Here is a 248,645-nt window from a genome sequence, read left to right as displayed (position 1 = left end):
GAGGGTTTAGCCGCTCCATTGTCCGCAGGGTAACGCGGTGGCGGGGGGTGGGGGGGAATTGGGCATGACGGTGTGGACGGCGGGCGCTGACACTCCACATTTACAGTGCTCTTGGCACCCTAATGGGGGAGTTTTCTTAGGGGCCGTCGTCACCCCTCCGGGCTTCATGGGGTGTCCACCTTTTGATGAGGTCACTGGGGTCAGGCATTGTTGATGAGGTCAGCGTGGGTCGTCCAGCTTTGATGAGGTCACTCTCAGTGATGGTGCAGGCCGGGGTCATAATAGAGTGGCAGTGATAATGGCCATGAGTGGGGTCTTTTTTTTTTGCCACCTGTGCCAGCGTTGACCAAATGAAGCCTTTTTGATTATGCGAACACATCCATCAAGAATGTACGGATGATGTGGCGTACTTCTTTATGGCGATATTATTACATCTCATTCTTGAAAGATGTCCCACTCGGCTCCAAAGTGAGGTTTATGCTCATTGTAATCTGATATTGTAGCATATCAATCTTGCCAGTTATCCATGCTAAGCATGGATAAAAGCATTTAAGTCCCATCTTAAAACTCATTTGTATACTCTAGCCCAGGGGTCGGCAACCCAAAATGTTGAAAGAGCCATATTGGAGCAAAAATACAAAAACAAATCTGTCTGGAGCCGCAACAAATTAAAAGCCATATTACATACAGATAGTGTGTCATGAGATATACATTCAATTGAGATGACTTAAAGGAAACTAAATTAGCTCAAATATAGCTACAAATGAGGCATAATGATGCAATATGTACATATAGCTAGCCTAAATAGCATGTTAGCATCGATTAGCTTGCAGTCATGCAGTGACCAAATATGCCTGATTAGCACTACACACAAGTCAATAACATCAACAAAACTCACCTTTGTGCATTCACGCACAACGTTAAAAGTTTGGTGGACAAAATGAGACAGAAAAAGAAGTGGCATAAAACACGTCCTAGAAAGTCGGAGAAAGTTATACATGTAAACATACTAAGGTGAGTTCAAGGACCGCCAAAATTAGTAGGACAAAACGGCGCTCGCCAAATACTCGAATCAGTGAAGCATGTTTAATACAAACAGTGTGCTTTATAACAATTAGGGAGGTTTGTGTCATGTTTGTCCTCCTACAGAAACCATATTAAAACAAAAAATATATATTTTTCCCCCTCATCTTTTTCCATTTTTCATACATTTTTTAAAAAGCTTCAGAGAGCCACTAGGGCGGCGCTAAAGAGCCGCATGCGGCTCTAGAGCCGCGGGTTGCCGACCCCTGCTCTAGCCTTTAAATAGACCCCCTTTTTAGACCAGTTGATCTGCCGTTTCTTTTCTTTTCTCCTCTGCTCCCCTCTCCCTTGTGGAGGGGGGAGGCACAGGTCCGGTGGCCATGGATGAAGTGCTGGCTGTCCAGAGTCGGGACCCGGGGTGGACCGCTCGCCCGTGCATCGGTTGGGGACATCTCTGCGCTGCTGACCCGTCTCCGCTCGGTATGGTCTCCTGCTGGCCCCACTGGACTGGACTCTCACTATTATGTTAGATCCACTATGGACTGGACTTTCACAATAATATGCTAGACCCACTCGGCGTCCATTGCATCCGGTCTCCCCTAGAGGGGCGGGGGTCACCCACATATGCGGTCCTCTCCAAGGTTTCGCATAGTCATTCACATCGACGTCCCACTGGGTTGTGAGTTTTTCCTTGCCCTTATGTGGGCTCTGAACCGAGGATGTCGTTGTGGCTTGTGCAGCCCTTTGAGACATTTGTGATTTAGGGCTATATAAATAAACATTGACATTGATTGAAGCAGCAAAAATTGCAAAAATAAAGAAAAGGTTATGATTAAATAAAATAAACAAAAAACAAGGTGATTGTTTATTTTTTTGTACTTGAGTGCAAGTAAATTTAAGTGAATAATAAACCCGTTAGAATAATTATTAAGTGATATAATGAATGCATGTGGGGTACACAATAAATTTTAAAAACCAAACAAAAACAAAAAAAATTTACTAAACCAGGGTTTAGGATTTTTACTGCCCCCTAGTGGATAAACGTGATTTTAACGTTAAATTGTTAAAATTAGGGTTGTCAAAATGAACGAGTTAATTCATGTGATTAATCACGAAAAATGATTGCGTTAACCATGAACACACTTAGATTAATCATGCAATTTCTTTTTGACCGCACAAGCTCTTTTGCCATAACCGCTACATATACGGTCAGTGATCATAGCAATTAGGGCTGTCAAAAATACATGGATTTTCAAATGAGTCGCGATTCTTAATCAATTTTTAAAAATCAAAATCTTTTTTTTTTTTCAAATCAATTAATTAATATATTTTTTCATAGTTTATTTAATTTTTTTATTTTTACAAAATGTTTAATAAGTCCAACAAAATACTACACAATAATAATACAATTCCAATTCCAAACCAAACCTCGGCCCAGCAACATTCAGAATAGCAATCAGAGTAATTGAGAGGACACACAAACATGACACAAAACAATGCAAAGTAGTCAAACACAAATGAATAATATAAAAAAATAAATGTTTTTTTAATCTGTCCAATCCAGTCACTCAGGCAAATCCTATTGTTGATGTAGATGCCTATATCGGGTGTACAGATTTACTTTAAAAAAAGAGAAGTGTGGGATATTTCTCTTGTTGCCTTATTTGTATTTGACTTTATTAAATGTTTGGGTACAATTTTACTCCACAAAACCAGTTTTATTTTAAGTAATATAAAACTGTATCAGACTTGTTATCTATTTTATGGAGGAATGTAGTTAATCATCCCTGACCACCTGAGGGCCCCACAGACTGTGGATGTTTTTAAAAAAGCCTTTTTTTTTTTTTTTTTAGATATATGCATACTAGTTCTAGCTATTTGGCTGTTCTAGTTTTTATTTGTATTTATTTTTTATTATCTTTTTATTTTAATTTTTTAAATACACTGTAGCACTTTGAGGTTGTTTACTCAATGTAAAGTGCTTTTTACAAATAAAATCTATTATTATTATTATTATAAAGAACTGGCACCCGATGTTATTTTTAAAAAAAAGTATTGGTTTTCAATCGAGAATCGATTTGAATCGAGAATTGACTTCGAATTGAATCATTACCCACAAGAATCGAATCGAATCGTGTGGTGCCCAAAGATTCAGTGCAAATATGAGTGAGGAGCCTCCGACTGGTGTGCTCGCTGGCAAATTTCACTCCAGCCTGTAAGAACTTTAGATAAAACTGTTAAAAGTTAAAGTACCAATGATAGTCACACACACACTAGGTGTGGCAAAAGTATTTTCTGCATTTGACCCATCACCCTTGATCACCCCCTGGGAGGTGAGGGGAGCAGTGAGTGGCAGCGGTGGCCGCGCCCGGTAATCATTTTTGGTGATTCAACCCCCAATTCCAACCCTTGATGCTGAGTGCCAAGCAGGGAAGTAATGGGTCCCATTTTTATAGTCTTTGGTATGACTCGGCCGGGGTTTGAACTCACGACCTACCGATCTCCAAGTTTTGAGCAAATATACAACATGTATTCAAGTAAAACGTTCCTGGATGACATTCTGACAATAAAGTTGCATTAGTGTATAAATACCGGGCTCGTTTCTTAAGCTATTTTTTATTATGCAAATGAGTAATCACCTGTGATTAATCACAATTAACCCAAATTCCAAAATTTCATAAATGTAGTTATAAAAAAAATATTTTCACAGCCCTAATTAAAATAGTTAGGACTCAGATGCAGGGGCAGATTTAAGCTTGAATAGATTAGATTTCTAAATAGCAGGTGCAAAAAAAAAACGTTTTTATTTTATTTTTTTTAAACGATATGGTATCTCAACTTTATTAAAGCAGACAAAAAGCACTGGATTACACTTATAAATAATATGATTTAATGAAGCAAAATAATTATCATCCAAGCTTTTTTAGATTATTCCAATGCAACCACAAACAGTACATATCATTATTGCTATAAATCACTTCCTTTGTACATAACTTTACTAATACACAAACATTTAGCAAACCAAAGGAGTAAAACTTGTTTTTTAAATGATTCACATACCTGAATAATCACATCTGTCGTAGTACTTTTTGTTGGAAAAAAAAAAGGTCCTAATATCCATGTCTACAGTCATGAGAGCCTCTTCTTCAATAATAAAGGGGCGGTATAGCTCGGTTGATAGAGTGGCCGTGCCAGCAACTTGAGGGTTCCAGGTTCGATCCCCGCTTCTGCCATCCTAGTCACTGCCGTTGTGTCCTTGGGCAAGACACTTTACCCACCTGCTCCCAGTGCCACACACACTGGTTTAAAAAAATGTATTACAAAAGTACACTTCATTCATTAACGGTGTTACAAAAAAGATCAGTTAGAATAATACATAATGTTGGATATAGAGAACATACAAATCCTTTATTTATTGAATCAAAAATACTGAAATTCCACGACATGGTGAATTTGCAAACAGCTAAAATTATGCACAAAGCAAACTATAACCTGCTACCCAAAAATATACAACAATTCTTCTCAAAAAAAGAGGAGAAATATAATCTTAGAGAAAAACGTAATTTAAAACATTTGTTTGCACGTACAACACTTAAGACCTTCAGTATATCAGTATGTGGAATTAAATTATGGAATGAATTAAGCAAAGCAATCAAACAATGTACTAATATGATACACTTCAAGAAACTCTTCAAACTTAAAGTGTTTACAAAGTACAAAGAAGAAGAACCATGACAAACATTCTCAATTTATTTCATCCATCCATTCATCCATTCTTAAAGTAATCTTACTTATCTCATCATATGAAATATGACTTACTTCACCAATTATTATTATTAAATTCTTACTATTATTTATTTATTTATTTTTATTGTGATTACTTATGGAGTTTATTGTGAAAAAATTGTGAACAGGAAGTGAACAAAAAGTTTTGCAACTGTTATGTAAAGAAAAGGGGTAGGATTAAATAAGCTCTGCTTCTTCCTACTCCTTTTCGAACATGTTGAAAAGAGAAACTGGAAATTGTGATGTATCATGTTGTAAGCTTGCATGTTCGAAATAAACTCAAACTCAACTCAACTCAACTCAACAAAGTGAGACATCTTCTCCATGAACCGTCGTTTCCCGGTTTTTGGGACATCAGAGTGAGCGTTCTTCTCGGACGTAGACAATCTTTGGTGTTTTTTTCTCAGTCAACCACAACTCGCACAAGCTCGCAAACTAAAACTGACAAAGCTGTGTGTACACTTTGAAAGTTCAAGTTTATGTGAGTATCTACGTGTACAAGTTACAAATGTCCCTGGAATATTACTTTGAATAAGTTTGCAAACTACATAGACGGTGTTATATTAGCAGATAGCCTATTCTGTGTTTAGCTAGCTATTAGTGTTAGCATAGCTGTATCATTTGTACACTCGGATAGTAACTGCATTTATTTTATTTTTTACTGTATGTTACAGTCTCCACATCATACACATATGTCAAAGAAAGCTTCACTAAAGCAAGAAGAGAAAATATTGTGGACGGAGTTGTATTTGTGTTGCCAACTCCTCCGGAAGGAGGACATTTCCTATGGGTGAGGGCGGACCTACGTCACTGCCGCCTACCAATCCCCTAGCAACCGGGAATTCGTTGAAAACAAACCAGCTCACAGCGAACACAGCATTGACAGAAAAAGCATTTAACGAGCGTTGTGGCTTGGAAGTCGACGTTAAATCCTTCATTTACGCATTTTTACTTATTCGCATATCGTGTGAAAAAACGAAAATGTATTATTTGCGTCAGACTCGTCTCAGTGAACTTTAAAGCTTCTCAGGCTTAGCTTAGCTTGCTAGTTAGCTTAGCCTGCGCGCTACTAAGAAAGAGACGCGGAAGTTATCAACAACAAGATCAAGTGTTAGTGTATAAAATATTGAGAGATTTGAGGGCTACATGTATTGAATGGCAACATGAAAATTATAGGGTTTATTGGTTTTTAAAAACCCAACTGTTAAGTGCAAATTTAAATGAAACCGGTTTTCGAAAATAGCTAGCTAGGCTATAGACTATATAGTATATTACTTACTTAACTTAATCCTCTTCTTCCCGAATGGGAAATAAGGCTTCGACGACTCGACGCCATTCATCTTGCTGCTGTGCTCATCTCTGTGCCTCGCCCCATGTAGGCTTCATCTCTTTCAGCTCCCCTTCAACTGTTCTTTGCCAGGTGTTCTTTGGCCGCCCTGGCTTACGTTTTCCCGGTGGTGTCTATCTTAAAGCTGCCTTTGGTATCCTGTCGTTGTCCGGTTTTCGAAAATAGCTAGCTAGGCTATAGACTATATAGTATATACCGCATGTTATTTTTGAACAACAACAATTTCAGCTGTCGAACGTTAGAAGGTACAAATTCAACAAGTACAACATTAGCACGGACGTATAGCCAAGTTGTGGTTAAGAAGGTGGATTTTTGTTCCTTATATTTACCAGAAACGAAGTGATCCGAACACACGACCCGGGACTTTGGGGGACTCCAGTGAGAACCGTCCTCGTTTTCCCAGTGTAAAGCTGCGAGCCATTTGTCTCGTCTCTGTGGGCTTTTATCACGCTTTGGCAGAACAAAATACAACCTTTGTTTTCCCTGTTTCCAGTTGTGGTTAGCACAACCAAAAACAACACAGTTTTTCGGCATTTTGGAGGCAGAATGACGGGTTTAACCAGCGTAGGTCGACAGGTTAAAGAGTAATGGCAACGGTTTGTTTTCAACGCCAGTCTGGTTGCTATGGCTCGAAGAACCCGTATGTAGCTCAGTTGCCCGGATGTCGGCCCTCACCCATTATTCCAGAAGTGTCTCTATGACGTCATCACCTGCGATGGACGCTGTGGGAGAGAGGAATAACGTTGCGGGGGAGATAAAAAAGTGAGTTGAACAAAATGCTAAGTTTTATTAGAACTGCAAATGAACGATATTATTACATTTGAACTATTAAGTTCTGCACTGTTGGGGTGTTCATAGTGTGGCCCCGGGGGACCCTTTGTGTCCCGCAGCTCATTTTTTAATGGCCCTCGGCACATTCCAAAAATACTGTCAAAAAGAAACTCATACAAAAGTGGATTAAAAGAGCAAACAGGTGAAATGTAACGAGAATAAGTTGAGACTCTAATAAGACAAAGTTGCCATGCAGGTTGTTGTTTTTCTTTAAAACTGTCATCGCTCCAAAAATAATAATGAATTACAAAATGTAATGTTGTTATGATGTATTGACCTATTTAATGCTCCAATTATTCATGTCAAAAATTCCAATTTGAAATATTTTTTGAGGAAATAGGGCATTTTTTGTGTGTTTGCCATATAAAAAAGTAAAAGTGCACAAAACAACATGAAAAATAAAAACGTATAATAGGCGGATAGATCTGAAGTTGAGACTTAAGTGTTGAAATTGAAAAATTAAAAATCTTTTTTTTTTTGTAACACTTTTATATGTGGGACCCTTTTGATTCCCCAATCATTTTAGTGGGAATTTTTTTCAAAAAGTAATAATGAATTAAAAATCAATGTTATGAATTATTGATCTATTTAAGGCTTCAATTACTTCACATTAAATATACCACTTTGAATTTTTTTGCAGCCTGGCCTCTCTGCTCTGACTGCAGCTGGGACTGCTGCGCGAGGCTACTGTCAACTTCACCACCTGTGAGTAATATGCGCTTTCGTGTCTCTAAAAATATCAGAAAATGTGTCACTAGTTGCTTTTGAGGAGAAAAAAGCTCAGAAGAGAAGTTGGAAAGTCACCAGATTTAGTACCAATTTAGCAGCATTGACACAGTCACGTGCTACTTTACACAGCTACTGCCTCTACGTTACTTTTAAGAGGTTAGTATTGAAAGTATTCAATGCGCTTCACTTTTTCTACATTTTGGCATGTTACAGCCTTATTTCAAATTGGAATACAATCCATTTTGTCCTCAAAATTCTATGGACAATACCTCATTATGAAAATGTAAAAAGTTGTATTTATTTTTATTTTTTTAATGCAAGTGTATTAAAAAAAATCACAGTATTCACAGCCTTTGCCTAATACATTGTTGATGCACTTTTGACAGCCATTACAGCCTCAAGTCTTTTTGAATACGATGCCACAAGCTTGGCACACCTATATTTTGGGCAGTTTTGCCCATTCCTCTTTGCAGCACCTCTCAAACTCCATCAGATTGGATAAGAATTGTTCATTTTCATTCCGGATGTCTCTGTCTATAACAGTTGTGTCAAACATACGGCCCGGGGGCCGGATCAGGCCCGCGAACAGGTTTTATCCGGCCCGCGGGGTGAGTTTGCTAAGTATAAAAATGAGCCGGAATTTTTAAATGAAAGAAACTGTTGTTCTAAATGTGTCCACTAGATGTCGCAATAGAAATTATTTGTATCTTTGTAGATGATGCTACATATGTTCAAAATAAACCACATGATGTTAGTGCATCAGTCGAGGAATATGAGCAAACTACATAAATAATATCCTGTAATTTGATTTTGATATTATTTTTTATCTTGATAGATTGAAAATTAACACCTATGAGTTGACTGATGTACATTATCACATAATTTCTTCAGAAAATATAAATAACGACAAATAAAGATAGAATACTACTAACCGCAACATGTAAGTGTAAAAAAAAACAACCCAACAACATTATGATTTGTACAATTTCAGAATGTGCTTGTTCTATTTTTAAACAAAGAAATCAATCTGAAGTTGTCTTTATTTTGAAGTTATCGTGCCGTGATTTTACCAGTCCGGCCCACTTGGGAGTAGATTTTTCTCCAGGTGGCCCCTGATCTAAAATGAGTTTGACACCCCTGGTCTATAAGACTCGAGGCTGTAATTGTTGCCAAAGGTGCATCAACAAAGTATTAAGCAAAATATATTTTTTAGTTTTTTACTTTTAATAAATTAGCTTTTTTTTTTCACATTGTCATTATGGGGTATTGTTTGTAGATTTTTGAGGACACAAATGAATGTATTCCATTTTGGAACAAGGCTGTAACAGAAGCGCTGTGAATACTTTCCGAATGCACTGAACCAACCCACCAACCGCCCCTGCTCAGGTGCTGTTTAATATAGTGAAGAGTAGAACTAAATGCTGTATGTCCATCCATCCATTTTCTACCGCTTGTCCCTTTCGGGGTTGCAGGGGTGGCTGATGCTGTATATGTGTGTGTAACCAGAAAGCACGGATTAAAGTGACCCTATGTAATTACGTTGGCTACACAAAGAATGTGTGTTTCAGATGCCAGTGTTACCTGTTTCACACTTAATCAACACGTTGGGATGACTTATTGCCACAATTAAGTCACGGTTTCACAAAGAAGACTCAGTGTGTACTTTTTAAGAGTTTAGGAAGTATATTAAGTCCAGGCTGTTTTAGTGAAATGAAAAGCGCCCATCCCCAACATGTTATGCCCTTACAATTTCCAGACAGGTGGGCACACTGTGGGCAGCCCTGCCCGGGGCTTGGAGCCACTCAGCTAATAGGACATCTGGCATGGCTTTAATATCCGTACATGCTCTCTGCTCTCTAACCCTCTCCTCACTTTCTGCTGCCACCGGTCATGCATGTCACAGGAACATACATCATGCCCACCAGAGGGGCCGCCGCAGCTGGCAGCTCTCATGCTGATTAATTTGGCAAACGTGCTGACTCAGGCGTATCAGGGGGACGCCAATTCTGATCCGGTGGCGTTAATGGGCGTAGCCTGAAATATGGTGGGCGGGGGGGGGGGGAACTTGTTGGTACACAAAGTAAAGTGTGTTTGGGTGATGATTTTTTGAGCATATTCACATTTTCCCTGACGGTAAGCAGACCAGTTCAAGTGTGGGTGACACTGGTGCTTTTATTGTTGTAATTTTATGTGCCCTGTTTGTGCTTTGTTTTGGCTCTGGGGCAAAAACAGTGAAACAGGTGGTCTTCAATTTGACAGTAAGGGTGGTGGAAAAAAATTAATTCACATTCGAATTGCAATTCTTCAATTTTTATTATTCTGAATTGAGCCCAAATGTTCCAGAATGTCCATCCATTTTCTACCGCTTGTCCCTTTTGGGGTTGTGGGGGGTGCTGGAGCCTATCTCAGCTGCATTCGGGTAGAAGGCGGAGTACACCCTGGACAAGTCGCCACCTCACACTCACACACTAGGGCCAATTTAGGGTTGCCAATCAACCTATCCCCAGATGCATGTCTTTGGAGGTGGGAGGAAGCCGGAGTACCCGGAGGGAACCCATGCAGTCACGGAGCATACTTGCCAACCTTGAGACCTCCAATATCGGGAGGTGGTAGGGGGGGCGTGTTTGGGGCGGGGGGCGTGGTTAAGAGGAGAGTATATTTACAGCTAGAATTCACCAAATCAAGTATTTCATATATATATATATATATAATATATATATATATATATATATATATATATATATATATATATATATATATATATATATATATATATATATATATATATATATATATATATATATATATATATATATATATATATATATATATATATATTATATATATATATATTATATATATATATATATATGTATGAAATACTTGACTTTCAGTGAATTCTAGCTAGGTATATATTTTTATTTTATTTTTTATTTTATTATACATATAAATAAAAGACATACTTGAATTTCAGTGTTCTGCAGGCTATCCAGTAGGTGGCAGTATTGTCCTGTTTAAGAGTGTCACAACATTGCTGTTTACGGCAGACGAACTGCTTTACGGTAGACTAAACGTGACTGCTGTTGTGTGTTGTTACCGCGCTGGGAGAACGTTAATGAAACTGCCTAACAATAAACCCACATAAGAAACCAAGAACTCTCTCTCCTTGTTGTGCACTCTAGTCTCTAAAAGCCGTAGATGTTATGACGTCATTGGGCAGGCAAGCTGCTGGGAAAGCGGACGTGAGAACGGCTGTCCCCACTCAGGTCCGCATTGAGCTGGAGGGGGCGTGGCCTCCAGCTCCGGCTGAATACCGGGAGTTTTTCGGGAGAAAATCTCTGCCGGGAGGTTGTCGGGAGAGGCGCTGAATACCGGGATTCTCCCGCTAAAAACGGGAGGGTTGGCAAGTATGACAGAGAGAACATGCAAACTCCCCACAGAAACATCCCGAGCCCAGTATCGAACCCAGGACCTTCATAATGTGAGGCACACGTGCTTTCCCTGTTCCAGAATATATTTTTAAAAATATGATTTAAGGCCATCTCCTTAATTGTTGCAGGTATACATCACACAGCAGCTGAAAGAGGAGCTTTTGTATCCAGATACAACGGCTTGAATATTGGCCTATACCGATTGTAATCCGATACAATATCAGCCCAAATCAAAGTACATACCGTAATTTCCGGACTATAAGCCGCACCTGACTATAAGCCGCACCAGCTAAATTTAGGGGAAAATACAGATTGCTCCATATATAAGCCGCACCCGACTATAAGCCGCAGGGTTTTGATGTGTAATTAGCGTAGTATATAGGGGTTCCTGCTACCACGGAGGGGATTGTCGGGACAGAGATGACTGTTTGGGAACGCAAAGCGTCCCATTTATTAACAATAAATCTTTCAATCATTCAATCAAACTTTCACATCTTTGACATGGCGAACAGCATTCGTGCAGAGTACAAATAATACAACGGTGCAAAGTAATACAAAGTGCTCGCCTGTGCGTTATCAAAATAACCAGCCTACCGGTATATAAAAAGTCAGTCTTTAATCATTGTGTCATCGTCTTCCTCCTGCGTACTAAAACCACCGAAATCCTCTTCGTCGGTGTCGGAGAAGAACAGGCCGTAAATAAGCCGCACCGTTGTATAAGCCGCAGGGACCAGAACGAGGGGAAAAAGTAGTGGCTTATAGTCCGGAAATTACGGTACTTGAAGTGTGGAATGTTAGAAAAGACTTGATCAATTGAAATTATTAATAGAACAATGCTAGGTACAAAAAACACTAACCTTATGACAGATGTATTCTTTTGAAGTGGAGTTTTAATTAGTTTTTTGGTAAGTGGTCACAATAATGAATTAGATTAATGGCATGGCACAGTGAGTTGAATGATGCGGACACATTTGTTACTCAATACTGTCTAATATGTTTCTGCTTTGGAGACCTTGCATATGTCAGTATTATGTAACTATAATTATTTCATACTTTTATATTGACAAATGTCATGTTATTATTTCATACTTCGACAAATGTCGTGTTTTAGACTGCAATATTGTTCAATTAAGGACACATATTACGTATGTCTAGTTTGTGTGCATAGCTGTTGTATAGATGCTCCTCATAGCCTATAGTCTACCATGTTTACCTTTTGCAAATGACTTCACTAAAATACAAGAAAAGACTTACCTTGTGTGCTTATTGGAGGACATTTAGATGTTAACTGGATGTCCAGCTTTGCACAAGTATACACACTGCAGGACTGCTTGGATCAGACATTTAGATGCAAGCCGATATTATGCGATACTTGTTTTTGTGTGTGTGTGTGCTGATATCAGACAGATATTCAATATCTATCGGATCAGGACACCCGTAGAGTACAGTACTCTCTGTGCTCTCATGTACGTGCGCTGGCAGCTGCTCGCTGCTGCTGATTTCTTTCTACAGAGGCAAAACAGCTTAGAGAATTTCAAACAAAACAAAAAAAAAGCAGAGGCAAAGCAGCTGAGAGATTTTCAAACAAAAAAAAGAACTATTGCAACAAAGAACATTCATCAATATAATCAAAGCTCAAAATGTTATTGCATCACACACATATCTTGATCACGGACTGTGGGAGACTTCTGTGATCTTATTTTTAGTAAACATTAATTTTTCTTGGCAACAACCGATTAAATTATGCCTAATGCTTTGTAATTATTTCACCCTCACTCTTTTATCTCGGCCGTCAGCCCCATCGACTGGAGTTGAAACACTTTTGGATAGAAATGATCACTGGGACGTGCGACTTACACTGTAAGAATGATAGAATCTCCTTGCAAGAAGTGGTGCATGCCTAATTATAACGAAAAAGTACCCATGATTGGATCTTACCTTTTTATGGGCTATTTCATCTGTTTCCTGCACTCTAACTCTCCTCTGAGAGGCTTATGACACTATTCCCTTTCTTTCTAGCACAGATATTTGGTGAAGGTTTTCAGATGTTTTAATAGAAAAGTAAAGGAAAAATTAGCAAGCATGGCTAAGCTTTTTGTGGCCCAAACCAAGATTTTGTTTGTGGCCCATTTTGGCCTTTAATGTTACTCTTGTAACAGGCTAGGGGCTGACTGCAGTCTAGTAAGTATTGCAATACGGTCATCCCTTGTTACATCGTGCTTCGAAGTTTGCGGCTTGTAAAGGTGACTATGTGGGTGTTACTACATGTCTAGAGGGCTATTTTAATGTTAAAAACAGATTTTAAAAAGTTGTAAACAGTTTTTTCATGCTTTAGCTGTGGATATATTCCATTTATAATTACTAATTTGTAATTTTCGAAAATTAATTTACCACGGCCAGGCCCAGAACTAATTAACGAGGGTTTATTGTATTACTCTTGGCTATGAGAGTGTGTGTGTGTGTGTGTGTGTGTGTGTGTGTGTGTGTGTGTGTGTGTGTGTGTGTGTGTGTGTGTGTGTGTGTGTGTGTGTGTGTGTGTGTGTGTGTGTGTGTGTGTGTGTGTGTGTGTGTGTGTGTGTGTGTGTGTGTATATACACTACCGTTCAAAAGTTTGGGGTCACCCAAACAATTTTGTGGAATAGCCTTCATTTCTAAGAACAAGAATAGACTGTCGAGTTTCAGATGAAAGTTCTCTTTTTCTGGCCATTTTGAGCGTTTAATTGACCCCACAAATGTGATGCTCCAGAAACTCAATCTGCTCAAAGGAAGGTCAGTTTTGTAGCTTCTGTAACGAGCTAAACTGTTTTCAGATGTGTGAACATGATTGCACACGGGTTTTCTAATCATCAATTAGCCTTCTGAGCCAATGAGCAAACACATTGTACCATTAGAACAGTGGAGTGATAGTTGCTGGAAATGGGCCTCTTTACACCTATGTAGATATTGCACCAAAACCAGACATTTGCAGCTAGAAAAGTCATTTACCACATTAGCAATGTATAGAGTGTATTTCTTTAAAGTTAATACTAGTTTAAAGTTATCTTCATTGAAAAGTACAGGGCTTTTCCTTCAAAAATAAGGACATTTCAATGTGACCCCAAACTTTTGAACGGTAGTGTATATATATATATGCACACACATATGTATGCAGTCAGGAATAGGTGGGTTTTGAGTCTTGATTTGAAGAGGGATATTGAGTCTAAGTTATGAAGGTCTGGTGGTAATGAGTTCCAAAGATGAGGGGCTGAGCGGCTGAAAGCTCGGGCACCCACGGTGGACAGTTTAAATAAGGGGACAGTGAGACGGATGGATGAAGAGGATCTTAGGGAACGTGAGGGCGTGGCAACATGGAGCAGGTCAGAGAGATATGACGGAGATAGCTTATGGATAGCTTTGAAAGTGAGGAGAATTATTTTAAAGTGGATACGGTGTTTGATGGGTGGCCAGCGGAGTTGCTGCAGAACAGGACTAATGTGCTGGATTGAAGGGGTTCTGGTGATTATCCGGGCTGCAGAGTTCTGGAGAAGCTGAAGTTTGTGAAGTGACTTGTGAGGGAGACCAAACAGGAGAGAGTTGCAGTAGTCCAGGCGACAGGTGACCAGGCTATGGACTAGTATGGCAGCAGTATGTGGGGTAAGGGATGGGCGAAGTCGATTAATGTTTCGTAGATGAAAGTAAGCAGACCGGGTAATGTTGTTTATGTGGGCTTGAAAGGAGAGTGTGAGACTCTTGACTTGTGGGCTCTGTACCGAGGATGTCGTTGTGGCTTGTGCAGCCCTTTGAGACACTTGTGATTTAGGACTATATAAAAAAACATTGATTGATTGATTGATTGATTTGGGAGGAGGGTGAGACAGAGGAATTGCAGAGAGTAACGGACAAGCTGTTGGTTTTGGCGAGAAGGGATTTTGTACGTAAGTAAGATTTCGTTTTTTTTACTATTGAGTTGAAGGAAATTGGATGAGAATCACTGCTTGAGTTCACTGAGGCAATCTGTAAGAGAGGAAGGAGGAAGAGAAGCAGTTGGTTTGGTTGAGACGTAGAGCTGGGTGTCATCCGCATAACAGGGAAAATGTATTTTAAATTTGCGGAAAATATTGCCAAGGGGACATGGACCGGGTGTCGCGCGAGCCTAGCATTTCAGTAGACAGTTTATCATTAAAACAACGTGAGAGTCACGGCTGCCTGCCAAATAGTTACCCGCAATATATTTAACGTCAACACCGCGGACCGTCTCCGTGCTGTGCCATCCGTCAGTATTGTAACATCCAGGCTCAGACATATTCCCAGGTTGTCTTTCTTTCTTTCACAAAATGCAACATTATTGTACAACGGGCTCAATCCCAGCGTCTTGCTCTCTTATCCAGCACCATTCAAAACAACCTTTTAACTCTACAATAACGTCACTTCCCATCCTTGTCCCAGAAGTCCGGGCCCCCAGTCAAGCTATTGGCTAGAACCTGTTGGCGTCTGTGACGACACTAACTTGAATCGTGGAAAATAAATATATTTGACATTTTTGCCTTTTTACTTTATAGAAAATCTTAGGGGATATATTTAGTTTTAAAATTTTGAAAATACTGGAAGCATGTCGCATTTATAGAATGTGTTTTTTTGTACATATATTTGAAGATGAATGTGCCTGTGCCTCATCCGAGTAGTTTTCATCAGTTCATGCTCATAGACTTAGCTTTGACAGGTCTAATCTGAGCACTTGGTGCCAAGGTCCTAACTATTTATCCTCTAACATGAGGAGGAGTGTATGCACAGGAAGGAATGCTTTTGTTTGTTTGTGCTGTGAAAAAGAAAGTGTCCAGCAAATGTTAACCATTATTATTCATACACCTTATCGAATTTTAATGAATCGTTCCTACACTAAATAGAATTGTATCAAATCATTCTGTTTCAACAATGAATCGTTTTTGAATTGCATCGTAACTATGTATCGTGGTGTGAATCGAATTGTCCATTACAAAGAGATTTACATCCCTAATGTGTGTGTGTGTGTGTGTGCGTGTGTGTGTGTATATATATATATATATATATATATATATATATATATATATATATATATATATATATATATATATATATATATATATATATATATATATATATATATATATATATATATATATATATATATATACATGTATGTATATCTATATATATATATATATATATATATATATATATATATATATATATATATATATATATATATATATATATATATATATATGATAAATAAATGATGAATAAATAATAAATGGGTTATACTTGTATAGCGCTTTTCTACCTTCAAGGTACTCAAAGCACTTTGACAGTATTTCCACATTCATCCATTCACACACACATTCACACACTGATGGCGGGAGCTGCCATGCAAGGCGCTAACCAGCAGCCATCAGGAGCAAGGGTGAAGTGTCTTGCCCAAGGACACAACGGACGTGACTAGGATGGTAGAAGGTGGGGATTGAACCCCAGTAACCAGCAACCCTCCGATTGCTGGCACGGCCACTTTACCAACTTCGCCACGCCGCCCCTATATATATATATATAGATAGATAGATAGATAGATAGATATATAGATAGATAGATAAAGACACAACCAACAAAAATGTAGTTCAAGTACCTTTTTATAAAAGATATTAAGAAATAATGAACACAGACTACATTGACAACTACATTCCAGTTGAATCCAATATGGTCAATAATCATGTTTTTATATTCCAGATAATTTACAAAGTTTATATGAAAAGGTAAAAAATTTCATTGATAAAGAAAGAAAAGTGTTTCATATATCCTATAGGACTGAAGCCAATATAAAACTAAATATTAGTAATTATTTATATTGGTATTTTTATTGTTTCATTTATAGTGCAATGATATTCATTGTCATTACTGTGTTATTACTCACTACTTCACTAATCTGTTCTTAATTATAATTTTTTGGCATCATATGATATTTGCAGATGTAGTTTGGTTGTTGTTGTTTTTTGTTGTTGCAGCTGTCTCTCTCTTTGTCCTCTTGTCCCTGCAATTTCCCTGTTTGTCTTCTTCTTTTTCTTCTTTCTATCCCCTCCTGCTCGGTCCGGCTGCGCCAAACACTAAATATATCCATTTAATAAAGTCAAATACAAATAAGGCAACAAGGTATCCCACACTTCTCTTTAGTGAAATAAATGTGTACAGCAGATATGTCAACAATATGATTTGTTAAAAAAAACAACAACTAATTAGTATGGTCGTTTTAGAAATACGACTGTAAATGACGACGTTCGAAGCAATGCTAAATTAGCAATTGTGTCTCTGAGCTTTTGAATGGATGCGTCTGCAATGTTGCTAAACTGAACTACAAAGAACATGACTCACTGCTGAATAAAAGTTTAAGCAGAAACAAAGTAGAATCACATCCATTAGGTCGGGGGTCGGCAACCCGCGGCTCTAGAGCCGCATGCGGCTCTTTAGCGCCGCCCTAGTGGCTCTCTGGAGATTTTTCAAAAATGTATGAAGAATGGAAAAAGATGAGGGGAAAAAAATCAATTTTTTTGTTTTAGTATGGTTTCTGTAGGAGGACAAACATGACACAAACCTCCGTAATTGTTATAAATCACACTGTTTATATTAAATATGCTTCACTGATTCAAGTATTTGGCGAGCGCCGTTTTGTCCTACTTATTTTGGCGGTCCTTGAACTCACCGTATAGTCTGTTTACATGCATAACTTTCTCCGACTTTCTAGGACGTGTTTTATGCCACTTCTTTTTCTGTCTCATTTTGTCCACCACACTTTTAACGTTGTACTTGAGTGCACAAAGGTGAGTTTTGTTGATGTTATTGACTTGTGTGAAGTGCTAATCAGACATATTTGGTCACTGCATGACTGCAAGCTAATCGATGCAAACATGCTATTTAGGCTAGCTATATGTACATATTGCATCATTATGCCTAATTTGTAGCTATGTTTGAGCTAATTTAGTTTCCTTTAAGTCCTCTTAATTAAATGTATATCTCATGACACATTTAATATGGCTTTTAATTTTTTGCGGCTCCAGACAGATTTGTTTTTGTTTTTTTGGTCCAATATGGCTCTTTCAACATTTTGGGTTGCCGACCCCTGCATTAGGTAATTCAGTCCATCAAAGTAGAACAAGGAAAACATCCATCCATCCATCCATTTTCTACCGCTTATTCCCTTCGGGGTCGCGGGGGGCGCTGGAGCCTATCTCAGCTACAATCGGGCGGAAGGCGGGGTACACCCTGGACAAGTCGCCACCTCATTGCAGGGCCAACACAGATAGACAGACAACATTCACACTCACATTCACACACTAGGGCCGATTTTAAACCTGCAGAGCACAAATGACCATGTTGATGATTAGCTACTGAAGTGGCTGGTTTCCATAGTCATATGGTCCACACAAGTCCTTAACAACCCTTTAAACAACTGCGTAGAGTGTTTATTCAGACATTTAAACATTTGAAAAATGATCACACAACTTTTCGTCTAGGTGGCTTTACTTTCTATTGTTTTAATAAAACCATGCATCCTAAAGCCATGACAACACCACCTATTATTTTAAATGAAGAAGTATTTTTGTCCCCACATGTGTTCACAGTGACATATATGGTCATTCTGGTGGTGGCAAAATACTTTTGCGCAGTACAATGAAAAGGTCTGATGCGGTGATGCTGTGCGGCCACCCAGAGCTTACTGGATAAATGGCCTCTCTGGGCCTGTTTGACTGGAAACAGGTGTGTGTCATCAAAAGATGAAGCCCCCCCAATAAACATTATTGGAGTACATCTGCTGCCTGTCACAACACAGGCTGAGCTGGACCAGCCCACCCCACCCATCCATCACCAGCACCAGAGGGAGGATGGGCAGTGATTTCCATCCGCCACTGCCGGGTCCTTCTCCCATCAGTCACCCTGGGGATGCTGGGATGGGTGCGCGTTTGGTCCAAGTCCCTCTCGGCTTACCTCTGCCAGACCACAGCCACCTTTTGGCCAACAGTGAAGAAAACGCTTTGGAAAAAAAAAAGAGTTGATTCTCTCGGAAATTGATGACACACAACACTGTGTTCCAAATAAGTATAGATGGGACTAAAGCAGGGTTTTACAAACGTATGGGTTGTGGCCCAAAAAGCAAGTACTTTTTTTTTTTCCAGAGTGAAATGTTATTCATCATCAAACCGGCACACAATTTCTTGGCAAAGAGCTTTTTGATTCAAGTAATAAATTAATTTCCTCTCGGTTTTCATCATTAACTAATGTGCAGTAAATGTCGATGCTTTGGCAATATATTATACTGCATATCAATGGTTCTCCATTATTTGTCATGCCTCCTCGGGGACAGACTTGTCACGCGCCCCCCGAATTGAAATACTATTGTGAACCTGATCTTTTTTTTTTTTAATTCATATGTAAGAAAAATAAGAATACAAAAACGTTTTTTGCTAGCATTTTGCAGTCACCCATTTTTATAGACTTTGGTATGAACTCACAACCTACCGATCTCAGGGCAGAGGCTCTAACCACTAGGCCACTAGATCAACTGATCTAAAAGGGAGTCTATTTAAATGAGTTTTAAGATGGGACATAAATGCTTCTACTGAGGTAGCATCTCTAACTGTTACTTACCGGAAGGACATTCCAGAGTACTGGAGCCCGAATAGAAAACGCTCAATAGCCCCCGCAGACTTTTTTTGGACTCTGGGAATCACTAATAAGCCGGAGTTCTTTGAACGCAGATTTCTTGCTGGGACATGTGGTACAATACAATCAGAAAGATAGGATCGAGCTAGACCGTGTAGTATTTTATACGAAAGTAGTAAAACCTTAAAGTCACATCTTAAGTGCACAGGAAGCCAGTGCAGGTGAGCCAGTGCAGGCGTAATATGATCAAACTTTCTTGTTCTTGTCAAAAGTCTAGCAGCCGCATTTTGTACCAACTGTAGTCTTTTAATGCTAGACATAGGGAGACCCGAAAATAATGCGTTACAGTAATCGAGACGAGACGTAACGAACGCATGAATAATGATCTCCGAGTCGCTAGTGGACAAAATGGAACAAATTTTAGCGATATTACGGAGATGAAAGAAGGCCGTTTTAGTAACACTCTGTAATGTGTGACTCAAACGAGAGAGTTGGGCCGAATATAATACCCAAATGTATTTATTTATTTTAACTAGCATTACGTGTTGTTAGCATTTTGTGTCCTCCGTTGTCATTCCACATCGCTTACGCCAATGTCATGTGGAGCTGATTATGTCAAAGATAAAGTGCAGGGGGCAGAACAGAGATAATTTCCACTTAGCAGTCTTGTTAACATTAAGTGGTGCGTTGGTAATAATATATCTCCCGTGTTGCCTTTTGAAAATTGCTCACGACAAAGGCTCACAAATGTAAAGTTGTGTTATTGATGAGGCAGGACTTAAAGATAAAGTGCATCTAAAAGTTAGTCTCTTAAAAGTTGGTCAATTTGATTGTCACTGTGAAGGAACAGTAGCGCCAAGATTAGCAGTGTTGACCCAGAATAGGGCAAAGTCCGGCTCGGTGAATATCTTTATCGATCACCACAAGGTAGTAATATATATATATATATATATATATATATATATATATATATATATATATATATATATATATATATATATATATATATATATATATATATATATATATATATATATATATATATACACAGTATATAGTGCAGTGTATGTATTCATATTTTTCTCCGAAGACTTTTCCAAAGAAAATGCATTGGGTTTACTTAAAGTTGGCTATCATTTGTAAACATGTGATAATACAGCGTAAATTGACATTAAAACAGTTCAGCACACATAAGGACATGATGACAGTTCAAGGTGGTGGCACCTTGTTTGTTTTGTTTGTTGTTAGCTTCCACAGTCAATCCAGCCTTAAAGGCCTACTGAAATGAATTTTTTTTATTTAAACGGGGATAGCAGATCTATTCTATGTGTCATACTTGATCATTTCGCGATATTGCCATATTTTTGCTGAAAGGATTTAGTATAGAACAACGACGATAAAGATTGCAACTTTTGGTATCTGATAAAAAAAAGGCTTGCACCTACCGGAAGTAGCGTGACGTAGTCAGTTGAACATATACGCAAAGTTCCCTATTGTTTACAATGATGGCCGCATGAAGTGAGAGAGATTCGGACCGAGAAAGCGACAATTTCCCCATTAATTTGAGCGAGGATGAAAGATTTGTGGATGAGTAAAGTGCAAGTGAAGGACTAGTGGGGAGTTGAAGCTATTCAGATAGGGAAGATGCTGTGAGAGCCGGGGGTGACCTGATATTCAGCTGGGAATGACTACAACAGTAAATAAACACAAGACATATATATACTCTATTAGCCACAACACAACCAGGCTTATATTTAATATGCCACAAATTAATCCTGCATAAAAACACCTGCGTGTTTGTTATGCTAGCTCCTAGCTCCTCTGCTAGCTCCTAGCTCCATAGAACACGCCAATACAATTCAAACACCTGATCAACACACACAATCACTCAGCCCAAAAGACCGTTTACCTAACCCAAGGTTCATAAAGCTTATATATTTTTAAAAAGTTACGTACGTGACGCGCACATACGGTCAAGTTATCGAATGTTTAGCAGCCAAGGCTGCATACTCACGGTACCTGATATTCAGCTGGGAATGACTACAACAGTAAATAAACACAAGACATATATATACTCTATTAGCCACAACACAACCAGGCTTATATTTAATATGCCACAAATTAATCCTGCATAATAACACCTGCGTGTTTGTTATGCTAGCTCCTAGCTCCTCTGCTAGCTCCTAGCTCCATAGAACACGCCAATACAATTCAAACACCCGATCAACACACACAATCACTCAGCCCAAAAGACCGTTCACCTAACCCAAGGTTCATAAAGCTTATATATTTTTAAAAAGTTACGTACGTGACGCGCACTTACGGTACGGTACGTGTTATGCTAGCTCCTAGCTCCTCTGCTAGCTCCTAGCTCCATAGAACACGCCAATACAATTCAAACACATGATCAACACACACAATCACTCAGCCCAAAAGACCGTTCACCTAACCCAAGGTTCATAAAGCTTATATATTTTAAAAAAGTTACGTACATACGCAAAAAAAAGCCAAAGCTGCATACTCACAGTAGCACGTCTGCGTCTTTGTCATCCAAATCAAAGTAATCCTGGTAAGAGTCTGTGTTGTCCCAGTTCTCTACAGGCGTCTGTGTATCCAAATCAAAAGTCCTCCTGGTTAGAGTCTCTGTTATCCGAGTTCTTCCATCTTGACTGCATCTTTCGGGAATGTAAACAAAGAAGCGCCGGCTGTGTACTGTTGTGGCTGACTACGTTCGAAAAATACGTCCATTTCGCACCGACAACTTTCTTCTTTGCTTGCTTGGCTTCCTTCTCCATAATGCAATGAACATAATTGAAACAGATTCACGAACACAGATGTCCAGAATACTGTGGAATTATGAAATGAAAACAGAGCGTTTTCGTATCGGCTTCAATGTGGAAGGCATACCCGTGTTCGTCGGGCTACGTCACGCGCATACGTCATCCTCAGAGGCGTTTCGAACCGGAAGTTTAGCGGCAAATTTAAAATGTCACTTTATAAGTTAACCCGGCCGTATTGGCATGTGTTATAATGTTAAGATTTCATCATTGATATATAAACTATCAGACTGCGTGGTCGGTAGTAGTGGGTTTCAGTAGGCCTTTAAAAACTGCAGGTGAACACAAGTCAATATGTATGATCGTAAATCGTTATTATAATCGTTATTATAACGAGCAGGCAGTGTGGATTACTGTATGTCTTCTCAGACAGCTAGCTGAAAAGGAGCCAGGGGTTGTAGCGCTAGCTTGAGGACCAGGCTAAAGGCTAGCTATCTGCTCTACCGATCATCTTTCTTTATCATTCACAAGTTGTGAGTACCGAAACATTTTCCAATTTAAAATGTTTATTAAGTGTTGAGGCATATTTATGTCAATTAAAGAGAGACAGAGAAGCTTATGGAGCCGATTCTTAATCTAATAATTTCAACAGTCTTTTTTTGCAAATGGTAATGTGTGTGAAAAATATACAATTTAATTGGCGTTTGATTGTTTTTTCGCCATCCTTGAGAGGTTACAGGGATCTACTGTATTAAAGTTTGTGTCATGTCAAGGAAGTGCCAAATCTTTCCAAACCCTTTTTTAATGAATGCATTCTGTACACAGCACCACTGACAATAGACATGCCGTCAAGCAAAAAAACAACACAATTCTGGTTTAAGTACACATGATATACAAAAATCATTTTCTCGTTGTCTTATATTGTAAGACAATATGGATCGTGCAGGTGATTTCAAACAAATATTTACATTGGTCAATGTTGTCATTCATTAAACCAGGTGTTTTATCAAAATGAGCTACCTAACACTATTAAGCATGCACAGGCATCAGCGCTGAACATTTTCTCGTATTAAACACCCATCGAAATGAGCTACCACATAAGCTGACTTTGTCACTGCCACTACAAGTAAGGAATTATTTAAGGTATATTTCTATCATCATTTCTTCTGACCAGTAAGCATGTAGATAACTACAGTGTGAGGAAGTTGTTAACATTGACACTATAATAGTAGCCTAAATTTTCGTTTTCATCACCGTTTAAACAGCAATAACAATTTCAGTGAAAACAACGAAATGAAAACAAAGGTTGCATGTGCACCAAGGATCTACGACAAGAGTCGTGCCCGACTACCGAGCGGTAGTGGGAGCATTATTTGATGGCTTAATATAGATAGGCTCCAGCACCCCCCGCGACTCCGAAAAGGAAAAGCGGTAGAAAATGGATGGATATACCTCTATATTATATGAATAACTAAATAATAGATATTCTACAGTGGGAGCGTTATTTAATATCTAAATCAAACATAGGGAAGCATTTTTTTGGCACGATAACGTAAATCGAATTATACAACTGGTAGCTTTTCTTCAACAAAGCAGCTCATTTCGACAGAACACCGGCACGAGTAGCTCACTTGAATGAACAAACAACAAAAAGTGCAAGTATTTTACTTGTAATATGTACAGGATAGTTTCGGTACTGCTTGATTTTTTGCTGCAGGATATTAAAAACAACAACAAAAAACAGTTGCAAAAGCCTTCAGCACAAATGACAAGGTAGAAAAAAATCTGAAGCTATCTTGAATTATTTGGAACAAAATGCGAAAATGCAGAACGAGACCGAGAAAGTTACTGTACCGGTATATGCAATGGGATTTATAATTTATATATTTTTCTATGCACATATACACACATTGCATATTCCTTTCAAATGCAGTAGTACCTCAACTTAAGAGTGCCCCATCTTGTTTTGAGATAAGAACTGTATCAGCTAATGTCAATGCTTTTCAGTTGCAAGCAAAAATTTAAGTTACAGAGTCCCCACCATTAGTTGGCGAAGCAAATGTCTCAGTGAGCCTTTTAAGCTCCGAACAAAACATCTGGTCTTATTTGCAAGCATTAGCTTAAGAGTTAAAAATGGACATACCTTTGTTTACCAACCCCAAAAAAGAAAGTGGATTAATTAAAGAAAGATGTCATCAAAAACATGATCGAGTGAGTCGGTAACTTGGCAAAGCAGTTTGAGCACATCATTGTTACTCTGAACCATACTGAAGCCGAACATGTCTAAGTCTAGCCAAAAAAATGTATATAATATCTAAACGGCGGACATTTATCCGTGAAAATATGGAAAAGCTGCGGATAGTGTGTTTGGCGGAGAAACAGCTGGAAGGAGATACTGTTGAAGTTCACTCTCCAAGGTAAATGCTGTATATTACAATTACATTACTTCATTAAACTACTGTAGTTGTGTGTAGTACATTCTTTAGTAGTATTTTTGTGTAATATTTATATAAGTTGTTTTTTTCTTTTTAAAATACATGTTACATGTTAAAATGGTGCTGTTTTGGGAGGGGACAAGCACAGATTAAATATATTTTAATTAATTTCAATGGGAGACGTTGACTTGGTTTTGTGTTAAGAGCGCCGGCACAGAACCAGTTAGGCTCGTATTTGAGGTACTACTTAAGGTAAATTACAGTAGGTAAACAAAATATGAGAAACACCTTTTACAGTAATACAAAGTGGCAATTATAGTAAAATGTGTTCTTCCCTTCAATTATAGACAAAATGTCAATTTGGTAGGATACTAATACAGAAATAAATAATTAATTGCGGTTTTGAGCTGGAACCTATCACATTTGATTGGACGAAAACAATTGAATGCAGTCATGTTATCAATATTATGGCTTATCTCAATAAACATACAGTATCCTTTACAGTACACTTCATGGTTCTTTGAGTCCGGCTCGCATGTCAAAGTCATTGTTTGAATATTTAAGCTCCAGGCTAAGTGATGAAGCACCGCTTTCTGACAGAAGAGTTCCACAATGCATAGAAATACTAGATCACCTTCACCAAGACGATCTTTGTAAAGCTTCCAAGAGCCAAGTCGCGTGTTTTAACGTGGGGTTTATGCGGTTTTACTGCCTGCTCTTCTCTTTCTCTGGGACGCAGAAAAGTTCAGCTGTCCTGGTGTTTGGTGAAGCCGTGCTGAAAGGGAACGGGGAAATCAGCACAATTTGAAAATCAAAAGCAAATGTTCTGGTGTTTTTGAAGGAAAAGTAACTGCTACATATTCTCTAGTGAGTTTGTCTTTGTAGATGTAAAATGAAGACAGCCTCAAGTCTGACTGCATGCTGGGTGCACATTAAAATAACTGTCAGGAGACGCAAGCAGATATTGAAGTGGACAGAGCGGGGCAAGTTGTGTGTGTGTGTGTGCGTGCGTGTGTGTGTGTGGATGTGTGAGTATAAATGTGCGAGTATTACCTTCAGCACAAGTGGGACCCAGCCAGGTGAGTGGGCATTGACAGCGCCCAGTCATCCCATCACATGGGGCCCTGTTAGAACACTGGCAAGGCAAAGAGCAGTCAGGGCCGAATCGGTCGCCACCACAATCTTGAGAAATAGATGAAAGAGACACATAGAGGACACAAAACGATGCATGAAATGTGGTTCTTCATGTCAAACAAATGTGAAAAGAAAAGCGGTATTGTCAATGTCTACTGTGTTATTGGTAAAAAATTATATACTTTTTTCACATCTCTGTCCAGTCCTTCCTGGGGAACAGAGGCAATGTCCAGTTGATGGGTCACACGGGGCGTCACCTGCACAGTCACATGACCTTTCACACTCATATCCAAACTTTCCAGCTTCGCACCCTAAGAAGCAAAAAAAAAAACAGATCAGATCTACTGACTAAGCACACATTCTAAGAATACTAAGCTCAGGTGGTGTTGTGGTTTGGGGGTGTGGTGAGTGAACAGTATTTTGGTGTGTGAAGATGTTTTCACAGCTCTGGTTGACATTGGCATAGTTTTCGGGTATGCATGTGCCCTAAACTCAGGGACGGCCCCTGGCGTAAACACTCTGATATTTCAGGCCACAACAACTATTGGGAGGCCATATGATAGCTGATTTGATAGCTGATCATCAACGTGGTCATCGTGCTCCGCAGGTTTTGTTTGTCGTACTTTGAAAGACTGAATTGCCTCATGGATACAATTATACTTCAGTGAAAACAAAGGTTGCATGTGCACCAAGGATCTAGGACAGGGGTCACCAACCTTTTTGAAACCAAGAGGTACTTCTTGGGTAGTGATTAATGCGAAGGGCTACCAGTTTGATACACACTTAAATAAATTGCCAGAAATAGCCAATTTGCTCAATTTACCTTTAACTCTATGTTATTATTAATAATTAATGATATTTACACTTAATTGAAAGGTTAAAAAGAGGAGAAAACACGAAAAAAATGACAATTAAATTTTGAAACATAGTTTATCTTCAATTTCGACTCTTTAAAATTCAAAATTCAACCGAAAAAAAGGAGAGAAAAACTAGCTAATTCGAATCTTTTTGAAAAAATTAAAAAAATAATTTATGGAACATCATTAGTAATTTTTCCTGATTAAGATTAATTTTAGAATTTTGATGACATGTTTTAAATAGGTTAAAATCCAATCTACACTTTGTTAGAATATATAACAAATTGGACCAAGCTATATTTCCAACAAAGACAAATCATTATTTCTTCTAGATTTTACAGAGCAAAAATTTTAAAAGAAATTCAAAATACTTTGAAATAAGATTCAAATTTGATTCTACAGATTTTCTAGATTTGCCAGAATAATTTTTTTGAATTTTAATCATAATAAGTTTGAAGAAATATTTCACAAATATTCTTTGTTGAAAAAACAGAAGCTAAAATGAAGAATTAAATTAAAATGTATTTATTATTCTTTACAATAAAAAAAAAAAATTTACTTGAACATTGATTTAAATTGTCAGGAAAGAAGAGGAAGGAATTTAAAAGGTAAAAAGGTATATGTGTTTAAAAATCCTAAAATAATTTTTAAGGTTGTATTTTTTCTCTAAAATTGTCTTTCTGAAAGTTATAAGAAGCAAAGTAAAAAAAATTAATGAATTTATTTAAACAAGTGAAGACCAAGTCTTTATAATATTTTCTTGGATTTTCAAATTCTATTTGAGTTTTGTCTCTCTTAGAATTAAAAATGTCGGGCTAAGCGAGACCAGCTTGCTAGTAAATAAATACAATTCAAAAAATAGAGGCAGCTCACTGGTAAGTGCTGCTATTTGAGCTATTTTTAGAACAGGCCGGCGGGCTACTCATCTGGTCCTTACGGGCTACCTGGTGCCCGCGGGCACCGCGTTGGTGACCCCTGATCTAGGACAACAAGAGTCGTGCCCGACTTTAGTTTCCGTGTGCTTAAGCAGCATTGCGGCAACGTCCGTACAAAAAAGCCGACAGAGATAATTGCCAATTTAGCTGCTTCAAACACTGTCATGACAGATTTACGACCCATATTTCTAAAACGACCATACTATTTAGGTTTATATTGTAGCCAAACCTTTTCCCTAAAGATGTAATGTCTAAGGAGCATTTGTTTTGTTTATAGCTTTTGCCCATTTATTGTGTTTCTTTGACTTTTTCTATTAATGCCAAGGCGGCATAGCAGTTTTATATTGACTTTACTGAGGTAAGAGTTATAAAACACTTTTGTTTTCCCTTTGACCTATCAATGTACATTTTGGGGGCAGGTATTCTTTTTTCTTTTTTCTTTTTTGTCCTGTGAAGCTACTCAGGCAAATCAAATTGTTGATGTAAATGCCCATATTTGCTGTACAGATTGTATTCAAGCCAGGAAAAAATGGCACCCATTTGGTTGGGTTTGTGAGTGCCGAATTTTCACACGAACGTAAATATATATCAAAAGATATCAAAAAACATATTTGGGGGGAATTAATGATAGAGAATTTTGGTTGATTCTTGAATGAATAAAATAAAAAGGGGCTCCAGTAGAAAGGGCTTTTTTTTCCACACAGGGCAAAAGGGCATTGGCTTGGGCACCACTTAGGGTCTATCTGTGCATGTGCTTGGTCATTTGTGCCAACTGAGCTAATTTTGATTTGGTACGTCATGACGCCCTCCGTTCGCTCCCTCAACTCCCCTATCACGGCTATTACCAGTCCTAAGTATGTTGTGCTTGATATGGGCAGACTTGGGAAGGCATTACATTATATATGGCATGATCCCACATAACTGTTTGGACTTTGTTCGTTATTTCCCTGTGTTCAGTATCACTTCCTGTTCTTGTTTTGTCAGTATTTCCTGTTTAGTCTATGTGTTTTGCAGCACCTTTACATTCTGTTCCTTGTCCTGCCAGCGCACCTGTTCCTCATTGTTAAATAGTTCCATTTACTTCCACCTTGTTCCGTCCTCCAGTGCTAGTTCATTATTTAGTGTTCTGTTCCCTTCAAGTTTCCTGCTAGACTTGTTTTATGTTTCTTCTGCCTGGTTCGTAATCATTCAACCTTCTGTCTGCATGGTGCTGGCCTTTTCTGCATTGTGGGATTCTTACTATAACCGGCTTGTGGCATCATCACAAGATGGGCTCAAGCTACATAAGGTCCCAGTTGCCGTGCCAATTTCTTCGAAGTCCCAAGCTGAGCCTTCACAGGTCAGTGTTGAGTGTTTTTCTCTTCACTTACGTGGGCGCCCTGTTCGACAGCTTTACTCACTCTTCTCAGCCCTCTTTTAACTTGTTACCTCTTGGTTCATGTTTTTGTGTATTTAAGATCTGGATAAGTCTCAAAAATTTGAACTCAAATCATGGGCGAATGGTAAAGATATTTATAAAATAATCTTGCCTTCCTTCGTATTTACTCCAAATGAGTCATTTGGAATTTGACCAATTTGTGACATTTTAGCCATTGGTGACGTCAGCTAATTGTCCATATATATGGTCAAGATTTACCCGAAGAGCTTTGCACAAATCTGTCATTGTAGTCCAAGACTGTAGTCAATAGGCTCCTTCTTTTTTTTCTATCCTCTTGTTGTGGGACAGACTGGCTTGTACATGGATACAAAGTAGCGTATAGTTCGAACGTAGATCTGTCAGTAGACCAGTGTTAAAATTTGATGGCTAAAAATGTTTCTTAGTTATCGTCAACAAGCTATTTTCCCCTGACTAAAATAGGACAATAACAAATCACAACAAATGCACGTTGACAAAAACAATGAAAAAATTAATTGACAATTTAATGGAAGAATAAAAATGAGACGGAAATCTTGACAGAGATGAAATCTAATCATATTTAATTTTGTCTTTAGGTGGGTGGGACACGTTAGGAATCTATCCAATCACAGTAGCATGCAGGAGAGGGGCAGGGATAAATCACGGCGGGGATCCAATCAAAACTACTGTCTTTGTAATACACAGTGTTTGGATTTTTCACTGGGAAACAAGTCTGTAGGGGTGTAACGATAAATTGTAATAATGATGACCGCAGAAAAATTCCGGACGGTTAGTATTAACCTTTTAAACTAAAATGATCTAGAAACCGAGATTGATAAACTCACCTGGGACTTACTGGTGCCAGCTTGCTAGCTTAAATGCTAACATGAAAACAAGAGACATATGTCTTTCCCGTTGAAAACAACAGAAATCTAAACTTACATAAACACTTTCTGAGCAACTAAGATATTTAATTGTGCACATTAAAACCCTACAAGCTGTTCTCTCTTAGCACAGAATTATGATGATCGATCCTCAGAGGAAAAAAGAAGAGGTGTTTTATGGTGCGGTCAAGTCCAGCTGAACTAAGTAGGACACAAAGCCCGGCAGAAGTGATACATAATTAGGATATATTTTATTTGTTACGCACATTTAAATAAGCCTTAAAGTGCTACAGAACAAACCAATATTTAAAGTACAACAATTAAAAGTTTAGCTATTAAAACAGATAAAGCACTTCAGTGAAGCATAAGAAACACAAGACATGCAAAATAGTGGGTTTTCTAACGGTGTGTCTATTTATTTCGGTTATGTTTAAAAAACGTTTTGAGCACATTCCACAATACCGCGATAATAATAACTGTGATCATTTTAATCACAATAACCGCAATATGAAATTCTCATATTGTTCTTTCCCTACTGTATTGTTACACACATCATTACAATATGTCTTCTACACCTGGAAGAAAGAGAAGACATGAACACATTTCACCTTGGCAACGGTGGACAACAAACCACATAAAGCCTGTGGCTCGAATTTCTCTTGTAAGAATACAACCAACTTGAAGTGCCATCTGCAGGCATATCGTCAGGACATCGGTGCAACAGTAAATAGGCCTAAACTAATATTTCCAAATGACTCATACCGTACTAAATTACTGTTACTGTTAAATAAAGTACAGAAGGAGCAAGACTGCTTCTCTCAAACACTTTTGCAGTACAGCATGGGTGAGCTTCCCGGCCAATCTAATAAGCAAGATACTTGTGCAGTGCACTATAATCAATGTCCTCTGAAAACTGTTCAGCTATTATGTGCACAACTTGACAACACCCAAAGGAGGACAGGTTTGTGATATATATATATTTATATATATATATATATATATATATATATATATATATATATATATATATATATATATATATATATATATATATATATATATATATATATATATATACATTCTAGATATATAACACTGGTTTCTCTATTTAAACGGCCAAGACGCCAGTTGTTTACACTCAGTGTAGTTGTACGCAATATAGAATAAAACTAGTTGGGTTTTTTTATGTGACCATTTTAGTCATTATTCAACATTTGAAAAACATGCTTAATTTTAGCTAACATAATAACACTCAATAAGGTTAATATGACATATTTGTGAAGTGCAGGTCTTGTTGTGAATTTAGGTTTTCAGATGCTCTGCAATATTAAATATATAATAAAAAGTGCTTCCAAGACAACTTCAATGATCTGTTGTCCGTTATGTTTGATATTCAGTCGACAAAATGTACTGTAATTTAGATGACTAAATTATGACAAAATATGACTAAAACCAAAAATACATTTGCATCAAAAGAGGATGACTGAAACTTAATTAAAAACTCCTGTCAAAATTAACACTGTAGTAGACTCCATATGAAAGTTCTAAAAATTACAACGTGGCTGGCGGGGACAGAACACAGTCAAAGTGGAGGCACGTGAATAAGATCGCCCAAAAAACGGCGCATCCTGAAGAGGTCAGAAAGCGGTTCGAAGATTTACGAGAGACTTTCAGACTTCAGACAGTTTAACTCAAAATTGTAACAATCCAGAGGCCAAACAGCACCCCACAATTATTTATGTTGAGAGATTTCGCTGTACAAACAAATGTGTTAAACCACAACAGATGACATTTTAGACAGAAATGACAATTACACAAGTCCTTGGTCAAGCACACACACAGGTAGAGCTCAGGGTGTATTTGTGCTGTTTGTCCCTCCTGCTGGGACTGAAGTGGCCATTTAAGTGCTCACACTGCAGCTGAGTGCCTTGCAAGCTGGCAGGAGGGCACGAGGATGCAAGAGGAATGCATTAAGCGGTGGGGAATCCAGTCTAGTCCTCTTGACTTGTCTGTCTGCTCAATATAACAACCCTCATTTGACGTTTTTAGAAGTTCTTTTCATGTTTGCTCACATCTGTCTTTGTACTGTAGCATTACACCTGGGAAGTCTACACCATAATGCACACATGTTTGAGAGTATAGTATGTGTCCTGTCCACCTTGTTTCATCCGAAGACAGTTCAGCCTTGTCAGGAATTACTGCCACATGTTATTTGTTACGTACACTAAAGAGGTTATGTTTTTTTGTCCTTTATTTATTAGTGAGCAGTATTACACCATAATTAAGTCATCCACAGAAAACGTATTTGATATCGCTCAACACAGCATAAATCTCCGGCTATGTTGATGAAGCGATTGATATCCCTCTGCGGGAGCTACGTATTTTAACTGCAGTTGCAGTGTTGCACCACTATAGAGGCGCTATATTGACAGCAGTGCACCGGAAAGACCTGATATATATATATATATATATATATATATATATATATATATATATATATATATATATATATATATATATATATATATATATATATATATATATATATATATATATATATATATATATATATATATATATATATATATATGTATATATATATAAATATATATATATTTATTTATTTGTATTTTTTTATTTTTATATATATATATATATATATATATATATATATATATATATATATATATATATATATATATATATAAAAATAAAAATAAAAAAAAATATATATATATATATATATATATATTTATTTTTATTTTTTTATTTTTATATATATATATATATATATATATATATATATATATATATATATATATATATATATATATATATATATATATATATATATATATATATATATATATATATATATATATATGTATATGTATGAAATACTTGACTTTCAGTGAATTCTAGCTATATATATATTTTTTTTTTTTTTTTTTTTTTATTTACATAGGAAAAAAAAACAAATACTTGAATTTCAGTGTTCCAGTGGCTATCCATTAGATGGCAGTATTGTCCTGTTTAACTTCTCCGTTCATGATGAGTATATCATTTCGGCCGCCATGTCTGTAATTTCCTCGTTCTTCTGCTTCGTCTCCTTGTTGTGTGCGCAGTTGTGCACTCTATAAAAGCCCTAGATGTTATGACGTCTTTGGGCAGGCAAGCTGTTTATTTTGTGGGAAAGCGGACGTGAGAACAGGCTGTCCCCACTCAGTCTCAGGTCCGCATTGAGCTGGAGGGGGCGTGGCCTCCAGCTCCGGCTGAGTTTGTCGGGAGAAAATCTCTGCCGGGAGGTTGTCGGGAGAGGCGCTGAATATCGGGATTCTCCCGCTAAAAACGGGAGGGTTGGCAAGTATGCCGCTGTAACAAGCGGATTTCTGCCATACAGAGCATGATACGGAGGGATCACTAGACTCCTACAGAACACTCCAGACTGTGCTGTGAACATTTTGTCTCTAGTAACTAGAAGTTAGGGATCTTTTTATTTGACGCAGCGCTAGTATGCCTAATAAATAATCACTAAACTCAACAAAAAATATATATATATATCACGGAAATTGACATGAATGTTAGTAAAATGCTGTCATTATGAGGAAAAGGAACATTTATTTGAGAACATAATGTGTCCAGGACCACTAATTCATCCCTCGAAACACTCAACCGGCCCATCCTGAACCAAACAATGTGGAGACGGCCACTTGAAACAGCGACTCAGCTACAAAGCAAAAGATAGCAAAAACAATCCATACGCCCACAACACATCTTATCTGTTTGTGTCATTGTGAACGACATCGTCCATGTAAGATCAATGTACAGCACAGCAGTCGTAACTTGGGAGCCTTTTGTCCTTTGACTTTTAACAGCCTCAAGTCGTCACCTTAAGCCTGCAATATACTCTCGCATCGCATAGCTTGTCCCCCCCGACGGCGTTAGTTTGATTTATAGTTCTTCCGTGGGGGGTGGAGCCAAACTTGTAATTCTCTTCCAAAATACTAAGGGGCAGTGTCTCCAGAAGGAGCAACTGCAGGCTAGATACTGTGTATGTCCTTCCTGTGAAGAGTTTGTATACAGCCACTGAACCGCAACATCGACAACTTTGTCTACACTGGAACTAATCATTCACAATAATCAGGTTACTTTTAATGGACTGTTTACGTATAAACCAGAGGAAAATACCTTTGTGAAGAGTGGACTGTGCAACTTCTGAACGGGTCACGGCGGAGGACGGTATTATTTGCAACAATACTCGACAGTTCGGGACATGGGACAAGAGAGATTCAAAATGTAATTGTAAATAAACAAAACTTTTAAATAACTATTTATGTTAACGGCATGCTGGTGCCGCCTTGAGGTGGCGACTTGTCCAGGGTGTACCCCGCCTTCCGCCCGATTGTAGCTGAGATAGGCTCCAGCGCCCCCCGCGACCCCGAAGGGAATAAGCGGTAGAAAATGGATGGATGGATGGATGGATGGGCATTCTGGTGTTAATGTGTATGGTGTTGTTCAGAGTTCACAAATGTTGGTAAATATACCTTGCCTGGAAGATTATTGACATAGAATGAGAAGTGTTGTGTGAGAGAAAAATATGTGTGTGCATGAGAAAGAATATGTGTCGGAATTGAACCTGTTAGCAAGAGATTTGTAATAAAAGTTGAGTGTCGTACTTTCAGTTTGTGACTTGTTCTGGACACAACGATAACATAATAAACTGAAAAACACACATTCAGTAATTATTTTCAGAGCGTACCGAGGTATTAAGTACACATTATCAGTTTTCATGCAAATGTTTAATCACTGTTGTTTTATTTCATACAATAATTTGTTCTTTTCAAGCACAAAGTCTGCTCGCCTGTCTTCAGGGACCCTCCTTGGCAAAAACTGACCAATCACAGCTCTGCGTTCTGCGCCCCCTCGACGACACAAACCAAGGATTTTTGGGAGGTGCACGTAGCCTACGTGAAAGGCTACGCAGGGGTAGGGGGGACGACGGCGTTGCCTACACGACGTGAGAGTATACCGTAGGCTTTACTCATCATGCTGAGAACAGCAGCACACTTACGCCGTGCGCAAAATCTGACTGCGCTAGCAAAATAAAGGTTTCATAAAAGTACCTTATTGATACATTGCCACAATTATCATGCGTTGACTTAAAATACTGGTGAAATTGGCACGTTGTGTAAATCGTATATAAAAACAGAATACAATAATTTGCAAATCCTTTTCAACTTATATTCAATTGAATGCACTGCAAAGACAAGATATTTAATGTTCGAACTGAAAAACACAATTTTTTTGGCAAACAATCATTCATTTAGAATTTAATGGCAGCAACACATTGCAAAAAAGTTGGCACATGGGCATTTTTACCACTGTGTTACATGGCCTTTCCTTTTAACACAACACTCAGTAAACGTTTGGGAACTGAGGAGACCAATTTTTGAAGCTTTTCTGGTGGAATTCTTTCCCATTCTTGCTTGATGTACAGCTTAAGTTGTTCAACAGTCCGGGGTCTCCGTTGTCGTATTTTACGCTTCATAATGCGCCACACATTTTCAATGAGAGACAGGTCTGGACTACAGGCAGGCCAGTATAGTACCCACACTTTTTTACTATGAAGCCAAGCTGTTGCAACACATGCAGAATGTGGCTTGGCATTGTCTTGCTGAAATAAGCAGGGGTGTCCATGAAAAAGACGTTGCTTGGATGGCAACATATGTTGCTCCAAAACCTGTATGCAACTTTCAGCATTAATGGTGCCTTCACAGATGTGTAAGTTACCCATGCCTTGGGAACTAATACACTCCCATACCATCACAGATGCTGGCTTTTGAACTTTGCACCTATAACAATCCGGATGGTTCTTTTCCTCTTTGGTCCGTAGGACACGACGTCCACAGTTTCCTAAAACAATTTGAAATGTGGACTCGTCAGACCACAGAAAATGTTTCCACTTCGCATCAGTTCATCTTAAATGAGCTCGGGCACAGCGAAGCCAGCTGCGTTTCTGGGTGTTGTTGATAAATGGCTTTCGCTTCGCATTGTAGAGTTTTAACTTGCACTAACAGATGTAGCGACACATTGTAGTTACTGACAGTGGTTTTCTGAAGTGTTCCTGAGCCCATGTGGTGATATCCTTTACACCCTGATGTCGCTTTTTGATGCAGTACCGCCTGAGGGATCAAAGGTCGCAGGCATTCAATGTTGGTTTTCGGCCTTGCCGCTTACATGCAGTGATTTCTCCAGAACATTTTGATGATATTACAGACCGTAGATGGTGAAATCCCTAAATTTCTTGCAATAGCTCGTTGACAAATGTTGTTCTTAAACTGTTCGACAATTCGCTCACGCATTTGTTCACAAAGTGGTGACCCTCACCCCACCCTTGTTTGTGAATGACTGAGCATTTCATGGAAGCTGCTTTTATACCCAACCATGGCACCCACCTGTTCCCAATTGGCCTGTTCACCTGTGGGATGTTCCAAATAATTGTTGATGAGCATTCCTCAACTTTCTCAGTCTTTTTTGCCACTTGTGCCAGCTTTTTTTAAACATCTTGCAGGCATCAAATTCCAAATGAGCTAAAATTTTCAAAAAATAACAAAGTTTACCAGTTAGAACGTTAAGTATCTTGTCTTTGCAGTCTATTCAATTGAATGTAGGTTGAAAAGGATTTGCAAATCATTGTATTCTAGTTTTATTTACGATTTACACAACGTGCCAACTTCACTGGTTTTGGGTTTTGTACCATTTACCAATTTTACTTGTTGTTCATTCGTCTCACATTTTTATTTGGTTGTTCTGTTAAATTATGTTTAAAGTTGAATTTGGTTTGCACAATAAATACCAGTGTTTCAAACTGTGTTATAAATCGTGATTTCAAGATCAATCAAAAATAATGGTGATTATTATTTTTGCCATAATCGTCAAGCCCTAAATGCTATCACTATCACCATGCACTCAATGAGCTTAGTGAACATCAATATGACCAGTATGTCTCTTGCACTCATGCTACAAGCTATGTTGTTAGCAGTTTTAGCTAGTGCAGTTAGCTTATGTTCTATCTAAATGTAATATGTTGCTTTTAGTTTTAACATTAAATAAACAAATCTTTGAGGCAGAGAAAAATCCTCAAAATTCTCTATTAATTGTTTCATCCATAGAATTAGTCATTTCGGGCATATTTAGGTAGGTTATATTGTACAACATACCTGTCAACATTTGTATTTGAAAGTAGAGGACATTTTCCTGCAAAAAACACATTTTGGTTTATCCACCCGGATCTGCCTTCTGCCAATGTACTGCACCATTGTTCAAGAGAAGATGAAAGTTAAAACACGTCTTGAACGAGAGGGGGCCGGAAAAGAAAGGAAAAATAAATAGTTTCCCATGGAAAATGGGAATGTTGACAGGTATGATGTACGATTAGTGCCGCTCCACAAAAAATGTTGTATTGACGCGTACAGTACATATTCAAACAATTACTCACGTCTTTGGCACTGAAACCCATAGTATCCTGGGGGACATACACATTGTCCTGTCACTGCTTCACAGCTCTGCCCCACCTTACAGTCACAAGTCAGAGCACAGTTTACGCCAAAAAATCCAAGTGGGCATCCTAGAAAAAACAAAAAGTGTAAAATGACTTTATGAAAATGTGGTTCCTCACTGAGGATAACATCATAAAACATTCACAGGGATTTTGTCTATATTCCGTACTATATGATAGGTTGGTATCTCTATCCAAAATGAACGTTTGCATACCGTGTTGACAAGAGTGGCCGTAATAACCAGCGGTACAGCTGCAGGTGCCAATAAAGCGATCGCAGGTCCCACCATTGATGCAAGGGCAGTCTTGAGAACAATTTACCCCATATTTTCCCTGCAAACAAGCTACACACACAACAGGTTAAAATACTTAGTGGTATTGTATGTGATGTTAATTAAAAGCCGTTCTGATCTCTTAATGTTATAGGGCAGGGGTGTAAATACACTTTAGACCAGATTTATTGACACATATTGCAGAATTTTGAGTAAATGGTGAACTCTCTCCTTAATTTAGAAGCCCAACATGCAGGCTGAATGTGCGTTGATTATAATATTGGCACGAGAGTTTGACACCTGTGTTATATTGTATAGTTTTGTTGTTGTTGTTGTAAACGTTTAAGTTGTATTGTGTAACACTAACCTGTGTCACAATATGGTCCAGTCCAGCCAAGGCCACATTTGCATGTTCCGTCAATAGGATCACACAGACCTGCATTTTGACATCTGCATACGTTGCGGCATTGCAAGCCGTAAAGTCCCTTGGGACACACTGTGGAAATATTTAGAAGGCATCAGAACATTGTAGTGTTAAGAACACAGCAGAACAACATGGTGTAGACTAGAACAATGGTCCTCCGTTACATTTATCCAAGTGCAATATTTTTTCTCAGCAGACAATGTAAAGACTAGCATTTTAGAAAGATAAGTTCAATAAAAAACAATAATATAAACATAATTTAATATTTTATTAAAAACAACCCTAATAGTAAATTTTACCATTCCCTCTGACTGAGATTTCAACTCAGGTTCCCTTTTTTAAGAGAGTAATCATCCGTTTGAGCTATACAGCATCTCTTACTGTACCCAGGGCCGGCCCCTGGCATATAACTATGGTGACAGATCACGTCAGTAGCTGATCATCAGCGTGGCCGTGTGCTCTACAGATGTTTGCTTGTTCTACATTGATGGACTAAATTAACTGATAGATACAATTATACTTTGTTTCTGCTAAACGAATCAACATGTCATTTGTAATAGTTTTAGTTCAGTTTAGCAGAGTGGCGAGCACCTCCATTCGAAAACTCATAAATGCTATTTTAACATTCCTTCAAATGGCGTCATTGTGACAGGTTTACTGACGTATTTCTAAAATTACCGTATTATTTAAGTTCATGTTATAGCCAAGCATTTTCTCTAAAAGGATAATGTCTAAAAAAAAAACATTAGTTTTTTTCGAGGTTTTTGCCTATTTATTGTGTTTTGTTTACTTTTTCAGTTAATGCTAAAGCAGCACACTTTGCTTTCCTTCCTATTTTCTTACCTTTTCATTTAAACTTTGGACATTTACCAGCGACCAGAGAGCTGAGCCAGAAGGCAAAGCTCTCGGTCTACCGAGCTATCTACATTCCTCCTCTCACCTATGGTCATGAAGTGTGGGTCATGACCGAAAGAATAAGATCGCGGATACAAGCGGCCGAAATGAGTTTCCTCAGAAGGGTGGCTGGCATCTCTCTTAGAGATTGGGTGAGAAGTTCAGTCACCCGAGAGAGACTCGGAGTAGAGCCGCTGCTCCTTCGCTTGGAAAGGAGCCAGCTTAGGTGGTTCGGGCATCTCGTGCGGATGCCTCACGAGCGTCTCCCTAGGGAGGTCCTCGTTGCACGTCCCACTGGGAGGAGGCCCCGCGGCAGGCCAAGGACCAGATGGGGGGATTACATCTCCTCTCTGGCCTGGGAACGCTTCGGGATTCCCCAGGAGGAAGTCGCAAATGTTGCTCTGGAGAGGGAAGTCTGGGGGTCTCTGCTGGAGCTGTTGTCCCCGCGACCCGATTCTGGATAAGCGGTTGAAGATGGATGGATGGATGGACATTTACCAGAAATTTAAATACATGACTATTGAATGTATTGGATTTAATTTTATTGTACCGTAATTTCCGGACTATAAGCCGCACCTGACTATAAGCCGCACCAGCTAAATTTAGGGGAAAATACAGATTGCTCCATATATAAGCCGCACCCGACTATAAGCCGCAGGGTTTTGATGTGTAATTACCGTAGTATATAGGGGTTCCTGCTACCACGGAGGGGATTGTCGGGACAGAGATGACTGTTTGGGAACGCAAAGCGTCCCATTTATTAACAATAAATCTTTCAATCATTCAATCAAACTTTCACATCTTTGACATGGCGAACATCATTCGTGCCGAGTACAAATAATACAACGGTGCAAAGTAATACAAAGTGCTCGTCTGTACGTTATCAAAATAACCAGCCTACCGGTATATGAAAAGTCAATCTTTAATCATTGTGCCATCGTCTTCCTCCTGCGTACTAAAACCACCGAAATCCTCTTCGTCGGTGTCGGAGAAGAACAAGCCGTAAATTAGCCGCACCGTTGTATAAGCCGCAGGGACCAGAACGAGGGGAAAAAGTAGCGGCTTATAGTCCGGAAATTACGGTAGTTGTCATTGTAGTATACCGTATTTCCTTGAATTGGCGCCGGGAATATAGTATTCGCCTGCCTAGAATTACAGCCGGGTCAAACTCGTTTCGCAAAATAATTAGCGCATGCTTGGCACTTCCGCCGGGTCAAATATGAGTCATTAAATGACTCCCGCCTCCAGGGGGTAGAGGGCGCTAGTGATCCTTCTTGCGACTACCAGTACTGCAGGAGACAGGTACTGCAGAAGAAGACAACAAGCAGCAAGCATGCAGCAATTGTTTGCTTGCACTTTTAACATGGAGGATTACATATCTAAAATAAAACCGTTTTCTAAACTGGACTTTCAATCGAAGCAGGAGGTAATAATTAAAGGAATATCTCCAGAGACTTTTAAAATTGAAGAAAGATGAGAAAGACTGCCTTTGATCAGAAGCAGCTGCACATGGACCCATCTACAAGTAAAGGTAAGATCATAATAACGTTTTTTTTATTAAATGTGTTTTTAATGATAAGGTATGCGCCGGAGTGAGAAGAGGTTTTAAAATAATTAGAGCATGCTTGCTCATTCCGCATGGTTTTGGTAACCGCAGGAGTGAGAAGAGGTTTTAAATTAATTAGCGCCCCTGCGGCTATTCAAGGAAATACGGTATTTGTTTATTGTTCTTTCATGTTTATTTGTAGCAAACAGAAATATTTACATAACTTGTAAATTATTAATAGTACATTATTTCTTAAATTTTCAATATAAATACACACGTTTATAAGGCGCACCTCGACTTTGGAATTTGTAAAAAAGATAAAAATAAATCATGCAAATTTCCACCCAAATCTTGTGTCGGTCATACATGGCATCTCTGCTCAAAATTGTCAGAGAGGAAACAAGTCATGTAAACCAATTATTTTGATATGCAAAGTCGGCAGAAATAGTGGTTGTTTTTTTATTGTGGTGTGTGTGTATAGTGATGTTGAGTCGGATTTTTGGGAGTGATGAAAGATTTTTTTTATGAAATAAACTAGTAAATTGTAAAATATTGTGACCGAAATTAAATTTTTGTGGTAGTCTCATTTAATCATTCATTTATTTTTTCTTGGTAATGTGTTGACCCTAAAAAGGGCATTTTAGTATATGGGTTAAAAACCCAGGAAATCTTTTCCCCCGCTCTTCCTCTCTAAGACTGCTCTCAACTCAGAGTCTGAGTCAGGGTACATCAAGTCGTCTTCGTTGTCGTCTTCTTCCGCTGGCTCCACTCCTCAGAGGATATCATCCTCTGTCCTATCCAGCTTGTTGGAGAAGCAGCACTTCTTTGAGGACTTGCGCACCAGCTCGGGGGTGATCGCCCACACCTCCAGGATGTATGAGTAGATCGTAGGTCGGTCGGCTTTCCATTGTCGGCCCGTCTTGGTGAACAAGTGCTCCCCGGTCATCATCCAGTCAGTCCAGCACCGACTTAGGCCATCCTTGAATGGAGAAGGGACGTCATACTCCATTGAGTATGACCAATGACCACCAGATCAACGTCCATCTGACACATCGCTGCCTTCACTCCGTCAATCTTGTGCCTACCGGGACCCATCGAGCACCAGTAAGACTGCGCGGACTGTTCAGCCTGGTGACACGTGGACCCCATACACACCTAAGCCAGTCATCGACGAGACCCTCATCCATCAACCCCCTCTCTTGCGCCCTGATGATGATGCCAGCTGGGAACTTGTCCTTGTCCTCCCTAAAGTTTTTCTCTTGAAGACGACTTAGGGTGGCAGATTTCCTCCGTCAGCAGTGCACGAGAGCATTACTGTAAATCGAACTTTCTCCTACCCAATTGTTGTGATTGCTAATCGACTTGGTCCCCTTCGCCGCAACGGTGACGTTGCGAGTAACGTCTAATGTCAAGGGGTCTGGTCGGCGTTCCCTATCCGCGAAAGAGGGTAGTCATGCTGACATATCTTGATTATATATCTCTGAAAGTGTGTCACCTTCTGCTCTACGTCGTCTGGAAGACAGGAAATGTGACTGTGCCTACCCATGAAACGGTAAGCCCAGTGCTGACTGGCCTTGAAGTCTTTGATGCCGATGGCGCTGGTGATGACCCTGAACTTTACGGTATACTTGAACTACATTTTTGTTAGTTGTCTTTTTTCCCACACTCCCACAGCCATATCTACTTTTGGTCGCCAAGAATAATACTGTAAGTAGGAATTATTCATGATATACATAATATTTTCATAGCTAGAGCATAAAAATCTGTTTACTAGACAAACAACATCTTGGTAGGCAGTGAAATTAGGGTTTCAAAAAATAGTTAAGGTAAAGGGCTCTCCTCCAAGGCCAAATAATTATATTTACAGTAGGGAAGGGATTCATATGGCCCCATTCCTCAGTGGAATGGGGCCAATGCAGTCTCCTTAAAATGATGGAAAGCACCACTCTCCATAGCAACTGACGCTGTGGTCAACGCTGGTATTGCCACAAAAGACATTTTAGGGTGTTCAACACTCTACTGCCATCTGGCGGCTATAGTGGATAGTGCACCCCCCAATTCGTCACGTTTCATGTGTCAGGTAAGCCGCGACGAATGGGGCCATATGAATTCCCTTTATACTGTACTGTGAGATAGAATAATAATGATGGGAAAAGTGGGACTTTACAACCCTAGTCTGGATTAGGTGATCGATACTTACAAGGTAGGAACTGAAAATAAACAATATTTCAATTATTTATAATTTGTGCTAAGCATAAGTGTTCAAAAACCATCAAAAACAAGCAAGAGGCCTTTCTGCAACCACTCAAAGACAAGCCGCCTTAGTGTTTGTTTTAGCAACAGTTCATTAAAGCCATGGCAAAGTAGTCCAATGTGGCTCTGGTTTAAAGAATCATCATGTTTCTCTGGGTAATTTAGTTTGGAAAAACAGCAAGGGAGATTTCTTTGATTTATTTGTATATTTATTTGCTTTTCGGCTAAATCCAGACATGCGGAACACAGAAAAACGATCTACTTATAGGTCTCTGTAAACAATAAACAAGATATGTTTAAGAGCTGGGGAGTCTACATACATTGAAGAAGATAAAGTGAGCACTGAGTGCATCCAGGGTTCGGAAAGCCCCGTTTACAATTGCTAAAAATGCTGATAAACCAAATGGGCTCCTGTTTTTCCCAGCAAAACTGCCTGTAATTATCAGAGGCCCAACACTAAGAATGTGTTACCCATAACCTTTGTTTACTTAAGAGAGTGATAAAAAGCAATGTTCAAGGTCTGATACAAATCCTGTGTGACAGACTTTTCTTGAGGACAAAGTCTGGACATGTACTACTGAGGAAAACTGTCCACCTAAGCCAGGGGTCGGCAACCCGCGGCTCCGGAGCCGCATGCGGCTCTTTGACCACTCTGATGCGGCTCAGCTGCATACTTGCCGACCCTCCCGGTTTTCCCAGTATACTTAACAACCCCCCCCCGATTTTCCCAGGAGACTGCCTCTCCTAGAAATCTCCCAGGGCAAATATTATCCTATTTTCACTCTAATGACTTAATCAAGGGCGTGCCTTAATGGCACTGCATTAATTGTCCTCTATAGCATTTACAAACAGCGTGCCAGCCCGGCCACATGTCATATGTTGCTTTTACTTGCACACGTAGGCGACAGCAAGGCGTACTTGCTCAACAGCCACACAGCTTACACTGACGGTAGCCGTATAAAACAACTTTAACACTGTTACGTTACAAATATGCGCCACACTGTGAACCCACACCAAAAAAGAATGACAAACACATTTCTGGAGAACATCCGCACCGTAACACAACATAAACACAACACAACAAATACCCAGAATCCCATGCAGCCCTAACTCTTCCGGTCTACATTATACACCCCCGCTACCACCAAACCCCCCCACACATCAACACCCCCCCCCCCCTCTCCGTGCGTCGGTTGAGCGGAAGAGTTTGTGGCTCCCATTGTTTTCTTTAATTTGTGAAACTTTCCAAAATGGCTCTTTGAGTGGTAAAGGTTGCCGACCCCTGACCTAAGCGGATCTTTTTTTGCTATTTATTTATTTACGGACATAATTTATATTACATTATTGTGTATTTTGTGAATATTAGAGTCTGTTCTTCAAAAAGGTAAGCCCTTAAAGCCTAGAGCTTATGGATAGGTACCCACTGTTAATATATGCAGTACATCCATCCATTTTCTACCGCTTGTCCCTCTCGGGGTTGTGGGGGTGGCTGGAGCTTATCCCAGCTGCATTCGGGCGGAAGGCGGGACAAGCATCATATAATACAGTGTTTTTCAACCACTGTGCCGCGGCACACTACTGTACCGTGAGATATTGTTTGGTGTGCTGTGGGAGATTATCTAATTTCACCTATTTGGGTTAAAAATATTTTTTGCAAACCAGTATTTATAGTCTGCAAATGATGTGTTGTTGTTGAGTGTCTGTGCTGTCTGGAGCTCGGCAGAGTAACGGTATAATACTCTTCCATATCAGTAGGTGGCAGCCGGTAGCTAATTGCTTTGTAGATGTCGGGAACAGTGGGAGGCAGCGTGCAGGTAAAAAGGTGTCTAATGCTTAAACCAAAAATAAACAAAACGTGAGTGCCCCTAAGAAAAGGCATTGAAGCTTAGGGAAGGCTATGCAGAACGAAACTAAAACTGAACTGGCTACAAAGTACACAAAAACACAATGCTGGACGACAGCAAAGACTTACTGTGGAGCAAAGACGGCGTCCACAAAGTACATCCGAACATGACATGACAATCAACAATTTCCACATAAAGAAGGATAAAAACAACGGAAATATTCTTGATTGCTAAAACAAAGTAGATGCGGGAAATATCGCTCAAAGGAAGACATGAAACTGCTACAGGAAAATACCAAAAAAAGAAAAAAAAGCCACCAAAATAGGAGCGCAAGACAAGAACTAAAACACTACACACGGGAAAATGGCAAAAAAAAATCAAAATAAGTCACGTAGTGATGTGACAGGTGGTGACAGTACACCTACTTTGAGACAAGAGTTAAAGTGATGCATGCTTGGTTATGGTTTAAAGCAGGGGTCCCCAAACTACGGATCCGGCCCGCCAGCGTCCAAAATCAGGCCCGCGGGAAGTCCCAAGTATAAAATAAATAAATTATTATAATATATATATATATATATATATCAATCAATCAATCAATCAATGTTTATTTATATAGCCCTAAATCACAAGTGTCTCAAAGGGCTGTACAAGCCACAACGACATCCTCGGTACAGAGCCCACATACGGGCAAGGAAAACTCACCCCAGTGGGATATATATATATGTATATATAATATATATATATATATATATATGTATATATAATACATATATATATATATATATATATATATATATATATATATACAATATATATATATATATATATATCTAATATATATATCACATATATACATATATATATCTAATATATATATCAAATATATGTATGTATGTATATGTATATATATATATATATATATATATATATATATATATATATATATATATATATATATATATATATGTATATATATATATATATAAATATATATATTTATATTATATATATTATATTATATATACAAATTGTTTTAACTCAATGCGGCTCCCGAGTCAAAAAGTTTGGGGACCCCTGGTTTAAAGTCATACCCAACAATGGTGACAACGACTTTTTACTGTCAACTGAGTTTCGTTTTGTAATGATTTCTGCTGGAGGTGTGCCTCCAGATTTTTTCAATGCAAAAAATGTGCTTTGGCTCAAAAAAGGTTGAAAAACACTGATATAATATACAAAATACAGTACAATACAATACATTTTTAAATCTACCTACCCAATACCCATTTACAATTTGATACCATCTTACCAACAGGTTTACATTTACAGAGAAGGAAGCTTTTAATCCACCAAATCAGTCTCGATTTCTTAATATTCAAATTTTATTAAAACGTTGCATCTTGAAGAAGTCATACATACGGGGGTCAAGACCAAAATTATCCGACCAATGTGAAATCCTTAGCCATGACGTAACGTAGGTGTACATATTGTTTAAAACACTTTTTAAATATGTTCAAAGAATGTGATTCTTTTATAGAGCTTACGAACTCATTCCAGATCACCGGGCCTCTACAGGCTATACTAAAGCGTGTACACTATAGATGACGATTTTTCCCTCTTAATAAAGGTTTTACTTCTCGTGTTGTCAATGACAAGGAGTGGTCACTGGAATGAGCTGGCAGAGTCTAGAATTTAATCCATATACTACGTTACACATAATACAAGCACTGTGGAATCTGTTACACTCAGTAAACTTCAGGAGATTCTACCCATCAAAAAGACGATCGGAGGGACCATTTAAGTTTGCCCATGATATAACATGTATGACTTTCTTCTGAAGAATTTCCAGTTTTTTTAAGATAACAAGGATAAGTGTTGCACCATATGACATTGCAATAATTTATATGCAGTTCAAATAGAGTCTAACTTTATAGAGGATGGGCAATATGGCCTAAAATCGAGATTGTGAAATATATTGCAGCCTCTTGTGATAACAATATATATCACAATATATTATTTGGTATGTAAAATGATAAAGCCATTCTAAAACGAGTTACATAGACTCCTAATTTAGCTGCTGATGTACGCAGTAACATTTTACACCATTTTCTTTTCTTTTTTTTAACTTTTTATTAATATACTTGCTATTGTAACTTACTTTTCATAGCTGGTTACTTTGTGTTGTAACACAGATCTACACTTCTGTTAACAAAGCACTTATCAGTTTTGGGCGACATTAAACATTTGGCTATCAATCTAATACCAAGTAGTTACAAAGATATGATTGGCCACACCAATGTTCATACTTGAATTTTCAGGATCATTACATGATTCCATTTTTCTCAATTAATATTGAAATTAATTCCTTATTTCCTTTTATTACATACAAAATTAATAGTTAAGTCAATAGTGCAAAAGAACAAACACAAACTACATGTATCTCCGATTTCCCGTGTTTGTAAATAATTACAAAAACAATTAATATTTTGTGATAATAGTAAACATCGATTTTGTCACTTTACTTGGTATTGTTACTGATGATATTTGTATCAAGCCGTCCATCCCTGTTTACATTCAAGAGCTCTAGCTAAGCGTTTTTTTTGTACCTTCCTACGGTGTGTATTGTAGCACGTTTAGCTATTGTTCGTCCTGTACTCGTACTTGTAATAAATTCATTTTATTTGCCACCATGGAGGCGAGGATTTTCTAAAGTAGAAGAAGCTGCACTGTGGAGGGACATTAGCCACTAGCGAGGACACTACATTGTGTTGAAGACACATGTTCGCTTGTCACTGTCAAATATGCAGGACAGAGCTAGAATGGGTCATCAACATTCATCATCACGACATGACGATATTTTAATCTCTTATCGTTGACCAAATGTATATGATTTATATCATATGTCGTCTATATTGCGCAACCCTAGCCTAAAGACATGTAAACCAGGGGTCACCAACGCGGTGCCCGCGGGCACCAGGTCGCCCGTAAGGACCAGATGAGTCGCCCGCGGGCCTGTTCTAAAAAAAAAAAAAAAAAAAAAAAAATTAAAAAAAAAAAAAAAAAATTTTTTTTTTTTTTTTTTTTTTTAAATTAAATCTACATAGAAAAACACAAGATACACTTTCAATCAGTGCATCAACCCAAACAACCTCCCCCATGCACACTCATCCACACAAAAGGGGTTATTTCTTTCTGCTACCAATATTCTGGTTCCCACAACATAGACAACACATCTGCAAGGGACACAGTCCCTGAAGCACACATGATTGTATAGGCTGCTGGTCCACTAACATTTTCATTAATTACTATTTTTTATGTAATTATTTTTATATTGTTTTACTTTCTTTTTTATCCAAGAAAATGTTTTTTATTTATTTATCTTATTTTATTTATTTATTTAAAAAAGGGCCTTATCTTCAACAGACCAGGTTGTCAATGAAATTAGATTTTTTTAAAGGGTTTTTTAAACCAGGCCCAGTCCAGATAATGTCCAAGTCGGACTCAGCAACACACACCTTCATTCATGTACACAGAAAAAAATTAGGGAACACAACAGATTGCATATAATTTATAAACAAAACACTTTGCATTCCATTCGAAAGGACGTTCCCTTTAGATTTCCGATCCTTAACATTTTACATTCATCATAATTAAGCTTAAAGCCAGATTGCTGTGAAAATATGTCCAAAAGATTAAGAAGGTTCCGCAAACAATGAGGAAAAATCTTATCTTTGTGAATCAGCCTTTTCTGACATGAACTTCATCAAGAACAAACACAGAACACGCCTCACTGATGCACATCTGCAAGACTCACTCAGAGTTGCAGTGTCAAGTTACACACCAGAGTACAACACACTAGTTAACAGCATGCAATGCCAGGCTTCCCACTAACTGACAAAGAAACAGATAACAGATTTGGTGTCCAGTTCAAAGTGTGACATGATTTAAAAATTTGAGAGTTTACTTTTGTATTTTACATGAGTTATTATTTGTACAAACATGGTGCAAAGTAATTCATGATTTGTTAAAAAATGTTAGTGGCTAGCTAGTTAAAATGGGATATTGTGATTTCACAAGACTGTCTTAGAAGTGATCATTTGACAATGTTCAATTTGAAAAATGTGCACTTAGAGAAAATATTTAAAAAAAAGTGTTGCATATTGATATTTATCTGTTTCTATATATATTTATTGTGAGAAATCATTAAGATGATCAGTGTTTCCACAAAGATAAATATCACTAATTATTAATAATAACAGAGTTAAAGGTAAGTTGAGCAAATTGGCTACTTCTGGCAATTTATTTAAGTGTGTATCTAACTGGTAGCCCTTCGCATTAATCAGTACCCAAGAAGTAGCCCTTGGTTTCAAAAAGGTTGGTGACCCCTGATGTAAACAATACTATAAGAGATAGAAATTAACTAAATATAATCATTTCTGGCATGAGGGGATACATCATTAAGAGCAATTATGTAATATCAGTGTTGCCTTTCAGTACCTTGACAAGATTGTCCCATTCGACCAGCTGCACAAATACACCTTCCGTGAATAGGGTGGCACTGTCGATCTTCCCCACAGGAGCACATTTTAGCACAGTCTTTGCCATAGTACCCACTCGGGCAGCCTGCAGTGCAACAAAGAATTGAGTAAAAGCAAAATATTATCGAGGGAAAGCTCACTTTTGAAGATAGTATTTAGACATAGAGGGCATAAACTCACAATGCTCTAACTTCAATCGTAATGGCGCATGCTGACGTTTATTTCTATTGTGCAAGGCAGCGGTTATTTCAACGGACAGTAAGAATGATGTCAACAATGATACGGTTATGTTTATTTTGGGTGTTCATGCATGTACACGCATCTGAATATGACTGCTGTTCTCAAGCCGACCTTTTATTGACTAATGATGGTATCGTTTACATTTTAAACTACCGTATTTTCCGCACCATAAGCCGCACCTAAAAAACAAATTTTTTCTCAAAAGCTGACAGTGCGGCTAATAACCCGGTGCGCCTTATATATGGATTAATATTAATATTTATTTTCATAAAGTTTAGGTCTCGCAACTACGGTAAACAGCCGCCATCTTTTTTTCCCGTAGAAGAGGAAGCGCTTCTTCTTCTACGGTAAGCAACCGCCCCCATAGAAGAGGAAGCGCTTCTTCTTCTACTGTAAGCAACCGCCAAGGTGAGCACCCGCCCCCGTAGAAGAAGAAGTGCGCGGATATTACGTTTCATTTCATTTGTGTGTTTCTGTAAAGACCACAAAATGTCTCCTACCAAAGACACGCGTACAAGGTTCCACTGACTTTTGTGAACCGCACAGTGGATACAACGGGAACACGTACGGTGAATATTCGCACCACAGGGAATGAGAAGCCGTCCTTCACCGTGGTTCTAGCTTGCCATGCTAACGGCCAGAAACTTCCACCCATGGTGATATTCAAAAGGAAGACCTTGCCAAAAGAGAACTTTCCAGCCGGCGTCATCATAAAAGCTAACTCGAAGGGATGGATGGATGAAGAAAAAATGAGCGAAGAGTTTTCCCTGTTGATCTATGACTGCATGCGCGTCCACATCATAGATGGTGTCAAAAAACAAGTGAAGCACACCGAAGAAGAATAATTCGAGGGATTTGTGGATGAGTAATAACTTCAGAAAGTGAGCTTTAAATGTTTATTTTGTGTGTTGTGTGACACTAACGTATGAGCAACGTTGAGTTATTGATGTTGCTATTGCTCTGCACTATTTTGAGTGTTACTATTTTTGTGATTGCACATTTGCACATTACATTTTGGGAGTGAACAGAGTTGTTAGAACGCTGGTTTGTGATATATTATTAAAGTTTGACTGACCTATCTGACTGTTTTTTTGACATTCCCTTTAGCGTAGCGTAGGTGCGGCTAATAACACGGTGCGGCTAATAGGTAAACAAAGTTTTGAAATATGCCATTCATTGAAGGTGCGGCTTACAACACGGGGCGGCTTATGGTGCGGAAAATACGGTATATCGGTGGCAAATTAGTACTTTTCGAATGATGCCGGTGCTTGAAAAACGAAAAACCTAAAAATTCAGCAATACAGAACACAGACTGCGCAAAAATGTGTTGGAACTGAGCACTGCTCAATAAAGACGCCACATTACCTACAAGGCGCTACTTGCACAATATCCCTTTCAAGCACTTGTTGCAGGTGGTTGAGACTGCATGGAATTAGGAAACGATTTGAACAGATTTGTTTTTCTTTTAGCCTGGTTTATCATTTACAATGGCACAGGAGCTATTGTGGAACTGAGTTTTCGGTACCTATTCCTAATACCAACACACTGGGAATTAGGTGCAAAATAAATATGTATTAAATTACGCTCCAAACAGCATAAGCAAAGTTGATCATGGATGGATGGATTATACATTTAAAAGTAAGGATGTTATGGTTTCAAACTTACGTGAGCTGCAGTCCGCTCCGATGAAACCTGGAGGACATTGGCAAGCTCCTGTCCTGAAGTCACAGCGGCCACCGTTAAGACAGCTGCAGCGAGACTTGCAGTTTCGTCCGTAAGTTCCGGCGCGACATCCTGGAGTGAGATAATCGAAAAAGAATAAGTGGAGGTTTTGAGAGGAGTTAAAACTAGATGAGTGGTTAAAAACGAGTCCTGTGACTTGGGTTGTTTCCCACGACAAGTGTAGAAGCTTACAAGGTTCCAACTTTTCCTACCTGGTTTTTGTGTAATTGGATTCCAGGATTTCCCCTAAATTGCCGAGATACCTGTGGTGGTGGGGGTGTGGTCACCCTGACGTCACAAAGTCATATGCAGAATTTGCCATGATGATATGATTTTCTTTAAAAAGACTCAAAAATATGTACATACATTAAAAACAAATCTGATATTAAAGTATTAACATACTGTATATATTTTAATCGTTTCGCCATATTTTCAATTGTTGCTGCTTTTTGTACAATGTACTTTGTTGACATGTTTTCAAGTGTTTACAGACTTTTAATGACGTATAATATTAAAAACAACTAGCAACAAATCTAGCATATTCTTCTGGTGTTATTACAAAATGTACCCGTGTTTAGAGACTCTACTTCTGTCCCTCGATGTCGCTGACGAAAGAGGCGAGCTGCAGCAAGCATGACGTCACTCTTGCTAGGTGCTGTTGCTCTTATTGGACTTTCTTTTCTTAAAAGCTGCCACTGTCCTCTTAATATTTGCACATTTTGTAGATGGCTGTTCGTGGGTATATCTGCAATATATATATATATATACAAAAATTACGACTACATCGCCGACATGCTGTCAACGCTTCAGTCACAATGGCGTGCGTTTTGTTTATATCCGGTTTCGGTAGCGCGGTTTTCGGTGATCAAAGTCTTTTTTCGGTGGAAAAGTTTTCGGTACATGTGCGCAAATAATAGGCTATATATATATCAATTCATACTGTAAAGACCAGCTAATGTTAATGTTTTATGTTTGTGCAGTTTGAATTTGATGTCAGTTTTTCCCATGTTTGCAAACACACCGTCCGTGCCTGAAAGGGGATTGGCTGACAATGAGGAAGTGTTGTTGTGTGTCCGGGGAAGCACGGACTCACGAGGCAAACGTGTTTACACGGGATGTAAAACCTGTTGGAATTGTGCCGTTTGTTATCATAAGATTGGTAATAAAAGTTAAAAATAGCGGCAGACTTTGTGTGATTTCTTGTCGGGGCTACAATATATTATATTACTTTAATTTGTTTTCAAGTAAAAAAAACAACAACCTTATTTTAAAGATGTGGCAGTAATGAAAACACCGTGGGCGGCTACCCACATTCGATTACATTAACATTCGAAACCCTGGGTTCCCCATGAGTCCCGAAAATTTAAAATCAAATTTTGGAGGGATGGCAGAGATATTTATTAACACAATTTTGCCTTCTTCCAAACTTGCTTCAAACCAGCCATTTAGAATTTGAGACTTTAATTAATTTTATTTTGCCTGAATTACATCACTGGATATTTCCATATATGGTAGACGTTTACCCGAAGAGTCCGCCATTTTTATCCAGTTGTAGTGCAAAGCTGGAGTCAATATGTTCCTTATCGTTCTCTATCCTTTTGTTGTGTGGCAGATTGGCTCACACATGCTAAAATCTTCGGCTGTAGCGTGTAGTTGTAACTTGTGTCTGTCAGTAGACACGATATTGAAGTAATAAAAACTGCAACATGGCTGACGGGGTGGAGACGCAGTCGAAAGGGGCTTGTGCTGGAGGAGGACTACTGCACAGAGTTTATTGAGAAATTTGAACAAAAAAAGTAAAAAATAAAGAAATCAAATCCATGATGTTTTTACTCCCTTAAAAACTTAAATATATTTATGTTCTGTTTGGCCTTCAGGATAATTCAAATTGAATGTCCACAGAAGATAAATCCAATATAGTAATGCTCCTGAAGCTGAGCCAATCAATGGCCACGGTACTGAACAATTAGCTCTGACTGGTTAGTCATCTAGTGGCCAGTACTACTGTATTGCAATGGTACCTCAACTTAGCAGTGCCTCAGTGTCTAGAGATAAGAGCTGTCTCTTGGCTATTTTTTATGCTTTAAGTTCAAAACTAAAAATGTAGTTACAACAGTTAGTTGGCGTAGCGAATGTCACAGTGAACTCCGTAAGATCCGCCCAAAATATTGGGTTTAGTTGTTAGCATTAACTTATAGCTGAAGATAGACAAAACATTTTTTTTTCCCCAACCATTGGTAGGAAGAAAGTGAGTGTGTAGGACAGTGCTGAGAATAACAAGCGGATTATATTCATTAAATTAAATTTAAAAAAAAAAAAAATCAAAAACATGACATCGCATATAGCAGACTAGGTGAAGCAATTTGAGTATGTTAAAATTATATATAAAACGGCGGACATTTATCCATGAAAATATGGAAATTATGGTGTGTTTGACTGAGAAGAAGCTGGAAGAACATACCATAGAAGCCTCTCTAAGGTAAATACTGTGCATTGTTATTACAGTACTTCATAAAACTTCTGTTGTTGTTTGTAGAACATTCTATTTTATTGTTTTCATGCAATATTTCTTGTCTAAAAGTTGTTTTTATTCTTTTTAAAAGGCATGTTGCATGGTGTTTGGGGGGCAAACACTAATTAAATTGAGTTTAATTAATTACAATTGGCGAAGTTGATTTGAGATACAAGTGTTTTGAGTCAAAAGCTCCTTTACAGAACCAATTAAGCCCGTAATTTGAGATACCGTAGTCATATTTTTGGTTCATTCAGTCATTTTTATGCTTGACAAAAATACATAGAGTATGCTTTAAGACATGCAAAAATATGTACGCATAATTAAGTGTGTCCGTGATGTAGTAATATCTTTGCACTATTAAATGGACTTGAATTGGATGAAAAAGTAGGTTTTCTCCATTTACCATGAAAGCAACGATGGTCCTATTATCTAACAGGTACACGTTGTTTGTTTTGAGATGGAAGAACCTCATCATGAGGGAAAAAAACTACTGAACTAATCCTGTATTCTCACAATGCTGATCTTATCATTTAAAAAGTGTTGCAGCAGGGAGTACTTTCAGCCAGTAGCTTGTAGGAACAAAGAAACATTTCCCTTTCCTGCCTCACTTTAGCACATCAACATACACGGGCTCTCAATATCAACTGGTCACAAAACTCCCATCAACTTTCTCCGGCGCCCAAACACATGGGAACATTTTTCCACACATACACTTTCTCTGTGCTCGTCACAAGAATGAATGCAATCAGTCATACAGTGCACAACGTGAATCTTGTGAACCGATCGTGTTTACGGGTGAGCCCGTTGCACTCAAACACTCGGCGTGGGGAACAGATAAGAAAGGACTCCAGACTAAAGAGGCAATTACGGAGCTGTCATTATGCATGTCTGCCTTCCAAAAGCCCTTATCCGCTGCTGAGGAGACAAAAACAATGCCTTGTGTTTTACTTGGCAACTGGTGTGTAACATTTATCAGATGTCTGGAGAGCGTGTGAGGAGAGGAAAGGGTCTGAGGTGATGTTAAGGAGTCGGGCTGTTAGATAGTCCTTACATGGTATGGACCACATCATGAAACATCAAATAAAGCCCTGGTGTTGGCATCGCATGAAATGTTTGCCAGGAGTATAAAGTTTGTATAGTACTGCAATGATTACAGTATATTGTGCGTTACATACACATCATGCATGTTGATTGTTTTACTGTGGTGGTGTTTAAAGGCACTAATGACTATTGCACAAAATGCCTTTATGCAGCAGGTTTGACAAAAAACACTGTTATTGGTTAGAAATGAAGTGCAGAGGTGAGAGGGAGAGTAGTGGTGAGGGAGATAATTGTAGATGCAATCCAATTCGGACATAGGCGATTGTAAATTTTAATTGGGATTGTAATTCAGGTTACTCATGTTCCAGTTTTGCACACATTTCCATTACCGTATTTTCCGCACTATAAGGCGCACCTAAAAACCTCAGATTTTGTCAAAAGCTGACAGTGCGCCTTATAATCCGGTGCGCCTTATATATGGACCTATATTGAGCCTCCAACAGGTAAAAGTTTAAATCAATCAATCAATCGCAACTACAGTAAGCAGCCGCCGACTTCATTTTCCCCCGTCTTCATTTTCCCCTGTAGAAGAAGAAGTTCTTCTTCTACGGTAAGCAGCCGCCCCCGTAGAAGAAGAAGAAGAAACGTGCGGTGCATGCTGGGATATATGACTGCGCGAGGCGTGCCGTTTTGATTTCCATTTGTTTGTTTATGTAAAGACCCCAAAATGGCTCCTATTAAGAGACACGCTTACGACGCAGAGTTTAAACTTGAGACGATCAGTCACGCAGTAGAACACGGGAATAGAGCAGCAGCGACACTGACTCGATTAATGACGACTTCGATGAGACGGAGCCGGGCATGTTGGATGCCGTATCCGCCCAACTGTTTAATTCGGACACTGAAGAAGAAAATTTGAGGGATTCGTGGATGAGGAATAACTTCATAAAGTGAGCTTAACATGTTTATTTTGTGTGTTGTGTTGTGTGACATTAACGTATGAGCAACGTTGAGTTATTGATGTATTGTTATTGCTCTGCACTATTTCGAGTGTTACTATATTGTGATTGCACTAACGTTTGATTTACCGTAACAGTACCACTGTTTTTTTGCGTGTTTATTGAATCAGGGAAAAGTTTCCCTCCACTATGTGACATAAATGTTGCACTACATGTTATACCTTGCTGTTGTTAAAAGATAAACAAAACACCACGTAACAGACTTTACCTCGGGGAAAATAATAAAACAGTTGTTTATTCATTTTCGGAGTCAACAGAGTTGTCAGAACGCTGGTTTGTAATCTATTAATAAAGTTTGACTGACCTATCTGACTGTTTTGTTGACATTCCCTTTAGCGCAGCTCCATCTAATGGATGCATATGTGCGCCTTATAATCCGGTGCGCCTTATATATGAACAAAGTTTTGAAATATGCCATTCATTGAAGGTGCGCCTTATAATCCGGTGCGCCTTATAGTGCGGAAAATACGGTAATATGATAAATATAATGGGAATTAATTCAACTGTTTCTTATTACAAATGCACTGTTTTTAAAAATTGCAAGTGATGAATGCCTATTTAGTAAAACGAAAAGAAATGTAGGGCAGCATGGTGGCACAGGGGTTAGTGCATGTGCCTCACAATACGACGGTCCTGGGTGGAGTCTGCATGTTCTCCCTGTAACTTTGTGGGTTCCCTCCAGGTACTCCAGCTTTCTCCCACCTCCAGAGACATGCACCTGGGGATAAGTTGGTTGGCAACACTAAATTGGCCCTAGTGTGTGAATGTGACTGTTGTCTGTCTGTGGGCACTGCGATGAGGTGGCGACTTGTCCAGGGTGTACCCCGCCTATCGCCCAAATGCAGCTGAGATAGGCTGCAGCAGCACCCGCGGCCCCGAGAGGGTACAAGCGGTAGAAAATGGATGGATGGATGGAAAAGAAATGTAAAACTGTATCAAAATATATATATTAAAGATGCATCAATTATTGATTTTTAATCAAATCGTAGCTCCTGAATAGTAATCGAATCATGAGGTGCCCAAACATTGCCACCTCTAAGAGAGAGATTACATACATTTAAAAATCTGACATTTTGATGATTAGTTGTATTGTGACCTTTAAAGGTCTTCTCTAATGTTGACAACATTGGCACTTGTTTCATAATTCTGGACCTAATAATAATGTCTACAGATAAAATTCCCCCCAAAATAGAAAAAGTAGTCATTTTAGGCTTGTCTTCTAAAGATTTCAGCACTGTTTAGAACGCCCACTTTTACAATAGGGAAGGGATTCATAAGGCACCATTTCTGGATGGATCTCTTGTAAGTGGAAGGTGGGGAGTTAATCATTTTGCATTGCAGTCAGCTGAAAATGATGGAAAGCGCCACTCTACATAGCAACTGGTCAAAGTCAAAGTTGGAATTGCCATAAATTTTAAGGTTGTCAACACTCTACTGCCGTCTGGTGGCTAAAGTAGATAGGTAATCCACCCATATCACGTTTCATGTTTCAGGTAATCCGCGACGAATGGGGCCATAAGAATCCCCTTCCTACTGTAGCTTCAAAATGTGGGCGAGCTTACATCAGTCTGCTGACATCACCTACAGAAGACTGGAGGCAAGTTCATATTGTGTAGTATGTGTTTTGCTAGCGTCTTTATCTCGAATCGTGACATTTTTGCACATAATTTGAGGCAATTATCAAATATGGCTGTCAGATGCATAGTTGCAGAAGAAGGTGACATTTTTGCACATAATTTGAGGCAATTATCAAATATGGCTGTCAGATGCATAGTTGCAGAAGAAGGGGTCAGCGTACATACATTTCCAAATGATGGGAATATAAGGAAAGTATGGACCTCTCCAGTCAAATGTGCAAAATGGGACCAAGTGAGAGTAAATGTCATTAGTGGCGATCATTTTAATGATTCTAACTTCCAAGAAGAATGGTTTTGGTCGAAATTTGGATGGAAAAAATGAAAGACTGAGTCATAAACTGCGAAAAACCGGAGAAAGAAGAGCAGACCAGGCAATTTAAAACGCAAAAAAAAAGAAGGTAAGCCGCTAGTATTCTATTTTGCGCCCTCTTGTACTGATGTTTTCCTCAAGATGATTGTGGAAATGCTAAAAGAGAATGAGGAAATGCACTACGTTGTCTATGTAAGAGCAGGAAGGTCCGTAAGTGGCAATTATTGTATATATTTTTTGCCCATAATGTTAACCAGTTTTAGGTAATCATGAACCAGGGTGACAAAAACATGCAATTAAGTGTAGAAAATATACATTTTACATTCCTTTATCCACACTTTCTATGCGGGGAAATGGGCTCCAGTTCTGTAGATAACATCCCACCAAGAAGGAGCGGATACATCAAGTCTGGTCACGGAAAGAGGGTGTTCCAAGTACAGTTAGATATCTATCCGTTACTCGAAAACTAATTGATGCTATGGGAAATGACTACCAGATTATTTTTTAGGAGCAAAAACTACATAGAGAATGTCAGTCATATGGACACTATGGGTCCTTTAACACTCACTTGTTTGGCAGAGCAGTCCTGTCCAGCCAGGTAGACAGATACACCTTCCTGTCTCACCCGCACACATCCCTCCATTCACGCAGTTGCAGATACCAGTGCAGTTGTCTCCATGCAGTCCCACCTGGCACTCTACGAGAGAATGATTGAAAATTTGACATCCATGTTAACATTAATTGCAGTGTTTTGTTTGTGTGAGACAACTTAATTGAAAGCTTATTCTTCAGCAGGGACAAACAGAGTGAACGCCAATGTTCCCTCTAATGTTTCATGTGTCTGAGCAAATGCTAAAACTCCCTGAGCATTCAGTGGCGCACATCAGATGTGCACACTGTGGCCATACCAGCATCACACCTGTCCCAAATCTGACTTAAGAACAAGTTCAATGTGTTATTATTAATATCAAATAACAACAGTAATTGTCATTAGATTAATTTGTAATATAGGTGATTTGGCCCACTTAAAATAAAAATAACAAACAAATCTTGTTTTTCCTCAGCTATGTACTTGTAGTATTGTATGTCTAGGTGGGGGTCCAACTTTGGAGATAATTTGTACCTCTGTCAGAGATCAAATTTAGTTCCCCTTAAAACATTCGCATGTTGCACAATGAAATGTAAGCATTTCTCTAAAGTGGGCTGGCTCAAGGTGGAGGACAGAGTTAAACAACTTGCACTGAGCCTAGTCTATAAAATCCGCTACACCGCCCTGATACCGAAGTACATGTCAAACTACTTCCTTAACATAAATGACCGCCATAACCACAACACCAGGGGGTGCTCCACTAACCACGTTAAACCCAGATTCCGAACTAACAAAGGTCTTAACTCATTCTCTTTCTATGCCACATCAATGTGGAATGCGCTCCCAACAGGTATAAAAGAAAGGGCATCTCTATCCTCCTTCAAAACCGCAATAAAAGTTCACCTCCAGGCAGGTACAACCCTAAACTAACACCCTCCCCGGATTGCTAATAATCAAATGTAAACAATCAAATGCAGATACTTTTTCTTTTTCTTATGCCTTCTGATCTCTCTCTCTCTCTCTCTCTCTCTCTCTATGTCCACTACTTGATGTCCATATCCCCCCCCCCCCCACCCCCACCCCCTCCCTCCACACCCCTGATTGTAAATAATGTAAATAATTCAATGTGATTATCTTGTGTGATGACTGTATTATGATGATAGTATATATGATAGTATATATCTGTATCATGAATCAATTTAAGTGGACCCCGACTTAAACAAGTTGAAAAACTTATTCGGGTGTTACCATTTAGTGGTCAATTGTACGGAATATGTACTTCACTGTGCAACCTACTAATAAAAGTCTCAATCAATCAAAAAAGATAAAATGTACATTCCTGTAACTTTCTGTCTGTAAAATATATATTTTTATTAGCATTTCTGTAATCTACTAACAGCATTTCCTGATTAATATCCATAAATTAACATTAATAATAAATGACAGTGGGATAAGCACACATCTGACTGACAAATCATAGTGTAAGGACCTGGCATTTACAATGTTTGTAGTGTTTGAGTTGTCCAACTTTTTGTGTGGCCTTAAACGCACCAGTGGCTAAGTGCCATGAGTGTGTGTTGTTTGATCTGTTAGGGCTGCTTGCTGTCACTATCACCCACAAAGTTGCATTGTTAAAGCCTACAGAACAAATAGTTGTGTTTTTCTTTTGTTTGAAGTTCAGATTGGATTTTAAGTTGTGCGCGGCATAGATTTGCTGTGCACCGAGCATGCGTGAGCAGTGCGCAATTGCACAGGCGCGCATCTTAGATGGAACGTTAGTGTACACCTATGCAAACTAATGAGGTACAGTTGAAAAGCTGGCTAAAATATACATTTCTGTCAAGGTGGGTCCTTTGTTTAGGTTTCTTTTAGATGTGTCGCGAAATCATCCATTTTCTACCGCTTGTCCCTTTCGGGGTCTCTCAGCTGCATTCGGGCGGAAGGTGGGGTACACCCTGGACAAGTCGCCACCTCATCGCAAGGCCAACATAGATAGACAGACAACATTCACACTCACATTCACACACTAGGGCCAATTTAGTGTTGCCAATCAACCTATCCCCAGGTGCATGTTTTTGGAAGTGGGAGGGAATCCATGCAGTCACGGGGAGAACATGCAAACTCCACACAGAAAGATCCCGAGCCCGGGATTGAACTCAGAACCTTCGTATTGTAAGGCACATGCAATAACCCCTGTACCACCATGCTGCCCGAAGCTAAAGTCAAACGTGCAAAACTAAGAATGTGATTAATCCAAAAACTAATTGCATTAATCATGTATGTATATGTATGTGCAAACCCCGTTTCCATATGTAAATATAAACGGGATACAATGATTTGCAAATCATTTTCAACCCATATTCAGTTAAATATGCTACAAAGTCAACATATTTGATGTTCAAACCGATAAACTTTTTTTTTTTTGCAAATAATCATTAACTTAGAATTTGATGCCAGCAACATGTGACAAAGAAGTTGGGAAAGGTGGCAATAAATACTGATAAAGTTGAGGAATGCTCATCAAACACTTATTTGGAACATCCCACAGGTGAACAGGCAAATTGGGAACAGGGGGGTGGAATGATTGGGTATAAAAGTAGATTCCATGAAATGCTCAGTCATTCACAAACAAGGATGGGGCGAGGGTCACCACTTTGTCTACAAATGCGTGAGCAAATTGTTGAACAGTTTAAGAAAAACCTTTCTCAACCAGCTATTGCAAGGAATTTAGGGGTTTCACCATCTACGCTCCGTAATATCATCAAAGGGTTCAGAGAATCTGGAGAAATCACTGCATGTAAGCAGCTAAGCCCGTGACCTTCGATCCCTCAGGCTGTACTGCATCAACAAGCGACATCAGTGTGTAAAGGATATCACCACATGGGCTCAGGAACACTTCAGAAACCCACTGTCAGTAACTACAGTTGGTCGCTACATCTGTAAGTGTAAGTTAAAACTCTCCTATGCAAGGCGAAAACAGTTAATCAACAACACCCAGAAACGCCGTCTGCTTCGCTGGGCCTCAGCTCATCTAAAATGGACTGATACAAAGTGGAAAAGTGTTCTGTGGTCTGACGAGTCCACATTTCAAATTGTTTTTGGAAACTGTGGACATCGTGTCCTCCGGACCAAAGAGGAAAAGAACCATCTGGATTGTTATAGGCGCAAAGTTGAAAAGCCAGCATCTGTGATGGTATGGGGGTGTATTAGTGCCCAAGACATGGGTAACTTACACATCTGTGAAGGCGCCATTAATGCTGAAAGGTACATACAGGTTTTGGAGCAACATATATTGCCATCCAAGCAACGTTACCATGGACGCCCCTGCTTATTTCAGCAAGACAATGCATACGTCAGTACAAAGATGAGTGACGAGACTCTCGCACATGTTTTAAAACACGGAAATTTTTAGTAGAACCCAATAATCTCTTTTTATTTGTATTTTTTTGTGCGACCCAGAATAGCAAACCACATGTGTGAACGCAGATTGGACCTTGATTAAACTGTGTGTGCTCCTCTAATCTTACCCATCCAAGAAAAGGTCAATAGCAAAGTCTCATTCTGGGGATAATTGCCCACAAACACATCTTAGTTGTGTTTAAGTAGAGGATGTTCAGCACACCATCACACCCTGTTTTAATGAGGTAGCTTCTATTACCTAGAATGCAGTGTGGTCCTGCCCAGCCAGCGGTGCATTGGCAGGCTCCTGTGATGTGGTGGCAGCGGGCACCATTACTGCACACGCACATCTGGCCGCAGGCGAGCCCGTAAAAGCCGTCCTGGCACACTGTGGGCCGAGATTAAAACATCCCAATGGTTACAACTGGCAACTTCGCAACAGAAGACGGGAAGACTGTTTTCCCACATAGTCAAATAATCAATGTCAAATTGCAAAGCAAAGCATGCTCTTCATTGACAATGTCTGTGTTCTGAGCTCACATCCCACATGTGTGGTGGATCTGGGCCACATCAAAGTCTGCGGCGGCTCGGAGGCCGTTCCCTTTTCGGGGTGAGAGAGACGGTAATTAGAGCACCTGCTGAGTCTGCAGGCCTCCACCAATACACAACTAAACAGAACCAGCTTTCTGTGCCCCCTCATGCCTACGTTACAGTCTGTGGCCCGGTGCAAGGAGAAGCTGCATGCTGCAAAGGAAGCATCTGTTCCTCATTGTCGAGCTGAAGGATTGTTAAAGAGTGAAGTTGAATGACACACAGTGTTTGGTAAACACATGTCTCCCATCCAGAACCAACCCAAAACCTAGGAAGTGGATGAACACTGCAAGGACGTAACGTAACTCTGTAAGCATTACTAGAACAGAACTAATGAATTTTCTTTGTCCTAGTGCAGGGGTCGGCAACCCGCGGCTCCTTGACCACTCTGATGCGGCTCAGCTACATACATGCCGACCCCCCCGATTTTCCCAGGACATTTATGGATCTCAGTGTCTCTCATAGATTACTCCCAGGGAAAAAATGATCCTATTTACACTCTAATTACTAAATAAAGGGCATGCCCTAATTGCACTGCAGTAATTGTCCTCTATAGCATTTACATACAGCGTGCCAGTCCAGCCACATGTTGCATGTTGTTATTACTTGCACACACAGGAGACAGCAAAGCATACTTAGTCATCAGCCACACAGCTTACACTGACGGTAGCCGTATCAAACAACTTTAACATTGTTACGTTACAAATATGCGCCACACTGTGAACCCACACCAAAAAAGAATGAAAAACACATTTCTGGAGAACATCCCACCGTAACACAACATAAACACAACACAACCATTACCCAGAATCCCATGCAGCCCTAACTCTTCCGGTCTACATTATACACCCCCGCTACCACCAAATCCCCCCACATATCAACCCCCCCCTCTCCGTGCGTTGGTTGAGCGGAAGAGTTAGGGCTGCATGGGATTCTGGGTATTGGTACCGTCAGTGTAAGATGTGTGGCTGCTGAGTTAGTACGCCTTGCTGTCACTTACGTGAGCAAGCTGAAATTGCATTCTACGTGTGGTCGAGCAGGTATATATATAGGATCACAACTTAAAAATCACTTCCTAAACTCAGATGAGAGGCAAAATGTCTTCTAAGACAAACTGAACATTCCAGTTGCGATCAAATAAATGCCCTGAGAATACAATGTAAATGGGTTGTACTTGTATAGCGCTTTTCTACCTTTCTGTGGAACTCAAAGCGCTTTGACACTATTTCCACATTCTCCCATTCACACACACACATTCACACACTGATGGCGGGAGCTGCCATGCATGGCGCTAACCAGGACCCATCAGGAGCAAGGGTGAAGTGTCTTGCTCAAGGACACAACGGACGTGTCTAGGATGGTAGAAGGTGGGGATTGAACCAGTAACCCTCAGATTGTTTTGCCACGCTGTCGCCAATGACCTGGATGGAAGAGAACATCCATAGGCATGTTTAGTTACCTCCTCCAATGACTCATTCTGCAAAAGTTCTTCTGCACATACTTGTTTTGAAATACTTCATACCCCCATACACGGTGGCAAACACCATTGTCTTCTTACAAGCACTCAAAAGTATCTTATACATGCCATTGCAGTGCTTCTTAATTGTTTATATAACGTCCCCCTAGGAATAAGAAAACATGTTCTGCTCTCCACACTCTCTACCGTGACTATAAGTAGCATAATTGGTTTATAAAATTGTTATACTTACTTCTGCATAACAATGTATCCTTATTAACATTAAAGAAAACAAAAAAGAAAGAAATATAGATCAACTTATAACAAATAACTGTATCAACACTTTTTGTCAGTCTGTAACAGAAAATATTTAAAGTGCATCAATGTGCCTGAAATAAAAAACAACAACTCCCTATTTAAACTACAAACATTTTTTGAACGACTTCAACTATTTGATACTGAATACTAAAATTAAATAAACTCATGAAATATTAATAAACTCAAATTGATCAGCATCATTGCCTCAGGAGCTTAATGTGTAAAACACGTTAACCTACAGAACGAAAATAAATAAAACAATTTGTGCTGATTTTTTTTAAATTAAAATAATGAAGTCAGGATTAATGGCTACAATGCGCACATTTTGTCGTGCACATCTTTCTAAAGCAGGATTTTGAAGCATGATACTGATAAAGTATGTTCCCTAGGGTCACACGCGCCCCCTGGCATCGCACCGCAACATTCCAGGGAGGCCTGCCCCATTATTTGAGATGACCTGGACTCGAGGAACCAGGCAGATATATTGATTTCATGGCCATCCATCTCCTGCTGCACATATTTATTTTGTGACGGTACCTTTCTCTAATTGAACACATTCAATTAATTTGTTAATTACTTATGCTAATGAACAAAAAATGTACAAAAAATACTGTACTACAATGATTCACACAGACGTGGGTTCCAGAACATACATTTTCTTAGTTCCACACTAAAATACTAAGTTGGTCCAACATGTACTTATTTTTACAAACAAAACAGTAGGTATGTGAATCTTCCAACAATTCACAATTTGATTCGGGTTCTTGGGGTGAAAATTCAATTCCGAATCGATTCTCGATTTCACACAATTTTTGATTCAAACCGATTTTGGCAATATATCATTTGGGACACAAATGAAACCAAAACCTTTTCAAAACAAGGTAAAGGTTACAAAAAAATATATTTTGAAAAATGTATTCTTGAAAACTTTTTTTTTTCAATTTTTGAAAATTATGAAACAATTTAGAATCAGGATAAATAAGAATGGCAATTCCGATATGATTTGGTTTTTTTTAGCACCGCTATGTACTTTGCAGTTAACTTAGTATGGTGCCAGTGGGCTTAATATTTTTTTAAAAATTATATTTTGGTATTTTTATAAACTAGAGTGACAACCGTTAGAAAATGGATGTATGTATTTTAACATCTATCTGATATTACATCCAATATATTCAGTAGTGAAGCTGCTGTGGCCATGTGACATCGTCCACAGCACACTATTGGCTGATGGCGGACCAATTACCAATCACAGCGCACTTTGTTCTCACTGACTCTGCCATATTGAGGCATCCTCTATGCTTCATCTTGTGTTTTTCTTAGGATATTTGTTTTCATTTTAATCCTTACGATGTCATCTAAAAGTTCTGCGCCTTCCAAGGCTTCTGGCATGGACTCTAAGTCCAAGAGAAAGTTGCTTACCATCAGGGAAAATGTACACCCCCCCATTGCTAAACTAAAATTCTCTCTACTAGCTCCCATTACACGATCAATGAATCTTCGGTGTGCTCCATAAAGCGGGGGAGAAAGAATATAAGGATGATAAAATTCACCTTACAGGGGTGGTTTGCAACATAACTTCCACAATAATTAAGGGAACACTATTAATATTATTTCATTTTTAAAATACTGTTCGAATAATGATTTTTGCAAATTTTGCCTCTTCAAGTGCGATTATGATATCTGTTGAACACCATAAAACCTAATGATATTTTGGATAGCTTGTGTCCCAATTATATCAGCAGCCAAAAGTTATTTAATTTATCGCTATAGCAGTAGACCATTTAACCAAAGGAAGCCACAAATTGGGCCGCTTTAGAAATGTCGAGTTTTGGCGGTTTCATGAACAGAGGGTGTTCCATCTCCTCCTTCTGATGCTATGAACTCCATTTCTTTTCAACTGGAGGCCTCACTGTGAGGGAAGTATGCCTCCTTTCTGGCAAAGCCAATGACTTTGCTCCCACGCTGACAGCATGACGTCTTGGCCCGCGTCTGCAGTGGTTCAACTGTGACGTTGTTAAAGCTGGCCTGCTGAGTATGTCGTCATCCTAAATGAGCTCTGTGGTAACAATGTTGCAAAAGTACTGCTTATTATATTGTAGTTATTGCCACCATGGCAACAAGCAGTTTTTTTGTTCTGTAGGAACAACTAAATATTTTGTGAAGTATTTTTCTCACGAAACCATCAAAATACTTTTTTTTCCCCAAAAAAAGCAACTAGCTATAAATTTAGTGAGAAGACTTTTGGTGACTAAAATGGAAAGGCTTTTAAAAGCGTGACATGTCTCCTGGGATTGTCTGGATTAGAGCGGTGAAGGTATAAATATAAGATAACACAATATAATGAGTAGATACCATTAAGAATTAATAAAGCACTAGTAAATACATCATTTATAAAGCATATTTTCATCATTAATACTCATTAGTATGCTGTTTATAAACACAGTTATAAATGTTATACTCATTATTAAAAAGCTCATTAGTTAAGGATTAGTACAAAGGCTACTGAATTCATAATTTATATTTATTAGGGCTGTCATAATTAACGGGTTAACTTATATCATTATTCACCCAAAAAAATTGCTTTAACACTGAGATTAATCGGCCCTGCGATGAGATGGCGACTTGTCCAGGGTGTACCTTGCCTTCTGACGGAATGCAGCTGGGATAGGCTCCAGCCAACCCCGCGACCCCGAGAGTGACAAGCGGTGGAAAATGGATAGATGGATGGACTTAGATTAATCATGCCATTTATTTGGACAAGTTATTTTACCTTAACCCCTACAGTACTGTACGGTCAGTGATCAGATCAATGCAATTAGTGGGGAGACTTTGACTGGTGTGCTTGTTGGCACATTTCAATCCAAAATACAGCCTAAAAAAAAAATTGAGATAAAACTGTTTCCAATTTTTGTGCAAATAAATGACAAGCATTCATGTAAAACATTTAAAAACTTTCCTTGATGACATTCTGACGATAAAATTGCTTTTGTGTACAAATATTTCTTAAGCAAATTTCAATTATGCAAGCAAGTAATCATCTGTGGTTAAACATGACGAATCCAAATTCCAAAACGTGATTCATCTAAAAAAAAAAATATATATTTGACAGCCCTAATATTTATGAATATTTAGTGTCATATTTAGATAAATGTCCAGGGTGTACCCCGCTTACCGCCCGAATGCAGCTGAGATAGGCTCCAGCGCTCCCCGCGACCCCTAAGGGAATAAGCGGTAGATAATCGATGGATGGATGGATGGGCATTTAAAGAGTTAAAATAAAATAAAAAATTAAAAATACCTGTTCGCCATTTTTATTTACAGTAGGACTCTATTTGATTAACTTCCCATTTTCATCCTGGCGCTACTTAACTGCTATTTCATTATGGATGTCCAAGAGGATTAATTAATTTCACTGGGCGATGCTGTCTTGCAAACAAGTTTTTTAAAGTACGAGCTGCGTCACACAACAAATTAAACTTCTAAACTGAAGTACTACTGTACATGTAAATGTGTGTAATCCAGCTATGCCACAAATAGATAGCAGTTCTGTTGGAAACACTGTTGTGGGGTTACGGTACAAAGCTTTGTCTTGCGCAATGTAGCAAAAAAAACGACCGAAAGAAGCAACAGAAGAAAGTAAATAAGTAGTTCTACACGTTAATGTGCTATTCATATCTAGATCGAGATATGACTAGAATTGAACAATCTAAGTCTATGAGCATGAACTGTTGAAGGATAATCGGATGAGAGGCGAAACGTACTCTGAGACAGACCAAACAGTCCAGTTGTGATCGGTTGAATGCCCTGGGATGACAATGACCTGGATGAATGGGAACATCCAAAGACACGCTGTTCATATTGTTTACTCACTTTTTGTCGTTCTCAAAGGTTTTTCCTCTCTTCTACGGCATTCGTTACAATTAGGAATGGGTATAATTTACATTTTAACCAATAATAGTATCAAATCAATACTTTTAAAGTGGTGCCGGTGCTAAAACGGTGCCAGAACTGGTAGTTAAAAAATAGAAAACATGCACATTTTTGTAAAAAACAAAACAAATCATTGCCTTCTTATTTTTTGCTTTACAAATATACTGTTTTAGCACAATATGCAACCACCATGTACAGCAATACATATGTTGTATTAGTAATGGATGACCATATTAATGAAATAATGCTACATTGTAGAATACAGACCTCTGCCAAGGCGGAACTTTAAAATGTTTTTTAAGAGTCATGATTGTGGTTCCCAACTTTTTTTTTCCACCAAGTACTATCTCAGACAAAAAAGTGGCTCTCCAAGTATGACCATAATGACCAACATTCAGATAAAGTAGCCTAGTATGGCTAAGTATTTGTTACAAATAAGGCAGCGGTTTTATTTAATAAGTATATGTAATATTTTTTGCCACCGTGACAGTACACACAGTTTGAACAGTAACACTGTGTTTGAATACATAAAAAATAAAACACTGTACTTTAATCAAGGGATTCTTTCGAGTACCAGTAGATGGAGCCCGCGTACCACTACTGGTACACGTACCACAGTTTGAGAATTACTGGTTTAGTTCATTCTTAAGCTATAGCAGGGAAGGGATTCATATTCCTGTGTGGATCTCACGTGAGAGGAATAGGGGGATTAATCATTTTGCAATGCAGTCTGCTGAAAATTACAGAAAGCGCCTCTCTACTTAGCAACTGACGCTGTGGTCAAAGTTGGAATTGCCACAAAACCCATTGTAAGATATTCAACGCTCTACTGCCGTCTGGCGGCTAAAGGAAATAGTGCATCCCCCAATTTGTCCCGTTTCACGTGTCAGGTAAACTGCGACGAATGGGGCTATATCAATCCCCTTCATTCTGTACTTCCTGGTTCATCTTCATCTTGATCCTCACCAAATCTCAATAGGGTGTTTACGTACCCACCCCTCTGCAAAGTTAAATGGAGTTGTAGTTGGTTATCTGCCCTACTATTTAATATCTAACTATACATTGACACTGCTCTGCAAACGGTCATTGAAAAAAGGCAGTGTGTGAGGGGGTTCTGCACATATTTGCACAGAGCACAGTGATACTTCAAGTATAATATGTCGTTTGATGCTAAAGATCCCCTTTAATATCCACATAATCACCTCAACATGCTGAAACACACAGGAGACACTCTGCTGATGTATGTCCTGTATGCACGCGGTCAACTTTATGGTTTATTTATACCAGCAGGGGGCAACTGGTTTTCATATCAACCACAGAAGTCTTTGCAAAGTCTGCTGCTGTTTGCAAGTTTAGAGTCGTCCCACTTCCTCCCTTCCTAGTTTATAGGTAGGCACAGGGGATCGGGTCCTCAACTACCACACACATGGTCATCCCTGAAAGACTCCATCTCTGGGCTAAATGAGCTCTTTAAGACAAGGGGATTATTTCCAGATCCCTGCTTGTGTAAGAAAAGAGTGCTGTCAGCCCATAAAGTAGGTCCACACGCAGGACCACACAGAGCAGGCCACAGTAATAGAATAGATAGAATAGAACTTCCTGTTGCTACTCTTACTGGGTCCGGCCCATGGCACACATAATCATTATCTGGGCTTTTGTAAAGATGTTTTTTACTTCACATAAATCCGTCAGTCACTAAAGACGATGTCATAAAAGTTAAGATTAAACAGATTTTGCTGTCCGTGCATGGAACACTTTACTGTTCGCTTAACACAAGCCGTCATAACGTCACTAAAGCTCACATTTAAGCATTCACACACAGCGCCAACATTTGGGAACTAGGACGAGGTGATTAAAGAAAGGTAAAAATATGATGAATCTATTTGTGGTCGCGTCGGACAAATTTTTGTTTAAGTTACACGTTTGCGTCTCATAGCACATACAGGTGAAGCTCAACAAATTAAAATATTGTGCACAGGTTTGTTTATTCCAGCAATTAGATTTACAAGGTGAAATTTATATATGACTTAGGCTCATAACATGCAACTCAAGATATTCCAAGACTTATTATTTATTGACCAATATTTTGATGATTATGGTTTACAGCCTATGAAAAGTATGAATTGAAAATGTTGGTTTTTCAAAATCTGTAAACCATAATCATCAAAATTATAACAAATAAAAAAAAGCTTGACATATTTCACTTGGGATGTAATGAGTTTATATCATGTATTAGTTTTGCATTTAAAGTTGAAATGCTGAAAAAAATTTACTTTTAGATGATTTTTTTTTTTTTAAAGTAGTTTCACCTGTACCTGTGGTGCGTTTAAGGAACCTCGATTAAAGTTCGAAACAGATGCCTCACTAGTTTTTAAAGACAGGGAATTTTAACCCCCAGTAGATGTACTACTAATAATTATGATAATAATGATGTGTTATTATCCACTATTGATAATCCTACATGAATCAGCATATCTCGACCTTACATTATCAAATATAGTTTTTTAGTGCGTGTAAACATGCTGAGTGTTTGTTTGTATGTGAGGCAATGACGTTAGGTTTATGTGGATTTGGGCCATTTTGCATTCTTTCTAAAATGTAAAATCAGTTATTCCCTCTCACAGTAGCAAACCCAGCATGGAGCACTTCACTGTTCACTCAACACAGACGTCATAACGTCATCAAAGATTACAGTTATGCATTCAACTTTTTGATTGGAGAAAGATTCAAATTTGATAAATCTGTTTGTGGCAGCAAGTTATGTTTAAATTACACTTTTGCCTCTCACAGCACATAACTGTGGTGTGTTCAAGGAACCTTGCTTAAAGTTTTGAAACGGAAGCGTCCCTAGTTTTTAATAAGAGTGGAAACGAGGTGGAGGAAACAACCATCTTTTAGATGCATCGCAATTCGTACATGGGCGATTGTAAAGTCGATTAGTAAACATCGATAATAGATTTATTTACTGTAAATAATGTAATGCAGACCGGTCTAAAATTTGGTGGGCCATCTCACTGAGAGATCGGATCAGCTCCTTTATTTTAGGGCCCTTATGTTCCCGTTTTGCACACATTTCCATTAATTTAATAAATGTAACGGTGTGGACATGAATAGCCCTATTTCCTTTTTGAGTCTGGTAAACTAAACACTTCTGGTCCGTCTCACAGCACATCAGGCTTTTTCCTGATGTCCCCTGAAGTGTGAGAGGCCCATCAGGCAGGGAAACTGAACACCCCAAAAGGGCCTCCAGACAGCAGAATGTGGACAGACTGATAGCTCTATTCCTGCAGTGAGGTCCAGTCAGAGTGACGTCTGTGCCTAAACCATTAGATTGTTATGACTAGGGGACAAGACGCTCTGCTCAAGTGGGGCACGGCCGTGATTTATTGCGAAACATGTCCTGCAGAGGCGGTATGGTACTTTGGTCCCGGTGGTACGATTACAGTAAATCTTACAAGTTGTTCTAACGTGAGGCCGCCTCAAAAAATCTTCATTCTAATAATGTAAAATAAAGCTGGTGTCTCTATCAGTTCAGTTTGCTCTTCAAATGAATCCACAAAAGTTAAATGATAAAGTAATTTAATTTATAATGTCTTGCAATAGGTTTTTTCTTCGGACATAATATTACATGCAAGTGATGCTTTTTTTTTATACCATCTGTGTCATGAAACAGAGGTGGACATGCGAGAAAACTTAATCTGCAGTGCCCTCTGGTGGAATAAAATATAATTACATTGTTTTATCATCCATTTTTAAACTGCATACCGCCTTTCCTTATCAGGGTCAGGATAAAACTGTATATTTCATTACAAATATATTCCTTAGCATTGTTGCTTTTAAAATGTGCCATGGCCGACTGGCATACAGCACTGTGCAAAAGTTTTAAGCCACTACTAGTTTTAATATGACACAGTCGTCCTTCGCCACTATGCACTTTTAATACATCTTTTTTAGCATATTCTACATATATTTTGGTCTAAACTAAGTGTTAAATAATGTCTTATGTATGCCCCACCCAGCATGTTTGTTATCCTCCATGAAACAAACAAACAATTTAGCACAGTTTGTAATGTTTGTTTGTAATATCACCTTAATATGGAGAAAACATAAGCTACTTTATGGGCCTTCAGTATTTGCAATCTAGTTATGTTGTGTTCAAAGAAGGTAACCATGGTAACTGTGCACTTATATGGTCCGGAAAGGCTCGATTATGCACTGTTTGGCACAACTTTGTCCAGAAGTGTCATTTACATATGTAGTCTGAGCGCAAAGTAGATTTGCTGTAAAGTAGATTTGTCCTTATATCAGGAAAATAGTATGGTATTTAGAAGTTGATATAAAAATACTGAATTGTCTCAGTGTATCACATTATTTGTGTTGAACTGCAACAGGTGGATCTATACCTTCTGTCAGAGCATTTCATTTTGTTGCTTGTCACTCTGTGTAGGCATAGATGCACAAAGATGCATTATTTGTAGTCACTACTGTAACCAACCATTTCTGGACCAATTGTAATCACTGGTGTACATACTTCCTTTAAACGAATACCTGTGACGTCAGCGGTTATCTCCATATATGGCAGGGGTGGGCAATTAATTTTTACCGGGGGCCGCATGAGCAACCCGAGCACTGCTTGAGGGCCACATCCACAATATTTCAATTCAATTTTGCTCAATATTATTTTTGATATATACCGTCAGATAAATAATAATAATAATAATAATTAATAATGATAGTAATACTTCAACATAGTGTGTGTAACAGCATTCCATGACTAATATAAATAAATTAACATTAATAATAAATGACAGTAAAATAAGCACACATATGACTGAGGAGTCATAGTGTAACTTTGTGTGGTGTTTGAGTTGTCCGACTTTATGTGTGGCCATAAACGCACCAGTGGCTTAGTGGTATGCGTGTTGGTGACAGATGACAAGTTGCTTTTGGCCTGGTTTGTACGGCAGAAAATGACTAGTTTTTCCAGATAGAAGTGTTTTATTCATGTTTTTGGTGTGGTTATGTCCGAATATAAACAGTTTTGCTCAATAAAGTGATCGATATAATTCCTGTCCTCGAAACATCTCGATAGACGTTACAATAATTGAACGGTGTTCAATTGAACGGTGTTGACGAACACCGTTAGGGCCGCTTGTTGTCACTGTCACTCAAAGTTGCATTGCAAAATTACATAGAATAAATATGTTTATTTTGTTTAGAATTCAGATGGGATTTGATTTGGTGCGCGGCATATATTTGCTGTGCGCAGCGGACGCTTGAGCAGTGCGCAATTGCGCAGGCGCGCACCTTAGAGGGAACGTTGCTTGGCAGTCCATGTCTTGTTGGAAACACGCCATTCCTCATCAACTTTTCTCTTTTTAGCTTCTCGGGTGTAAAGCGTGCATCACTTGTCGCTGCATGTGCACCTTCACTCGCAGGTTACACACGGACACACGCCCATAAATAATACTTTTCAAAATAAAAGCAGCACAGTTGTATTGCGCGCACGACATAGATGTTTTTTCAACTTTATTTTGTAATTTGCGATTGCAGCTGTTCACATTCGCTCACAATCACGCACACGCATACGTCCACACGGAAGTAATACAAATAACGATTTTCAAAACAAAAGCAGCACCGTTGTATTGCACACTCGACATAGATACTTTTTTAAATGTATTTTGGAATTTATAATTGGCCTCACGCGGGCCGGACAGGGACGCACAAAGGGCCGGATGTGGCCCGCGGGCCGCAGAATGCCCAGGTCTGATATATGGTATAAATATGCCCTGTTCAAGATCTCTCATTTTAAATTAAGGACTCGTCCCACTCGACAGCTCGTGAGGGAGCTCCTTTTTGAAGATAAATGTGCTCTGGTTGATCACACTGTGGAAGGCATTTAGAAACGTTTTGCCAGGGCGGCTACTCAATTTAGTCTAAAGATCAACTTCAAAAGACCAAGTGTCTCTACCAACCAAGGAAACTGGTCAATCCCCCTCCAAACCCACAGACTATCACCATAAATCAATAGCCTTTGGTCCACAGCACAGACTTCAAATACCTGGGAAGCATCGTCTCAGACACTAGTCATATGGAGAATGGAATTCAGTCAAGGATGATAAATGCCAGTGATGCTTTCAGCAGGCTTCGTGATCAATTATGGAAAAACATTGTCAACATTTGCATAGAGTGCAAGTCGTACCGTGCGATTGTGCTGTCAACGCTACTGTACGGTGCCGAAACCTGTACTGTCTATCGCAGACATGTAAAAAAAACTCCATGCATACACGATGAGACATCTGAGATTCATCATGAACATCAAATGGATCGACAAAGTCACCATCAATGAGATTCTGAGCCATACTGGGCTTCCATCGATGTCTGACATCCTCAGTGAGAAGAACCTCCGCTGGCTGGGTCACGTCCATCGAATGAACCACGACCGACTACCACGCCAACTGCTATACTCCCAGTTATCAGAAGGAAGCAGGAATCAGGGGAGACCACGCCTCCGTTTCAAAGATCTGGCTGCGAGGAACATGAAGGCCCTTGACATTAATCGCCATCAATGGCAAGAGACAGAACAGCCTTGAGGTCATTTACATGCACCAAAGCACATTCATGAAATCGAACAGTTCTCGTCGAATCCAACTGACTGAAAGAGAAAGAGATGTAAATATACCCTAAGTGCTCTGCGCGCGCCCGCCATTGTAGTCCGCGCTGTAATCAATAAGCTCCTTCTTTTTCACTATCCTCTTGTTGTGGGGCAGACTGGCTCGTACATGCACATGCATCCTCGGCTGTTGCCATTTCTATTAGACATTAACGTATAGTTCGAAAATAATCTGTCAGTATACTGGAGGCGCTAAAAACAACAACAAAGATGGTATGGTGAAGACGCAGTCGAAGTGAAGCCGTGGAATTAGGATCGCCCATGAAACGGCGTTGGAGATGGTCTGTAAAACCTAATCTATGCAAGATTTTGACCAAAGAACCACCATTATATGTTATGTAGACCACAATGGAGTGTTTTAAATGTAGAAACAAAAAGACATGAAGGCTGCAGTGGTGAAACAAATCCACACGAGGGCAGCAGTCGCTGAAGCTTGTGCTCAAACTATAGAAAATCTCTTTATGAACTTACTTTCTTCACATTTGTCTCCAGTATAGCCAGCCTCACACACGCATTGACCGGTCACAGGGTCACAGCCCAAAGAATTGTCTTGGCACTGGCAGCTACTGTTGCATCCTGGACCCCAGGAACCAGATCCACACACTGCACAAAATAAATGTGTACTCGTTGGTATCAAACTATCATTAATATTTGATTCAGAGCGATGAACTTTCTCTAAACCAGCAGAGTAAATAGCAAAGATTTATGGTATTGATCTAACAAATGACACCTGTCGTCGCGAATTATGAATCAAAGTGCAAACCTTTTCTATCGCACTCAAAAAGAAATACAGGATACCTTAAACAAAACATTTACAGGGTACATAACCTGCTGGATGACATTTTAAACCCAATTATTTTTACGCCCACAGCTTGACGTACTGAATAGGCGCATATTTACACAAGTGTTAAGTATGCAAACATATACCACACTTGCGGACACATGCTTCATTCAGTACATTATGCATGCTCACGCAAGTACAGTTCATTACAATCATTCTCTTTACGACCACATGAGGGCGCAATCACATGACGCAAATCTGCTCCAGCAATGCTCCTGTTATTTGAAACTTTTCATGAAAGACATGAACTGGGCCATCTGTGCCAAATGTTGCAAAGCCGATATTTATATTTGTCGATATTTTGGTTTGTCTCACCCAGTTGACATCTCTCTCCATGAAGCCCTGCAGGACATCTCAGGCTGCATTCGCCAGTCCCGGGGTCACATGACCCTCCACCTGGGCAGTCACATGACCGCTCGCAGCCAGCGCCAAAGAAGCCAGGCTCACATTCTGCATTAGAACACACAAACATATGCACATTAAATTACTGGGGAGCAATAACAGTGCTGTACTGTAACTGCACTGGAAGGGAATAATTGTGTTTCGCTCTCATCTGATGCAGCTTTTAATGCCGTCACGAGAAATAAAGTGTGGTTACGTTAGACCGGGGGTCAGCAACCTGCGGCTCTCGAGCCGCATGCGGCTTTTTAGTGCCGCCCTAGTGGCTCCCTGGAGCATTTTTATAAAAAGGATTGAAAATGGAAAAAGATGGGGGGAAAATATTTGTTTTGTTTTAGTATGTTTTTTGTTTGAGAACAAACATGACACAAACCTTCCCAATTGTTAGAAAGCCCACTGTTTAATATGTTTAATATGAGTATTTGGAGAAAATTGTTCTACCATACTAATTTCGGCGGTTCTTGAACTCACAATAGTGTGACTCAACAGTTTGTTTACATGTAAAATCGTCCACTCCTTTGTCTCATTTTGTCCACCAAAAGTTTCATGCTGTGCGTGAATGCACAAAGGTGAGCTTTGTTGATGTTATTGACTTGTTCGAGAGCTAATCAGGCATATTTGGTCAGGGCATGACTGCAAGCTAATCAATGCTAACATGCTATTTAGGCTAGCTGTATGTACACACTGCATCATTATGCCTCATTTGTAGGTATATTTGAGCTCATTTAATTGTATCCTCTTTGTATATAATTTAGTTTTGCATGTCTCATGACACATTTCAGATAGTTGTTTGTGCGCCATGTTGTTCCAGACCACAGCAAACGTTACCTAGCTTGCCAAAGATTGTAGTGAAGTGAAGTGAAGTGAATTCTATTTATATAGCGCTTTTCTCTAGTGACTCAAAGCGCTTTACATAGTGAAACCCCAATATCTAAGTTACATTTAAACCAGTGTGGGTGGCACTGAGAGCAGGTGGGTAAAGTGTCTTGCCCAAGGACACAACGGCAGTGACTAGGATGGCGGAAGCGGGGATCGAACCTGCAACCCTCAGGTTGATGGCACGGCCACTCTACCAACCGAGCTATACCGCTCGATAATAGATTGTAATAAATCTATTAAAAGAAGACAGCCTGCCGTTTACTTAAACTTAGACACACACATCTATACCTTTGGTCATTAAAAGCCAGTCATTTCCAGGAGTTATCTCACCTTCTGAGTAGCCTCTGACTTACTAATGGTTTCTAATGTTGTAAAAATGTGTAGAATAAATAATACATTTCAACATTTATGTCAACGAAGATTTGCTTCAGCCTGCGACACATAGTCATTTTGATAGTAGGCTAATATAATTAATATAGATACTTACATCATGTGTTGTCTTCATTATAACACTTATATGACTTTTAAAATCATTTTGATAGTAGGCTAATATAGCTAATATAAACACTTACATCATGTGTTGCCTTCATTATAACACTTACATAAGACTTTTCATTTTTTGCGGCTCCAGACAGATTAGTTTTTTGTATTTTTGGTCCAATATGGCTCTTGCAACATTTTGGGTTGCCGACCCCTGCGTTAGACACTCGAGTGGTGACAGGGAGTTCAGGTGGTAGACCTGAGAGTGTTCACCATGTGGACATAATGAACCCTCTCTCCCAGGAGGTTGATATTGCTGCCTAACAAAATAAATACAATCAGATCCGTTTTGCTGTTGCGGGTTTATACCTTTTTCACATTGTTGGCCTTGGTATGCAGGCTTACAGATACAGCTCCCCGTCTTTGGGTCACAGCCAGTGGAATGTTGTCCAACACAGTCACATTCCTTCGAACAGCTAGCGCCGTGTGTCCACTTGGGGCAAGCTGAAGCGTTGCAGCACAGTTTGAAAACACAAAAGAATATAGTTAGTTTGGGGGATTTTTAATGTTTGTAAACCGTTGCTCCCATAACTTGGGCAGAATTTGACTCTAAAGGGCGTTTTTTTTATGTTCATGCATATGTGTTACATCTGGGCACATTTTGGTGCTTCTTTTCAAATGACTTCATCGTAGTTTTAGGGGAAAATGACACCACCCACCTACCAACACAACTGACAGTTATCCCAAACTCTGTGATCTTTAATCGTTGTTCACCCTCCTTATGTTGTCTGATTTATTTTGCAAACAATCTGATATCTGTGAGTCCTCAAGCTGTAACTCTTTTTCTTACACACCCCTGCTGCCTGCTACCGCTACCGAATTAAAAACTGAATCATGGGGGTCTCAACAAAGACTCAAGTTTTACTAACTCAAAGGTTAGCTAAGACTTGAGTCTTACTAAGTCGCAGATGCTTGAGGAAGACTTAAGTTTCAAAGATTCACAGGTTGACAAAGTTTTGAGTTTTACTGACTCATAGGTGATCTAGGGAGACTCACGTTTCACTAACTTAAGGGTGACAATGACTGAAATTATGCTGTTAAGACTTCAGTTTCACTGACTCACATGTACTTGAGGAAGACTCGAGTTTCACTGAATCATGGGATCTCAACAAAGACTCGAGTTTTACTAACTCACAGGTTAGCTAAGACTTGAGTCTTACTAAGTCGCACATGCTTGAGAAAGACTTAAGTTTCAATGACTCACAGGTTGACAAAGTTTTGAGTTTTACTGACTCATAGGTGATCGAGGGAGACTCAAGTTTCACTAACTTAAGGGTGACAAAGACTGAAGTTATGCTGTTAAGACTTCAGTTTCACTGACTCACATGAACTTGAGGAAGACTCGAGTTTAACTGAATCATGGGGTCTCAACAAAGACTTGAGGTTTACTAATTAAAGGTTAAAAGACTTGAGTCTTACTAAGTCGCAGATGCTTGAGGAACACTTTAGTTTCAATGACTCACAGGTACTCAATGAAGACCCGAGTTTCCCTGACTCAAAGGTTGACAAAGACCCGAGTTTCACTGACTTATAGCTGCTCGAGGACGACATAAGTTTCACTGACTCACGGTAGATTGAGGGGAAACTCGAGTTTCACTGACTCATGGGTCAAGTTTCACTGACCCATGGCAGGTACTTTACATATACCCGAGTTTCACTGGCTCATGGGTTGACGAGGAAGAGCCAAGATTCACAGACTCACAGGCTGACAAGGACTCAAGTTTCACTGACTCACGGGTACTCAATGAAGACTCCAGTGTCGGGGGAATTTGTTGCACTTGATGCTCTGAGACGAGTTACTTAAGTGAAGTACCCAATGGGGAAACTCTTGCGTACAAAAATTCATTAGAACTCAACTCAGTAAAAGGAAGTTTCCCATTATTACAAACAAAAATGTATACATTATTTTACTAATTTGTAGTGAAAAAGAAGTTTGTTTTATGCAATTATTGATTAAAAAAGATACTTTATTAACTTGTAATGAAACAAAAAGTTTGTCTTATGCAACTATTGATTAAAAAAAAGATACTGAAAACAAAGACTTGCACATGTAAGACATTTACAGCATGAGCATGGACACATCTGCAATCATTGTAAAGAATGATTAATCGATGTGTAGTCTGCCAAAATTGTCCCTATGCAGCAGCAAAAACCCCACTCCACCCTTGTCCCGCTTGACAGTGGCTTTGTGTGAGGTGCAGCTGCAGTCTCTGGTTACACCCTCTCCACCCTCCACATGTCCCGCTGCAGGATGGAGCAGGCAGCTGTGAGAATCTGACAATATTCCATGAGAGCGTTCTGCTATCATTTCGTTGAAAGACCAGCAAGAAGTGATCATGATGTCTATCCGGAGACTTCGTGGCGACCCTAAAACCCTGGGGGATGTCAATATGGTGAAGGAGGAGTTGAGGAATCTTTACTACAAACGACTGTTGCCGATAGAGAAGCACTATTCCTTCCATCAGTTCCACTCTCCAAGCTACGAGGATGCAGACTTTGACAACAAGCCGATGGTGCTGGTGATGGGTCAGTACTCAACGGGAAAGACGACTTTTATCAGGTAAGTATCAAGATTGCATTACTTTGTGCATTTGAAAACACTGCATTCTGCTGACTCTACAGAAAAACACTTTGTAATCCTCAGATATCTAATCGAACAAGACTTTTTGGGGAGCAGAGTTGGACCAGAGCCAACCACTGATTGCTTCACAGCCTTAATGCATGGGGAGGCGGAGGGAGTCATACCAGGGAATGCCCTCACCATGGATCCCAAAAAACCCTTTCGCAACCTTGACCCTTTTGGAAACACTTTTCTAAACAGGTAACAGGAGGAAGGGGAATGTCATATAAGGTCTTGTTTTAGAAGTGATAGTCTTACTGAGCTGTAACAAAAATGTTAGTGAGAGGAAGTACGGTTTTTATAAGTGAGGACAAGAGCATAACGTTGCTAATAGAACCATTTTAAAACAAGTTACAAAGGCTCTATATTGGTTTTTGGCGATACTACAAAGTTGGGTATCGATCCAATACCAAGTACAGTAGTTCCAGTGGATGATACTTCACATTTTCAAGATCAATGCATGATTCAATTATTGATCAAAATTACAAGCAGACAAATACACAGGATGGCGATGTAGCAATATCAATTACATTTTTGTACTATTCTCTACTATTGGCTCTGATTTAAATCCTTTGGTTTTTGCCCTTAAAGGAGAACTGCGTTTTTTTTTTAATTTTGCCAATCATTCACAATCATTATGAAAGACATGACGACGAATGTATTTTTGTTTATTCATTCAAACTCGTAAAAAAAAGGAAATAAAAGTCCACTTACAACGGAGCCAATGAGAGGTCCTCTGTTCCGCCCATAAAACCCAATAAATAACCATCCAAAAACCACCAACAATACTCCATTTACATTTCGGGACTTGAATAATAACCAAGTATTTGTGATATTGTTATTATACACGCTAATGCAGACTAACTATTTATAGCCGCGCCGTGATCAATAGATAGTGTGGCTATATTGACATCATCGAGTCATCATAAGCTGCTTCATGCTTCCTTGCTTGTGGAAGTTTATTGTAGATCATAAATCCTGCCTTTCGCATGGATAGTAGAAGGATGAGGACGTATTCCGACTAGTTGGTACACTTTGACAGCCAATTTAGACCCGGGAATAGCGAGAACGACATGAAAAGAAGCTTGATTTCACGGCACTTTTCTTCGCAAGGATTATGAATCATTCTTCATCTAAATGGGACTAAAATTATAAGACTAAAGTTCTATCAATCGGTGTGATGTTTTATTATGTTTGTTGGCTCTCATTAAGTCTGCAGTGAATAGTAATCAGTGATGTTGCAAAAAAAATAAAATAAAATAAAGCGAACGTTGTGATGCATTTTTGAATTTAATGCGCCGCATATGCTTGAAATAAGCAAAATAAGTACATTTTAAATGTACCCGTTACTACATTACATGTATACTTACATCATGTTTATAAAACCTTAATGGAGGTGTTTGGATGTTTTTAAGGGCTTGTATAGGCAGAGTAGAGTGACTCACGTGGGTTCATTGTAAGCGGATATTTAATCACATTTATTTACTATTTAAAATGCATTAAAAAAAACAAAAAACATGTATTATTTTCTTATGTAAGGATTGTGAATGATAGGCAAAATTCCGAAATAATTGCAGTTTTCCTTTAAAGCCCACTTACAGTTGCGATCAAAAGTTTACATACACTTGTAAAGAACATAATGTCAGGGCTGTCTTGAGTTTCCGATCATTTCTACAACTCTTTTTTTTTTGTGATAGAGTGATTGGAGCACATACTTGTTGGTCACAAAAAACATTCATGAAGTTTGGTTCTTTTATGAATTTATTATGGGTCTACTGAAAATGTGACCAAATCTGCTGGGTCAAAATTATACATACAGTAATGTTAAGTTAAGTTAAAGTACCAATGATTGTCACACACACACTTGGTGTGGTGAAATTTGTCCTCTGCATTTGACCCATCCCCTTGATCACCCCCTGAGAGGTGAGGGGAGCAGTGGCTAGCAGCGGTGCCGCGCCCGGGAATCATTTTTGGTGATTTAACCCCCAATTCCAACCCTTGATGCTGAGTGCCAAGCAGGGAGGTAATGGGTCCCATTTTTTTATAGTCTTTGGTATGACTCGGCCGGGGTTTGAACTCACAACCTACCGATCTCAGGGCGGACACTCTAACCACTAGGCCACTGTCCCTTGGCAAGTTTCACTGCAATAAGGCGCTTTTGGTAGCCATCCACAAGCTTCTGGCAAGCTTCTGGTTGAGTTTTTGACCACTCCTCTTGACAAAATTTGTTGGTTTTCTGACCAGCATTGTCCACATGTTTATGTCAGGACTTTGAGAAGGCCTTTCTAAAACCTCAATTTTAGCCTGATTTAGCCATTCCTTTACCACTTTTGACGTGTATTTGGGGTCATCGTCCTATTGGAACACCCAACTGCGCCCAAGACCCAACCTCCTGGCTGATGATTTTGGGTTGTCCTGAAGAATTTGGAGGTAATCCTCCTTTTTCATTGTCCCATTTACTCTCTATAAAGCACCAGTACCATTGGCAGCAAAACAGGCCCAGAGCATACTACTACCACCACCATGCTTGACGGTAGGCATGGTGTTCCTGGGATTAAAGGCCTTACCTTTTCTCCTCCAAACATATTGCTAGGTATTGTGGCCAAACAGTTCAATCTGACATCACATGGACAAAGATAAGACCTTCTGGAGGAAAGTTCTGTGGTCAGATGAAACAAAGATTGAGCTGTTTGGCCACAATACCCAGCAATATGTTTGGAGGAGAAAACGTGATGCCTTTAATCCCAGGAACACCATATCTACCGTCAAGCATGGTGGTAGTTGTATTATGCTCTGGGCCTGTTTTGCTGCCAATGGAACTGGTGCTTTACAGAGAGTAAATGGGACAATGAAAAAGGAGGATTACCTCCAAATTCTTCAGGACAACCTAAAATCATCAGCCCGGAGGTTGGGTCTTGGGCGCAGTTGGGTGTTCCAACAGGACAATGACCCCAAACACCCGTCAAAAGTGGTAAAGGAATGGCTAAATCAGGCTAGAATTGAGGTTTTAGAATGGCCTTCCCAAAGTCCTGATTTAAACATGTGGACAATGCTGAAGAAACAAGTCCATGTCAGAAAACCAACAAATTTAGCTGAACTGCACCAATTTTGTCAAGAGGAGTGGTCAAAAATTTAACCAGAAGCTTGTGGATGGCTACCAAAGCGCCTTATAGCAGTGAAACTTGCCAAGGAACATGTAACCAAATATTAACAATGCTGTATGTATACTTTTGACCCAGCAGATTTGGTCACATTTTCAGTAGACCCATAACAAATTCATAAAAGAACCAAACTTCATCAATGTTTTTGTGACCAAAAAGTATGTGCTCCAATCACTCTATCACAAAAAAATAAGAATTGTAGAAATTATTGGAAACTCAAGGCAGCCATGACATTATGCGCTATGTAAACTTTTGATCGCGACTGTATGTCCACTGACTTATATGCTGAGTTCATTAACAGTAACAAAAACGACAAAAGATTTTGTGATAATAAAAAGTCTCGATCTAACCACTGTATTATCGACCATATACTGATACTATACCTGGAATTGTTACTGTACATATTTATTGTTCAGATCAGTTCATTCAGTTATATAGCACATTTAAAAACAACCCCAGTTGGCCAAAGTGCTGTACAGACATAAGAAAAGGGCCACATGGTGTCAAATTTACATTGTAACACGGAAGGATGAATACGGTAGTAAAATATACCTTAAAAGAAGTGCAGAATATATCACCTAAAATGCTAAAATGTAATAAATAAATGAAAAAGGATAAAAAAAAAAGAAATAAAAACAACCAAGATACCCTGTCTAACTGGATTTGAACGCCACAGAGTAAAAATATGTTTTTAGCCTAGATTTAAATTGGCTCAGAGACTGGGAGGACCTAATAGATAGTGGAATGTTGTTCCACAGTCTGGGCCCTGCCACTGAGACGGCTCTATCTCCTCTGTTTTTTAGCCTAGTTTTTGGGACAGCCAGGAGTAGCTGGTCTGAAGACCTCAGGGTCCTGCTGGGACAATAAGGCTGCAGCAGCTCAATAAGATAGGGCCAGGCTTCTTGGTGCAAGCATTTAAAATCAAAAAGTACAATTTTAAAATCAACTCTAAATGTAACTGGAAGCCAATGAAGGGAAGCCAGTACAGGAGTAATGTGCTCACGTCGTTTAGTTTTAGTTAAAAGACGAGCAGCAGAATTCTGCAAGCGCTGCAGCCGCTGGAGAGAGCCCTGATCCAGGCCTGCATACAAAGAATTACAGTAATCCAGCCGTGACGTCACACATGCATGGATAGCTCTTTCAAAGTCAGCCTGTGGAAGGTACTGTTTTATTTTTGCGAGGAGTCTTAGTTGAAAGAAGCTAGATTTAATGACGGAGCTAATTCGTTTGTCCATTTTAAAGGCCTACTGAAACCCACTACTACCGACCACGCAGTCTGATAGTTTATATATCAATGATGAAATCTTAACATTATAACACATGCCAATACGTCCGGGTTAACTTATAAAGTGACATTTTAAATTTGCCGCTAAACTTCCGGTTCGAAACGCCTCTGAGGATGACGTATGCGCGTGACGTAGACCGGGGAACACGGGTATGCCTTCCACATTGAAGCCAATACGAAAAAGCTCTGTTTTCATTTCATAATTCCACAGTATTCTGGACATCTGTGTTCGTGAATCTGTTTCAATCATGTTCATTGCATTATGGAGAAGGAAGCTGAACAAGCAAAGAAGAAAGTTGTCGGTGCGAAATGGACGTATTTTTCGAACGTAGTCAGCCACAACAGTACACAGCCGGCGCTTCTTTGTTTACATTCCCGAAAGATGCAGTCAAGATGGAAGAACTCGGATAACAGAGACTCTAACCAGGAGGACTTTTGACTTCGATACACAGACGCCTGTAGAGAGCTGGGACAACACAGACTCTTACCAGGATTACTTTGATTTGGATGACAAAGACGCAGACGTGCTACCGTGAGTATGCAGCTTTGGCTTCTAAACATTTGATCGCTTGACCGTATGTGCGCAACTTTTTTTTTGCGTATGTACGTAACTTTTTAAAAATATATAAGCTTTATGAACCTTGGGTTAGGTGAACGGTCTTTTGGGCTGAGTGATTGTGTGTGTTGATCAGGTGTTTGAATTGTATTGGCGTGTTCTATGGAGCTAGGAGCTAGCAGAGGAGCTAGGAGCTAGCATAACAAACACGCAGGTGTTTTTATGCAGGATTAATTTGTGGCATATTAAATATAAGCCTGGTTGTGTTGTGGCTAATAGAGTATATATATGTCTTGTGTTTATTTACTGTTGTAGTCATTCCCAGCTGAATATCAGGTCACCCCCGGCTCTCACAGCATCTTCCCTATCTGAATAGCTTCAACTCCCCACTAGTCCTTCACTTGCACTCTACTCATCCACAAATCTTTCATCCTCGCTCAAATTAATGGGGAAATTGTCGCTTTCTCGGTCCGAATCTCTCTCACTTCATGCGGCCATCATTGTAAACAATAGGGAACTTTGCGTATATGTTCAACTGACTACGTCACGCTACTTCCGGTAGGTGCAAGCCTTTTTTTTATTAGATACCAAAAGTTGCAATCTTTATCGTCGTTGTTCTATACTAAATCCTTTCAGCAAAAATATGGCAATATCGCGAAATGATCAAGTATGACACATAGAATAGATCTGCTATCCCCGTTTAAATAAAAAAAATTCATTTCAGTAGGCCTTTAAGCAAGCTGTCAAAAGTGACTCCAAGGCTCCTTGCTGACGTGTGGCAATATGATGACAGAGCACCAAGAGCACTGTCATGTCCTTGCAGCCGGTTTGTTTGACCAAATACGACGCTTTCTGTTTTATTTTTGTTTAAGTATAAAAAAATTGGCCCCCAACCATTCCTGTATATCATGCAAACAGTTCTGCAGAGTAGTCATCGCAACCTGGGTGTTGCCTACTGTTACATGCAGATATATTTGAATAGCGTCTGCGAAACAGTGAAAAGAGACATTGTGCTTTTTTAAAAACAGCACCCAGGCAAAGCATGCATAAAGAAAAGAGGACAGGTGCTAAAATTTTACTTTTGGGTACACCATACTTAAGGGGAGACTCAGAGGAGGAGTATTGGCCTAGGTTTACAGAAAATCTTCTGCTGGTCAAAAATGACTGGAACCATTTTAGAGCTGTTCCCCTAATACTCACACAAGACTCAAGGCGAGTTAAAAGAATGCTGTAGTCCACAGTATCAAAAGCAGCTGTCAAATCTAAAAGCACAAGAACTGCAGATTGACCTGAGTCCACAGCTAAAAGCAGGTCATTAAAAACTCTTAAAAGGGCAGTTTCTGTGCTGTGTTGTGATTTCAAACCAAACTGGAATTTTTCCCCAATATCATTTGAGTTAAGATAAGGAAGAAGTTGATCATAAATAACCTTCTCTAGGACCTTGGATAAAAAAGGCAACTTTGAGATTGGTCTAAAATTTGATAAAATATTGGGGTCAAGGTTATTCTTTTTTGATTAATGGCTGGACAACAGCATGTTTCAAGGAGTTTGGGAAACATCCACACCTCAGGGAGGAATTGACTAGGTGGACACTAAAAGGCCCAATAGAGTTAAAAACATATTTAAAAAGCCGACATGGGATAATGTCCAGTGGACATGCAGACGGTTTTATCTGTTGAGCTATTTTTGTTAATTCAGGGAGGGCGTGGGACAACCTTAAGAAAGTCAATGACTTCACCATAAAAGTGGGTCACCTACCTAGGTTCCATTCTAGAGGCTAACCTTTCCTGTGATAAAATGGCAACCAAGGTAATCAGAAAGGTTAACCAACGAGCGAGATTTCTCTACAGAATCTCCTCTCTGGTCAACAAAAGCACCTTGAGGATTCTGGCGGGAACTCTCGTTCAACCCTTTTTCGATTACGCATGCACCTCCAAAACCCTCAAATCTAAACTCTAAACATCTCAGAACAAGCTAGTCAGGTTACTTCTAGACCTCCACCCCAGATCCCACCTAACTCCTACCCACTTCTCTAAAGTGGGCTGGCTCAAGGTGGAGGACAGAGTTAAACAACTTGCACTGAGCCTAGTCTATAAAATCCACTACACCTCCCTGATACCGAAGTACATGTCAAACTACTTCCTTAACGTAAATGACCGCCATAACCACAACACCAGGGGGAGCTCCACTAACCACGTTAAACCCCGATTCCGAACTAACAAAGGTCTTAACTCATTCTCTTTCTATGCCACATCAATGTGGAATGCGCTCCCAACAGGTATAAAAGAAAGGGCATCTCTATCCTCCTTCAAAACCGCAATAAAAGTTCACCTCCAGGCAGCTACAACCCTAAACTAACACCCTCCCCGGATTGCTAATAATCAAATGTAAACAATCAAATGCAGATACTTTTTCTTATGCCTTCTGATCTCTCTCTCTCTCTCTCTCTCTCTCTCTCTCTCTCTCTCTCTCTCTCTCTCTCTCTCTCTCTCTCTATGTCCACTACTTGCTGTCCATATCCTACCCCCCCCCCCGCCCCCCTCCACACCCATGATTGTAAATAATGTAAATAATTCAATGTCATTATCTTGCGTGACTGTATTATGATGATAGTATATATGATAGTATATATCTGTATCATGAATCAATTTAAGTGGACCCCGACTTAAACAAGTTGAAAAACTTATTCGGGTGTTACCATTTAGTGGTCAATTGTACGGAATATGTACTTCACTGTGCAACCTACTAATAAAAGTCTCAATCAATCAATCAATCAAAACACTGGCTCAAAACACTCAAAGGCAGTAAGACATGTTTCCACAGAGACTACAGCAGCAGGAAGGGACAGTCTAATCATTGATATTTTCTCTGTGAAAAATGTCCAAAATTGTTCACAGAGAGTAGAAGAGGGCACCACACTGTTGGAGTTCAGTGGATTAATAAGCGAATGTTTACATTCAAGCGGTCTTAGTGGTGAGCATATCCTCCTGCAGTGTGTAGCATGTTTAGCTATTCCTTGTCAGTGAGGATTTGTAAAAAGAAGTTTATTTGCCGCCATGGAGGCGAGATTTGGTGACTTGGAAGTGGCTCTGCACTGTGGAGGGACATTAGCAAAGACGCTACATTGCGTTGAGGACACGCTCATTCTTTCGTCACTATTACATTTATAGAACACAGCTAAAATGCGTCATCAACACGATATAACTATAGCATTCAAATTTAATTTACTGTATATCGTCTATATCGCACTACCCCAAGATCACAGCTCTTACCATGGTCTGGTATCTGAAGATTTCTATGATCTATTAACCTGCATTGCAGTCAACGTTCCCTCTAAGGTGCGCGCCTGTGCAATTGCGCACCGCTCACGTGTCCTCTGCGCAAAGCAAATTAATGCCGCGCAGGAAATCAAAAATCCCATCTGAACTTTAAACAAAATAAACACATTACAATTTATTCTGTATGATTTTGCAATGCAACTCTGTGAGTGACAGGTGACAACAAGAGTGGCCCCAATGAATAAAACAATCTTTGTCAACACAGTTCAATTATCGTCTGTCGAGACACTTTACGGACAGGAATTCCATCAATCACTTTATTGAGCAAAACTGTTTGTAACCACACCAAAAACATGAGTAAAAAAAACTTTTATATATAAAAACTGGTAATTTTCTGCCATACAAACCAGGCTTAAACCAACATTATCATCCGTCGTTTCAACAGAAGCCGCTCGCTCTCTCACCTACACCAACACAAGCACTCATGGCACTTAGCCAGTGCTGCGTTTATGGCCACACAAAAAGTCAGACAACCCCAACGCCACACAATGTGTAAATGCCAGGTTGTAACACTCTGACTCCACAATCAGATGTGTGCTTATTTTACTGCCATTTATTAAGAATGTTAATCTAAGGATATTATTCATGAAATATTGTCACTAGATTTCATAAATGCTAATAAAAAGATGTATTTTACAGACAGAAAGTTACAGGAACTAAATGTAATCTCTGAAAGGGGTAACATTTCTTTTAAAGGCAGGACCCGCAGCCAGACATACAATACTAGCACATAGGTCATGAAAAACATGGGTTTTTTTTTGTTATTGTCATTGTAAGAGGGCCAAATCACGTATATCAGAAAATACTCTCATTAAAAAATGACTGCTGTCATTTGATTATTATAATAAAACATTTTAAATTGTTATGATGTCAGGTTTGGGACAGGTGTGACGCTGGTGTAGCCACAGTGTGCACGTCTGATGTTGCTCACATGTGCTCCACTGAATGCTCAGGGAGTTTGTGCGTTTGCTCACACACATGAAAAATTAGAGGGAACATTGATTGCAGTCCTTAATCTTAATTGGAATTTTCACACCACTCCCCATTTGATGTATTAATTAGGGCTGTCAACGTTAACGCGAAGGTAACAAGTTACCGAAAGTTTCCTTTAACGGCACAATTTTTTTTGAAGCCCTGGCAGGTCGCTCTCTTTACAAGACCAAAGTTATGTCCATCCACTGTCGGTGTGAGTTCCTACCTACTAGAAATACTAGCAGTGTTGCCATGTACGCTTACAATAAGCGACATTAGGCTTGAATTTTCCTAAACTCGCCTGCAGAATTCATGAGTCGCAGGTTGCATATTTTTGGGCATGTTTTTGAACGTGTGGTTCCTTATTTGGGCTTGTTTTTCTGTTCAAGTTTAAAGCAAAACATGAATGTGAGGATGGCGCCGCTAGCATAAATGCTACTTAAATAGGGTTGCCAAAGGTCCCTTGAAACACGGAATCATTTCGTATTTAGAAACAAAAGTATTGAGCAGTCAAGTGGCGCACTTGTCCAGTAATTTTATTAACTAAGTGGCCAACAGAGCCGATTATTTTTGTTTTCATGTTCCCGGGTTGTCGCGCCCTGTAAAAGAACAAGGTAAATTGTGACATCACACGCCAGTTTTGACTCTGCAGTTTGGCCAACACGCAGGAGCAGGCATCTTGTCAGTGCAGCAGATACTGTAACGAAAGTAAGTGTATGAGAGTTTAAATACAAGTGTTCTCCTGTCTCTGGTTGCAATAAGCGCAATATTTATATGAGCGTGTTTGTTTCGTAACTGAGTGCAGTTGGTCCGAGGTCCAGCACACGTCATCTAATGTGGATATTACACTTCCAGTTTGAGGTATGTGGCTTAAAACTATTAATGGCGTGTCATTTATTCCACTTTAATGAGCTATGAGTGTGTGTAATGCTTTTATTTAATGATAAATTACACAACATAGAATAAAGACAATAGTCTTGCTGAGAGGAGATCTCCTTCCTAAATAAAGCACAATTGAAATGTTATATTAGTGAAACAAATATCTCACCCTCTCTTTTTCTAACAGTAGTTTTCACAGTGATGAAAGTTGGAGACCTGCTCTATCATAAAGATGCACACTGACTTTATTCTCTTTTAAGTTAAGCAGGACCAACCCCTGTTAAAGAAATATGTATATTTTTATCAAGTTAGAAAATATTTCTATTTGAAAAAAATTAATCTGCACTTAATTCTTACTGTACTTACTGTCACCAAGTTTTGAGCAAATCAATGACTTGCAGTTCAGTAAAACAGTTCCCGTACGACATTCTGACTACAAAATTGCACTTGTATTTAAATATTACGGTATTTTTTTTAAAGAAAATGTTATTCATGCAAGCAAATAATAACCTGTGATCGATCATGATTAATCACAGAATTAGAGTGTGATTAATCTGATTTCAAAAATTATCACTTGAAAGCCCTAATATATATACATACCTGTATGTACATTAGATCAAGAAAAAAACACGGAGGCTATTTCATCCCTACAAACCTGTTTCACAGGTTTCCCTGCTCTTTAGGGGAGTTTATTGCCCTAAAGAGCAGGGTAACCTGCTCTACCCCGGTATTGAGCACTGTATAACGGATAAACCACAGTAACCTGGACTATATATACATGTATGTATACACTACCGTTCAAAAGTTTGGGGTCACATTAAAATGTCCTTATTTTTCAATGAAGATAACTTTAAACTAGTCTTAACTTTAAAGACATACACTCTATACATTGCTAATGTGGTAAATGACTATTCTAGCTGCAAATGTCTGGTTTTTGGTGCAATATCTACATAGGTGTATAGAGGCCCATTTCCAGCAACTATCACTCCAGTGTTGGTACAATGTGTTTGCTCATTGGCTCAGAAGGCTAATTGATGATTAGAAAACCCTTGTGCAATCATGTTCACACATCTGAAAACAGTTTAGCTCGTTACAGAAGCTACAAAACTGACCTTCCTTTGAGCAGATTGAGTTTCTGGAGCATCACATTTGTGGGGTCAATTAAACGCTCAAAATGGTCAGAAAAAGAGAACTTTCATCTGAAACGCGACAGTCCATTCTTGTTCTTAAATATATATATATATATATATATATATATATATATATATATATATATATATATATATATATATATATATATATATATATCAATCTGCTCAAAGGAAGGTCAGTTTTGTAGCTTCTGTAACGAGCTAAAGTGTTTTCAGATGTGTGAACATGATTGCACAAGGGTTTTCTAATCATCAATTAGCCTTCTGAGCCAATGAGCAAACACATTGTACCAACACTGGAGTGATAGTTGCTGGAAATGGGCCTCTATACACCTATGTAGATATTGCACCAAAAACCAGACATTTGCAGCTAGAATAGTCATTTACCACATTAGCAATGTATAGAGTGTATTTCTTTAAAGTTAAGACTAGTTTAAAGTTATCTTCATTGAAAAGTACAGTGCTTTTCCTTCAAAAATAAGGACATTTCAATGTGACCCCAAACTTTTGAACGGTAGTGTATTTATATATATTTTTTTTTTTTTTTTAATTTTTTTTTTTAATGTATTTATTTATTTTCATAATAAGATTGTTGTGTTGAACTGTTTAAAAAAGCATAATGTTTAATAAACAAACATTTGCATAATCATATATTGTCAAGTCCCATGTTGTGTGTGCATTTTAAAAAGGTATACTTAATAAAGATTTTTTTTAAAAACCTCTTTGCGACTAATCATGAGTTAACTCTGGACAAAATTTGATTTGTTTTGATTAAAGTAAAGTTTTAATTAAAATGTAAAAGAGAAATCATATGATTACATATTTTCATCGTTTGGGGGCCTTTTTATTAATTTATAAAGTGATATAATAATCTAATTCCAGGTTTCAGTGTGTGCAGATGCCCAATCAGGTCCTTGAGAGTATCAGCATCATCGACACACCGGGCATTTTAACTGCAGCAAGGAAAAAACTAAGCAGGGGTGAGTTCAGATACCAGTTTTTCTCGTGTTTTTCTTGTAGCATCTGCAGATATCCAGTTGATATCAAGACTGTAGTAAAAACAGATGTAACAAAAGAAAGAATCTGACTTATGCAAAGTTCAATAAAATTGGTTTGAGTGGTAACCACAACAGATGAGAACATTGTGACAGTGTTGGAAGGAGACGAGCAGAAAGTATCATAGCTGTTCTCTGCTGTGTTTTATTGACACGTTGATCTGTGGGTGGAACTGAAATGGCTGAAAGCAGTGGGGGCCACTGGGATATGTTACATGTTTCTTGCTCCTTGAGGCACCGAGGCAGACCTCATTACCACGGGGCGCTAATGAAAACCCTGTGTTCCTCCTCCTCAGGCTACGACTTCCCAGCCGTGCTGCGCTGGTTCGCCGAGCGTGTGGATCGAATAATCCTGCTGTTCGACGCACACAAGCTGGAGTTCTCAGATGAGCTCACCCGGGCCTTCGGGGCTCTGTTTGGCTACGAGGACAAGTTACGAGTGGTCCTGAACAAGGCCGACAGGGTCGACTCCCAGCAACTCATGAGAGTATATGGCGCCCTCATGTGGTCGTTGGGCAAAGTGTTTAGGACGCCTGAGATTTTGCGAGTTTACATCGGATCGTTTTGGTCAGAGCCAAGACAAACGTGTGACCACTACGAACTGATCGAGCTGGAGGAGGAGGATCTCTTGGCCGACATAAGGAACCTTCCACATAACGCTGCCGTGAGGAAACTGAATGACTTGGTGAAGAGAGCCCGGCTGGTGAGGGTAAGAGAGTCTACTCATGTTGGTGTTTTATTTCGTGGTGTCTCGATCTGATAGCAATATCATATACAGCAGGGGTGTCCAAAGTGCGGCCCGCAGCTAATTGTTTATCGGCCCGCCACACATTCTGGAAATGCTATTGAAAAAATAAACATTAACTAGAAAAAGTTGCAATGTTGACACAAAGCTGCCAAGCAGGCTGTTTTTTTTCTTTTGTCTAGCTTTATTTTTCTTTTTTTGCCATTGCTTAAAAAAAATAAAAAAATCAATGTTATAATGAATTATTGACCTATTCAAGGCTCCAATTATTTCAAATATTTCACTTTAAAATGTTTTATGTGGAAAATATTGCATATATTGTGTGGTTGCCATACAAAAACATCAACGTTTTCTTTGACAAAAGAGCATAAAACAAACAAAATGATAGTTCAAACCTAAAATTGACAGATATATCTGAAGTTGATCTCGTAACTTAAGTGTTGAAAGTAAAAAAAAAACTAATACAAATGTATCACTTTGAGTGGGGCACCTTTTGTATCCTAAATATATTTAATGGGATTTTATTTATCTTTTCAGTGTGATTACTCAAAAATAACAATGAATTAATATCAATGGTGTCTTGCATTATTGATGTTTTTAAGGCTCTAATTACTTCACATCAAACATTGCTTTCTGAATGTTTTGGGCAGTGGGGGAAATACTGCATATTTGAGTTTTATTATAAAAAACAAAGTTGTCTTGACAGAAAAGGCATAAAACCTTTTTGGTTTTTTAAATTTTATATCATATATATATATACTGTAGAGATTTACTGTAAGCGTTAAATAAAAAAATAATTTGACTTGTTTTTAACATTTTAATGACTTAGAAACTGTATGGTCCCCGGGAGCCCTAAAGGTAAAAAAAAAAAAAAATCCATATATTTTGTTATGATTTGAAAATGAAAACTATCAAAATGGCCCCCGCAGGCTTTAATTTTTTCATATGCGGCCCTCAGTAGAAAAAGTTTGGACACCCCTGATATACAGTATTAGTCCGATATCAGCAAAAAAGTATTAGGATGATATCAGCTAAATCTAAACCAGTGATTCTCAAACTTTGGTACACTCCCTGCTTGGCACTCAGCATCAAGGGTTGGAATTGGGGATTAAATCACAAAAAATATTCCCGGCCGCGGCCACCGCTGCTGCTCACTGCTCCCCTCACCTCCCAGGGGGTGATCAAGGGTGATGGGTCAAATGCAGAGAATAATTTCGGCACACAGAGTGTGTGTGTGACAATCATTGGTACTTTAACTTGAACTTTTATGTACAACTAGTGGTATACGCCGGCTCTATTTAGTGGAACGCCAAATAATCACTCAAGTGATTTGTGTTTTATTTTGCTATATTTAACCACAATGTTACGGTTCAAACTGCGTGTAATATTACAGTGGACATAAATATGGACAGCGGAATGTCCTCCAGTAAGCACACACTTTAGTCAAGTAATTTACAAAAGGTAAACATGGCAGGCTACTTGAAGCTAGGCGCTACACAACAGCTAAGCACACAATAGCACGCAAGCTAGACATAGATAATAAGTGTCCTTAATTCAGTGCTTCACAAATAGTGGGTTGGGCCCCCGAGGGGGGGAATTAGAGGCAATAGTGTAATAGCGTATATCTTGACAGATACAGTTAATCAAACTCATGAAAACAAAGAAATATATACAAAATACAAAAAATAAATTGACACTTTCAATAATAGCCAGACGAAACAGAAATACACAGGCTTGTTATGAAAATCCAAAGCAATATTGGAAGGTACTGAATACGATTCTCAGCCGGGGTCAACAAACTATTATCCTTTCTGACGCCAAATGCAAACGAAATGATGACGATCGAGCCAACCGTTTTAACAAGTTTTTAATACCATAGGAAAATCCCTCTCAAACAACATAAATCCACAAGTGGTGCAATTTATCATCAATATCTAAAAGGTAATTACACCAACTCACTCATTTGGGGGGTGCGTGTAAATAAAATAATTGTGTCACAGAAAATAATTGAGAACAATTGCCTTAATTGCACAATACAGCAGTCTAAAACACCATATTTGTCAACATAAGTATACAAAAATAATATGTCCAAGGCAGAAGTGTATTAGAAAGTATCCAGTAACAATCAATTCGCTGCATCATGAGACTGACTTAATGATGCAGTAGGTGTCACTAAAAAACAAACTGCCACTCCATTAAAACTTAAAGACAACATTCCAGATGGTTAGTAATAAATATTATTGTTTTTCGTACCTACATTGTTCTCTGACTAATTTCACTTGATCCAACCTTTTTTAACATACGACACTACAAAATAGCAGAAGTATGTATGATTCCTGCTGATATCGTATCGGATCAATATCGGTGTCGGCCAATACTCATGGCTCCAATGTCGTTGTCGTAATGAAAATAAAAAGATTGTACGGGGACACCAATAGTTTTATTAAATGTTTGCTTTCTCGCCCTCTTAGGCCCATGCACACATTATCAGCTATTTGAAGCAAGAGATGCCAACTTTTTTTTGCAAAGAGAGCACGAAGCACAATCTGATCTACCAGCTTCCTGTCATTTTCACCAAGATCCAGCAGCAACACCGAGTTCCAGCAGGAGATTTCCCCGACTGCACCAAGATGCAGGTCAGGTTTACATGCTGCTACCACTCACACTGCTTAACACAGCCTAACCACTTAAGGAATGACCCGGAAGAAAATGTACCATTCATTTAACGTAAGCCTAAACCTAAACGCAAAGCCAGCAACTATGACAAGAATTTGGATTATTGAACATTTGCTGCTGAACAAAACGTTTGGGGGTAGCTACAAAGTAAGCAGACATAAACCTGCACAATTTTATGAGATCAAAGACGAGCGTTGCCGGATGGGAAATGACAAATGATTGTATCAGAAGTTTTAGAGTATCGGATTTTGAGTACATAGCTGATTTGACGTTGCTCAGGACCATCTACTGCAGTAAAACATTACCACAGACTCTGTGTAAAGTAGCTTATAATGCAGTTTTTACTCGGGGTGCCCGAGCCGATACTGATATCGGATATTGGTCCGATATCAGCAAAAAAAACGTATAGAATATATCGGCTTGCATCTAAAATCTCAGCTATGCAAAATTGCACAGCCAGTTATTATCTAAATGTCCTCAATAAACACACAAGGTTGGTCTTTTCTTATATTTTGGTGAATTCATTCAATTTACTGTTATTATTTGAATATTGTCCGTATTGCACAACCGTACCTTTCGGAGCAGTTTATCTTAAAATAAAATCATAATTTCATAGAAGATATATAAGTAAAGGGTCCCCACTCCTTCTCTACATCAGTTTGGGGGTCCTTGGCCTGGAAAACATCGACATCCTCTGATACAGAGTATAAATTCTTCCCTGCCTTAATTAGTTCTTTGCAACTTTACTCTTTCAGGAGCAGCTCCTGGGTCAGAATTTCTCCAAGTTCAAGAAACTCAAACCGAGTCTGATGGCTTCGCTCGATAAACTCCTAAACAACGACATAGCAAACCTGGTGCCCATGCTGCAGCAACAAGAAGTGATAAAGAAATCCCTCCCGGGCGTGCTCGATGGCGAGTTCCTCGGAACGTTCAGGCGCCAACATTACAAGAGACATCCCTTCAAAGAACTCAAAGAAGACAGCGACCAGGACCTCCACGAGTGGGTCGTGGAGAGACACAAGCCAAAGTATGACGAGATCTTCTACAACCTCAGCCCAAACGAGGGCAAACTGAGTGGCACCAAAGTCAAAGCGTGGATGATGACAACCCTTCTGCCCAATTCAGTGCTTGCACATATCTGGCGGCTGTCAGATGTCGATGGTGATGGTATGTTGGACAATGAGGAGTTTGCTTTGGCTGTCCACCTTATTGAAGGTAAACTCGAAGGCCATTGGCTCCCGCGTGAGTTGCCCTCTTACCTGCTGCCACCTTCCAAACGACTAAACACGACTGAAACCGAAATCTAAGCAAGATTTCACAGTGAAAAAAACCTGAGGATGTGTACATTATTTGTACAGTAGGAAGGGGATTCATATGGCCCCATTTCTTGCGGTTTACCTGACACATGAAACGTGACAAATTGGGGGGGTGTACTATCCACTTTAGCCGCCAAATGGCAGTAGAGTGTTGAATATCTTAAAATGTGTTTTGTGGCAATTCCAACTTTGAGCACAGCATCAGTTGCTATGTGGAGTGGCGCTTTCCATCATTTGCAGCAAAACGCATTGCCAAATGATTACCCCCCCCCCTTCCACCCAGGAATGAGGCCATATGAATTCCTTTCCTACTGTACATAATGTACCGCTAAAAGCCATGTAACCATTTGTTATTGATAGTATTCAAGGCCATTCTACGGGAATCTGTGCCATTTTATTGTTGTAACTCTCGAATTAAACGTCAATTTCTGTATTTTGTCAACAACATCCAGCCCAGGTGACATCATACACGGCACACTATTGGCTGATGGCGGACCAATCACAGAGCACTGTGTTCTCTCTGTCCTGGCAGCTGATGTTTGTGTGTTTGCGCCATTGTTTTTGTCTTAATAGATTTATTTGAAGCCCTTCCGTGTCATCCAAAAAGTTCTGCGCCCCAAGCCTCAAAGTAAGCTGCTTACCATCGGAGAAAAGATGAACCTCTGCATTGCTTGGTTGGTATGAGCTGCCATCTACTAGCTGCCTTTACAGAATCAATGACACTTCGCTTGGCAACATGAAGAAAGAGAATAAGGACAACAGCAACAGTGTCTTACTCAAAAGACTGCGCCAAAAAGCTCATTCTTTAGCATCATCATTTGTGAGTACCAATATTTTATATTTTACAGTTACAAAAGAGTGTAGAAAAGGGTTTAAGACTAGAGGAAGTGTTTCTGAGAGTGTGACAAAGGTTAATAATTAGAGATGTCCGATAATGGCTTTTTTGCCCATATCCGATATTCCGATATTGTCCAACTCTTAATTACCCATTCCGATATCAACCGATACTGATATACACTACCGTTCAAAAGTTTGGGGTCACCCAAACAATTTTGTGGAATAGCCTTCATTTCTAAGAACAAAAATAGACTGTCGAGTTTCATATGAAAGTTCTCTTTTTCTGGCCATTTTGAGCGTTTAATTGACCCCACAAATATGATGCTCCAGAAACTCAATCTGCTCAACGGAAGGTCAGTTTTGTAGCTTCTGTAACGAGCTAAACTGTTTTCAGATGTGTGAACATGATTGCACAAGGGTTTTCTAATCATCAATTAGCCTTCGGAGCCAATGAGCAAACACATTGTACCATTAGAACACTGGAGTGATAGTTGCTGGAAATGGGCCTCTATACACCTATGTAGATATTGCACCAAAAACCAGACATTTGCAGCCAGAATAGTCATTTACCACATTAGCAATGTATAGAGTGTATTTCTTTAAAGTTAAGACTAGTTTAAAGTTATCTTCATTGAAAAGTACAGTGCTTTTCCTTCAAAAATAAGGACATTTCAATGTGACCCCAAACTTTTGAACGGTAGTGTATACAGTCGTGGGATTAACACATTATTATGCCTAATTTTGTTGTGATACCCCGCTGGATGCATTAAACAATGTGACTTTACCATGAATTGATTAACGTGGACCCCGACTTAAACAAGTTGAAAAACTTATTCGGGTGTTACCATTTAGTGGTCAATTGTACGGAATATGTACTGTACTGTGCAGTCTACTAATACAAGTTTCAATCAATCAATCAAAAACAAGGTTTTCCAAAATAAGAGAACAACTTCAACTCCAGTTATGGAAAAAAGTGCCAACATGGTGGTAGCGGGGGGTGTATATTGTAGCGTCCCGGAAGAGTTAGTGCTGCAAGGGGTTCTGGGTATTTGTTCTGTTGTGTTTATGTTGTGTTACGGTGCGGATGTTCTCCCGAAATGTGTTTGTCATTCTTGTTTGTTGTGGGTTCACAGTGTGGCGCATATTTGTAACAGTGTTAAAGTTGTTTACACGACACCCTCAGTGTGACTTGTATGGCTGTTGACCAAGTATGCTTTGCATTCACTAATGTGTGTGTAAAAGCCGCATATATTATGCGATTGGGCCGGCACGCTGTTTGTATGGAGGAAAAGCGGACGTGACGACAGGTTGTAGAGGACACTAAAGGCAGTGCCTTTAAGGCACGCCCTCAATAATGTTGTCCGGGTGGAAATCGGGAGAATGGTTGCCCCGGGAGATTTTCGGGAGGGGCACTGAAATTCGGGAGTCTCCCGGGAAAATCGGGATTTTAAAGCATTTATCTGCCGATATTATCGGACATTTCTATTAATAATAGTTAATAATATAACTTCCGTGGTAATCAGGCACAGCCCAAAGAGGCAACGTGGGTCCCCCCTCCAATGGGCTCACTACTCTTAGGGGGGGGAATAGAGGTTGGGCACAGTGTGAACTGGGCGGCAGCTAAAGGCAGGGTCTTTGGCGTTCCGATCCTCGGCTACAGAAGCTAGCCCTTGGGACGTGGATTGTCACCTCGCTGGCGGGGAAGGAGCTCGTGCACGAGTTGGAGAAGTTTCGGCTGGATCTAGTCAGAGCTAGGGCTCTGGAACCAGTCCTCTCAAGAGGGGCTGGATTCTCTTCCACTCTGACGTTCCGAGCAGTGATAGGCGACGGACGGGGGTGGCAAAACTTGCTGCTCAGACGAGAGTGTAGCTTCCCTCCGCCTCCAGGTGGGGGGGACGGGTCCTGACTGTTGTTTGCACATATGCCCCAAACAGTATTTCAAAGTTCCCGCCTTTTTAGGATTCCCGAGAGGGAGTACTGAAGAGTGGTCCCCCAGGTGATTCCCTTGTTCTGCTGGGGGAATTCTACTCTCACATTGGCAACGACCGTGAAACCTGGACAGGCGTGATTGGGCGTAACGGCCACCCGGATCTGAACCCAAGAGGCCCGGGCCCCTCTAGTGGAAAAGTTAAGCCCCGAGGTCAAAAAGTTAAGAACTCCTACAGTCTTACAAATATGCAATCTAATCATTGTACTTGCTCAATAAAACAATTTACTTTACAGTTAGCTTTATCATGCATTTGTATAGAGTGGAACCTGGATTTACATATTTAATTGGTTCTATAAAGGGTTCATAAATAGAAAAGTTAGTAGATTGAAGCACATTTCTCCATAAGAAACAATGTACACATAAATAATGGGTTCCAGCCTCAACAAAAGTTAATATTTTAGTAAAGGTTTGTACCCTTTGAACACAATATAAAGCGCTATACAGTTATGTATATCAAACAATCATACTCAACGTTCTATCTAATAGCAAAGCCAAAACAATAACAACTGGCTGAACTGTCCTCATTTGCAGCTGCCCTGCTGACACGCCACTAGCCCTGTGGCGCACTCACAGTTTAAAATCACAAAACTCCTTAACTTTTAACAGCCAGGTCGCTACGATGATTAGGGATAGAAAATAAAATCCGCTTTAGCTTGTTGGTTAATCTTCTCGGCATGCAGCAGAAGAGAAGGGGAGGGAGCAGTGTCGCCAACGCTGTGCTGTGTTTACTTCTTGAATGTTTCAAACCACACATAGCTTGTCTGTGCTTTCTTTGGACTCATATTGAGCTAGCAAAACCAAACAAATGCTGTGAAAAAGCTAAAACAGTCTCTAGCACTGTAACAAGCAATCAGCCCGCCCCCAATGGATGTGCTGCCGGGGACAAAATGGCTGCGCTGTGAGGCACACAATGGATGGATGAAACGTCCGTATATTGAAACAAGGTTCATGCAACAAAAACATAATTTTGTTTGCTCTGTGGTTCGTAAATAGAAAAGTTCGTATAATGAGGGGTTCGTGAGTCAAGGTTCCGCTGTATGTCATTTCCCGGCGACGCAAATGGCATCGATTCAGTCGAATTGCCCTCAAACACCTTTTAAAAAGAAGTCTGCACCGTAAGGTCAAGTTCCTACTCACGCAAATGGCAGCGTCGACCGTACAGCCCAGGGGGACACAAACAAGCTCCGTGCAGACGATGACAGCGGCCACTGTTTGGACAGTTGCACTTTCTCATGCAAAGACTTCCAAAATAACCCTTTGGACAACCTGGAATCATGAATGACATCAGTCAACACTTTAGGATGAGCAATAACTACAATAACAATGGATGTCATTTTGTATATCATTTATTTTTGTCATTTTTATATGTGTAAAATACTCACCATCCTCGCAGAGTAGACCTTTTACCCCGGGAGGGCACGAACACTCCCCAGTCACCGAGTCGCATGTACCTCCGTTCTTACATTGGCACAGATTGTTACAGGCGTGTCCATAAGTCCCCTGTGGACAAGCTGGAGAAGAATGTGGGGGCCATGAAAAAGTACACTTGAAAAACTGTTTAATAACAGATTAGAGAGTTTCATAAATAAAAATAGAATACTCGAAGAGAACCAATATGGATACAGAGCTAATGTCTCAACTTCAATGGCTTTAATTGAAATTACAGAAGAAATTACCAATGCAATAGACAGTAAAAAATGTGCAGCAGCAGTTTTTATGGATCTAACTAAAGCATTTGACACAATTAATCACAATATTTTAATCAAAAAACTAGAACGATATGGCATCAGAGGGTTAGTCTTAAACTGGATAAGAAGTTATCTAACGAACAGGAAACAATACGTGAAGCTAGGCGAACACATGTCTACAACGCTAAATATATCCTGTGGTGTACCTCAGGGATCAATATTAGGACCTAAATTATTCAATCTCTATATAAATGACATTTGTAAAGTTACAAAAGATTTAAAGTTAGTATTATTTGCGGATGATACAACGGCTTTTTGTTCAGGAGAGAACACACAGGAGATAATACAAATAATAACAGAAGAAATTAACAAATTAAAAAGATGGTTTGACAAAAACAGACTATCGTTGAATCTTAGTAAAACTAAAATAATGCTATTTTGTAACAGTAGAAGAGAAAGTCAAACACAAATACAAATAGACGGAATAGAAATTGAAAGAGTAAATGAAACCAAATTTCTAGGTATAATGATTGATGATAAATTGAACTGGAAATCTCACGTAAAAAATATACAACATAAAGTAGCAAGAAACACGTCAATAATGAATAAAGCAAAACATGTTCTAGACAAAAAATCACTTCATAGTCTATACTGCTCACTAGTGTTACCATATCTGAGCTACTGTGTAGAAATATAGGGAAATAATTGCAAAAGTACACTTCATTCATTAACGGTGTTACAAAAAAGATCAGTTAGAATAATACATAATGTTGGATATAGAGAACATACAAATCCTTTATTTATTGAATCAAAGATACTGAAATTCCACGACATAGTGAATTTGCAAACAGCTAAAATTATGCACAAAGCAAACTATAACCTGCTACCCAAGAATATACAACAATTCTTCTCAACAAAAGAGGAGAAATATAATCTTAGAGAAAAATGTAATTTAAAACATTTGTACGCACGTACGACACTTAAGACCTTCAGTATATCAGTATGTGAAATTAAATTATGGAATGGATTAAGCAAAGCAATCAAACAATGTACTAATATGATCCACTTCAAGAAACTCTTCAAACTCAAAGTGTTTACAAAGTACAAAGAAGAAGAACCATGACAAACATTTTCAATTTATTTCATCCATTCATTCATTCATTCTTAAAGTAATCTTACTTATCTCATCATATGAAATATGACTTACTTCACCAATTATTATTATTAAATTCTTACTATTATTTATTTATTTATTTTTATTGTGATTACATATGGAGTTTATTGTGAAAAAATTGAGAACAGGAAGTGAATAAAAAAAGTTTCAGCAACTGTTATGTAAAGAAAAGGGGTAGGATTAAATAAGCTCTGCTTCTTCCTACTCCTTTTCGAACATGTTGAAAAGAGAAACTGGAAATTGTGATGTATCATGTTGTAAGCTTGCATGTTCGAAATAAACTCAAACTCAACTCAACTCAACTCAACTTGTTCATATTTAACGATACTGCTGGATGGAAGATTTCCACACTTTTTAAACATGTTATTGATTATGGTTCAAAAAGTCCATATTTAATTTATTGAACTTGTTTCATATGAGCATATATGCTGCCTTTTTGCCCGGTCAGCATTGCAAATAAAAAAAAAATTTTTAATTGCGTTACCCTGGATAAACATAGATTAAATAAATGTATAAATACATGTAAACAAGGAAGTCAGGATGCCAGTGTGTTGTGAAAAGTTTACATACTACATTTCCCAGAAGGCTTAGCACCATGGACAGAAACCAGAAGTAGGTCTGAGCTTCGCAGTACGACACCTGTGCTATTTGAGCATTAAAGAGTTGATATATTGTTACACGTTGATGTCCCTTCTTCGTCTACACAACAAACAAACATACGTTTTGATTGGACAGTTGAAGGGCGTGTTTGAGCGTCGCTCAGAGATAAATTTGTTCGGCGAAAAGGACGCTGATTAGCCAAAATATGCGGTGAAGTTGCAGACATTGGAAAAGATTGTAAGGCTGCACATAATTTGCGGGGATTGGTTGAATTTGCGTGAACTGGCACAATTGGACATCGCAAAATACTGGAGGGACTAAATATTGAAGGGATTGGATGTGTAATATTAAGGTACATTTTTACATGGCACAAAGCCCAGTTTAATGTACAACTCAATTTTATATCACATTTATAGTACGGAGGCCCTGCTCCATCTTTGAGTTTGGGGGCCCTTAGGTTCGCATCCCTACACTTTGAAAACATATGTGGTGTGTTGATCCTAATGGACTTATTCCACATGGCTTTCCTGTCATGACTCCAGTTCAAAGTTTAACGCAAAGTCATTAATCACAGAAGTGCATGGGAAGAGCAGAGCCTTGCTTTTTAAAGCCAGCAATGGACATCCTTGGCCTCGGGCTGCCTGTGGAACCCTGGCCTTCATCCAGTAGCCGACGGATTGATTCCCCCGATGCTCTTTTGCTCAGAAGTCTATAAATCCCCCCAACACTACCACCTCACTTACGCAGAGGAGCTGACTGTTTTAATACATGACCCTGCATCGATGCACACAGTAGGCCATCTTACTCTAAAATTTAACCACACCTCTGGGTAAAGGTAGCTTCATCCAATAAGGTGGAAAATATTCAGGTTTTGTGTGTGCGTGCGTGCGTCCATACTGCCATCATGACCAAAAAAAAAAGTTGATAAATATAAAACGTTATCTCCCCATTGCTGCTCTGAGATTTCCCCAAAGATGCCTCACCTCCGCAAGGTAGACTAGAAATGTGTTGAGCAAGGAACAAACATATTATATATATCCATCCATACATCCATTTTCGACCGCTTGTCCCTCTCGGGGTTGCGGGGGTGGCTGGAGCCTATCCCGGCTGCATTCGGGCGGAAGATATAGATAATATACAATTTGATGGGACTTAATGTAAAATCAATAATTTGACAGCAATAGACTAAATGTTCCTGTATGACATACTGACACTAAAATTGCATTTTCGTCAAAATATTGGGGCATTTTTATAAATAAATAAATGATAACAAGCATGTAATTCACTCTGATTAATCAAAATCAAAAAGTGTGATTAATCTGATTTGAAACATAATTGTTGGTATAAGTAATAGATCTAATCGTTTGGTATAATATTTGAAAAAATCCAAAGCATCCCATAGAAACAATTTTCTTTGAACTACATTTGAAACTAAAGGAGGCATTTAGAGCCAATAGTGTGTGTGGTAAAAAGCAAATATGAACAGAATACAATAGAATAGTATAGGGCTCGAAAGGGCATGTGATTTCGCAATGCATTGTGGGTGCCGGGTAGCCATTTTTGCTGGACGTAGGTTTTGTTTACATAGCTGTACTGTACCCACAGTAATGTGAGAGAGAGCAACAAAATGGATTCAAATGGATCGTACAAAATAAAATAAAAATCAAGGGACCACACCGAGACAATTCCAAAGGCCAGCTACCTTCAAAAAATAAGTTGAATTGGTGGAATTGATCCATATGAGTACATCTAATGGACAAGAGATTTGAATAAGCTACCGCCATTGTCAAAGCTAATCTTGTAGATATTTCGTCAATGGAGTCAGTTTTTAGACCGGTGAAGAATTTCGGAATGCAAAGTCTGTTAAGGCTCATTGTCTTCCATTCAAATTGCGCATAATTCACGGCTTTCATCTCTTACGTGTTTGAGATGGTACAAGGGTGCCATAGGAAAAAATAAGCCAATTATTACTTTCAGATACTTTGATCGCTGTGCTACTCTACCCGAAAATAATACTCATTAATTTTTGTGCCTACTCAACACTAAAAGTAGACAGACAACATTATTTTTTCCAAAAGTACTGTATATTGTTTGTCACCTGCAGCTAGTTGCTTGGCTAATGCTAAGGCCCTACTAAATGCTACGTGTGTCACTAAATAAAACATGCTTTGATTCAGATTTAGCATGCAGTTTAAAAATGCAGTGAACAAAGCAACATGTACCAGGTGATGGCGTTAAAAGTCATGTTTGATCGTCTCACGGCTGCTTTTCAGGCTATTTGCCATCTCTTTATAAGCTTCATAACTCCGCTTCATTCGGCTTTGCTTTCACGCTGGAAATGAGAAAAATCTCAACAAATCCTTTTTTTTTCCTGAAGCAATAATGACCACGATTGTGGAATTTAATTATCCCACACCTTGGCGCCATGTTTTGACCTCTAAGCACAGAGTCTTGTATTCAGCCATGTAAACAAGGGATTCAGAGTCCGGCAGTACCCACAATGCAATGCGTTACCACGTCATACGTTCAAGCCCTATAGAACAGTTGTACTTACTCTCATTGCAGATAACGCCAACCCATCCAGGTGAACATTCACAGCCATCTTTATTTTCGCCACAGGCTCCATTGACGCAGTCGTCACATTTCCAACTGCAGTCCTCCCCAAAAGAATTATCCAAGCATACTGGTAAGAAGAGAAAAGTTATTTCTTATGGTCAGAAAACACAGTTGGCGCCTAAAGGGGCCTCTTTGCTAAAAGTTGTATTTTTTAAACCAAAAACATACCAAAGACACCCCCAGCTAGATTATCTTACCATTATAGTGCTTTAAATAAACGTATATTTTTTTTTAATTTCTATATTTTTCACAGTTACTAATTACACTGTAGAGAGCATACACATACACAAAAAATGTATTTCAAAAAGGATGCTCAAGATGACTTCAACGCTCATATTGGCAACGACAGTGAAACCTGGAGAGGCGTGATTGGGAAGAATGGCCGCCCGGATCTGAACCCGAGCGGTGTTTTGTTATTGGACTTTTGTGCCCGTCACGGATTGTCCATAACGAACACCATGTTCAAGCATAAGGGTGTTCATATGTGCACTTGGCACCAGGACACCCTAGGCCGCAGTTCCATGATCGACTTTGTAGTTGTGTCATCGGATTTGCGGCCTCATGTTTTGGACACTCGGGTGAAGAGAGGGGCGGAGCTTTCTACCGATCACCACCTGGTGGTGAGTTGGCTGCGATGGTGGGGGAGGATGCCGGACAGACCTGGCAGGCCCAAACGCATTGTGAGGGTTTGCTGGGAACGTCTGGCAGAGTCTCCTGTCAGAGAGAGTTTCAATTCCCACCTCCGGAAGAACTTTCAACATGTCACGAGGGAGGTGCTGGACATTGAGTCCGAGTGGACCATGTTCCGCACCTCTATTGTCGAGGCGGCTGATTGGAGCTGTGGCCGCAAGGTAGTTGGTGCCTGTCGTGGCGGTAATCCTAGAACCCGTTGGTGGACACCGGCGGTGAGGGACGCCGTCAAGCTGAAGAAGGAGTCCTATCGGGTTATTTTGGCTCATAGGACTCCTGAGGCACCGTATAGGTACCGACAGGCCAAGCGGTGTGCGGCTTCAGCGGTCGCGGAGGCAAAAACTCGGACATGGGAGGAGTTCGGGGAAGCCATGGAAAACGACTTCCGGACGGCTTCGAAGAGATTCTGGACCACCATCCGCCGCCTCAGGAAGGGGAAGCAGTGCACTATCAACACCGTGTATGGTGAGGATGGTGTTCTGCTGACCTCGACTGCGGATGTTGTGGATCGGTGGAGGGAATACTTCGAAGACCTCCTCAATCCCACCAACACGTCTTCCTATGAGGAAGCAGTGTCTGGGGAATCTGTGGTGGGCTCTCCTATCTCTGGGGCTGAGGTTGCTGAGGTAGTTAAAAAGCTCCTCGGTGGAAAGGCCCCGGGGGTGGATGAGACCCGCCCGGAGTTCCTTAAGGCTCTGGATGCTGTGGGGCTGTCTTGTTTGACGAGACTCTGCAGCATCGCGTGGACATCAGGGGCGGTACCTCTGGATTGGCAGACCGGGGTGGTGGTTCCTCTCTTTAAAAAAGGGAACCGGAGGGTGTGTTCTAACTATCGGGGGATCACACTCCTCAGCCTTCCCGGTAAGGTCTATTCGGGTGTACTGGAGAGGAGGCTACGCCGGATAGTCGAACCTCGGATTCAGGAGGAACAGTGTGGTTTTCGTCCTGGTCGTGGAACTGTGGACCAGCTCTATACTCTCGGCAGGGTCCTTGAGGGTGCATGGGAGTTTGCCCAACCAGTCTACATGTGCTTTGTGGACTTGGAGAAGGCATTCGACCGTGTCCCTCGGGAAGTTCTGTGGGGAGTGCTCAGAGAGTATGGGGTATCGGACTGTCTGATTGTGGTGGTCCGCTCCCTGTATGATCAGTGTCAGAGCTTGGTCCGCATTGCCGGCAGTAAGTCGGACACGTTTCCAGTGAGGGTTGGACTGCGCCAAGGCTGCCCTTTGTCACCGATTCTGTTCATAACTTTTATGGACAGAATTTCTAGGCGCAGTCAAGGCGTTGAGGGGATCCGGTTTGGTGGCTGCGGGGTTAGGTCTCTGCTTTTTGCAGATGATGTGGTCCTGATGGCTTCATCTGGCCAGGATCTTCAGCTCTCGCTGGATCGGTTCGCAGCTGAGTGTGAAGCGACTGGGATGAGAATCAGCACCTCCAAGTCCGAGTCCATGGTTCTCGGCCGGAAAAGGGTGGAGTGCCATCTCCGGGTTGGGGAGGAGATCTTTCCCCAAGTGGAGGAGTTCAAGTACCTCGGAGTCTTGTTCACGAGTGAGGGAAGAGTGGATCGTGAGATCGACAGGCGGATCGGTGCGCCGTCTTTAGTAATGCGGACGCTGTATCGATCCGTTGTGGTGAAGAAGGAGCTGAGCCGTAAGGCAAAGCTCTCAATTTACCGGTCGATCTACGTTCCCATCCTCACCTATGGTCATGAGCTTTGGGTTATGACCGAAAGGACAAGATCACGGGTACAAGCGGCCGAAATGAGTTTCCTCCGCCGGGTGGCGGGGCTCTCCCTTAGAGATAGGGTGAGAAGCTCTGTCATCCGGGGGGAGCTCAAAGTAAAGCCGCTGCTCCTCCACATCGAGAGGAGCCAGATGAGGTGGTTCGGGCATCTGGTCAGGATGCCACCCGAACGTTTAGGGCACGTCGGACCGGTAGGAGGCCACGGGGGAAGACCCAGGACACGTTGGGAAGACTATGTCTCCCGGCTGGCCTGGGAACGCCTCGGGATCCCCCGGGAAGAGCTGGACGAAGTGGCTGGGGAGAGGGAAGTCTGGGCTTCCCTGCTTAGGCTGCTGCCCCCGCGACCCAACCTTGGATAAGCGGAAGAAGATGGATGGATGGATGCTCAAGATGCTTTGTTCCCGTTGAACCGGTGCGTAAAATCATACGCATTTTCAAACACTTCTTTTGGAGCAAACAATCATGTCATGGATTCCACAAACAATATAGTCTACTTTGTTGTTGTTAGGATAAAATATACATTTTGAGCTAACGTTAGCAGCTAAATTTTGCATATCATTAACCAACAAACATAACTAGCTTCCCAGCAGGCACAGGACATTGAAAGAACGTTGAGAACTAGTTGAATTAGGTCCTGACGTTGAGCAACTCAAACATTCTTTTTGACATTTTTTTATGTTTCATCAATGTCGGGTTGTGACGGTGATTTGACCATTGAAATTTGGCCATATCCCAACTAGTGTTGTCCCGATACCAATATTTTGGTACCGGTACCAATACCAAAATGTATTTCGATACTTTTTTATACTTTTCTAAATAAAGGGGACCACAAAAAATGGCATTATTGGCTATATTTTAACAAAAAATCTACGGTACATTAAACATGTTTCTTATTGCAATCGAAGAACAATTTTGTCCTTAAATAAAATAGTGAACATACTAGACAACTTGTCTTTTATTAGTAAGTAGGCAAACAAAGGCTCCTAATTTGTCTGCTGACATATGCGGTAACATATTGTGTCGTTTCCCATTCTATTATGTTTTCAAGGGACAAGCTGTAAAAATTTATTATTAATCTACTTGTTCATTTACTGTTAATATCTTCTTATTTTCTGTTTTAACATGTTCTATCTACACTTCTATTAAAATTTAATAATCACATATTTTTCTGTTGTTTGATACTTTACATTAGTTTTGGATGATACCACAAATTTAGGTATCGATCCGATACCAAGTAGTTACAGGATCATACATTGGTCCTCATGTGTCCAGGGACATATTTCCTGAGTTTATAAAAATAATATTATTTTTAAAAAAAGGAAAAAATATATTTTGACGATAACAAATATTGATGTAATCATAGTAGTATCGACTAGATACGCTCTTGCACTACATATCATTACAGTGGATGTCAGGTGTACATCCACCCAAGGCATTTGTTATCTGTGACGCCGGTGAGCTATCATATCCTCCTACAGTGTGTAGTGAAGCATGTTTAGTCTCGCCCTGCAGGAATGATACTTGTAAGAAACGTACTTTATTTGTCGCCATGGAGGCGAGGATTAGTGATTTAGAAGTAGCTAAAACACTGCCAACTGCGGATACATTTTAGCTGCTAGCTAGCTAGCCATGTTTAAAGCACCTCTTGTAGAGCTGCGTTTCAGTGTTATAACTTCACCTTTATAATCAGTTTTTAGGCCAAAATGCATCCGCTCTCCCTTTTCTGTCTACACACTGGGTCTGCTTGTAAGTACTCTGTGATTGTGCGCTTCCGAACATGCTCCTCTGCTCAGAAAACCAGCAATGTCACGACGTCATGCCCGTTTTAAAAAAAAAAAAATGTTTAATTGAGAACCGGTACTTTTCAAACAGAGTATAGTACCGTTTTTTTAGACATCAATGTTGTCTCAATTTACAAATACAACTATTTTGCAATGTTGTTTCGAAGTCAGTTTTAAAGGACGTGTATGTATAATCAATGTTGTATCAATGTCTTGTGCCTGCTGGGTTCTTCATCTCCGATTTGTTACAGCCGAAATTGTCAGGACTTCTCAAATCTGGCCTGACTTTATTTTGCATATTTTCTTATTTACTGTATGTATTTATTTCCTTTCCAGTGCCCTTTATTTTGGTTCCACTTTCTGTTTTCCGCCACCACTCTGTTGGTTTTAACGCTGTTTCTCCTCACTTTATTGTGATTAGTGATCAGTGGACTAATCTGTGGCTGATCCCTAATCAGAAAGTTGTGCCAATCGGGGCTGGATCATTGCAACTGCTTTGTTTGCCTTGCTCGTATCGTGCTTTGCTTCCATACATTCTCTTTTTTTGCTCGTGATTGTGTTTATACTTCCTGTGCAGTTCCAGCTGCACTATGATCATGTTTTTGAGTACCGGTACACGCAATCTCCTGAACTCTGCATCTTGGGGTTTGAATTTGACAGAACGTAACAAAAGTCAAATCACCAATTCCAGCCTTGTTCTTATGTCTTTCAATGTTTGTTATTTACCTAACAACCTAATTCGGAAAGGTGTTGTGGGATGGCTAGCTAGTAGAGTTGCATTGTGTAGCTCACACTAGCTAGTCACAAATACTTTCAGTTGACATTGTGTGTTTCATATGTTTTTACTTCTGGCTATGCCAGTGTTGTACTTTGATTGTCGCTTGTTCTCTTCACCTTTTCCTGTGCATGTGTGTATTTTGTGGGGCGGGGCTTACATGTTTGTAACTGGAAGAATGCTTACAACACTTATGCAAGTTAGCGCCGCGTGAAAATTGCAAACATTTTCTAAAGGTTGTGGTTTTACTGTACCGATTTGGCTGTCCAATCGAAATTCTTCTAGTCGTTCATCCAACTCTTCGTCGGGGTCACCTGCATCATCATTGTGGCTGCCGTAGCGGGAATGCAATGCGGCAGTGTAGTGGAGAAGCTGAGGAACATTGCGAAAGAGCAGCTCTGGTAACCTGTAGACCTCCAGCTGCTCTTCGTCTTCCTCCTCCTCTTCCTCGTCTTCGTCCAATTCTCTGCCATACAAAGCTAACAAAGGCAATGCAGAGTGACTACGGAACAATGCACAGAAGATTCATTGAACACTTTTGTAGTTTTTGAAGAAGGAGATCAAAGCTACTCACAGATGCAGGTGTGCTGATCCTGATCCAAGCTGAAACCCTGTCGACAAAAACACTCGTACGTTCCCAGAGTATTGATGCACTCATGGTCACAGCCTGATGTCTCCGCCAGACACTCGTCGATGTCTTATAGGAAAGAAAAAAAAACAGTAGATGTTACACAGAACTCTTTTTATTCTCTTATTAGGAAAGCAAAATGGTAGCTTACTGCACAGATACAAGACTAGACTAAACCCTCTTAGTACACCCTGAATGTTAACTCTTCTCCTTCTGGTCTATGCTTCTACAATAGGTAAGGGATTCATATCCATTCATATTTGTGGGCGGATCTCATGTGATCATGTAATCATGTTGCAATGCAGTTTGCTGAAAATTATGGAAAGCTGGACTCTACATAGCAACTGACACTGTGATCAGAGTTGAAATTGCCTCAAAACACATTCTAAATATTCAACACTCTGCTACCATCTGGCGGCTCAAGTGGATAGTGTGCACCTCAAGTTGGTTACGTTTCTTGTGTGAGGTAAACCGCGACGAATGGGGCCATATTAATTCCCTCCCTACTGTATATCCTTTGTGGGAACAGTTTAAAGAAGACCCTTTTTCTGTTCGAGCATGACTGCGCCACAGTGTGCAAGGTCCGTAAAGGCATGGATGAATTTGGTGACGCTTCAACCCTATCAAACCTCTTTGGGACAAACTAGAACATCACCATCAGAGATATTTAGGACTACTGTACCGCTTCTGCTTCTTTCAAAACCGCCACAACTCTCAAAATTGACCTAATGAACTCGCCCAATCCATTAAGTAGCTTTTTTCATGGTTTCAACATTTTTCTGTGTATTGACATTCAGGTGTCTTCATTCAGTGTACATTTGTGCTTTGGTTTTCTTGCGTCCTACTTTTCGTATGATTCAGTTTTCAACGGAAATTTTCAGTAAATGTTTGCATATCTTGGTTATCGAACGGTCAAACATTGCTAGATGGTGCGGCGTGCTGGTGTGGCACAGCAGCTGCACGGCTGAAAGGAGGAGGTGCACTGCAGAGGGTGGTGCAAGCTGCTCAGAAGATGGTGAGGAGCAGCCTTCCCACCACCACCACATCTTCATTAGCAGATGTAGAAAGAGAGTTCTCTTCATCACCAAGGATTCCACCCACCCTGCACACCCTCTTTTTGATCCCCTCCCCTCGGGCAGGAGGTTGCGGAGTATTTGAAGTAGGACCACCAAACAGAGGAACAGCTTTATTCCGGTAGCTGGCAGACTGCTGAACTCCGAACAATTTAACCTGCAGACACGTTCCAAAATGCGGAATTGGGCTATTATTTGGTTTGGTTTTACATTCTATTTGCACTACATGGTCACAATCTATTCATTCTATTCTATTTATAGTACATTACTGTTCAAAAGTTTGGGGTCACATTGAAATGTCCTTATTTTTGAAGGAAAAGCACTGTACTTTTCAATGGAGATAACTTTAAACTAGTCTTAACTTTAAAGAAATACACTCTATACATTGCTAATGTGGTAAATGACTATTCTAGCTGCAAATGTCTGCTTTTTGGTGCAATATCTACATAGGTGTATAGAGGCCCATTTCCGGTAACTATCACTCCAGTGTTCTAATGGTACAATGTGTTTGCTCATTAGCTCAGATTAGAAAACCCTTGTGCAATCATGTTCACACATCTGAAAACAGTTTAGCTCGTTACAGAAGCTACAAAACTGACCTTCCTTTGAGCAGATTGAGTTTCTGGAGCATCACATTTGTGGGGTCAATTAAACGCTCAAAATGGCCAGAAAAAGAGAACTTTCATCTGAAACTCGACAGTCTATTCTTGTTTATAACCTTCCCTATTTAAATCCTATGTACTTCAATTATTGTGTACATACTATCGTTCTTGATGTAGTCATTGGGTTAAATCTGGTACTTGCGTTACTACATCTCGTATCTTCTCATGTGCTCATGTGTGCTGATGTGACAAAAAAATTCCTTGAATCTTTGAATTCCGCGATATTTAGTAACTAAACAAAGAAGCCCACACGTGGGTGACCCAGTCTCAGTGGGAAAAGGGGATAGTGGTTATTTTAGACTTAGATCACGATAGAGCAGTTTTACTTAAATAGTGGGACGGGCCACTCGCCCCTAAAGGTGTAGTGCCTTGGGGTTGCTTGTGACCCAGGGGAACATGCTTTATCAGTATTATGTAGTATCAGGCTTCAAACCCCGCTTCAAAAAGATGTGCACTACAAAACGTGCTTATTCTACCATTAATCTTGACTTCCTCATTTTGGTAAAAAAAAAAAAAACTATTTATTTGTCAGTATCAAATGGTTCATGTTTTATAGTTTAAGTAAAGATGTACTCTTTTTTTTTATTCCAGGCAAATTGATGCACTTTAAATATTTCCTGTTACAGACTAAAAAACATTGTTATTAAAGTTATTCTTTGTTGTAAGTTGATCTATTATTCTTTTTTGTTTTCTTTAATGTTAATAAGGGTTCAATGTTATGTAGAGGTGTCCTTATAACAATTGTATAGACAAATTATAAGGGGGGGTAATTTTATATCCTACTCGGGGGTGTAACAGAAAATAATTGAGAAGCACTGTTATAGAGACATTTCCAGCCAGAGAAACCTTTAATCATCTCTATTATGTGTGTGTGTGTGTGGTTTATTTGTTCATTGAACGCACACAGAACAATGAACAACTCAGTTTCTGTCTCCTTTTCATATAACAGTAATTGTTTTCTATATAATGGGTTGTGTGTTAATATTTTAGGTTGTCTGAATGGATTAATTGGATTTGCATTATTTCTCATGGGGAAAATGTATTTGGGTTTCATACAAGTCGGTCTTTGTCTGACCTTTTGGAATGGATGAAAGCAAATCAGAATTTGCACCTAACTATACAATAGCCCTAGGTTTCATGAGCTCCACATTTTCCTCTCTATTCAGTGCTTGATCGATTTTTGGGATCGCCCCAATAATAAATTGGAGTGAGATAAAGACCGACTTAGTCTTCCCGATAAAATAATAAAGATCATGATCTTTTCCTATGTTCTTGATTGCACCATGGCCTTTTTACAATGATTTATTTCTAAGGCAATGACAATGTTCTGTTATTTGTCACAAAGTCTGGAATTGCCTCAGTTGTTTGAACACATGTCGGGATTTGCAAACAGTATCACTGTTCCACAACACTGACAGCACAAGAAAGACTAAAGATAATCTGCCAACAATCCAGATCTCTTACCGTCGCAACCACAGCCATCTGGGTTTGGTGTGTGGCCGGCCCTACAGCTGCATTCGTAGCCGCCTGGATAGTTTCTGCAGAAGTGGCTGCAGCAGGATTCCCCGTTGACGCACTCATCACTGTCTAAGGCAGGTATTTATGCAATAGTACATCGCAAGTTTCAACAGTCAACATAGAGAAGAAGCAGATAACAAAAATAGTTCTTACCTACACAGGTCTTCCTGTCCTGGTCCAGCTGGTAGCCCTGATTACACGAGCAGAGCGGCCCGTTGGTTGTGTGCTCACACTGATGAGAGCAACCACCATTATTTTTCTCACAGCTGTTAACAATCTCCATCTCAATCCCTGGAGTATACAAGTGTGCATAACCACAGAAAAAACACAATCATTTTGAGCAAATTGGGACAAATGAGTTTGATTTGTATAATTTTTGGAATTCAAGCCTATGATTCTGCTAATTCATATAGGTTGAGCGTTTCCATTTAGAAAAGCATTGACTAAAACGTGTAATTGTTGAATACTGAATCAGTTCTCTTTACTCACGGTAGCACTGTTTTCCATCTGCGCCAAGCTCAAAGCCCGGGTGACACACACATCGGAAGGAGCCCGGCGTGTTGACACATCCGTGGGAGCACCTGTCGCGACCTGAACTGCACTCGTCAATGTCTGTTAGAGACAGGAAATTAAAATGGAATGGCAGATGGTGAATATAGCGATATATTGGGATTTTTTTTCTTGAAAAAGGCTATGTGGAACCATCTTATTGGAGTAAAACGTTCTTTAAAGAGGAATTTCTGAATTAACTTGTTCCACGCCTGTATATATCCTCATTTATTCAGGTGTCATTGAATGGTCAGGGCATTGAATCGATCTCAAGGATGCCTTTCAGGCCGATTAGAATGCTGAGGTAGTCATATTTGACCTATCTTCTGCCTACAACACCGCCTGGCACTGTGGTCTTCAAATGAAGCTGCTGAAGGCCACCCGAGACCGGCATATGGTGAATTTCATAGTGGAGATGCTGTCTAACTGCAGCTTCACTATCCAGACCAGTGATGGTCAGCGTAGCAGAGACAGGAGGCTGAGAAACAGAATTCCTTAGGGATCTGTTCTGCTACTGAAGCTGTTCAACATGTATATCCATGGAGGCAACCTCTAGGAGGCAAGGGTGCGTGGATGGCCTTGCCATCATGACGCGGCAGCCAAAGTGGGAAGCAATGGGGGAGGGCCTGAACAAGGATATGGATATCTTGGTGGCATACTTTCGCAGGTAGCGGTTGCAGCTCAACACGGGAAAGACCATGTTTGGTAGCGTTCCACTTCAGGGACGCAAAAAGGGACCTCAGCGTATGGCTGGACAGAACACTGTCCTTCCAAAAATCCATAAAGGATGTGAGAGCCATAGCCACTGCAAGTGTCTCACTGATCCGTCGCCGGCTGGTATGACCTGGGGTGCCTGCGCCAAGGTACTCCATATCCCCACACAAGCCTTTGTCTTGTTCCCCAGTCTGGAGCAGAAGCCCGCACACCAAGAAGTTATACGTCATCATCAACAGTGCCATCAGGATTGTAACCGACTTTCTGAGGTTCTTTCCCCCTGGGTTCCATCTGCCAGCCCTTGCATGAATTTCCTCAGCCAGTTTGTGGCGGAAGGCAGCTACCCTCGCCCTGGCAAGGAAAGCCAAACAACACCACTGGCAAATCCTGCATGACACGACAATGGAGCTAGCCCCCTCCAAGCAGGCTTAAGTCATGCTGTTTCTTCAAGATGACAGCCCAGGAGCTGCTCACCTCCATCCCAGACGATCTTTGTGCGAAGGCATTGCTAGCGGCAGTGTGGAAGCGGGGATGGGAGTTAGCAAGATGGACACTATCGCACCAGTACATCTGGGACCCTGGAGGCGGCGTTGAGGGTGTACAGCTACCTCGCCGACAATAGACCTTCCTCAACCGCCTCTGCACTGTGGTTAGGTGTTTCGGGTCTTCCAGGAAGAGGTGGGAACTTACTGACGGTGCAGCATGTGAGTGTGGGGAGGCTTAGAAGACTGCTGACTACATAAATATGCCACCTGTACATACTATCTTCTGAGGACAGCTTTATCAGAATAACACCTGGTACAAGGGGTGTGGGCTAAACGGCACATAGATAGATGTTTGAGGACAATACACACAAGAATAAGAAGAATCGACCGCAACTGTTCGGGTTCTCTTAAAAGGCATTTTGCCTCTCAACTGAGCAGGCTTCATTATTTCATGCTCAGAGTCTTAGATAGGACAGCTCTAGTCTGAGGACCTGGAGCAGGATCCAAAGTGTTTATCCTCTACAAGAGGGGCCATGCCCAAACAAGGATGGCTTTGTTCTATTGTGATCTAAAGAAACAGTTGTTAAAATAATCTGTCCCACATTAAGTGATCATTTTGGGGATTAAAGTTACGGGTTTGGTTAGGGTTACATATGTGTACTGTACAACACATGAAACCGCAGATTCAGAAACTGTCAGGTGTAACATAATGAGTGTAATATCGTTCCTCACCTTCACAGTTCTTGCCATCTTCAACCAGAGTAAAACCAGGCCGACAGCTGCACTGAACATGGCCGTCCACAGAAAGACAAAGCTGGGCACAGCCGCCATTCCTCTCCTCACAGGCGTCCCTCACTGTCATTGAATGACCCAGGACAGAGCAGGTGAGGAATACACTCTGTCATGTATCTAGGTGGGTATCATAGTTCAACAGACTATTTGTTAGAGGAGGATCAAAATACAGACTTACATTCACAGTGTCTCCCATCTGTCTTTAGCTTGTAGTCTTTTCGACACTCACATTTGTAGTGATTGTTCCCCATGTCCAAACACTTATGTTCACAGCCACCATTCAACACCGAGCAAGAGTTTACAGCTTACAAGCAAAACAGACACAAAGACATTCATCAGTAAAACTGTATTCAAGTCAGGTATCACTGGCAATTTCTGGACTTTTTAATGGTTTTTCCATTCAAATACTGTGTGCCAAATATGAAATATCACTGCTGTGCCTTATGGGTGCTTAAATGCAGACTTGGTGGCACAGAGAGATTTTAGACGAGAAAAAAAGTGATGATTTTTACGCTGATGATCATAACAGACGTAGACCTCAAACTCTGTCTTAACTAGAGAGAGAAAAAGAATATTACAATACAGTTTTTTCAAAAACCTACTCTACATATTTTGGCCTAAATTAGTACTTTATTAATTATTAATATATGTCTTATATGTATTACAGTGCAGTATTTGTCTTATTTTCTCTTATTATCGATAAAATATTCACCAAGTGGGACTTCCGTTTCCGGGTTAAGGGTGAACAATGCAAACAACACGGAAGCTAATTTTGTCACTACTATATCTTCACCCCAACATTAAAGTTGACAAACTTTTGGCTGAACAACTTTTTGATGCACTTCATCTTCAACTCCTGCCTCATCAATAACAATCCCTACGTATGCGACCCCTTACCAAGGTTTCTTCTTTTTCGTACCTCGGGATATTGAAGTTTTTCCTTGCCCGGATGTGGGTTCAGATCAGGGGGTGTCATTGTGGTTTGTGAAGCCCCTTGAGGCACTTGTGATTAAGGGCTATATAAATAAATTATGTTGGATTGACATTAGTGAGCCTTGTCAAATTACGAGACACGAGATGTACCGGGACACGGTCGAACTTGGTGCGCCACTCAATGCAAACAAGATTACCGGTACTATGAGCATCTGTATGAGAAATACTAAGGCAGACCTTAATACTAATGCACTTTATCTTTGACATCATCAGCTTCGCATACCATTGGTGAGCCTTTGGAATCACAACACAGACACGCAATACTAACAACATGGAATGCTAACAACCCGGCTAATGGTCGTAGCTCAAGTTGAACGACTTTTGGCAGAACAACTTCCGCCCGTGGTAGCAGCAGATGAAAGAACAGTTCTAACTTAGAGGAATTACCCAGTATGTGACAAAGTATTTCCACGTCGTGGCAGTGTTGTAGTGGCCGGTAACCCATAACAATGAGGCTTGGAGGATCCTCTGAGCGACCAGTGAGTACTGTTATCTATAGTAGAATACACTCGAGGCTACTATATTGGGTGAAACAAGACTATATGGGAGTTATTTCATTTTAGCCGTCTCTAATTACGTAAAAATAATTAATTGCGGAAATTAATTGACTATCATCAGGCCTGCTACCATTAAGCCGTAATAAACGAGGAACGACTGTATGGTTTACTGGTTTTCCAGATTTTAAAGGGCAAATGACGATAAAAAATGAGTCATGCAATGGGGCTGGTAACACATCAAATTGAGTCATATTGGTGTGGCTCAACCATTGAATATGAAGCATAAACATTGACATCAAAACCATTTATTCTGATGTAAAATATTTGCTGAGATGGTTGTACAGTATGTCACACAAGTGATTACCCCATGACATTTTAGAAATCATTGTATTATATCTTCTCAAGACATATACTACAGAAATTAAACTTGTATACAATTTAAAGTAATCTGTGTACAGTTTGGAACATAGTATAGTTTAAATGTCCTCTAAAAATAAATCACAGTGCAATTACTACGGCCGCGGCGTACCAAAATCTTTGCGCATAAAAAGTATCGTTGCACATTTGGGACTTGTTAAATGCTCGCGAGGACTCTTACATTGTAAGTAATTACATTTTTATTTGTAAAGCGCTTTTCACAGATAAGATCACAAAGCGCTGTACAAAACATAGGTGAAGTAAAACAACAATTAAATGAAAATAACAGGGGAAACATCATAAAAAGGTTACAAAGTGGATTAAAATTGACAGTTAAAAGGTGCATTAACTAAAAGCTTTACTAAAAAGAGAAGTTATCAAATGTTTATTATAAGTGTCAACACAGTCAAGATCACAGAGGGACTGGTGCAAATTGTTCCAGAGTCTGGGAGCTAAAGCCTGGAATGCCAGGTCTCCACTGGTTTTAAAATTAGTTTTGGGGATCTTTAGAAGACCCTAGCCTGAAGACCGGAGGCTGCGCCCTGAAGAGTAGGGGCATAGCAAGTCAGTGATGTACTGAGGGGCCCCACCATGCAATGCACGGAATGTCAGGACTAAAATTTTAAACTCAATGCGGAATTTAACTGGAAGCCAATGAAGACTGGATAAAATGGGGGTAATATGGGCTGTTCTGGGTGCACCGGTCAAAAGTCTGGTAGCTGCATTTTGTACAGTCTGAAGTCTCTTTAGCCTTGACTTGTTGAAAAGAGTGAAAAGAGAATTGCAATAGTCAATACGATGATCATTTCAAGATCCAATTTTGATGACAAATTTCTCACTTTAGAAATATTTCTGAGATGATAAAAACAGTTTTTGGTCAGTTGACAGCAGTGACCCTCCAAAGACATTGACTGATCAAACATTGTAAGTGCAATCAGAGTCCGCACACGTGCAAAATGTGTCGACGTGCGCAGAAAGGCCACGCAGAGTGTGGTTTTTACGTGCAAAAATGTTGGCGATGTTTAGACGCCATACATAAATGTCGAAATAGACGGCATCCCAAATATCAGTACTTTGTGTGAACACAATGTGTTATAACACACTGTCATAAACTTCTTGGGCATGTAATTAATCAGAGCTACAAAGGTTTTTACTTGAACCTTTTTCCAGTTCTCCATGATGACATCACAGAATTAATGAATAAATACCAAATGTCTGCTCTCAATTTAAAGCATAACAATTAGCCAAGAGACAGCTCGTATCCCGAAAGACTAAAACTGTATCATGAAGAAATCGAAACTACACATTGCCATATTTTGTAATAACCCCAAAATGTTTGAAAAACATTTTTGAACTAAAAGGTTAACATTCTTACTGCTCACCAATGCATGTTCGAGCATCAGTATGCATGCGGAATCCCTCGCCGCACTCACAGTGATAAGAGCCTGGTGTGTTGACACACATCTGCTGGCATCCTCCGTTCAGATCTGCACACTCGTTTACGTCTGAACACACATGATAAAGAAAATATTAATCAAACATTATTCTTTTTTTTTGACTGTGAGAGTAGCTTTGCTTCGGACTTCACGACAAACACATTGTAACTGGAAAACAATTGTTATTGCTCAGAAATGATAAGCAGATATTTCAGTGAGAAGCTGAAAGGAAGATTAAATTGCAGGGATGTTTGAAATCAATACAATCATCCATTAGTGACATCAGCTGATGCCAATACCGATCATATGTATTAACTGTAAATGTTTCCATTTATATATGGTGAGTGCTATTAGCTTATCAATATCAGCACAATATTTGAACTGGTTCCTTATTCTTTTTTTATCACATACAACTGTTTGAGCAAAACAAAGTCAATAGCACACAATAACTAAACCAAAGCAAAAACTATTATTTGCCCTCAAAGTCTTCTTGTGTCCAGGTAATTTGTCCCTGAGTTTGTAAACATTTAAAAAAACAACAAAAATGATTTTGATAAAATAAAAATGTCGATCTAATTATTGTTGTATCTATCATATACTGATGCTACCTTTGGCTTTGGTATCGACACCACCAATCACCAATTATGGATTGATCCGCCCTCCTCTTATGTGTCGTGTGACTGTGATAATGCTGACACACCAAGAGTTTTTATATTATCCTCTAACTCAGTAGTCCCCAAACTACGGCCCGCAGGCCGGATCCGGCCCGCCACTGTCCAAAATCCGGCCCGCGGGAAGTCCCAAGTTTAAATTAAAAAAAAAAAGTTATTATAATTTTTTCAAATCTGTCCTTTCTAATCCATTTCCTACCACTTGTTACTCTCGGTGTCTTCTAGCTGCTCAGGCAAATCATATTGTCTAAAAATGCATTTTCCCATGACATAATCGCCCTCGGAATATATATATATATATATATATAGATATATATATATATATATATATCTATATATATCTATATATATATACATCCATCCATCCATCCATCTTCTTCCGCTTATCCGAGGTCGGGTCGCGGGGGCAGCAGCCTAAGCAGGGAAACCCAGACTTCCCTCTCCCCAGCCACTTCGTCCAGCTCTTCCCGGGGGATCCCGAGGCGTTCCCAGGCCAGCCGGGAGACATAGTCGTCCCAACGTGTCCTGGGTCTTCCCCGTGGCCTCCTACATATATATATATATATACAGCCCGGCCCCGGGCCAAATTTTTTTAACCCAATGCGGCCCCCGAGTCAAAAAGTTTGGGGACCCCTGCTCTAACTCTTATTGATCTACTTGTTAATTTCCTGTTAAAATCTGCTGACTTTCTGCATCTACACTTCTTAATGTTTACCAGCAATTTTTTGTTTGTGTGGTTTCAAGCTAGCTTAGCGGTTAGCTTGGCTATTAGCTTGCTCTCGGTGTGTAACATGTTGAACCTTGTCCTTCGGTGAAAACGATACTTGATAATGATACCTAAGACACTAAGAAATGCAGTTTATTTGCCGTAATGGAGGTGGTTATTATTTAGCTCAGGGGAGCGGCTCCACACTATGTATGGAGACACATAATTAGCTGCTAGCTGCTTGTCAGCCGGCTTGTCGATTTGCACATCCCTTTTAAATTGAACTGAATTTCACATATTTTTATGCTGATCATACAAAACAATACCATTTGTCTTAGTGCTGCACAGAATACACTTCTACAATATTTAGTGGGCATGGCAGAAAGTCTGTTTGAATGACTCTCATACTTCTTGGAGACGGCGGTCAGATAGGAAGATGACACAGCAACCTTTGCATCTGGACAATACATCATGGATCATCTTCTCTAACATCCATTAAGAATAACAATCGCATTTCTGCAAAAACTGCATGACATTTTAACAGTTTTTTGTTTGTTTGTTTGTTGATTTGCTTTTTTAAAAGATGACACCAGAACCACAAAATTCTACCATCACTGCTAGTTAAATTCCTCAGAGGTCAAAGCAGCACATTGTGTGTGTGTGTGTGTGTGTGTGTGTGTGTGTGTGTGTGTGTGTGTGTGTGTGTGTGTGTGTGTGTGTGTGTGTGTGTGTGTGTGTGTGTGTGTGTGTGTGTGTGTGTGTGTGTGTGTGTGTGTGTGTGTGTGTGTGTGTGGTCCAGACCCACGAAAACTGCCCTCTCCTAAATAGTATGGGTGTGAATTTTGGGGAACCTAACGACTCTATCCAATTCCTGGGGTGACAACTCCATTCAGAATTGATTCTCGATTCAACACGATTCTCGATTAAAATTCATCTCGCTGTTTGGAATAATAAAAATAAGGAAAGTTTTTCAAAACAGGTTACATGTTAGAAAATCTCATTCTAGTTGCATGGAAATGGCCTTAAAACATCTTCTTAAAAATGTATTCTTATATTAAAAAAAAAAAAATATATATATATATATATATATATATATATATATATATATATATATATATATATATAATTTTTCTTTAAATCTATTTTGGAAAATTATGACTCGATTTAAAGTCGAGATGAATAAGAATCCCGATTCAAATGTGAGTTTGTGCACCCCTACTAAATAGTGTAAAAGGGAAAACTACTTTTTGTTTTTTGTCCTTAAAGTCCTCCTGTATTAAGGAACCTATTTTCTGAGTTTGTGAACAATAACAACAGCAAAAAAAAACTAAATGCAATTGTGATAATAAGAATTATCGATCAAAGTCGCTGTAGTTCTGACTATATATTCATACTATATTCGGTATTGTTACTGTCTATATTTGTATCGAGTCGCCCACCTCTGTTTACACTCAAGAGCTCTTTTTATCGGTTAACATATCCTCATATGGTGTGTAATGTAACATGTTTAGCTATACCGCCAGTGATAACGATACTTGAAGGTATCGTAGTTTATTTGCTTTGACTTAGAAGTGGCTTTGCACTGCAAAGAGGGACACCACAGTGCTGTGATGACGCGGTTGTTTGCTTGTCACTGTCAAAATTGCGAAAACTCAGCATGAATGTGTCATCCACAAGCATTATCACGATATAACGATAGTATTAAAAGCTCTATCGTCGGCTATATGTGTATTATTCATATTGTGTATGTCAGTGATTTTTCAAACAACTAGTGTTACATGGGCTCCATCTCATGGTATGCCAAAGAATCACTTAATTGGTGTTTTATTTTCCGATATTCAAACACAGCGTTACTGTTTGTGTGAGTGTGAATTATATTTATATAGCGCATTTCTCTAGTGACTCAAAGCGCTTTTTTACATAGTTAAACCCAATAAGTTACATTTAAGTAACAAGGATGGCGGAAGCGGGAATCGAACCTGGAACCCTCAAGTTGCTGGCACGGCCGCTCTACCAACCGAGCTATACCGCCCACTGTTCACACCGTGTGTATTGTTACAGTGGCCAAAAATATAAACTATATTTGTTATTTAAGTTTGTCATGATCCGTGGCACGGATCATGTGTTGCTATATTCTGTTAGTTTTGGACTCCCTTAGTTCCTGTTTTTGTGCACCCTTGTTTGTTTTTATTTACCATGGGTGCTTATTGTTTCCACCTGTCTCTGATTGGTGCTCGGGACGCTCACTTGTTTCCCGAGCACTAATCAGAGGCACTATTTAATCCTGCCTTTGCCGGTCAGTCGGCCTGGCTTCATTGTTTACTATATGCAACCTGTTACGTTTGGTCTTCGTGTTTCCTAGCTCATGATTCCTGCTTTAAGTTTTTTCCTTAGCTTCCCGTGCGATCGGCACGCATTCCTTTTGCTAGTTTTCTGTTTTTGGTACTACGCGTTATTTTTTGATGATTAAATCTTGTTCCTACCTGCACGCCTTGTCCGGAGGGGTCCGTCTGCATCCCGGGAGAACGAACCCCGCAGTAAGCTGACAAAGTTAAATTAATGAATACTACTGTATTCTAATATTGGTTATTGTGTTGGCACTTGGAGAGCCAAGTGTTTTCTGAGGTGGTACTTGGTGCAAAAAGCCACATTGGAGTAATCAAATGACTGCTCTTCACCGGTTATACACAATAACTAAATTCCAAATAGTCTAAGTAAAATGTGTTTTTCCCTTCTGTTGGTCACCATAGCTCAGCACCCAATTTTCTTCCCCATAAACACGACCTCACATGTATTTTACACAAAAAACAATAAACGGAGGGCTTCACGGCAGCTGGGATTGCTTCCCTTAGTGTTCTCCAGTGTTTGGCCGTACGGCTATAAATTCTAACAAAGTGACAATATCCTGTCTGAAAGGTCAAAGGTCTGCAGTACTTGTTCACACCTGGAACGCTGAGGAACAAATGGGCCTTAGTAAATCGGCATGTTTATTTCTGCCAGACTGAGAGAGCCAAGTGTTCAGTTGACAGGTTTAGAGATCATCTGCTGACCGTGTTGTTCACTCACGACTTTACTGCCTGGAGTCAGGAGTCAGTTCATCTCCAGCAGGTCAGCCGTAGTAAAGAAGCCCCTTAAAGGCCTACTGAAATGAATTTGTTTTATTTAAACGGGAATAGCAGATCCATTCTATGTGTCATACTTGATCATTTCGCGATATTGCCATATTTTTGCTGAAAGGATTTAGTATAGAACAACGTCGATAAAGTTCGCAACTTTTGGTCTCTGATAAAAAAAAACCTTGCCCCTACCGGAAGTAGCGTGACGTTGTCAGTTGTTCACTCCCTCATATTTTCCTATTGTTTTCAACGCAGCTAGAGCTATTCGGACCATTACCCCATTAATTTGAGCGAGGATGAAAGATTTGTGGACGAGGAACGTTAGAGTGACGGACTAGAATGCAGTGAAATACATTTTTTTTTTCGCTCTGACCGTAACTTAGGTACAAGCTGGCTCATTGGATTCCACACTCTCTCCTTTTTCTATTGTGGATCACGGATTTGTATTTTAAACCACCTCGGATACTATATCCTCTTGAAAATGAGAGTCGAGAACGCGAAATGGACATTCAGTGCCTTTTATCTCCACGACAATACATCGGCGAAACGCTTTAGCTATGAGCTAACGTGACAGCATCGTGCTTTAACTGCATATAGAAACAAAAAAAATAAACCCCTGACTGGAAGGATAGATAGAAAATCAACAATACTATTAAACCGTGGACATGTAAATACACGGTTAATGCTTTCCAGGCTGGCGAAGGTTAACAATGCTGTGCTAACAACGCCATTGAAGCCTAATTAGCAACCGGACCTCACAGAGCTATGCTAAAAACATTAGCTCTCCACCTACGCCAGCCAGCCTTCATCTGCTCATCAACACCCGTGCTCACCTGCGTTCCAGCGATCGGCGGAAGGACGAAGAACTTCACCCGATGCGTTTGGCGGCCCGGAGACGTAGGAAGTCAAGGTGAGGTCGCCGGTTAGCGCGTCTGCTCTCCAACAAAGTCCTCCTGGTTGTGTTGCTGTAGTCCGCTGCTAATACACCGATCCCACCTACAACTGTCTTCTTTGCAGCCTTCATTGTTCATTAAACAAATTGCAAAAGATGTCCAGAATACTGTGGAATTATGAAATGAAAACAGAGCTTTTTGTATAGGATTCTACGGGGTACCATAACTTCCGTTTAACTGACTACGTCACGTGCATACGTCATCATACCGCGACGTTTCAGCCGGATATTTCCCGGGAAAATTTAAATGTCACTTTATAAGTTAACCCGGCCGTATTGGCATGTGTTGCAATGTTAAGATTTCATCATTGATATATAAACTATCAGACTGCGTGGTCGGTAGTAGTGGGTTTCAGTAGGCCTTTAAAATAATGTAAAAATCTTTCTTAACAGTCCTTCCATTCATTGTGTGAATGCTGCAAATCCTTCTCCTCGCACATGTTTTTCAAACTATTCCACTTTTAATATGTTGATTGATTGATTGATTGATTGATTGAGACTTTTATTAGTAGATTGCACAGTACAGTACATATTCAGTACAATTGACCACTAAATGGTAACACCCGAATACGTTTTTCAACTTGTTTAATTCGGGGTCCACGTTAATCAATTCATGGTAAAAATACCGACTCTGGTGGGACTCGAACCCACAACTTTTGAATATATTTTTTTAAGTATTCTGTCTGGACGTCCAATGCGCTGTCCATTGCGCCACAGAGCCATTCAGCTTATTCATTACATGCGAGCTATCATTTATCCCCCCACAATTCCCACATTTTCCGCAAATCCATATTTTTTCCCTATATGAATTGAATGCACAATTTTTCAAACATCCATATTTTCCACATTTCTCAACCACCATCTACACATTCCAGTCATACTTGACATGCAAACTAACAAGTTTCTGCATTTCCCAGAATTACAAGGAATCTTTTTTCGGGGTTGTGTTCTCCAGGATGCGGAAGGAAGCGTCAGAAGGAGCGTGCAGGTAGGAATCATTTAATTCCACTGGCAGGGCAAAAAAAAACAAAAAAACAAAGTGCACGAGAAGCCCATGGCAAAACCATAAATACCAAGTGTAGAACATAAAGCAGTCGCATAAAGCAAACAAAAGAGCAAAATGTCAGCAAAGACGAATATTGATTCCGTGTCGACTTCATGGCGAAACAGGTATAAAAAGAGGCATGATTGTCAGTGGCAGCAGGCGTGTCCGAATCTATAAGCAGAGGCTGGTGTGTCCACTCAGTTCACTTAGCAACAAGAAAGGTTAAGAAAAGGAGGAAAACAGCACCAAACTAACAATAATAATAAACACAAAACAAAAAAAACCTGGGATGACAGGTCATGAAATGAATGGGCATTTTTTCAAACTTCTAAATTTTCCACATTTCTCAACCTATTCCAAAATCAAAATGCTCCTTGATAATGTTAGTCATTTGCGAGCATTGATTGATTGATGGATTGAAACTTTTATTAGTAAATTGCAAAGGAAGACAATACATTATAGGAAACTGTACAGTGTACACAGTACAGTACATATTCCGTACAATTGACCACTAAATGGTAACACCCGAATAAGTTGTTCAACTTGTTTAAAGGCCTACTGAAACCCACTACTACCGACCACGCAGTCTGATAGTTTATATATCAATGATGAAATCTTAACATTGCAACACATGCCAATACGGCCGGGTTAACTTATAAAGTGCAATTTTAAAATTCCCGCCACACTTCCGGTTGAAAAACTCCTTTGGATATGATTTATGCGTGTGACGTCACAAAAGCAACGGAAGTGGTTGGACCCCATCGGACCCGATAGAAAAGCCTCTTGTTTTCTTCGACAAAATTCCACAGTATTCTGGACCTCTGTCTTGGTGAATCTTTTGCAATTTGTTTAATGAACAATGGAGGCTGCAAAGAAGAACGTTGTAGGTGGGATCGATCGGTGTCTCAGCGGCTAAGTACAATACTTACAGCAACACAACAAGGACTACTTACTACGCCTACCCGATGCTTGCCGCCAAACCCACGGATGAAGTCCTTCGTCGTGCCGTTGATCGCTGGAATGCAGGTGAGCACGGCTGTTGATGGGAAGATGAGGGCTGGCTGGCGTAGGTGGGGCGCTAATGTTTTTATCATAGTTCTGTGAGGTCCGGTTGCTAAGTTGCTAAATTAGCCTTAGCGTCATTAGCAACAGCATTTTTAAGCCTTACCAGGCTGAGAATTTTTAACCGTGTAGTTACATGTACATGGTTTAATAGTATTGTTGGTCTTCTGTCTATCCTTCCAGTCAGGGGTTTATTTATTTTGTTTCTATCTTCATTTGAGAACGATGCTATCACGTTAGCTCAGTAGCTAAGTGTGTTACCGATGTATTGTCTTGGAGATAAAAGTCACTTTAAATGTCCATTTCGCGTGGTCGACTCTCATTTTCAAGAGGATATAGTATCCGAGGTGGTTTAAAATACAAATCCGTGATCCACAATAGAAAAAGGAGAGAGTACATAGTTCTGTGAGGTCCGGTTGCTAAGTTGCTAAATTAGCCTTGGCGTCGTTAGCAACAGCATAGTTAAGCCTTACCAGGCTGAGAATTTTTAACCGTGCAGTTACATGTACATGGTTTAATAGTATTTTTAATCTTCTGTCTATCCATCCAGTCAGGGTTTTTTTTTATTTAGTTTCTATCTGCATTTGAGACTGCTATGCTATCACGTTGGCTACGTAGCTAGGTTAGCTTCTATGTTTTTAGCTTCGAAAAGCTGAATATTATTAATCGTGTATTTACATGTTCATGGTTTAATAGTATTTTTGATCTTCTGTCTATCCATCCAGTCAGGGTTTTTTTAAATTTAGTTTCTATCTGCATTTGAGACTGATGCTATCACGTTGGCTACATTGCTAGGTTAGCTTCTATTTTTTTTAGCTTCGCAAAGCTGAATATTATTAATCATGTATTTACATGTTCATGGTTTAATAGTATTTTTGATCTTCTGACTATCCATCCAGTCAGGGTTTTTTTTTATTTAGTTTCTATCTGCATTTGAGACTGCTATGCTATCACGTTGGCTACGTTGCTAGGTTAGCTTCTATTTTTTTAGCTTCGCAAAGCTGAATATTATTAATCGTGTATTTACATGTTCAGTCACTGTGAATGTCCATTTCGCGTTCTCGACTGTCATTTTCAAGAGGATATAGTATCTGAGGTGGTTTGAAATACAAATCTGTGATCCACAATAGAAAAAGGAGAGAGTGTGGAATCTAATGAGCCAGCTTGTACCTAAGTTACGGTCAGAGCGAAAAAAGATACGTCCATCACTGCCTCTCAAGTCCTTCACTGTAACGTTCCTCATCTACGAATCTTTCATCCTCGCTCAAATTAATGGGGTAATCGTCACTTTCTCGGTCCGAATCTCTCTCGCTCCATTGTAAACAACGGGGAATTGTGAGGAATACTAGCTCCTGTGACATCACGCTACTTCCGGTACAGGCAAGGCTTTTTTTATCAGCGAGCAAAAGTTGCGAACTTTATCGTCGATTTTCTCTACTAAATCCTTTCAGCAAAAATATGGCAATATCGCGAAATGATCAAGTATGACACATAGAATGGATCTGCTATTCCCGTTTAAATAAAAAAAATTCATTTCAGTAGGCCTTTAAGTCGGGGTCCATGTTAATCAATTCATGGTAAATGCATGCTAACATTACCATGGGAAGTCTTTTAGCCATAATAGTAGGTGTACACAACAAAGTCATATATTTTGGTATTTGACCTATGTTATCTGTTAGCATGCCAAGTTTTTGTTCAAGTTTGTGCTCCAGGGTACCGCCCTGGATCTGGACCTGGTTGGGGACCTGCGGACCCCAGATCCCCGGCTTATTTTCAGTCTTATTTTCTGTCAAATTACATGCCTGGTATAAATCGGTGTTAAAAAAAAGGCCCAATTTTTTCGAAAGCAACTTTCCACTAAAGTCTATTAACATTTTGTGAAACTTGGCAGCCTTGACGTTAGTTAGCATGTTAGCTTTTTTTTTGCTGATTCTGCCGATATACACCTCAGAATCATGTATTTTGGTAAATGATGCATGCTAATGTTTGTATGCTAGCTTTTTCGCAAATGTTTGTGTGTATACACTTCAAAGATAAATATTTTGTTATTTGACGCATGTTAAATGTTAGCATGCCAAATTTTTCAAGTAGTTATATAGTAGTAGTAGCACTTTTGGTATGCCAACATTTTTAGTAATATTTGTTAGCATGCTAACATTAACATGATAACGTTAGCATGTTAGATTTGTTTTCGCTAATTTTGCCACTATACACCTCAAAGTCATATATTTTGGTATTTGATGCATATTCAACTTTAGCATGCCAATTTTTGAAGCAAGTTTTGCCGTGATATACCTCACCCATGTATTTTGCTAATTGATGTATACGAATATGAGCATGCTAGGTTGTTTAGCTCACTTTGCAGATATGCACCTTAGAGTTGTATTTTTTTACTACTTGACACTGTCTGGCTAGCATGCTAACTGTTAGCATTACAGTCCTGCTTCTGCTTTTCACTATTCACACGCAATTTCTACCAAAATTGCTTTTTCTAGTTAACACAGGATTAGTGCATGTGCCTCACAATACGAAGGTCCTGAGTTCAATCCCAAGCTCGGGATCTTTCGGTGTGGAGTTTGCATGTTCTCCCCGAAACTGCGTGGGTTCCCTCCGGGTACTCCGGCTTCCTCCCACCTCCAAAAACATGCATCTGGGGATAGGTTGATTGGCAACACTAAATTTGCCCTAGTGTGTGAATGTGAGTGTGAATGTTGTCTGTCTATCTCTGTTGGCCCTGCGATGAGATGGCGACTTGTCCAGGGTGTATCCCGCCTTCCGCCCGAATGCAGCTGAGATAGGCTCCAGCAGCCCCCGCAACCCAGAAAGGGACAAGTGGTAGAAAATGGATGGATGGATACAGTGGAACCTCATTTCACGAACCCCTCATTGTGCAAACTTTTCGGTACACAAACGACAGACCAAATGAAAATAAGCTTTGTTGTACGAACCTTCGCCAGCGTACGAGCGTTTCATCCACCTATTGCCTTGCAGCACAGCTATTGGGGTCTGTCCATGCTCATTCAGTCAGCTCAGCAGTGCTGTCTTTTGCCGCTATGTTAGCTATACTCTACAGTGCTACTTTGTGTGCTTTTTAAGTGTGTTTTTTAGCCTTTTTACAGCATTTTCCTAGTTTTGCTAGCTTAATATGAGTCAAAAGAAAGCAATGGAGAAGCTATGTGTGGTTTGAACAACCCCCCTCTATTCCACTGCACACCAAGAAGATTAACCAACAAGATAAAGCTGATTTTTTTTTTTTTAATTCCTAATCATTGTAGCGACCTGGCTGTTGAAGTTAAGGAATTTTGACATTTTAAACTGTGGGTGCGCCACAGGGCTAGTGACAGCGTGTGTGCGTAACAGCAGGGTGGCTGTAAATGAGAACAGTTCAGCTTGTTGTTTGTTTGGATTTGGTATTAAATAGAAAGTAGATCTATCACCCCCTTGATATGTTTGTTCGATATACAGTGCTGTACTTAATATTGTGTTCAAAGTGTCCAAACATACTAAAATATGGAATTTTGTTGAGGCTAAAACCCATTATTCATGTTTATTTTGTTTCTTTTGGAGAAATTTGCTTCAAATGACTAACTTTTCTATTTGCGAACCCTAATGAAGACCCAATTAAGTTTGTAAATTGAGGTTCCACTGTATGAACAATTCTGATAACTCAACCAAACATGCAGAAACCAGAATGACTACGGCCCATCTGTGTCGTATAAAAAATGTTGGTAAGTTGTCAAATTATCCATTCTTAAAAACTTTACTATTGGACAGCCTAACAAGTCTGAAGGTTCTGTGAAAATATGAACAAAAGACGTCTGTATGCAGATATGTAGTTCGAAAATAAGGCTGATGATTACACAGATAATAAAGTGCAGCAATGCCTTCTGACAGACTGTTGGCAGTAATATACCATAAAGCAGCCATGTTTGTGCAGAGAAGGCCTGCAGCCAGTGTCAACAATGCACATTTTATTGCACACAAACAAAGACCTGACATTTATTGGCCATGTGTGTAAGGTCAGTCAGTGCATTGTGTATTTACAATATGACCATACTTTGTCATGTGCTACAACCATTTGGTTAAATACGAGTGCAGCGTTGGACCGGAGCACTGAATAGTTTTTTTTCTGTTTGATATAATTTCCTGTCCTGGTGCTCTTGTTTTGATAACATTTCATGTTTTTGTCTCTGTGTTTTACAGCACCTTGACCTTGTGTTTGTTGTCCTGTCAACACACCTGTTCCACATTCTTAATTAATCGGGTGACGTCACATCTGTAAAAGTCTGCTGCCACTCGCTGCCGCACCAAAGCGAAGTGCTATCTTTCTATTTGTGTGATTCTAATTGTTTAACAGCTTTCTTTATTCCTTCTCCCACATATGTAGTAGTCTTATCAAACTTACAAAGCATTCGCTCTCTATGCTTTGTCCCAATTCAGGGTATGCATCTTTCGAAGGGCGAATTTGAAGGCCGCTTACGTCACAATGCTGCGCGAAAGCTGTCCCATTTGATTCAAATTCGAAGGCTCCTCCAAATGTAGCCGACGAATGCGCTCTCCTTTTCCCTGAATTCGGAGGATGCACCGCGACTATCCTTCGTGGCCTCCCATATCCCAAGATGCTTTGCGCGCCTTTGTTCAACCCGGATATTTTTGACGAAGAACTCCTCCTTTTTGACGCATCCTTTGGAGCTGCCTCCGAAGGTCCAGCCTTCTGAGGCTGCGTAGGCCGGGTCCTCCGAAGGATGCAGACCCTGAATTGGGACACAGCTTTTGTTTCTCCGCCTTTCTTCCAGCTCGCTAGCTCCTAAGCTAGCGAAGCTAAGCTAGTCTCGGTCCAAAGCTACTGTGCTGTTCGCGGCTCAAAAGCTAACTAGCTAGCTGCTAAGTCAGCGAAGCTAAGCTAGTCCCGGTCCAAAGTCACTGTGCTCCGAAGGCGTCTGCTCCCTCACGCCGCTGCTACTCTTCGCCTATTGCTCCGAAGACAACAAGAACTCGGCTCGGTGAAAGAAACAAAGTGAGTTTTGCTCCCTGTTCTTCGTTCACCGTTCTCATGAATAGGTTGGCCCTTTAAGAGGACCGTGTCCGCCAGTTAGAGCAGCGTAATTTCGTAACTTTTGACGCCGCAGACACGTTTGCTAGCGTTAGCTGTAGCAAGCTGAGAAACTCAGTTTGTAGCAGCCCTAAGCGGCCTACAAGCCACGGTCAACCTCTTGAGACGCATAATAGATTTAACCCTTTAGCTAGTCCTACACCCCAGTCTACCGGGCACCACACCTTCACCCGGAACATACAGCTCAGTAAACCAGCCATAATTAAGTGTATTCTCGGGACCAGAGGACCCGACATTTGAAGCGAGTCTTAGGGAACTGACTCGCAACAGGTGTAGTTAACATGTACGACAGGCTAATCGTCCCACTTGCTACGCAAACATAGTTGTATACGTCGGCTCCAATGACACTAGGATGAGACAGTCAGAGATTACAAAGAGGAACATAGTTAGGACTTGTAATCTCGCTATAAAGATGTCTTGGCATCGAATACTTGTCTCTGGCCACCTGCCTACGAGAGGCAATGATAAGAGGTATAGCAGATTAGTCTCGCTTAACAAGTGGCTGGCTAGTTTTTGTAGAGAACAAGGATTAACGTTTATTGATAATAGGCCCTCTTTCGGGGCAAACCAGGCTTGCTGAGGAGGGACGGCCTTCACCTTAACCAGGAAGGCGCCATCGCTTTATCTAGAAATATAGATTACCATTTGAGTCACGCTTGACTAACTACACTAGAGCAAAGTCGGACACAGGCAACTACAGTGTCTGTTAGCCCGGGTGAGGAGTCAGTTGAGCGAGAACTAACTAACTCGCATAAGGTTTTTCTGTAGTGACTGTGCCAGAGGTGGACATGCATTCTACTGAGGTGGCAATCATTGTCTCCCAAAGAGCTATTAGGTAAAGGTCCCCACATCTGTCATCTATCAGTTTTTTTCTTGCAGCCCTTTGAGACATTTGTGATTAAGGCCTACATAAGTAAACTTTGATTGATAGATTGATTGATTGATAATTAGTTCTATTTACTTCCACCTTCTCCCCTCCTTTCATGCTGGGGCAATATGAATCCCTTCCCTACTGTACACTGAAGTGTGCAGGTATTCATCCTGTTGTGGCCAGTGATGTATAACATAGCGTAAAGATTTTAATATAAAAGAAGTAAAAAGGCTTGACATCAATATCTTACGAGAGTTATAATTAGTATGGGATGTCTAAAGCTAGAACATTGATAACATCATGAGAACCCCCCCGTCTTTATTCATTAGGACAACTAATTAGTAACAAACAGTTCAGGAATCACAAGCTGTGCAGACACTCGTAAAAAGTGAGTTTGTACACACTGGCAGTATTCGGGTGTTTATCTTACCTTGACATGCCTTGCCATCTGGGCCCAACTTGCTGCCCTCAGGACACTTGCAGTAGTAGCTGCCAATAGCATTGCAACAGTACCCTTCACAGCCTCCCTTGTCCACGTCGCATTCATTCACATCTGAAAGACAATAGTTTCATTAATAGCTGTTGTCAGTTGCATAAACAGTCTTTATTTCAACACTCAAAGTGAAAATTGCTTCCAGGTTCATTTAGCTCCATCAGTTTTGTGAAAGGCTATTTGTGCACTGTGGGTCCTATTATGCATGGAAAGTTAAACTCCTCTATTTGCCAAACATTCCTGAAGTTCCAATTGCAAGCGTGTTTCTGAAGTGATACGGTACCGATTTAATGCAATTTGCATTTAATGCAAAAAGTTGAAGCATACAATATTTCCAAAATGTTTCAAACTTGGGGCATTAGGCCAACACTTGAGACGGGGAGTCCATAAAACATATTCTCAATCCTTACAATAAGACATATTCTTTCAAAATACTCAAATAAGAATAAAATCATCAGCATAGAGAAAATAAAATAATGTTTTTCTGTGATTGGCTGGCGACCAGTTCAGGGTGTGTCCAGCCCAAAAGATAAGCGATAGAATAGGGGTCCTCTAGCTACGGGTCCAGCCCGCGGGATGTCACAAGAAAAAACAATTAAATAATTATTTATATAATATATGTTTATATAATATATATTATTTTAGCTGAATGAATAAAATAACATTTTAAAATAATAAATTTATTTTCCAATTCATTTATTTTGATTTTATTATATATGTATTTATATCTATGTATGTATATATATATATATATATATATATATATATATATATATATATATATATATATATATATATATATATATATATGCATGTAATATATATAATATATATTTATATGTATGTATATATATAAACATATATATATATATATGTGCATATATATATATATATATATATATATATATTCATATGCATGTAATATGTATATATATATATATTTATATGTATGTATATATATAAACATATATATATATATGTATATATATATATATATATATATATATATATATATATATATATATATATATATATATATATATATATATATACATTTATATGTGTATATGTATATATATATATAAGGGTATATGTATATATGTGTTTATATGTGTATGTATATATGCATGTTATAAGTATACATATATATGTATGTGTGTATAAATACAGTATGTGTGTATAATGTATATAAAGATATACATATATATGGTATGTATTATTTTAGCTGAATAAAAAAAATAAAAATTTACAATTCATAAGTTAATTTATTTGAATTTTATTTTATATTATTTTTTTGCCAGCCTGGCACCCAGCCAAATTCTTTTGACTTAACGTGGCCCCCGAGTCAAAATGTTTGGGGACCCCTGCGGTAGGCTATAGAAAGAGAATAAATTAATGGAACCTATTTCAATTTTAGCTGGCTGCTACAATCTATATCAGCTTTCTGTGATACCATTAAATATTTGGCATGCTTTTAAAATAGACTACAGAAGAAGAACTCTGCAGGATGGGTCGCCTTTTCAAACAAAATTATCAGGCCACACCCACTCTCTGTCTGAGGACAGGCGGGGGGTTGCCTGGGGGTGAGACTTTTAGTGCAAAGAAGTCCATTATTCAGATTAGATTTGTTTATAAGTGGTAAATTGACACTTTTTTTGCTTACTGTACAAAATGCAGTCATTAATTAGGCAGATAATTAAATAACATGAGACCCCGAACCAAAACCACTCAAAATATTAAAAATCATTAATATTTTATTGTATTTGAAGAATAGCATTTAAGAGCAGCATGACTAACCATTGGGTGTGAAGCTTCAGCAAGCACACAGCCACATAAAACATTTCAATATTTTGATGTAATAAAGCGAGTGAACAATTCTTAGTAAATATTAATGAGACCATTAAGGGTTCCTTAGAATAGTCGACTATTTGATAATTCTGATTCTGATTCTGATTCAACTTCTAACCTCGCAGTCGAATTGTCCAACATTGAACCTCCCTCCTGCCCCTGTATTAAAAAGTTGTTGGTTTCAAAACCACTTTATAATGCCTTCATACCATTTGTGGTATACCATATAAGTGAAAGTTACAAATCCTTGAGATCGCGTGCGGCTGCAGCGGCAATATCAGCATCTGTCTCGATGCACACAGCTCGGCAGGCTCTATGACAGATGAAGGAAGCTCATCCCCTGAACTTTTCCCTCCGTTTCAGGTTACTAAATCGATTGTTTGGGTGGAGGAAGAACATCGCCCGACGTTTTAAGTGTGCTAGCACAGTGATCCTCAAACTATGGTACTAATGGTACGCAGGCTCCATCTAGTGGTACACCAAATATTAGATTAATTATTTAAGCACAGTGTTTAATTTCCCTATATTCAAACACAGTGTTATTGTTCAAACTTTGTGTAATGTCACCGTGTCCAAAATAGTAAATATTCTTTTTTTGTTTTTAATGAAAACTTAGACCTACTGCGCTACTGTATTTAAATGTCGGTCATTATGGTGGCACCAACCATCGCTGTATATGCCGCAGTACATTCAAAGACAAGTTAAAGCTGCGCTGACATGAACTAATAACATGTAACTAATATTTGACTAATAGCTATATAATAATAATAAGACTAACCTTTAATATATTAGGTCCACAAATAGCCTACTAACTCGCTATGAAAGATAAAGCATGCTAACATGGCTAACACCAGCTAGCTAGCATGACGCAAAGAATAAAAGGTCTGTGTACCTTCCGTTCATTCTATTTCCAATTTTGAAACGCAAATCAAAAAACAAAATTAGAGCCGATTTTCGATTTTTACTATGCATGGCAGATTTTAAAACAAACAAAAAAGGGTTGATTTTAATTAAAATATTGCCATAAAATTGGATTTTGTGCTGTTTTCAATTTATGGATTTAAATTTTTCCAGATAAACACAAAAATCTAAAAAAAATGTTTATCCAAAATGCAAAAATGCGTGTTTATCTGTGTAATAACAAATTGAACCGGAAGCAGTATTTTAGCTTTTCCTTTGCGTTTAGCATGTTTTTAGTATAACGGTAACATCTTTGTTCAGCAGGAGTCCTATTGTCGTTTTTAAAAAGTGCCATTAAATAGTTGTCCAACTTTTGTTTCGTAAATGAAAATAGAATAAATGGTCCGAAATTTGTTTTTTGATTTGCATTTAAGAATTTGAAATAGAATGAACGGAAGGTACACGGACCATAGAAGCCCAGGCGTAATGTTGTTGTGTTTTACTTCAACGCTAACATTAAATTACAAATGAGGCGGCAAATTAGTCAAAACTCATCAAATACACATTTTAACGAATTGTCGTGTATGGGAAATAAAAAACGGGAAAAACAATAGTTTTTTTTCTTATTTTATTTTGAAACAGAAAATAAAAATGAAAAACAAAGCATTCTTCTTTTTTAGTGTCATAGCGCAATAAACAGATCTAAAAGAAAAAAAAACGGTTTGATTTCCATTTGATATTTCATAAAACAAAAAGGAAAAACACCAGTCAGCAGCACACGGGGGGACAGACCGAAAAGGAGGGTGTAGGGAGGGGACCAAAACATGTTTTTTTCATTTTATGACAGCGGAACCAGAAGTTTTTACTTAAAGACAAACGCGGATTGTTCTTTAGGAAAAACAAAATAACACAATAAACAGTGTTGTGTTGTATCCTGCGTTTATATATACAAATATATTGATCCATGTTCTGTTTGACTAACGAGCAGCATAGCTCGGTTGGTAGAGTGGCCGTGCCAGCAACTTGAGGGTTTCGGGTACGATTCCCGCTTCCGCCATCCTAGTTACTGCCGTTGTGTTCTTGGTCAAGACACTTTACCCACCAGCTCCCAGTGCCACCCACACTGGTTTAAATGTAACTTTGATATTGGGTTTCACTATGTAAAGCGCTTTGAGTCATTAGAGAAAAGCGCTATACAAATATAATTAATTTCACTTCACACTAACGATATAACACTGCACCGTTTTTTTTCCTTAGAGGCAAATCCACGCTCTCGACTATAACTATCCACTTCTGCTTCTGGTGTCGAAATATGAAAAGAACTTCTCTTTTTGTATGTGTTCTTCATTTCTGCTGACTGATGATTTAAGTTTTTGTTACGTGAATTATAAAATTAAAATCTTGTAGATCTTTTAAATAGATCTTCTTGTTGCTTTTCAACACTTAAAAAGAAAAACGCTTTGTTTTTCAATTTTATTATATATTTTATCAAATGAAATTCCAATAAACCAATTGTTTTTTGTGTTTTAGTTCCCATTCATGAAATTAAAAATTCAATGACCCGTGGACTTTTTTTGATGTGTGCTTTGTCTAGGTCAGTGATTCTCAAACGGTGGTACGCCAAAGCATCACTTAATTAATTATTCAAACACAGTGTTACTGTTCAAACTGTGTGTAATGTTACAGTGACCAAACATACTTGTTAAATAAAGCCTCTGCCTTGTTTTCAATGAATATTTAGGCTTACTATGCTACTGTATTTTATTGTTGGTCATTAGGGTGGTACTTGGAGTGCCAGGGTGGTACTTGGTGAAAAAAAGTTAGAGTATCTCGCGTGTCACCGAGATGGGGGGGCAATTTAAACAAAGGCTGGTATGACCCCTATAACGTCACATGACATACAGTACAGGCCAAAAGTTTGGACACATCTTCTCATTTCAATGCGTTTTCTTTATTTTCATGACTATTTACATTGTAGGTTGTCACTGAAGGCATCAAAACTATGACACCTGTGAAGTGCATGGATGTAATCTGCTCAATGCTAGATTAAGTTTCAAATATGAAGGTAGGCCATAATTCATAAATAACTAAAACGATTGTTGATCATAAATTTAGGAACTTTTTAATTACATTTCTCCACTGCTAAAAAGCAAGTATTTTCCAGTTAGGCCTGTTTTCAAGTATCCCTGAATGCATTACAACACATGTCTGATATTTATACCATTTCGTTAACCGCATACATCTGATTGATGATAGCACACACATGCCAAATCGATGCCACCCAGGAATATTACTATAAATGACACCAAAGTCACACAAAATGTGCTGGGATTAAAATGATTCTAATTATTTGAGCAGCATGGTGGCCAGGGGGTGAGAACATCAGCCTCACAGTCTTTGGATCGGGGTTTGAATCTTAGTTGGAACACCTCTGTGTAGAGTTTAAAAGCACTTTCTGTGTGTGTGACAACGAAGGTCATCCGAGTAGACTGCAACAAGAAAATGGAGTGGTGCAACAAAGTGGAGACTGTGGAGTTAAACACAGATCCAGGCCAAGGTACAGGCAGCAACAGAATAAGCTTATGTTAGCATGCGTGTTTGTTGTGGTAATTTCTAGCCATGCATCTTCAAATGTTGAAATGGCTTCATGACTCTTTCTTCAACTGGTTTTACTGGGCTTTCTTCCGCCCCACTTTATGTAAAAGTCAGTTTTAAACAAAACATTTACAATTTGCGCCGGTTTTCGTAAACCGTCTCAGTTATCGTACGGTCCAACATTACGCGTAACAAACTACAGTGGAACCTCGATTTACGAAACCTTCTATTTTCAAACTTTTTGGTTTGCCAACCATGTGTCGGTTTATGAACGCTTCATTCATTCATTTTGTGTGCCACTGGAAGCCTTAAGGCGATTCCATTTTTGAAAACATCACTTCCTGTGCAGTACAGGACACACAGGGCACTGCCATTTTGGATAGGTGGACATCCTGTTTACGTAGTCCATTACTCTTCAGTACTTCAGCGTGTGTTTCACCAAGTTTTGTTTATTTTGGTTACTCAATATGGGTTGAAAAAACCAACAAACCGGCTTGGAAAGATGGAGGGATTCGCTGTGGACTTAAAAATGACTATTTGCGAGGAGTACGGCAATGGCGCACACATTGCTGATTTGGCTCGCAAATACGAAAGAAACACGTCCACAATTACAACTACTGTCAATAAGGACGTTTATATGGTTGCTGACTTTGCCGAAGGGGCTTAATATCTACGCGAGGATAGAGAGAAAATGCAAAACTAGGTCGGGAAAACTGTTGCTCATGTGGATTGATGCATTGGATTTGGAATAGAAATGCTAAAGGTTAGCATTGTCAATTTTACATGGCGAGTTGGTAATCAAAACTTCAACTAAGATGCATGTTACAGTTCAACAGCTGGTGTGTAATAAGTACAATACTTCCAGAATAAACACTTGGTAGGACGCAACAAAAGAAAATATTGGCACAATCAACTTAATAGCAATGACTACTTCCTGGCTACGACAAGACACTGTAGTCTATACATTACTGCCATCAAACGACTTGCAACTGCATGCCGGATCTACTATACAGCGTGATTCAAAAAGAATACGCCAAAATCACTCGATATTTCAAAAATGAAAAACAAAAGAAAACCTAGCTTGAAAACATGTGTTCTACATAACTTTGAGTATTTATTTCATGCTTTACAAGTGCTCAATATGGCCACTACCGGCAGCGCGGACAAAATCACGACGATATGAGAATTCCTCCCAAACGCCCCAGGATGTTGCGATCCACAGTGTCGATTGCTGCTGTTATTCGATCTTTCAAGTCATCGATATTTGCTGGCAACAGTGGAACATAAACGTTGTCTTTAACATTCCCCCACAGAAAAAAGTCACACACAGTTAGATCCTAGGATCTGTCTATCAGTCTAGTACAATGCTTTAGAACTGAATAAATGTGTGATGATTTCGGCATATTCTTTTTTAATCACCCTGTATAATACAGTATATTACAGCAGTGTTTTTCAACCACTGTGGTGTGCCGCGGCACACTGGTGTGCCGTGAAATACAGTCTGGTGTGCCGTGGGAGATTGTCTAATTTCACCTATTTGTCGTTAAAAATAATTAATAATTATAGTCTGCAAATGATGTGTTGTTGTTGAGTGTCGGTGCTGTGTAGCGCTCGGCAGAGTAACCGTGTAATACTCATATCAGTAGGTGGCAGCTGGTAGCTAATTGCTTTGTAGATGTCGGAAACAGCAGGAGGCAGTGTGCAGGTAAAAAGGTGTCTAATGCTTCAACCAAAAATAAACAAAAGGTGAGTGCCCCTAAGAAAAGGCATTGAAGCTTAGGGAAGGCTATGCAGAACGAAACTAAAACTGAACTCGCTACAAAGTAAACAAAAACAGAATGCTGGACGACAGCAAAGACTTACTGTGGAGCAAAGACGGCGTCCACAATGTACATCTGAACATGACATGACAATTAACAATGTCCTCACAAAGAAGGATAAAAACAACTGAAATATTATTGATTGCTAAAAAAAAGTAGATGCGGGAAATATCGCTCAAAGGAAGACATGAAACTGCTACAGGAAAATACTAAAAAAACAGGAAAAGCCACCAAAATAGGAGCGCAAGACAAGAAGTAAAACACTACACACAGGAAAACAGCAAAAAATACAAAATAGGTCAGGGCGTGATGTGACAGGTCATGACAATACACCTACTTTGAGACAAGAGCTATAGTGATGCATGGTTGGTTGTGGTTTAAAGTCATATCCAAAAATTGCAACAACAACTTTTTTACTGTCAACTGAGTTTCGTTTTTAGTGATTTCTGCTGGTGGTGTGCCTCCAGATTTTTTCAACGCAAAAAATGTGCCTTGGCTCAAAAAAGGTTAAAAAACACTGCATTACACTACCGTCAGTCTACCCCAGGGTAGCTGTGGCTACGAAAGTAGCTTACCACCACCAGGTGTGAATGAATGATGGGTTTTTAACATGTAAAGCGACTTTGGGTACTTAGAAAAGCGCTATATAAATCCCAGGTATTATTATTATTATTATTACTTGTAAATGAGACACAGAAGTGTAAGAAAACAACTGCTCAGTGTTGAAAAAAATTATATTTTTTTAAACAATTAACATTTATTAACACATTTGAACACACAAAAGTACAGAAAATTGTTATCGTTAAGTATCAATTCCCAGAAACCAGGAATTGGTACCATATCGATTCCAATGTGAAAGTTACCCATCCCTAGCGATGCACCACTGTAGTCATATAGTGGAAGTGGAAAAGCACAGGGCTCAAACCCGAGACCCTCCGATCCCCAAGCCAAGTCCTTGAACCCCTTTTCTTTGATCAACCCACACATTTACTCTATGCATTGTGTCATGTATATAAATTATTGTGCCTATCAGTAAGTGTACTGCTGATCTAATACAAATGCAGGTATATGCATTCCAGATTGGATTGTAAAATGCTGTAGAGGAGCTGCTTTACGAAAATGGACCATAACAGTTTCCCATCCAGTAACACGGACAACGCACAGCTGTTTAAATGCTCTGTCGATGTTCTCTACAGACAAACTGATTCCAGATCCCTGCTAATCTCATAAAGAATTACTGGCTTCACTTGCTTCTTTACACTGCAGTACTTTCAACATTTCTCATAGGATGTCAACTATTCTTCCACCAAAAACAATCTCCAGTATTCAGGAAGCAGACCTATAAGCCATTAAGTTGATATCCAGCATGTACAAAATCAGCTGGTGTCAATGTTGTTTTCTTAATGGGTGTGGACAGAATTGATCTCAGTAGACTGTATAAAAAATATATAATGTCATTTATTTTACTGAAATGTTTAAAAATCAGGGTTCGATCATTATTCATAATAGTACAACCCCTGGGGGAAAAAAGGACTCACCAGACTTTGAAGGAAGAAGGAAATTGTGTAGGATTAAAAGCAGATAACAGACATGACATAAAACTATTACAGTACAGTTTCAAATTGCAACTTCATTGCTGAATTCTGAGGAAAAAAATGTGGAATAACCCTGCAAATTCTCATTTCCTAAGGTAAGAAGACATGGATCGGTTTGAATCTGTTCATTAGTCTGCAGTTAAAAAAGGAGTATTCACACCATGGAGAGCTGTTGCACTAGGGGGGTTGACATGAATCATGGCTCCAACACGAGAGATGCCAATTGGAACAAAGAAGAGGATTATTAAAGGCCTACTGAAAGCCACTACTACCGACCACGCAGTCTGATAGTTTATATATCAATGATGAAATCTTAACATTGCAACACATGCCAATACGGCCGGGTTAGATTAGTAAAGTGCAATTTTAAATTTCCCGCGAAATATTCTGCTGAAAACGTCTCGGTATGATGACGTTTGCGCGTGACGTCACGGATTGTGCGGACATATTGGGACACCATTGTGGCCATCGCAAAATTCCACAGTATTCTGGACATCTGTGTTGGTGAATCTTTTGCAATTTGTTTAATGAACAATGAAGACAGCAAAGAAGAAAGCTGTAGGTGGGATCGGTGTATTAGCGGCTGGCTGCAGCAACACAACCAGGAGAACTTTGAGTTGGATAGCAGACGCGCTACCGTGAGTACAGCTTTGGCTTCCAAACATTTGATCGCTTGCCCGTATGTGCGTGCCGCTATGTGCATGTCACGTACGTAACTTTGGGGAAATATATGTGCTGTATGAACTTTACGGAGGTGAACGGTACTTTGGGCTGTGGGATTGAGTGTGTTGTGCGGGTGTTTGATTTGTATTGGTGGGTTATATGGACGGGAGGGGGGAGGTGTTTGTTATGCGGATTAATTTGTGGCATATTAAATGTAAGCCTGGTTGTGTTGTGGCTAATAGAGTATATATATGTCTTGTGTTTATTTACTGTTTTAGTCATTCCCAGCTGAATATCAGGTCCCACCCGCCTCTCACAGCATCTTCCCTATCTGAATCGCTTCCACTGCCCTCTAATCCTTCACTCTCACTTTCCTCATCCACAAATCTTTCATCCTCGCTCAAATTAATGGGGTAATCGTCGCTTTCTCGGTCCGAATCGCTCTCGCGGCTGCTGGCCATGATTGTAAACAATGTGCAGATGTGAGGCGCTCCACAACCTGTGACGTCACGCTACTTCCGGTACAAGCAAGGCTTTTTTATCAGCGACCAAAAGTTGCAAACTTTATCGTCGATGTTCTCTACACAAAAGGTGAGTGCCCCTAAGAAAAGGCATTGAAGCTTCGGGAAGGCTATGCAGAACGAAACTAAAACTGAACTGGCTACAAAGTAAACAAAAACAGAATTCTGGACGGCAGCAAAGACTTACTGTGGAGCAAAGACGCCGACCACAATGTACATCCGAACATGACATGACAATCAACAATGTCCCCAAGAAAGATGAAAACAACTGGAATATTCTTGATTGATAAAACAAAGTAGATGCAGGAAATATCGCTCAAAGGAAGACATAAAACTACTACAGGAAAATACCAAAAAAAGAGAAAAAGCCACCAAAATAGGAGCGCAAGACAAGAACTAAAACACTACACACAGGAAAACAGCAAAACACTCCAAATAAGTCATGGCGTGATGTGACAGGTCGTGACAGTAGCTCTTACTTTGAGACAAGATCTATAGTGATGCATGGTTGGTTATGGTTTAAAGTCATATCCAACAACTGCGACAACGACTTTTCACTGCCGCTGAGTTTCAGTGTTTTATGATTTCTGCTGGTGGTGTGCCTCCGGATTGTTTCAATTAAAAAAATGTGCCTTGGCTCAAAAAAGGTTGAAAAACACAGAATAGTGGACAAAATATGGAATCGCTCAATTCTGAGAAAAAAATCATGAAAAACAAAAAACACTACAACACACCAGTAGTACACCACCTCTGGCTTTTGTAACAGCTTGCAGTCCCTGAGGCAAGGACTGAACAAGTGATAAACAGTACTCTTTATTAATCTTGCTTTAACGTTGTATAATTGCTGTTGTCAGATCACTTTTGCAGGCTGCAGCCATTTTCTTCAATTTTCACTAGAGATTTTATTTGGACTGAGATCAGGCGTATTTGCAGGCCATGACATTGACCTGATGTGTCTTTTTTCAAAGAAAGTTTTTTTTACTGTTTTTGTTCCATGACAAGATGTGTTATCATCTTGGAAATTTATGTCATCGTCCTCAAACATCTGTTCGATTGATGGAATAAGAAAAGTGTCCAAAATGTAAACTTGTGCATTTATTGAAGATGTAATGACAGCCATCGGTTGGTAAGGTGGCCGTACCAGCAACTTGAGGTTTCCAGGTTCGATCCCCGCTTCCGCCATCCTAGTCACTGCCGTTGTGTCCTTGGGCAAGATACTTTACCCACCTGCTCCCAGTGCCACCCACCCTGGTTTAAATGTAACTTAGATATTGGGTTTCACTATGTAAAAGCGCTTTGAGTCGCTAGAGAAAAAGCGCTATATAAATATAATTCACTTCACTTCATCTCCCCAGTGCCATCATGTGACATGCAGCCCCATATCATCAATGACTTTGGAAATATGCATGTTTTCTTCAGGCAGTCGTCTTCATAAATTTCATTGGAAAAGTTCCAGCATCATCACCTTGCTCAATGCCGATTCAGGATTCATCACTAAACATGACTTTCATCCAGTCATCCGTAGTCCTCCATTGCTTTTCCTAGTCAATGAAGGCTTTCATTCGGCTTTTCTGTTTTTAAATCCTATTTCTTTCAGGCGGTTTCTTACAGTTCGGTCACAGACTGTGACTCCAGTTTCAGCCCATTTGTTCTTCATTTGTTTTGCTTTTTTGTTTTCAAAACATATTGCTTTGAGTTTTCTGTCTTGACACTTTGATGTTTTCCTTGGTCTCCCTCACCTTGGTCTTGCCTTTTACAACCTTCCCATGTTGTATGTACTTGGTCCAGGTTTTAGACACAGCTGAACAATCAACATATTTTGCATCATTGTCTCGAAGGAGTTTAATAAACTTCTCCTTTTGTTTCAATCCACATCTCTGGTGTTGGAGCCATGATTCATATCAATCCACTCCTTTTTAACTGCAGACTAATGAACCCATATAAACTGATGCAAGTTTTAGCTTTAGAAATGTACATTTACTAAGTGATTCTATATCTTATTACTCAGAATTGAGTGATTCCATATTTTTTAACTATGCTTCATCTAAAAATTAAACTGTTACTGACTACCACAATTTATATTCTTCATTTTTTTATAGTGCTTCTTAAAGCAGAAAGTTGCAATTAGAAATGACTATGGTGTTGAGTCATGTCTGTTATCTGACTTTTTTCTATGGAATCAAACAACTGAATGAACATCCTCTAGGTCTGGTGATTCCATCATTTTTCAGGGGTTACAACATGAGTTGACTATTGCTGCTGCAGTTTATTTAATGGCATTTTGTAATGTATCAACTACACAATCTGTCTCAATATTAACCTTCAAGGAGAAGACATCAGTCACAAAAGCCATTAACTGTAACATTCTCACGATTAATCTGCAAAAGCACTGTGGTGCATTCATGGTTTTGGAGAGATAAACGTGTACTTGTTAAGTGTGTGACAACTTCCCTTCCAAATGGCTGCCATTAAGATCAAGAGAAAGCCTTGCAAGAAAGTGATGGGAATTTCATATCGGGAGTCGAGCCAAAAGAAACAGCTCCCTTCGGCCTCTTAATGGCTCCTCGGATATTCTTGTTATTAAAATAAGTGTGAAACTAATTTCCAGTGTAAAAATAAATAAAATGTGTATTATGTATATGGCTTGATGTACTAAAACATTGAATAGATTTTTGTTTCATCTGACATCACATGAACAAATATAAGACCTTCTGGAGGAGAAGTTTTGTGGTCAGATGAAACAAAAATGGAGCTGTTTGGCCACAATACCCAGCAATATGTTTGGAGGAGAAAAGGTGAGGCTTTTCATCCCAGGAACACAATTTCTACCGTCAAGCATGGTGGTGGTAGTATTATGCTCTGGGCCTGTTTTGCTGCCAATGGAACTGGTGCTTTACAGAGAGTAAATGGGACAATGAAAAAGGAGGATTACCTCCAAATTCTTCAGGACAACCTAAAATCATCAGCCCAGAGGTTGGGTCTTGGGCGCAGTTGGGTGTTCCAACGGGACAATGACCCAAAACCCATGTCAAAAGTGGTAAAGGAATGGCTGAATCAGGCTAGCATTAAAGTTTTAGAATGGCCTTCCCAAAGTCCTGACTTAAACGTGTGGACAATGCTGAAGAAACAAGTCCATATCAGAAAACCAACACATTTAGCTGAACTGCACCAATTTTGTCAAGAAGAGTGGTCAAAAATTCAACCAGAAGCTTGTGGATGGCTACCAAAAGCGCCTTATTGCAGTGAAACTTGCCAAGGGACATGTAACCAAATATTAACACTGCTGTATGTATACTTTTGACCCAGAAGATTTGCTCACATTTTCAGTAGACCCATAATAAATTCATAAAAGAATCAAACTTCAAGAATGTTTTTTGTGACCAACAAGTATGTGCTCCAATCACTCTATCACAAAAAAATAAGAGTTGTAGAAATTATTGGAAACTCAAGACAGCCATGACATTATGTTCTTTACAAGTGTATGTCAACTTTTGACCACGACTGTATGTACTGTATATAAAGCCCAACAAGAGGCGCACAATAAATATTGGACGGATATGAGGAATTATGACAACATACCAATAATATTAAAAAAGATCTCAGAATAAATAACAAGAAACATCCCAGAGGTGAGTTTGCCTTACTACTGTGCTGTCGGTGGGTCAGGGTGAGCAAATCAAGCGCTGCTATTTGCCAGCTCATTGTAAACAAACATGGCGTTGATCGTGGTTTTTCACAGGAAGCCATTCCGTTCAACAAACATTCCGCAAGGAGGAGAAAAAAACCTTTCGCTTCAACACATCAAACCTGCCTGAAATCCACGCTCAGTTAAAAAAAGTTAAAGTACCAATGATTGTCACACACACACTAAGTGTGGTGAAATTATCCTCTGCATTTGACCCATCCCCTTGTTCACCCCCTGGGAGGTGAGAGGAGCAGTGAGCAGCAGCGGTGGCCGCACCCGGTAATCATTTTGCTGATTTAACCCCCAATTCCAACCTTTGATGCTGAGTGCCAAGCAGGGAGGTAATGGGTCCCATTTTTATAGTCTTAGGTATGACCATACTTGCCAACCCTCCCGTTTTTAGCGGGAGAATCCCGGTATTCAGCGCCTCTCCCGACAACCTCCCGGCAGAGATTTTCTCCCGATAAAACTCCCGGTATTCAGCCGGAGCTGGAGGCCACGCCCCCTCCAGCTCAATGCGGACCTGAGACTGAGTGGGGACAGCCTGTTCTCACGTCCGCTTTCCCACAATATAAACAGCTTGCCTGCCCAATGACGTCATAACATCTAGGGCTTTTAGAGAGTAGAGTGGACAACTGCGCACACAACAAGGAGACGTTCGAAGGGGAAGGTGTATGTTGCCTGTAAATATGTAGAACAGACTTCTCCATTGAACACGGTGGCCGAAATGATATACTCATCATGAACGGAGAAGTTAAACAGGACAATACTGCCATCTAATGGATAGCCACCGGAACAATGAAATTCAAGTATTTATTTTATGTAAATAAAATAAATTTATATATATATATATATATATATACCGTATATTACCAAATAGACGCCCTTGTGCAAATAGACGCCCTTGTCCTAATAGTCGCCCGGGGTCTGAGCCCATTTTGTGAATTAACAGCCTCTTCCTAATAAACGCCTATGTCCAAATAGCCGCCCATGGGCTGTTATTTGCATAATTTAGATTAAAATCATATTGATTTAATTTTCATTAAACCCAATTTATAAGCTAAAAGGAAAAGCAAAGGTGCAATAATTCTGGTCATTACGGTAACAGCAGACGTCACGTGGGGATTCTGGGTAATCAACATATTGCAATGGGTCACCGCATATAGCGTAACACACAACAAACCCACGAGGAAAAGTTTCAACATGGCAAGCAACAGTAGCAGTGAGTGGAATGAACAGGATACCGGTACACCACAACTGATGGACGGGAATACTTTAAGGGGGAAGAAGAGAAAGTTTGACTTGACTTAAAGTTCAAGCTAGCGATTGTGAAGTATGCGGAGCAGAATTCTGGTTTGGCAGCGGCCAGGCAGTTTAACGTTGACCCAAAACGTGTACAAGAATGGAAACAAAAAAAGGGAGAACTACTATCTCAGTCGGCAATCGATGGAAAACGCCCCCCCCCCCCCCCCGGATGGAGGTAGGAAGAAAGTGAGCGACGAGCTTGATGCTAATTTGTGTCAGTGGATACATCACGTTCGTGGACTGAACCACCGTGTGTCCCGCAAAATGATCCGCATTAAGGCAAAGGAGTTGTATGTCACCGCGAGTGACACGAGAGACACCGGGGTGGTGTTAGGTGCAACAAGTGGCTGGCTTAATCGTGTGTGTGTGTGTGTGTCCGTGTTGCAAACAGTAGCCATAGCAGAATGTTGCTTTCTGGTATCCTACAAGGTGTGTGGGCTGACGGTGGCAGCTGATGGCAGTGAGGACCAGCTCATTTACTGCTTCAAGGAGGGACAGCCATGTCAGGCAGGCAGAGAGATGCTGTTGAGGGCTAGACAGCAGGCTGCTGCTGTGGTTCAGGAAGAGGAGGAGAGTGATGAGGAACAGCAGTTCCTCAATGAACTTGTGATTGAAAAGGAGGATGATGATGAGGGGGGTGAGGGAGAGGAGGAGGAGAAGGAGGATGATGAGTGGGGTTGAGTTGTATTTGGGGTTGCGTTTGCTGCAGTATTATTGTTTTGATGGTTTTATAGAGTACTTGGTACCATAATTGTATTTTTCCTGTATGCTGCTTTATTCAAAACTTGGAGTACTGTAGCCTTTATTTTATTTAAGTGACAGTATTATTGTTCTGTTTTGATGGTGTGTTTTTTAATACTTGAGTACTTGGTACCATAATTTTATTTTTCCCAGTAGGCTGCTTTATTTAAAAAGTGTATTTATTTTTAGTATTGGTATTCTATTTGACAATTGTTGCAGTACTGCCATGTTGAGGCCTTGTTGATCTCTTGTCTTTTGATAGTCTTGTTTTTTTGTTTGTATGTTTACAATAGCTTTTACATTTAAAATTGTTTGTACGAAAAAAAAATACTGGACAGTAACCATTGTAACCAAATAATGGCCTGGTGCAGGCTGGTGCAAAAAGAAATAAAAGCCTTGTGCAAATAACCGCCCATGTCCTAATAGCCGCCCGGGGTCTGACCCCATTTTGTAAAATAAACGCCCGGGCTACTATTTGGTAATATACGGTATATGTATATATATATGAAATACTCGAGTTGGTGAATATATATATATATATATATATATATATATATATATATATATATATATATATATATATATATATATATATATATATGAAATACTCGAGTTGGTGAATTCTAGCCCCCCCCCCCCCCCCCCCCCAACACTCCTTGAACACAGCAGAGCGCCGAAAGTTGGCAGACCCGTCAGCGATCCTGTTCTGTCTCCCTGTAATGTTTGTCTGATCTTGAATGGGATTGTGCTGACAATTTTAATTTCCTCTCGGGATTAAATTAAGTATTTCTGATTCTGATTTTAAATATAATAACGGTGCTAACACAAAAATACAACACATGAAACACACATTGGGCAACACAAAGAGCAACTTCCTGTAAGCAAGCAGAAGTGTTTTTGTTTATTTAAGAAACATATATATTTGGGGTTTTTTTTATTAATTGTTTTTTTTAATTAGTTTAGCGAGAATGTATTTAATTTAGCACTGTGTAGTTGCATCTAATTTTGTATCAGTTTTTTTGAGTCTTTTCTTTTGCAGTATATTTGATTAGTATTTATTTTTGTAATCGGCCTGACCCAAGCCTCATTTAACACTGTGTATCTTGTTAAACTGTAAGTAGGTAGTATATAACTTATATTAAAATGTTGCATTAAATTTTACATTTATAATGTCTTAAGGCCTAACATCGCTAACATAGAAGTAGCCTCACCCAGACTCTACCTTGAGCCCAAAGTTAAATTGAGTTTGAACCCTCTGGGACAGACCATGACACGGTGCAAACAAGTACTGTGGTTGCTCAAAAAGGTTCATTATGTCTTCTTATTCATATACTTTTCCAAATGTTCTTGTTATCAGACCATTATTTCTGTATATTAGATGGAATTAGATGGTATATTCCCTCTAATATATTGAAAATATGGTCTGATTACAAGAACATTTGAAAAAGTACTGTGGTTGGACCAGGAAAATTAACATGGAAGCCAATGTAACATCCAGCATCAAGTTATGGAGTCTACCTTTGAGTATTTTTCGTGTATATTTTAACAAGACTCTGGAAAAGTACACACTCAACTTGCACACTGCAAAAACTGAAATCTAAGTAAGATTAAATATCTCAAATAAGGGTGATATTTGCTTATTTTCTGTCTGAGAAGATAATTCTTCTCACTAAGCAGATTTTATGTTGGAGTGTTTTACTTGTTTTAAGGGTTTTGGTCCTAAATGATCTCAGTAAGATATTACAGCTTGTAGCTGAGATTTTATGACCTATATTGAGTAAAACATGCTTGAAGCTAGAATATCAACTGATGCAAAGCTGTGTCATCAACACTCACAAGTATAAAACTACTTTTTGAAAGTAATAATTTCTTATTTCAAGCATGAAAAAAAAATCATGACTTTTTACACAATCGTGTCTCAGAATTAAAACAGATGACAGCCAAATGGACTTTGCTGTTTTATTTTCAATGAAACAATAGAAAATACATACTCATATAGTAGTACAGTTGGCACAGTACAGTAAACAGACAGTTAATATTTAAACATTTAACGTGTGACATTTCTAACAATTTTGAACAGAAATAGTTCATGCACATTCAGACGAATTCTTCAAAATTACAATTAAAACATTTTTGGCCGGGGGCCGGGCTGTATATATGCGCACTAATTGACTGAAAGAGCACGCACTTGGCGCGATGATGTCATGTTATCGATGGAAAAATGCATTTTTAGAGCATATGATTTGCCTGAGCGGCTAGGAGACCCCGAGAGTAACAAGCGGTTGCCTTGTTGCCTTTCCATTAAGAACAATAAATTAGTTTTTAGTATAAGTTTGCTGGTTTCAAGAAATGTAATGCCTTCAACATATTAAGCAAAAAGGTCTAATTTTTTTTGTTATTTTTGTTATTAGTGAGAATATACTTATTTTAAGGTATTTTTGGGTTCATTGAGGTTAGCTAATTTTACTTGTTTTGGAAAGTCTTGACAAGCCAAATGTTCTTGTTCTACTGGCAGATAATTTTGCTTAGTTCAAATAAAATACCCCTAATTTTTGCATTTTTTTTCTTGTTTTTGAACACTGACTTTTTGCAGTGCACCCCTGAAGTCCTGATCAGTCCAATCAATAAACCTCAGTGTCTGATGCATTGTCACTGAACACGCGTTGGTCTTGTCAGTAGCTGATCATTAGCAGATATTTATGTGATTAATGACAGACTAGCAAGCGTTACTTTTGACGTGAATGAAATAGTGCTAACCGTAACTACAAAAACAAGCATTAGTCACATATGCTCATTTAGTGGGATTATTCATAAATGCAATGGGAATTTGCACTTCAAAAACATTTCCATAGATGCTGCCAAAGTAGTGGTTGGAGAGACAAAGCCGGCTTGCAGCGATCAAAACCATGTGGATGCCGTCACTTTGCATCACACTACCACTTTATTTTAGGGTCCCATAGTCCTGTTTTTTAAGACCTGCTGAGAACATCAATTTGCAAAAAAGAGGAAATAAAAATGATTCTCAGGAAGGTGTCATCCTGTCTGACTGAGCTGAAATAGGACACGTCTCATGTCGGAGTCTCAGCATAAATGTCCCAGGATGTGCGGTGTGGTTACAACTCTTAGGCTTACGGCCATTTCAGGTTGTCAGTTGTGGGGTGAACAAGTGCACTGCAAAAAGTCAGTGTTCAAAAACAAGAAAAAATAATACAAAAATTAGGGGTATTTTATTTGAACTAAGCAAAATGATCTGCCAATAGAACAAGAAAATTTGGCTTGTCAAGACTTTCCAAAACAAGTCAAATTAGCTAACCTCAATGAACCCAAAAATAGCTTAAAATAAGTATATTCTCACTAATAACAAGTGCACGTTTCTTGGTAGAAAAAAAAAGAGGCCTTTTTGCTCAATATGTTGAAAAATATTCTTAAATTAAGCAAATTCTAGTGCCATTATCTTGACATAGTGACATGCGCTCGGCATCATGATTTTTTTTTTCATGCTTGAAGTAAAAAATTATTACTTTGAAAAAGTAGTTTTATACTTGTGAGTTTCAAGCATGTTTTACTCAATATAGGTCATAAAATCTCAGCAACAAGCTGTAATATCTTACTGAGATTATTTAGGACCAAAACCCTTAAAACAAGTAAAACAATCTAACATAAAATCTGCTTAGTGAGAGGAATTATCTTATCAGACAGAAAATAAGCAAATATCACCCTTATTTGAGATATTTAATCTTACTTATATTTCAGTTTTTGCAGTGTGGAATAAGGAGAATCTAGTAGCTCCTGAATGGTCTTCTTTGTCAGCCTCATTAGTGACATTGCAGTTAAACTCCAAGTTAAACATTTTCCGTGTCTTTAAATTATATTAGATTTTGAATGAAGTCTACTGGTTTAATTATCGTGTTGTAAATATTGTATTGTAAATAGTTATTTCAGTATCATTGAATTTTTTTGTGTGTTGGTATCAACTTGAAATCAAAGTATCCATACTTTTGACCACCTTACTTACCGTATTTTTCGGAGTATAAGTCACCCCGGAGTATAATTCGCACCGGCCGAAAATGAATAATAAAGAAGGAAAAAAACATATATAAGTCGCACTGGAGTATAAGTCGCATTTTTTGGGGAAATTTATTTGATAAAACCCAACTCCAAGAATAGACATTTGAAAGGCAATTTAAAATAAATAAAGAATAGTGAACAACAGGCTGAATAAGTGTACGTTATATGAGGCATAAATAACCAACTGAGAACGTGCCTGGTATGTTAACGTAACATATTATGGTAAGAGTCATTCAAATAACTATAACATATAGAACATGCTATACGTTTACCAAACAATCTGTCACTCCTAATCACTAAATCCCATGAAATCTTATACGTCTAGTCTCTTACGTGAATGAGCTAAATAATATTATTTGATATTTTACGGTAATGTGTTAATAATTTCACACATAAGTCGCTCCTGTGTATAAGTCCAAACTATGAAAAAAATTGCGACTTATAGTCCGAAAAATACGGTACATTATGTGGAAACCACCAAATATATCAATAGACTCAACTGAATACAGCCAAAAGATCGGGAAGAATGTTGACCAATAGTCTCTCGTTCAGTATGTTGTTACCGCTGCGGACCATTGTTTCTCAGTGTGGGCCGCAGCGGTACTCAGTTGTAATACGCTTTTTTCACCACTTGTGGCAGTAATGACAACATCAAATAAAGAAGAAGTCTGGAGCTAAAGTCCTAGAAGTTTCTTTGGCGCAAAAATTACGACTAAGGTGGTAAAGCTGTATTTTAATTTGCAATTACATTTTATTGACATTTTATTTCAGGAAAATATACATTATTATCTATTATATGTTAGGTCAGGAAAAAACTAGGCTATTTCATCCCTACTGTTTCGAAACAGGCTTGCAGGGATGAAATAGCCTCTGTGTTTTTTCCTGACCTAACGTATATCCCGCTCTACCCTGGTATTGAGCACTGTATAACGGATAAACCACAGAAACCTCGACTATATTATTATTTATTATTTATTTAGTTATAAGTTATTTATTTTAGCACTGCTTAATTGTATGTAAATTAATTTTTCTTCACTTTTTATGGGTCCCTTGTTTTGTAGTATTTTTGCTTTTATTTTTGTAATCAGCCTGACCTAAGTCTTAATAATAATATTTGTAATTAACACATGCTTTCATATCATTTTACAAGGTGTATCCTGTTCAACTACAAAACCCAAAACCAGTGAAGTTGGCACATTGTGTAAATGGTAAAAAAAAAAAAAAAAAACAGAATACAATGATTTGCAAATCCTTTTCAACCTATATTCAATTGAATAGACTGCAAAGACAAGATATTTAATGTTCGAACTGGAAAACTTTGTTATTTTTTGCAAATATTAGCTCATTTGGAATTTGATGCCTGCAATATGTTTTTCAATAAAGCTGGCACAAGTGGCAAAAAAGACTGAGAAAGTTGAGGAATGCTCATAAAACACTTCTTTGGAACATCCCACAGGTGAACAGGCTAATTGGGAACGGGTGGGTGCCATGATTGGGTATAGAAGCAGCTTCCATGAAATGCTCAGTCATTCACAAACAAGGATGGGGCGAAGGTCACCACTTTGTCAACAAATGCGTGAGCAAATTGTCGAACAGTTTAAGAACAACATTTCTCAACGAGCTATTGCAAGGAATTTAGGGATTTCACCATCTACGGTCCGTAATATCATCAAAAGTTTCAGAGAATCTGCACATAGGCGATGATGTTATGGACTTTCGATCCCTCAGGCGGTACTGCATCAAAAAGCGACATCAGTGTGTAAAGGATATCACCACATGGGCTCAGGAACACTTCAGAAAACCACTGTCAGTAACTACAGTTGGTCGCTACATCTGTAAGTGCAAGTTAAAACTCTACTATGCAAAGCGAAAGCCATTTATCAACAACACCCAGAAATGCCGCTGGCTTCGCTGGGCCCGAGCTCATCTATGATGGACTGTTGCAAAGTGGAAAAGTGTTCTGTGGTCTGAGGAAAAGAACCAAATCTTTGCATTCTGTTTTTATTTACGAATTACACAAGGTGCCAACTTCACTGGTTTTGGGTTTTGTAGTTTATCAGGATACACCTTGTAAAATGGTTCTGTATAATTATTGAATACCAATAAAGTCAGGAGTAATATTAGTAATTTAATATTTGAGTGGGTTCCTTGAACCCCTCTGTAATGGAAAAGTTGTGCCCCAAGGTCAAAAAGGTTAAGAACCCCTGCTATAGTTGAAGAAAAGAAAAGAAAAGCATTCAGTATGTACGCATATAGCTGCAAATTATATCTCATGTTAAAATCATTTGGATGAAATAGAATAAGAGAATGTGAGAGTCGATTACAAGGTTGTGTTCATAACTGGATTTCTTGCAACCACTTGCTGAGAAAAGAGTCGAGCAAAACTGTTCCTTTGTATGATGACTTTTGCAGAAGGCAACATAAATCTGTCTTGGGAAGCCAGGGAAGGAAAAACACGAGTGAGTTGTCACCGAAGTGGATTGCAACCGTCAGACGTGTGAACGACAAACTCGCAGGCACTGATCCGGTTTGTCACTCGGGCGTGTGAAAAAGCAAAGAGTCAAAGCGCACACAGCGGACATCTGCCTCGAACAAACGACACATGCCTGTGACATGAGGTAGCGAGGCCCAGGAGTCAGTGTGTGTCTTCTTGGTAGCAAACAAGTGGCCTCGGGTCATCCTCTCCTAACGAGTTTTGCATTATTGATGAGTAAGAGGAAGAAGACGCGCCGATGGTGCAGGCAAGATGGAGGGTCAGATATGACACATCTAAAGCCATCTGGTGTTTGGGGGGTTACAGACCCAAGTCTGTTAGCAAGAAACCTCCGTTTTGAACTCCCCTCCCACTTGTCGACTTTGTTTGACATTTTGGAACTGATTATTCACGGAGACTGAGGTACCGCGATACTACAGTTATACTTGCCAACCCTCCCGATTTTCCTGGGAGACTCCCGAATTTCAGTGCCCCTCCCGGCAACCATTCTCCCGAATTTCTCCCGATTTCCACCCGGACAACAATATTGGGGGCGTGCCTTAAAGGCACTGCCTTTAGCGTCCTCTCTCACCTGAAACCTTCACCCCTTAACAGCTGTCCAGGCGTCCGCTTTTCCTCCATATAAACAGCGTGCCGGCCCAGTCACATAATAATGTAGCGTTGGACGGGTTTAACAATGACCTTTACTCTTAGATGTCAAGAAATGCTGACACGTTGTATGATCTTTTAACTCAGGGGTGGGCAATTAATTTTTACCGGGGGCCGCATGAGCTACCCGAGCACTGCTGGAGGGCCACATCGACAATATTTCAATTAAATTTTGCTCAATATTATTTTTGATGTATACCGTAAGATAAATAATAATAATAATAATAATAATAGTAATACTTCAACATAGTGTGTGTAACAGCATTCCATGACTAATATATATAAATTAACATTAATAATAAATGACAGTAAAATAAGCACACGTATGACTGAGGAGTCATAGTGTAACTTTGTGTGGTGTTTGAGTTGTCCGACTTTTTGTGTGGCCTTAAACGCACCAGTGGTTTAGTGCTATGCGTGTTGGTGACAGATGACAAGTTGGTTTTGGCCTGGTTTGTACGGCAGAAAATGACTAGTTTTTCGAGATAGAAGTGTTTTACTTATGTTTTTGGTGTGGTTATGGCCGAATATAAACAGTTTTGCTCAATAAAGTGATCGATATAATTCCTGTCCTCGAAGCATCTCGATAGACGTTACAATAATTGAACGGTGTTCAATTGAACGGTGTTGACGAACACACTTAGGGCCGCTTGTTGTCACTGTCACTCAAAGTTGCATTGCAAAATTACATAGAATAAATATGTTTATTTTGTTTATAATTCAGATGGGATTTGATTTGGTGCGCGGCATATACTTGCTGCGCGCAGCGGACGCTTGAGCAGTGCGCAATTGCGCAGGCACGCACCTTAGGTGAGGGGACGTTGCTTTGCAGTTCATGTGTTGTTGAAAACACGGCATTCCTCATCAACTTTTCTCTTTTTGGCGTCTCGGGTGTAAACCGTGCATCACTTGTCGCTGCATGTGCACCTTCACTCGCAGGTTACACACGGACACACGCCCATAAATAATACTTTTCAAAATAAAAGCAGCACAGTTGTATTGCGCGCAGGACATAGATGTTTTTTCAACTTTATTTTGTAATTGCAGTTGTTCACATTCACTCACAATCACGCATACGTCCACACGGAAGTAATACAAATAACAATTTTCAAAACAAAAGCAGCACCGTTGTATTGCACACTCGACATAGATACTTTTTAAAATTTATTTTGTAATTTATAATTGGCCTCACGCGGGCCGGACAGGGACGCACAAAGGGCCGGATGCGGCCCGCGGGCCGCAGAATGCCCAGGTCTGTTTTAACTGGATTAATAATAACGTTAGTTTTGAGCACACATACGCACACACCTGTGTATGCAACGCATACTTGGTCAACAGCCATACAGGTCACACTGAAGGTGTCCGTATAAACAACTTTAACACTGTTACAAATATGCGCCACACTGTGAACCCACACCAAACAAGAATGACAAACACATTTCAGGAGAACATCCGCACCGTAACACAACATAAACACAACAGAACAAACACCCAGAATCCCTTGCAGCACTACTCTTCCAGGACGCTACAATAACATCTACGGCTTTTGGAGCTCAGTGCACAACTGCACACACAACAAGAAGGAGACGAAGCAGAAGAACGAAGAAGAGACATGGCGACGACGAGTAAGAAGAAGAAATACGCTTGCAAGTTCCAAAATGATTGGAAAAAAATTTTTCATTTCATCCAGGACAGCTCGAAGGGGAAGGGGTATGCTGCCACGCCCCCCAACACCCCCCGCCGCCTCCCCTCTCCCGAATTCGGAGGTCTCAAGGTTGGCAAGTATGACTACAGTATGTAACAAAATCCAGGTTTCCTAACCACCAGGGGTGTGTCACCAAATTCTCGACCCCCATACACACAACTCCTGAAGGGCTTCCCACCCTAAACCCACCGCCGCCGCCATACACACACTTGGGTTGTTTACATGCATTAAAAAACAAATTATTGGTTGAAACCAGATTTTTAAACCACATGTAAACACCTTAATTAGGTTTTGGACTTTTTAAAGATGGATTAAACAAATCTAGAATGTAATCAAGGTAATTGATAGATTTTTTTTTTACAAAAAGGTGCCAACAAATTCAGTATTAAATTGGTCAGAATATGAATCATATAATCTGTCATTATTCGCTTCAATATGATAAAGCATTTCCTTTACTTGAGTGTAAAGTAGAGGTTATCCAATTCACATGGGATTATCATCAGTGGATAATACAAATCATTAGGAGTGTCAAAAAAAAAAAAAAATTGAATTAATCGCAATTTTTATTTGGAACGATTCTTAATTGATTAAATAAAATCGACTTATATATATATATATATATATATATATATATATATATATATATATATATATATATATATATATATACACAGTATATATATGTATGTATATATATATATATATATATATATATATATATATATATATATATGTATATATATATATATATATATATATATATATATATATATATATATATATATATATATATATATATATATATATATATATATATATATATACATATATATATATATATATATAGTACAGGCCAAGAGTTTGGACACACCTTCTCATTCAATGCATTTTCTTTATTTTCATGACTATTTACATTGTAGATTGTCACTGAAGGCATCAAAACTATGAATGAACACATGTGGAGTTATGTACTTAACAAAAAAAAAGGTGAAATAACTGAAAACATGTTTTATATTCTAGTTTCTTCCAAATAGCCACCTTTTGCTCTGATTACTGCTTTGAACACTCTTGGCATTCTCTCCATGAGCTTCAAGAGGTAGTCACCTGAAATGGTTTTCACTTCACAGGTGTGCTTGAAGCTCATGCATGAGAATGCCAAGAGTGTGCAAACCAGTAATCAGAGCAAAGGGTGGCTATTTTGAAGAAACTAGAATATAAAACATGTTTTCAGTTATTTCACCTTTTTTTGTTAAGTACATAACTCCACATGAGTTCATTCATAGTTTTGATGCCTTCAGTGACAATCTACAATGTAAAAATAGTCATGAAAATAAAGAAAACGCATTGAATGAGGAGAAGGTGTGTCCAAAATTTTGGCATGTACTGTGTGTGTGTGTGTATATATATATATATATATATATATATATATATATATATATATATATATATATATATATATATATATATATATATATATATATATTTTTTTTTTTATTTTTTTATTTTTTATTTTTTTATGGGCTGTACAGATTTATCTTAGAAAAGAGAAGTGTAGAATACTTCTCTTGCCTTATATGTATTTGACTTTAATAAATGTTTTTTAATGAATTATTTAGTTTTTAAACAAAACCAGTTTTCTTGTAAGTAGTATATAAATGTATTACAGCTGTTTATATATTTTATGGAGGAATGTAGTTAATCATAGAACTGGCACCCAACGTTATAAAAAAAAAAGTATTGATTTTGAATCGAGAATCGTTTCGTTTACGCCCAAGAATCTAATCGAATCGTGTGGTGCTCAAAGATTCACAGCCCTAATAGTTATGACGTGTTTTTTTTATAATTGACATTTTTGAATATTTAAAAAAAAAATATCTTTAAACTCTGCAAGGGTCCAGTGCCCCCCCAGTCCAACATCCCCACTTACCCTTCCACTTCAACACCCCTGCCAACCATTGTACATTTTTATAAGCAGAAAAGCTCAACAGTCAACCCAGAACCTTCAAAGTGCTCCAAGCGGGAACTTGTGCTACCTTTAACAGCCTGGAGACCCCACAGAGCAACCTCATAATCTAAGCTACTGGCAAAGTCGAAGCAGAGACCCTCAATTTGGTACGAGTGAAGCTTTAGCAACTCATTGACCTGTTGAGAAGTTTACATAAGACTTTATAACACAACTGTAGACGCAGTAATCTGTACATACGTATTCAATAATCCCTTTGCTTGTGTGCAAAATTTGTTATTTTTTTTCTACATTCATTACTTTTTTTACTCTTTTATTCAGTATTTTTAATAAGTTATGTTTACATTTTGGCCTGTTTATACTAGGGATGGTATGCTGCCAATTCCAATACTGATCACATGTATTAACTATAATGTAGTTATTGTGACGGTTTGACAATATCAACACAATATTTAAACTTGTTTCCTATCCCCTTTTATTACGTATAATTGTTTGATCAAAACAAAGTCAATAGTACACAATAACAGAACCAAAGCAAAAACTACTATCATTTGTTTTTTGTCCTAAAAGTACTCCTGTGTCCAGGGAATTATGAGTTTGTAAACATTATGGGTGCAACAGTACAGGTACCCCAAGGTGCTGTCTGTACCTCCGTTTAATAATAATAATAATAATAATAATAATTAACTTAGAATTTCATGGCTGCAACACGTGCCAAAGTAGTTGGGAAAGGGCATGTTCACCATTGTGTTACATGGCCTTTCCTTTTAACAACACTCAGTAAACGTTTGGGAACTGAGGAGACACATTTTTTAAGCTTCTCAGGTGGAAATCTTTCCCATTCTTGCTTGATGTACAGCTTAAGTTGTTCAACAGTCCGGGGGTCTCCGTTGTGGTATTTTAGGCTTCATAATGCGCCACACATTTTCAATGGGAGACAGGTCTGGACTACAGGCAGGCCAGTCCAGTACCCGCACTCTTTTACTATGAAGCCACGTTGATGTAACACGTGGCTTGGCATTGTCTTGCTGAAATAAGCAGGGGCGTCCATGGTAACGTTGCTTGGATGGCAACATATGTTGCTCCAAAACCTGTATGTACCTTTCAGCATTAATGGTGCCTTCACAGATGTGTAAGTTACCCATGTCTTGGGCACTAATACACCCTCATACCATCACAGATGCTGGCTTTTACACTTTGCGCCTATAACAATCCGGATGGTTCTTTTCCTCTTTGGTCCGGAGGACACGACGTCCACAGTTTCCAAAAACAATTTGAAATGTGGACTCGTCAGACCACAGAACACTTTTCCACTTCGTATCAGTCCATCTTAGATGAGCTCAGGCCCAGCGAAGCCGACGGCGTTTCTGGGTGTTGTTGATAAACGGTTTTCGCCTTGCATAGGAGACTTTTAACTTGCACTTACAGATGTAGCGACCAACTGTAGTTACTGACAGTGGTTTTCTGAAGTGTTCCTGTGCCCATGTGGTTTTGATTGATTGATTGAGACTTTTATTAGTAGGTTGCACAGTGAAGTACATATTCCGTACAATTGACCACTATTAGTGATATCCTTTACACACTGATGTCGCTTGTTGATGCAGTACAGCCTGAGGGATCGAAGGTCACGGGCTTAGCTGCTTACGTGCAGTGATTTCTCCAGATTCTCTGAACCTTTTGATGATATTACGGACCGTAGATGGTGAAATCCCTAAATTCCTTGCAATAGCTGGTTGAGAAATGTTGTTCTTAAACTGTTCGACAATTTGCTCACGCATTTGTTGACAAAGTGGCGACCCTCCCACCATCCTTGTTTGTGAATGACTGAGCATTTCATGGAATCTACTTTTATACCCAATCATGGCACCCACCTGTTCCCAATTTGCCTGTTCACCTGTGGGATGTTCCAAATAAGTGTTTGATGAGCATTCCTCAACTTTATCAGTATCTATTGCCACCTTTCCCAACTTCTTTGTCACGCGTTGCTGGCATCAAATCCTAAAGTTAATGATTATTTGCAAAAAAAATTTTTTTTATCAGTTTGAACATCAAATATGTTGTCTTTGTAGCATATTCAACTGAATATGGGTTGAAAAGGATTTGCAAATCATTGTATTCCGTTTATATTTACATCTAACACAATTTCCCAACTCATATGGAAACGGGGTTTGTACTTAATATACAAAGAAATGTAGTTTAAGTGCTGTAATGGAGGTGATTATTATTTTTTGCAGACACTTAACTAGCTTCCAGCCGCTTGACAGCATGGGGACTACAAATAAATTCAGTGTCAGCCAGATGTGATTGTGTTACTGTAAAAACGTTCTCCAGATGCCATTAACATCACTATTATACATCTTTATCATTTTATTTTGCAAGTAAATTGATGACTGCTGAACATAATCAAACCATCAATGAATGCTGTGACACAAAAGCAGGGTTGACTTAAATAAGCATCGCTTCCTCTACCTACTCCAATCCTAGTGACCAAAAACCACTCCATATTCTCTACTGCTCGCTAGTGTTACCATATCTGAGTTATTGTGTAGAAATATGGGGAAATAACTACAAAAGTACACTTCATTCATTAACGGTGTTCCAAAAAAGATCAGTTAGAATAATACATAATGTTGGATATAGAGAACATTCAAACCCTTTATTTATTGAATCAAACATACTGAAATTCCTTGACATAGTGAATTTGCAAACAGCTAAAATGATATACAAAGCAAACTATAACCTGCTACCCAAGAATATACAACAGTTCTTCTCAACAAAAGAGAAATATAACCTTAGAGAAAAATGTAATTAATAACATTTGTACGCGCGTACAACACTTACCTTCAGTATATCAGTATGTGGAATTAAATTATGGAATGGATTAAGCAAAGAAATCAAACAATGTACTAATATGATCCACTTCAAGAAACTCTTCAAACTTGTTTACAAAGTACAAAGAAGAAGAAGCATGATAAACATTCTGAATTTATTTCATCCATCCATTCATTTTCAAGAGAATCTTACTCATCTCACCATATAAAATATAATTTACTTCACCAAGTATTATTTACTTATTTATTTATTTGTATTGTTATTACTTAGTATATTGTGAATAAATTGACAACAGGAAGTGAACAAAAGTTTTAGCAACTGCTATGTAAAGGAAAAGGGGTAGGATTAAATAAGCTATGATTCTGCCTACTCCTTTTCGAACATGTTGAAAAGAGAAACTGGAAATTGTGATGTATCATGTTGTATGCATGCATGTTCGATATAAACATAAACTCAACTCAACTCAACTTTTCAGACATGTTAACTAGAGATGTCCGATATTATCGGCCAATAAATGCTTTAAAATGTAATATCGGAAATTATCGGTATCGGTTTCAAAAAGTAAAATATATTACTTTTTAAAACGCCGCTGTGTACACGGACGTAGGGAGAAGTACAGAGCGCCAATAAACCTTAAAGGCACTGCCTTCGCGTGCCGGCCCAATCACATAATATCTACGGCTTTTCACACACACAAGTGAATGCTAAATATATCCTGTGGTGTACCTCAGGGATCAATACTAGGACCTAAATTATTCAATCTCTATATAAATGACATTTGTAAAGTTACAAAAGATTTAAAGTTAGTATTATTTGCGGATGATACAACAGCGTTTTGTTCAGGAGAGAACACACAGGAGATAATACAAATAGTAACAGAAGAAATTAACAAATTAAAAAGATGGTTTGACAAAAACAGACTATCGTTGAATCTTAGTAAAACTAAAATAATGCTATTTGGTAATAGTAGAAGAGAAAGTCAAACACAAATACAAATAGACGGAATAGAAATTGAAAGAGTAAACGAAACCAAATTTCTAGGTATAATGATTGATGATAAATTGAACTGGAAATCTCACGTAAAAAATATACAACATAAAGTTGCAAGAAACACGTCAATAATGAATAAAGCAAAACATGTTCTAGACCAAAAATCCCTTCATATTCTCTACTGCTCACTAGTGTTACCATATCTGAGCTACTGTGTAGAAATATGGGGAAATAATTACAAAAGTACACTTCATTCATTAACGGTGTTACAAAAAAGATCAGTTAGAATAATACATAATGTTGGATATAGAGAACATAAAAATCCTTTATTTATTGAATCAAAAATACTGAAATTCCACGACATAGTGAATTTGCAAACAGCTAAAATTATGCACAAAGCAAACTATAACCTGCTACCCAAGAATATACAACAATTCTTCTCAAAAAAAGAGGAGAAATATAATCTTAGAGAAAAACGTAATTTAAAACATTTGTTTGCACGTACAACACTTAAGACCTTCAGTATATCAATATGTGGAATTAAATTATGGAATGGATTAAGCAAAGCAATCAAACAATGTACTAATATGATCCACTTCAAGAAACTCTTCAAACTTAAAGTGTTTACAAAGTACAATGAAGAAGAACCATGACAAACATTCTCAATTTATTTAATCCATCCATTCATTCATTCTTAAAGTAATCTTACTTATCTCATCATATGAAATATGACTTACTTCACCAATTATTATTATTAAATTCTTACTATTATTTATTTATTTATTTTTATTGTAATTACTTATGGAGTTTATTGTGAAAAAATTGTGAACAGGAAGTGAACAAAAAGTTTTGCAACTGTTATGTAAAGAAAAGGGGTAGGATTAAATAAGCTCTGCTTCTTCCTACTCCTTTTCGAACATGTTGAAAAGAAACTGGAAATTGTGATGTATCATGTTGTATGCTTGCATGTTCGAAATAAACTCAAACTCAACTCAACTCAACTCAATGCTAGGCATACTTGGTCAACAGCCATACAGGTCACACTGAGGGTGACCGTATAAACAACTTTAACACTGTTACAAATATGCGCCACACTGTGAACCCACACCAAACAAGAATGACGAACACATTTCGGGAGAGTATCCGCACCGTAACACAACATAAACACAACAGAACAAATACCCAGAACCCCTTGCAGCACTAACTCTTCCAGGACGCTACAATATACACCCTCCCCTACCCCCTACAACAGCCCCCCACCCCCCACCTCAACCTCCTCATGCTCTCTCAGGGAGAGCATGTCCCAAATTCCAAGCTGCTGTTTTGAGGCATGTTAAAAAAAATAATGCACTTTGTGACTTCAATAATAAATATGGCAGTGCCATGTTGGCATTTTTTTCCATAACTTGAGTTGATTTATTTTGGAAAACCTTGTTACATTGTTTAATGCATCCAGCGGGGCATCACAACAAAATTAGGCATAATAATGTGTTAATTCCACGACTATGTATATCGGTATCGGTTGATATCGGAATTGGTAATTAAGAGTTGGACAATATCGGAATATCGGATATCGGCAAAAAAGCCATTATCGGACATCTCTAATGTTAACCCTTATATCAAAACTTACCATACTGGCATCTTTCCCCTTGGAAGCCTTTCGGACAGTGGCAGACGTTATCTCCACTCTCTGCACATCGACCTCCATTAAAACACATATTGGCACTGCATACCCCTGAAATTTGATGCATAATAAACATATCTTAACAGTAGGAAATCTACAGTTATGTATCTGCTCCCTGTCAAAACCTGCCATGTCTGCTTAACTGATATTAAAATGCTAATACCCACTATGCAGACAGCCTGGTTCTCCATCCCTTTGAGTCCAGCCAGAGCAACACTTAAAAACTGTATGGACGTCTGTTCTGTACACTTGTCTGTACGTTGTGTAGTATGTTGTCCTACGGACGAGAGGCTATGTTGAGTGTCCATGGTGGGGTAACACCGGTTACATTTTACTGTGACGATGATGAATTATGCGTTGGTGGAGAAATTTAAGTGGATCTTACCTCCTTTCGTAACCCATGCACCACCTGGGGCCGGCGCAGCCCTGCCGCCACACCTTCACCATGCGCGTAAAGGCCTGGACACAAGGCTGAGGGGCCCCCAAAAAAGACATCTCCCGGTCAGCGCACACATTAGTCCTGTGTGCAGATAGAAGAAGTAAAAACATAAACACTGGCATAAACACTCTTATTATGGATGTTCATTGATTGATTGATTGATTGATTGAGACTTGTATTAGTAGATTGCACAGTACAGTACATATTCCGTACAAATGACCACTAAATGGTAACACCCGAATAAGTTTTTCAACTTGTTTAAGTCGGGGTCCACGTTAATCAATTCATGGTAATACTACACAAACCAGTTTCAGAAAGCTAAGTGCCAGGGGACGGACTTCTCCCTTCACTATTAGTCTTATTTTTTATATTCCGGAAAACCGGCGTCCTCTACAGTGGACATTTGATTTTTTGGTCTATTTATTTTGTCAGACTTACAGGAGCTTAAGGACCTTCTGAAAAAAGGCTAGTGGACACATTTAGAACAGCAGTTTCTTTCATTCAAAAATTGCGGCTCATTTTTATGCGCTTGGCCGTGCTCTATAGGAGCACTCTAGTGTTTTTAAGAATTTGCTGCAAAAATATTTGTCTCCCAAGATTTTGAACTGAACTCGGGGGGGGGGGGGTCATTACCGGGCCGGATTTAGCCCCCCAGGCCACCAGTTGAATAGTCCGTGCTATATGCGGTTGTTAAGGGCCAAAAACCAAGAGTGTGATCAGAAAGGCTCTGACCACGTTCAAGCCGTTTATATATGTTTATATTTTCAATAACTTGTGACATTTGGAACTTTAATTTTATGTCAGCAATTTATAAAATTGATTAGTAGTAATATTAAAGACTGAAATGGGGCCACAAACAGAATATAGTTTAGAGCAGTGGTTCTTAACCTGGGTTCGATCGAACCCCAGGGGTTCAGTGAGTCGGGCTCAGGGGTTCGGCGGAGGTCAAGACACACCCGACTCATCGTGTAAATAAAAACGGCATATTACGGATACGGCAACAGCAGAAGTCACACTGATTTGCAGGTGTGTCATTTGTTGTGAGTTTATGCACTGTGTTGGTTTTGTTGTTTGAACAAGGTGATGTTCATGCACGGTTCATTTTGTGCACCAGTAAAAAAACATGGTAACACTTTAGTATGGGGAACATATTCACCATTAATTAGTTGCTTATTAACATGCGAATTAGTAACATATTGGCTTTTAACTAGTCATTATTAAGTACTTATTAATGCCTTATTCGGCATATAACCCTAACCCTCTAACCCTGGCCCTAACCCTCTAACCCTAACCAAATAACTCTAAATTAAGTCTTTGTTACTTAGAATATGTTCCCCATACTAAAGTTTTACCAAAAACATATAACTTTGTCTTGAATTTGAAAAAAACCTAAATTTTATTTTCCACTAAAGAAGGGTTCGGTGAATGCGCATATGAAACTGGTGGGGTTCAGTATCTCCAACAAGGTTAAGAACCACTGGTTTAGAGCCATAAAACATGGTGATATCATGAAAACTGCTACTTTATTACAATTTCCTGCAATTTGTTTAATTAAGATAAGGACATAAAACTGTATGATAGGCAAAAAAAATGATGTCCTCCAGAAGTACTTTGCAGAGACAGCATATCCAAGGTTTGGACTGACATATGGACTAAACATGCTAGTCAAATCCCCCTAACTAAACACTCCTCTATAGTCCATCTGGCTCCAATTCAAAACAGCCTGAAGTTAATTAAAGTCTTCAGCTTTTCTTATAATTAAAGCTGGCCCAGCACACTGTATTTATTTTTAAAGACGTCTGACAGAGGCACAATAAATGTCCAATCAGCAAAAAAAAAAAAAAAAAAGACTACTTATAAGGCAGGTCTTTTTTTTAAATGCTATTTGAAACTGCGCCCCCCAATGGACACAAGCGCAAGTAAAATACATTATTTAGAAGTTAATATTATATTTTATCCATGCAAAGTACAGGATTAGGTTTTTAAAAGGCTGTACTCACATGCCGGGGCGTAATTCCAAGGACGAACCGGCGTGCAAGGCGGCGAATGAAATGAAACACAAAATTACAACGTCCGTGAACATATTTTCTGCCAGTTGAGAAGTGAATAAATATAATGAATAAGTCGCTTTAAATCCATTAACGAAAGAGCATTGCTGACGTGAGTCTTAAAGAGGTGGCACAAGTCTTCCAGGAGTCCGAGCTGGGGTCCCGACTTGAGTAGATGAAGGTCGACGTCTCATGTCAACAGGTTTTAGTGGCTGCGCCTGAACGCACCACCCACACTCACACGTGGGGGCTTCTTGCTCTCCTCCATCCTGGAGACTTCGACCCTACTTTACTTTATGCGTATTTATGAAATAAAATAAAGTTATTTTGATTGGATATTTTATTAAGTATCCATTTATTGGCCTATTTATTACTGTAAGAGTTAAAGTGCGCACAACAAAAAGTCAGTGCAGTTCACGTATGACACATTTTTAAGTGTTGTTAGGGAACATACCTGGGTTTTTTTATTTATTTATTTTTATTTTTTAACCTTTATTTATAAATTTCAACATTTACAAACAGTTCAGAAATAATAATCACATTAAGTACAAAAACAGTACAAAACAGCGTCAGGGGTTTGTAAATTCAAAGTAACTAAAATAGAATGCAAAATATATATATATTAGGGATGTCCGATAATGGCTTTTTGCCGATATCCGATATTCCGATATTGTCCAACTCTTTAATTACCAATACCGATATCAGCCGATACCGATATCAACCGATACCGATATATACAGTCGTGGAATTAACACATTATTATGCCTAATTTGGACAACCAGGTATGGTGAAGATAAGGTCCTTTTTTTTTTTAAATTAATAAAATAAAATAAGATGAATAAACTAAAAACATTTTCTTGAATAAAAAAGAAAGTAAAACAATATAAAAACAGTTACATAGAAACTAGTAATTATTGAAAATGAGTCAAATTAACTGTTAAAGGTTAGTACTATTAGTGGACCAGCAGCACGCACAATCATGTGTGCTTACGGACTGTATCCCTGCAGACTGTATTGATATATATTGATATATAATGTAGGAACCAGAAATATTAATAACAGAAAGAAACAACCCTTTTGTGTGAATGAGTGTAAATGGGGGAGGGAGGTTTTTTGGGTTGGTGCACTAATTGTAAGTGTATCTTGTGTTTTTTATGTTGATTTAATAAAAAATTAAATTAAATTAAATTAAAAAAACAGCAGGCCAATATTATCGGACATCTCTAATATATATATATATATATATATATATATATATATATATATATATATATATATATATATATATATATATATATATATATATATATATATATATATATATATATATATATATATATATATATATATAAACAAAGCGCAAAGCCATAGGCTCTCTCAATTTCTGTAAATAATTTACATTTGGAACACAGCATCATCGTTTTCACAGCTTTTTGGTTGTTAGAGGTAGAGAGTGTTTTAATGTAGAGTTCTAAATCTTTTTAAAGGGACCAAAAAACAGGTCGGGCATTGAGAAACTTACATTTATGAATATAAAACTTAGCCAATAGTATAATGAGGTTGCAAAGGTAAAATTCCTTTTCACATACAGTGTAAATCCAAATAGCACATCTTTAAAATAGTATACCTAAAAGAGTATACCTGTGTTATGTGGTCTGTGTGGAGATTATGTTGTGTATTTAATACGAAAGTTTTTTTTTGTGAATTTTTTTTACATCAAATTTTGGTGACTATTTTACTGAATAAAAAAATGTCAGCAAAATGTTTGTGTTTCAAAATTCAGTTTGTACAGTGTTTAAAATTCAATGTAAAAAAGTATTGTTATAATATAATATATCTGCATGTATATTATTCTGTACACATGTTATGTATATATTCGTATGTTAGATTTTTTTTATCGCTATATTAGTCTATTTATACCTGCATTGTCCTTTCCATCCTTACACTTTCCATCATTGTAACTGAGCTACTGTGTTGAATTGATTGATTGATTGATTGAGACTTTTATTAGTAGGTTGCACAGTGAAGTACATATTCCGTACAATTGACCACTAAATGGTAACACCCGAATAAGTTTTTCAACTTGTTTAAGTCGGGGTCCACTTAATTTTCCTTGTGGATCATTAAAGTTTGTCTAAGTCTAAGTCTATTGTACAAAATGAATTGTGTAAAAATTCAAATTTGAGGCAAGTCCATAAAAATAGGTACAATGTAAGACCAGTTGATCTGCCGTTTCTTTTCTTTTCTGCTCTGCACCCCTGTCCCTTGTGGAAGGGGGGGGGGGGGCACAAGTCCGGTGGCCATGGATGAAGTGCGAAGTGCTGGCTGTCCAGAGTCGGGACCCGGGGTGGACCGCTCGCCCGTGCATCGGTTGGGGACATTTCTGCGCTGCTGACCCGTCTCCGCTCGGGATGGTCTCCTGCTGGCCCCACTATGGACTGGACTCACTATTATGTTAGATCCACTATGGACTGGACTTTCACAATATTATGCTAGACCCACTCGACGTCCATTGCATCCGGTCTCCCCTAGAGCGGGGGGGGGGGGTCACCCACATCTGCGGTCCTCTCCAAGGTTTCTCATAGTCTTTCACATTGACATCCCACTGGGTTGTGAGTTTTTCCTTGCCCTGATGTGGGATCTGAACCGAGGATGTCCTTGTGGCTTGTGCAGCCCTTTGAGACACTTGTGATTTAGGGCTATATAAATAAACATTGATTGATTGATTGATAAATCAGTGCATTAAAAAATCTAGTGCAGAAATATTCGTTGCGTCAAAACTCAGGACTAACTTCCGGTCAATCAAGACTGAAGCGAACGTTCCTGTCTCTGATCCAGCCAATGAGGTGCTTCGGGCTTAAATGACCGGACGTGGGTCTTGAATTTTGAAGCAAAAAATATTTCTGCACTGATTGTTTTTACACTTAATTTTTCTTACACTTGTACACTGAATCCTCACCGATTTTTTTTATTTTTTACAATTAGTTTTTTTTTATGAATTTCTTTTACACTTAATTTTTAAAACCACACATATTTTACTCACAATTTTTTATTCAATGAAATTGTCAGCATCATTTGAAACTCAAACGCAAAAAAATCCGGTACATAAATTCAGTGTCCAATAAAAAAGCTTTCGTAAAAACAACACAAATGAATCACCATGTGTCTGCACACACATACCCCTCAGTAAATATGTTTTTTTTTTAATGAATACATTCACAACAATAATGGCTAGTTATGTTTAATATGGTCTCGTACTACATTATACAGGTGTATTAAATTATACGTAGCACGTTGACGGTTAAAAAAAAACAAAAAAACGTCTGTGCTTTTATTTTGAGCGCGCGTCCCCGTGACGTCACTTCCTGTGACGACATGTACTTTCCTGTCCTACTGAGCGCACAGACGCGGATGAGAGGAGGTTCCTCTCTGACAATAACACACTTGACAGCTCCCGCCTTTTACACTTATTGTTCGTCACTTGTCTGTATTTTGGGGTAAATTCAAAGCTTTCTTCGCCGTTCGGGACCTGGTAAAAAGAACCTGCGAGGACGTAGCTACCTTCAGAAAAGGAACACAAGGTGAGAAACAAGCTCCAACTCTTTCAATGACGCTAATGCTAGCTGGTTGGGCTAGCGTCTTTAACACAAAAATAAGATTGTTTCTCCTAATGTCAGATGCGCAACATATTTACTAAACAACAGCACTGAGCTTCGTTTAAATTGCATTTACTATAAATATTGGCGTATTTTAGTTTCAACAAGTTTGAGGGTGACCGCTCTAGTAGCTATGCTAACCTGTGTGGAACCCTGGGAAATAAAACATACTATGTCAAATATTAGGATCTTTTATGGCATTAAAATTATTGTCCGGTGTTTACCATACGGATACATGTATAAGGTGTATTTAGTTTGTTGTAAATATGTGTGTGCTGCACTGTCATGCAATCATCTGATAAACTTGAGTGTGTCTACAAAGTCATGGGTTCTCACCATGTGATTATTATCCTTTTTTTTGTTTACACCTTAAATGACGTCACACATTGGCTGTAGAGGTGGGTTCACACAAGGGACGCACGATTTTGAGGGAAATAAACCTAATTGCGGATATTATACTTTAACATGCAAACATAACTAGTGAAGGAAGACATTAAAGTACCAATGCTTGTCACTAGAGATGTCCGATAATATCGGACTGCCGATATTATCGGCCGATAAATGCTTTAAAATGTAATATCAGAAATTATCGGCATCGGTTTTAAAAAAAGTAAAATTTATGAATTTTTACAACACAGCTGTACGGAGTGGTACACAGACGTAGGGAGAAGTACAGAGCGCCAATAAACCTTAAAGGCACTGCCTTCGCGTGCCGGCCCAATCACATATCTACGGCTTTTCACACACGCAAGTGAATGCAATGCATATTGGTCAACAGCCATACAGGTCACACTGAGGGTTGCCGTATAAACAACTTTAACACTGTTACAAATATGCGCCACACTGTGAACCCACACCAAACAAGAATGACAAACACATTTCGGGAGAACATCCGCACCGTAACACAACATAAACACAACAGAACAAATACCCAGAACCCCTTGCAGCACTAACTCTTCCGGAAAGGTACAATATACACACCCTGCTATACCCTACCCCCCATACCTCAACCCCCCCCCCCCCCTTCCCAACCCCGCCCACATGCTCTCTCAGGGAGAGCATGTCCCAAATTCCAAGCTGCTGTTTTGAGGCATGTTAAAAAAAATAATGCACTTTGTGACTTCAATAATAAATATGGCAGTGCCATGTTGGCTCCCCAAAACCCTGAAACGCATAGAAACATGTGTATCTTGTATATTAAAAAACGAAATGCTTTGATTTAATTGACATTATTTCCCACGTCATATTAGCGTCTGGGCCCTGGCCCCTGGGTCACTTGGTGGTCAGTAAGGAAGGGGAAGTCAAGAAAGCATTTAGTCATACTTAAAGTTTAAAGTGCTTTATTAGCCATTTTGCCTTAGCCTTGAATTAACACTTGATGCATATAATCACACTAGTATGATGACTCTATGTGTCTACATTAAAACATTCTTGTTCATACTGCATTACTATATGCTCATTTTAAACTTTCATGCAGAGAGGGAAACCACAACTAAGTCAATTGACCAAAACTGTATTTATTAAACAGTTATTAAGCAGTGGCACAAACATTCATGTCATTTCCAAAACAGAAAGTGCAAGATTGTCAGAGACATTTTAAAACAAGCTATAATTGCACTTTTGTGCATGATGTCACTAAGATGACATATAAAAACAACACTTAATTAAAGTGCACTTTTTGTACAGAACAGCACTACAATAGTTTAAAACAAATAAAGTGCACTTTTGTGCATGATGTCACACAAGATATTTCAATAAGTGTCAAATAAAAATGAGCTGCATAATAGGAAATCAAATAGTGTATGTCCTTCTTTATGTGGTAGGTTCCTGCGGACGTTATCTCCTTCTGTTGTTGACTATTTTTTCATACGGTGTTGATGTGGAAATGGTTGCTTGGTCATTTTGTGGGTGTGGCACCGAACGGAGATGTTGACATGCGCAGTTTCAAGCACTCTTCATTCTCTAGCGGGTGACTTTTCAAATGATGCTACAAATTAGCAGTGGTGCTACTTTTTGCAGCAACGCTTTTGCCGCATACTTGTTCGACATATTGCCGCTTGAAGCCAAACCACCGCCAGACGATGGACCCCTGTGCTGTTTTTCTTGGGTATTAATTCTTCCTTCATTTGTTACCAGATTCGCACCTTCTTTCTCTCGTATTACCACTCGCACCACTCCGCTAGCATCACAGCTAACGTTACCATGCCGCTCCCTCTCTGCCGGGCGAGGGCGTATGACGTTGCACGCGCGACAGTATGTGACGTATGTAAGAAGGTGCGCTTGTTTTATGTCTCTGTGAGAAGGAGACACAAGAAAGAGTGAGAAGAGCCTGTAGTGTAATGCCCGTAGCTAAAAGCAACTACCTGAGAACGTATACTTGAATATCACGATATAGTCATTTTCTATATCGCACAGAGACAAACCCGCGATATATCGAGTATATTCGATATATCGCCCAGCCCTACGTCCATGTATCGTAACTAGCCTGAACTTGAGCATATACCTGTAGGCCTGGCCTACTGTATTCTATACATATAAAGTGCTGTAAATTAAACAAAGTCTGTCTGGGGACACCTTTACTGAAAGAGGACAATACTTAAATGAAATGTAAGTATATAAAGTGCTGTAAATGTAACGATTGGGGACACTTTTACTTTAAGAGGAAACAAATGAAACACTTGTGTGTATACATGTTAAAGGCTGAATAGACTGAACTTGAGCATATACTGTATTATATGCATATAAAGTACTGTAACAACGCCTGTCTGGGGACACTTTAAGAGAACTATAGTAAAATGAAACACTTTTTTGTGGGAACCCAGATGAAAAGGTGAAGAAGAAAAAAAGTAGAAAAAGTGCATATTTTTGGAGGTGTTTTGTCTTTTGAGGTTGAGGACACGGTGGAGTATCTGATGTAGACATTTTTTTAAACGCGCGGTGCACCCTGTTGCGGTCAGCAGCGTAACTAGGCAACCATCATGACAGACAGCGCTGAGGGGCGGGGCTGCGTGCAGGCAGACGGAGTCGGAGAGGATTTGACACAGGAGAGCGAACCAGATATATCATGTACAGCCACACTCAGGGGTCCGCTTAGCTTTTATTGTGTTCATTATTGTTAAATTCAGTGTTCAGTGTGTGACAGACGCATGGGACAAATAGGAAAATACGGAAGAAACCGCGCCCCGTATTGGCTCAATACGGGATGCAACATTTCAGTCCCAATTACGGGAAAATATAACAATAAGAATACAAATAAAAAGCAACAATAAGAATTTTTAAGAAAAATGGAGTGTCTTATCACTTTTATGCAGATGACTGCCAAATTTATATGCCAATTTCAAAAGGCCACGGCCCCCTGACACCCCTTCTCAACTGTCTATGTGATGTCAAGGCTTGGTTAGCCCAGAATTTTTTAATAATGAATGAGGGAAAAACGGAAATTTCAGTTTTTGGTCCGGCCCTCACTGACTTGGGACCATTGCAAAATTATGTGCGTCCCAAAGTCACCAGCCTTGGCGTCACTATAGACAGCGATTTTAAATTTGACAAACAAGTCAATGGCGTTTTAAAATTGTGTTTTTATCATCTTCGTCTTTTAGCAAATGTAAAACCATTTTTATCTTTAAACCTTTTTGAACAAGTCGTGCATGCTTTTATTTCAAGTCGCCTGGACTACTGCAATGCACTTTATGCTGGCACTAGCCAAAAAGCTCTCTCCTGGTTGCAGTTAGTCCAGAACGCGGCAGCACGACTTTTAACAGGGGCCAGGAAACGCGAGCATATAACCCCAATTCTTCTGAGTTTGCACTGGCTCCCTGTTCATTTTAGAATTGATTTTAAATCCTTGCTGTTTGTTTTTAAAGCTTTACATGGACTGGCACCTCAGTATATCTCGGACCTCATCCAAATTTACACTCCTGCACACGCTCTGAGGTCCGAGAGCCAGCTCCAGCTCGTGGTGCCCAGGACGAGACTTAAAACCAGGGGAGACAGGGCCTTCTCTGTGGTCGGCCCTAAACTCTGGAACACTCTGCCCCTCCATGTTCAAACTGCTTCCACAGTGGAGTGTTTTAAGTCTCGTCTTAAGACCCACTTTTATTCTTTGGCTTTTAACACTACGTGAGTTGTGTGGTCTTCTGTCCTCTTGTCCTCTGTGTTTTGTTTTTTTTTATACATTTTGATGTCTATTCTACTGTTTTAATTGGTTTTACCCTTTAAAATTGTTTTTAATCATATTTATTTTTTATATTGTCTCTGTATTGGTTTTCTATTCATTTATTCTTTGTTTTATTCAGTCATTGGTGTAGCATAATATTGTTTTTAATATTGTTTTTAATATTGTTTTTAACATGGCTGTGCAGCACTTTGGAAACATTCTTGTTGTGTAAATGTGCTATATAAATAAAGTGGATTGGATTGGATTGGAAAAATATAACAGTAAAAATAAGAATCAATCAAAGTGTATTAATATAGCCCTTAATCACAAGTGTCTCAAAGGGCTGCACAAGCCACAACGACATCCTTGGCTCAGATCCCACATCAGGGCAAGAAAAAACTCAACCCAATGAGATACAATGAGAAACCTTGGAGGGTACCGCAGATGTTAATAGTGTGAGAGTCCAGTCCATAGTGGGTCCAGCAGGGGATCATCTTGAGTGGAGACAAGTCAGCAGCGCAGAGATGTCCCCAACCGCTGCACAGATGAGTGGTCCACCCCGGGTCCCGCCTATGAACAGCTAGCGCAACATCTGTTGTCACTAAATAACTTCTCCATGCGGGAGAGGGGGGCAGAGCAGAAAAGAGACGGCAGATCAACTGGTCTAATCATAACATATAATAATAATGCAAATAACCATTTAAAAGGACATACACGTTTATTTCTCATTACTGTAGAATTGTTTACCATTGTACTGTAATTGTAAGGTAAACAACTTTGTTGTCCTTAATAAATAAATAAATAAACAAACAAATAAAATTGACTTTCATTTCTGCAATCAAAAATTTAACTGAAATAGATATTGAATGTTTTAAAGTGCCCTTTTCCCCCCCATAGAATAAATGCAGCCCATTTTTCTTCAAGTGCCTCCTTATTGTGCATCTTGAAACAGCCACACCACCATTTTTCAGAGAGTCCTGTATTTCAGCTGAAGTTTTTTGTGGATTTTTCTTTGCATCTCAAACAATTTTCCTGGCAGTTGTGGCTGAAATCTTTGCTGGTCTACCTGAATCCCTCATTTTCTACTTATTAATCAGCGTTCGAACACTGCTGATTGGCATTCTCAATTCCTTGGATATTTTTTTATACCCCTTTCCTGTTTTATGCAGTTCAATTACCTTTTCTCGCAGATCCTTTGACAATTCTTTTGCCTTCCCCATGACTCAGAATCCAGAGACATCTGTGCAGCACTGGATGAAAGATGCAACGGTCTGTCAGAAGCCCAGAAACTCACTGACCTTTTATACACACACATTACTTACAAACAAACAGGTCATAGGTGAGGATTGAAACCTTGATTAGCCATTCAAACCTGTTTGTGTCAACTTTTGTGCATGTTATCAGATCAAAGTCACTGGGGTATGTAAACTTTTGATCAGGGTCATTTGGGTACTTTCTTTTGTCATTTTGATTTAAAAAGAGTAAACAGTTGTTTACCAATAAATGGCTTCACACAACCATTAAGCATGAGTGGAAGAAAGGTTTTTGTGTTATCATTCATATTCTCTGAAGAATGGCCAAGAAATCATACATTCTCCCAGGGTATGTAAACTTATGAGCACGACTGTATATATATATATATATATATATATATATATATATATATATATATATATATATATATATATATATATATATATATATATATATATATATATATATATATATAAATAAAGCGGTTGCTTTGCACGTCAAAGATGTGGCGTTCAAGTTGTGGAAAAGCCTGAGTTCATCCACCCTTAAAATAATAGATACCACTCAATGCTATATTTTAATTTAGACATGCATTTTATTACTGACAGATGTTTTGCCTCACATCAGAGGTTATATGTTGGTTTCGGACAATGCATATTGGTACACATATAAGCAAAAGCATCACAGTAGATATGCCAGAATTGTCTACAATAGCTGAATATCATCCGTTTAGTTTTTTGAAAAATTATTTTATACAAAGTCCAATTTATATCTGTTTTAAAAATGAACCCGCTTTATTCGAGGGAAATGCAGTGTATGCAGTGCTATTTCCTACTACCCGTTTTTGATTAAATATAAGTTAAGTTTGGTATGAAATATCTTTATTTGTATTCATTGGTTTCTTTCAAATGAAAAACGTCGGGAAAATTGCAGTTACATTTTTTTGTGAAGAAATCTGAGATTTTCTTTTTAGGCCATATCACCCAGGCCTAGTTTGAGTGCAATTAATAAAATTATTAAATCCGAACCGCATGAGTGCGTGGAACTTTAAATACTCAGTTTGTATTTGTATTGGTATTTGTGTGCATGTATAAAGTGAGTAAAACATCACTACAGTATGTATTTTCCATTTTTTGTTGAAGTCCTTTGCTTTTTGAGGTGAAGGAACACTTTTCACGAGTTGTCTCAGCGTCATTAAAAAAAAAAAATTATCCTCAAAGCAACTTTCTGAAAAAGCTTAAAAGCCAGCGAAATCCTGGAGGGACTACAATATGATGCATTAGCAGTTGATGTATTTATTATGAAAAGTCAGTTTATGTACCTCACAATAAGCTCATCAGTGAATTGGTCTTACTGTTTTTGTACAGCCAAATGAGTGGTGCAACATTCCCCTCCCCCATTGCCGAGATGGCGGAGATGAACCGTATTCACTATGACCTGGAGTACACAGAGGGGATCAGCCAGAGGATGCGGATCCCTGAGATGCTCAAAGTGGCTCCACAAGACCAGGAGGACGCCGGCCCACGGCAGTATCCGCACAGTGTCATAATGCAGGTTCCAGAAAGAATTGTTATCTCAGGTCAGTGTACTTAATAATGTACACTTTCATCCGATTATTTGGAGGGACTGTGTGTAAATGTAACAGCTGGTTTAGTTTGTTGTGATGCTTCCTCAATGTTAGGAATTGCTCTTACGGTATTTCATGGAGCTTTCTTCTTATGTCAGGAGACAATGAAGACACCCAGTATGCAAGGCCGAGAGACCTCGATTTAATCCAGTCGACGCCATTAGAAGCCTTGTCCCTGAAGACCCCACCCAGAGTACTCACACTCACTGAGCGGCCTCTCGACTTCCTGGAGGAGGAGCAAAGAGCAACTCCGGAAAGCGAAGCCGTGGTAAGCAATCAATGCTGTTCCATTACAGTGTGGAAAATCTACAAATAAAATAATCAATCATTCCTGTAAATCCCTGCAAAGGATAGATACATTGTGATTATTTCTCCTAGCTGCGGCCCCAAGGGCGATTAAGGCGAGAACGCTCAGCTAGCGAGAATGCCGCCGTCCGTCATAGCAGTCAACTGATGCACGATGCTTCGTGAGTATTTGTTCAGCCGCACAGTAATGGCTACTGGATACTTCCTCTGCATGCTGCTTCTCATTCCTAGTGCTCCTTTCCACGCTTGTTATCGTCCTTTTTGTTCTGGAAGAGAGAGCTGGTTGTCTTTAGTCCCTGCCTTTAAGGCGTCTGTATCTGGGCCATTCCACCGAATCAATGCCATTTGCTTATTGTAACTCATCAAAAAACAAACTTATGTTTGTGTCTTTTTCAACTCTAAATTTGACAATGCACACGTTGAACAATAAAAAGAAAGGGTATTGGCCCATCTGTGGTAAGTTAAAAAAAAACATTTTGTTAAAGGTTGGTATGTTCTGGACTATAAGCAGCTACTTTTTTCCTACGCTTCAAATCCTGCAGCCTATAAAACGGCGTGGATAATTTATGGATTTTTTTTTTTTCCGCTAATGGTCATAATGATTTGTATACAACAAATAGTTTTCAACAGACACCGGAAAGGTTTGTTATTGTTTGTGCTACAGCGCCATAGTTTGACTCTACCACTAGTCTGAATAGAGTATGGCCAACTAAATAACAATGCACCATGACCGCTACTAAGGACGCGTGCGGCTGCGCATGGATGCATGCAATTGCTGTCGTTTTGATTTTCTGACAAAATAGTTTGTCTAAATAAAGTTCTAAAACATACCCCAGTTCATTACATGCTTTTATTTTGCGAATGTATAATTTCGCAGCCAGATTTGACACTCTGATAAATGATAATGATAAATGGGTTATACTTGTATAGCGCTTTTCTACCTTCAAGGTACTCAAAGCGCTTTGACACTATTTCCACATTCACCCATTCACACACACATTCACACACTGATGGCGGGAGCTGCCATGCCAGGCGCTAACCAGCAGCCATCAGGAGCAAGGGTGAAGTGTCTTGCCCAAGGACACAACGGACGTGACTAGGATGGTAGAAGGTGGGGATTGAACCCCAGTAACCAGCAACCCTCCGATTGCTGGCCCGGCCACTCTACCAACTTCGCCACGCCGCCCCTGATGCTACTTTCCTGCAATGTTTAGTGACCAGCATGCACTTTAACACGCACCCGACGGTGCAATAAATGTAAAAAATTACACAGAGTGACCAAAAAAATAACTCATTATGCCAAAATCTTCATTTGCTTTGGACCAACAATCACGGAGAATTGATGACTTTTATGTGAAGTATGTCAACTGTGGTGGGTGCCTCCAATGTATTTGTACTCACTGTATGTATGTATCACTCATTATGTATTATTCGAACTGATGTTTTGAGTGAATAAGCGTACTTTTGTCGTTATTTCCCCATATTTCTGCAAAATAACTCAGATATAATAACACTAGTGAACAGTAGAGAATGTGGAGTGATTTTTTTTGGCCAGAACATATTTTGCTTTAATAATAATTCACATATTTTTTGCCCCTTCATGGTGTGTATTTTATATCATATTCCCAATTTTATCTTCTATTATTACACCCAAAATCAATATGCGTCTATTCATATTTGTGTTTGACTTTCTCTTCTGTTACCAAATAGCATTATCTTAGTTTTACTGAGATTAATAGAGTCAATTTTTGTCAAACTATCTCTTTAATTTATTAACGTCTACTGTTATTATTTGTATTATCTTCTGTGTGTTCTCTCCTGAACAAAACGCAGACGTGTCGTGTTTTCCCCGCACAAGACGCTGTAATTGGTGGCTCTCCTGTGTTGATGGCGAACCTTCCATACTTGTTTTCTCTCCGGGTTGTTGGTAAAGCGATGTAAAAGGTTTCCACAATTCTCGCGGGTGGAGCAGCCCCATGCTGCACAACAGGGCATTTTTACACGTCAAAAAACTAACAAGGAAGTGCCGCAAGCACGTTGCATCAACTCAAAGTTAGTCGCCCTGTAGTCACGTGAGTGCCTTTTGACCAATCATTGAGGTGATGTAACTACTTGTGGATCACGTGCTTTGTGGGATATTCCAAATATTTCAGAAGGGGTAGTTTGGGTAACAGGACTGAGTGAATCTTTAGTTATTGAAGTGTACATTTGATTTTTTTTTCAATAAAATACATTTCAAGTATAGTTGAGAATAAGAAGTAACACAAATTTGTAGGAATATAATACTTTTGACGGATTTAAATGATTACATATCACGGTAAAGTCAAATTTTAGTATGCATGGCCTGGCAACAATGGTATTTTTTCAGTTTTCAAGATCATTTTATATTACCGGTGATCTTTTAAATTGCATTTATTAAAAAAGCAATCAGATTGATGTGTAGGACAATGTCTATATAGTGCTTCCTTGGGATGTTTATGGCACCGATCGGTGAAATGGCCCATCTGCGTTTTGTCACTAATCAATTGACAACTAAAATGTAATTACTACTAATTGATCCATCTAAAAAAGGCTTGCATCTTATACATCACAGTACAGATTTGCTCTCCATATTTTTACATAGTCCCCTTTTCACAGCTCATTTCTTAAATTGTGATTTGTGCTTTTGCTTTTGTGATAATAGTCGTACGTGTGTGTGGGTTCTATGTAGCATGTGAAAGGTTCTGCACTAAAGATGATGTGAATGATTTCTTCAGGGCTGTTCTTGCTTAGTTTTGCTTTGTATGTCACAAAGGCAATGTCCACACCAACACGGATACATTCACACAAGTGTCCACATGCAAACGCATTCACCTGCTTTCATGCACATTTTGTCCAATCAGAAGCCTGGAAAAACAACCAAAGCTGACTTGGTGGCATTACGCCTCTGTCAATGTGGTAATGTTAGGTGGTATGCAATGACATGTACATTATGATTGAGATCAGCCCACACTCACACAGTGTCCAGGAAACAACATACATCTTTGTTTAATTGCCTAGGGAGCGTGTGTGTGCGTGAAACTAACACAGTAACACTCATAGGTAAATCATGTTATGTTCTATTGTTTAATAAGGGTTAAAAACATGAGATAATGTTTATTTCCTATGACTAGGGATGTTCCGATCAGGGTTTTATGCTGCCTATTCCGATACCAATCATCCATGTGTCAGACCGGCTGATACCAATAGAGGGCTTCAGGTTTTTCTACATTTCCCATAATGCATTGCCGCTAGCCATTTTAGGTAACTAAGAAAATGTAAGTAGAAATGAATCTAAAAAAAATACATCCCCAGTTTGCATTAACTTGATGTGCTTGGTCAGAACTTTGATAATAGTTGTATTGATGAAAATAGTACTCACCTCTCTTATCCGGACTGTGGCCTCCACATAAAACAAAAGTGAATCGACATGAGAACAACATTCTCACAATCCTGCTTTACAGTCACAGTGTGCTGACATGACATTAGATTGGTTATCCCTAATTATCCAAGGTGTCAAACTTGGGTCTGATCATTTCTGGGCGTGCATGACTCTGGCCTTAAATACAAGTCACGAAAACGAAAAACACGAACCCATTCACAAACAAAACTTTCTAGATTATTATAAATTTGAGAGTGTGAAAGTATAAAATGGGCTCGGTTGGAAAATTAAGTAGTTCATCAAGTCCGGGTATGAAACATTGAGGAAGATGTCGTGATCTCTACTCCATTCAGACTTTTTCGATCTTGTACGGATCCTTGCATCCAATTACGGCTGTTTGCTCCTTATAACGACAAAGGGACTTCTTATCATGTGACTCAAAGTATTTCTCCATTGTAACAAAGTCTGTGGAATTTTATTTTCTACTGAATAGTTCAGAAATATTATGTGTGCATTGAATGCATTGTGGGATACTTCAACAAAATATCCAAAGCTCTCTGTATCGATCACATGCATTAAGTGTAAATCTTTACATTTATTTATGGGGAATGATACTGACAGTTTAACAATATCAACACAATATTTTTAAAGTAGTTCTTTATTGTCTTTTATTGCATACAACTGTTTGATCAAAACAAAGTCAATCGTACACAATAACTAAACCAAAGCAAAAACTACTAAAATATGTACTAACGGCCTTTGGTTTTTGCCTCAAAGTCGCCCTCAAAGTCTTCCTTTGTCCAGTGAATTATTCCGTGAGTTTGTGAACATAACCAAAAACAAAGAAAATGATTTTGAGTAAATAAAAATAGCGACCTTATTAGTCTTGTATCGGACATATACTGATTAGTATCGACACCACCAATCTATGGGGCAATTCTCCCTCTTGGTTTTGTGTACTGACTGTGACAATGCTTACATCCCAATAATTGTTACATTATCCTCTCTCTAACTCCTACTAACCTACTTGTTAATTTCCTGTTAATACGCTTACTTTCTTTTGCAACGTGGTTCCATCTACACTTCTTAAACTTTACTAAGCACTTATTTCTTGCTGTTGTTTAAAGCTAGCTTAGCGAATAGCTTAGCATGCCTGCTCCAGGCTTGCCCTCAGTGTGTAACATGTATAGCACAGTACTAACAAATTAAGTTTATATGTGAGTGTGAATGTTGTCTGTCTATCTGTGTTGGCCCCGTGATGAGGTGGCGATTTGTCCAGGGTGTACCCTGCCTTCCGCCCGAATGCAGCTGAGATAGGCTCCAGCACCCCCCGCGACCCCAAAAGGGACAAACGGCAGAAAATGGATGCATGGATGGATGCTGTAATGGAGGTGATTATTATTAGCGAGGGGGAGCGGCTCCACACTATGTATGGGGACAAAAATCAAATAAATGCAGTGTCAGCCAGAGGGATTTAGGGTTTGTGATCAGCAGTAAATCGGCAATGACGACCACTTCATTTTTAACGAAAAGCGGCCGATCAATCGGCATATCCCTTTCTTTTTTTTGGTTTAAAACATTTGTTTATTAGATTTTTGACATATACAGACAAGAAATACAATCAAACACATGTCAAATGTTCTTTTTTTCTCCCACAAACAAGTAATCCACAAAAATTATGTATAAAATGTAATTTAAAAAACACATGCATCAGTCAAATAAGTACAGGCAAATATTGACATAAAGCCACAGACATCTGCACTCCTGAGTGTCTCCAACACAGTGCAGCAATACACAAAAGCAGACAAAAGGCTCATCAATTATCTACCTTTCAATTACTTTTCAATTGTGGTTACATTTGAGATCAGTCTCGTTTATATATTTTAGGAAATCACCCCATACTTTCCGAAACTTCACAGAACAACTGTTCAATGTCAGCCTAATTGTCTCCAGTTTGAGAAAATAAAGAGCATCTTTAATACAGCGGGTGTGGCAAGGAGGCGCTGTTGCCTTCCAATTTAACACAATGAGTCTTCTAGTAAAGTATTGAATGCTTCAAGATACGTTTTGGATTCGCTAAGGGAAGATGACTGAGGTACTACCTAGGGGTGTAACGGTACACAAAAATTTCGGTTCGGTACGTACCTCGGTTTAGAGGTACACTTTTGACACCCCTGCTATAGATAATAAAAAATTAAATCTGATAAATTTATGGACAAAAAGCAGAGCCTGGCGACGCATGCGCGTTTATCATAACTCTCTCGCTCTCTGTCTCTGCCCCTCCCTCATGAATGCTGCTGCACGCACAATTTGTTTTGTTTTTAACCCCTTCTTAACCCTGAACGTACATTGTTAATACACGCAACCATAACTCAAAATGCCGGAGATTTGACGCATTTAAGAAACTCCACCCGGTGAAAAGAGGACGTGTGGTCAGTCTATCGTAGCCCGGTTGCTGCTGATCTGTTTCACCGGACATGTCCTCTTTTGCTAACATGCTAGCAGCTAACGGGCTACGATAGACTGACCATACGTCCTCTTTTCACCGGACATGTCCTCCTTAGCGTAGGTGTCCGGGCGGAGTTTCTTAAATGCCTCAAATGTCCGGCATTTTGAGTTGTGTACACAACGTGCAGTACGCTGCTTAATATGTCCGTGTGGAAACTCGTTCGGTACACCTCCGCACCGAACCGAAACCCCGTACCGAAACGGTTCGATACAAATACACGTACCGTTACACCCCTAGTACTACCCCAAATGGTCCACTTAGAGGATTCGGTTCGATCTTTTCGCCAATTACCAAAGTCCAATAACTGCACATGGATGGGCAAATCCAAAACATATCTTTTAAGTTAACTGGGGACTGTTGACACTGATCACATAATAGCGATATTCCGTCATACATCTTAGCTAGCCGGACCATGGTATAGTAAGTACGATGTATTAGCTTGCATTGAGTAAGACTGTCTAGCACAAATAGAAGACTTATGAACTCTACTTAACATCTCCGTCCAGCTCTCCAAAGATAGGTCACTCCTAAATTCTCCTCCCAAAGTGACTTAATAGATTTCAGAGACTCAGGGCGTAAATGAAAAATTGTATTTTAAATATGTGTAATTGATCCTTTTAAAGTGGTGTCAACAAAGCATCTAAAACTGTGTCATTCGGTAAGTTTGAAAAAGTATTACGAACAAAACTGCGAATCTGTAGATATCTAAAAAAAAAGTGTTGATTAGGGAGTGGAAATGTATCACAAAGTTGCTGGAAAGAGACAATAGTGTTGTCAATATATACATTTTTTATGTTGTTCATTCCCAGACTTGACCATCTTTAAAAAGGCACCATCGACAAGAAAGGGAGGGAAAACATGATTAGCAGTGATGGGTGCAAGACTAGAAATAGACTGTAAACCAAAATAGCGCTTGAACTGTACCCAAATTCTGAATGAGGTTTTGGCACAGGCCAGCAAGTCTTGCTTGTTCAAAGTATGTCCTCTTAGTATGTTCAAAGCCGGCAAGCCAGTGTTGTTTTGTCATTGTACCATGGAAATGACGGCGCACATTTGTGACATCATCAGACGATGTGAGGACCAATTTTTGAAACTCGTCACACTGGCCAGCGGTTTCAAAAGTGTGAGTTTTTAAGGACAAAGGGTATGCGTTTGCGTGTGGACAAGAGGCCAGAAGGCATGGAAAAGCGTTTAAAGTGTGTGTATGGACATAGCCTAAATCCTTTCTTGTTGAGCAATCAAGCACTATTGATTTGCAAAATGTACATATTTGAGGATAGTTCCTTCTCCTTATTTCTGTCCCTTTCCTTCCTTGTTCCCTTCTCTCTTCATCTGTCCCATTTCTTTTAATTTTTTGTTTTCTAAATTGGCTGCTCTTAACGGTTGCCTCCGAGCAGTGGGGCACCGCCCCCACAAGCCACCCTTCACCCCCGCTCCCCTCCCACTGCGGCCGAAGAAGAACACAAGCTGTACAGCGCTAGTGGTGTTTTATCTTTCCTCCAGTCCACTACACGCCGGGCCTACCAGCAGGTCCTTGAGGTCTTGGATGAAAACCCTCGCAGGTGACCTCCTAATTGTCACAAATCTCTTGTCGGCGGTGAGGAGAGTTTGTTCAAAGTTCAAAGTCAGTCAGCGTTTCTTAAGCAGCCAAGCTCACTCTAATAGGAAATACATATTTATGTACATCTTAAGTGAGAGGGTTTTTTTTTTTGCCACAATGTGATATGTTATTTTCAGAAAACACAATGCAAGATTGGTCCTATAAATAGACTGTTGTACCTTGTGGTTAAATATATTGTACTAATCGTCATATTTCTTGGGCTAAAAGTAAACGTTTGCATGAGTTATACTAACAGTGTTAATACTGTGTTTATTAACACCAAAATAATATTCAATTATAGAATATATCCTGATTATGACACTCATAACTCTTACACTGCAAAACGTCAGTGTTCAAAAACAAGAAAGAAAGAAAATTAGGGGTATTTTATTTGAACTAAGCAAAATTATCTGCCAATAGAACAAGAAAATTCAGCTTGTCAAGACTTTCCAAAACAAGTACAATTAGCTAACCTCAATGAACCCCAAAATAGCTTAAAATAAGTATATTCTCACTAATAACAAGTGCACTTTTCTTGGTAGAAAAAAAAGAGACCTTTTTGCTCAATATGTTGAAAAATATTCTTAAATTAAGTAAATGCTAGTGCCATTATCTTGACATAATGGTATGCATACATAATGATTTTTTTTTTTCATGCTTGAAATAAGAAATTATTACTTTAAAAAAGTAGTTTTATACTTGTGAGTGTTAATGACACCGCTTTGCAACAGTTGATATTCTAGTTTCAAGCATGTTTTACTCAATATAGGTCATAAAATCTCAGCAACAAGCTGTAATATCTTACTGAGATCATTTAGGATCAAAACACTTAAAACAAGTAAAGCACTCTAACATAAAATCTGCTTAGTGAGAAGAATTATCTTATCAGACAGAAAATAAACAAATATCACCCTTATTTGAGATATTTAATCTTACTTAGATTTCAGTTTTTGCAGTGTATAGCTGCTGTATGTCACGGATAGGGGCCCTGCAAAAAAATGCTGACAAGATATAAGATAAAAACACTCAAATGTAGAAAAAAAAAAAAACTTAAAAACTGGTGAAATTTTCTGTCAGTGCAGCTAGTTAATTTTACTTGATATGTTATCCTAAATTAAGATTTTTATGTCAAGAAATTAGCAGGACTTTTAAGATAGGAATAAGTATTTTATTCTGAAAACAAGCATTATTTATTCAATTTGCAAATCTTAAATTAAGAATCCTCGGAATGTTGCAGAATTTTTTAAACAATATTTTCTTTGTGAGGAAAACCAAATTATCTTATTTGATTATTTTCTCTATTTTAACTTTTCTTGACTAGAATAGACAAAATATAATTATTAAGGCTAAAATTAGGGTTATGATGTAAAGTCAATGACCAAAAATAAGTAAATAACTCTTTAACTAGGGACATTTCTAGAAATACAATTTTAAATCTTGGCAAGTGGCAAATAATTTGCGGTGTGGCTGTCTCGCTCCATTTGTTGAGCGAGCGGCAAGCATTATGTCCCGCCCACTTCCTAGTCCAACCACATCAACCGCACCACAAATGCACACGGACGCGGCAAAATTAGGACGGTTAGAGCTGCAACGATCAATCAAATAATTTGAATCGAAAATAAGCTTCGATTTTTATTCTGTTGTTTTAAATTAACCGTTTTGAAAGCAACTAAAAAAAAAATCACATTTTAAACCACATTAAGTTACCAAAACGTTGTTTCCACACGTCCACCGCGTTAATTGTTTTTAATAAATTCTTAAGCGGGACTTATTATGCAAAATATACTTTTCTTGCCTATTGGTACCTGTTTTTGTGTATTTGGGATCTGCATAAGTCCCAAAGCTTTGAAATGGAGGCATGGCGGAGATACACTATATTGCCAAAAGTATTTGGCCACCTGCCTTGACTCACATATGAACTTGAAGTGCCATCCCATTCCTAACCCATAGGGTTCAATATGATGTCGGTCCACCTTTTGCAACTATTACAGCTTCAACTCTTCTGGGAAGGCTGTCCACAAGATCGAGAAGGCCTGGCTCTCAGTCTCCGTTCTAGTTCATCCAAAAGGTGTTCAGGTCAGGACTCTGTGCAGGCCAGTCAAGTTCATCCACACCAGTAGATGTGGCTGGGCCAAGTGATTAGGACACCTGATTGTGATCATTTGGATGGGTGGCCAAATACTTTTGGCTGTATAGTGTATTTATAAAACAATCTTGCTTTTCTTCATACTTCCTCCAAACAAGCCGTTTGGAATTTGCACAATTCGTTCATGCCATTTTTCCAATTGGTGACGTCAGCGGATATCTCCATATATGGTCAAGATTTACCCGAAGATCTTTGCGCCAATGTAGTCCGGCGTCGTAGTCAGTAAGTTCCTTCTTTTTCCCTATCCTCTTGTTCTGCGGCAGACTGGCTCCTCTGCTGTTGCCATTTCTAATACTAAGTGGTCATAATATTATTACCCCTTTAAGGCACACATTTTAGATAAGCAATTTTAATGTATTAGAAAGAAAAAAAAAGGTTATGGCAAGCAAAGAAATTGGCGCTGTCAAAATTAATGATTTAATTTATGTGCTTAATCAAAAAATTATCGCATTAATCATGTACACACTTAGATTAATCATGCAATTACAATCAGTGATCAGAGCAATGCATACGTCAGTACAAAAATGAGTGAGGAAACTCTTGACAGGTGGGCTCGCTGGCAAATTTCACTCCAAAATTCAGCCTGGAAGAAATTTGCTGTAGATAAAACTGTTACCAAATTTTGTGCAAGAAACATGACATGCATTCATTAAAAAACGTTCCTGTATAATAATAAAATTGCATTTGTTGTGTAGCTTAGCTTACTACATTTTCCAAGTAGCTCGCCCATCACTGGCCGTTTCCTTTATTTTTAAATTTGTACTAAAATAGATAATTAATTTGTTATCATGTAGGGGGGCTCATAAAAATAAATACACATTTAAATTGCGATTTTTGTATATTGCGATTCTAAATCTATTCGTAATTTTCAAGAATCAATTACAAAAAAACCCAATGCTTTTTAAGTATTGTATTTGTATGTCTTCTCAATTGCTGAATAATGTATATACAAAGTATTGTAAAGGTGGGATTAAAGTGGAGTTGGGTTGTTCTATTTTCTTTTACCAGATTGATTAACATTATGTGATTTTTGTAAATAACATTTTAAAAAACAAAAAAAATTAAGATGTTTTTAGGCCAACAGGAAGTTGTGTAACCTTCAAAAGGTTTTATTATAATTTATATACCAAATACTATATTACAGATTTGGGTTGAATCGAGAATCGATTCTATATTGAATCATCACCCGCAAGAATCGGAATCAAATCAAATCGTGAGTTGCCCTACTTTTATTATCATATATTTGTAATAATCCAACATATGCGTCTAAATGAATTTAGGTTTGAGTCAAACGGTATTAAAATTGTTTTACACAAATATAAAAGGGCAAAAAACAAACACGCATTTTTTCCTTCAAAACATGCCCCCCTGTAATCACGTACATTTTGTCCCACCCACTAATGAAATCCAAATTTTCCTGGTTGTGTTATTATATTTTTTTAAGTGATGTACAGCAGTTTTTTGGTGTGCAAGTTCTACAAATATGTGTGAAGAAAACATCAATCGAAACAACAAACTTCGTTAAAGGCCTTTTCATCTGGTGCACAGATTCCAAGGAAAACTCTGCAATTGTTGGAAGCATATGACAAATGTATAGGATGAATAAGCCCCTTGTGTGGGCATGTGTCCAGCACTATGCTACTTGCCACTTCTGTCTTCTTATTTTTCCCCTTTTTCCCAAACCCGTATTTCCTTACCTCTGTAGAAAACCAACACTGCGAGGGGGGTCGGCTTCAAGCTCCAACCCCCTGAATGAATCCAGGTAACAATCACGTAGCACTCAAGTAGTCATTTTGTTCCTCCTCCCTTCTCATCCTTTCCTACCTACCGAGGCCAAGGGGTGGAACATGACCTTGAAATATCAACAAATACTTTGAAATTGCATGTACTGTTTTATGCGAGCTACTGTATGTGAAAACTTAATACAGGTCATTGTGTTTCTCTCATTTAAGGATGGCGTTATCAACCTACGAAGCCTCTCTGGATGGGGGATCCGATGACATGACCGTTGTAGATGCAGCAACACTTCGACGACAGGTCAGGTTTGCTCTTGTTGCTAAGTGTATTTCAAACATGCACACACTTACAATATAGTATATCACATTTTTTTCAATTTTTCATTAAAAAATGTCCAAAAAGGAATAGGAAGAAGCAAAGCTTATTTAATCCTACCTGTTATGAGGTTGATATGCAGAGTGCAACAACGTTCGTATGCGTGGGGATAGTAAACAGAGAGCCAACTCAGCGTCTTCTCTTCAGCCACACATCCGAGGCATATTTATTCTTCATACAAACAGATTTTTCTTTATGCAAGAGAGAAGAGGCGCGTTCACAACAACAACGTGATGACGTTGCATGTTTGGCAACGTCACATCTGCTTCCGCATTAACAATACACAAATAAAAGAAAACTATACTTTTTGATTGATTGATTGAAACTTTTATTAGTAGATTGCTCAGTACAGTACATATTCCGTACATTTGACCACTAAATGGTAACACCCGAATAAGTTTTTCAACTTATTTAAGTCGTTTAAGTTTAAATCAATTCATGGTATAAATATACACTACCGTTCAAAAGTTTGGGGTCACCCAAACAATTTTGTGGAATAGCCTTCATTTCTAAGAACAAGAATAGACTGTCGAGTTTCAGGTGAAAGTTCTCTTTTTCTGGCCATTTTGAGCGTTTTATTGACCCCACAAATGTGATGCTCCAGAAACTCAATCTGCTCAAAGGAAGGTCAGTTTTGTAGCTTCTGTAACGAGCTAAACTGTTTTCAGATGTGTGAACATGATTGCACAAGGGTTTTCTAATCATCAATTAGCCTTCTGAGCCAATGAGCAAACACATTGTACCACTAGAACACTGGAGTGATAGTTGCTGGAAATGGGCCTCTATACACCTAAGTAGATATTGCACCAAAAACCAGACATTTGCAGCTAGAATAGTCATTTACCACATTAGCAAAGTTAAGACTAGTTTAAAGTTATCTTCATTGAAAAGTACAGTGCTTTTCCTTCAAAAATAAGGACATTTCAATGTGACCCCAAACTTTTGAACGGTAGTGTATACTATCAGCATAATACAGTCATCACACAAGTTAATCATCAGAGTATATACATTGAATTATTTACATTATTTACAATCCGGGGGGTGGGATGTGGAGGGGGTTGGGGCGGGGGGGTTAGGTTTGGTTGATATCAGCACTTCAGTCATCAACAATTATATCATCTGAGAAATGGACATTGTAACAGTGTAGGTCTGACTTCGTAGGATGTGTACAGCGAGCAGTGAACATAGTGAGCTGAAAGTGAGTAAGGGCGCAATTAAAATAAAAACACTACCCCTTTTTTTTTTTACCGTATTTTTCGGAGTATAAGTCGCTCCGGAGTATAAGTCGCACCGGCCGAAAATGCACAATAAAGAAGGAAAAAAACATATATAAGTTGCACTGGAGTATAAGTCGCATTTTTGGGGGAAATGTATTTGATAAAACCCAACACCAAGAATAGACATTTGAAAGGCAATTTAAAATAAATAAAGAATAGTGAACAACAGGTTGTATAAGTGTACGTTATATGAGGCATAAATAACCAACTGAGAACGTGCCTGGTATGTTAACGTAACATATTATGGTAAGAGTCATTCAAATAACTACAACATATAGAACATGCTATACGTTTACCAAACAATCTGTCACTCCTAATCGCTAAATCCCATGAAATCTTATACGTCTAGTCTCTTACGAGAATGAGCTAAATAATATTATTTGATATTTTACAGTAATGTGTTAATAATTTCACACATAAGTCGCTCCTGAGTATAAATCACACCCCCGGCCAAACTATGAAAAAAACTGCGACTTATAGTCCGAAAAATACGGTACTTACTAGCAATTACTGTATTTTCCAGACGAGAGCACACCAGGATATAAGCCGCACCCACTACATTTTTGAAGAAAAAATATATTTTTCCATGTATTAGCCACACCGGAATATAAACTGCAGATATATACCGATACGAAAGATTTTGTAAACATTGTTTCCAAACGGTGTCTGTAAAACGGCAGTAAAACGACCGATCAAACAAAACAGAAGTCATGGTCATGGACCCACTAGCTTCAGCTTAATAGACCCAATACCTCCACGGTGATGTCTTGGTAAATTTACTGAGGAATTTGTGAAACTGAAACGATACAAAAATAATGCCATAGTAAGTTAATAATACTAACACAGACACTTGTGCTTTATAAATAAAGTTGATTTGACTTGTAAACTTGTTAGCATATTAGCTCATAATACCGACGCTAGCGGCATTAAAACAAGATGGCACGTAAATTTGTGAAACTGAAACAACAACAAAATAATGCCATTGTAAATTAATAATCCTAACACAGACACTTGTAAACTTGTTAGCATATTAGCTCATGCTAATGACGCTACCGTCATTACATCAGGATGGCACGTCAATTTGTGAAACTGAAACAATACAAAAAGAATGCCATAGTAAGTTAATAATCCTAACACTGACACTTGTAAACTTGTTAGCATATTAGCTCATGCTAACGACGCTAGTGTCATTACATCAAGATGGCACGTGCAACTATGCATGAAAACACTCATACAGACATCACACATGGGACGGTTTAGTAAGTATAAATTGTTATAGTTATATTGTAAAACTTACACACGTTGCTTGAAGTGATAAATGAAGAATCCATACGAGTAGAAACGCTATGTACGGCTGGAAGAAAAAACAAAAAAAAACTAAGCACTACCCGGAAAAAAAAGGACACCTGCAGTGAGCGAACTCGTACATAAGATGGAATAAAACACTTTCTAGGTGTATTTGCTTGTTTGTTTGCGTTTGAAACTTTTTTATTATGGCTGTTATTGGAGAAAAATCAACAAATTAGCCGTACTGTTTTATAAGCCGCAGTGTTCAAAGTGTCAGAAGAAAGTAGCGGCATACAGTCCAGAATTTAGGGTACTAACACGTTTGTACACTTCTCCTTCTCTATTTGTAATACAATTAAATCAATGAGTAAGAAATACAACTGTGGCATGACAGCTTGCTTGTCTGTAACTGAGGAAATGTACGCTTTTTTTTCCTTCTTCATTTGCAGCTTATCAAGTTGAATCGAAGACTCCAGCTCCTAGAAGAGGAGAACAAAGAGCGAGCAAAACGAGAGATGATCCTGTACTCTGTCACCGTAGCTTTCTGGCTGGTCAACACCTGGGTGTGGTTGAGACGTTAAAATGCATCTGTATTTATGGTATAACACCGTCAAAACATAATATCCCTACACTGTGTATGATAAGTTGTAGACGCTGCACTCAGGCCATCTAAGGAACAATCATAAACTATTTTCTTCTTTGGCTTATTTAATACATGTACAGTTCTTTTTTTTTTTTTTTTTTTACTTTTGTGTTCTTGCTAGTTTTCTGCTGTCATATTTTGTTTTTCAACCTAAACCTCAAGCAATGCTAATAAGCATTAATTGTAAATATGTGTCACTTTGGAAATGATTCATGAATAAAGTACAGCTTGGTTTACCAAAGTAGGAACATGAACGCTCTGATGTGTGTAATGAAGTTCTACGTTTATTGTAGAGAGCATTATGTGAATATCAAGTGAAACATGTGGTTAGGTGTATTAAAACTGGAGTGAAACTCCACTCAAAACTCCGCAAACACACAAAAATGGTTTTCCTCACGCCCAACAATTTGCAAGTAACAAAACAATTTTTTTCAATTAAAAAAAACAATCGCAGGTTAAAAAAAACATTTTCTGCAATTATATAAAAACGGTTTTCTTCAAGTAAAACAACTATTCACAAGCATAAAACTTTTTTCTTTTTAATTAAAAAAAATATTCTCAAGTAAAAAATATTTTCTGCTAGTATAAAAATTATTTTCTTCAAATAAAAAAAATATTCGCAAGTATAAAAACAATTTTCTGTAAGTAAAAAAATGATTTGCAATTATAAAAACCATTTTTTAAAAGTAAAAATATGATTTTTGTTGGCATTTTGTCTATTACCATTGTTGGTATATTCATTATTCCTACATTGTTGATACAAATTATTGCTACAGTGTAATAATTATTGTTACCTGTGGTAATGCCACTATGATACAACATCTGTATTATAATCCTTGAACAAAGTAAGAGTGAAACTCATGTGAATAATCACTGAATGGAGAACTGGGGGTGGGATTAAATAAATGATCTTCTTCCCACTCCCTTTCAGGCAAAACTGGACAATCATGCATTACATGCTATACATTACCTTTTGCACTATATTAATTTATATTATTATGTGTTGTCAACTTTGTTCTTTTTTCTGTCATTGCCCGAAATAAATAAATAGATGAATGAAAATGATTTACAATTGTAAAAACAGTTTTTCTTTAAATAAAAAAAATTTTTTGCAAATAAATAAATGATTTTCTGCAAGTAGAAAAAACATTTGCAAGTATAGAAACAATTTTATTTTATTAAAATACGATTCACAGGTATAAAAAAAAAAAGTCTTCAATTAATAATATGATTAGTAAGTATAAAACCCTTTTTTTTTTTTAAAAACAAAATAAAAAAAATTCACAAATATAAAAACAAAAATGATTTGCAAGTATAAAAACTATTTTGTACATTAAAAATGTGCAAATATAAAAACTATTTTCTTTAATGAAAAAAAACATTTACAAGTATGAAATCTATTTTATTCAATTAAAAAACGACTTGCAAGATTAAAAACTATTTTCTTCGAGTTAAAACTTTTGGCAGTAATATTCCACCCTGCGCGATTTAATCACAGGAAACTTACAGGTTTAGCTTGTTTCCCCTTTCTTCTGTCCGCCATTTCACTCAGCAACCTGCCTCTTTGTTATTTTTGCGCAAACAACAGTAACTCTGATGGTCTTCAATCGACTCAGCAGCACCACCTGTCGTTGTGGAGTGTGAATTACATGTGTTCTGAGTGCAGGTGTGTGGATTCCGCATGGTGGAATATTACTTCCAAAAGTTTTAACTTGAATACAATTATATTTATACTTGTGATTAGCATTTTTACTTGCAGAAAAGTGTTTATATACTTGCTTAAAAATGTTTTGATTGGAAAAAAAAAAAGTTTTTATGTAAATACATGATTTTTTAAAACACAAGTTAAAGTTGCTATGGTGACACAATTAAGGTATATATTGAAGTCAAACCAAATATGAACCAGATTAACGAACCAATGTTACCATAAGAGACTTGTTTTATTCAATGTGGATATTTCACCACGTGACATGTCGACCAATCAGAGTGAAGAGCGGACTTTCGCCTTTTTGTTGTATTCCAATGTGGATATTTCATCACGTGACATGTCGACCAATCAGAGTGAAGAACGGACTTCCGCCTTGCTCTATTTAAAAGGTCTCCGCTCGAGGGTTCACTTAAAGTTCAGACGACGTCGGCCGCGGTTTAACTCTTCAAACTTTATAAACCTTTCCTCCCTCACAAAGTTGTGCTTCAGGAAACATGGTAAGTACATATTTAACTTTTTTACGTACATTCATGCGTTTGAACTGGTATTTTTTGTTAACCACTCATTCGTAATGAAGTCCATTGATTTAGTATTACAATGCATATTTGTCGAACATCAGTGTTTTACTTGGAATATCAACGTATTTCGTCCCAAGAAAAGTAGCCTCGAATTTACATCAAATGTCTTTGATTACTGGGCCTCAATGGTAAAACCTTTTCGAGTTTTCGCGTAGACATCAAATAACACTAATGACGGATGTGGACTTATATTTTGAAGTCAGAAGTGCACACGTTTTCCTCGGTCTTTGAACACGTCCCGCACGGAATGTATGTTCCCAAAGTGTAATACACACACTTTCAAAGGGAGTATGTAGAAATAAAAACGAAAAATAGCGTGGCTTCATACATTGATGTCTGAAAACCTATTCGCCAACACTGAAGTTACAGAGTTCCCCAACGCTCAAGTTACCGAGTGCGCTTGAACGCCTCATGCTAACATGATGGGATTTTGGGTCTTTGAAGGGAGCCGTTCCTTTCAAAGAGCCTTTCAAAAATGTTATTAAAGTTTGTTTTTTTTTCAAGGAAACAATCACTGGTCGTGGTTAAAAGATACGATGTTGATCTGAATAATCACCAATATTACTAAAGTGGTTGGTATTATTTTCAAATATGTACCTTATTTTTGTAAACATTCCATAAGGTGGTGATATATCACACATTATTTTGAGTTTTCCCTCACCTAAAAAACTTTGTAGCACAAGAGCAAATTTAATAGTACAGACAAATACACACGTAAGAATGTAATGTGTCTGTATATATAACAAGTGTAAAAAGAACTAGAAGGAAAAAATGGGACGTGACAAAAATGTGAAAACAAACTGGACTACCCTGCCGAGAGTGTGTTTACCATTTACAACCGGTAGAAGATGGATGGATACTGGGCATTAGTGATGGGTTGATGAGGCTTCATGAAGTGTTTCGATACATTGCAAAACTGTATTGATACTGTCACTAAATACTGACATCTGCTGGACATTAAAAATCCCTACAGGCAACCTATGGACCGACTCAACTGACACTGATTTTATGACTTAGTATATACAATAATATAAACCAAGTCATTGTATTTAATTTAGGATTATTTCATATCTTCATTTAAATAAAAATATATTTTTTATCTTTTCGATATAGTCAATGTGAACATGTATCATAACACGGAAATCTAAGAGAACGTGTTGTGAATGAGGATGCTTGTGGACTGGGAATGTTTTTTTTGTGGTTTTTTTTACACATTTTTAGTCCTAAACAGTTTTTCCAACGTATTAAATTTCAGGCGATTTCTCTTCTTAGTTATTATTTCTCCGACTGACAGCATTGAGGAGGTGGATTTGTTAATGTACGTCGTACAAATGCGACATTTAACCTGCAAAAAATATGAATAGTAAACTAAATCACTTTGAAGAGATTTTGAATTCTAATAGATCAAGTGGAAACTTTGAGAGAACAGGATGAAACAACAAGGAAATGAACACAAATACCTTTTTTTTCCGATATATGATCAAAATATTCCCACATGGCGGAAATCTTTCTTTTTGCCTGAGGCTGCTCCATGATCTCCGACGACGATAAATTACAAATGACCAACGACAGAAGTGCGGCGATTCTGTTGGCAGCAGCATCTCGTTGACAGATGCGCTTCCTTATAAACAGTTTGGCGCGCAGGCGTCAGTTCGACACAGTTCGCGTATCGGTCACGTGACCGAATCAGCTCATGATCGGTTGCGTGACTTTCTAAAAGCGGTACGCGCACCGACACAGGGTTTTGCTCTATGAGCTCGACGCATGCGCCGATGCATCGGACCCATCACTACTGGGCATGCATGTGGGTAAAAAAATGTCTCCCAGCTGCGATCGGTTTTCATCTTTCACTTAAAGACATTGAAGGCTTGATTGGTTTGTGAATGTCACATCTCTTAATTGACAGATACAAAGAAAGGAGACATTAATACCTTCAGGTTTTTTCCAGCGAGGGCCGTGTACATAAAAGTTGAAGGCCTAAAACCTGTCATGAGCCCACATGACCGTTTTTATAGTTTGTATTTTGTCACTTCCTGTCCAGCGCTCTTATTTTTCGTTCCTCATCCTGTTTGCCTCCATTTCCCACCACTCCTCTGGTTTGCGTTTGCTCTGTCCCTGATTGGTAATCAGAACACCTATCCCTGGTTTCCAATCAGGATGCTTTTCGGAGCTGCATTATTCTTGCTTTGTAGTATGTAAATCAACTTTGTACCTTTCCTTACTTTGCGCTTCATACGCCTGTATTCAATCTGTGCACTTTTGTTTTTGTGTTATCTTGCGTTTCCCTAGTAAAAGGAAACAACACTTATTTTATTTATTTTTCTGCACTTGATTGCCCTCTCTGCATCTCAGGGTCCACACATACACCAAAACGTAACAAAAAAGCAATAGCGTGGGGTTTATACAATTATTTGCATTCTTTATTAATATTATCATTGCACCAGGGCTTTTTCCCACTCAAAATCATACCATATCTTGCAAGAAATCTGTACATATGTTCTTTAAACTCCATGTAGAAGATGCCTTTTTGGTTTTCAGGTCCAATTTTTGGAAGATATTGGGCTGATTCCATTTTTCCTCAGTTTTTGTTTTTCTAATCATTTATTTTGTCTGTGTGTACAGCTCTGGTAATCGGTACATTCGCACCCACCTGCACAAATGTACTTCAAAATGTAACAATCAAAATAAATATGACTTTTTTGTTTTTGTTTACTAGGGCATGCATATATAATATGCATTAGTTTGACCATTTAAAATCAACGATAATAAAAAGGAGATGCTTGGAAATAGCATAAAAATGCCCCAAAAGCTTGGAAAAACGCGATTCATAGTGTTACTTTATGGTGTAACCATCATGAGCATTCTGTTCAGGTATATTTCTTTTATATTTTGACAAATCATCATATTTATGTATTACTAAATTTAAATATTGATCAATCTTTAAGCTGTGTATTTGATTTCAGTTTGCTTTTGACATCTTTAGAATTGTAGTTGAAACTTTTACAACCTTGTGTTGCGCTCATGATGGCGTAACCAAACTAGATTTCATTTAATGATCTTATTTTGAATATTTATTCTTTTTTTTACATTTAGTATATTTAAATATTCATTTATAAACATTGAATAAATTTCAAATACCAGTAAAATGCAATTGCCTTCATCTTATAGGGTAATGTTTAGTTACACCAAGTCATGAGCGTAACACTAAGCTTCATCACTCTGACTTGTAATATCTCTAATTCTGGTGGTGTTTTATACTTTTTTCTTTTTGGAACATGTACTATACATATAATACAATAAAGTCCCATATAAAATTATGTTTCTAGCAATACTCTAATTTTGCCTTTGAAAGTAACACTCAATGTCCATTTAGTGGAGCTGTACACCTGTAGAATGTGTCGCGGAATTAAAAAAAACGAGCTATGGGCTACAAATAGTCCCCGGGCCACACTTTGGACACCCCTGCTCTAATCATTGTTAATACAGGTTGCGCATGAATATAAGAACAGTAATTCACTGTCATAAAGTTATCAAATACTGTGGTACTTTGAGCATTTATGATCATATTTGGTTTAAATGGCCAAGTTGTAACTCTTAAAGACTTATCTCAAATTGTGATCCATTAAAGTGAATAAACAATCATTTTGATTTGTGTTTTCCCCTCTTCCTCCAAAAACGCCACCATTTGAATATGTAACATGCCTAGGGTTGCACAATTATAGACAATATAAATTATATCAATTTGGCCGACGATACACTGTAAAAAAGAAAAAAAGTTGAGAATACGCAAATTTTCAAGGCAACAAGATTTTTGCGTTTTCTCAGACACTGTTTTGGTACACTGTAAAAAATATGATTTGCAATTGTTGGACTAATTATAGTTTTCAAGTTAGTCAGACTCAGAAATAAGGTTTCACTATGTTTAACTATACCAAAACAGTGTCTGGCCAGCAGTAGTCAAAAGTTGAGAAAACGCAAAAATCTTGTAGCATCACGTTGCCTTGAAAATTTGCATTTTCTCAACTTTTTTTTTTTTTTTACAGTGTAGAGCTTCCTATCCTGATCTGTTGATTACATACACGCTCTAGCTTTGTTCTGTAAATTTGACAATGACAAGCGAACGCACGCTTCCTAAATGCAATGTCGCATCCTCACTGGTGGCTAATATCTCTCCACAGTGTCACTTTGAAGTCGGCCATACTCTCCTCCTATGAAAGCAAATAAACTGTTTCTCACAAGTATTATCCCTGGAGGACGATTTAATAGGTAAACATGCTACCCTTCACACGGTGGGAGGAAACCGTACGCCTTGCTGACCGCTTGGCTAGTGCTCTTTAATGTTTTTGAAAATGTTATCAGTATCCACATGAACCATGACTCCTGATTGGGAGCCAATTTCACAGCACCTGTCACTAGACTCCTGATTTTAATCCACATTTTGACCAACCAATATGTTGCTTTACCAGGACAAACACTTAGAGATGTCTAATATCGGCCGATAAATGCTTTAAAATGTAATATCGGAAATTATCGGTATCGTTTTTTTATCGGTATCTTTTTTTTTTTAAATTTATTTTATTAAATCAACATAACAAACACAAGATACACTTACAATTAGTGCACCAACCCAAAAAAACTCCATCCCCCATTTACACTCATTCACACAAGGGCTGTTTCTTTCTGTTATTAATATTCTGGTTCTTACGTTATATATCAATACAGTCTGCAAGGGATACAGTCCGTAAGCACACATGATTGTGCGTGCTGCTGGTCCACTAATAGTACTAACCTTTAACAGTTAATTTGACTCATTTTCATTAATTACTAGTTTCTATGTAACTGTTTTTATATTGTTTTGCTTTCTTTTTTATTCAAGAAAATGTTTTAAATGTATTTATTTTATTTTTTTAAAAAGGACCTTATCTTCACCATACCTGTTGTCCAAATTAGGCATAATATTGTGTTAATTCCACGACGGTATATCGTATCGGTAATTAAGAGTTGGACAATATCGGGATATCGGCAGAAAGCCATTATCGGACATTTATTATTATTATTATTATTATTATTATTATTATTATACCAGAAAAAACACCCCCATACTCCTGATTGTGAGCCAACTCACTCAGCCCGTCATTATATTTCTGATTTTACTCCACCTACCTATGTTATGTATTTATGAGTGGATTTTTGTCAGAAAAATGTGTGACGACCTAACCCTGGTGCCTCCCCCCCCCCCCCATCACAGCGCGAGTGTATCTCTGTGCACGTTGGTCAAGCAGGTGTCCAGATAGGAAATGCCTGTTGGGAGCTCTACTGTCTGGAACATGGAATTCAGGCAAACGGACAGTTGCCCAGTGATAAGACAATTGCGGAGGCAGATGATTCCTTCACCACCTTTTTTAGTCAGACCGGCGCTGGAAAACATGTCCCCAGAGCAGTTTTTGTGGACTTGGAGTCTACGGTCATTGGTAAAAAAAACAAAAAAACATCATTACAGTAGCCTGTGCATTGAAAAAATAACATGCGGATGAATTGAGATTAATTATGTTGATTCTGTTTATCCCCCGTTTTTTTTTAGATGAGGTTCGTACAGGAACCTATCGGGAACTCTTCCACCCTGATCAGCTGATCACTGGAAAAGAAGATGCCGCGAACAACTACGCCCGTGGTCACTACACAATTGGCAAAGAGATCATTGAGCTGGTGCTGGACAGAATCCGTAAACTGGTGAGAAATATCAAAGCATCTCTCTTAAAGGGGAACTTCACTTTTTTTATTTTTTTATTTTGCCTATCATTCACAATCCTTATGTAAGACAACATGTTTGTTTTTTTTGTTTTTTTATGCATTCTAACTAGTAAATAAATGTTAGCAAAAGTCAGGTAACAATGGAGCTATTCTATTCGGGCCTCAGTCTGGGGCCAGGAAAAGAACTGGATATCCATGATAAGCACACATACAGTACAGGCCAAAAGTTTGGACACACCTCATTTCAATGCATTTTCTTTATTTTTATCACTATGGAGGCATCAAAACTATGACACCTGTGAGGTGACAACCATTTCAGGTGACCACCTCTTGATGCTCATGGAGAGAATCCCAAGAGTGTGCAAAGCAGTAATCAGAGCAAAGGGTGGCTATTTTGAAGAAACTAGAATATAAAACATGTTTTCAGTTATTTCAGCTTTAAGTACATAACTCCACGTGTTCATTTATAGTTTTGATGCCTTGGACCAAACCCTCACGTCAAAGCATCCTGATGCTGGGAAATTGAGTGAAATCACTTGGATATGGCACCCTTGGCTGGATTCAAAGCTACAGCGCTCCTTTCCGCATTGGATAGCGCCATCATAATTGGGCACACCACTAAGAAATCCCTAAAATTTCTATTTTTGACAGCAAACCTTTTTGTCAAAGCATCCTGATGCTGGAAAATGTTGAGTGAATTAACTTGTGAGATGGCACCCTTTTTTTTTAATGGATTCAAAGCTACAGCCTTCTTTTCCGCATTGGATAGCGCCATCACAATTGGGCACACCACTACAAAAATCCCCAAAATTACTATTTTTTACCGCAAACCTTTTTGTCAAAGCATCCTGATGCTGGAAAATGTTGACTGAATTAACTTGTGCGACAGCACCCTCTGCTGGATTCACAGCTACGGCACACTTTTTGTCATAGGGTAGTGCCATCAAATTTGGGCACGTTAAAAAAATCCCTTGTCAAAGCATCTTCAAGCTGGTAAAAGTTGAGTGAATTAACTTGTGAGATGGCACCATCTGCTGGATCTTTTTTCCCCCATTGGATAGTGCCATCAAAATTGGCCACATCACTACAAAATTCCTTCTGTTTCCTGTTTTTGATACCAAACCATTTCGTCAAAGCATCTTCAAGCTAGAAAACGTTGACTGAATTAACTTGAGATGGCACCCTTTGCTGGATTCACAGCTACAGCGCTATTTTCCGCATTGGATAGCGCCATCACAATTGGGCAGGCCACTAAAAAAAAAAATCCCTAAAATTCATAATTTTTGATACCAAACCCTTTTGTCAAAGCATCTTCAAGCTGGAAAATGTTGACTGAATTAACTTGTGCGACCGCTCCCTTTGCTGGATTCACAGCTACAGCACACTTTTTCTCATAGGATAGTGCCATCAAATTTGGGCACGTTAAAAAATCCCTTATGTCAAAGCATCTTCAAGCTGGAAAAAGTTGAGTGAATTAACTTGTGAGATGGCACCATCTGCTGGATCTTTTTTTCCCCCATTGGATAGTGCCATCAAAATTGGCCACATCACTACAAAATTCCTTCTGTTTCCTATTTTTGATACCAAACCCTTTCGTCAAAGCATCTTCAAGCTAGAAAATGTTGACTGAATTAACTTGTGAGATGGCACCATCTGCTGGATCTTTTTTCCCCCATTGGATAGTGCCATCAAAATTGGCCACATCACTACAAAATTCCTTCTGTTTCCTATTTTTGATACCAAACCCTTTCGTCAAAGCATCTTCAAGCTAGAAAACGTTGACTGAATTAACTTGTGAGATGGCACCCTTTGCTGGATTCACAGCTACAGCGCTATTTTCCGCATTGGATAGCGCCATCACAATTGGGCAGGCCACTAAAAAAAAAATCCCTAAAATTCATAATTTTTGATACCAAACCCTCTTGTCAAAGCATCTTCAAGCTGGAAAATGTTGACTGAATTAACTTGTGTGACAGCATCCTCTGCTGGATTCACAGCTACAGCACACTTATTCTCATAGGATAGTGCCATCAAATTTGGGCACGTTAAAAAAATCACTTATGTCATAGCATCTTCAAGCTGGAAAAAGTTGGTGCCATCTCACAAGTTAATTCACTCATCTGCTGGATCTTTTTTTTCCCCATTGGATAGTGCCATCGTAATTGGCCGCATCACTACAAAATTCCTTCTGTTTCCGATTTTTGATACCAAACCCTTTTGTCAAAGCATCTTCAAGCTAGAAAACGTTGACTGAATTAACTTGTGCGACAGCTCCCTCTGCTGGATTCACAGCTACAGCACACTTTTTCTCATAGGATAGTGCCATCAAATTTGGGCACGTTAAAAAATCCCTTGTCAAAGCATCTTCAAGCCGGTAAAAGTTGAGTGAATTAACTTGTGAGATGGCACCATCTGCTGGATCTTTTTTTCCCCCATTGGATAGTGCCATCAAAATTGGCCACATCACTACAAAATTCCTTCTGTTTCCTATTTTTGATACCAAACCCTTTCGTCAAAGCATCTTCAAGCTAGAAAATGTTGACTGAATTAACTTGTGAGATGGCACCCTTTGCTGGATTCACAGCTACAGCGCTCTTTCCCGCATTGGATAGCGCCATCACAATTGGGCAGGCCACTAAAAAAAAAATCCCTAAAATTCATAATTTTTGATGCCAAACCCTTTTGTCAAAGCATCTTCAAGCTGGAAAATGTTGACTGAATTAACTTGTGTGACAGCATCCTCTGCTGGATTCACAGCTACAGCACACTTATTCTCATAGGATAGTGCCATCAAATTTGGGCACGTTAAAAAAATCACTTATGTCATAGCATCTTCAAGCTGGAAAAAGTTGGTGCCATCTCACAAGTTAATTCACTCATCTGCTGGATCTTTTTTTTCCCCATTGGATAGTGCCATCGTAATTGGCCGCATCACTACAAAATTCCTTCTGTTTCCGATTTTTGATACCAAACCCTTTTGTCAAAGCATCTTCAAGCTAGAAAACGTTGACTGAAATAACTTGTGCGACAGCTCCCTCTGCTGGATTCACAGCTACAGCACACTTTTTCTCATAGGATAGTGCCATCAAATTTGGGCACGTTAAAAAATCCCTTATGTCAAAGCATCTTCAAGCTGGAAAAAGTTGAGTGAATTAACTTGTGAGATGGCACCATCTGCTGGATCTTTTTTTCCCCCCATTGGATAGTGCCATCAAAATTGGCCACATCACTACAAAATTCCTTCTGTTTCCTATTTTTGATACCAAACCCTTTCGTCAAAGCATCTTCAAGCTAGAAAACGTTGACAGAATTAACTTGTGAGATGGCACCCTTTGCTGGATTCACAGCTACAGCGCTATTTTCCGCATTGGATAGCGCCATCACAATTGGGCAGGCCACTAAAAAAAAAATCCCTAAATTTCATAATTTTTGATACCAAACCCTTTTTGTCAAAGCATCTTCAAGCTGGAAAATGTTGACTGAATTAACTTGTGTGACAGCATCCTCTGCTGGATTCACAGCTACAGCACACTTATTCTCATAGGATAGTGCCATCAAATTTGGGCACGTTAAAAAAAATCACTTATGTCATAGCATCTTCAAGCTGGAAAAAGTTGGTGCCATCTCACAAGTTAATTCACTCATCTGCTGGATCTTTTTTTCCCCCATTGGATAGTGCCATCATAATTGGCCGCATCACTACAAAATTCCTTCTGTTTCCTATTTTTGATACCAAACCCTTTTGTCAAAGCATCTTCAAGCTAGAAAACGTTGACTGAAATAACTTGTGCGACAGCTCCCTCTGCTGGATTCACAGCTACAGCACACTTTTTCTCATAGGATAGTGCCATCAAATTTGGGCACGTTAAAAAATCTCTTATGTCAAAGCATCTTCAAGCTGGAAAAAGTTGAGTGAATTAACTTGTGAGATGGCACCATCTGCTGGATCTTTTTTTCCCCCATTGGATAGTGCCATCAAAATTGGCCACATCACTACAAAATTCCTTCTGTTTCCTATTTTTGATACCAAACCGTTTCGTCAAAGCATCTTCAAGCTAGAAAATGTTGACTGAATTAACTTGTGAGATGGCACCCTTTGCTGGATTCACAGCTACAGCGCTCTTTCCCGCATTGGATAGCGCCATCACAATTGGGCAGGCCACTAAAAAAAAAATCCCTAAAATTCATAATTTTTGATACCAAACCCTTTTGTCATAGCATCTTCAAGCTGGAAAAAGTTGGTGCCATCTCACAAGTTAATTCACTCATCTGCTGGATCTTTTTTTTCCCCATTGGATAGTGCCATCATAATTGGCCGCATCACTACAAAATTCCTTCTGTTTCCTATTTTTGATACCAAACCCTTTTGTCAAAGCATCTTCAAGCTAGAAAACGTTGACTGAATTAACTTGTGCGACAGCTCCCTCTGCTGGATTCACAGCTACAGCACACTTTTTCTCATAGGATAGTGCCATCAAATTTGGGCACGTTAAAAAATCCCTTATGTCAAAGCATCTTCAAGCTGGAAAAAGTTGAGTGAATTAACTTGTGAGATGGCACCATCTGCTGGATCTTTTTTTCCCCCATTGGATAGTGCCATCAAAATTGGCCACATCACTACAAAATTCCTTCTGTTTCCTATTTTTGATACCAAACCCTTTCGTCAAAGCATCTTCAAGCTAGAAAACGTTGACTGAATTAACTTGTGAGATGGCACCCTTTGCTGGATTCACAGCTACAGCGCTATTTTCCGCATTGGATAGCGCCATCACAATTGGGCAGGCCACTAAAAAAAAAAAATCCCTAAAATTCATAATTTTTGATACCAAACCCTTTTTGTCAAAGCATTTTCAAGCTGGAAAATGTTGACTGAATTAACTTGTGTGACAGCATCCTCTGCTGGATTCACAGCTACAGCACACTTATTCTCATAGGATAGTGCCATCAAATTTGGGCACGTTAAAAAAATCACTTATGTCATAGCATCTTCAAGCTGGAAAAAGTTGGTGCCATCTCACAAGTTAATTCACTCATCTGCTGGATCTTTTTTTTCCCCATTGGATAGTGCCATCGTAATTGGCCGCATCACTACAAAATTCCTTCTGTTTCCTATTTTTGATACCAAACCCTTTTGTCAAAGCATCTTCAAGCTAGAAAACGTTGACTGAATTAACTTGTGCGACAGCTCCCTCTGCTGGATTCACAGCTACAGCACACTTTTTCTCATAGGATAGTGCCATCAAATTTGGGCACGTTAAAAAATCCCTTGTCAAAGCATCTTCAAGCCGGTAAAAGTTGAGTGAATTAACTTGAGATGGCACCATCTGCTGGATCTTTTTTTCCCCCATTGGATAGTGCCATCAAAATTGGCCACATCACTACAAAATTCCTTCAGTTTCCTATTTTTGATACCAAACCCTTTCGTCAAAGCATCTTCAAGCTAGAAAATGTTGACTGAATTAACTTGTGAGATGGCACCCTTTGCTGGATTCACAGCTACAGCGCTCTTTCCCGCATTGGATAGCGCCATCACAATTGGGCAGGCCACTAAAAAAAAAAAAATCCCTAAAATTCATAATTTTTGATACCAAACCCTTTTTGTCAAAGCATTTTCAAGCTGGAAAATGTCGAGTGAATTAACTTAAGTGACAATCTTTAAATATAAAGAAAACTCATTGAATGAGGAGGTGTGTCCAAACTTTTGGCCAGTACTGCATATATGTTACGACGCCATAAGACTTCCGCTGACCAAGTTGCAGCCCATCCGGAGTTGAGCGGTGGCTTACAGTATATGCGGTCCAAGGTCCATCCAATTACCGCTTTTTGAAGACGTTCCGGTCGGATGAATTCAAATGTTCACACTGCAATCACATGCATATCCTATTTATATCCAAGTATGAAAGAAGCCTGGATTGGACTTGGAAAAATGGGCATTAATAGGTAAACATGCTACCCTTCACACGGTGGGAGGAAACCGTACGCCTTGCTGACCGCTTGGCTAGTGCTCTTTAATGTTTTTGAAAATGTCATCAGTATCCACATGAACCATGACTCCTGATTGGGAGCCAGTTTCACAGAACCTGTCACTAGACTCCTGATTTTAATCCACATTTTGACCAACCAATATGTTGCTTTACCAGGACAAACACACTCCTAATTTGGAGCCAGATCACTCACTCCAAAGAGTGTCACTAGACTCTGGATTTTAGTCCACATTTTGACCACTCACATGTCTCTATCTGTGGAACGCTCTCCCTGACCACCTGAGGGCACCACAGACTGTGGATGCTTTTAAAAAAAGGCTTAAAAACCCTTACTTTAAAAAAAAAAAGCTTTTTTTTTTGTTTTAGATATATGCATACTAGTTCTAGCTATTTGGCTGTTCTAGTTTTTATTTTTTTCTATTTTTTTTAAATACACTGTAGCACTTTTTGAGGTTGTTTACTCAATGTAAAGTGCTTTTTACAAATAAAATCTATATACCAGAAATAACGTCGACATACTCCTGATTTTACTCCACATACCTATGTTTATGTATTTGAGTGGATTTGCGATACAGGTCACATATTAGCAAAATAATCTGAATTGAACAAGGCCTTAGTCCTCATTCTTTCAGCCTTGCACCAGTTATTGGAAGTATGAAACCCCCCCCCCCCCCCCCCCCCACCACATCCCACCTCCCCGGATTGTAAATAATCAAATGTATATACTTGTTCTTATGCTTTCTGAGCCCACTATGTTCTCTGCTTGCTGTACATATCCTACCAAGTCAGACCTACACTGTTTCAATGTCCATTTCTCAGATGATATTGTTGACGACTGAAGTGCTGATATCAACCAAACCCAACCCCCTCCACATCCCACCTCCCAGATTGTAAATAATTCAATGTATATACTCTGATGATTAACTTGTGTGATGACTGCATTATGCTGATAGCATATATTTATACCATGAATTGATTAACGTGGACCCCGACTTAAACAAGTTGAAAAACATATCCGGGTGTTACCATTTAGTGGTAAATTGTACGGAATATGTACTGTACTGTGCAATCTACTAATAAAAGTCTCAGTCAATCAAAAGAACCAGTATCAGAAGGCCTGACCAAATAGTATGAAGTTAAATAGACAAAGTGTGTATATTTGCTGAATTTAATATTCTAACAATATTCTCCTGTTTTGTCAGGCGGACCAGTGCACGGGTCTTCAAGGCTTTCTGATTTTCCACAGCTTCGGTGGCGGTACCGGTTCTGGTTTCACCTCCCTGTTGATGGAGCGCCTGTCCGTGGACTACGGCAAGAAGTCCAAGCTGGAGTTCTCTGTCTACCCGGCTCCCCAGGTGTCCACTGCTGTGGTGGAGCCCTACAACTCCATCCTGACCACACACACCACCTTGGAGCACTCGGACTGCGCCTTTATGGTGGATAACGAGGCCATCTACGACATCTGCCGCAGGAACCTCGACATCGAGCGTCCGTCTTACACCAACCTGAACAGGTTAGTCAGTCAGATTGTTTCCTCGGTCACCGCGTCCCTCCGCTTCGACGGCGCCCTCAACGTCGATCTGACGGAGTTCCAGACCAACCTGGTGCCGTATCCTCGTATCCACTTCCCCCTGGTCACCTACGCGCCCATCATCTCTGTCGAGAAGGCCTACCATGAGCAATTAACAGTCTCGGAAATCACCAATTCCTGCTTTGAGCCGGCCAACCAGATGGTGAAATGTAACCCTCGCTACGGGAAGTACATGGCGTGCTGCCTCCTGTACCGCGGCGACGTGGTGCCCAAAGACGTCAACTCGGCAATCATCACCATCAAATCCAAGCGCGCCGTCCAGTTCGTGGACTGGTGCCCCACCGGCTTCAAGGTGGGCATCAACTACCAGCCGCCCACCGTGGTCCCCGGTGGAGATCTGGCCAAGGTCCAGAGGGCCGTGTGCATGCTGAGCAACACCACCGCCATCGCAGAGGCCTGGGCGCGGCTGGACCACAAGTTTGACCTCATGTACGCCAAGCGCGCCTTCGTCCACTGGTACGTGGGCGAGGGCATGGAGGAAGGGGAGTTCTCAGAAGCCAGGGAGGACATGGCCGCTCTGGAGAAGGATTACGAGGAGGTCGGAGTGGACTCCGTAGATGACGAGGAAGAGGAAGAATATTAAGTGGCACAAATGCACTTAATGTTTGGGTTACCAATATATTACTTATGTTGTTGTTGTTGTTGTTGGCTTTTAAAAAGTTGATAGTTGACTGCTTAGTACACTGCAATCCCAAATTGCTGCAATGTGGTAACTTATATTTTTACCAAAGATACCATGTCAAACCAAAGAAATTTAATAAAATGTTAATAAATCCATGATGGAACTATTGCATGTTTTTTTTTTTTAGTACAGTAATTTTAACCTTTTACAAGCTAAATCGGTGACAGACCTTAACTCAAAACACTTGCATCTTAAATCCTTGTCTCCCATTGGTATGAAGTCAATTGGTAATTGACCCGCCCCCCCCCCCCCCCCCAACAAAGTATTTTTAAAGAAAAATTAAGATATTGTATAAAAATACAATGTACTACAAACCACAGTAGTTTCATGAAATAAGTGCCATCAAAATTGGCCACATCACTACAAAATTCCTTTTGTTTCCTATTTTTGATACCAAACCCTTTTCGTCAAAGCATCTTCAAGCTACAAAATATTGACTGAATTAACTTGTGAGATGGCACCCTTTGCTGGATTCACAGCTACAGCGCTCTTCCCCGCATTGGATAGCGCCATCACAATTGGGCAGGCAACTAAAAAAAAAAAAATCCCTAAAATTCCTATTTTTTGATACCAAACCCTTTTTGTCAAAGCATCTTCAAGCTGGAAAATGTTGAGTGAATTAACTTGTAAGATGGCACTCTTTGCTGGATTCACAGCTGGAGCACTCTTTTCCCCATTGAATAGCGCCATCACAATTGGGCACAGCACTAAAAAAAAATCCCTCAAATTCCTATTTTTTGATACCAAACCCTAGTGTCAAAGCATCTTTAAGCTGGAAAAAGTTGAGTGAATAAATGTGTGGGATGGCACCATCTGCTGGATCTTTTTCCCCCCATTGGATAGTGCCATCAAAATTGGACACGGCACTAAAAAAAATCCCTAAAATTCCCATTTTTTGATACCAAACCCTAGTGTCAAAGCATCTTTAAGATGGAAAAAGTTGAGTGAATAAATGTGTGGGATGGCACCATCTGCTGGATCTTTTTCCCCCCATTGGATAGTGCCATCAAAATTGGACCCAGCACTAAAAAAAATCCCTAAAATTCCTATTTTTTGATACCAAACCCTAGTGGCAAAGCATCTTTAAGCTGGAAAAAGTTGAGTGAATAAATGTGTGGGATGGCATCATCTGCTGGATCTTTTTCCCCCCATTGGATAGTGCCATCAAAATTGGACCCAGCACTAAAAAAAATCCCTAAAATTCCCATTTTTTGATACCAAACCCTAGTGGCAAAGCATCTTTAAGCTGGAAAAAGTTGAGTGAATAAATGTGTGGGATGGCACCATCTGCTGGATCTTTTTCCCCCCCATTGGATAGTGCCATCAAAATTGGACACTGCACTAAAAAAAATCCCTAAAATTCCCATTTTTTGATACCAAACCCTAGTGTCAAAGCATCTTTAAGATGGAAAAAGTTGAGTGAATAAATGTGTGGGATGGCACCATCTGCTGGATCTTTTTCCCCCCCTTTGGATAGTGCCATCAAAATTGGACCCAGCACTAAAAAAAATCCCTAAAATTCATATTTTTTGATACCAAACCCTAGTGTCAAAGCATCTTTAGGCTGGAAAAAGTTGCGTGAATAAATGTGTGGGATTGCACCATCTGCTGGATCTTTTTCCCCCCATTGGATAGTGCCATCAAAATTGGACCCAGCACTAAAAAAAATCCCTAAAATTCCTATTTTTTTGATACCAAACCCTAGTGGCAAAGCATCTTTAAGCTGGAAAAAGTTGAGTGAATAAATGTGTGGGATTGCACCATCTGCTGGATCTTTTCCCCCCCCCCCATTGGATAGTGCCATCAAAATTGGACCCAGCACTAAAAAAAATCCCTAAAATTCCTATTTTTTTGATACCAAACCCTAGTGGCAAAGCATCTTTAAGCTGGAAAAGGTTGAGTGAATAAATGTGTGGGATGGCACCATCTGCTGGATCTTTTTTCCCCCATTGGATAGTGCCATCAAAATTGGACCCAGCACTAAAAAAAAATCCCTAAAATTCCTATTTTTTGATACCAAACCCTAGTGTCAAAGCATCTTTAGGCTGGAAAAAGTTGAGTGAATAAATGTGGGATTGCACCATCTGCTGGATCTTTTCCCCCCCCATTGGATAGTGCCATCGAAATTGGACCCAGCACTAAAAAAAATCCCTAAAATTCCTATTTTTTGATACCAAACCCTAGTGGCAAAGCATCTTTAAGCTGGAAAAAGTTGAGTGAATAAATGTGTGGGATGGCACCATCTGCTGGATCTTTTTTCCCCATTGGATAGTGCCATCAAAATTGGACAAATCCCTATAGTTTCCGATTTTTTTTATACCAAACCCTTTCGTCAAAGCATGTTGATGCTGGAAAACGTTGAGACACCTTTTGCCGAATTGACAGCAGATAGCGCCATCAAACCACTTTCTTTTTAAACTACCTTTTCACACTGATTAGTCAATAAAAATAAAGTTGTAAACACTGAACCGCCAACAAACTATCAACTATATTTCTTGAGATGCCAAAAAACAAAACAAATGTCATTCCAGCTCCTCGATCAGGCAGCGTGGCGGACATGATATCAGACTCGTATCAGACTTTGCATCGGTTTCAAGCTCATTTGTATCACCTGAATATATCAGCGCTGAATCCTGAGGCGCTTCGGTTGTCTTACTGTCGCCAATAAAAAGCCAGGACTTATCTGGGCCAGAGTGGATGCTCTCACTCCAGACTGCCTCCACATCGTCATTGCCATCCCCTGAGATGACTTCTATCTGGGGTTTGAACTCCTGGTCCAAGGAGAACAAATTCGCCAGGTCTTCTGAGTCCACATCCTCCAGGTCGGGCAGGTCATCAATAAGCTGCGGCTCGGTCAGAGGAATACTTTCCAGCTGTTCTGCATCCACCAGTTCAGTCACCAGTGGTCCAGGACCATGTCCAGTTTCACCAGGAGCTTCAACGTCAAGCTCATCTCTTTCCTGACTGTTTCTCATCTTCCTCCTCTGACTTTTCTCCGTGTTTCTCCGGATCTTCTTTGCAGAGCTGCAGATTTATTTGGTTTTGTGTGAACTCTTCTTGAGCATCCAGAGTATCCTGCACAAGACCCTTGGATTTTCTCAGTGACGGCATCCTGATGAGAAGCTTCTGGATTGAAGGAAGTCTCACCTGAAAGAGACCGCACTGTTTAGAGTAGGAGTGGTACCCGAGGTCTTTGTTAGCTCTTCTTCTGCCTGCACCTTTGGGGGGGGTTAATGTACAAAACCCAAAGACCAGTGAAGTCGGCATGTTGTGTAAATCGTGAATAAATTGGTGCTTTAAATGGACAATGAAAAGTTAAAGTACCCATGATTGACACACACACTAGGTGTGACAAAATTATTCTTTGCATTTGACCCATCACCCTTGATCACTCCCTGGGAGGTGAGGAGAGAAGTGAGCAGCAGCGGTGGCCGCGCCCGGAAATCATTTTTGGTGATTTAACGCCAATTCCAACCCTTGATGTGGAGTGCCAAGCAGGGAGGTAATGGGGCACTTTTTTTTTTTAATAGTCTTTGGTAGGACTCGGCCGGGGTTTGAACTCACACATCCTACTGATCTCAGGGCGGACACTAACCACAAGGCCAACTAATTCTTCAGGACAACCTAACATCACATGGACAAAGAAAAGACCTTCTGGAGGAAAGTTCTGTGTCAGATGAAACAAAAATTGAGCTGTTTGGCCACAATACCCAGCAATATGTTTGGAGAAGAAAAGGTGAAGCTTTTAATCCCAGGAACACCATTCCTACCGTCAAGCATGGTGGTGGTAGTATTGTACTCTGGGCCTGTTTGTTGCTAATGAAATGGTGCTTTACAGACAGTAAATGGGACAATGAAAAAGGAGGATTATCCTCTAAATTCTTCAGGACAACCTAAAATCATCAGCCCGGAGGTTGGGTCTTGGGCGCAGTTGGGTGTTCCAACAGGACGATGACCCCAAACACACGCCAAAAGTGGTAAAGGAATGGCTAAATCAGGCTAGAAATAAGGTTTTAGAACGGCCTTCCAAAGTTCTGACTTAAACATGTGGACAATGCTGAAGAGAACAAGTCCATGTCAGAAATACCAACACATTTAGCTGAATTGTACCAATTTTGTCAAGAGTAGTGGTCAAAAATTCTACCAGAAGCTTGTGGATGGCTACCAAAAGCGCCTTATTGCAGTGAAACTTGCCAAGGGACATGTAACCAAATATTAACATTGCTGTATGTATACTTTTGACCAAGCAGATTTGGTCACATTTTCAGTAGACCCATAATAAATTCATAGAAGAACCAAACTTCATGAATGTTTTGTGTGACCAACAAGTATGTGCTCCAATCACTCTATCACAAAAAAATAAGAGTTGTAGAAAGTATTGGAAACTCAAGACAGCCATGACATTATGTTCTTTACAAGTGTATGTCAACTTTATATATATATATATATATATATATATATATATATATATATATATATATATATATATATATATATATATATATATATATATATATATATATATATATATATATATATATATATATATATATATATATATATATATATATATAGATGTGTTATGCCCATTTGATTGTAGACTCTTACTGACACCTTGTGGCGATAGGAAAATACTACGCTTGATTTGTTTGGGCACTTCAGGGTTGACGATGTCAGTTCAGTTCATGAGACAATGGAGAAGCAGACAAGTTGTGTTAGCTCTTACAAGCCTTGGAAAAGATAAGTCTGTAAGTAAACTGTTTAACTTGTTTATATAACTCAATATTAAGGTGGAAATTGGTTCATTTGATAGTAAGATGTTTATTGAAAAACGATTTTTGTGCACTGTTTTAAATGGATGTTTTGAGGACTTAAAATGGCTGCCAGTCGTATATTTCCACCATCGAAATAGTTTCACCACTCAGCAGTATTTGTTTGATGATAGTACTGTATATTTGTGTGAAGCTAATATTTACATATTGTGTATTACATTTCAGTATGTTAATTGAATCACATAGCTTATACATTTGGAACTGTGTGTATTTCAGTTTTACAAAAAAGTAAAGTGCGAGACAAAAGTAAAGATACAAAAAAAAGACAAAGCAAGATAAACAACAATAAAGAGCCTAAATGGATTCATCTGCTTTGGAATTTTATTAGAACGTCTTGGATTGTTTGTTAGCTGTCTGCCAAGCTGTATAGCCTCAACACATATAGTGAGGGCGGAACAATATATATATATATATATATATATATATATATATATATATATATATATATATATATATATATATATATATATATATATATATATATATATATATATATATATATATATATATGTTTGTAGGGCTGGGCGATATGGCCTTTTTTTAATATCTCAATATTTTTAGGCCATGTCACGATACACGATATATATGTCGATATTTTGCCTTAGCCTTGAATGAACACTTGATGCATATAATCACAGCAGTATGATGATTCTATGTGTCTACATTAAAACATTCTTGTTCATACTGCATTAATATATGCTCATTTTAAACTTTCATGCAGAGAGGGAAATCACAACTAAGTCAATTTACCAAAACTGCATTTATTAAACAGTTATTAAGCAGTGGCACAAACATTCATGTCATTTCAAAACAGAAAGTGCAAGATTGTCAGTGACATTTTAAAACAAGCTATTAGTGCACTTTTGTGCATGATGTCACTAAGATGACATATAACAACACTAAATTAAAGTGCACTTTTTGTACAGAACGCCACTACAATAGTTTAAAACAAATAAAGTGCACTTTTGTGCATGATGTCACACAAGATATTTCAATAAGTGTCAAATAAAAATGAGCTGCATAATAGGAAATCAAATCCTTCTTTATGTGGTAGGTTACTGTGGACGTTATCTCCTTCTGTTGTTGACTAGTTTTTTCATACGGTGTTGATCTGGAAATGGTTGCCTCTGCATTTTGTGGGTGTGGCACCGAACGGAGATGTTGACATGCGGAGTTTCAAACACTCTTCATTCTCTAGCGGGTGACTTTTCAAATGATGCTACATATTAGCAGTGATGCTACTTTTTGTAGCAACGCTTTTGCCCCACACTTGAAAAATTACGGTTGTCTGTTCGACATCTTCCCGCTTGAAGCCAAACCACCGCCAGACGATGGACCCCCTGCTGTTTTTCTTGGGAATTAATTCTTCCTTCATTTGTTACCAGATTGGCACCTTCTCTCTCTCGTATTACCACCCGCACCACAGCTAACATTACCCATGCCGCTACCTCTCTGCTCCGCGAGGGCGTATACGTATGTGACGTATGTCAGAAGGTGCGCTTGTTTTATGTCTCTGTTAGAAGGGGAGACAAGAAAGAGTGAGAAGAGCCCGTAGTGTAATGCCAGAAACTAAAAGCAACTGCGTGAGAACGTATACTCGAATATCACGATATACTTTTGTGTAACGGTACACAAAAATGTTGGTTGACCTCGGTTTAGAGGTCACGGTTCGGTTCATTTTCGGTACAATAAGAAAACAACAAAATATAAATTTTTAGGTTATTTATTTACCAAATTTGTAAAATTTTCCACCAAAAATATTTTTCTTAGTGGAATATTTGATGTGAAGTAATTGGAACCTTGGATAGGTCAATAATTCATAATAACATTGATTTTGATTCAATATTATGTTTTGAGCAATGACAGTTTGAAAGAAAAAAAAAAACAGCTTTGTTTTATTAGTCAACATTGCAACTTTTTCTAAATTACATTTATCCTTTAAGCTTTTTAATTTCACTTTTGTTATGTTTTTGTTTATTTTAATAGTATTTTTAGAATGTGCCGTGGGCCTTTAAAACATTAGCTGTGGGCCGCAAATGGCCTCCGGGGCACACCTTTGACACCCCTGCTATAGATAATAAAAAATTAAATCTGATAAATCTATGGATAAAAAGCAGAGCCTGGCGACGCATGCGCGTTTATCATAACTCTCTCTCTCTCTCTGTCTCTGCCCCTCCCTCACGAATACTGCTGCACGCACAATTTGTTTTGTTTTTAACCCCTTCTTAACCCTGAACGTACATTGAAAATACACGCAACCCTAACTCAAAATGCCGGACATTTGAGGCATTTAAGAAACTCCGCCCTGACAGCTCCGCAAAAGAGGACATGTCCGGTGAAAAGAGGACGTATGGTCAGTCTGTCGTAGCCCGTTAGCTGCTAGCATGCCGTGTGTTGTGCCTCGGTGTGCATTGTTTACACAACGTGCGTTACGCTACTTAATATGTCCGTGTGGAAACTCGTTCGGTACACCTCCGAACCGAACCGGAACCCCTGTACCGAAACGGTTCAATACAAATACACGTACCGTTACACCCCTACGATATAGTTATTTCCTATATCCCACAGAGACAAACCCGCGATATATCAAGTATATCGATATATCGCCCAGCCCTTTTGCCCTCCAAAAGTATTGGAACAGTGAGTCCAATTTGTTTATTTTTATTGTAGACTGAAAACATTTGGGTTTGACATCAAAAGATGAATATGGGACAAGAGATCAACATTTCAGCTTTCATTTCCAGGTATTTACATCTGGATCTGATTCACAACTTAGAAGATAGCACCTTCTGTTTGAACCTACCCATTTTTCAGGAGAGCAAAAGTATTGGAACATGTGACTGACAGGTGTGTTTTGTTGCCCAGGTGTCTCCAAATTACATTGCACTGAATGTCTGAGCTCAGTTTCAGATTGGGTAGGCTAGGTTTTGCCTGTGCAGACTGCATTTAGAGGTAGAACCAACATGAAAACCAGAGAGCTGTCTATGGGTGAAAAAGAAGCAATTGTGAATTTGAGAGAAGATGGACAATCAATCAGAGCCATTGCACAAACATTGGCCATAACCAGATCAACCATTCGGAATGTCCTGAAGAAGAAAGAACCCACTGGTGTACTAAGCAACAGACGTGGAACAGGTAGACCAAGGAAAACATTAGGAGTTGATGACAGAAACATTGTGAGAGCTATAAAGAACAACTGTTAGTGACTTCAGCAACAACCTCCAGAGGGCAGGAGTGAAGGTATCACAATCTACTGTTGGCAGAAGACTTAATGAACAGAAGTACAGAGGCTACACCAGAAGATGCAAACCACTCATTAGCAAGAAGAACGGGAAGGCCAGGCTGGAATTTGCCAAAAGGTACAGAGATGAGCCTCAAAAATGCTGGAAAAAAGTTTTATGGGACTGATGAGACAAAGATTAACTTATTTCAAAGTGATGGAAAAGCGAACGTTTGGAGAAAGAAAGGATCTGTTCATGATCCCAAACATACAAGCTCATCTGTGAAACATCATGTCATGACTTGGGCTTGCATGGCTTCTTCTGGGACGTCATCTTCATTGATGATGTAACACATGATGGCAGCAGCAAAATGAACTCAGAAGCCTACAGAAACATTTTGTCTGCTAATTTAAAGGAAGATGCAACCAAACTGATTGGGAGATCCTTCATCATGCAGCAAGATAACGACCAAAACAAGAAAGGAGTTGATCAGGGGCAAGAAGTGGAAGGTTTTAGACTGGCCAAGTCAGTCTCCAAAAGAGCATGCATTTGACCTGCTGAAGGGGAGACTGAAGGGAGTAACCCCCCAAAACAAACAACCGAAAGAGGCTGTGGTGAAAGCCTGGAAAATCATCACAAAAGAAGAATGCAAAAGGTTGGTGATGTCAGTGGCTCACAGGCTTGGTGTAGTTATTGAAAGCAAAGGATTTGCAAATAAATATCAAGTCTTATTCACTTTAATCTATTTTAAAGGCCTACTGAAATGATTTTTTTTAATTTAAACGGGAATAGCAGATCCATTCTATGTGTCATACTTGATCATTTCGCGATATTGCCATATTTTTGCTGAAAGGATTTAGTAGAGAAAATCGACGATAAAGTTCGCAACTTTTGCTCGCTGATAAAAAAAGCCTTGCCTGTACCGGAAGTAGCGTGACGCCACAGGAGGTAATATTCCTCACAATTGTCCTCTGTTTACAATGGAGCGAGAGAGATTCGGAGCGACAAAGCGACGATTACCCCATTAATTTGAGCGAGGATGAAAGATTCGTAGATGAGGAACGTTACAGTGAAGGACTGGAGAGGCAGTGATGGACGTATCTTTTTTCGCTCTGACCGTAACTTAGGTACAAGCTGGCTCATTGGATTCCACACTCTCTCCTTTTTCTATTGTGGATCACGGATTTGTATTTCAAACCACCTCGGATACTATATCCTCTTGAAAATGAGAGTCGAGCACGCGAAATGGACATTTAAAGTGACTTTTATCTCCACGACAATACATCGGTGACACACTTAGCTACTGAGCTAACGTGATAGCATCGTTCTCAAATGAAGATAGAAACAAAAGAAATAAACCCCTGACTGGAAGGATAGACAGAAGATCAACAATACTATTAAACCATGTACATGTAACTACACGGTTAAAAATTCTCAGCCTGGTAAGGCTTAACAATGCTGTTGCTAACGACGCTAAGGCTAATTTAGCAACTTAGCAACCGGACCTCACAGAACTATGATAAAAACATTAGCGCTCCACCTACGCCAGCCAGCCCTCATCTTCCCATCAACAGCCGTGCTCACCTGCATTCCAGCGATCGACGGCGCGACGAAGGACTTCATCCGTGGGTTTGGCGGCAAGCATCGGCTAGGCGTAGTAAGTAGTCCTTGTTGTGTTGCTGTAAGTATTGTACTTAGCCGCTAATACACCGATCGATCCCACCTACAACGTTCTTCTTTGCAGCCTCCATTGTTCATTAAACAAATTGCAAAAGATTCACCAACACAGATGTCCAGAATACTGTGGAATTTTGTCGAAGAAAACAAGAGGTTTTTATATCGGGTCAGATGGGGTCCAACCACTTCCGTGGATTTTGTGACGTCACGCGCATAAATCATATCCAAAGGAGTTTTTCAACCGGAAGTGTGGCGGGAATTTTAAAATTGCACTTTATAAGTTAACCCGGCCGTATTGGCATGTGTTGCAATGTTAAGATTTCATCATTGATATATAAACTATCAGACTGCGTGGTCGGTAGTAGTGGGTTTCAGTAGGCCTTTAAGTTTATATGTTCCAATCAGGGCCGGCCCGTGGCATAGGCCGTATAGGCAAATGCTAAGGGCGCCGTCCATCAGGGGGCGCCACGCCAGTGCCACAAATGTTGGAGAAAAAAAAAAAAAGAAAAAAAAAAGTTGGTACTATTATTTCTAAATACAAAAAATAATCCCACGCTAATTAAAATGCAAAGTAAAGCCTATTTAATGGAAATATTATTTGTTACAACATTGCGCCCCCTCCCTTCCCGTATCATGACTCTTTTTGGATGTCACCACATAAAAAAGTCAACACAAGATGTCAAAACGGCCAAAACTGTCAGGTGCCCAGGGAAGAAAAAATAGAAAAGAAGAGGAGGAGAAACGAGAAAAAGACAGAGGTAGCAGGTAGGTAACGTTAGCCTACATGAAATTATTTGTCTGTTACAGAATGTGATAGTAACCTAGTGTGTGTCAGCTGGCTTTTAGCATAAGCTAATGTTACATGATTCGGCAATTGCTAATCAATAAATAGCTAGTTCTGTTTTAACGTCGGGTTAATATTGTGGAGGGGGCTAAATTGTTATGGAAAATAATAATGTAACGTTAGGTAATTACAGTACTCCCACCTTACATTCCTCAGGGACATTTGTATTAGCTCTTTTAAGCAGGTGTTTTTTGTTTACATTGTTATTGCCTTCTGGTTAGCTAATGTTTGCCCTGCAGGTAATAGTCACTTTATATATTAGGCATAGTTGTAAGCCTAGTTGTTAAAGTGCACATCATTAATGTTAATTAAGCAATATCACATGAGAGGGAATGCTGTTTTTTAATTTGAGCACTGCTGTGATTCGGTTAAAGATAATCATAACATAACATTCTCATATAATATGTTAATTTGCTTTCTTTAAGTAAAAAAAAAAGGTCAAAGACAAAGCTATTCGGTTTCTTGTGAGTATATACACTTCACTACCGATGTGGGGGGGCGCCACCTAAATTCTTGCCTAGGGCGCCAGATTGGTTAGGGCCAGGCCTGGTTCCAATACTTTTGCTCACCTACAAATGTTGTGTTCCATTACAAATAATGCTATCTTCTAAGTTGTGTATCAGATCCAGATGTAAATACCTTGAAATGAAAGCTGAAATGTTGCTCTCTTGTCTCATATTCATCTTTTGATGTCACACCCAAATGTTTTCAGTCGACAACAAAAATAAAGGAACTGGCCTCACTGTTCCAATACTTTTGGAGGGCACTGTATGTATATAACGTACATAGACATCCTGGATGAAAACCAACGCTTCCCATCCAATCTGATGGAGCTGTAATTCCTGCCAAAGGTGCATCATCAAAGTATTGAGGAAAGTGTCTACTTCCCGGATGCACTGTGAGAGTATAAAGTGACGGAGTCACTCACCTTTCACCACCTTCTCTTTCAGGCGTTGTCTCTCCTGGGCTTTCTGTCGAACGGCAGCCAAGGCCTCCAAGCCTTCCTGGATTTTCCTCCTTTCTCGAGTGTTCCATCGTTCCCTCTCCTCGCGCTCCGCCTCCACCCCGCCGAGCGCCCACGCTTCTGCACATGCTCTGTCTCTGGGGAACACAGGCCTGTCGTCGAGGAAAGTCAGTTGCTTGAGGCGCACAGTCAGAGTCTTCCTGTAGTCGGGGATCCTTCTCACCACTTCGTTGCCCGTCAGGGTGAGGACGCGTAATTCCGGCATGGCTTCAAGTACAGGAAGGATCTCAGGGTCCTGTAAGAGGTTGTGGGCCAGATCCAGCACACTGATGGATGGACACTGACTCAAGTGTTCTATGGCCTTCACGCCCTCCAGTTTGTTATGAGCCATCTGCAGGGTACTCAGCTCAGGAAGGCTGGAGATGTTCTCGATGGTGTTTATGTAATTGTTGGAGACGTTCAGAGTGCGTAACCTTTTTAGAGCACCCAGGTTTTCCAGTTTGTGGATAAGGTTCTGCTGGAGGAACAAGCAGCGGAGATCGACCTGCGCGTCCAAGTTCCCGATCTGTTGCAACCCGTTGCTTTCCAACCATAGACATTTGAGTCCTGTGTACTCCTCCAGGTTTTCAATTGTGGAGAAACCCTTGTAGTGCAGATACAAGGTGTCATTCAGGAATGGCGTGGAATAGAGTTTGTTCTGCTTACAGTGGTCCCTTAAAAAGGTCTTGGTTATCCGCGGCCCAGGAAGCTTCTTTTCTTCTTCAACGGGTGTTTCTTGGGTATCTGCACATCCAATTTGAGTTCCTGTTGTTTTCTTATTTGACGTTTCAGTCATCTCAACCAGAGACATTGTTAAAAAAAGGAGTGTTTAGGTTTCTATTTGAGTGTACTTGCCCAAAAAGAGAGACTCCACCTGCTAGTCCTCGATCAGCAAAGAGCTCAATGTTAGTTGGTATTTTTGTCACTATGGTAACGCTTCGACTACCGGATATGTCCTTTGCTTCCTACCGGACTAGTTAACTGACACGCATCCCTTTAAAAATAGCTACATGGAGTCAGGGATTATATTTACAAGTAGTGCGTCAACGTTTTATTCGAAAAGTAAGAGTTACGCATGTTTAAAGGTCAGGATATTGATATTTTGCTATTATGGTAACGCTGCAACTACCGGAAGCTGTTACTTGTTTTTTACCGGACGAGTATACATGAAACGCATCCCTGTAAAATAGCAACATGACGTCAGGGATTCTTATTTACAAGTAGTGCGTCAACGTTTTATTCGAAAAGTAAGAGTTACGCATGTTCAAAGGGCAGGATATTGGTATTTTGCTATTATGGTAACGCTGCAACTACCGGAAGTTGTCACTTGTTTTTTTTTACCGGACTAGTATACATGAAACACATCCCTGTAAAATAGCAACATGACGTCAGGGATTATATTAAAAAAATAATGCGTTAACGTTTTGGTTCGGATATAGTAGATGGATATTAGTGTTTGTGCTTTTTTTTAAAGAATGTGGCAACACATTATTATTTATTACCATATTATTATACCCCGATTCAAACAAGTGGAAAAACTTATTCTGGTGTTACCATTTAGTGGTCAATTGTACGGAATATGTACTGTACTGTGCAATCTACTAATAAAAGTTTCAATCAATCAACATTTTTTCCATCGGACTGGTTTAACCGACGCACACCTCAGTCAAAGTAGCAAAATGGCGTCAGAGTGTATCCTCTACAGTGGCGACTTGACTTTTGGACAACGCTTCCAATGTTTAACTCGCAATGTAGCATTAATGCAGGTTCGAATGGCCGGATATTGTTACTTTAAAGCTCTTTGGCAGCCGGAAGTTGTCACTCGTGTCCCACCATACTGGTTTAATTTAGGCACGCCTCTGTCAAAGTAGCAGCACGGCGTTAGGTAACTTAAAAGTGCCACGTCGGCTTTTGCAATACGCTGCCAACGTGTTTTAACCACCCGTTCCAGAGCTGGATGTTGGGATGTTTTTGTTGCCACGGTAACGCGCCAACAACCGGATATTGTCACTTGTTTCCCACCCGGACTTGGTGGAGTGTGACGCACGTCAGTAGCAACATGGCGTCGGGGCTTCTCCTCAAAAGTGGTGCGGTGACGCTGGGAATGCGCTGCCAACGTTTGAGTTGGAATGTGACAGTGACGCAGGTCCGAGGGATGAAGCGATGGATGAGAGCCTACACGCGTTTGATGGCACTGAAGCTCAAGATTGAAGGTCCTCCGCCGCCCAAACCAAGGTGAGGCTAACATGCTAGTGATCATCTCAAGGGGATTCATGTTTTGGACACATTTAACATTTTGTGTTTGTTTACATTTTATAGTGGCGTGTAAACGTATGCTAAAATAATCATTGTTAACTCATTCGTGTTGAGATGTGGACGTCCCGAACAGGTCTGAAACAACTCAGAATAAACATTCTACTAAATTAGTTACATTTGCATATTTTTTGTGGTACAAATTGAGAAAAAAAAAAGATAACTTTCTCACACATTCTGGTCTGAAGTTCTTCTAGTGCAGTGTTTCTGAACCATTAGGCCGGGGCCCATTGTTGAGAAGCATGTGCCCCTTAGAGCAGTGTTTTTCAACCACTGTGCCGCGGCACACTGGTCACAGTACATTACCAAATAGTAGCCCGGGCGTTTATAGGTGAGGGCGGACCTACGTCACTTCCGCCTACCAATCCCCTAGCAACCGGGAATTCGTTGAAAACAAACCAGCTCACAGCGAACACAGCATTGACAGAAAAAGCATTTAACGAGCGTTGTGGCTTGGAAGTCGGCGTAAAATCCTTCATTTACGCCTTTTTACTTATTCGCATATCGCGTGAAAAAAACGAAAATGTATTATTTGCGTCAGACTCGTCTCAGTGAACTTTAAAGCTTCTCAGGCTTAGCTTATCTTGCTAGTTAGCTTAGCCTGCGCGCTACTAAGAAAGAGACGCGGAAGTTATCAACAACAAGATCAAGTGTTAGTGTATAAAATATTGAGAGATTTGAGGGCTACATGTATTGTTTAAGTACAACAAAGGAGAGTTTAAACAGAGAAGGGGGAGGTGGCAAAATAACCTAATAAGGAAAGTAATACCAAGATTACCGGTTAATAATACTGGAATGTCCGGCAAAAAAACCCAAAAGAAAGCAGACTGACCCCTAGTAGCCTGGTCCTTGTAAGTTGTAGCCTTGTGAAGGCGCAGTACAGCAGGCGAATAATGTACAAAATATATGTTTTTGTATTGAAAAGTCTTGCAGACAGCATTTTGCAACTGTCTTGAAAAGTTGATTAAATGGCAACATGAAAATTATAGGGTTTATTGGTTTTTAAAAACCCAACTGTTAAGTGCAAATTTAAACGAAACCGGTTTTCGAAAATAGCTAGGTAGGCTATAGACTATATAGTATATACCGCATGTTATTTTTGTACAACAACAACTTCAGCTGTCGAACGTTATAAGGTACGAATTCAACAAGTACAACGTTAGCACGAACGGTATAGCCAAGTTGTGGTTAAGAAGGTGGATTTTTGTTCCTTATATTTACCAGAAACTAAGTGATCCGAACACACGACCCGGGACTTTGGGGGACTCCAGTGAGAACCGTCCTCGTTTTCCCGGTGTAAAGCTGCGAGCCATTTGTCTCGTCTCTGTGGGCTTTTATCACGCTTTGGCAGAACAAAATACAACCTTTGTTTTCCCTGTTTCCAGTTGTGGTTAGCACAACCAAAAACAACACAGTTTTTCGGCATTTTGGAGGCAGAATGACAGGTTTAACCAGCGTAGGTCGACAGGTTAAAGAGTAATGGCAACGGTTTGTTTTCAACCCCAGTCTGGTTGCTATGGCTCGAAGAACCCGTATGTAGCTCAGTTGCCCGGATGTCGGCCCTCACCTATTTCGCAAAATCGATTTGGAGACAGGCGTTTAAAAGAAGCAGGCGGTTATTTGCACAAGGCTTTTATTTATTTTTGCACCAGCCTACACCAGGCCATTATTTGGTTACAATGGTTACTGTCCAGTATTTGTTTTTTCGTACAAAAAACTTTAAATGTAAAAGCTATTGTAAACATACAAACAAAAAAACAAGAGATCAACATGAGGTAGGCTATCAAAAGACAAGAGATCAACAAGGCCTCAACATGGCAGTAGTGCAACAATTGTCAAATAGAATACCAATACTAAAAATAAATAAACTTAACTTTTTAAATAAAGCAGCCTACCGGGAAAAATAAAATTATGGTACCAAGTACTCAAGTATAAAACCCACCATCAAAACAGAACAATAATACTGTCACTTAAATAAAATAAAGGCTACAGTACTCCACGTTTTAAATAAAGCAGCATACAGGAAAAATAAAATAATGGTACCAAGTACTCTATAAAACCATCAAAACAATAATACTGCTGCAAACGCAACCCCAGTAGCATTTAAATCTAAATTATGCAAATAACAGCCCATGGGCGGCTATTAGGACATGGCCGGTTATTTGCCCAAGGGCATTTATTTGGTAATATATGGTATTTGGGGTAAAAATATTTTTTGCAAACCAGTAATTATAATCTGCAAATGAAAGCACTAAAACATACCGGTATAGTGAGTTCGCATTATTCACCCAAGGAACTTTAGTTATTAGAGTTCCGGTCGGACGTTTTTTCACGGGACACATTTCCGGTGTGGTTGTTTCCGGATGAGGATATGCTGCTCCGTTATTGATTGAAGTAAAGTCTGAATGTCATTAAAACAGTTAGCTCCATCTTTTGACACTTCTTCCACTCCCGTCCTTGCACGCTACACCGCTACAACAAAGTTGACGGGTAGAAGACGCTGCCGAAGGTGAGCCACGTAAATGAGACCGCCCACAAAACGGCGCATCCAGAGGCGACTGTCAGAAAGCGGCTTGAAGATTATCTGTAAAACATCATCTATGCAACATTTTGACCAAAGAACCACCATTATATGTTATGTAGACCACAAGGAAGTGTTTTACATTTAGAAAAAAATATATATGACTCCTTTAATGCGCCCTACAATCCGGTGCGCCTAATATATGAAAACAGATCAAAAATAGACGATTCATCGGCAGTGCGCCTTATAATCCGGTGCACCCTATGGTCTGGAAAATACGGGATACGGTTTTGCGCCATATCGCCCAGCCCCTAGTTCCACCACTCCTGGCTTCAACTGCTCGCCCACAAGCTCTTCGGAGCAGACGTCGAAACAAATGTCCCACAAACTGCCAGAGCCAAAATGCTTTCCTCTTCCTTCTTAATCTTCTATGTGCAATAATTCCGTTCATAAAACTTTGATTGCGCAAAATCCTTGAAATGTCCACAAATACGCAGGGCCTATGAGACCTACCGGAATTGGAGACATGTTTATTACGTCATGTCTGCATGCGGGTCAGATTGCGCTCAAATTAGACATTGCTATCTTTTTTTAATGTGCATGAGGACTGCAAAAGATGGTATTTGACGAAAAAGTCTAAATTGGACATCCGACCCTTTTGTGTGAATGTAGCCTTTCTTACTTCCATGGGGGCACAAAGTATAGTCAAATCTACATTTAAAAAATAATTGTTAAGTTAAAGTACCAATGATTGTTACACACACACTAAGTGTGGTGAAATTTGTCCTCTGCATTTGACCCATCCCCTTGATCACCCCCTGGGAGGTGAGGGGAGCAGTGGGCAGCAGCGGTGCCGCGCCCGGGAATCATTTTGGTGATTCAACCCCCAATTCCAACCCTTGATGCTGAGTGCCAAGCAGGGAGGTAATGGGTCCCATTTTTATGGTCTTTGGTATGACTTGGCCGGGGTTTGAATTCACAACCTACCGATCTCAGGGCGGACACTCTAACCCAGTGGTTCTTAACCTTGTTGGAGGTATCGAACCCCACCAGTTTCATATGCGCGTTCACCGAAGCCTTCTTTAGTGGAAAAAAAATATATATATATATATTTTTTTTCAAATTCAAGACAAAGTTATATGTTTTTTTACCGGTGCATGAACATCCCCTTGTTCAAAGAACAAAACCAACACAGTGCATGAACTCATAACTAAATTACACACCTGCAAATCAGTGTGACTTCTGCTGTTGCCGTATCCATAATACGCCGATATGAAGAAGTTTTTATTTACACAATGAGTCGGGTGTGTCTCGACCTCCGCGGCGGAGGTTCCGCCGAACCCCTGAGGCCGACTCACCAAACCCCTAGGGTTCGATCGAACCCAGGTTAAGAACCACTGCTCTAACCACTAGGCCACTGAGTAGGTGATACACATTTGTTATCGGTCTTGCAAAGCAGGAAGTTAACGGTATAGCTCTAAAAAAGGTGTCACGTCATTTATAGCTCTGAAAAAATACAAAGCTAATCAGCTTCATGTCTGCATTTCTTCCAGATCTCAAAAGCCTAGTTGGGATTATCATGCGGAGGTCCAGGCTTTCAGCACGCGCCTACATGAGAACTTTTCCCTGGAGCTGCTGAAAACGGCTTTTGTTAATCCCTGTTACCTGCAGGGGGAACAGAACAGGCGACAGGAGCTGGGCATGGACTCTGCGGTCGCTGCTCTCGCTCTGAAAGATAACCTGGAATTGAGCGCCCAGGGAGAAACCTTCACCATAGACTTCCTGACGGATTGGTGCAGGGCCAGCTTCCCCGAGCTGCCGACGGAAGGGGTGGAGAGTATCGTGGGGCACCTCTCGAGCCTGGACCTCGTCAGCGAAGTAGCCCAAAATGTCGGCATTGAAGATCTAACCCTGAGTTTACAATTCCCTGTCCCGGATGAGGTGCTTTGTTCTACGTTCATGGCAGTGATTGGAGCGCTACATGGAAGTGCTGGAGCCGAGCGCACTGGATATTTCCTCAGGGTAAGAGTTCATCAATCTCTTTACATATTCAGGTTAGAGTGAGAGATGCGCCAATTTTCTATGTGATCGCCATTGCCAATTAATGCCGATCACAAAGGCTGTTCCCCTCTGTCTGACTTTGTATTTATTTTTAGTCCCTTGGCTGACCAGCAGCTAATTATGTGTCTCCAAACGCAGTGTGGAGCCGCTCCCCTAAACCAGGGTTGCCCATTAGGTCGATCGCGAGTTACCTGAGGCATTAAAAAATAGACCTAAATATTAGCGATCATCAATCGTCACTACAACGTCACTTGATTGACATTCAAAGATCTTGTGAGATGACGCCGGCTGCTGCATGCTCAGTATGAAGAAGAAAAAAAACGACCTGCAGAACGTGAGAAGCACTTTTTATTTCAACAGACTCTCTCCGCACAGTTCCTGTCTTCACAAAACAAGTGCACCTCCTCCTGCCTGTGCTGACAAAATAAGAGTCTCCGAAAGCTAGTGGAGTTAACTCCAATGTATTTCTTGTAAGGGGTAAAAAAAACGAGTATGGAAGCGGTACAAATAAGAAGCTAAAAACAACCACTTTCATGTTGCATTGGAGAAGATCTTTTTTCCCTCCACAATGTAAATTCGAATTTTTGGAACTTATCAACACTACCGGTACTATGCGTGGGTTCCCTCCGGGTACTCCGGCTTCCTCCCACCTCCAAAGACATGGATAGGTTGATTGGCAACAGTAAATTGGCACCTAGTGTGTGAATGTGAGTGTGAATGTTGTCTGTCTATCTGTGTTGGCCCTGCGATGAGGTGGCGACTTGTCCAGGGTGTACCCCGCCTTCCGCCCGATTGTAGCTGAGATAGGCTCCAGCGCCCCTCGCGACCCCGAAGGGAATAAGCGGTAGAAAATGGATGGATGGATGTATATATATATATATATATATATATATATATATATATATATATATATATATATATATATATATATATATATATATATATATATATATATATATATATATATATATATATATATTAGGGCTGCAACTAACGATTAATTTGATAATCAATTAATCTGTCGATTATTACTTCGATTAATTGATTAATAATCGGTCAAAAGAGACAAACTACATTTCTATCCTATCCAGTATTTTATTTTTAAAAAAACAGCATACTGGCACCTTACTTATTTTGATTATTGTTTCTCAGCTGTTTGTAAATGTAGCAGTTTATAATGCAGTTTATAAATAAAGGTTTATTAAAAAAAAAATTTTTTAATTCTGAATTAAAAAAAAACAAAAAAAACAACCTCTGCGCATAGCATGGATCCAACGAATCGATGACTAAATTAATCGGCAACTATTTTAATAATCGATTTAATCGATTAGTTGTTGCAGCCCTAATATATATATATATATATATATATATATATATATATATATATATATATATATATATATATATATAATATATATATCAATTGATCTACGTGGGACGGCGTGGCGAAGTTGGTAGAGTGGCCGTGCCAGCAATCGGAGGGTTGCTGGTTACTGGGGTTCAATCCCCACCTTCTACCATCCTAGTCACGTCCGTTGTGTCCTTGGGCAAGACACTTCACCCTTGCTCCTGATGGGTGCTGGTAGCGCCTTGCATGGCAGCTCCCTCCATCAGTGTGTGAATGGGTGAATGTGGAAATACTGTCAAAGCGCTTTGAGTACCTTGAAGGTAGAAAAGCGCTATACAAGTATAACCCATTTATAACCCATTTTATATATATATATATATATATATATATATATATATATATATATATATATATATATATATATATATATACGTAGATCAATTTACCGGTCGATCTACGTTCCCATCCTCACCTATGGTCATGAGCTTTGGGTTATGACCGAAAGAACAAGATCACGTGTACAAGCAGCCGAAATGAGTTTCCTCCGCCGGGTGGCGGGGCTCTCCCTTAGAGATAGGGTGAGAAGCTCTGCCATCCGGGGGGAGCTCAAAGTAAAGCCGCTGCTCCCCCACATCGAGAGGAGCCAGATGAGGTGGTTCGGGCATCTGGTCAGGATGCCACCCGAACGCCTCCCTAGGGAGGTGTTTAGGGCACGTCCGACCGGTAGGAGGCCACAGGGAAGACCCAGGACACGTTGGGAAGACTATGTCTCCCGGCTGGCATGGGAACGCCTCGAGATCCACCGGGAGGAGCTGGACGAAGTGGCTGGGGAGAGGGAAGTATGGGCTTCCCTGCTTAGGCTGCTGCCCCCGCGACCCGACCTCGGATAAGCGGAAGATGATGGATGGATGTATATATACTGTATATACACACATATATACTGTATATACACACATATATACTGTATATACACACATATACTGTATATAAACACATATATACTGTATATACACACATATACTGTATATATGTATATATATATATATATATATATATATATATATATATATATATATATATATATATATATATATATATATATATATATATATTTAGCGAATATGTATATGGACATATCATGAATTGCCTTCATTATAACACTCATTATTTTTTTGTGGCTCCAGACAGATTTTTTATTTTTTTGGCCCAATATGGCTATTTCAACATTTTGGGTTGCCGACCCCTGGTCAAGGGAGACCGAAGGTCCGATACATTCAACTCTGTGAAGCTTGTCAATTCTGACGCGCAACGCTAGCCCTGCAGCCCCATCTGTCGCTTGGTCCCCATCTTCTCCAGTCTCTCCACGTGGACTTCGGTGTGGCAAAGAGCCAGCTTTTGGTCTCCGGGGTAAACTTGGCCAAAAGGCTCCTGTAGGAAGATCCAAAAGCACTAAAAAGTCCCAAAAGTGGCACCGCTTGTTGCGCAGTCCTCAAAGGGCTTGAAACCAAAAACAAAAAAACACACACAAAAACAAGAGGTAAACAATAACACAAAAGAGGACACAAGAGCTCCTGCAACCAGCAGCCACTACAGCGGCGCCATTTTAGGGGAAAAAAGTTAGTTAATACATGTGATCGAACTCATTAATGAATGATCGCTATCGGCAGCATCAAACCCTGATCGGAACTTCAACTGTCTAAAAATCTATTTGTCTACTCACACACCCCTTTATCCTTGTTCTTAGGACTTCCTGGTCTCCCAGCTGATAGGAAAAGACCTGTTCGATATGTGGACAGTAATTAATCCCATGGGACTTTTGGTAGAGGAACTGAATGAAAGGAACATTCCTCTTCCAGAGCCCCGCCTCATTAGGTCTGCTGGGTCCAGCACCGTCCTGCCGCTGTATTTTGTTGGTCTGTACAGGTATGTGTCTGATTTGTTTTTCTATCAACCATGTTGAAGTGCTCATTTGATTTATTCTATCTCTCCTCCGTTCAGTGATAAGAAGCTCCTGGCGCATGGTCCAGGCGAGACACTGGCTGCGGCAGAGGAGGAGGCAGCCCGCGTGGCCCTGCGGAAACTCTACGGCTACACTGAGAACCGCAGACCCTTTGACTTCACCGCAAAACCGCAGCATGAGCAGCCTTTACTTCAGTCTGTCAGCAGCAGTTAATAAAACCTCAACTAAAAACTGTCTTCCATTATCAATATTAGCCAAATAATTTTTCTTATTTGGACCATAGTCATTGCCTTGTGGGCTTTAAATGTCACTATATACCCTGAACAAGTTGTACGTTTAATATACATTTTGGGAAAATATTTAAACTTAAAAAATCTCCTGATTTTTGTATTGAATATCCAGTGTACATAATATAAATTGGAATTGCAATGGTAGTCGTGATGCAATTTTGTTCACTTGGAATAAAGTATGTGTGTCATCTACTTTGTCTATGAGCTTCCCTTCATAACCTAATAGGGCCTGCAATACACTTAAAACACTATTTTAGCAATAATGAGTACTTTTGATTGATTAAATGAGACTTTTATTAGTAGGTTGCACAGTGAAGTACATATTCCGTACAATTGACCACTAAATGGTAACACCTGAATAAGTTTTTCAACTTGTTTAAGTCGTGGTCCACTTAAATTGGTTCATGATACAGATATATACTATCATCATAATACAGTCATCACACAAGTTAATCACAATGAATTATTTACATTATTTACAATCAGGGGGAGGGGGGGTTAGGATATGGACATCAAGTAGTGGACATAGAGAGAGAGAGAGAGAGATCAGAAGGCATAAGAAAAAGTATCTGCATTTGATTGTTTACATTTGATTGTTAGCAATCCGGGGAGGGTGTTAGTTTAGGGTTGTAGCTGCCTGGAGGTGAACTTTTATTGCGGTTTTGAAGGAGGATAGAGATGCCCTTTCTTTTATACCTGTTGGGAGCGCATTCCACATTGATGTGGCATAGAAAGAGAATGAGTTAAGACCTTTGTTAGTTCGGAATTTGGGTTTAACGTGGTTAGTGGAGCTCCCCCTGGTGTTGTGGTTATGGCGGTCATTTACGTTAAGGAAGTAGTTTGACATGTACTTCGGTATCAGGGAGGTGTAGCGGATTTTATAGACTAGGCTCAGTGCAAGTTGTTTAACTCTGTCCTCCACCTTGAGCCAGCCCACTTTAGAGAAGTGGGTAGGAGTGAGGTGGGATCTGGGGTGGAGGTCTAGCAGTAACCTGACTAGCTTGTTCTGAGATGTTTGGGGGGGGGGGGAGACACGGTGCACAGTATGTGTACATACTGTATACACCATGTGCATTATTTTGATTTGTCTAGATCAGTGCTTCTTGAACTTTTTTTTTTACCAAGTACCACCTCAGAAAGATCTTGCTCTCCCAAGTACCACCATAATGACCAACAGTAAAATACAGTAGAGTAGTAGGCCTAAATATTCATTAAAAACAAGGCAGAGTTTTTATTTTAACGACTATATTAAATACTTTGGCCGTTGTAACATTACACACAGTTTAAACAGTAACACTGTGTTTGAATATCCATTCCTTCATTTTCTACCGCTTGTCCCTTTTGGGGTCGCGGTGGGTGCTGGAGCCTATCTCAGCTGCATTCGGGCGGAAGGCGGGGTACATATTTAAGTGATTATTTGGCGTACGACGAGAAGGGGCCCGGTACGCGTACCACAGTTTGAGAATCACTGGTCTAGATATGTTTTATTTCATCGCTCAAATGTCATATGCATGTCCTTTGAAATACCATTATATAATCAATTCTAATTACCCCAGCCCCACTGCTAATTGGGTTTAATTGCAAACTATATATATATATATATATATATATATATATATATATATATATATATATATATATATATATATATATATATATATATATATATATATATATATATTCTGAGCGCGATGATGTCACGTTATCGATGGGAAAATGCATTTTTAGACAATTTGCCTGAGAGGCTAGGAGACGCCGAGAGTAACAAGCGGTAGAAAATGGATTAAAAAGGACAGATTTAAAAAAATAGTAATAATAATAATATTAAATAGTTTTTTAACTTGGGACTTCCTGCGGGCCGGATTTTGGGGACCCCTGTTGTAGACTATGAATTAAATAAAAAATATACATGATTAAACAATCTATCATGTCAAAATCTCCCCAAGCTTGTCCCAATCATTTGCGCCATTACGGGGGTTTTTTAAATTTTATTTTATTTATTTATTTTTAATTTTATAAACCTTTATTTATAAATTGCAACATTTACAAACAATTGAGAAATAATAATAATTACAAAAACAGTACAAAACAGCACCAGGGGGTTGTAAACTCAATAAAGTAACTAAAATAGAATGCTATATATACATATATATATATATATATATATATATATATATATATATATATATATATATATATATATATATATATATATATATATATATATATATATATATATATATATATATATATATATATATATATATATATAACAAAGTGCTAAAGCTAAGCCATAGGCTCACACAAGTTCAGTAAATAATTAAAAATTTGGAACACAGCATCATCGTTTTCACAGCTTTTTGGTTGTTAGAGGTAGAGAGTGTTTTAACGTAGAGTTCTAATTCTTTTTTAAAGGCACAAAAAAATTGCGCCATTACGGTTCTTAAAATACATTTTCCGATTAGTGACGTCATCCAGCCCGCCAATCCTGTCCCATTTGTATGTGCCACATTTTTTTTTGTCTTTACTATTATAGTTACGTCATTAACATTTTATGGGGCTAGTCATGACTCATAAAATATTAATAACATGACAATTATAATAGTTGGACAAACAATGCAGATTGGGACAAGTTGGGGAGATTTTGACAAGCTGATTAACAGTCTATATTACAGTTTACCCGCAAGATGACGCTGCTTATTTCGAAAGAGCGAAAAACAAAAGACTCAAACTCGTACATGTCACCTGTATTGTTTTTTTTTTTTTAAAATAACCTCACTATAATGAAGTGACCATTCAAGAAGTAAATTCTCGAGTTAGACAACATTTAGACACGTTTGATATCACAGCGCGTACGGTAGCGAACGCGGAAGTAACGAGCAGGATACTTATCTTGCTCCGAGTACAGCCCTGTGCTGACGTCCGTGTGCTGCGTTCTAGCACCTCGGAAGATCTCTAAATGCCCGTGTCATTGTGTTTAGTTTACCGCGTACATCTTACGTCACAATCATGGCACGGAGCAAAGTGTGGTTGTATTAAGCAGAGGTAATATTGCTGCTACTTAATGGGGGACTGGTCAACCTTGTGAGTTGGATATCAAACGAAAAATGGAAAATTCCGCCTTGCCAGGATAACCTGAACGCACCATCGAACTCCTTGTTGGAGCAACCACCCGCCCTTCCCCTCCCCTCCTTGTCTGCTAAACGGGTCAGCAACCTCTAAACAAGCACACACCTTTTTATTTGTGTTCTCTTTTTTAAAAAATAACAAAAACGTCGCCTTAACCTTTAAAAAAAAAAATTGTTTCTAATCGAATCGCGTTCTGTGTAGACCTCATCATGGCGGCGAGTGCGAAGCGAAAGCAAGAGGAGAAACACCTGAAGATGCTGAGGGAAATGACGAGTTTGCCTGCCAACAGAAAGTGCTTTGACTGCGACCAGCGCGGTCCCACCTATGCCAACATGACGGTGGGCTCCTTCGTCTGCACCTCCTGCTCCGGCATCCTGTGAGTGACCTTAGCGTGGACACACACACTCACACACACACACACACACTAATGCTACATATGGCACACACCAGCAGTTAGCTTGCTAGCACCGGCTAACGCTGTCTGCTAAAGCACGTACTGTATTATATGTGCCAGTGAGACTTTGAGCCTGTGAGTAACAGCATTGTTTACAATTCTACCATTTTTTTAAATTTTCTTCGCGTGGCAGTGGGTGACATTTACACAAGCCTGGTGGACAAACACGGCAGCTACTACCAGTTGCTTGTCGCCTTAGGACAAGGGTGTCAAACTCGTCATAGATCGGGGGCCACATGGTGAAAAATCTACTCCCAAGTGGGCCGGACTGCTAAAATCACGGCGCGATAACTTAAAAATAGAGACAACTTCAGCTTCCGTCAGTCTACCCCAGGGCAGCTGTGGCTACGAAAGTAGCTTACCACCACCAGGTGTGAATGAATGATGGGTTTTTAACATGTAAAGCGACTTTGGGTACTTAGAAAAGCGCTATATAAATCCCAGGTATTATTATTATTATTATTAAAATGATAATAATAATAATAGATTTTATTTGTAAACAGCACTTTACATTGAGCAAACAACCTCAAAGTGCTACAGCGTATCAAAATAAAAAGATAACAAAAAATAAAAACTAGAACAGCCAAATAGCTAAAACTAGTATGCATATATCTGAAAAAAGGCCTTTCCAAAAAGAAGGGTTTTTAAAGGCCTACTGAAAAGAATTTTTTTTATTTAAACGGGAATAGCAGATCCATTTTATGTGTCGTACTTGATCATTATTGCCATATTTTTGCTGAAAGGATTGAGTAGAGAAAATTGACGATAAAGTTCGCAACTTTTGCTCGCTGATAAAAAAAGCCTTGCCTGTACCGGAAGTAGCGTGACGTCACAGGAGCTAGTATTCCTCACAATTCCCCATGGTTTACAATGGAGCGAGAGATTCGGAGCGACAAAGCGACGATTACCCCATTAATTTGAGCGAGGATGAAAGATTCGTAGATGAGGAACGTTACAGTGAATGACTAGAAAGGCAGTGATGGACGTATCTTTTTTCGCTCTGACCGTAACTTAGGTACAAGCTGGCTCATTGGATTCCACACTCTCTCCTTTTTCTATTGTGGATCACGGATTTGTATTTTAAACCACCTCTGATACTATATCCTCTTGAAAATGAGAGTCGAGCACGTGAAATGGACATTTAAAGGTGACTTTTATCTCCACGACAATACATCGGTGACACATTTAGCTACTGAGCTAACGTGATAGCATCGTTCTCAAATGAAGATAGAAACAAAATAAATAAACCCCTGACTGGAAGGATAGACAGAAGATCAACAATACTATTAAACTATGTACATGTAACTACACGGTTAAAAATTCTCAGCCTGGTAAGGCTTAACAATGCTGTTGCTAACGACGCTAAGGCTAATTTAGCAACTTAGCAACCGGACCTCACAGAACTATGATAAAAACATTAGCGCTCCACCTACGCCAGCCAGCCCTCATCTTCCCATCAACAGCCGTGCTCACCTGCGTTCCAGCGATCGGCGGCGCGACGAAGGACTTCATCCGTGGGTTTGGCGGCAAGCATCGGCTAGGCGTAGTAAGTAGTCCTTGTTGTGTTGCTGTAAGTATTGTACTTAGCCGCTAATACCCCGATCGATTCCACCTACAACGTTCTTCTTTGCAGCCTCCATTGTTCATTAAACAAATTGCAAAAGATTCACCAACACAGATGTCCAGAATACTGTGGAATTTTGTCGAAGAAAACAAGAGGTTTTTGTATCGGGTCGATGGGGTACAACCACTTCCGTGGATTTTGTGACGTCACACGCATAAATCATATCCAAAGGAGTTTTTCAACCGGAAGTGTGGCGGGAATTTTAAAATAGCTCTTTATAAGTTAACCCGGCCGTATTGGCATGTGTTTCAATGTTAAGATTTCATCATTGATATATAAACTATCAGACTGCGTGGTCGGTAGTAGTGGGTTTCAGTAGGCCTTTAAGCCTTTTTTAAAATCATCCACAGTCTGTGGTGCCCTCAGGTGGTCAGGGAGAGCGTTCCACAGACCGGGAGCGGTGGAGCAGAAAGCCCTGTCTCCCATTGTTCGTAGCTTTGTCCTCGGAGGTTAGCCTATCAGGAACGAAGGTGTCGTGTGGAAGATTTGGGGGTGAGTAGTTCTTTGAGGTAGAGGGGGGCATTTCCATGGAGGCACTGGTGAGTTAGTAGGGAGACTTTGAATTCAATCCTGAGTGAAACAGGAAGCCAGTGAAGGGATTTGAGAGTTGGTGTGATATGGTCATATTTCCGCACTCTCATCAGGATCCTAGCAGCACTATTCTGTATGTATTGCAGCTTCTGGATGTTTTTGCTGGGGATCTCGAGAAGAAGTGCGTTGCAGTAGTCTAGATTAAGCGTTAACTTCGTCTCACTCCTTTTCAAATATGTAAAGAAAAAGTTAAAGTTATAGTACCAATGATTGTCACACACATACTAGGTGTGGCGAAATTTGACTCATTTGACCCATCACCCTTGATCACCCTCTGGGAGGTGAGGGGAACAGTGAGCAGCAGCGTTGGCCGCGCCCGGGAGTCCTTTTTGGTGATTCAATTCCAACCCTTGATGCTGAGTGCCAAGCAGGGAGGTAATGGGTTCCATTTGTATAGTCTTTGGTATGACTCGGCCGGGGTTTGAACTCACAACCTACCGATCTCAGGGCGGACACTCTAATCCAGTGGTTCTCAACCTGGGTTCGATCGAACCCTAAGGGTTCGGTGAGTCGGCCTCAGGGGTTCGGCGGAGGTCAAAACACACCTGACTCATCGTGTAAATGCAAACTTCTCCTTATCAGCGTATTACGGATACGGCAACAGCTGACTGATTTGCAGGTGTGTAATTTGTTGTGAGTTTATGCACTGTGTTGGTTTTGTTATTTGAACAAGGTGATGTTCATGCACAGTTCATTTTATGCCCCAGTAAAAAAAAAACATGGTAACACTTTAGTATGGGGAACATATTCACCATTAATTACTTGCTTATTAACATGCAAATTAGTAACATTTTGGCTCTTAACTAGTCATTATTAAGTACTTATTAATGCCTTATTCGGCATGGCCTTATTATAACCCTAACCCTCTAACCCTGACCCTAACCCTAACCAAATAACTCTAAATTAAGTCTTTGTAACTTAGAATGTGTTCCCCATACTAAAGTGTTACCAAAAACATATACTGTAACTTTGTCTTGAATTTGAAAAAAAAAACAAAAAACATTTTATTTTTCACTAAATAAGGGTTCGGTGAATGCGCATATGAAACTGGTGGGGTTCGGTACCTCCAACAAGGTTAAGAACCACTGCTCTAACCACTAGGCCACTGAGTAGGTAGAAAGTCCATTGCTCATTTTGTTTATTTTTTCTGTTTTTATACAGTGCTATAGCCTTAACAGCCATTATAACAAAATAAAAACAATGGCGAATACGCCAGTTTTCATTTTGTTATAATGGCTGTTATGTCATGATCCGTAGCCCGCATCATGTTTTGGTATTTCGGTTAGTTTTGGACTCCCTCAGTTCCTGTTTTGTGCACCCTTGAGTTTGTTTTAGTTACCATGGTTGCTTATTATTTTCACCTGCCTCTGATTGGTGTTCGGGATGCTCACCTGTTCCCCGAGCACTAATCAGAGGCATTATTTAAGCCTGCCTTTGCCGGTCAGTCGGCCTGGCTTCTCTGTTTGCTTCAAGCTTTTATTACGCGAGTATTGCCTGTCTCTAGTCCATGCTAAGTGTTAGCCCTAGTGTCGAGTGCGATCGGCACGTTGTCCCTTCGGCTTGTTTTCTGTTTTTTGTACCTCTTTGATTTTTCAAGAATAAATCATGCTCCTACCTGCATGTCCTGTCCGGAGTGGCCCGTTTGTATCCCGGGGGAACGAACCTTGCAGTAAGCTACGAACCCCCTGCCGTAACAGAAAGAAGCCAGGCCGACTGACCGGCAAAGACAGGCTTAAATAATGCCTCTGATTAGTGCTCGAGGAACAGGTGAGTGTCCCGAACACCAATCAGAGGCAGGTGAAAATAATAGGCAACCATGGTAAGTAAAACGAACTCAAGGGTGCACAAAACAGGAACTGAGGGAGTCCAAAACTAACCGAAAATACCAAAACATGATCCGGGCTACGGATCATGACATGTTAAAGGCCTACTGAAATGATTTTTATTTATTTAAACGGGAATAGCAGATCCATTCTATGTGTCATACTTGATCATTTCGCGATATTGCCATATTTTTACTGAAAGGATTTAGTAGAGAAAATCGACGATAAAGTTCGCAACTTTTGCTCGCTGATAAAAAAAGCCTTGTCTGTACCGGAAGTAGCGAGACGTCACAGGAGCTAGTATTCCTCACAATTCCCCGTTGTTTACAATGGAGCGAGAGATTCGGAGCGACAAAGCGACGATTACCCCATTAATTTGAGCGAGGATGAAAGATTCGTAGATGAGGAACGTTACAGTGAATGACTAGAGAGGCAGTGATGGACGTATCTTTTTTCGCTCTGACTGTAACTTAGGTACAAGCTGGCTCATTGGATTCCACACTCTCTCCTTTTTCTATTGTGGATCACGGATTTGTATTTTAAACCACCTCGGATACTATATCCTCTTGAAAATGAGAGTCGAGCACGCAAAATGGACATTTAAAGTGACTTTTATCTCCACGACAATACATCGGTGACACACTTAGCTACTGAGCTAACGTGATAGCATCGTTCTCAAATGAAGATAGAAACAAAAAAAATAAACCCCTGACTGGAAGGATAGACAGAAGATCAACAATACTATTAAACTATGTACATGTAACTACACGGTTAAAAATTCTCAGCCTGGTAAGGCTTAACAATGCTGTTGCTAACGACGCTAAGGCTAATTTAGCAACTTAGCAACCGGACCTCACAGAACTATGATAAAAACATTAGCGCCCCACCTACGCCAGCCAGCCCTCATCTTCCCATCAACAGCCGTGCTCACCTGCGTTCCAGCGATCGACGGCGCGACGAAGGACTTCATCCGTGGGTTTGGCGGCAAGCATCGGCTAGGCGTAGTAAGTAGTCCTTGTTGTGTTGCTGTAAGTATTGTACTTAGCCTCTAATACACCGATCGATCCCACCTACAACGTTCTTCTTTGCAGCCTCCATTGTTCATTAAACAAATTGCAAAAGATTCACCAACACAGATATCCAGAATACTGTGGAATTTTGTCGAAGAAAACAAGAGGTTTTTATATCGGGTCAGATGGGGTACAACCACTTCCGTGGATTTTGTGACGTCACACGCATAAATCATATCCAAAGGAGTTTTTCAACCGGAAGTGTGGCGGGAATTTTAAAATTGCACTTTATAAGTTAACACGGCCGTATTGGCATGTGTTTCAATGTTAAGATTTCATCATTGATATATAAACGATCAGACTGTGTGGTCGCTAGTAGTGGGTTTCAGTAGGCCTTTAAGGCTATAGCACTATATTGGATCAGGCTTGCTCTTGTTTTTTTGCATATTTGAATCAAATCAAAATTGTTTTCTTTGTTTAAAGATAGAACAAGTGTATTATCAATTATGTCAATTATGTAATGTAAATAATGTATCTGATAATGTTTTATTATTGTTATAATTACACAAAGTGTGCAAGTTACATGTAATTCAATTAGTAAACACAGTGAACAGTGAATTGTCAAATTTTTTTTTGTGGTTTTTAATAAATAAACTATCACAAAATCTCTCAAAAACAAACTATATCCTCTTCGGATAGGAGGGGACTGAAAAAAAAACATACACATGGAAGTTAGCGGGACGTCTATAAAAAGAGTAAATGAACACAAGGTCTTGGGGGTTAAGATAGACGCGCTACTGACTTGGAAACCACATGTGAAAGCAGTACAGTCTAAATTGGCTAAGGGTGTCTCCATTTTGTGGAAAATGCAAAAATTACTAAATCAAAATGAACTTAGAACAATTTACTTAGCTCTTTTATTGCCGCATTTACAGTATTGCGCTGAAGTTTGGGGGCACACCTACAGGGACACTATTGAACCGCCATTTAAGCTCCAGAAAAAGGCAATTAGAATTATACATTATACCCCATAAAGAGCTCATACCAATAATCTGTTCATAATGAGTACTTTTCTTAAATTACATGACATAAACAGTACATACAGTAGCCTTCAAGTTAGGTTTATGGCCTCACAACGAAGGGCTCTACCTGCAATTATACAGAGTCTGTTTTCACTCAGAGATGGTCCACATGAACTCAGGGGGTGTCCTGAAATTCAAACATAATTTAGTAAATTCCACATTCAAGGCTCAAACGTTGTCTATAGCGGGGGTGAAACTGTGGGACAATGTGAGCGGAGAAATTAAACTGTCTTCTAGCCTAAGAGTGTTCAACCTTGCGGTAAAAAATGTGTTTTTGGGAAACTATCAAAAACATGACTAGTTGTTTGGACTATCTCAACTGTGGGACACAGGTGCAAAAGAACTCACTGTGGAATAAGGGACATAACACACCATACAAGGCTTCAGAAAACAAAAGATACCCAGGCAAGATGGAGCTAATCTCATGGTCACTCAATGCTATTATATCCATATTGGTGTATGTATACTGACTTGTCATTATCATCCATTCTCATATGTTATACTTGTTCTGAAATTGTCATGTATCCATCAAATCTGCTGTTGAAACTTGGACTATATAACGAACATATATAACCAACATATAAGTTGATTGTAAATTAGCGGCGGGACATGGATAAGCATTCTTGCTTTTTTCCCATATCCCTTTTCGGTGGGTGCCGTTGCATGTCTGTCAAATTACAAAGAGTGATGAAGTGTTGCTATATATGTCTGTCTGCCGGAATGAATAAATAAATACATTCATAAATAAATTCAAACACCTGACCGTTGTTTGATGTTTTGTCAATGTGGAACTAGGGCTGGGCGATATGGCCTTCTATTAATATCTCGATATTTTTAGGCCATGTCATGATAAACGATATACATCTCGATATTTTGCCTTAGCCGTGAATGAACACTTGATGCATATAATCAGACCAGTATGATGATTCTATGTGTCTACATTAAAACATTCTTGTACATACTGCATTAATATATGCTAATTTAAAAATTTCATTCAGAGACGGAAATCACAACTAAGTCAATTTACCAAAACTGTATTTATTAAACAGTTATTAAACAGTGGCACAAACATTCATGTCATTTCAAAACAGAAAGCGCAAGATTGTCAGAGACATATTAAAACAAGCTATAATTGCACATTTGTGCATGATGTCACTAAGATGACATATCAAAACAACACTAAATTAAAGTGCACTTATTGTACAGAACGCCACTACAATAGTTTAAAACAAAGTGCACTTTTGTGCATGATGTCACACAAGATATTTCAATAACTATCAAATAAAAATGAGCTGCATAATAGGAAATCAAATAGTGTATGTCCTTCACTATGTGGTAGGTTACTGCGGACGCTATCTCCTGTTTCTGACTATTTTTTTCATAGGGTGGTGATGTGGAAATAGTGTTGATGTGCAGGTTGCTTCGGCATTTTGTGGGTGTGGCACCGGCCGAGATGTTGACATGCGGAGTTTCAAGCACTCTTCATTCTTTAGCGGGTGACTTTTCAATGATGCGACAAATTAGTAGTGATGCATACTTGACATATAACGGTTGTCTGTTCAACATCTTCCCGCTTGAAGCCAAACCATCGGCAGACGATGGACCCCGTGCTTGGGAATTAATTATTCTTCCTCCATTTGTTACCAGATTCGCACCTTCTTTCTCTCGTATTACCACTCGCACCGCTCCGCTTGCACCACCTGCCACAGAAGTTAGCTGCCACAGCTAACTTTACCTATGGTACATTCCTCTCTGCTACCTCTCTGCTCTGCGAGAGCGTATGACGTTGCACGCGCGACAGTATGTGACGTATGTAACAAGGTGCGCTTGTTTTATGTCTCTGTGAGAAGTAGAGACAAGAGAGTGAGAAACGCCTTTATTTGTCTTTATTTATACTTTCTGAATAAATTATAATGTTCATCAGTCAACTCATTGGTGTTATATTTCAATCTACCAAGATAAAAAAAATTATGTAAAAATCAAATTACAGGATGTTATTTATGTAGTTTGATCATTTACCTCGACTGATGTACTAACATAATGTGGTTTATTTTGTACATATGTAGCATCATCTACAAAGATACATCCATCCATCCATTTTCTACCACTTGTCCCGTTCGGGGTTACAAAGATACAAATAATTGCTATTGCGACATCCCATGGACACATTTAGAATAGCTGTTTCTTTCATTCAAAAATTTCAGGTTAATTTTTATACTTAGCAAACTTATCCCGCAGGCCGGATAAAACCTGTTCGCGGGCCGTACGTTTTGACACCTCTGCCTTAGGAAGACAACCCAACTGAGCTAGCCAAATATAGACGCCGATACAGGTGGACGATGCTACACATCGATCCGATACAGTTGAGTAAATACAGGAAGAGTTTTTTAAGAGTTTATTTCGAACATGTATAGTAGGACTGCACGATTTAAAAAAAAAAAGTTAATTGTGATTGTTTTCCTCAAAATTACGAATCGATGTTAATTCAGGGCTGTCAAGTGATAAAATGTTTTAAATCAGATTAATCACACTCTTGAACCTATTATTTACTTGCATAAATAAACAATTGCTTAAGAGAATACCCCAATATTTGGATACAAATGCAATTTGGTAGTCAGAATGTCATACAGGAATGTTTTACTGAACTGCTAGTCATTGATTTACTCAAAACTTGGTGAAAGCAAGTATAGGTGGGTTGCAATTACCTGACCTCGAGCAGTGGCGGGCCGTGCCTTTCCCATCTAGGCCTTCAGTGATGTCAGACTTCAATGATTACCTCTCAAAATACCATCATGTATGTCCCCACATGACCACTGCTGGAGAAATACTATACAGAAACACATTTACGCACTAATAGGCATTGTACAAAACGGGTTATTTTCTGGCGCATTTAAAAATCAATAAACATGCATCAACATTTAAAACATATCTTATGTGGTACTGTTAAAATTATAATAGCAAAAAACATATTAAATGTGAAAAAATAAAGAAATAAAATATCTGAACTCCCATTTCATCGACAGCTGAGCTAGCTTCCAGGGTTTGGCCGACATCGTCTCACAAGATGTAGTTTATCTTTACATATCATTTTGGAAAATGGCCTTGCAAATATATGTGTTGTCTTGTCTAATCATAAAAGATGCAGACGAGGCGTGTTGGCTGAGTTCTTAAAGTTTACTCCACAGCGTGCTCATCAATAACATTAAGCTGCCGGCATGTCTACATTCAACAACCTAAACGGCGCTGCTGCGCATGCTCTTCACTACTGTGGCATGCTTGGTAATGGAGTTCTTATGTTACCTAGCTCATAACATCACAATATATATCTGCCTTAGGCCAGCTGGAAGGCCTTACTTACACCAACTTGTGATCTGATTGGCTATCGCAACTGTCTGTCAAATGTTTGTGTCCGTTCACTGAGAGTGCACGGACCCCCGCATTGTTGATTCTGAAGGCCCCGGCAGATTTCTTACAGCATGGCAACATAAGCTAGCAGAATTCTGATTGAATAAAAACTCTATAACCTAAAAACAACAGCGCTGGAAGGAGCATAATATGACATGAAGAGAATATGAATAATTTTAGATATTTAGGAAAGTAAATAGAAAAATACTTTTATCTTTAATTATGATCATGATTTCTGGTTATGTTAGGCCAGCAGAGAAGACCTGACGGCACACCACTGACCTAGAGGCGCTTCCAGGTTTCAGGCGATAATCTGAGCCCCATTAGGCTACCGTTTATTAACCTGAATCAGTGCAGATTTTGGCTTGTTTTGAAAGGTTTAGAGGCAAATATAAATGCGATCATGAAAAAAATATTTTAAATGGGATGGAGTGGATTTTTACGTTCCTAAGAAAAATATTTTTTACCATGTATCATCACCAAGAGGTTATTGTTACCTCACTTCACTTGACACTTACGGTATTTAGAGAAGAAATTATTGGAGGCACATCATGTCTTTACATCTGAGGGGTCTACAAATTAAGCATTAGTATGGGCAGCACGGTGGAACAGGGGTTAGTGCATGTGCTTCACAATACAGAGGTTCTGAGTTCCGGCTCGGGATCTTTCTGTGTGGAGTTTGCATGTCCTCCCCGTGACTGGGTGGGTTCCCTCCACGTACTCCGGCTTCCTCCCACCTCCAAAGACAAGCACCTGAGGATAGGTTGATTGGCAACACTAAATTGGCCCTAGTGTGTGAATGTGAGTGTGAATGTTGTCTGTCTGTCTGTGTTGGCCCTGCGATGAGCTGGCGACTTGTCCGGGGTGTACCCCGCCTACCGCCCGAATGCAGCTGAGATAGGCTTCAGCACCCCCCCCCCCCCCCCCCCCCCCCCCGCGACCCCGAAAGGGACAAGCGGTAGAAAATGGATAGATGGATGGATGGTAAAAACAAAGTTGTACTTATTCGTGCATCGCTAAGTAATGTATTTGATTGACACAATGAGTGACGCTAATGAGAAAAAGGATACGTTTGTTTACAATTGATTTCCTGCTACAAATATTAGTCTCATCTACAATTCATGTCTGCATTTGTTTTTATGCTGTGAAGTTCATATTATGTGTCATTATTTAGCCGTATATGTCCATGTTGTTCAGCATGAATCTTTAATAGCAATATCAAGATATAGTATATGTTGTTGAGTGTACGAGATGTATTCATCTGGTTTATTAATACTATTAAGGATATTTTTCTGATTCTAACAAATATCACCCAAGACCCTATAATGTCCGCGTCGAATAAAGCACTTGGTTTTCCTGCACAACAACAACTAAGCTTTTAATTTTTGTTATGAAAATGGACAATGAAAATACGGTGGATAGGACCAACAATCACAATGTTTATTACTCAGACTTAACATAATGTTAGTTTATTTGCACAACCAGGTTTAAGTAGTTATATTTAGGCATAGCAACCACAAAAGAACAAAATAACTTATGCAATCTATTGTCTT

General features: G+C 39.2%; 6 protein-coding genes and 1 pseudogene across 11 annotated transcripts in view; 5 read left to right on the top strand and 2 right to left on the bottom strand.

Annotated features, from left to right (window-relative positions):
- Positions 1–5,223: 5,223 nt before the first annotated feature.
- Positions 5,224–97,420, top strand: LOC133663667 (EH domain-containing protein 2-like). 2 transcript variants are annotated; one of them, XM_062068347.1, is made up of 8 exons: positions 5,224–5,290; positions 7,629–7,693; positions 79,903–80,212; positions 80,297–80,473; positions 92,497–92,594; positions 92,966–93,378; positions 95,886–96,050; positions 96,846–97,420. In XM_062068347.1, the coding sequence occupies exons 3-8, from the start codon at positions 79,989–79,991 to the stop codon at positions 97,395–97,397; spliced, it is 1,629 nt and encodes a 542-aa protein (XP_061924331.1). In that variant the 5' UTR covers positions 5,224–5,290; positions 7,629–7,693; positions 79,903–79,988; the 3' UTR covers positions 97,398–97,420. The 2 variants fall into 2 exon arrangements, with proteins under 2 accessions (XP_061924331.1, XP_061924332.1); XM_062068348.1 differs by lacking the exons at positions 5,224–5,290; positions 7,629–7,693 and adding an exon at positions 40,855–40,906.
- LOC133663041 (multiple epidermal growth factor-like domains protein 6) lies at positions 25,647–169,672 on the bottom strand (annotated as a pseudogene).
- Positions 169,673–173,035: 3,363 nt separating this feature from the next.
- Positions 173,036–195,858, top strand: LOC133663663 (mitochondrial fission factor homolog B-like). Of its 3 annotated transcripts, XM_062068331.1 has the most exons (8): positions 173,036–173,218; positions 180,071–180,282; positions 180,429–180,598; positions 180,709–180,797; positions 187,943–188,107; positions 191,997–192,053; positions 192,244–192,328; positions 195,417–195,858. In XM_062068331.1, the coding sequence occupies exons 2-8, from the start codon at positions 180,075–180,077 to the stop codon at positions 195,546–195,548; spliced, it is 906 nt and encodes a 301-aa protein (XP_061924315.1). In that variant the 5' UTR covers positions 173,036–173,218; positions 180,071–180,074; the 3' UTR covers positions 195,549–195,858. The 3 variants fall into 3 exon arrangements, with proteins under 3 accessions (XP_061924315.1, XP_061924316.1, XP_061924318.1); XM_062068332.1 differs by lacking the exon at positions 187,943–188,107; XM_062068334.1 differs by lacking the exons at positions 187,943–188,107; positions 191,997–192,053.
- Positions 195,859–197,677: 1,819 nt separating this feature from the next.
- On the top strand, positions 197,678–212,010 carry LOC133663662 (tubulin alpha chain-like). Its single transcript, XM_062068330.1, has 4 exons — positions 197,678–197,815; positions 203,145–203,367; positions 203,478–203,626; positions 210,834–212,010. Exons 1-4 carry the CDS (start codon positions 197,813–197,815, stop codon positions 211,803–211,805), a joined length of 1,347 nt encoding a protein of 448 aa, XP_061924314.1. The 5' UTR covers positions 197,678–197,812; the 3' UTR covers positions 211,806–212,010.
- Positions 212,011–214,293: 2,283 nt separating this feature from the next.
- Positions 214,294–224,705, bottom strand: LOC133663962 (dynein axonemal assembly factor 1-like). The gene is given in 4 exon segments (XM_062068702.1): positions 214,294–214,873; positions 214,875–214,991; positions 214,993–215,051; positions 223,407–224,705. Coding segments are annotated over 4 exon segments (1,509 nt in total). The 5' UTR covers positions 224,293–224,705; the 3' UTR covers positions 214,294–214,426.
- A 450-nt stretch (positions 224,706–225,155) lies between these two features.
- Positions 225,156–234,171, top strand: LOC133663961 (large ribosomal subunit protein mL44-like). The gene is made up of 4 exons (XM_062068700.1): positions 225,156–225,716; positions 229,869–230,337; positions 233,469–233,647; positions 233,723–234,171. The coding sequence occupies exons 1-4, from the start codon at positions 225,439–225,441 to the stop codon at positions 233,895–233,897; spliced, it is 1,101 nt and encodes a 366-aa protein (XP_061924684.1). The 5' UTR covers positions 225,156–225,438; the 3' UTR covers positions 233,898–234,171.
- A 2,783-nt stretch (positions 234,172–236,954) lies between these two features.
- The window catches only part of LOC133663661 (arf-GAP domain and FG repeat-containing protein 1-like), a 57,088-nt gene continuing 45,397 nt past the window's right edge, over positions 236,955–248,645 (top strand). For 2 of the 3 annotated variants that reach the window (XM_062068329.1, XM_062068327.1), the window contains exon 1: positions 237,191–237,479. In XM_062068329.1, the coding sequence (XP_061924313.1) occupies positions 237,313–237,479 (167 nt within the window). In that variant the 5' untranslated portion in view covers positions 237,191–237,312. The other variant, XM_062068328.1, reaches the window with a different exon arrangement.

This window comes from Entelurus aequoreus, linkage group LG13 (assembly GCF_033978785.1).
Source record: "Entelurus aequoreus isolate RoL-2023_Sb linkage group LG13, RoL_Eaeq_v1.1, whole genome shotgun sequence".
Classification (NCBI taxonomy): Eukaryota; Metazoa; Chordata; class Actinopteri; order Syngnathiformes; family Syngnathidae; genus Entelurus; species Entelurus aequoreus.
This window is presented reverse-complemented; position numbering and strand designations above follow the sequence as displayed.

What these genes read in the sequence shown, in the direction of transcription:
- LOC133663667 (XM_062068347.1), top strand. Translation starts at nt 79,989, where the DNA reads ATGATGTCTATCCGGAGACTTCGTGGCGACCCTAAAACCCTGGGGGAT. An exon ending in GGAAACACTTTTCTAAACAG is followed by an intron (nt 80,474 to 92,496) that starts GTAACAGGAGGA and finishes ATCTAATTCCAG; the next exon opens with GTTTCAGTGTGTGCAGATGC. An exon ending in CCGACTGCACCAAGATGCAG is followed by an intron (nt 96,051 to 96,845) that starts GTCAGGTTTACA and finishes TTACTCTTTCAG; the next exon opens with GAGCAGCTCCTGGGTCAGAA.
- LOC133663663 (XM_062068331.1), top strand. Translation starts at nt 180,075, where the DNA reads ATGAGTGGTGCAACATTCCCCTCCCCCATTGCCGAGATGGCGGAGATG. An exon ending in AGAAAGAATTGTTATCTCAG is followed by an intron (nt 180,283 to 180,428) that starts GTCAGTGTACTT and finishes TTCTTATGTCAG; the next exon opens with GAGACAATGAAGACACCCAG. An exon ending in CAACTGATGCACGATGCTTC is followed by an intron (nt 180,798 to 187,942) that starts GTGAGTATTTGT and finishes GCCTCCGAGCAG; the next exon opens with TGGGGCACCGCCCCCACAAG.
- LOC133663662 (XM_062068330.1), top strand. An exon ending in CTTGGAGTCTACGGTCATTG is followed by an intron (nt 203,368 to 203,477) that starts GTAAAAAAAACA and finishes GTTTTTTTTTAG; the next exon opens with ATGAGGTTCGTACAGGAACC. An exon ending in TGGACAGAATCCGTAAACTG is followed by an intron (nt 203,627 to 210,833) that starts GTGAGAAATATC and finishes CTGTTTTGTCAG; the next exon opens with GCGGACCAGTGCACGGGTCT.
- LOC133663961 (XM_062068700.1), top strand. Translation starts at nt 225,439, where the DNA reads ATGTTGGGATGTTTTTGTTGCCACGGTAACGCGCCAACAACCGGATAT. An exon ending in CCTCCGCCGCCCAAACCAAG is followed by an intron (nt 225,717 to 229,868) that starts GTGAGGCTAACA and finishes CATTTCTTCCAG; the next exon opens with ATCTCAAAAGCCTAGTTGGG. An exon ending in TATTTTGTTGGTCTGTACAG is followed by an intron (nt 233,648 to 233,722) that starts GTATGTGTCTGA and finishes TCCTCCGTTCAG; the next exon opens with TGATAAGAAGCTCCTGGCGC.